Source organism: Opisthocomus hoazin, chromosome 4 (genome assembly GCF_030867145.1).
Source record: "Opisthocomus hoazin isolate bOpiHoa1 chromosome 4, bOpiHoa1.hap1, whole genome shotgun sequence".
In the NCBI taxonomy this organism is placed as follows: domain Eukaryota; kingdom Metazoa; phylum Chordata; class Aves; order Opisthocomiformes; family Opisthocomidae; genus Opisthocomus; species Opisthocomus hoazin.
The window spans coordinates 1,969,425-2,221,895 of NC_134417.1; the positions used below are offsets into that span (position 1 = coordinate 1,969,425).

The following is a 252,471-nucleotide window of genomic DNA, read 5'->3' on the forward strand; positions in this document are numbered from 1 at the left end:
TTTCATAGGAAATCATTAGGTGTTTTCATAGGAAAGCAACAGCTTTCCTCTCCCCCGCGGCCACCCTTCCCCTCCCCGGGGCCATCACGTTGTCCCCGCTGCCCTCTCCCTCCTGGTTCCTCAGGAGAGCGACCAGTTCGGAAGCAGCAAGGAGAAGGACCCGACTTTCCCGTGTGTGTTTTGCCGGCTGCGTGCCCGTTGGGTGGGCAACGCTCGGGCATCGCCTCGCCGCGGGCTATGTCGGGTGCCCCGGTTGGGTGGGAAGCACCCCCAAACCCCGCGGGCCCAGCCGCCAAGCACCCCGCTGCGGAGATTTGTCACCCGAGGTCCCCCTTCTGCCCACATCTACTCTCGGAGGGGCACTTGGACCCCCCCAGGACCCTGCTGGGACCCCCCCTGCCCACATCTACTCTCGAGGGCTGCTTGCACCCCCCCAGGACCCTGCTGCGACCCCCCCCCCCCCCCGCCCACATTTACTCTCGAGGGGCGCTTGGATCCCCCAGGACCCTGCTGGGACCCCCCCTGCCCACATCTACTCTCGAGGGCTGCTTGCACCCCCCCCAGGACCCTGCTGCGACCCCCCCCCCCCCGCCCACATTTACTCTCGAGGGGCGCTTGGATCCCCCAGGACCTTGCTGGGACCCCCCCCGCCCACATCTACTCTCGAGGGCTGCTTGCAAGCCCCCAGGACCCTGCTGCGACCCCCCCCGCCCACATTTACTCTCGAGGGCTGCTTGCATCCCCCCCCCCCCCCCCCCCCCCGACTCTGCTGGGACCTTCCCCCGCCCACATCTATTCTCGAGGGGCGCTGGGATCCCCCAGGACCCTGCTGGGACCCCCCCTGCCCACATCTACTCTCGAGGGGCGCTTGGACCCCCCCCCCAGGACCCTGCTGCGACCCCCCCCGCCCATATCTACTCTCGAGGGGCGCTTGGACCCCCCCCCCCCCCCCCCCCGGACCTCCCCTGCCCACATCTGCTCTCGAGGGGCGCTTGGACCGCCCCCCCCCGGACCCCGCCGGGCCCCCCCGCTCCGTGAGGGTGCTGGGTGCCGGGGGGTCGGTCAGCTCGGTCTCCACGCGGCTGTGTCCCGTTCCCCCCGCTCCGGGGGTCAAGCCCCGCCGGGGGGGGGGGGGAGCGATGCTCGCGGGGCCGGGCCGGGGGCTCCCCGGGGTGGGCGGGGCCGAGCCCTCCGGGGCGCGGGATTGGGCGCGGGGCGGCGTGATGCCACGTCCGGCGGGGGAAGCCCTGCCTCGCGCGGAGCTCCCCCCCCCCGCCCTGCACCCCGCCCGTTTCGGCGCGCAGGTGGAGCGGTGCCGCCGCGCGCCCGGCCCCGCCCCGCCCGGCCAGGCCCCGCCCCCCGGCCCGCCCCGCCCCGGCGGCGGCGCAGGCGGCAGCAGCGCGGCGGGACTGCCCGGGGATGCGGCCGCGCTAGGAACAAAAGCCGTCCGCGCCCGCCCGCCCGCCCGCTGCGGGGCTGCTCGGCCCGGGGCCCTCCGTCCCCCCCGGCCGCCTCCCCCCGCGGGAGCGCGGCGCTGCCCTTGGCGGGGCCAGCGGAGAAGGATGCGTTTCTTCCCGTGGGGGCTGTGGCTGCTCTGCGTCGCCCCCGGCCCGGGTCGCGGTGACAGCGGAGGAGGCGGCGGCAAGGCGAGGAGCTGCGCCGAGGTCCGGCAGCTGTATGGGGCCAAGGGCTTCAGCCTCAGCGGCGTGCCCCAGGCCGAGATCTCCGGTGAGTCCCGCGGCCGAGGCGCAGAGACCCCCGCGCCCTCCCCCCGGCGGGGGTGGCGGTGGGGACCCGGCTCGGGAGGGGGCCGCGCGCGACGGGTACCCCCGGCAGCACCCCTCTGTCTTCCTCTCCTCCCCCCCCCCCCCCCCCCCCAGCACCCCTCTGTCTCCCTCTTCTCCCTCCCCCCCCAGCACCCCTCTGTCTCCCTCTTCTCCCTCCCCCCCCAGCACCCCTCTGTCTCCCTCTTCTCCCTCCCCTCCCCAGCACCCTTCTGTCTTCCTCTCTTCCCACCCCCGGCAGCACCCTTCTGTCTTCCTCTCCTCCCCCCCCCCCGCAGCACCCCTCTGTCTCCCTCTTCTCCCTCCCCCCCCAAAACTCCTCTGTCTCCCTCTTCTCCCTCCCCCCCCAGCATCCCTCTGTCTTCCTCTTCTTCCCCCCCCCCCGCAGCACCCCTCTGTCTCCCTCTTCTTCCCCCCGGCAGCACCCCTCTGTGTCTCCCCTTCTCCCCCCCCGGCAGCACCCCTCTGTGTCTCCCCTTCTCCCCCCCCCCCCCGGCAGCACCCCTCTGTGTCTCCCCTTCTCCCCCCCCCCCCGGCAGCACCCCTCTGTGTCTCCCCTTCTCCCCCCCCCCGGCAGCACCCCTCTGTCTCCCTTTCCCCCCCCCGGCAGCACCTCTCTGTGTCTCCCCTTCTCCCCCCCCCCCCCCCCCCGGCAGCACCCCGGTGCCCGGGCCGGAGGGGTCCCTCTCCGCGGCCGGGGCTGGGGCGCTGGCAGCCGGGGCTCGGCGCCGGCCTCCTCGCTCTTTCTCTCCGCGTTCATTGTCTCGTCCCCTCCGGTTCGAGGGCGTCGGGAATGGGGGGGGGGTCGGGCTGCCGCGGGGCTCGGGGCCGGGGCTGGGAAACGCCACAGGGCGACGAGAAGGGACTGGTTCTTCTCCATCTCCTTTTGGGTGGGCAGCGAGCCTGGAAAGGGCGTTTTGCTCGTTGTTGAAAAAGGAGGAGTGAAACGGCCCCGTGTCAAGGGTGGGGGAACCCTGAGCAACCCCCGTCAGAGCCCGTCCGCTCGCCTTCGTCCTGGTTTTGGACAAATCTTGTCTGATTTCCTGCGTTTTACAGAAAACCGCTGAAATACCAAAGAATATTCAAGGTCTGGTTTATATTGCGTCGGGTATTTTGTGGTTTTTTTTTTTTTCTTTTTTCCTGAAAGCGTGGGGGAAATATGCTGAGGTGTTGGGTTTTTTTTTTTTTTTGCAATTCTCACTGAAGTTGTGGTACGCCAACTTGTGACCCATATCTGAGAGCTCGCTCCTCGCTTGCGGGAGCTTCCTCCCTCAGACAGTGCAGCGTGCGTGCCGGAGCCAGCCCGCGGGGACACCCCGGTGCAACTGCCGCTCGGAGCGCGCGTCGGGGCCGCGGAGTGCCTGGCGTTGAATATTTCATCGCGCAGCTTTCCGGGGAAGCCGCTTCGTTATCCGACCCGGGAGGGGAAAAGGCCAACCCTTGTAAAGGTCTCGTGTGGACAAATTAACATTTCCTTTGTCGAGTTGCAACTGAGAGTAAATTTCCAAAATGAAACGAGCAATCCTCGAAGTTAAACAGTGGTGAATTTCAAAGTCGTTGGAACGTCGCTACTAATAGGGTAGTGATTCAGTTGAGCAAGAAAGCGGCTTTTTATAGATTTGCATCTAATTATTGCACGCTCGAAGACGTTGGCAGTCGTGTTTCGAGTGGAAAGCTCCTGGAGGACGAAGCGTTGACGGACGCTCGTGGCGATGGCCGCGGTCCGGGGCGGTGTGAGCCGCCGTTGCCAGCGTCGCGGGGTAGCCGCCGGCGAAGCGGCTCGTGCCTGCGCGTCGCTGCGGTTCGGAAAGCAGCGGAGGGCACGGAGGGTGCTGGGAACCGGGAGCTGGGTGTCCTGCTGTTGGTCGCTCCGAGCGCGTACGCTGGCTGCCTTGAGCAACAGGAGTGAGAATTACGGCGTCGGACTGGGCACCTCCGGCTGCTGCTGCGATCAGATAATAGTAAAGTAGATAAATGCTGTCAAAACTTGAGGAACGCCGCGTGGAAAGCGCTATGAAGAAGAGCTCGGGGTTCCACGTGTAAACCTGCTGCTGATATTATTAGCCTAACGGCCTTAATGATTTCCATTGGTAATTACCACGCGTGCTTTCTGATGGGTACGCATTCAGGAGTGCCCTTTTCTGTTGCTGTGGTACGTACCCATTTTGGTGAAAACACAAATATACATTAATGCTGACCTGGGAAACGTTCCTCGTAGAGCGTAGCGTTGTCTCTCAGGTGCGCTTCTAGCAGTTGTGCGGGTTCATGGGGGGGTTGGTGCCAGTTCTCCTGTCCCCAGAAGGAAGGCTCTGGAGACCCTCCTGCGTATCCCCACCTGCAGCGAGCACCGGGTCGTGCAGCTTTGTGACCCCGTGTCTTGTGGAAACGCTCGGTCGTCGCTGGAGGCTGGTTTCTGCAGCTGGAGCTCAGCTTGCTGACCGTGGGGGTTGTAACTGGGGGGCAGGGGTCTCGTCCGCTTGCACCTGACTGACACCCATAGATGCCTGCCCATCAGCCAGCGGGGTTAAAAAACACTGGCGTGGACGGTTTGGTGGCAGCTCCAGCTGGGCCTGTGCTGAGGTTTCCTGGTGGGGTGGCCTTCTCCACGCTGTCTGAGAGGCTCAGGAACCCCGCTTTTATCTGATTTCTGAGCCTTCCGGAGGCAAAAGCCCTTCGCTTTCTCCCGCTCTGCGGGGACCTTGCTGTTCCTTGCCCTGAAGCAAAGGGGAGAACCCATTTCATAGCCCCACGGCTCCTGCCTGCTTCGAACGGGCTCCGGGCGCTGCTCGGGGGGTGTTGCTGTCACCCCAGCCCCGCACCGGGAGCAGAGCCGCACGCCGCTCGCACCCCCAGAACTTGCCTTCAAAAGGAGCTGAGCGAGCTCCCGTGGCACGGCTCTGACTCGGGCTGGGATGGCCGCGTTTGTGTTGGTTTTAGAACACTTACCGCACGCTTTCCACCTGCTAATCTGTATTGTTGGTTATGATTTAAGAGGATTATGAGTAATGGGAGGCCTCCACAGCTCAGCAGAAGGTAGTCCCTGCTTATGACTGCGCAGATCCGTTAGCGAAGCGGTCGCACGGTAATTAGCTGGCTGGGAGACACGCGTCTGGTTCAGGGCCAGGCTCTTGGCTTGCCAGGCTCCTCGGGAACCACCTCGAGAGGGGTCCTTGGCTTTTTGCTGGTGCCGTGCAACGCCTTGAACACATCGAAGCGCTGGAAGCACGTCGGGTGCCATTATGAAGTGTGTTTACAGAATCACAGAATCACAGAATAGTAGGGGTTGGAAGGGACCTCTGTGGGTCATCTAGTCCAACCCCCCTGCCGAAGCAGGGTCACCTACAGCAGGCTGCACAGGACCTTGTCCAGGCGGGTCTGGAATATCTCCAGAGAAGGAGACTCCACAGCCTCCCTGGGCAGCCTGTTCCAGGGCTCCGTCACCCTCAGAGGGAAGAAGTTCTTCCTCATGTTCAGATGGAACTTCCTGTTTGGGGAGCACCCAAGGTGTTGTATCTCACTGCTTTGAAGTCAACGGCAGAACTCCCCAACGTGCAAGAAGCGTCTGGTCCCGTCAGCAATCCTGCCAGGCAGGCGTGCACCCAGAGTCTCCGGTGAAGATCTGCCTAGAAGGGGGTTTCTGACGCGGGGGGAAACTCTCTCCCCGCCACTCGGGTTTGGGAAGGCTCCAACGCCCGCTTCCACAGAATCCCAGAATGTTCAGGGTTGGCAGGGTCCTCTGTGGGTCACCCAGCCCAACCCCCTGCCCAAGCAGGGTCACCCAGAGCAGGCTGCACAGCACCGTGGCCAGGCGGGGCTGGAATATCTCCAGAGAAGGAGACTCCACAGCCTCCCTGGGCAGCCTGGGCCAGGGCTCCGTCACCCTCAGAGGGAAGAAGTTCTTCCTCAAAGAAGTTCTTCCAGAAGGTGTACTGACCGGAGCAAAGTTTTGCTGCGTGTTGGAGAGCGTTGCCGCTCACCGGCTGGGTCACCCGCACCCCCTTGCTGGGATGGCTACAAAATCCGGGTGGTTTGGGAGCTTCCAGCTCTCCTGTTTCCTCTCGAGTCCTCTGGAGGCAGAAAGCCACAGCTCCTGCTCCCTCACATTTGTGCCACCCAGACACCATCACCCCGTCGCGTGTCCCCTGCTCTGGGGACGGAGGGGAGAGGGTCCCCGCTCGGCGGGTGCTGCTCGGTGCCGGCAAACGCTGCGCTTTGGGGAGGGCATCCAGCTTCCTCTGCTGAGGTGATGGAGGGTTGCTGGTGGTGGGTGGGTGACCGCTGCCCGGTGCCTCCAGCAGGGATGGGTCTCTCGTGTGCTGGAGGAGACTGGAGAGTTGTGGGTCAGCAGCGATGCGCTTGGACCTTGCTCGCTGTTCGGGCCGGGCTTTTGCTTTGGATTCTTCATTCCCCAGATGAATCCGTGCTAAGCTTGGCTCGCTGCTGGCTTGAGCTTGTTGATGCGGGCGATGGGTGCGAGGCGGTGAAGGAAGAGGAGGGCGCAGAAAACAGCCAGCTGGACTTTGCCAGGCCACGTTGCTGCTCGTCCAGTTGGACACCTCGCCAGTGCGCTTCCCCCATTCCTTAGCGGAAAGGAGTCGGAACGATTTTCCTTGCTCTTTTGGTCCTTTTAGGCCGCATCGTGTGCTTTTTGTAAGGAAAACTTTGTGGAGTGTGCGCGTTGGAGCCGTTTGGAGCAGCGTTAGCCGAGTGGGGAACAGGTCTGGCTGCAGGACCGGACTTGACGAGGCTCCGGGAGTGGGAGGAGGGCGGTAAACCCGGCACCGGAGGGCATTGCAACTGCTGGCGCTCGCAGGGCGAGAGGCGTCAGCGCGGAGCTGGGGCAAACCTGCGTCTGCGGCGTGGAAAATAAAATCTGGGGCTGCTCCGCTCCCGAGGAGGGGTCTTTGCCCCGGAGCTGAAAGGGAGCGCGCCGTGGCTCCGGTGCCTTTTGGGTCTGTCCTACGAGGAGAGGCTGAGGGAGCTGGGCTTGTTCAGCCTGGAGAAGAGAAGGCTGAGAGGGGACCTTCGAAATGCCTACAAATATCTGCAGGGTGGGGGTCAGGAGGACAGGGCCAGACTCTTTTCAGTGGTGCCCAGCGACAGGACAAGGGGCAACGGGCACAAACTGAAGCAGAGGAAGCTCCAGCTGAACCCGAGGAAGAACTTCTTCCCTCTGAGGGTGCCGGAGCCCTGGCCCAGGCTGCCCAGGGAGGCTGTGGAGTCTCCTTCTCTGGAGATATTCCAGCCCCGCCTGGCCGCGGTGCTGTGCAGCCTGCTCTGGGTGACCCTGCTTGGGCAGGGGGTTGGGCTGGGGGACCCACAGAGGTCCCTGCCAACCCCACCATGGTGGGATTCTGTGATTCTGAGGCTGCCGTTCCGTTTGGGCTGGGGTTACTCGGCATTTCTCAAGGCTGGCTGCTGCGTGGTGAGCTCCCGCGCGCTCTGCCCGCCCGCCTGCGCTGCGGAGTTTGCCGAGGGCGAGCTGGAGCGGCTTCGCCGCCCGCCTGGCGCAGAGGGCTGTTCCTGACGGGGCAGAGCGCAGGGAGCTGAGCCTTTTCCCCCCGCGGTACCGACGTTAGCGGTAGCCGTGCCGGAGCTGCGCATCCGCGTCTCTGTTCACCCTAAAACACACACGGCAACTCGCGTGCGTTCCGCTCTGCGATCGTTAACTCGCGGCTGCGGCGTGCGCCTGTACCAAACCGTCCGGAAAATGAGATTTCTGGAGCAAAATGGGCTCCCTCTAGCGGGGTCCCCGCGCTGCCGGGGCGACGGCATCGCGCTTCGGCGGGCTGCGCGGCGTCGTGCTGCCGACACGGCTCGTGAGAGCCTGCCTTGCCGTCACCCCGAGGCGGGCGACTGAGCTCTCGCCGCGTAATTATCCCCGTCGGCTGCGGCTGACGCAGCGATGTCAGCAGCCGCTTTTGCTGGCGCAGCAGGAGCCCGATGCGCTCTTTGCGGAGACGCTTGCGTGGACGCGTGGCTGGAGACGCCCGCGTTTCGGAGCGCGCCGGTCGGTCCGCGGTTCGGTGGGAGACGGGTGGCTCTCGGCCGGGCGCGTGAACCGGTCGCTGTGACGCGCGGTTGCTGTCCGTACAACCGTCTCGCCTTGAGGGGGGCCGCAGAGATAGATTCCGCTGGCTAATTTCAATAATTAAGCATGTTTTGATTTAACCAAAGGCGGGGAGGGAGCTGCTGACTCCGTTGTCAAAAATGCGCGTTTGGGAGCCGGAGGTTTTGTTCTCCTCGCTGGTCACAGCGATGATGATGGAGAACAGAGGGTGCGGGGCAGTGCCCGGCAGCGGAGCTCTGCGCCCTGCTGCGCCCAGCCGCCGCGGCCCCCCGGGCTGGGGGGGGGTTAGGGAAAGTCAATTTTTATTGCAGCAGCAAATTGCGTTGGGCACAGAACGGAACGCGAAGGCAGGGCCGAAGGACGGCCCCGGGCTCGGCGAGCTGTCGGTCGGGGCCGGGATCCCGCCTGCGGTGCCGGCAGCGGCTCGGGCGTTCGGCTGCTTGTGCTGCGGGGTTGTGGAAGTGAGGAGTGGGGTGGTGGGAGAGCAGTCGGCAGGCGTCACTGGCGTGGGGAGAGCTTTTGGATCCGCTTTTAGTATTCAGCTGGGAATTTTGGGGGGAAAACCAGGGCAACGGACATCCCAGTTCTGTGGAAATCCACAGGCTTCCTTGGGGGAAACGGCTTTAATTTCTGTTTGCTGCCCTGGCGTCCTGCTGAACACAGCATATTTCTGGATATTGGGTTTTTCTCTTTGTCCCTTGAGGTGCTTTTGCAGACATCCAGGCAGCCTGACGGCGGGGACAGCGTGGAGACAGCGTGCTGCTCGGGCACACGGCGGCCCTGCCAGCGCTGCCGGGCTCCTGCAGCAGGGCACACGTTCCCTCCGAGCGTGATGGCTCGCTTGCCCGCGGGCAGGGGACCGACGGGCAGCTCCCAGGAGGCTACGTGGCCTCCGGCCAGGCGTCCCGTCGTGCCGTGCCGGGCTGTCTGCGGCCGGAGAGCCAGCCTGCTCCCTGCTCCGGGTCCTCCCATGTCCCCTGCGCTGTTCTGCGCCGCGGCAGCCGCGTGGCCAGCGTGTGGAGGTGGCTTTTCCCGTGGAAGAACGTCTCCTTGGTGGGGTGTTAACTCAGCCAGGAGCTGGACGTGCTGCTCTGGTTGCGCGACGCTGGCTTCCATCCACCCTTTCTGAACTTTCTGCGTAGATTTGAGTCTTCCTGAAAATCCTGAGCGGGTCCCTCTTAGTTTGCAGCTGTGTAAGAGCTGGGACGCCTTTTTCCGTGCTTCCCAAGGTGCTGCTAGGAACAGCTGGGAGGAGGAGGAGGAGGGAGAGGCTCGGTGGGCAGCACGGCGGGGCAGTCGCGTGCCCGCTTGCATGGTGGCCTGCAGCAAGTCCATACGAGGCTCCTCTTCGTTAAGTCTCCTGGAAGAAGTCACGTTCTTGCTTTCCTGCCTGTGGAACGGGGACTGACGGTCTCTGCTGAGAGCTGTGGGGTGACTGCCCCATGGCGATGGGGAGGGAGACCCTGACGCTGGCGGGAGCCCTCGCAGCAGCCGCTTGGAGGTTACTCTGTCACGTTTTGTTGTTTGTTTGCACAAAGCTGCTGTAGCTGCCATTGCGCTGGGACACTTCCCCTCAAAGTTACCAAACAGAATCCCAGAATCCCAGCATGGTGGGGTTGGCAGGGACCTCTGTGGGTCACCCAGCCCAACCCCCTGCCCAAGCAGGGTCACCCACAGCAGGCTGCACAGGACCTTGTCCAGGCGGGGCTGGAATATCTCCAGAGAAGGAGACTCCACAGCCTCCCTGGGCAGCCTGGGCCAGGGCTCCGTCACCCTCAGAGGGAAGAAGTTCTTCCTCGGGTTCAGCTGGAGCTTCCTCTGCTTCAGTTTCAAAATTTGAAACTCGGTGACAGCAGAAAATGCCCTTTTTTCCCCTCTCGCTGGTGGAGGACAGACGGCCCTTGCCCCAATGTCCGTACCCCCTGACGCTTTGGTGCCCCGAGCGTGCTCTGTCCCTGAGGGCGAAGCCTGGCTGCAGGGCAGGTTGGATTCCCAGGGATGGGTGCCAGGTCATTCTGTGACAGATAAAAAAGCTTGAGACGGTCGGCACTGGAAACGCTCGCCTGTACGCGACGGAGCGGCGAGCTGGGTGGTCGCTTCTGCCCAGCGGTGTGTTCCCGTTTTACTTGCAGTTCTTCAGGTATGGAAAACTGTTTTTTTTTTTCCTCCTTGCTTATGATTTGAGTAAGCGGAGCGCGCTCTGACAGTTCTTCACGACGCTCCAGCTCTGAGTTATAGAAAACGCGTTAATCACCATTGTGTTGACTGTACAGAGATTATAAAACTAATTTAATTTTTTGTGCCTTTTCCGATGCAGTGCAGCATGAATCAAAAGCACAGAATTACCCAGCTGTTGTGAACTCCTGTGCTAGCAACATGAGTAAAGCCATTTTTTAAATTGCCATGCATTCTTCTGAGGTATTAAAAAAAGAAGAAAGCAACAACAAAAAAAGTTTTACTGTGGTTTCCGGGAGCAGCACGATAGTACTTCAGCAGACAGTTAATCTTTTATATGACTAAAATGCAAATACTCTATGACAAATAGTTTTGGCTTGCAAAAAATTGGTATTTTATAGGATTCTAAAACGGTAGTGTGTAATTTAGTTGGAGTGTTTCCACTAGTTTTACCCAAATCTCTCGCTTTTTAGCTGGAGCAGACAGGCACGTTTCTGAAACACCGATATTATAGAAATTCTTTCATTGGTAAATTTCATTCATAAATTAAATTATAATGAAAGCGCTGTCAGAAATCAAGATTAATTAAACATTTTTTTTAGCTATGGATAAAAGAGGCTGCTTCAGCCTCTTCTGCCCTGGGTCCGTGATGCTGCAGGGATTTGACTGTGTAACTGCTGCGAGGGCCGAGCGCGGCTCTGGTGGGAGCGGCGAGGCAGAGCTGCGGTGTTAGCACCCATCGCCCGTTCCTGCCGTCTCCCCGCTGAGCCGAGCAGTGGAAGTCGGGTGCTGCGATTGCCACGCGGCTCTGACGGGGGGAGGTCTGGGTCCTGGTCCCCTCTGGGTGCAGATTTTCACCGTGAAGCTGGAGAAGCCACCTCACTTTGCTCTTTTCAGCAGTTTAGCCCACCGTAAACGGCGAGTTGGAACGAGAGAGCTTGCGTAACGCGTGGGACGCTTGGTTTGTTGAACTCGAGGCCCTGGGGGTGAGAGTGCTGTGGAAGAGGGTGGTGGGCTTCTCCCCCCATGCGCTCGCTCGCCGGGCGCAGCTGCCGGAGCTTAAACCAGCTGTGTAGCCAGCGTAGATGTGTGCAAACATCTGTGTGGCTGTCTGACGGAATTCCAAACGAGCCTCGGGAAAAAGCCCCCTCTCGCTCCCCTTTCGCTTGTGAGAGGTCTCACAGAGGCTTCCACGCTGGGGGAGGAGGAGGAGGAGGCTGGTGAGGCTCTCGAAGGCCGAGCCGTAGGTAGAGACTCGTCCGCTGTGGGTTTGCGGGAAGGCTGCTCAGTCACGGGAACCCGAGGGCGGAGGTCCTGTGGACTCAGCCATGGGTCACAGAATTCCAGCATGGCAGGGGTTGGCAGGGACCTCTGGGGTCACCCAGCCCAACCCCCTGCCCAAGCAGGGTCACCCAGAGCAGGGGGCACAGCACTGCGTCCAGGCGGGGCTGGAATATCTCCAGAGAAGGAGACTCCACAGCCTCCCTGGGCAGCCTGGGCCAGGGCTCCGTCACCCTCAGAGGGAAGAAGTTCTTCCTCGGGTTCAGCTGGAGCTTCCTCTGCTTCAGTTTGTGCCCATTGCCCCTTGTCCTGTCGCTGGGCACCACTGAACAGAGTCTGGCCCCGTCCTCCTGACCCCCACCCTGCAGATATTTATGGTCATTTCTAAGGTCCCCTCTCAGCCTTCTCTTCTCCAGGCTGAACAAGCCCACCTTGTTCACGAACAGGAGCCCCGGAAGGTGGGGGCATTTCCATCTCCATCCTCAAAGATATTTGGAGTTTGAGTGGGCAGGGCCCAGGGGCCCCCGCGCTGGCTGGCCCCGCTGTGAGCGAGGGCTCGGACGAGGTGGCTCCAGAAGATGCCTTGGCTTAGATCGTTCGGTGGTTCCGCGCCGCGCGCAGGCACAGCAAGGGCACGCGGAGGTCAGGTGCTTTCATTAACGAAGGTCTGCGGAGGAGGAGGGGTTGAAGGAAACCCTTCTGCTACTGCCGGGTAGCATTTCTGGTTTTTGACTTTATTAGTTTATGGAACATTTGGTGCCCAGTGACAGGACAAGGGGCAATGGGCACAAACTGAGGCACAGGAAGTTCCGTCTGAACATGAGGAAGAACTTCTTCCCTCTGAGGGTGACGGAGCCCTGGCCCAGGCTGCCCAGGGAGGTTGTGGAGTCTCCTTCTCTGGAGATATTCAAGACCCGCCTGGACAAGGTCCTCTACAACCTACTGTGGGTGACCCTGCCTCGGCAGGGGGGTTGGACTAGATGACCCACAGAGGTCCCTTCCAACCCCTACTATTCTGTGATTCTGTAACATGACGTAGTGAAATCAGGGAGGAGAAGGGATGTTCTCCGACACGAGTGGAAACCTGTGCTGGTACTGCCGAGATGAGAGTTCAATTTTCTGCTCTGGCACGGCGCGTGTGGCGTGACCTTGGGCGAGCTGCTTGATCTGTCTGTATCTCCAGCCCCCATCTGTGCCTTGCTGCCTTTAAATGGTAGTAGCTCGTTTTTGTAATTAGGCTTCGAATTATAAAGTCTTGGAGCACTAAGGCTCGCTGTTTCTCTATAGTTCCTTACACAGCTTGGTACAACGGGACCGTAAATCCTCATGGGTCCTGCAATAGGTGAATAATAAACAGTAGCTGCGTAATTTAGGGCCGCATTCTGCCTCTGTTCCCGTGATGTATAAAGACAGGGTTTTTTGTTGATTAAAATGCTGTGCTGTTCAGCCTAACGAAGATACGTGGGCCTTACCGAACAGATTTTTACGAGCCAGTTGTTGGCTCTTTTGGTTTGTTGGCTTTTGATTTGGTTTCGTCGTTGCTCGTTGATTGCAGGTAGCTCAACAGTTTGCTTTCAGATCAGGGAATAATAAATTCCTTTAACCTGTATCTCGGTTTAATTGTTGTTAACTCATTACTTGGTGTTGAATTCAATGGATAACGAACTCTTGTTCCCTGTGTGGTGGAAGAGGGTTGGACTGCAGAGAGAGGAGTGGGTTCTCCGCTTCTGGTGGAGATACAAACCGAAACTGCAGCGTCACCGAACGCTTCGCTCCGGGTTGGACTGAAGGTCACCAGCCGGCGTAGCACTGCTGCCTTTGCGGGCTGGAGTACGGGGTAGCGTTATTTCCGTTCGTTCCGTGCCTGGCGTTGCATTACATTTGTTGCTTTATTTTTAGACAGGGTAAGGAACTAGTGATTACTATGTAGGCAGCTATTTTTGTCTTGATTTTGCAAGACGGCGTCTAATAAAGTCAGACGTGGTACAATCCTAATTATTGCAGGCAGACTTGACATCCATGGCTGTGGTAACGCTCGCTGCGCTGAACGCCGTGGCGTGTACCTTAAGCTTTCTGCCGCCGGCGAAGGCCGGCCGGGCAGGAGGAGCTGGAGGAGGCCGAGGCGGCGGGGAGGGGAGCAGCGCACGTGGAGTCGCTCTGCGGAGGAATCCCAGAATCCCAGCATGGCAGGGGTTGGCAGGGCCCTCTGTGGGTCCCCCAGCCCAACCCCCTGCCCAAGCAGGGTCACCCAGAGCAGGCTGCACAGCACCGCGGCCAGGCGGGGCTGGAATATCTCCAGAGAAGGAGACTCCACAGCCTCCCTGGGCAGCCTGGGCCAGGGCTCCGTCACCCTCAGAGGGAAGAAGTTCTTCCTCGGGTTCAGCTGGAGCTTCCTCTGCTTCAGTTTGTGCCCGTTGCCCCTTGTCCTGTCGCTGGGCACCACTGAACAGAGTCTGGCCCCATCCTCCTGACCCCCACCCTGCAGATATTTAGAGGCATTTCTAAGGTCCCCTCGCAGCCTTCTCTTCTTCAGGCTGAACAAGCCCAGCTCCCTCAGCCTCTCCTCGTAGGGGAGATGCTCCAGTCCCCTCCTCATCCTCGTAGCCCTACGCTGGACTCTCTCCAGTAGCTCCTCATCTTTCTTGAGCTGGGGAGCCCAGAACTGGACACAGTACTCCAGATGAGGCCTCACTAGGGCAGTGTAGAGGGGAAGGAGAACCTCCCTCGACCTGCTGCCCACACTCCTCTTGATGCACCCCAGGATCCCATTGGCCTTCTTGGCAGCCAGGGCACACTGCTGGCTCATGGTCACCCTGTTGTCCCCCAGGACACCCAGGTCCCTCTCCGCAGAGCTGCTCTCCAGCAGGTCCACCCCAAGCCTGTACTGGTGCATGAGGTTGTTCCTCCCCAGGTGCAGGACCCTGCACTTGCCCTTGTTGAACCTCATCAGGTTCCTCTCTGCCCAACTGCTCCGCTGCTGCTGCCTGTGCCAACGCCCGGGCGGGCTGGCGGCACGCGTGCCTCCCCAGTTCCGTGGCCAGACGCACGGGAATTCGAAAGAAAGTAAAAATACTACCGAGACTTTGCCCTTCCCACCGAGGCTGAGAGCCCGGAGCAGACAGCGAAGCCTGCAAAAAAGCCCGTGGTAAAAATGAATTTTACCTGTCGGGGTATCATCAGCTTTTTCAGCTGGAATGAAGCAAAGAGAAGCGAGGTTTTGGTGCGAATGGCTGCTGAGGGCTGGGCGGCACGTCGCGGAGAGGCGGAGCGCGGCCGCGTGCCAAAGATCGGCGTCGAAATGGTGGCTGCGGGCTGGCTGCGGTGCTCTGCCCAGCGTCGGGAGGACGCGTCCGTCGCGCTCCCGCTGCCTGAGCGGCCTCGGCACAAATTAATTGCAGGGCGCTTTCTTGCAAAATAAACAAGGAGAGAGATGCTTGGTGCCCTGGAATGCTGAGCTGCTGCTCTGGAGAGATTTTTTCCTCTCCTGGGGAAGGAATTATTCCTTGCACGGTGTCCCCCACGAAAGCCCTCTTCAGATGAGTGACATTGCCCGCGTTTGTAGGAAGAGAAAATGACGCTTGCCAAATTTGCAGATCGCAGTTGCGTTGCTGTCAGCTTTGGCAGTTACATGGCTTCTGGTAACGCTAATGAAGGCAATCTGCTTTTAATTTAAATCTTCCCTGAAGAAAAAAAAAAATAGCTGGCAGTTGAGGGATGCGGCAGCGTCCTTGTGCGAAACTTCTCTTTCCTCATTTTCTATGGCTCGCTTTAGCCGAGGAGAAACTCTTAATTAAAAAACATTCCTAAAGTAGCCAAATATGCAGGAACGTTCTTGCACAACAGCTACCTGTACCGGTTCGGCACTAAATCACTGCTTTGTTTTCGTGGGATGAGCAATTCTAATTAACCAAATAAGAATACTGCTGACCTTGCGCTTAACTCAGCGTGTTTGCTGCTGCTCGGACGGCCGAGGCACTCGAGGACTCCCGGGTTTGCTTGGGTGGCTCTCTGGGTTTGGCGGTGCCCGGGTGGGCGAGCGGGGAGGGGAGGGTCCCCGGGGGGTGGGACACACTCTGCCTGTGCTGCCGGCTCTCCCAAAAGGCTTGCTGGGGGTCTGGCCTCCCGCCGGCACAGGAGAGGGGGACGGAGGAGGGCAGGAGGACGGCGTTGCTCCGACCGCGTTTGGACGCGGTGTCTTTGAGGGGTTTTATTCCTTAGCTGAGAAGGTGCTGGACCAAATTGTAGATCTGCTCAGCGTGATTTTGTGCTTTGCACAAGGGTGAATGCTCCGTGCTTGGAGAAGAGGGTAAGGAAAGTGTGTCTGCGTGTAAAACACGCACGCGTACAGCGATGCTGACCTGGTCCTGCAGCAGAATCGTCCCAAAACATCTGAAGAGCCCACGGGTGGTGGTCGCTTGCTCCAGCCCTCGGCCCTGCCCAGAACCCTCTGCAGCAGCCAGGAGCTGCGGCGTGGTGGTCTGCCGCCTCCAGCTGCGCAGAGCTTGGGGCACCCCTGGAGCTGTAGGAATCTGCGGGCTGGGCGGGGGGGGTCAGAAGACTTCTGAGCAAGTAGAAAGCCATCAGAGTGGCCGGGCAGCGGCTGTGGGGATCCGAGGTCCCGTTTGACAAAGCACCATCAGCTGCAACCTGTCTGCCAGCATCTGGAGCGATAGAAATTAGTTTGTATTTGGCTTCTTGGTTTGTTTTTTGGTTTTTTGTGTGTTGGTTCTTTTGAAGAGCACCTAGAGAGTTGTCTTTTTAGTCCTAGGAGAACCAAAGTAAGATCTGTAGAGTTGTCTTGAGCTCCTCCCTGCCTAGGGCACACGTGCTTCGGAAGCGTTTACGGTGCCAGGTGAAGAGCTACTGGAGAGAGTCCAGCGGAGGGCTACGAGGATGAGGAGGGGACTGGAGCATCTCCCCTACGAGGAGAGGCTGAAGGAACTGGGCTTGTTCAGCCTGAAGAAGAGAAGGCTGCGAGGGGACCTTAGAAATGCTTACAAATATCTGCAGGGTGGGTGTCAGGAGGATGGGGCCAGACTCTGTTCAGTGGTGCCCAGCGACAGGACAAGGGGCAATGGGCACAAACTGAGGCACAGGAAGTTCTGTCTGAACATGAGGAAGAACTTCTTCCCTCTGAGGGTGCCGGAGCCCTGGAACAGGCTGCCCAGGGAGGTTGTGGAGTCTCCTTCTCTGGAGATATTCCAGCCCTGCCTGGACAAGGTCCTGTGCAGCCTGCTGTGGGTGACCCTGTAGGAGGGTTGGACTGGGTGACCCACAGAGGTCACTTCCAACCCCTACCATTCTGTGATTCTGTGATTCTGTGATGAATGGGTTTCACACTTTATTGGGTTGTAGTGGCTTCTTCAGCGCTGCGTTTCGTGTGCGCGGGGAGGAAGGGGTTCAGCACATTTCACAGCGACTGGAAATGTATTTGTTCCTTTCTCATCACCAACGGAAAATGGCCAAAGCTCTTATGCCTGTGGCTTGTCAGCCCTTCACGCTAAGGCTTGTTTTGAAAGGGGTGGGGAGCTAATGGGGGTGCTGGTTCCACCTGAGGCAGAGCATTGCTACCCTCGGCTGTAATATAAGGAATTTTGATTATTATAATAGCCAGAGCAAGTCTTTGTACCTAAAGTTTGGATGTCCAGCGAGAGTGCTGACCACTCGGGTGCCGATGGAGCTGCAGCTGCTGCAAGGGGCCGCAGCTAAAGCGGTCCTGGAACAGCTGAAAAGCTGGGCACGGCGTCTCAGGGCCGCACACGCAGCGTGGCTTGCTCAGCGGCGCTGGCTCCACGTCCCCATCTGCTTGAAGGCTGGACCGGAGGGGCGAAATTCTGGTCTCGTTGCCTCCTCCGGGAGGATTTATTGTGGAATTTTGAAACCTAACCTCCTGCTCCATCCCTAAATTTGAATCCGTAGCTGCTGACTGAAGACAGAACCGTGTGTCGGTGAAGCGCCGGGACGCAGCCGGCCTCTGGGTATGGAAGATCCGCTGCTGCGGTAGGAGTTTGCTGCAGGAACAGGAGCTGGCGTGGCCGGAGGGGCTGTGCGGGATGCGAGCTGCGGCTGCTGGTGTGCCGCCCCGTTGAGGGGCCTGGGGTGGGCCTCCGCTGGTGGCAGTGCTGGAAGGGTGGGTGGTGGCTGATCCGAAGGTCACCTGAGGGGATCCAAAAGCACTGTGCTGTTCCGTGGAAGTGCCACGGTCGTGTTTTCAGAAGCAGCCGCGGTCTGAAGCCTTGCTGCACTAAGGGGAGTTGCTTCAACAGCAGCGTGAGGGAGGGGATTCTGCCCCGCTCTGCTGAGACCCCCCGGGAGTCCTGCGTCCAGCTCTGGAGCCCCCAGCACAGGACAGAGCTGGAGCTGCTGGAGCGGGGCCAGAGGAGGCCCCAGCAATGGTCCGAGGGCTGGAACCCCTCTGCTGGGAGGAGAGGCTGGGAGAGCTGGGGCTGCTCAGCCTGGGGAAGGGAAGGCTGCAGGGAGACCTCACTGCGGCTTCCAGTGCTTGAAGGGGGCTTGTAAGAAAGATGGGGACAGGCTTTGTAGCAGGGCCTGTTGCGATAGGACAGGAAAAAATGGTTTTAACTAAAAGAGGGCAGATTCAGACTGGATATAAGGAAGATATTTTTAGAATGAGGGTGGTGAAACCCTGGCAGAGGTTGCCCAGAGGGGTGGTCGATGCCCCATCCCTGGAAACATTCACGGCCAGGTTGGATGGGGCTCTGAGCAACCTGACCCAGCTGAAGATGTCCCTGCTCACTGCAGGGGGTTGGACCAGATGGCCTCTAAAGGTCCCTTCCAACCCAAACCAGTCTGTGGTTCTACAAAACGGAAAGCTCGCTCCCCGGCAGAGCCTTGTCGAGACCGCAGGCTGGTTGCACCTTCCCTGGTGACGTTGGGGAGGGGGCAAACAGCCTAACAGATGGAGAAACTGTATTCTTGTGATTAGGGGGTGATGGGCTGCTCCTAAGCAGAGGAGGTCTGTTTCTTTAATTAATTAGCTGTTTAATATGTTTGTGCAGTGGCGTGCCTAACTAATGTGTAGTTACTATGAATACACATACAAATGGTAGTAATGGGTGCAGATGGCTGCAATTACCCACGTTGATTTCTGCAGTAATCACACATGCAACACATCAAGTTGGGCAGAAAAAGTGGTGCATGCTGGGTGGTTTGTCGTCTTCTCCTCGTTGTGTATCACAGAATCCCAGCATGGCAGGGGTTGGCAGGGCCCTCTGTGGGTCCCCCAGCCCAACCCCCTGCCCAAGCAGGGTCACCCAGAGCAGGCTGCACAGGACCTTGTCCAGGCGGGGCTGGAATATCTCCAGAGAAGGAGACTCCCCAGCCTCCCTGGGCAGCCTGGGCCAGGGCTCCGTCACCCTCAGAGGGATGAGCTCGCATGGCCATCCCCTGTGCACCCAGATTCCATGGGCTGGGCTGCACCCACCGAGCTGAGGCGAGTCCTTGGATTTCAACATGTGCACAAAGAACTCCAGCAAGGCGAAGATGACTCTGACTGAGGCTTTGCTTGCAGCTGGGCTGTGGATTTTGCCTGATGACAGGGGCAGAAGCAGGGCTGTGGGGCTTCTGAGGGTCTCGTGAGTGAGCATGCGGCGTCTGCTTGGCCTTCACAGGGTTCTCCTTGCATGGCCGGGACCAGGAGTGGTGTGTCACAGGCTTTGGTGTGGGAAAGGGCTGGCTAGGTCACACCAGGGTCTGCCCAGCCCTGCCCGCCGTGTCTGATAGTGCTAGCAGGGGGTGGTGGGTGGGGACAGAGCGTGGCTGTGACACCTTTCTGAAGCCTCTCGCTGTGTACTCCCCAGCACCCAGTTTTTCTGAGGAGGGGATATCAAGGAGTGCATCCCTGCCCAGTCCTTCGCAGACCTTTTGTCTGTGGGTTGGTCTAATCTCTTTTCGGACCTGCTGGGTAGTGTCTGCCTCCACAAACTCCCGTGGCAGCAAGCTCCAGAAGTTCACCTCCCACTATGTAAAGAAGCACTTTCTTTTGTCTGTTTTAAACTGGCAAAGAGCTTGAGCTCGCTCCGCGTGGCTGCTCTTCACTCGGATCATCTGGCCACGTGAGTCCGTTAAAGGACTTTTATTAATAAGCCCAAATACTAAGGAGGAGTTGTATTCAAAAGACAATTCAAGGTTTCTGGAGATGGTCACGCTTTCTTTTCCCCGGGGGATGCCTGGGGAAAGGGGACGGTGTCAGATGGTTGTAGCGCTGCAGCCTTAGAAGGGATTTGAGCTGCTTGGAGGGGCTTGAGGACCTGGGAGATCAGAGAGTCATTAAGGTGGGAAAAGAGCTCTAAGATCATCAAGTCCAACCGTCACCCCAACACCACCATGCCTGCTAAACCGTGTCCCGAAGTGCCACGTCTACACGGTTTTTGAACCCCTCCAGGGATGGGGACACCACCGCTGCCCTGGGCAGCCTGGTCCAATGTCTGACCACTCTTTCACGAAAGAAATTCTTGCTAATAGTTCATCTAAACCTTCCCTGATGCAACCTGGGCCATTGCCTCTTGTCCTGTTGCTGGTTAGCTGGGAGAAGAGACCAAGCCCCCCTCACTACACCCTCCTGTCAGGGAGCTGTGGAGAGCAATAAGGTCCTCCCTCAGCCTCCTCTCCTCCAGACTGAACAGCCCCAGCTCCCTCAGTCGCTCCCCATCAGACTTGTTCTCCAGACCCCTCCCCAGCCTCGCTGCTCTGCTCTGGACACACTCCAGCCCCTCCATGTCCTTCTTGTAGTGAGGGGCCCAAAACTGGACACGGTATTCCTGGCTGGCAACAGGAGTGCGTGCTGCCAAAGCCTGCTGTTGCTTCCACACCGGGTCATGCTGGCCTGAACTCCATGATGGGCTCCCCTCGAGCCTAGTGAGCGAGGAGCTCCGTATCTGGGAGGCTGAGTTCTAGTCTAGGAAATGGCAGAGACAGTTTAGGGGATGGATGTGTCAGGAGGCATTTGGAGAAGCAGCTCCAGCAACTCCTGCGCTGCAGATCCAGAGGGAAGCAAACGACAAGGGAGAGTGGCCGGCTGGTGGCCTTCACCCTTGAGGCAGCTCCGCTGGTGGGCGGCGTGCCCGCTCCTGCTGCGCGGACGGCTCCGGGCAAAGGCTCTGGCGGGGTGGGAGACCCGGGGAGGGTTCATGCGTCTGCGCTGCCTTGGGGGTGGCTTTAGCGGCTGCATCGGGAGACTGCTGCTGTGTCTCCTGGGGTTCGATCTTGAAGGTTCCTGGTGGCGGTTGAAAGGCTGGGGGTGCAAAGGGAGGTTTAAGGGAGCCTCGTAAGAGAAATTCGTGTCAGGGAGTGAATAACCTGAAGGTGCTGTGGAGCGCAGCGGAGAGGCGATCGCAGGCTGGGGACTTCGACGTAGTCAGTAGGGCAGGAAGGAGCCGCGAGTGCTTCCGAATCCTACGGCCGTCCTTGCTTTCGACAGCAAAAACACCTCTTCTGTGAGCAGTTGTTCTCAGGCTTTTTTGTCTTCCTCGTTGCAGATACGGGCCCTGTTAAATGTTTACTTTGCAACTAACGTTTTCCCTATCTGGTTAATTTATTTTAGGACACTATTTCTCAGATTTTTTGAAGCTTGTTTTGTTAGGCTGCCACGTAAAGAATTCCTTTTTTGACAGCCTTTTTACTCGTTCTTTAAAGCTCCTCTTTGATGTGAGCTCAGAAACACAGATCTAATTCTTTTTCTCGCTTTCCCCTGTCAGTTTAAAACCAGTTACGAATAGCACAAACCATTAAAACCAATCTCGGCTAACCTCTCCAGTGACAGGTATTCAGGGCCCATCTCTTGTTTTCAGGATTCTGCGCAGAGCCGGCTTTAGTTTTGAGGAAACGGGAAAGGACGCTGCTTGGTAAAGGCATATGATTGCAGCAGCTCAGAAACCTGCTTTGTCAAATTCCTCTGGCGGAAGGCAAAGCGGTGGGATGTCCCAGTGAGTTCCATGTACCCAGGAAACGAACTGTCCACGCGGTCGTGCCTATCCGGAATTTCTGTTTTCTGCGCCGCTGTAGCTGATGCTTTGTTGACAGTTGGGTGACCTGCATTCCTTCTTCAGCAGGAAGGGTCTGGCAGGTTAGCGCAGAGGGATGTGGAGTCGGCGGGGACCGCTGGGTGATGAAAACCAGTCCTCCAATATCTCCTGCAGCCTCCTGCGTGACGGTCTGCCGAACCGCCTCGGTGCGTCCCCGGACGCCGCTGCCCGTGGAATGCTGCGGAGGCCAGCAGGGAGGAGATGGCAGGCAAGCTCGAAACCATCGCTGGTGTCCCAGCACGTGTTAGGAAAGGAACTGTCAGGAAGGGCTGCCCAAGCTTTTCGTCTTCCTTTGCGAGACAGCAACGTTGCGGTTCTCCTAACAGCCCATCTCTGCCGCTCCGTGGGGCCGCAGCGCGCGTTGGTACGAGCTGAGGGAGGTTTTATCGCTTGTCTTGTGCAGTAATGGTGCCGCTGCTGGTTTTTTTCAAATAATACCTGCCGTCACAGAATCACAGAATAGTAGGGGTTGGAAGGGACCTCTGTGGGTCACCCAGTCCAACCCTCCTGCCGAAGCAGGGTCACCCAGAGCAGGCTGCACAGCACCGCGGCCAGGTGGGTCTTGAATATCTTCAGAGAAGGAGACTCCACAGCCTCCCTGGGCAGCCTGGGCCAGGGCTCCGTCACCCTCAGAGGGAAGAAGTTCTTCCTCATGTTCAGACGGAACTTCCTGTGCCTCAGTTTGTGCCCATTGCCCCTTGTCCTGTCGCTGGGCACCACTGAAAAGAGCTTGGCCCCATCCTCCTGACCCCCACCCTTCAGATATTTGTAAGCATTTCTAAGGTCCCCTCTCAGCCTTCTCTTCTCCAGGCTGAACAAGCCCAGCTCCCTCAGCCTCTCCTCGTAGGGGAGATGCTCCAGTCCCCTCACCATCCTCATAGCCCTCCGCTGGACTCTCTCCAGTAGCTCCTCATCTTTCTTGAACTGGGGAGCCCAGAACTGGACACAGTACTCCAGATGAGGCCTCACCAGGGCAGTGTAGAGGGGAAGGAGAACCTCCCTCGTCCTGCTGGAGGACGTCCCGGAGGCCGGTCTCCAGCCCCAGACGGCATCCCTGGGCTTCCCCGGGGACCTGGGGCTGCTCGCTGCGATCCCCCCAGCAAACCTGCGGGCACACGTTCGGTCCCTCGGGCCCTCTGCGGCGGGTCCTCGTGGGCGGCGGGGGGAGCGGGGGGGTCAAAGGATCCCTGACACCCGGGAGCCTCAGTGAAATCATCTGCTGTTTGCGGGCTGCTGTCCGGCGGCAGGGCCCGGAGCTGTCTGCGTGGCACTGGGAGCTGGTGGAAGCGTCTCGGAGCGCAGGGCAAGAGGGCCAAGCATAGCACTGGCAAAAGGAAACCAGCTATTAAAACTCCTAGTGGAAAACTTGGATGTCTCCTTGAAAATAGTTTCTCTCACTTCTGCAGCTGTCTCTGACATGGGTAGTGCAAGGGGGCGGTGGGAGACAAAAAAAAAAAAAGAAAGAACTCACCACCACCTTCTGCTAACGAGATGAAATAATTTAAAATTTAAAATAATGAAATAAAATAATTTAAAAATGCCTTGCCTTCACCTTTATCAGCACTGTCATAATTTAAATTAAAAGAGAGTATTTTTTTCCCATATGTAATATTGGATTGGATTTCCAATCCGTACTACTGGTAATGTGATCTTATTTTTTTTTCACTGGTGGTGTACAGTTGTCTAGGGTTGCTCAGAGGGCCCTGGTGTGCTGGGAAAGCCGTGTTTCTCGGGGCGTTCGCTGCTCAGAGGTGCTGCTGTAGCTGTGAGCGGCAGCAGCTGGGCTGAACTTGGCTGGTTCGGGGCTCTGGCAGGCCAAAATGATGTCTTTGAGCTCTGTCAGATTGAGTTTCCCAGTATCCAGGCTTTCAAGAAGTAGGGTTTGTAGCTTTACCCTCAGAAGATCTGCCAAGCTCTTTTGTTCCTGCGTTTTTGGTCTGAATTAACCACTTTCTTATGGACAATTTCCTCGTATTCCTCTTCCACAGCTGCCTGACAGTCCTTCAGACATCTGCAAAAGCTGGAGGGTTTGTTTGCGGTACCGTGAATGTTTGAGTTGCCAGATCCCGTGGGACCCTTTATCCTTTCTGCTGGAAGAGGGGATGCGTTGTGAGGCCACTTGTCCCTCTCTGAGCCCATACCCTCCCCTGATGCCATATCGGCCCCCCCGCAGCTCCCATCGCGGGGCTGGGAGCGATGGGGCTGGGCGGCGTGGACCGAAGGGCCGTTGCTGAAGCTTTGCCCCGTGGCCCGCGTTTCTCTCAGCTGTCGTTCTCAGCTGCTTGTGGACACGGATATTTGTGGAGTCTCCTTCTCTGGAGATATTCAAGACCCGCCTGGACAAGGTCCTGTGCAGCCTGCTGTAGGTGACCCTGCTTGGGCAGGAGGGTTGGACTAGATGACCCACAGAGGTCCCTTCCAACCCCTACTATTCTGTGATTCTGTGTGACATCTGCTGCTGCCTCAGCGCGGGTTTCTCTTTGTGTTGGTTTAATCTGTCCATTTCTGTGCCTGAAGTAGAGCTGAGCCCTTTGAAGGTCTGACCACTGGGCACCACTGAACAGAGTCTGCATTCGGCGTGGGCTGCCTGAGTGTGCCTCGCCAGCGGCAGAGCCCGGCTTCGCAGGGTTTGTGCGGTGGCTTTGCTCGTGGGGTGGGCAGGCGTGAGTCTGTGCCCCGGCTCCTGCGAGGGATCGGGTATGTGGGATCTGCCCAGGCTCAGGGCTTCCGTCCCTGATGGAGATGGTCAGCGGAGAGACCTGGGATGCTTGCGGAAGGGCGAGCGAGCAGCAGGAGGCCATGGAAGGGGAAGGAGCATGAAATCTTGACCGAAAGGAGACGGATCTTCACAAATCACGCTGCCGGGGATGGTGCCCGGGGAAGAAGGGTGGTCTGTGCCTTCGGGTCTGCGGCTTGGGGGAGAGGAGCGGTTGGCACAGGCGTGCGTGCGATTCAGCCTGTCACTGTCACAGGGCCGAGGAACACAGACCGGAGGCTTTGGGTGTTACCAGGACTGAGCTCTGGCCGGAGCAACCTGTCTGCGGGTTGGGTGCGTGTGTGTATCTGGAGCGCGCTTCCTCTGCCCTGTGTGGGCACAAACTGAGGCACAGGAAGCTCCAGCTGAAGATGAGGAAGAACTTCTTCCCTCTGAGGGTGACGGAGCCCTGGCCCAGGCTGCCCAGGGAGGTTGTGGAGTCTCCCTCTCTGGAGATATTCCAGCCCCGCCTGGACAAGGTCCTGTGCAGCCTGCTGTAGGTGACCCTGCTTCAGCAGGAGGGTTGGACTGGGTGACCCACAGAGGTCCCTTCCAACCCCTACTATTCTGTGATATTCTGTTCATCAGCGACAGAGCGAAGGAGTCGAAACAAAAGCTGTCCCAGCTGGGTGCACATGTCTGCCAGGGAGGGCCCCCGTTTGATCCAGCTCAGCTGCTGCTCTCCCGGGTGGGATGGAGCCGTCGCCGGGAGCTGCGCGGGGGCCCGGCAGAGCCACGCTGGGGCTGCTGGCCGTTCCCTCCTGCTCTGGGGCCCGGCCATGGGGCCAGCGGGCTGAAAATGGGGCTGAGCTGGGCTCGGTGCCACCGTCATGGTGCATGTACAGAGCTGGCCATCGAGGGGGAGAGCTGGAGAAAAGGGGTGACCCCTCAGAGCAAACATCTGCGTGGTTGGCGGGCACCAAGTGCAGGCGTTGGAGGAAGAGCGAAGGACCACGGTGAGAGTATTGGGACCGTTTGCCCCAGACCGCTCTCCCGGGCTTGAGAGATCCGTGGGTTCTGGCGTTTGAGGGGTTCACAGCCTTTTTGGACTTTGTCTTCAGAACTGTGAAAGGAAGAGCTCGTAGCGTATGAAGGGAGTTTGGAGCCCCTTCTCTATGCCCCATCAGGATGGGGACACACAGCACAGCAGAAATTCTTTCATCCCGTCACGGAGTACGCAGACGGAGAGCTCTGCCCGTCTGAAATACCAGCTCCCAGTCTGTCCAACGAGGCGCAGGAAACAGCAGCGTGAGGCACGAACTCTGCTTCGGTTTCAAGCCTTCTTCAATTCCCTGCCTTCCAAGAGATGGATTTGTCGCCAGAAAGCTTGGCTGTTGCTGGGGGGTGGGTGCTGGCTGCCCGCGGCCCAGGCAAGGTGATTACACCTGCGGAAGCAATCCTCTGGTGCGACAGAGCCTGCCTTCGTGGGTTTTAAGGGACCTCATCACGTGCCTTCCCACCTCGGTGGAAGGTGTTAAATGGCCCTTCTGTAGCTGAGAGGGGGAAATAGGAAGAGTCTCTTCAGGGCACTTTGGCCACGTGCTGACTGCCTGACTTCTCTGACGATTCACGTTGCTTTCGTTGAGGAAACAGTCTGGCTGGTGCGCTCGCTTTTTGCCCCGTTGCCTGCAGTTCTGGCTTCTTCACTCGCTTTCTGCTCTCCAGTTCCTCGGAATTATTCCTTGGCTAATGACTTCCACTGCTAATTTAGTTTGAAGTGATCCCTGGACGGCCACAACCAGAAACGCGTGGAGGTGGCCGGGTGATTTGTCAGGGCTCTGCCTCTAGCAGATGCTTAGTTTCAGTACTTGTGCAAAGTATTTTAAGTATTCTCATCTGGTTTATTCCTGCATTAGAAAGCAATGCTGAAGGGTTGCTTTTTTCATTTTTAAAGCTAAACTTGTTGATTTCTGTTTGTGGCTGCAGTTTTCTGACCTGGGCTGCGAGGGGACCTAATAAATGCTTACAAATATCTGCAGGGTGGGGGTCAGGAGGACGGGGCCAGACTCTGTTCAGTGGTGCCCAGCGACAGGACAAGGGGCAACGGGCACAAACTGAAGCAGAGGAAGCTCCAGCTGAACCCGAGGAAGAACTTCTTCCCTCTGAGGGTGACGGAGCCCTGGCCCAGGCTGCCCAGGGAGGCTGTGGAGTCTCCTTCTCTGGAGATATTCCAGCCCCGCCTGGCCGCGGTGCTGTGCCCCCTGCTGTGGGTGACCCTGCTTGGGCAGAGGGTTGGGCTGGGTGACCCACAGAGGTCCCTGCCATGCTGGGATTCTGTGATTCCTGTAGGAATGGGCTGGGCTGGGAGAGCAGAGCCGGCTGTGCCCTGCGCCCTCACCTCTTGGCCACAGAGACGTGTCCGTATGGACCTGCGCGAGAAGCGTCCCTCGTGCTCGCTCGCCGGATGGGCACGGCCGCTGGGCTTGGCCCACCAGCACCCCTGGAAGGCCGGGCAAAGGCTTGGCCCTCGCTGATGCCATTTTCATTCTCTGGCCCTCAGCAGTCACCACGTCCATAACTTCCCAAACCCGTCATCCTCACGCAGTTGGATTGGCAACGCATTTCCTCGTCGGAGGTCGTGCGTGGATCTGGGCTGCCCGTCTCTGGCAGTTTAGCAAAACACAGAGAAACTCTACTGGGAGGTAGTGTCAAAATTCAGCATTTAGGGAATGTGTGCCATCCAGAGCTAAGAATTTTATTTGGAGACGTTGAGGCAATGTTTTGCAGACTTAGTAGGACCTCTGTTCCCACAGGTCGTAAAATATCTGCTGTCTTCTGCCTGGAGAAGGTATTTATTTCCTCCTATTCCTCCAGGTCCTAAAAGAGAGAAAGCAGTGTTGCTGATGACCAGCAAGAAGGATGAACTGGTGATAGCTGGTAGAATAAGATCCTGCCTCGCTGACCTGGGCATGCCGTGGGGTGTAACTGCCGCTATGGAAGGAGGGAGCTCGTGGTGGTGTACGTTCAGAGCTACCATCCTGAGCTAAACAGTATTTTTCACTCTGTTGTTGCCATCGCTGCTTTGCTGTGTAGGAAGCTCAGCACATTGGGGCATATGAATGTTTTATATATGCATATCTCCCTCTCCCCTCATCAGCTTTTCCATCTGCCAGGCATATCCTAAGAGGCTTCAGAACAGCCGCTCGGATAAAGCAACAGCAAAGCATTCGCTATCCTGGTTTGTGGTTGGGGAAATCAAGTTGCTGCGGAGTGCATTGATTTGCTCAAGCTTGCTTTGAGAGCTCAGTGTTCACAGTTATGTTTCCTAATTTCTTTGATTTTCATAAATTATGGTTTCACTCTCTACTGTGTTCTCAAGCTTGGAGTTTTTAGAGATAAGAACAAGTGACACAGGGTGGTCAGAGATAAGTAGTTGATTCAAGCAGGCTGAGAATAAAACAAGACTCTGTCTGTTAAATAGCACAAACACGTGATTTCTCTTTCCTCTTTCATGGTGCAGCTTTAGGCTTGTTTTTCCTCTGGCTTTGTCTCAGGACAGCAGCGTGGTTCGTGCTGGCCGTGTCCCCCCACACCAGAACGGAACGGTTTGCCGAGTGAATCCGGCTGGTCCGAGCTGGAGACCCAGGAGCTCTTTCAGTGGTGCCCAGTGACAGGACAAGGGGCAATGGGCACAAACTGAGGCACAGGAAGTTCCGTCTGAACATGAGGAAGAACTTCTTCCCTCTGAGGGTGACGGAGCCCTGGCCCAGGCTGCCCAGGGAGGCTGTGGAGTCTCCTTCTCTGGAGATATTCAAGACCCGCCTGGACAAGGTCCTGTGCAGCCTGCTGTAGGTGACCCTGCTTCGGCAGGGGGGTTGGACTAGATGACCCACAGAGGTCCCTTCCAACCCCTACTGTTCTGTGATTCTGTGATTCTGAGCAGCTGGCTGGGCCCGCCGGGCCGGAGCGCTCAGAGGTGCCGTGAAGAGCCCAGACTGAGCAAACCAAAAAGGAACGTGCTGGAGTGCTGAAGAGCTGACGCCGTGCGTTTACGGTGGGGCTAGTTAGTGTGAGGCGAGAAGCAGGTTTTATGTGATTCGTAGTTTAGCATGGAAATTATCTTTTCAGTCCTTAGCACAGAGCATGAATAGAGGCAACGTCTTGGAGGCGAGCAGATGAATTCCTTCCAAACGTGCCGTGTAGCCGCGGTGTCTCTGGTCGCTCCGTGTTGTTGGTGCGAGGTCGGGAGAGGAGTCGGGCTGGTGGGTCCGAAGGGAAGGCTGCGGGCTCTGTGTCCCGGTGATGCTGCGTTGTGCGTGGCACGGGTGAAAGCTGCGGTGTGAAGCGTGGCTGCCAGCCTCCCGGTGACCTGCTGCCTGAACCGGAGGCAGATGATGTCCCCCTGCTCCTCCTGGAAAGGCGGCTTTGTGCGGGGCTTGCTGCTCTCCGTCTGCTGAAAGGTGTTGGCAACGGTGGTAAAAACTGCTCGTGCAGCCTGTAGAGAAAGGGGGGGACAGAGGTCCTTGTCAGCCTCACATAATCCTCGTCTCACCCTCAGATTACAGCCAAAGAGATAATACACCCCATTTTCCTAGAGCGTGAGAAAAGCAGATCTTATATCACCATAAATGCTCAATTTGTCTTGTATCTTAATGGGATGTCCCCTTCCTCCTGGCGGCGGTTCCAGCTGCTGCGCCAGCTCTTTGGGAAATGCCCTGTTTGAAAAAACACCCAGACATAAACCTGCCTGTTTCCATATGTTCCTATAGATCCACTGTAATGTTGTTTTAAATGGATCTCCACGGCAGCGCCTCGGTGGGAAGACATCTGCTTCGACGTGCGGCCCTCGCTCGTGGGGACGGCCGCGTGGGTGACGCGGGGGGCAGGTCCTGTGGATGAGGAGCCGTGAAGCCCGGCAGGGACAAGCTGCTGGGTGTTGCGGGGCATGGCTCGTGGCGTCGGTGTCAGAGCTGATAGGTTTTGAGGTCATAGAATCATAGAAAGTTTTTGGTCGGAAGAGAACCCTAGAGGACATCTAGTCCAACCCCTCCGCAGCGAGCAGGGAAGGTCAGGAGGATTGTCCCCGTTTCAAACCGTGGATTGTGTCCCCTTGGAGAGCTGCAAGAAGGTTCGAAGGATAGTGGAGTGTGAATTATTATTGAGAGCCTCATAAGGTGGTTTGTTCAAAAAAGCAAAACAAAACAAATAACCCTTACCAATTATTATGGAGAGAAAGCAAGATAAAAATGAAAATCAATAAAGCCAAGTGGCTGCATACACATTCTCTTTCTTACCTAAGTGCTGATCGTGAAGTTTTACCCGTTGTTTCAGCCTTCGGTGGGTTTTACGAAGACAGATGAGCCACGAAGCAAATCAAGCTTGCAGAAAGTTTGATAAACTCTGCCTTTTTTAATCACCCTACGTAGCTCCGGGTGGAAAGTGTACACAGAATAGAGTTTGGAGGTTCAGGGACTAAGTAATCATTTTTCCTGAGTCGTAGAGCAAGCCCAAGAGAGCTATGAGGCATCCTAAAATAAATAAATATTGAGCCCGCGGGAGAGATGAGTATGTAATTACCTGAGGTCTGGCTTTTGTGCCCTCTCGGAAAGTTAATTTAAACTTTGGGCAGCTGAAAGCTCTCTGTGAGAGGCGGCACCGGAGCATCGCTGCTGCCGGTGAATTGGTCTGGGGCGTGTGACACTTTTATTTTACTGGTGACAGTAAAATAAGAGTCCAGTGGAGGGCTACAAGGATGGTGAGGGGACTGGAGCATCTCTCCTATGAGGAGAGGCTGAGGGAGCTGGGCTTGTTCAGCCTGGGGAAGAGAAGGCTGCGAGGGGACCTTAGAAATACCTCTAAATATCTGCCGGGTGGGGGTCAGGAGGACGGGGCCAGACTCTGTTCAGTGGTGCCCAGCGACAGGACAAGGGGCAACGGGCACAAACTGAAGCAGAGGAAGCTCCAGCTGAAGATGAGGAAGAACTTCTTCCCTCTGAGGGTGACGGAGCACTGGAAGAGGCTGCCCAGGGAGGCTGTGGAGTCTCCTTCTCTGGAGATATTCCAGCCCTGCCTGGACAAGGTCCTCTACAGCCTACTGTAGGTGACCGTGCTTCAGCAGGAGGGTTGGACTGGATGACCCACAGAGGTCCCTTCCAACCCCTACCATGCTGGGATTCTGTGTGATTCTGTGATATCTGATGCTTTCTGACCAAAACCCACGCGCAGGAGGAAGCGGCGTGGTTTGGAGGGGAGGCGTACGGGGGGTTCTGCTGATGGCTGTGACCTGGAATGACCGGAAGGAGGAGGAGAACGAGGGGCTGGTTCTGCCAGCCTTCAGCCCGGCGCTCGGTTTGCACGGTGGGGTGGTTGGTTGGTTTGGTAGGTGAGGTGTTTTGTTTGGTGCTGATTTACACCGTTACGCTTGGGAAGAGGTGAAATGTGATAGCCGGGAGAGTCAGACTTCAAGTGAGCTCAGTTAAACGAAGACGAGTCAGTGGCGTGATATGGTATGGAGTGCAGAAATGAAAAATGCTGATTCGAGATGAAACTTGTGGCCAGGCCCTGCCAGACTTGCCTGACCCAGTTGCTCTTCGCACGGTCCCACGTCATCGTGAGCTGATGCTCTCTTATGCTGGATATCGGATTTGCTTCGGGGGGGTCGCCCTCATCCCAAATCCAACAGCGCGTGGGGAGGTCGTGACGCCCACCGCGGGTTTCTTTTCAGTCTCTTTAAAAACAGATGTATTTGGCAGCGTACAAACTGATTCCTCATAATTCCCATCAAAGTGGTCTGATGGCGGCAGTCAGCCCGGGGTTGAAGATCTGGGTAGCGAATTGCGGTACTGGATGTTCTTTTTCTTGCTGTTTTAGATCCCTCCACCTTCCCTGTACCCGTGGGCAGTCCTGGCACACGCAGGAGCCGGGCCGTGGTCTTTGGGTGCTTCTGTGCACCCTGCCAGTCTTTTGGTGGTTTGTCTACCAGAGGCAGCAGCACCTTCAGCCTGGTGTGGAGGAGGTGGCCATTTCTGTAGATTGGACAGATAAATACTTCTGGACATCGAAATACTTCCGATTGCTTTCCTAAACCTTGACAGCAAGATATGAGTAACGGGTGTCCTGCTTCCCTGCGTTACTGCCGTAGCTTTTGAAGCCGTGCCCAGGTCCCCAAACCACACAACGGAGCGGAGCTTGGCTGTGGCAGGAGCCACTGTGGCGTGCGAGCAGCGTCCTTGGGGCAGGGAGCCATGTCTGTCCCGTGCACCTTGGGCAGTTGTGCCGTGGGATTCGGCTTCATAGGGGAGCTCCTAGGTCTTAGGCCAGTCAGAATAATAAACCACCTCCTCCTTGGTAGTGCTCCACACGCTCCCAGTCCTACATGGGGTCGGCACACAGCTCCAGCAGCCGAGTGCTGCGCAGATGGAGCGAGCTGGGGTGGCTGTGGGGGGAGGAAAAAAGGATTTCTCCCCAGGCCACTGAGTACTGTGTGGCTGGGGCTGAGAAAAGCTGCTGGATTTCTTGTGGTATTGAACTAGAAAGTGGCGGTGGGTGAGCAGGAGATCGCCTTTGAAGCGTCCCGTATGGAGCTCCACCAGGCTGATGCCTTGCTGTTCCTCGTGCCGATCCCGTTTATCCTTTGGACAGCAGAGCCACACCGCCTTTAGAATCCCTGCCTTCAGAAATGTTGCACAAGATTTGCCCTTTGTGTTTTTTTTTTCTTTAAGCTGCTCATGTTTGGAGATTTTCCAGAGGTGTTCTTGTAATTTGGGACGTGAACGTTCTATACCAACAGAAGAGAAAAGGTCAGCGAGCCTGTGTTTCTCTTGCAGCTACTGAAACCAGTGGCAGCGGTCCAGCGCCTCAGCAGTGACACTCAGAGCAGGTCGTTGTTTTTACCTTTTGGCATTTTCAGAGCTGCCTTGGTTGCTGGAGGAGGTAGCCAAGTCGTAAGCGAGGAGCTCAGATCCAAACTGTGCTGCTTTGGACAATTTTTGGGTGATTACCCACAAGGCTTGTCTCTTTTAGTGCCTTTCACAGAATCACAGAATCACAGAATCACAGAATAGTAGGGGTTGGAAGGGACCTCTGGGGGTCATCTAGTCCAACCCCCCTGCTGAAGCAGGGTCACCTACAGCAAACTGCACAGGACCTTGTCCAGGAGGGTCTTGAATATCTCCAGAGAAGGAGACTCCACAACCTCCCTGGGCAGCCTGGGCCAGGGCTCCGTCACCCTCAGAGGGAAGAAGTTCTTCCTCATGTTCAGCTGGAGCTTCCTCTGCTCCAGTTTGTGCCCATTGCCCCTTGTCCTGTCGCTGGGCACCACTGAAAAGAGCTTGGCCCCATCCTCCTGACACCCACCCTGCAGATATTTGTAGGCATTTATAAGGTCCCCTCGCAGCCTTCTCTTCTTCATTGCTGATGGAACTGCATTAGCACGAACAACAGTGGTTTTTATCTTAGGCTTGAACACGTCCTAAATCACAGAAAAATATCAAGAAAATACTTTGCAAAACCCCTCTATCTCAACAGGGCTACCCAATAAAAACTGTGTGAAATTGCTTATTTTGCGGTTTTGTAGTGCAGGAAATCATCCGACGTTGCTCTGGATTGAAGACAAAGCTAGAGGAGGTGTTTGTGCTGCGAAGACAGTTCTGTTGCACCTATTTGCTGCGGCCGTGAGGGGCTGCGCTTGAAGGCTTACCTGTAAAACTGAGAGGGGTAGCTCCACGAACGCGAGGGGTTCCGCATTTCATCCCCCTGGTTTCAACCATGGAACTTGGAGTGGGGTTTTGGCACCTGACTTCCAAAGACACCTAAGAAAGTCCTGGTCTTGGGTCGCTACTTGGTGAGTTGGCTGGTTGACTCCCCATACGCACCTTTGGTTCTGAAGAAGCTGAATGAGCAGGTTTTGAAGGCACTAACTCCTGCAGCCTCCTGATGCTCTTGGACCTTTTTGCGTGCCTTCCTTGATTTTTTCCAAGTGGGAAACTTGGAAGAGTTCTTAAATGGAGCGTTAGGCTTTGCTAGTGGCTGTTTCACTGAGGAACACCGCCTGCTTAGCTTCGGGGTGGCCGTACCGCGTTGCGTAAAGCCTTCCTTCCAACACGCGCTGCTTCCACGAGGCACTGAACTTCGAAGCGCTGTGCACGCACAGGTACAAAATATGGGGGGTTGTAAGTGTAGACATAATCACTGTACATAACCACGTAGAAATTCGGGCAGCTCAGAGTGTGTTCCTCCACTGTCTGTTCCGTTTATGACTGTTCAGTATTGTTTCTGCCTCAGTTAAGATGAAATCTCCCTAGGGAGCAGACAGTATCTTCTGCAGTGTTTCTGTTGTGGAAAGCACGCCGTTGTGGTCTATAAATAATAACTGTTTATATAGTGTTTGCCTTTAACCTTGCCATTCCCCTTGCAAATAAATAACGGTATTGCGGTCTTTGCAGTATTCTTTATATTAAGCACAGGGAGAAGGAGCAGTATTTAAAAAGAAAGGTAAATTGCGGCTCAAGGGTGGAAGATATTTAGTGTGGATGACCGCTGCAGTCGCTTCTCTTTCTGGCTTATGAAGAAGGCAGACTAGATTTAAAAGCAGTGATTGATGGTGAATAGAAAACTATTGCAGAAATCACAGAATCACAGAATAGTAGGGGTTGGAAGGGACCTCTGTGGGTCACCCAGTCCAACCCCACTGCCCAAGCAGGGTCACCCAGAGCAGGCTGCACAGGACCTTGTCCAGGCGGGTCTGGAATATCTCCAGAGAAGGAGACTCCACAGCCTCCCTGGGCAGCCTGGGCCAGGGCTCCGTCACCCTCAGAGTGAAGAAGTTCTTCCTCGGGTTCAGCTGGAGCTTCCTCTGCTTCAGTTTGTGCCCGTTGCCCCTTGTCCTGTCACTGGGCACCACTGGAAAGAGCTTGGCCCCATCCTCCTGACACCCACCCTGCAGATATTTATAAGCATTTCTAAGGTCCCCTCTCAGCCTTCTCTTCTCCAGGCTGAACAAGCCCAGCTCCCTCAGCCTCTCCTCGTAGGAGAGATGCTCCAGTCCCCTCCTCATCCTCGTAGCCCTCCACTGGACTCTTTCTTGAACTGGGGAGCCCAGCACTGGACACAGCACTGCAGATGGGGCCTCACCAGGGCAGAGCAGAGGGGGAGGAGAACCTCCCTCGTCCTGCTGGCCACACTCCTCTTGATGCACCCCAGGATCCCATTGGCTTTCTTGGCAGCCAGGGCACACTGCTGGCTCATGGTCACCCTGTCATCCACCAGGACACCCAGGTCCCTCTCGGCAGAGAGATATTTCTGCTTGTGGTAATGCAGCAGGGTGGCAGTCCTCGTGCTTCACTTGAAATCAGGTTTTAGACTGTTTTTCTTCTCAATGGTATCTTTAATCCAAAAAAACCCAGCACTGAAGCAAAGAAGGCCTTTCTCCACACAGAAAAGGTTTTGTTTTTCAGGCTGTCGCGTAGCAGGCAGGAGCAGAAGGGCATCGCTGCCCAGGAGGGGAGAAGGTAGAAATTGCTTGGCTCAGTGAGTGGTACCTAGGAGCTTTTCAGAGAATTGCACCAATGTCCTGCTGACACCCGAAGCAGTGCGCTTCGTGCTGACACGTAGCCTGAGGGGGGGGTTGATAGTGCCAGGTGTTGGCTTGTGTGATTATTAGTTGTTTGTTATTACAGCAGCACTCGGTGGCCTTGTTCAAAGAGAGCGTTGCTGCCGCAGAAGCAGCGGTCCAGGCCTTCTCTGGTGGGCAAAGGGTGACAGGGGACGCAGAAGTGCTGAGATGTGACTTGCCCCGAGCCATAAAGCAAGTCATTGGCAGGGCTGGGAGTAGAAACTGGTTCTCATGAAACTCCACAGAAATAACACGTGGGTGACACCAGTTAATCCCAGTGTAGCGCACTCGTGTGTAGGTTTATAAGGTGTCCGGTTTGAATCTCCGTTAAAGATTTGATATCTTTAATCTTGATGTCTGTGAGTTTGTGGGGAAAGGTGGAAATGGAGCAGCAAGTGATGGTCTCTTGAATTTGTCCTAATCCCGCAGGTTACGGTAAGTCGGTGGTGGAAGCGTCTGGCACGTCACGGTGCTGTGCGTGGCCGATCGGCGCTGTCCTTCAAACGCTGTTGACTTCAGCCTGGTTAATCTGTGTTCCTGTACGCTGAACACAAAGCAGTGCTGGCAGAGGGATTAGGGGAGAATTAAGTATTTGTTCTCTAATCCTGAATGTTTATAAATCAGTATTAATTGCTTTAGGTGCTTCTGGAGAGTTTACATCCCAGTTTTTGTAATAATTTCATGATCCATCTGGCTAATAAAAATACTTCACTGCAAGAGAAGAAATAAAATCTGTTGCCGTGAAGCGTAAGCGTGCAGATCTCTTGCTTAGTGGGGGCTTATTGCTGTTATTATGGATTCTGATAAGTTCAAAAATAATTGTGGGGCTAGCCACATCCCACGTCGCTGCCGTAAACATGCTGCTTAGATTCAGCCCGGTCTGTGGGAGAAGAGAAGAAAGCTGAACCCAGGCCAGTGGAGCCTTCTTGTTTCTAGGAGTAAATTTATGCCTTTGGTGCTCTTAAGGGTGTGAGGGGGTTTTGGGGGTGGGCTGGGGTTTTTTGGGGGGGAGGAGGGGAGCATAGATGATAAGGCGGAGGGATGCCGATGGGCAGTGAGCATCCTGCGTTGTCCCTGGCTGGCAGGGCCCTTGCAGGCACCGTGCTGAGGAATGGGAGGGGGGGATGAAGGCAGGCACGGGCTTCAAAGGAGCATCTTTCTGCTGACAAGGACAATGGACTCAAAGCAAAGAAAAGGGGGCTTGGCTGGAGCAGGAAATCTTGCACTAAGCATTAGCAGCGCTATTGATTGCCCCAGATTCAGCATTTAATCCTTCCTTTAATCACAAAGAAATTCCACTGTGTGTGTGAGTTTTTTAAACTTCTTGTCCAAATGGTTGGGACTTCAGATGGGGTACCTTGTGCGGGGCCCTGGGGAACTGCAGTTCCGGCCAGAAAAAACATATTTGGGCAAGGGCATCTATCGGGGCTTGCTATGTTTGTGTCCTTATCTCGGAGGGAAGGAGTCCCTTTTAATACTTTGTCTCCTCAAAGTCCTGAATCAACTTGGGATTCCGCTAGAAAGAGTGTTTGTTTTTCTTTCCTTTGATCTGTGTTTAGCTGGCAGTGTACGTAGGCTGAGACGGGTTACGCTCCTGCCTGCCTAGCGCTCCATCTTATCATAGAATCATAGCATGGTTTGGGTTGGAAGGGACCTGAAAGCTCACCTGGTTCCAACCCCCCGTTGCCCCTTGTCCTGTCACTGGGCACCACTGAACAGAGTCTGGCCCCGTCCTCCTGACCCCCACCCTGCAGATATTTAGAGGCATTTCTAAGGTCCCCTCTCAGCCTTCTCTTCTCCAGGCTGAACAAGCCCAGCTCCCTCAGCCTCTCCTTGTAGGAGAGATGCTCCAGTCCCCGGATCATCTTCGTGGCCTCCTCTGGACCCGCTCCAACACATCCATGTCCTTGTGATGTTGGGGGCCCCAGCGCTGGACGCAGCATCTCCTTCTCTGGAGATATTCCAGCCCCGCCTGGACAAGGTCCTGTGCAGCCTGCTCTGGGTGACCCTGCTTCGGCAGGAGGGTTGGACTAGATGACCCACAGAGGTCCCTTCCAACCCCTACTATTCTGTGATTCTGTGTGACTCCAGGTGGGGTCTCATGAGAGTGGAGTAAGGGGGCAGAATCCCTGCCCTCGCCCTGCTGGCCACGCTGCTGGGGTTGCAGCCCGGGATACGGGTGGCTTTCTGGGCTGCAAGCACACATTGCCGGCTCCTGTTAGCCCCAGAGCTCAGCTTTTGGGCCTGCTGAGATACAACAGGACTAGAAAACACCGTGACTGCGAATGTGAATGAGCATGGCGTGCCGCTGTGCTCCCATGACCTCCACGTTCGATGCTGCCCCGGCCTTCCCTGGCATCGAGCTGCATCCCGTGCAAGCCCTGGGGCAGAGGCAGCGTGGAGCCTGGGGAGCCGGGGTACCGGGGCGAGCATCCTCCTGCCGGCACAGCAGCGGTGGGTTTTCGGGGTGCGGCGTGTCAGCCTGCTGGTAGCTGGCTTTTAGCATCCTGCTGCTAATGCCTTGCTTGGCTAAAACTCATTGCTCTCTGACGCTGGGTGAAATGGAAGGGACTCGCCTGCTGTGCGTGTGTCTCGCAGGAGAGCTTTATAACGGCTAAATAATAATCTCCACAGGAGGGAAAAAACAAGTCTCATGAGCTGGTTTTAACCACTCCGTTCCGTGATGGTAAAATGTATCTGCCTATGTGCAGAAAAAGGCAGGGGGGAAAGGGAATGCGATGACTACATGTATTAAGAAGTGTTCTAGGTTGTTTTTTATCGCCGTGGTTTGGATAACAGCACGATACAATAGCAGGACAGCCACTGCTGAGTTAGAGTTGCCCCATTGTAGTAAAACCCCCCAAATTTTACGATGCCTGAGCCATCATGTTTATGTTTACGCCACATCTGTTTGGTGACATAATTTGTCACCTGCGTTTAACATCTTCCTCTAGTCTCCGACGCCGCAGCAGCCGGCATGGGAATTGCTGGTCAAACGTTGGTGTTGCTGTTGAAATCATGCTGGGAAATTGCATGTCAGTGGGAGCAGAGAGGTTGATGGGTCGGGTGGACTTGCCCAGATCACTTATTTGACTGGTGACCCAGCTGAGATTTGGACTGCTGTCCCTCAGCTGTAAAGCGAGATCCTAGCCGATGGACCGCGTTCCCCGAGAATCCCAGGTCTGCTTGGGACTGCAACACTGCTGTTGGTTTCCATCTTTTCTGGCTGAGTTTTAAAGAAGATTATTGTCTCTGTCTTGGATCGGGCTATGGAATAGCCTTTAAATGTCTTGGCATCACTGCAGGTGTCCTAGCTTTTTCCTGTTTTCCACCATTCTGACAGTCGTACCTGTGCTTGCCGTTCACGGTGGCTGGCCTGAGGACACCTACGCAGGGTACATCCAAGTCAGGGGGTGAGTTTGTGTGTGTGGGGGGGATGGTGTTTTGTGGTTGCTGCAGGAGCTTTTTCTGGTTTGTTGGGGTTTTTTATATCCAGCAAATAATTTCTGTGTGTACTAATGCTCCCCTTAGCTGTTGCTTACTCGAACCCCGACCCCCTGAGAAGGTGATGCTTTCAGTATCCAACCCCAAGTCAAGGTCAACAGGAACTCTTGGTGGAGTTTGATGCTGTCTAATCCTGAATGTTCCTGCCTGCACAGATCTCCTAAGAAAGGCCAGGTGGACCCTAAATATTCCTTTGTAGATCAAGGCTTTCCACTCATTAATGATTTGTCTTTTTCTGCCTGAGCTTCCCCCAGTATCGCTTTGTTAGTGGGAAGCTCGCTGGAGGAGAGGGTGGTCTCTGAGGACACGTTATCCCTGACATGAAAATAAAGACACAAGATAGAAAAAGAAACCAACTTTAGCAATTAACAGCAGAAACAATGCGGAAGGTGATGAATGGTGGAAGCTACAAAAAGCTCACCTTCAGCGACTGATTCTGCTAGCGTGTGGTACTGAGAGAGCAGCAGCGCGATGCATGAAAACAAAAACATTGACTGAGCTGGAGACTTCCCTTCGGAAGCAGAAAGCGAAGGGCGCCAAATCCTGTTACATTTTAATGAGATTTTAGATACAGAATCACAGAATAGTAGGGGTTGGAAGGGACCTCTGTGGGTCATCTAGTCCAACCCCCTGCCCAAGCAGGGTCACCCAGAGCAGGCTGCACAGGACCTTGTCCAGGTGGGTCTGGAATATCTCCAGAGAAGGAGACTCCACAGCCTCCCTGGGCAGTCTGGGCCAGGGCTCCGTCACCCTCAGAGGGAAGAAGTTCTTCCTCGTGTTCAGTTGGAGCTTCCTCTGCTCCAGTTTGTGCCCATTGCCCCTTGTCCTGTCGCTGGGCACCACTGAACAGAGTCTGGCCCCATCCTCCTGACCCCCACCCTGCAGATATTTGTAAGCAACTCCTTGCGTGTCGCTGCCTGAAAAACAGCGCTGGAGACTGCGAGCGCAGAGCGCCGGTGAGTTAACGCCGGCAACGCGGCGTGGGGCGTGCAGAGCTGCAGCCGGGAGGGCTGCGGTCGGGGCCGGTGCGAGGCCGTTCCTGCGGCCGAGCCGTCCACGCTGCCGGGCGGCCGCTCTCGCCACGTCCCGGCTCCGGGAGCTTCCACGGGACGTGTTTGCGGGATGCCCTGGAGGCGTTGGACCCCGGGTGCGTGCCAGCGCAAGAGCGAAGCGTTGGGGGTTTTCTCGCTGCTGTAATCGTAGCTTGGCCGGTAGGTAAGATGTCAGGTTTTGTTCTCATCTGTGGGAGGTGGAGAGGTGTGACCATACCTTCTTTTCCGTTTTGGGCGCGTTTTCTTAACAGCGTATTGTTTTCGCACCGGGCCCGCCTCTGCTTCTGGCGGCCGCGCGGACCGAAGTGTTCCCCGGCCTGCAGGTGTAGACGGTAGCGTCATACGAACGACCTCGTCATCCAAGCGGAGGAGATTGGTGAAAACACCTCTGTTTTTAAGAAGTTTTGCAAACGAACTTTTGTGAGGGCTGAGAGGAAGGAGATACTTAAAAATATCTGCAGGGTAGGGGTCAGGAGGACAGGGCCAGACTCTGTTCAGTGGTGCCCAGCGACAGGACAAGGGGCAATGGGCACAAACTGAAGCAGAGGAAGCTCCAGCTGAACACGAGGAAGAACTTCTTCCCTCTGAGGGTGACGGAGCCCTGGCCCAGGCTGCCCAGGGAGGCTGTGGAGTCTCCTTCTCTGGAGATATTCCAGCCCCGCCTGGCCGCGGTGCTGTGCAGCCTGCTCTGGGTGACCCTGCTTGGGCAGGGGGCTGGGCTGGGTGACCCACAGAGGTCCCTGCCAACCCCCACCATTTTGTGATTCTGTGAGAAGGGGGGGGATAAGAAAGCTAAACTATTTCCAAAGGTCACTTTAAAGGCTTTAAAGTACCAATACTTATTAATTCCTTTGGCGTGTATTAGAATAATATTAATCCTGATGAACTGAAATGGTATCAGTGCAGATGTCGTAAGCACTTCTACAGGCGTTCAGCTGTAATTTAGCATCAATTAACTAGACCATTATTTAAAAGTACTGGTTTAATACATTAAATTTCCCAGCGTGTCCTCAGGCGGTTGCTAGAGCTGCTGTTTGCTTCTCGTATCGCTCTCCGTTTTTCTTTCTAGCTGTCATTCCTGCTCTCCTTTCCTGAGACTCTTGAAGGCTGGCTGGCAGTGTGGTCTCACGTTCTGCTTAACTTTACGTAGCTGCTGCGAGGGACGGTCCTGCTGCTTCCCACGTCCCCTCCCTGTATGCTTTTTCCTCCCTTGTAGGACTTTGACTATTGGAAGGTCACCTTCCGTGACCTTCAGCGTGTCCTCTGGGCCGCGCGGCCGCCGCTCTGTGCAGCGCCGTGCTGCAGGTTGCGTAGCCGGTGCCCAGGAATGCGGCCTTGGGGCCTGTCCACGCTCGGAGCCGTGCCGAGATGCTCACCCAAGACAGAATCACAGAATGGTTGGGGCCTGGAAGGGCCCTCTGTGGGTCACCCAGCCCAACCCCCTGCCCAAGCAGGGTCACCCAGAGCAGGCTGCACAGCACCGCGGCCAGGCGGGGCTGGAATATCTCCAGAGAAGGAGACTCCACAGCCTCCCTGGGCAGCCTGGGCCAGGGCTCCGTCGCCCTCAGAGGGAAGAAGTTCTTCCTCGGGTTCAGCTGGAGCTTCCTCTGCTTCAGTTTGTGCCCATTGCCTCTTGTCCTGTCGCTGGGCACCACTGGAAAGAGTCTGGCCCCGTCCTCCTGACCCCCACCCTGCAGATATTTAGAGGCATTTCTAAGGTCCCCTCTCAGCCTTCTCTTCTCCAGGCTGAACAAGCCCAGCTCCCTCAGCCTCTCCTCGCAGGAGAGATGCTCCAGTCCCCTCCTCATCCTCGTAGCCCTGCGCTGGACTCTCTCCAGTAGCTCCTCATCTTCCCAGTAGCTCGGAAGCAGTGCCAGCGCCCTGCCGCAGGGGCTGCGTGGCCTTGCCTGTGGCCGTGCCGTGGGTCACGAGCTGGCAGGGGAGCGCCTGTGCCTCCAACTCCACAACAGACACGGGGATTGCTCGGTTTATCTCCCGGTGCTTGGGGAATGGCCTAAAAAAAGCCTTCAAAGATTGACTGCGATGATGTTTGTGTACAGTGCCCAGTGCAGCGAAGCCCTCAGACGGGTTGTTCAGGGTGTCTGTCCGTTTCTGTAGTAGAAATCAATAATGAGTCCCTGATACTGGAGAGTGGAACCACCCTTTTCCCCCATGTAATGTCTGAGGGCTGATCACTGCTGTGCAGGACTCCACTCCTTCACGTGAAGGAGTTTTGGCTGCGTTGGCAGGCGTTTTCCCCTCAAGCCAAAGCAGCTGCTGCCTTGCTCTTTCCCCGCAGCACGGCCCTGGCCCCTTGGCTGAGGCTCAGGGGGGTCGGGGCCGGGGTGCGCCGCGGAGGGCAGGGAGCCCTGCGGTCCCCGGCGCCTGGGGACGTCTTCCTGGGGCTCGCGGTGCTTCCGAAGGAGCCTGGAGGACGAGGGCCAGCAGCCCCGGTAGCTCCCACCTCGTGAGCCGGGCTTCAGCTCACGTGCAACGCGTTCAGGCAGGCAGAATTCCCATTTGTAAAAAGTGCTGTTAGCAAATGCTCGCTGTAACCTCTGCCTCCAGTTCGCTGTTCTCGTTCGCTCCCTCTGGAAGACAAATTTGCGTCCCCTGCGCGAATGACCTGAAGGGTTGACATTAAAGCCTGCAGAAGGCAGGGAAATGGCCCCATGGAAGCAGCAGCCTTTGGGTCTGGCTCTTGCCGATGGGGACAGGCCTCTGTCTGTCTCATGTGTCTGTAGCAGTGCTTCTGCTTGCGCCGTTCTGCCGTATGTTGGACTGAAGAGCTTGATGGTATCTTCTCTCCCAGCTTCACTGACCTTTGCGATCTTCTGTGCTCTACCTGAGTATGCAGCCAAAGACCATAAGCAGAGAGAGCTTGGCAGGTGAGGTATCCTGTTAAAACCAGCTACATTCATACAATATAGCTCCTAACCCTTTGCTTGTATATAAAGTGGGAGCTCCTCCTACCCTTCAGTCAACACCCTCAATCTTACTGCAGTTACTGCTGTAAGCAACTTTTCTGCAGACCAACAGAGGCTTGAGTGTTGGCAAGGCTTGCTGAATCAGCAAATTCAAAATTGGAGAAGCATGGCAATCTCTACCAAAACCTCCTGATTTCAGCAGAACCATCAAAATCGCTGGTTTCAGATGTAGAATCACAGGATGGTTTGGGCTGGAAGGGACCTTAAAGCTCATCTGGTTCCAACCCCCCTGCCATCAGCAGGGACATCTTCCACCAGCCCAGCGTGCTCAGAGCTCCATCCAACCTGGCCTTGAACCCTGCCAGGGAGGGGGCAGCCACAGCTTCTCTGGGCAACCTGGGCCAGGGTCTCACCACCCTCATGGGGAAAAATTTCTTCCTAATATCTCATCTAAATCTGCCCTTTTTTAGTTCAGAGCTGTTCCCCCTTGTCCTATCCCTGCACCCCCTTGTGCAAAGCCCCTCTCCATCCTTCCTGTCGGCCCCTCCAGCCACTGACAGCTGCTCTAAGGTCACCCTGGAGCCTTCTCTTCTCCAGGCTGAGCAGCCCCCGCTCTCGTCCGATGCTGCAGTGTATTTTGTTTGTTGTACCAGATGCTTTTGTGAGACTGGTGTGGATGAAAGCAAAGGGCTGAAGAACGTGCTTGTAGAGGATGGAAATACCCATTTGCTAAGGGGAGAGCATCGTCTTACTCCTCTCAGTAATAAACCTCACCGGAGAGCAACGACTCAAATCTGTGAATCTCTGATTTTCAGTTGCGGTGAAGGTGATGGGGTTTTTCAGCAGGATTTTTCCCCGCGCTCCCTATTTTCCTCGTTCATCCCAGCTCCATGGACAGTAATAGCTGGTGTCCCTCCTCCTGCTCCTGTTCCAGAAGCGCTTTGCTCTTAAACTAGATCAGAGTAAGTAGTGTTCTTAATCTGTGCTTAGCTTAATTTATTGCTTCAGTTTTAGCCTTTAAGGAAGACCTGTGACCGTGAAGTTCGTCGTTCCCATCAGTCTGATAACGATAACCTCTCCCTGCGGTGTATTCCTGCGTTTAGTTGTATTTCCCTTAGTGCCAACGGTATGAGTTTTACAGGCTGTATTTTTTCCCTTGTAAGCAGTGAGAATCTTTGAAGCATTTTGCACGTCAGCTTTTGCGAAGGGGAGACCGTTGGTGTTTCTTGGTGTTTCGGTTCCCTTTCCCACCCCCCGTCCTGTTGCCTTGAGAAGAAGGTGGGTTCTGCTGGGCGCTGTTCGCCGGGCTGGGGCTCTGCTCTGCCTTCTGGCCCACGCGTTTGGCGGTGTGTTCTGCACAGCCAGGTGGACCGAGGTGCTTGAACAGTGGTGGCCTTTTGTGTTGCTTGGCTAATCAGTCATGTAGTAATGAAACCCCTATGAGCAACGCAAGGGCTTTTCTTTATGCACTTCTCCTTGGCTTTCATACCATGTTCTGTAATGTATTTGCTGAAGTACTTTAGATTTTTTTTTTGTAGAGTAGCAATATATCCCCTGTCAGTAATGTCATCCCTCCAGCTCCCTGCCCTGAGGTTCCTCCTGTTGGGCTTTCATAGCCAAACTGGGATGGCGTCGCAGCATGTGGAGGTTTCGTTGCAGTGAGAGCAGAGCTGTCACCTGCCACCTTCTGTCTTTGGGAACACCAAAGAGCTGCAGACCCCAGCAGGTGAGGTCCCAGGGAGTGGGGTTTGGTTCAAGGTTCCCATAAAGCCAAACTGGCAAGTCTGGTGGTTTTTCCTTTGCAAATTGTATCGGGAGTCTTCTCGGACACGTGAAGTGAGCAGCGAGTGCTGTTTGGGTGCCTCCTCTTGACCCAGCTGGTTCTGCGCTACTTGCTGGTGCCCGTAGGTGCGAAAGCGGTCGCTGTCGGTGTAACCCATGCTTACTGAGAAGGGAATCACAGAATCACAGAACAGTAGGGGTTGGAAGGGACCTCTGTGGGTCACCCAGTCCAACCCCCTGCCCAAGCAGGGTCACCTACAGCAGGCTGCACAGGACCTTGTCCAGGTGGGGCTGGAATATCTCCAGAGAAGGAGACTCCACAGCCTCCCTGGGCAGCCTGGGTCAGGGCTCCGTCACCCTCAGAGGGAAGAAGTTCTTCCTCATGTTCAGGCGGAACTTCCTGTGCCTCAGTTTGTGCCCATTGCCCCTTGTCCTGTCACTGGGCACCACTGAACAGAGTCTGGCCCCGTCCTCCTGACCGCCACCCTGCAGATATTTATGGTCATTTCTAAGGTCCCCTCGCAGCCTTCTCTTCTCCAGGCTGAACAAGCCCAGCTCCCTCAGCCTCTCCTCGTAGGAGATTCGTCTAGTGACACACTGGGAGCCGACACGAGAGCGGAGATCCCGAGTGACAGCCACTAGCCTGACTGTAACCATTGGTTATGGCTTCCAGAAATCCTGAAGTAGCTCGAGCGATCAGAGCCTGGCTTTTGGGAGGGCAGCGTGTGCGAGCAAATCAGCGCATTCCATAAAGACGTCAGTGCCTGCGGCACGGGGCGCGGAACGGAGGGATTTCCTAGGCTTGTTGTTAGAAAGCAGAACTGATCTTTTGTTCAGTTTCTGATACGCGTCATCAGTCGAGATATTATTTATTGTGGTGTCGGGCACAGGCTGCGCTGTAATGCTCCCTGGAGACGTTCAGCTGTCTCTCTTGTTCTCTTTGGGTGTTGACAGTGCTGTCACTGTGGTTCCTCAGTACCTTCCAACCACGTGTTAAGCAGTGTGACTAGTATATGTCTCATTTAACTTCTTCTCCGGGCCTTGGGGATGAAACAGGGTTGCCTGCTGTAGGTGACCCTGCTTCGGCAGGAGGGTTGGACTGGGTGACCCACAGAGGTCCCTTCCAACCCCGACCATTCTGTGATATATTTTGCTGGTTAAGCTTTTTTCTTTTTTACTTTCACATCTATAATGACCCACAGATGTGGCAGTTTAAGCTGGTAAAATTTGACTAGTTGCCTCAAGGGTGTCCATCTTTGCTGTGCGTTTGGAGGGCTGCTGTTCCTAAGGGTCAATCCCGAGGCATGCCAAAAGCCCGCGGCTCCTCTCGCCTGCAAGAGCAGGCAGTGGGTGATGGACATCTCTCCAGTTTAGCTCCCAAACTTTGTACCACCCCACAGCCAATTCGCTGAGATGCTTTCGTTATGGGACGTTCATAATGTGTAAAACTGCCTGCTATTCTGAGGGCTTGTTATAGTTCGTTGAGATGAAACCAGCTGTGGATTCTCACCTGGGAAGGACTTGTGAGGCTGCTTATCCTACGGGTCAAATTTTGTAGAATTGTACTTTCCTCGTTTCGTAAACGGTGCTGTAGCACGGACTGCACCGACGGCTGGAAGGTCCTGGGGAAGAGAAGCAGCATTGTGGTCCTGTGCCTGTCTCCCAGTGCAGCTGTATGCTGACGTTGTTGTCTTTGCAAGAGTCCAACACCTTTTAAAGTTCATTTTTTAGGGCTTTTACAAACAGAAATACGTGTATGCTCTGCCCAGCCCAGTGCACAGTGTGTTCCTTGAACCTTTTGTAGTAGAGACTGCAGAGCTTGAAGTTCTGTTTTAACAGGCCTTGCTACAAAGATTGCCCCCATCTTTCCTTTAGGTACTGGGTTTTTTTATTTCCTAGGATCAGCCTTTCTGAAATATCAGTCTGTGTAAAGATCCTTCTTGGTGGTCTCCGCTGGACTCGTTCTCCTTCCAGAAAACCCACTGAGGCATGAACAGAGCTGAGCAGGAGGACAGGGCTCGACCTGACGGGTCACAGAGGTGCCTGTGCCTCCGGTACCGGTGATGCATCGCGGCGTGTCGGTCGCTGCTGCCGTACCGCCCGAGAGGTGACAGGGCAGCGTGGCGGGGACGCCGTCCCGCCGAGCAGCCCCGTGTGCCCGCGGCCGCTCGCCCTAGAAGAGGGCGGTTTGGTGTCCTTTGGGAGAATTGGCTAAAAACGCTGGTCTGTGGCATACCCTACTGATTGTCTGTATTTACTGAATAGAGAACTTCTCATTAAATTCCTTTGGTTTTGATCACTGCAATCAAGCGAGGATAATTTCAAAAAGGGAGAGCAGTGTTACGCACTGCTGAACGTATAATGAGAGACTACTAGATGGGAATGATAGGTGGTAGGAGAGGGATAGTTTTGAAAAAATTTGGGTTCGGGAGCTCAGGAGATTTAATGAATGCTGTCTTTCAGGGCCCTCTGACACAGCTTTAAATAAAAATCTTCATCATGAAATAAACAAGAATTAGGTATAAAAGCCCGTAGAGAAATAGAGTTGGACTTTGAGGTTATGTGCCTAGACGTGCTGATGACACCAAACTGGGAGGTGTGGTAGATACACCAGAAGGCTGTGCTGCCATTCAGCGTGACCTGGATAGGCGGGAAAGCTGGGCAGAGAGGAACCTGATGAGGTTCAACAAGGGCAAGTGCAGGGTCCTGCACCTGGGGAGGAACAACCCCATGCAGCAGTACAGGCTTGGGGTGGACCTGCTGGAGAGCAGCTCTGTGGAGAGGGACCTGGGTGTCCTGCTGGACGACAGGGTGACCATGAGCCAGCAGCGTGCCCTGGCTGCCAAGAAGGCCAATGGGATCCTGGGGTGCATCAAGAGGAGTGTGGCCAGCAGGACGAGGGAGGTTCTCCTTCCCCTCTACACTGCCCTAGTGAGGCCTCATCTAGAGTACTGTGTCCAGTTCTGGGCTCCCCAGTTCAAGAAAGATGAGGAGCTACTGGAGAGAGTCCAGCGGAGGGCTACGAGGATGAGGAGGGGACTGGAGCATCTCTCCTACGAGGAGAGGCTGAGGGAGCTGGGCTTGTTCAGCCTGGAGAAGAGAAGGCTGAGAGGGGACCTTATAAATGCCTACAAATATCTGCAGGGTGGGGGTCAGGAGGATGGGGCCAAGCTCTTTTCAGTGGTGCCCAGCGACAGGACAAGGGGCAATGGGCACAAACTGAGGCACAGGAAGTTCCGTCTGAACATGAGGAAGAACTTCTTCCCTCTGAGGGTGACGGAGCCCTGGCCCAGGCTGCCCAGGGAGGCTGTGGAATCTCCTTCTCTGGAGATGTTGAAGACCCGCCTGGACAAGGTCCTGTGCAGCCTGCTGTAGGTGACCCTGCTTCGGCAGGAGGGTTGGACTAGATGACCCACAGAGGTCCCTTCCAACCCCTACTATTCTGTGATTCTGTGATTCTGGCACAGCAGCGCTTCGGGAGCCCCACGAGTGCTCCACCAGCTCTGCCATGGTTCCTGAGCTGTTTTGTGGGTGCAGAATTGCAGATGGCTGCGTGTTACAACCCCGGGGAAGCGTTTTCTGGAGTAGCCTTTGGCTGTGGTGTCGCATGGGAAGCCCTGAAAGCCCTGTTTGCGAGGTGAGGTTGAGCGTGCGGCAGGCGGGCGTCCTTCCCGAGGGGGCTGCTGGCGCTGGGACCTCGCCGGCCCGGGCAGGCTCGCATCTTCGGAGACAAACTGTCTGCCCTGCACCATCAAAAGGAGAAGGCAGAGTTCGTACCTGCAGGGTTTGGGTGTTGGGTTGGGTTTTTTTTTATCCTCGCTTTGTAACAAATGATGCCCCGAAGTGGTGAGGTTCTGCGTCTGCTGGGCTAAAATTACCCTGTGATCTTAATGACTCAAAGTTTTAAAAATGAAATTCCAGCAGCAATTGATGTGGCAGATGTAGCTTCTTCAAATAAGGGAGAGATGATGAAAAGCAAAGAAGGATGAATAGATTATTGTTTTTATTAAAGGTATTATGGAGGAAGACATTTTTCTCACGAGCAGGCTTTCTTTTCTTATTCCCATTCACTCAATAAATCATTGGCATGGTGTTGGTTAATACCGTTTGGGGATCTTGCTCAGGAATGTTTTAGATTGGAAGAAAGAAATTCATATAACAAAAAAAACCCTGTCTCTGCAATCACCATAAGGATTACTGTACTTTAGAAATGTGAAATATTTACTGTTGGATTCACAGAATAGGTGAGACAGAGACTGAATGGTGGGGAGAAGAGCCCGGGGGCACAAGGCGCTCCTCCCAGTGCCAGCCGGCATTAATCACAGAATCACAGAATAGTAGGGGTTGGCAGGGCCCTTTGTGGGTCATCTAGTCCAACCCCCCTGCCCAAGCAGGGTCACCTACAGCAGGCTGCACAGGATCTTGTCCAGGCGGGTCTTGAATATCTCCAGAGAAGGAGACTCCGCAACCTCCCTGGGCAGCCTGGGCCAGGGCTCCGTCACCCTCAGAGGGAAGAAGTTCTTCCTCATGTTCAGACGGAACTTCCTGTGCCTCAGTTTGTGCCCGTTGCCCCTTGTCCTGTCACTGGGCACCACTGAAAAGAGCTTGGCCCCATCCTCCTGACCCCCACCCTGCAGATATTTGTAAGCATTTATAAGGTCCCCTCGCAGCCTTCTCTTCTTCAGGCTGAACAAGCCCAGCTCCCTCAGCCTCTCCTCGTAGGGGAGATGTTCCAGTCCCCTCCTCATCCTCGCAGCCCTCCGCTGGACTCTCTCCAGTAGCTCCTCATCTTTCTTGAACTGGGGAGCCCAGAACTGGACACAATTAATGGACAGCTTTCGCTCCTGCTCGGTTTGCTTTGCTTTGCACTTGAACGTCTTTGCTGCGCTAACTTCAGACTGTGATTAGATTGAGTGGAAAACTGAATTATCTGCACAGAACTACTCGCATCACGAATGAGGTGCGTGAGCGGTATTTGTCCACCCTGAGCATGTGTCACCTTCAACAAGCAGCAAAATAAAGCCAGCACTATACAGAGGACAGACATGCCTCAGGAAGTCAGCCGTAAAGACGCAGCGGTGTTGGTCTCGAGGAAGGCGGAGTGTCGTGGCTTCCTCAGCATGACAGCTTTGAGAAGAGGTTTTCACTGGCCACACGATTCAAAGAATAGTGTTTACCTACGTGAAGTTGCAGCACTTGGTATCACAGAATCCCAGCATGGCGGGGTTGGCAGGGCCCTCTGTGGGTCACCCAGCCCAACCCCCTGCCCAAGCAGGGTCACCCAGAGCAGGCTGCACAGCACCGCGTCCAGGCGGGGCTGGAATATCTCCAGAGAAGGAGACTCCACAGCCTCCCTGGGCAGCCTGGGCCAGGGCTCCGTCACCCTCAGAGGGAAGAAGTTCTTCCTCGGGTTCAGCTGGAGCTTCCTCTGCTTCAGTTTGTGCCCGTTGCCCCTTGTCCTGTCACTGGGCACCACTGAACAGAGTCTGGCCCCGTCCTCCTGACACCCACCCTGCAGGTATTTAGAGGCATTTCTAAGGTCCCCTCGCAGCCTTCTCTTCTCCAGGCTGAACAAGCCCAGCTCCCTCAGCCTCTCCTCGTAGGGGAGATGCTCCAGTCCCCTCATCATCCTTGTAGCCCTCCGCTGGACTCTCTCCAGTAGCTCTTCATCTTTCTTGAACTGGGGAGCCCAGAACTGGACACAGTACTCCAGATGAGGCCTCACCAGGGCAGTGTAGAGGGGAAGGAGAACCTCCCTCGTCCTGCTGGCCACACTCTTCTTGATGCACCCCAGGATCCCATTGGCTTTCTTGGCAGCCAGGGCACACTGCTGGCTCATGGTCACCCTGTCGTCCACCAGGACACCCAGGTCCCTCTCCGCAGAGCTGCTCTCCAGCAGGTCCACCCCAAGCTTGTACTGGTGCATGAGGTTGTTCCTCCCCAGGTGCAGGACCACGGAACGCCGGCTCGGGCCAGCAGACAGGCTGCTGCAGCTCAGTTCATCTCCTTGGTCGCTCAGTGGTGGGGTGTTTCACAGTCAGAAATGTGTTGGCTTGACTTTCCTCCTGTGAATTCCTCCGTGGTTGGCGGTTCCACGTTGGGTAGGCAGCCTTGTTTTCCAAACGTGTGCATCGCAAGTGGCCATGCTCTGTGTCAGTACCGTGCCGCAGTGTCTCTGGAAGAGTCCCTGCCATGAGGAGTTGGGGGGCTGGGGACGATCCACTGGTGCAGTGGGACTTGGAGAAGAGAGCCTGGCTCCGGGGTGACCTTAGAGCAGCTGCCAGTGCCTGGAGGGGCCGACAGGAAGGATGGAGAGGGGCTTTGCACAAGGGGGTGTAGTGATAGGACAAGGGGGAACAGCTCTGAACTAAAAAAGGGCAGATTTAGATGAGATATTAGGAAGAAATTCTTCCCCATGAGGGTGGTGAGACCCTGGCCCAGGTTGCCCAGAGAAGCTGTGGCTGCCCCGTCCCTGGCAGGGTTCAAGGCCAGGTTGGATGGAGCTCTGAGCACCCTGGTCTGGTGGAAGATGTCCCTGCTGATGGCAGGGGGGTTGGAACCAGGTGAGCTTTGAGGTCCCTTCCAACCCAAACCATCCTATGATCCTATGGCTTGGTATGGAAAGTGCCTGTGATGCCACACAGGCAGAGTGGAGGAAAAAGCAGCCACTTCCATTTCATTTTTTCATCATCAGTGAAATAATTGCAGACCCATGATAGAGAAGCCTCAACCCTTTGTTTGTCTTTCTCCTTTATTATTATTATTTTTTTTAAGCAATTCTTCAGAGCCATGCAGGCACCCACACACATGCACAGAGTTGGGTTTCAGGTCCTAACAGGAAATGTGTCATCTGCTTGAAGATGAAAGTGCCAAGCGCTTCTCTCGGGGTTGGGAACCTGACACGGATGAGATTATGAGTTAGAGATTGCTTTGTGGTATCGGTGAGGAAGAAAAAAAACCCGTGAAAATAGCAGGGTACAGACTTGTTGAGTTGTGGGTCCTGAGAGCAAAGCTAACTTTGGTCTGCAGAACGTTTTCTGTGCTCTCCTTGTTGTGACTCTGCCCCGAGCGCCGCGTTCCCTTGCTGTGGAAACGGGCCGTCAGTGCGCGTCTGAAAAGCGTTGCCCTTGCCAGTCTGCGCTGAACCCTGTGATGTATATTAATAATTCCACCGAATCACGGACTTGGTGGGGTTGAGTCATCTCTGGAGGTCATCTCGTCCAACCCCACCACTCAAGCGGGATCACTTAGAGCAGGCTGCCCAGGACCACGTACAGTTGGCTTCTGAGTATCTCCAAGGATGGAGACTCCATAAACCTCTCTGCGCAACCTACGCCGGTCCTCGGTCACCCTCACAGCAAAAAAATATAAAGGTGTTTCCTGATGTTGAGACAACACCTCCTGTGTTTGGGTTTGTGCCCATTGCCTCTTGTCCCTGGGTGCCACGGAAAAGAGCCTGGCTCCATCTTCTCTGCACCCTCCCATCGGATATTTGTAGGCGTTGGTGAGATCCCCCCAAGCCTCCTCTCGTCCAGCAGTGGTCGCTGACTGCATTCTGCTTCCTGGCGTGTCAGGGGACTCGAATGTGCTTGGTCTCCTTGCTGTTACCTGGATGAACTGGGCCAAGACCTAACGTGGTGCTTAATTCTGTCCTGTGGGAGAAGGGCTGGAAAAAAGGGAAGAAAAGGTCCTTCTTGATTTTTTAGGATGGATTCAGGTCTGGTCAAGGAAGCCTGGGGCTGTGAGATCCGAGAGGAGCCTGGAGTATGGCGATGCTGTGCTAGCCTTGTAGTCAGCCCTAGGGATCCGGGTTTGTGCTCTTCTTGCAGCTCTGCGGAGAGGGACCTGGGTGTCCTGGTGGATGACAGGTTAACCATGAGCCAGCAGTGTGCCCTGGCTGCCAAGAAAGCCAATGGGATCCTGGGGTGCATCAAGAAGAGTGTGGCCAGCAGGACAAGGGAGGTTCTCCTTCCCCTCTACACTGCCCTGGTGAGGCCTCATCTGGAGTACTGTGTCCAGTTCTGGGCTCCCCAGTTCAAGAAGGATGAAGAGCTACTGGAGAGAGTCCAGCGGAGGGCTACAAGGATGGTGAGGGGACTGGAGCATCTCCCCTACGAGGAGAGGTTGAGGGAACTGGGCTTGTTCAGCCTGAAGAAGAGAAGGCTGTGAGGGGACCTTAGAAATGCCTACAAATATCTGCAGGGTGGGTGTCAGGAGGATGGGGCCAAGCTCTTTTCAGTGGTGCCCAGTGACAGGACAAGGGGCAATGGGCACAAACTGAGGCACAGGAAGTTCCGTCTGAACATGAGGAAGAACTTCTTCCCTCTGAGGGTGACGGAGCACTGGAACAGGCTGCCCAGGGAGGTTGTGGAGTCTCCTTCTCTGGAGATATTCCAGACCCGCCTGGACAAGATCCTGTGCAGCCTGCTGTGGGTGACCCTGCTTGGGCAGGGGGTTGGACTAGATGACCCACAGAGGTCCCTTCCAACCCCTACTATTCTGTGATTCTGTGATTCCTCGTAACTAAAGTGTTCAGGTTCTGCTGCTGCTCCCGGCAGCGCCAGCCCGTCTGCTCCGCGGCAGTTCAGGCCCGCTGTTAACGGAGGGTGCGTGCCCACCCTCCGCACCCTGGCTTCTCCCAGCCTCTGGCGTTTCACCTCGCGACGCGCGGCACCGTGACGGGGTGCTGTTTCTCTGACGTGCCGTCGGGCTGTTCCGCGTACGAAGGGCGAGAAGCTGTGCTCTCCCCGCTCAGCCGGCCCTGAAGGTGCCTTGTGAAAGAAGTTCTGTTACCCACCCAAGTGTAAGCACAGGAGAGGTGCTTGTTCTTGGTCCTTCTGGTCAGCAGGCTCCTGAGGAGGTCTCCTGCTGTATGGGTTGTATACGGAGGAGAGACCGAGCTCTACAACAGAATCATGGAATCCCAGCATGGCAGGGGTTGGCAGGGACCTCCGTGGGTCACCCAGCCCAACCCCCTGCCCAAGCAGGGTCACCCAGAGCAGGCTGCACAGGACCACGTCCAGGTGGGTCTGGAATATCTCCAGAGAAGGAGACTCCACAGCCTCCAGCGTGCCCTTACATGAGGGCTTTCTGGGGGTGAGAGGGGGTGAACAGTCTCGGGGTGAGGTACAAGGGGAGCTGTTACCGCACCCTTGCAGTAACGCGGAGCCGCTCACGTGAAGAGTCTCTGCGTCTGAGGTTACGGTAGAAAACAATTTCCAAATAGCCAAGAAGTCGCAATACTGCTTTTTTTTTTTCCTCTTGGCTTTCTAAACCCGAAGACGTGCGCGAGCCGCAAGCTCTCGTCCTCTGAATGGCTGGCAGGGCTGCTGTGGGCCCTGCGGACAAGCTAACCACAGATTTTAGGAACTGGAAGAGTTTTAATTAAAACATCCCATCAAACAAAGGAAAGGCTACGAGAACAGAGCTACCTGTTTCTGAAAGAGCAGACGTGTGGTGAGAGGCTGCAAGACCTTGGCCCCGCTGGAAGACGCCGGGTACCGGGGGAGGTCGGGCTGCGTCCCCTCCTCCCCGCGCCCTGTGGCATCGCGTCTGGGAAAAGCCAACGTTCTCGCCTGCCAAAGAGGGGCTTTAAATTGCTGACTGACGGGCGCGTTGTTGCCGCGGCTCCCGTCCCCTGTTCTGCTCTGCTGTCTGTTCTCATAAGGGCAGGGCGAGCCCGGTCAGCCCCAATAATAGAAATGTCAGAGGCTGCCGAGGATTTGCCAAGATAAATGCTTATTGGAGTTCCAACGTGGCAGGAAGCATCCATTCCGGCAGTAATTTTCTTTGTGGAGGAGCTTGCTTGATTTCTTCTTATTCAGGTATGGTTTTGTACCATCTAGGCTCCTTTATATAAAGAGCTTGAAATGTGGAATTTAAAAAAAAAAATATATTTCAATATCAGTGTTGCAACATGCCAATATTAGTTCGCTGAAGCTGAGCTCCAAGGAAGTGCCGGAGCTGCTGCCGTGACTGGGTTTTTTTTATATTTGGGGTTTTTTTTTCAACTTGTGAGAGTATTTGTTTCCAGAAGCAACAGCATAAATAATTAGTGGGATTTTCAGAAAATATTTCAGGAAAACAAGAAGCATGTCACACTTCGGGCCTTTCTACCTTGATTATATATGTGAGAAAAATGTATTAAAATAGTTCCTACTGCTGTAAGCTTGCAGCGTTGGTTCTTCCCTCAGATGCCCATTGCAAGAGCACCTGGTGGCAAGGGAGCTGCTTTCTGGGATGTTTTTTTAATTCTTTCTTGTGATGTTTTTTTTTTTTTTTGCTTTAAGGGACAGAATCTGTTTAGAAATATCAATCCGAATGTCGCAGCTCCCTTGTGGCAAAGCGAAGCCGGCCCGGCAGTCGTTATTTTGTCAGCTTGCGTGTTCGGCAGGCGGGTGCACCAAGTTTTGGTGGCGATTTGTGGTGTTGGAGCAACCAGAGAAGCAGACAAGGAGGCAGAGTAGCTGCCAGGGCGGAAAAAAAGCCGATAAAGATGAAAGAAAAGTGATCTCCCCAGGCTGGTGTGTAGGAGTAAGCTCGGCTCAGGGCCAAGGTCGGTATCCAAGGATCACGCTTCAGGACTAAGCCCACGGGCGAGATTTTCAGGATAGCTCTGTCGGCTTTCGCGGGGTTGTTTTCAGGGTCCTGCGAGCCCCGACGCAGCCAGGCTCGGGAGTTCCGTGTGCAGGTGAACGTGCCCGACGAGGCCGACGGCGCTCGCTCCTCATCCTCTCTTCAAAGGACAGCCTTGGGGTTTTTTCCCTTGGTCAGGCTGCTTGGTTGGGTAACTTTAGTGAACAGGAGCAGCCTCATCCCCTGGTAGAAGATTTCCAGGGAAATCCTGGAAATTTTTTTTCTTCTTTCTGTGTTTTTTTTTTTTTTTAAAGTATTGGGACACAGCTGTGGAAATGATCATGTTAAACGGGTGGGGCACAGACCCGTGGCATATTCTGGGTAATGCAGTGCGTGCAGCCAGCTGTGGAGCTTTTGTGGAAACTTCTCAATCACTGTGAGCACTTGAAGAAAGCCGGGATCGGTTTTGAATCTCTCTGATGCACGCTGCATCTCCTGCTGCTGCTCTGCTCTTATCGTGTGGTTTCGCTCAGGGTCCGTGCTGTCCCTGATGTGTGGGTGGTCCGTGGCAGCGCCATCCTCATATTCCCTTGCTTGTCTTCACAAGGAATCCCAGGGAGCTGAGCCGTCACCCGTTCCTAGTGGCCACGAGCATTCCGGCGTCATCCTTCTCCTCCCATCTCGTTCCCCCTTCCCGGGGTCATTCTTTCCCCACAGCGACATTTCAGCTGCCGAGGGATGTTCATCACAGGCAGGGTGGTGTTGGGTTGATGGTTGGACTGGATGCTCTTAGAGGTCTCTTCCAACCTTAATGGTTCTATGATTCTGTTCTGTGATCCTTGCCCAGGCTTGTGCTGGGCCGATGCGTCCTGCCAGCTGATGGCGGGCTCTGAAGTTGCGTACCTGTTCGCAGAGGTCGGTGCCTGCCTTGACTTTGTCCATGGAAGGAATCACAGAATGTTCGGGGTTGGCAGGGCCCTCTGTGGGTCACCCAGCCCAACCCCCTGCTGAAGCAGGGTCACCCAGAGCAGGCTGCACAGGACCTTGTCCAGGTGGGGCTGGAATATCTCCAGAGAAGGAGACTCCACAGCCTCCCTGGGCAGCCTGGGCCAGGGCTCCGTCACCCTCAGAGGGAAGAAGTTCTTCCTCGGGTTCAGCTGGAGCTTCCTCTGCTTCAGTTTGTGCCCATTGCCCCTTGTCCTGTCGCTGGGCACCACTGGAAAGAGTCTGGCCCCGTCCTCCTGACCCCCACCCTGCAGATATTTATAAGCAGAGCGAACCCTCTCCATCTTCCCTGATGGAGCCCAGCATGCCCGCTGAGGGCATCTTCCCGGTGTTTGGCCGCAGTCCTGCCTTGCCCTTTGCGGCCTACCTGGAGCGCTCGCTCGGCTGCGAAGGTGACGTTGCCGTACCAAAGGGCTGATTTTTCACAGCCTGGCGGGGTAGACGTACGAATCATCTGGTTGAGGATTCTTCTGCACATCTCTCCGCACAAGCACACCTTAATCAAATACTCACTTGAACAGAAGAAGTGCCTGCGGTAAGAGGGCTGGCATTTCAGAGATGCCCTTTGCTTCATTCCAGTTGTCTGCTTAATTAGACATCTGAGAGTGCCATTAATTGATTGATGAACAATTAGAACAGCTCCAGCTTCTCTCCCGACGAAGCCGCATTCAGCAACCAACCCTGGTTGTCTGCCCTCTGGGAGTTTGCTCTGCAGTCAGTGAGCTCTTGCCTGGCCTGGTTTGGTCTGCAGCTCTAGAAACACGGAACACAAACACATCAGGAGCGTTGCTAAATAAACACCCGGTAACGCTCTGGGCTTGTCACGCGCTCGCGGCCGCGCGACGCCCTGGGAAAAGAGAGCTGGGCTGGGGAAAAGCTGCAGGAGCCAGGGATTTTCTTCCCTCGGATCTTGCATTTGCAGTCCCGCGGGATGTTTTACAGTCGGACTGAGGGTCACGGGGCGTTCTGACAGTCAGGCCAACTAGAAATTGCCCTTTATCAAAACGGGGGAAAAAAAATAAAAATCCAAGTGAGCATGTATTAATTAACTCTGGTTCAGGCTATCCGTGACCCTCAGCCTCGCCCCGGCTTCTGTTGCTGGGTGTATTTTAATAACCCTTTTCCTTTAATAAGTAGAATCCCTGAGGGATTTGGCAATTTGGAGACGTTTAACAGGTGAGGAGGTGGCGTTAAAGGGGATGTCTCAGAAGCGTGCGTAGAGCCCGGTCTGGGTGCTGCCTCGGGAGCGCAGGGGCCAGCGGCGGTCGCAGTGGGTGCGGGCAGGTCGTGGCTGGCTGCCCCGGGAGGAGCATGCACAGGGGGATCTCGGCACCCCAGGCAAAACAAGAAAAAAAACCTCAATTATAATTAAGATTAGATAACAGAAAGAGCAGCTGCTCCGAAGCGTGCTCTTCAGAACAGCCTTGGGGGCATTTATTCCTTCCTTCTCCCACGCAGCTTTGTAACAGAGCCCTCTGCTACGAGACAAACCCAGCTGGAAGGCTCTTGGTGTTCTTCTGGAGGAAGCAGCGGGCTCCTTGCCAAGCTCCGAGGAGCCTCGCTGCTTCTTTGGGTCGTTCCTGCCTGAACGAGGACGCGCAGCTGCCATCTCCCAGCCTGCGGCGAAGCACTGCGCGTGGCCGGGGGCTGGAGGGTAGCACTGGTGGGGTTCTCCTTCCAGCAATGGAAGATGCAGTCTCCAGCCAGAGCACTCAGGTTCAGAAATATGGATGGCGTTCATGTTTGATCTTCTCATTCATTCAGATGAACAGTGCTAGAAGCAGATTTGGAGGAACCTGAGCCCTTCCTCAGATAGACAGATTTCCCCCCAAAATTTGTGTACTTTTTCAGACTGGGTGCTTGGTGGTATTAAGATCATAGAATCATAGGATGGTTTGGGTTGGAAGGGACCTTAAAGCTCACCTGGTTCCAACCCCCCTGCCATGAGCAGGGACATCTTCCACCAGCCCAGGGTGCTCAGAGCTCCATCCAACCTGGCCTTGAGCCCTGCCAGGGAGGGGGCAGCCACAGCTTCTCTGGGCAGCCTGGGCCAGGGCCTCACCACCCTCATAGGGAAGAATTTCTTCCCAATATCTCATCTAAATCTGCCCTCTTTTAGCTTAGAGCCGTTTCCCCTTGTCCTATCACTGCACCCCCTTGTGCAAAGCCCCTCTCCATCCTTCCTGTTGTCCCCTCCAGGCACTGGCAGCTGCTCTAAGGTCACTCCGGAGCCTTCTCTTCTCCAGGCTGAGCAGCCCCAACTCCCTCAGCCTGTCCTCGGAGGAGAGGTGCTCCCGCCCTCGGATCATCTCCGTGGCCCCCTCTGGCCCCGCTCCAACACACCCATGTCCTTCCTATGTTGAGGGCTCCAGAGATTCGGGGGGAGCGACTGTACTGGTGGTTGTTAGTAGCTCACGTCCAGTATGAGATTTTCTTTTCTTGCAGAAAGACTGCATGTTGAGCTGGTACCCCCTTTCTCTGTCAACGGATGATCTTCAGTGCCCTTTGGCAAGATCACCAATATCACAGTGGATATAATTTTGATCTAATTGTACGATGCCACTTTGTACCATCACGGGAAGCTCAGCTGTGGGCTTCCCGTGGGCTCAGGTTGCAGCGCTCGGTGCAGCAGCGATAGCGCTAACGCAGTCGGCGAGGGCAGCTTTGGAACAGAGCTTTATTTATTTGCATTTATAAAAAGTGGCTTATGCAAAAGTAAGGAACAGTTTTACAAAGCAGTTCTCGTAGACTAAATACCAGATTCCCTAAACATCTGTTCCGAAAACCCTGTTAAATTCTCTTTCCATTCCACGGGGAAAGCCTGAGAAAAAAAACAAGCAGACCTTTCAGTATAAGCGCAAGGAAATTAATTGCAGCCTAAGGAGGAAGGGAGTTGAGGTTCCCAGGAACGCGTCCTCTCGTGAGGTGGTGAGCTGTTAGCTGGAAAATTCCAGCTGCCACGGGTCTACGTGGACAGAAAATTAGTCTGTTAAGCACGTGCATCCTCCAGAAGGAAATCATTTACTTAACCTGTACGTAGGTGAGCAGTGTCTGGTGTAAGACAGCCGCCCGCCCTCGCACAGGCTCCAGGCGAAGCCGAGGTGCCCGCCTGTGCGTGCGTGCGGAGATTGGTGCCGGGGCTCCAAAAAGGCGTTCGTGAAGCCAGGGCTTCGTCCCGGGCACCGCTCCGGTCTGTGGAGCCACGTGCCCTCAGCTTCCTGAATCGCCAGTCCTCGTTCAGCCTTGGAGTGCTTGTACTTGTTCTTTCACTCCTTAATTTTCTGAGAAAATAGCAGTAAAACCAGCTCTTACTGGAGCTGGAGTGGACTTGCGGCGTGTGCGGAGCGTACCCAGTGCGGGTCGGGTGGCGCAACGTAGCCGACTGCCGGAGAGCAACGGCGCGTCAAAATGTTAGAAAACCTCTCCTTTTTCAGCCCCTGTGTCCTAGAGTATTTTTGGAACTTAATAAACAGCATTAGCCTAGTAAACCGGGCCAGATAGTTCCTTTCTCCAGCTTCCCGCTTTTAACCATAATCTGTTTTCACGTTAATAAAAGAGCACATTATGTAAGTAATTTCACTGATATTACCCCCAGGCTTCTCGCCGCTGGGAGTTTTGTGGTGCAGAGCTCTTCTCCGAATCCCAAAGCTGCGTGTAGCCGTACGATAGGCAGTTCAGCTCACCGTGTGCACTTTATATAATTGAGAAAATTTGCTTGATTTCATCCAATATTAAGGCACAGCTTTAAATGAGAAACGAAACTAATTAATGCAATGGACAGTTCCTCCTGACTGTAACAAGCTCCCTGTTGGTGTTGTTGGTATCAAGCTGGGTTTCCTTTGTTAGGGACCGATAAGGGTGGCTGAGCACCCAGCCATTCGTCAGCGTAGGAGAGGACAGACGTAACTACAAGGTGGAGCTGACTGACCAAAGAAGGGCACAAACCCACACCTGCTTAGAGACCTTTGGTGGGTGTCAAGTCGCGCCCCTGCTGCGGTAGAGGGGATGGGTAGATGGAAGCACCCCGCGTACGGCAGCAAGGACCGGTACCAGTAACCCCAGCACCGACTCTAGCTTTGGTGCCGTGCCGGGCAGCGTGGGCGCGTTGGTGAATCGGCTGGAGCCTGCCTAGAGCTGGCACCGAGGTCTTTATTACGGCAGCAGGAGCGGCTTGAGGCTGCTGAGGTTATGGGTTTGGCCTCATCGATGAGCTGTTGCTTCCCAGCGTGGGATCCATCTTCATGTCCAGTGCTTATCTCCATGAGCGTTTGTATCACTGATAACCTTCTGGAATGGGTTTTTTACACCCGATGATCTGTATGCTGCAGGATCTGCTCCTAGGCTGGAGTCCAGCCAAAACGGGCATGAGCCTGGGCTGAGGGTTCAGCTGGGTGGGGTGGGCAGTGCACGGCCACTTCTCCTGGGACAGCACAGAAGTGTGGTTGGTTATGGTCTGAGAAGTTTTTCGCCATAAATTAATTTCCTTCATTAACTCTGGCTGCCGAGGGGGCACTGTGGGCCCTTCTCTGTGGAAGAGGTTTTAATTTTGCACTCGTGGTCGTGACGGGCAAACGTGCCTCTCGGTTGGGAGCTCGCGTAACGAGACAGCGGAAATCGTGTCTTTGGCTGAAACATGTCCAACGCAGGTTCACTGTTAAGAAAACCCTCAAGTAATTCAGTGCTTGTTATTAAGGCGGTAAGAAGCTTAAACAAGGTTTCAAATCTATATTTGACCTTTAATTTACCCCAGCAAGGCAGAGCTGAATTAGCATCATGTAGCATCATGTAGGCTTCTGAGGCTGTGGAGCCTCCTTCTCTGGAGATATTCAAGACCCGCCTGGACGTGGTCCTGTGCACCCTGCTGTAGGTGACCCTGCTTCGGCAGGAGGGTTGGACTGGGTGACCCACAGAGGTCCCTTCCAACCCCTACTATTCTGTGATTCTGTGATCCGAGCCGAGATTTTGATTTCCAGAACGATGCGCGAGCCTGGAGATCGTTCTCCAATTTCGCGAGCCGTGTTGTAGAAATGAGAAATGCTTTTTTTTTTTTCCCACTCCGCCTGTTTGCGGAGCAAATGTTAATGACACGTTTCCCCCTCTTTTATGGGCTTTTGCTTGTGAGTGCTAGATCTGATCCCTCGCTCCGTGGCTGTACTCACTTGGCATATAAATTAGGATTTATAACAGAGTTTAACTCTTCCAAATGATTGTGGGGTCAGAGGTGGCGGCTGCTTTATGGTACGGTCTCAAGCACGGAACGTCGTGATGTTTTAGCCCCGGTCGGCGAGTTTATGGTGAGAGCTTCCTCTGGTTACGCAGTTTTGAGGAGGAAAAGAATTCTGGGCATCCTGGCGGCTCTAAACAAGAAAAAGAGCTTTGCTGAGCAGTACCTACAGGGCTGGCTGAAATCTTCGGGACCCCCGTGAGGCCTCTGGAATAGGTGCCCTTTGGGGGGGTGCTGGTGGCAGCGAGGGACGTGCGTGTGCTGGGGAGAGCGTTGTCCGGGCAGGGTGCCCACGTCTTCTGCTCTGCAGGGGCCCCGGAGCAGTCTTAGCCACGGGAACTGCCGTAGGGTGAAGAATAACCTTTTTTTTCCTGACTCATCAAGGTAGCCGAGGAGTATTCCAGGTGTAAAGCCTGCGTCAGGAAGCGGAGTGTAGCTCGGTCTCACCCCTCCGGTGCACGGAGCTCTGGAGAGAGGGGTTCCCTGCGCTGGGCTTCCTCGAGCGCCCGGAAAACGGGGTGTTTCTGCAGGTCTTGGGTGCGTGGGGCAGGGTGTTGCTGACAGCTCTCAGGTGGTGGGGTCCTTACGTCTCTGGACACGTCGTGCAAGCCAGGAGAGCGAGGGAACGCTCCCATGGGTTTTTTTCTTGATTTTTTCCTCCAACTTTCTGATTTCTGTTGTGAAGTGTGCGTGGGGGGGGAGCTTTGGTAGGCTTCTGAAGCCCGTTGGTGTCACAGCCACGCGCGAGGAAAACATCTGCGCTTTCTTAGACGCGCGTCGTTGCTCTGCGTTAACCCGCGTGCCGTTCTTTAGGTAGGGAGCCTCCAAAAAGGCTGCTCGACGTAGCGGGAGGTCCTTGCCGGAAGGAGAGGATGACACATGAATTTAATACATACTGGAAAAAAATCGCTCTGCTGCAAAGGTAATGAGTGAGGTCGTCTTGCCGTGCTGAGCTGGGGCTTCCAGAGCAGCTATGGGTGGGAGTTCTGTGCCTCGTGGGGCTGGTTCCCTTCCGTGCCTCCAGAAAGCCAAGCCGTCGGCTCCACGCAGCACGCTGACCAGGAGATATCCCGGGTGTCTTCAGGCCCATCCTTCTGGCGTGGCCAGCTTTCCCTTTGCTTGGACTGCCTTGTTCCTCCATCATCCCCGTCTACTCCTCATCTGCTGCTCCTCACCCGTCGCTTTATTCCGCTTCGTTAGCGGCCCTCTGAAGCTGGAGGGATTGGAACAAGTCTTGTCTCCATGGTGGGCTTCCAACCGTGCCTCGGGTGGAAACCCCGGAGCAGGAGGGCTCAAAGTGAGCTTCCAGGACTGTAGTGAACACTTGTCATTGCTAGGAGGAGGACTGGGGCATCTAAAGCACCTTTTTTGGTGCTGAAATAACAGTAGGACAGCGCATGGTTTATGTTCCTAAATGAAGTTTCTGGAGATAGCGTGCCTGAAAAGACATACAGCTGATATGTGGGTTTTTTAATTTTTATTTTATTTTATTTTTGACCGGGGATGAGGAAATTGGTACAGGGGAGCTAGAGGTGGCCTCTGCGGAGGGTTGATCATTGGAACTGAAGTGCGGTGATAAGAGCCCTGCTCCTGTCTTCATAACTCTCCCGTTTAATTTGCCGTCCTCGCGGTTTCTCTGAGCTTTTGTTTAAGAACTCGGGAGGATGTGAATGTTTATGTAGCCGAGCGTAGAGAGGTTTTAAAAATGACTTGCACAGAGAAAATCCCTTAAACATCACGAGCGGCAAACCCCACAAGGATGATCAGTTTTTTACGATTACTGCAGCTTATTTGGGTCAATGAAGAATGTCTGCTTTTATTCCGAGAAACTGTGGCTGGGGCATATAAAAAACATTGCACGGACTGTTCGGGGATTTTAAAGTTCCACATGATATGTGAGGAACACCCAGGAGGCTCTCGGAACTTTTTTTTTATGATTCTAAAGTTGTTTTATATTGTGCTTGGTCTTTATGTGGAACACCAGAGCTGTCAATGCTTCAGGCCCTAATTAAGTGGAAGGCAGTTACTGGGCTCGGCAGAGGGAAATAGCACTTTACAGGTGGTCACATTCGATGATCTAGTGGCCCCCTTCTGGTCCTAAAAATGTGGGATTTTTTTCCCATTATCCTCGAATGTAAAATATGCACTGAGCTCTTTGTTAGCCTTTAAATCAAGCTACGGAAGGTGCTGAGAGCAAGCGCAGAGTTTTGTACCAGACTGAGAGGTACAAAGAGAATGAGAACGGGAAACAAAGCGTGTCTAAAATAAGCCAGTGTCCAGCACGAGGGAGCTAAATCAGTTTAAAGGGTTGTCAGGCCTGGAGATGTATCAGGAACAGTGTGGCAGGGACCGTGCCCCTGTACTCAGCAAAGGTGAGGCCACAGCTCAAATGCTGCATTCAGTTCTGGGCCCCTCACTCCATGAAGGACATGGAGGGGCTGGAGCCTGTCCAGAGCAGGGCAGCGAGGCTGGGGAGGGGTCTGGAGAACAAGTCTGATGGGGAGCAACTGAGGGAGCTGGGGCTGTTCAGTCTGGAGAAAAGGAGGCTGAGGGGAGACCTTCTCGCTCTCTACAACTGCCTGACAGGAGGTCATAGTGAGGTGGGTGCTGGTCTCTTCTCCCAGGTAACCAGCGGTAGGATGAGAGGCAATGGCCTCAAGTTGCATCAGGGGAGGTTTAGGTTGGAAATCAGAAAAATTTTCTTTACTGAAAGAGTGGTCAGGTGTTGGACCAGGCTGCCCAGGGCAGTGGTGGAGTCCCCATCCCTGGAGGGGTTCAAAAACCGTGTAGACGCGGCACTTCGGGATATGGTTTAGTAGGAATGGTGGTGTTGGGTTGATGGTTGGACTCGATGATCTTGGAGGTCTTTTGCAACCTCAATGATTCTGTGATTCTGTAACAAGAAGCATAGCAAACTGCTCTGCATGTCACAGGGCCTTCTGCTTGCCGTATTGCCCTGGTGTTCCACGGGACACGCACACGTGGGTCGGTCTGTGCGGGGTCCCGTGAGAGCCTCGGAAACCCAGGAGCATGGAGGGCTTTGTCAAAAGCACTCGGGGCAGGAGGACTCCCGTTAGCTTTAATGATCTACAGGGGAGTGCAGGACTTTTTAGAGACAGTGGGAGCCAGTCAGGGGTTGGGGCTGCTGCTGCACGTTGAGGTTAGGACTCTTATGGTTCGTTCTGCTCGTTGGGTCCGCTTACACTCTGTAAGTAGGGGGCTTCGGTTTAGGGGGCTGGCAGCATAACGGCTTTAACGGGACGTAGGGTCACGTTAGCTCTGAAGATGGAGAGGGGCTTTGCACAAGGGGCTGTAGTGATAGGACAAGGGCGAACAGCTCTAAACTAACAGAGGGCAGATTTAGATGAGATATTGGGAAGAAATTCTTCCCCATGAGGGTGGTGAGGCCCTGGCCCAGGTTGCCCAGAGGAGCTGTGGCTGCCCCCTCCCTGGCAGGGTTCAAGGCCAGGTTGGATGGAGCTCTGAGCATCCTGAGCTGGTGGAAGATGTCCCTGCTGATGGCAGGGGGGTTGGAACCAGATGATCTTTCAGGTCCCTTCCAGCCCAAACCATCCTGTGATGCTGTGGTTCTAAGGTGAATTGCATTTTTGAGGAAGCACTCGGTGAAGGGTATTCGTAGCGGTGTGCGTGTGCAGGCTGTGGCTCTGTGAAGCTGGATGGCAAACACGTGTGACAGAAGGAGAAGTCGCTGGGGTAATTTAAACCAAACACGATTTAACAACAGCACCATCAAAAAGATCCGAAACTGCCTTCACCAGGTTGCTGTTAGCTCCCAGCTATAGCAAGGACTGACCAGATACATCTCTGCTGGAGGGCTGGACTAGATGACCCACAGAGGTCCCTTCCAACCCCTACCATTCTGTGACATCTCCCACAGCCACTGTTCCCCGTCCCTCAGCTTTCCTGGCTTTTTTTTCCCCAGGAGTCTCCTGAAAAGCTTTTTTTTATTGTTGTATGCGGCGTGTAGGCTGGGTAAGAAACCGTAATCCTCATTCCTCATGACATCATGGTTTTCTTGCGAGCTGTGAGGTCTGTCCAGACGTCTACGTCATGAGCCGGGCAGGCTGTGGTGTGGGAGCTGCGATGGCACCGTGGAGTCGGCCGCTGGCCCGGGCGGGCTTGAGTCCATGGTGGCACAGGGTGCTTCCTTCTGGGCTTGACTCCTGTCGCAAACGGCACGCCCGGTGCGTCTGCTCGTGTCACAGAATCACAGAATAGTAGGGGTTGGAAGGGACCTCTGTGGGTCACCCAGTCCAACCCCCCTGCCGAAGCAGGGTCACCTACAGCAGGCTGCACAGGACCTTGTCCAGGCGGGGCTGGAATATCTCCAGAGGTCAGAGGCTTTGCTGCTCTGAAGCAGCCCCTGCAGCGATGCTGCCGGCGACGCGGGGGGTGAGCAGAATGAGGCCCCGCCGGCGCTTTGCTCTGCGGACAGCGGGGACAGGTGGCAGATGTTTGCAGCTGGATTGCTGTTGAGCTGCGATGGGTCCCTGGTGGGGTAGATGGCAGAAGGTTGGCCTCTTGCAGCTGCTGTGGTGGGTCATAATTTTGCCTTCTCCTCCCCCTGCTCCATCCAGTAATAACCTCCCCACTCGAGAGAGGCTCCAAACACTGAAAGGCAGGTTGAATCTGTGGTTTGAAACCCTCTGCAGGAGTCGGGTCTGTCCCCGCGTCGGGGTGGGTTGGCAGAGCCTTCCCTGTAGGTACCGGGGCGTCACCTTGAGGGCTCCGCGCCGCCCTGACGAGAGACAGCACGCGGAAAACGCAGGCGGCTTTTCGAAACCGGGAGGGGAGGCGGGGGGAGAAAACGCTGCACAATTGTTTGATGTGCTGATCAAAAGATAAACCAGAATCAAATTAAACCCCAAGGGTTTGTACAGCCTTGCTTATGTTTTATGCAAACCCTCCCGTACCAAAGGAAATAAAACACCGTTGCCTTTCAAGGCAGATGGGGTGCAAATGATGAGCAATTTTTCCCTTTTTTTTTTTCCCCCCACTACTTATGTTGTTGTTTTATGATTTCTCCTTGCCTGTACCACATCATTTCTGATCATTAGGAATATGGATATGGTCCGTGCTATTGCAGCTCTGCAGAGAGGGACCTGGGTGTCCTGCTGGACGACAGGTTAACCATGAGCCAGCAGTGTGCCCTGGCTGCCAAGAAAGCCAATGGGATCCTGGGGTGCATCAAGAAGAGTGTGGCCAGCAGGACGAGGGAGCTTCTCCTCCCCCTCTACACTGCCCTGGTGAGGCCCCATCTGCAGTGCTGTGTCCAGTTCTGGGCTCCCCAGTTCAAGAAAGATGAGGAGCTACTGGAGAGAGTCCAGCGCAGGGCTACGAGGATGAGGAGGGGACTGGAGCATCTCCCCTACGAGGAGAGGCTGAGGGAGCTGGGCTTGTTCAGCCTGGAGAAGAGAAGGCTGCGAGGGCACCTAATAAATGCTTATAAATATCTGCAGAGTGGGGGTCAGGAGGATGGGGCCAAGCTCTTTCCAGTGGTGCCCAGCGACAGGACAAGGGGCAATGGGCACAAACTGGAGCAGAGGAAGCTCCAGCTGAACCCGAGGAAGAACTTCTTCCCTCTGAGGGTGACGGAGCCCTGGCCCAGGCTGCCCAGGGAGGCTGTGGAGTCTCCTTCTCTGGAGATATTCCAGCCCCGCCTGGACGCGGTGCTGTGCAGCCTGCTCTGGGTGACCCTGCTTGGGTAGGGGGGTTGGACTGGGTGACCCACAGAGGTCCCTGCCAACCCCTACCATGCTGTGATTCTGGGATTCTCTCTCCGCGCTGATTTGCAAGACGCGGAGGTCGGGCTCGTGCTATCGCTCATGCTGGGGCCTGTGAGCTTTCCTCTGTCTCGCTGACGCCTGGTACGTGCTCAGAAATACGGCAAGCCGCTTGACGAGGAGAACAGCCTCACGCAAGATTTGTGCTCTCCTGTGCTGGAATACGTTCAACGCTAACGTAACCTGCCCGCTCCCTCCCGAAACCGAACAGCGCGAGCAGGGTTAGGTCGAGATCCACGCGGTGGATTCCCCATCTCGTTGCCACTCCTGGGTTCCACTGAGGTTTCCCCCAGCGTGAGAGGTGGTTGTACGAGGTGACTCTTTCCGTGAAGCCTCAGTGCTGGCATGAGCCATGGAAAACCTTTCCTTTTCCCATCCCTGGGCTCCGCAGGCTGCTGGGCACGTGTGCTTGGTCGGCACGAGCCTGGGTTTGCACATCGGCTGTGTAGACGCCGCAGTGGAGGTGACAAATTTTCCTCATCCCTTGGGCTGGCTGGAGAAATGGAGCCATTTATCTCTTGGCTTCTCATCAGAAGGGCAGAGGTGCACGCCGGGAGGGCAAGGAGGCCTTCATTTCGTTCTCCGAAATGAAGGGCGAATTCAAGAAGTGCACTCTAGAGGCAGAGACAAAATCTCAAAATGTAGCCAGGTGTTTTCTCAAATTAAACACCTCTCAAACGTTCTAGGTCACCTATAAACACACACAGCAAAGCGTGTGAGAAACAGTTTGTCTCAAGTATGAACAAGCCCCAAAATATCTTAGAACAAAACTTGACAGTGTGGCTGGCAAACGTGAGGCCTCTTGGAAAGCAGAATATCGCTCCTCCAGCTCCAAGGACAGCACAGCCCTCCCCTGTTCTCTGAGCTGTAGGAGAAGTCCTGGGAACAGGAGACAGTCCTGAACTGTGAGCCTTGTCTTACCAGCAAGGGATTTTGGTTTGGTTTTCTTCTGACCCTGCAGTCCTTGAGCAAGCGGAGCTCGCCGAGAAGTTGGCAGGTGCTGTGTCTGCTGGCAGGACTGCATGTGCGAGCAAAGAAGCTTGTCTGGCGTCAGCTGGATGAAAATCACCAGTGAAGTCCCCACAGAGCCTAGAATGGCTTGAAGTGGTGACAACTACTGTCCTGTTGAGGCTCAGATTAATGGCCTGAGAGTGGGAGACTTCGTCACCTGTTCCCAGTCCCGTGTTGGGCCCAGCAGTGCATTTTCATAGAATCATAGGATGGTTTGGGTTGGAAGGGACCTGGAAGCTCATCTGGTTCCAACCCCCCTGCCATGAGCAGGGACAGCTTCCACCAACCCAGGGTGCTCAGAGCTCCATCCAACCTGGCCTTGAACCCTGCCAGGGACGGGGCAGCCACAGCTTCTCTGGGCAGCCTGGGCCAGGGCCTCCCCACCCTCATGGGGAAGAATTTCTTCCTCCTATCTCATCTAAATCTGCCCTCTGTTAGCTTAGAGCCGTTCCCCCTTGTCCTATCACTGCACCCCCTTGTGCAAAGCCCCTCTCCATCCTTCCTGTCGGCCCCTCCAGGCACTGGCAGCTGCTCTAAGGTGACCCCGGAGCCTTCTCTTCTCCAGGCTGAGCAGCCCCAACTCCCTCAGCCTGTCCTCGTAGGAGAGGTGCTCCAGCCCTTGGATCACCTTTGTGGCCTCCTCTGGCCCCGCTCCAACACATCCCTGTCTTTCCTGTGTTGGGGGCCCCAGCGTTGGACGCAGGACTCCAGGTGGGGTCTCAGGAGAGCAGAGTAAAGGGGCAGAATCCCCTCCCTCGCCCTGCTGGCCACGCTGCTCTGGATGCAGCCCAGGTGTCAGTGGGCAGGTTGGTGCTGGCTGCCCTTTGCTTGTGTCTGGTGTCCTCTTTAGTGAAGTGTTTGGCTGTGGAAGTGAAATGAAGCAGCACCTTGGCTCGTGTCAGGAGAGCCATGTTGAGTTTACGGGATGGTTTCTGTCTCAGGAGGTAGACTTGAGCCATTCTGCTCGTCTCCTGTTTCCGAACAGCAGGACCCAGTGTTTTCCTTGGACAAAGGACAAGATCAGTCCGTCGCTGCTTTCAAATTTCTGGTTCTTTATCTTATCGTGAAGTAGCGTGAGATGGTTTTATGAAGGTGGCTATCACCATAACTGCTGTGATCTTTTTACTTGCTTGGCGGCGTGCCTGGCCTGTTGTCTTTTGGTGGCTGGCTAATGAGATACTGAAAGAGCTGCTCGTGGTTGAATCCACGGAATGGTGATAAAGTGGGGACGTAGGCAGGGTTCTGAGGCGCGGTCTCGTGTTCCCTGATACCACCTTGATCTCTTCTTTGCTGAAGCCAGAATCCCCGATGCCTGAGCATAGCTCTGTGGGTGCCCTGGGTGCTGTATTCCTCGGGATGAGCCCGCTCCGCCCGCGGGGTGCGGCCGATACGCTCCGACACCTCGATATCCCGGGCTCTGCGTCTGGTAAAGCTCCTCTGGCTGGGTGGCTGGGGTGGACGTGAGCGGTTAAAGACAGACGATGGTTTGTGACGGAGCACGGGGGACGCCGGGTGCAGGAGACAGCCCTCCCCTGGGCTCCGGTGCCGTGGGGGACGTGCAGAACTGCGTTCCGTGGCACGGCCACTCGCTTCCGAGCATCTGGGTTTGTTGAGTGTATTTGAAAGAAAACATTAGATGAATAAAAACTGAGGAGAGATGCAAGGGACTGAAACTGCCCAAGACTGTTTAAACTGTTTTTTATCTTTAAATTGCATTTTTTTATCTTCTAAATTCTCACGGCCGTGGCAATCTGTGTACAGGCAGTGATAATATGGAAATGCTGACATTCACAGAACCTTTCTCGATCGCAAAACTTCTGTGTAAGGAGAGAGTTTTGAGATTCTGGAGCTGGATATACTGCGTTTCCATGGCCTGTGCAGGTGGCCCTTCCTTCTACAGGCCTGTCCGTCGTATTAGAAGGACTCATGAGGAGCAGCCTGGTGGCTGAAGGGCAAACAGGAGATGCCAAAGCTGTAGGTCCAGTTTCTGGCTCTGCTGCAGACTTGCTGCATCAGCTTGAGCGAGTGGGTAGCCCTTCTGCGCGGAGCTGCCTTCGCCTGCCCTGCTCCTGTAAGTCCCAGTCAGGCTGTAAATGCTTTGGTGTGTGGAAGGACCTTCTGCAGAGCTGAGAAGGCATGGCTGTACATGCCTACAAGCATGCAGCCAGAACCCCCGTTAGGTTGATGGCTGCTGGCAGCAGTGAAATAATTGCTAATGAGGAGTGGGCGCTTCCCCATCTGCCGGGATCTGCCCATGGACACAGAATCACAGAATAGTAGGGATTGGAAGGGACCTCTGTGGGTCATCTAGTCCAACCCTCCTGCTGAAGCAGGGTCACCCACAGCAGGCTGCACAGGACCTTGTCCAGGCGGGTCTTGAATATCTCCAGAGAAGGAGACTCCACAGCCTCCCTGGGCAGCCTGGGCCAGTGCTCCGTCACCCTCAGAGGGAAGAAGTTCTTCCTCATGTTCAGCTGGAGCTTCCTGTGCCTCAGTTTGTGCCCATTGCCCCTTGTCCTGTCACTGGGCACCATTGAAAAGAGCTTGGCCCCATCCTCCTGACACCCACCCTGCAGATATTTATATATACACCCTTGGAGGAAGCCTGGCCAGGATCAGGCGGTAGCCCAGCTCCTTCCAAACCATCTCCCGTCTGTCCCTTGTCTCTCCAGTGCCCGCCCAGATGCAAGGAGATCAAAAGCTCTGCCTTGGCAGTAGCGTGGAGGAGGCTTGCTCAGGATTAGCCCTGGTGTGGAAGGCTGTGACGGCAGAAAACGATGCTGTGCAGTCTCTTTGTGTCTGAGCCGCCCTTACGCATACTCCTCTGCAATAAGGGTAATTAGTGGGTGCTAGCTATTAGCAAATGAGGGCCAGCTGAACTGCTCTGGCTTACACCAGCCAATTCACTGTGTCAGAACTACGTCCATTAATACCAGGCTGGTGCTTTTGTTACTGGGGTCGAAGGACGGGTTTGGGCCTCGCATCCAACCCAGCTCACCTGGCTGTCCTTGACTATCACTGTTATTAAAAACAAACCCCAAACCCAACTCTTACCAACCCAGGTGTTCCTTGAAGCAAGCACAGGAATGAATTTTTACAGCAGCGGTAAACAGAGACTGCGGATGGGGCCAGACTCCCCACAGCCAGTGACTCTGCGCTGACCTGGCTGCTCAGCCGAGACGCGCGCGTGGTGTCCGCCGGGTCAACCTCCTGCTTCTCCGGAGCAGGCAAGGTACCGACGCGGACAAGAACTGCGCTCGTGTAGCCTGCAAGAAGCTGTCAGCTCGCAGAAGTGGGGCAGACAGGCGTAGGGTGGGAAAGGCATGGTGGAAACCAAGGCTTGGGTGTCTACTCGCTAGTAATGAGTAGGAAGGAGGAGGGTGGGAAAGGCATGGTGGAAACCAAGGCTTGGGTGTCTGCTCGCTAGAAATGAGTAGGAAGGAGAAGGGTGGGAAAGGCATGGTGGAAACCAAGGCTTGGGTGTCTGCTCACTAGTAATGAGTAGGAAGGAGGAGGGTGGGAAAGGCATGGTGGAAACCAAGGCTTGGGTGTCTACTCGCTAGTTATGAGTAGGAAGGAGGAGGGTGGGAAAGGCATGGTGGAAACCAAGGCTTGGGTGTCTACTCGCTAGTAATGAGCAGGAAGGAGGAGGGTGGGAAAGGCATGGTGGAAACCAAGGCTTGGGTGTCTGCTCCCTAGTAATGAGTAGGAAGGAGGAGGGTGGGAAAGACATGGTGGAAACCAAGACTTGGGTGTCTACTCGCTAGTAATGAGTAGGAAGGAGGAGGGTGGGAAAGGCATGGTGGAAACCAAGGCTTGGGTGTCTGCTCGCTAGTTATGAGTAGGAAGGAGGAGGGTGGGAAAGGCATGGTGGAAACCAAGGCTTGGGTGTCTGCTCGCTAGTTATGAGTAGGAAGGCGTAGGGTGGGAAAGGCATGGTGGAAACCAAGGCTTGGGTGTCTGCTTGCTAGTAACGAGTAGGAAGGAGGAGGGTGAGAAAGGCATGGTGGAAACCAAGGCTTGGGTGTCTACTCGCTAGTTATGAGTAGGAAGGAGGAGGGTGGGAAAGGCATGGTGGAAACCAAGGCTTGGGTGTCTACTCGCTAGTAATGAGTAGGAAGGAGGAGGGTGGGAAAGGCATGGTGGAAACCAAGGCTTGGGTGTCTGCTCGCTAGTAATGAGTAGGAAGGAGGAGGGTGGGAAAGGCATGGTGGAAACCAAGGCTTGGGTGTCTACTCGCTAGTAATGAGTAGGAAGGAGGAGGGTGGGAAAGACATGGTGGAAACCAAGGCTTGGGTGTCTGCTCACTAGTAATGAGTAGGAAGGAGGAGGGTGGGAAAGGCATGGTGGAAACCAAGGCTTGGGTGTCTGCTCGCTAGTTATGAGTAGGAAGGAGGAGGGTGGGAAAGGCATGGTGGAAACCAAGGCTTGGGTGTCTGCTTGCTAGTAATGAGTAGGAAGGAGGAGGGTGGGAAAGGCATGGTGGAAACCAAGGCTTGGGTGTCTGCTTGCTAGTAATGAGTAGGAAGGAGGAGGGTGGGAAAGGCATGGTGGAAACCAAGGCTTGGGTGTCTACTCACTAGTTATGAGTAGGAAGGAGGCGCAGGATGGATGGGAGTCCCCGGCAGAGCTTGGGCTTTGCTTGGGAGTAGGCTGAGGGGTTCTGCCCTGTTGTAAGCGGTGTGCGAGCTGTTGATCTGCTGCTGCTCGCTGGAAGGTGCAGAAGAAAGGGTGCTTGACAGGGAGTCAAGTCTTGATTGAAGAGCTCTGTGCGCTTCATGCAGAAGTGGCCGAAGGCGGGCAGACACCACAGCCTCCCCTTTGGACTGCAAACCTTGACATTTCCCAACACAGTGTCTGAACGTTTCAATCTGTGTTAACCTATAGTTTTGAAAAGTAAAAAAATCCACTTCTCAGATGTTCTTTTCCAATTGGTGAAGCACGCAGTGGTTCCAGTGAAATATGGAACGGTCGTGAGCGATCGTGATTATCTGTCGGCTGTTGTTCCCTGCTGGAGGGGGAAGTACAGAGAGCACGAGATCTGCAGTTTAGCAGGGACGTGCGTCCTGCCCGAGCTGCGCTGAGCTGCTAAGGCGTCGGTAGCTCGTGGTCCCTCAGAATGGCATGGAATGGTATTGAAAGAGGAATGATAAATGCACAAGGAAAAGCGGCCTCACGAGGATTCAACTTCGCCATCCGTGTTTGTGGGCTGTGGCAGAGTGACCGATTTCAAGCCGGGCTGTCAGGCTTGCTAGCTGCAGGATGTGGTGCTCACACCGTGGAGGTGAGGTTGGAGACGTTTGGTCTCCTACCCCAAGCCCGTGCTGCCAGCCTGCCTGCTGCGTCTTCTCCATCGTCGGGTTGCGATGGTGTTTGACAGGGATTTTTCCCTCTGGAAAACTCAGAAGAGCTAGGCTTTCTTGCACACTCGTGGAGATTGTTTGGTGACAGCGGTACTGGGAGCTGGGTGGAGCTGAAACAGCGAGCGAGTAACGGCCCTGCGCGAGTGCCGAGGCGCTGCCGTTCTGCAGGCAGCTCCCTGCGGTTTGTTTTGAACACAGACAGTTTGTAAGCTGCGGCTCATTGAGACGGGCGATCCTGAAGAACAGGTCTGCTCTGAAAAATGACTGTGCGAGGTGGATGTGTAAGTAGAACCATGGAATCATAGGTTGGAGAAGACCTCTCAGATCATCAAGTCCAACCATCAGCCCATCTCCCCCATGCCTGCTAAACCATGTCCTGAAGTGCCATAATCTACATGTTTTTTGAACCCTTCCAGGGATGGGGACTCCACCATCTCCCTGGGCAGCCTGTCCCAACGCCTGGCTGCTCTTCCAGTAAAGTTTTTCCCAAGATCCAATCTAAACCTCCCCTGACGCAACTTGAGGCCATCACCTCTCATCCTACCGCTAGTTACCTGGGAGAAGAGACCAAGTCCGCCCTCACTCCACCCTCCTGCCAGGGAGCTGTGGAGAGCGAGAAGTGGGCTGCATTAAGAGCCTGGCTTACTGAAGTTATGGCCAAAATAAGCAAATGTTGCTGTTGCCGCGCGGTGTGCGTTGAGCCCGCTGCGCTTGTGAGAGCGAGCCGGTGCTGTTGCTTTTTGTTGCATCTTCAACAAATGGTTCACCCGGTTCCAGTCAGGAAAAGGTACAACTGCCCTCAGCCTGCCAAATCTTTCGTTTAATAATTAGTGTATCTTGGAGGCACGGGAGAAGAAGCCCCCCCCAGACTGTCTCCCTGGATTCTCCGGATCCAGGCTGGATTTGCAAGGTGACTGGTTAGGGAAAGAATGTACCCATCAGCTGCATGAATGCATACGTATTTGTATACAGATATATATATATATATATATGTATACACACATATATGTTCAGCCTGGAGAAGAGAAGGCTGCGAGGGGACCTTAGAAATGCCTTTAAATATCTGCAGGGTGGGGGTCAGGAGGATGGGGCCAAGCTCTGTTCAGTGGTGCCCAGTGACAGGACAAGGGGCAATGGGCACAAACTGAAGCAGAGGAAGCTCCAGCTGAACCCGAGGAAGAACTTCTTCCCTCTGAGGGTGACGGAGCCCTGGCCCAGGCTGCCCAGGGAGGCTGTGGAGTCTCCTTCTCTGGAGATATTCCAACCCCGCCTGGACAAGGTCCTGTGCAGCCTGCTCTGGGTGACCCTGCTTGGGCAGGGGGTTGGACTGGGTGACCCACAGAGGTCCCTGCCAACCCCACCATGCTGGGATTCTGTGATATGTCTCCTTGCCTGCGCCCACTGCAGTGATAAGGCTCCAGCAGCTGGAATCAAAGGGAGGGAGGCTCGGCCCCAGATTTCTTTTCAGCTGCTGTGCCCGTGAAACGGGAGTCGCTGGCACGCGGTCAGCGTCCGGCTGCGGGCGGCCGCGCGTTGCAGGCAGCAGAGCTGATAGGGAAGGCAGCAGCAGAGGTGTATTCGGCACGGGTGAGCTCCGTTCAACGCTTGGAAGCTGGAGAATGGAAGTGACAGCTTTCACGGTGCCGGGGGAGCGTCTGGGGACGGGGAATTCAGCAGGCAGGCTGTCTCGCTCCTCGCCGCTTGGGTGGTTTGGATGGGACACGAAGACACGCGGGCTTAGCTCCTCGGCGTGCCCGTTCGGCTGAACGGGGACGGGGAGATTGCTCTGGTCGTGGTTGGCAGGGGGGACGGGGAGAGGCTGAAGGCAGCGGGGAGGATGACGATGTGATGGTTCTTGAACTTCTGTAGTTGCCGTTGCAGTGAATGGAGAAGGTTCCTGGTGGGTAGTCTGAGGCATGGCTGCGTGTGCTGCTGGAGGGGAACTGCCAGGGAGGTCATCTGAGCAGGGTTCAACCTCACCAATAACCCAGTGACAAGAGGCACTGGGAGAAAGACGGTGTGCGGGAGGCAGAGTCCTTGGAAACAAGTGGTGTGTTTGATCTGCCCTGTCTGTCCTGGGCTGAAGGCGCAGGGCTGGGTCTAACCTTGCAAGCAAAGCAGTTCTAGCCCTGTCCAGAGGTGGGATGGGAGGTGGAAAAGAAATTCCAAGTATTGTTGGCACATGCCAAGGAGGCTTCGGGGGAGAACTAGACCACAGAAACGATGTGAGTCAGAAGATTGCATTTTGGGTGGTGCGGCTTCTGCGGAGGGCTGGCACGAAAGGAGTCACAGGCTGTGATCTGAGGTGCCTTAGGTATGGGCAGGGCTTTTCAGACGCTGCTTCGCTCTTGCTCTTGGGGTGCTGAGGCTGCAAGTGTATTAGAAGTCCACTTAGTTACTTAAATGCTCTCTCTACGTGTAAAATTAATTCCTTGCTTTGTGTAGAGCCAAAGCAAAGAGCTGATAAAGACGTTTGGCTGTGCAGTGCAGCGTGTCGCACACGAGCACACGGGTCCCGTGCATATCTGCTCGCGGAGCCGTTCCTCGAGACAAACCTCGGCAGCAGACAGCAAACGGTCCCTTCTGCATCCTACTGCACGTTTTCCTGAAGGGTAATTTAGAAGGAACCTTGAATACCTTTTAGTGCTGATGGTAGATGATATCTTGAAAACAACCTGGGCTCCGAAAACAGCCTGCTGCTGTGATGTCAAGAATGCTGGTTTCCTGGCTGCTGAAACCAAGCCAGTTCCAGCTGGGAGCCGTGGTGCGGCGTGTGCGCTGGCTTTGCAGCGTGCTGTGGTACCTGCTGTGGGTTGTGATTGTCTACTGTGTACTGAAATAGTAAACAATGGCATAAAATACTCAACATATCTGGACTTCACATCTTTCCCCCCCATGCCGTTCGCACTCAACTAAGACCTTACGAAAACTCCTAGAGCAGTACGTCAGGGAAATGCTCCTTAAATCAGAAAACCCATTTCAGCTGTATGAGGGAAGTCAGGTAACATCGTAGAACCATAGGTTGGAAAAGAGCTCTAAGATCACCAAGTCCAACCATCACCCCAACACCCCCACGCCTGCTAAACCGTGTCCTGCAGTGCCACGTCCACACGTGTTCTGAACCCCTCCAGGGATGGGGACTCCCCCGCTGCCCTGGGCAGCCTGGCTGGGGAGCGGGCGGGCGGCTGGGGGGGGAAGCACGCTTCTGGCTGGCTGCACTTGGCTCTGCGTGGTGTGTGATGGCTTCCTTTGATCCCGCAGCTCAGCACTCACCCCCCGGAGCAACTGTAGCTGCTCGGCTCATGGCCGTGTGATTCGGGCACAGCGGCATCCTTGGAAACCTGCTGCTGGCCTTAAAGACCCCGCTTAGCTCCCCGGCGTTTTCAAAACGGCTTCGTGTGGTGATTTTGCTGCCGTCTCCGAGCAGCGTCTGCCACTCCGAATCGGTACAAAACCGAAGCCCTGGCTCAGCCGGGAGCTGGGGCCCCCTGCACGGCAGAGGTGTGCGGCTGCCAGCGCCGTCCGCGAGGAAGAACTTCTTCCCTCTGAGGGTGACGGAGCCCTGGACCAGGCTGCCCAGGGAGGTCGTGGCTTACAACCAAGTGGTTCACAACAAGAACTTCTGCTTATCTTCACTACAGAATCACAGACTGTTCGGGGTTGGCAGGGCCCTCTGTGGGTCACCCAGCCCAACCCCCTGCCCAAGCAGGGTCACCCAGAGCAGGCTGCACAGGACTGTGTCCAGGCGGGGCTGGAATATCTCCAGAGAAGGAGACTCCACAGCCTCCCTGGGCAGCCTGGGCCAGGGCTCCATCACCCTCAGAGGGAAGAAGTTCTTCCTCGGGTTCAGCTGGAGCTTCCTCTGCTTCAGTTTGTGCCTGTTGCCCCTTGTCCTGTCGCTGGGCACCACTGAACAGAGTCTGGCCCCGTCCTCCTGACCCCCACCCTGCAGATATTTATAAGCATTTATTAGGTCCCCTCTCAGCCTTCTCTTCTCCAGGCTGAACAAGCCCAGCTCCCTCAGCCTCTCCTCGTAGGAGAGATGTTCCAGTCCCCTCATCATCCTTGTAGCCCTCCGCTAGACTTATTGAACGGTCACATTTCAGGCTGGGGGGAAAAAACGGACCCTAAAATCCATTTAGGGGTCCCCGTCTGCAGGCGGGCAGAAGCACGATATCAGAACACCTTCCGGACTTGTGAAGGACGCTCATCTTCACCAGTATCTTTAATTACAGAGTCTAAAGGGTCGTCGCTGGGAACTAGTTGACCGTTAAGCACAGAGTAAATGAAGTCCACCTCGGAGGCACTGTTGGTTCTGGCCCGTAGCATCTAGAAAGCATCTCACTTGCGTCATGCTTTGCTTCTGACGTCGGGACAAACTGCAGCCAAGTGCTTGCGATTAAAGTAACGGAGCAAAAGGGGTGGTCTGTGTTTGGCCAAACCTCTCTGTGCTGGTCAGAAAAGGGGTGATGGATATGAAAGCTCTTCCTAAAGTGGCTAACCTGCTGTCAAACACGTTACGAGGGGCCCAGTCCCTCTGCCTTTGAAGCCAGCAGGAGTTTTGCCGTTGGCTTCCCTGGGAGCAGCATCGGGCCTCAGGTGGGCACCAACCTGAAGTTGCAGCGAGTGCTTTGCACCACGTTGGAAAGGAGCCGCTTTTCCAACGGCAGCTCCTCTGCGAGGAGATCTGACCCTTTCTGGTTCGTGCCCCTTGGCAGATGCTGCCTCGGAAGCCGGGAGCTCGGCGTCTCGGCTGGCGTACGGCGACCGCGGAGCAAAGTGCAGGTTTTGTTATTCATGCGCCCAAAAAAATATGTTATGAAGGCAGATGTAGAGTTCCATAAGTGGAGGGAGGAGCCGGTCATCAGTGGAAGGTCGCGCTGGGGTAGAAGCAGGGGTACTTCCACCAGGTCCCTGGCAAGCCAGGTGCTTGCCACGTGCTGGGAGGGGAGCGGGAGCTTCACGGGGATCAAAGGGTTTGGCTCACGGGAGCTGTGGAGTTCGGAGCGTGGCATTGTGTGCTGACTCAGCACCGCTGCGGGGAAGCACAGGACCGGTGTGGAGGGAAGGGGTCGAAGAAGAGGAGGAAGGAGGTGGAGTCAGCGGACAGTCAGCGTCAGGGAGAAGAGCCTGGGAAGGAAAGGGAGGAGATGACAGTCGAGCTGCCGGCCAGCCCCGCGGTCTGCTCCCACCTGCAGCCATGCAGCGTGGTCCACAGCTGGGCGCTGGGTGCGTGCAGGGACGTGCAGAATTGCTGATCGTGGGAGACCGGCACGTACCTTTTTTAAATGTACCAGTGAAGTTTCATGGTTGAATTTCAGATGCAGGGACTGAAGGAGGGGTGGGAGGGAGGTTCTCCTTCCCCTCTACACTGCCCTGGTGAGGCCTCATCTCGAGTACTGTGTCCAGTTCTGGGCTCCCCAGTTCAGGAAAGATGAGGAGCTACTGGAGAGAGTCCAGCGGAGGGCTACGAGGATGAGGAGGGGACTGGAACATCTCCCCTGCGAGGAGAGGCTGAGGGAGCTGGGCTTGTTCAGCCTGGAGAAGAGAAGGCTGCGAGGGGACCTTATAAATGCCTACAAATATCTGAAGGGTGGGGGTCAGGAGGACGGGGCCAGACTCTGTTCAGTGGTGCCCAGTGACAGGACAAGGGGCAATGGGCACAAACTGAGGCACAGGAAGTTCCGTCTGAACATGAGGAAGAACTTCTTCCCTCTGAGGGTGACGGAGCCCTGGCCCAGGCTGCCCAGGGAGGCTGTGGAGTCTCCTTCTCTGGAGATATTCCAGACCCGCCTGGACAAGGTCCTGTGCAGCCTGCTGTGGGTGACCCTGCTTCGGCAGGAGGGTTGGACTGGGTGACCCACAGAGGTCCCTTCCAACCCCTACTATTCTGTGATTCTGTGATTCTGAGGCAGGGTTTGTTAAAGGGTTACGTCCCGAGGGGCCGTAGGGCGATCTGAGTGCTGAGGAAGCACGTCCTGCCCAGGAAGAAGAGAAGGGGAGTATTCCGTAGCGGGGTAGAAGTGTCGGGTGCCATCTTCCCGCTCGAGCGAGGCCGAGTGATGGACATCCCAAATCCCAGGGGGAGGTCTCAGCGGGAGCGGGACGAACACGCTCTGCTGGTGGTTGGAATTTCAACTGGATCAAAAACAGGCAGTGTGTGAAGGGTATTAATTAAGGGGTTTTCAGCTGTCACAAGGACTGAGGATGTAATTAAAGGTGCAGATCTTGTTGCACCGTCTCATTTCTAACGCTGGATGAGTTACCCTTCACTGTCGCTCTCGCATCCTGACCAAGGTGCTGTCCTGATTCCCAGATGAGGGGCGAGAAGCTCACCTGCAGTCTCCACCGCTGCCTGACACCCGGCCAGGGAGACAGACAGGTCATGGCGTCCTGGGAAATGAACGGTGACAAAAAGCCCTCTGAGACCGTGTGGTCTCAGCAAGTAAGAGTTGCTCAGTGGAGTATATTTAGAGCAGTTTGCCCAACCTGTTCCTAAGCATCCCCAGTGACAACACCTGTTCCCCTGAGATTTCCAGTTGGATTTTCTCCAGTGCTGGTTCACTGAGGCTCGCGGTGACTGGCATTGAAGCTGCGTGAGCACAGATGGTGGGAGAGGAGCAGTCCCTCAGCAGCACCCTGGGGAAGCCTGAAGGCTGGAGCACGACTTGCTTATGAACACCTAAACCGAGAGAACTGCACGGCGTTTGCTTCGGCGGGTGCTCAGAGGAGCAAGTCCTCTCCGGTTTCCCATCCGAATCGGTCAGTAAGGACCATGTAGTTAGCTGGTGGGAGGCAAGCGACCCGCACAGAGGTGTGACTGCTCCGCAGACCACGGTCTGCTGCGCTGGGAGCCCCTGCTCCCCGCTCTGTGGGTGCTTGGCTTCGTAGCAGTAGCTCAGAAACAAGCCCGGAGGTGGGCAGGGTCAGGAGAGAGAAAGGCATTGCTGAAAAACATGGTGATGATGGTGGTAGTCATAGTATCATTCACTTACTGGTCAGACTGGTATTCAATTTTTCCTATGACCTTGCAAAAAAAAAAGAAGGTGCTTTTGAATTCCGTTCGTGACTTACGATAGTACTGGCCGGACTGGTGAGTGTGTGGAGGTGGTACACTGCAGCTCCAAGAGTGCCAGGAACATCTCCCACGGGCTTAGCCGAATCTGGAAGGGGAGTTGACTTGCAGACTGGAGAAAACTGCTTTCTTAATCCTGGAGATCACAGAATCACAGAATGTTCGGGGTTGGCAGGGACCTCTGTGGGTCACCCAGCCCAACCCCCTGCCCAAGCAGGGTCACCCAGAGCAGGGGGCACAGCACCGTGTCCAGGCAGGGCTGGAATATCTCCAGAGAAGGAGACTCCACAGCCCCTCTGGGCAGCCTGTTCCAGGGCTCCATCACCCTTAGAGGGAAGAAGTTCTTCCTCATGTTCAGCTGGAACTTCTTCTGCTTCAGTTTGTGCCCGTTGGCCCTTGTCCTGTCGCTGGGCACCACTGAACAGAGTCTGGCCCCATCCTCCTGACCCCCACGCTGCAGATATTTGGAAGTATATATTAGGTCCCCTCTCAGCCTTCTCTTCTTCAGGCTGAACAAGCCCAGCTCCCTCAGCCTCTCCTCGTAGGACAGGTGCTCCAGTCCCAGAACTGGACAGAGTACTCCAGATGGGGCCTCAGATGGTCCCTTCTTTCTTGCCAGAGCAAGACAGAACAATTTGGTGACAGTATTATTGTGCCATGATACGCAAAGAATGTGATTATTGGAGAGCAAAAGCATCTCGGTGAGCGCAGAGAACAGAGGGATCAAAAGGAGAGCTTGCCACTAGGACTGGGGTCCTGGGCTTCGACCTAGCTGAGCACCTGGGACCTGAGGAACGAGATGCTCTTTGAAGCAGTGGAGATTTTCCCAGGTGGGACCAATGTACCTGGTCGGATACACAGTATCAGAACTTGATGTGGGTTTTATAAGTTGCATCTGTTACTGGCGTCTTTGAGGTGGCTGCAGAAGGCCAAACTCTAACGTTTGGGGGAAAAGAGATGAACACAAAAATTGGGCAGTTTGCATTTAAACTGAATCTGCCGCTTCTTAGCAATACTCAAGTGGAGAAGACGCAATAACCACAAACGTCAAGAAGAGACCTTTTTCAAGTTATAGATTCCTGAAATTGCAGAGCTTTTCCTTCGCCCATCTGTATGCATTTAGCAGAGTGCTTAAGGAATGACAGCTGCTCGAAGATGTTCCGTGATCATAACCATACTCTGTGGAGACCAGTTACAGCGTCGTTATCAGCTCTCACTCTGTGAACATCTCATGTGGGGTTCGTAACGGTTGCGGTGGGAAGCCAAGGCCTTGCTAGCATTCCTGTGAATGGTTGAGGGTGCGCGAGTAGTCTTAGTGAGTTCGTTTGCCTCTTAATTTCTAACTACCACCTTTTCTTTTGTGGTTTTTAAACTGAAACTCTCTCTTCTCCAGGCTGAACAAGCCCAGCTCCCTCAGCCTCTCCTCCTAGGAGAGATGCTCCAGTCCCAGATTTTGGGCACAAACTGAGGCACAGGAAGTTCCGTCTGAACATGAGGAAGAACTTCTTCCCTCTGAGGGTGACGGAGCCCTGGCCCAGGCTGCCCAGGGAGGTTGTGGAGTCTCCTTCTCTGGAGATATTCAAGACCCGCCTGGACAAGGTCCTGTGCAGCCTGCTGTAGGTGACCCTGCTTCGGCAGGGGGGTTGGACTAGATGACCCTCAGAGGTCCCTTCCAACTCCTACTATTCTGTGATTCTGTGATTCTGTGTTTTCACAAGTCCTAGAGGTCAAGGTGGTGGTGTATCTGCTTTCCTCCCCATCAGAGGAGATGGCGTTGCTCTTCTCCTTCTCTGAGGAGTGCCTTGGGATTGTGGGGAGCTTGGTGGCAGCTGCCCTCATGAATGCCACGTGGTACCTCGTGAGCACTCTCCTCTTTGGCACCGCTGCCAGGCTATCCGAGGGGAAGCTCGTTAGTGCTGGGTGGGGAACTCCAGGGAAGTCATGACCGTTGCAAGGTGTGAGAAGCTCAGGAGTGGCCCAGTTTCCCATAGGCCAACATCAAGGTCCAAGAACAGAAGGTTTGAAGCGTGGTGGTGTTACGTGGTGGCATCTGCTTCACTAGAAAATACAATTGCTTGGATAAATAGTCTGCTCTTTTCAACTTTGATCCAGTTCCTGACTGGATCAAGACTGAGGCTTGAAAGTTGTCAGGCTCACTGTTTTACGCTGGTTTTTTTGCAAGCTGGGTAACTGTGCCACCCCTCCGAGCTGGGACTGCTCTTGGAGCAGTTACCTGCTGAGGTGTGCTCTTTGTGGTATGCAGGGACAGCCAGGCGTCGTGCCCAGAGGCTGCTGCACCTTGCTGGCCCGTGCTCCCCGTGGGCGAAAGCAAATCCCGTTCGTATCCTGGGATGCTGAATCTGGAGGATGCTTCATCCGGAGCTGAGCGGAGAAGAGCAAATGTGTTCTGTTGTTCTTCCGAATGCAGACAGCAGTCTGTCTCTCCTGAGTCGCTGGAGATGTTGTGAAAGGCTCTGTTTAATGCTATCTGCAGTGCAACGTCCCATCGAGGCATTCCTTGGGTCGCTTTCCCTTCCTCGTGGTTCCTCTTCGGCGGTCCCAGCCTGTGGGCGCTGCTGGAAGGGTCGGGTGGGTGGGGAGGACGCGGTCAGGGCTTGGGGCCAAGCTCTGATAACCCCTGGCAAATGTTCTGTCAAAGGCAGAAAGATGTAAAGAAATGGAAGAGCTCTGTGCCGTGACGTGTAACCCCATCTTCAGCGCTAGGTGAGCACGCGGGGTTTGCTCTGAATGCGAGAGCCCCCGAACGCAGAGCAGTGGACGCCGCGGACGGTAACACGAACGCGTCCAAAGCAGGGTTGGGTTGTAGTAGTTGTCGTAATCGCAGCTTCAATGTCTTCAACGCTGCTGTATTTGAAAGACCCCGCTAAATTGATGGTTTTGGCCCCGTTAACCACGCAGAGACCAAGCATCAAAGAGCGCGCAGAAGTGGGTTTTTGTTTCTTTTATGAGAAGTGCAGCTACAGCCTCGGAAGGAAGAGGGGAATTGAAAGTGAGGAGGGAAAAAAAAAAATCGTTAAATGGTTTTAAAAAAATCCTTACTCTAAAATTTCTACTGCCAGATTTGATCACAGACTAATTCCTTGCAGCTGAGCTGCAAACCTCTGTGAAAATAGGGGTTTGCGGTGGAAACACTGACTAAGTGTAGCTGTGCAGTCCCAGCAATAACGACGCTCTAATTATTCCGTGAGATTTACCAAGGGCCGGTTTCTGTGCAGCTTTGGGGAGCAAGGTCTTTTCTTCTGGAGTGTGGTTTGCTTCCTTTGGTCCGCGCTGCGTTGGCACATGCCTTTGGAAAAGCTTGGCTCTGAAGGGAGCTGGGCAGACAGCGATGATTAAGTATGAAAGGATTGGGTGAGCTGTTTGTCAGAGATATAAATAGGATACCACACAAACCCGGCGCTAATCTCGCCGAAAGACAGATACTGGCAACGTTTCTGTGTCATCTGTTCCCGACGCTCCGAGACGGAGCTCGCCTTCGAGCAACAAAAATCTCCCAAGGGAAAACCAACAAACTCAAAAGCCTGAACCACTCTGTCTGCTGGTAAGAACGAAGATGACTCCTGAGTTTGCAAAAAAACTTGTCTTTAAGTAGTTATTAAACAAACGAAGTTCTTGGACCTGAATCTGATCCTGACAGGTCGCAAAACCAAAATGTCTATGCCTAAAAATTGAAGAAATTAGGTTTAATGACACTCTTTAGCCTTCAATTCCATAAATGTGTGTACACTTTTCAAAATTAAAAATAAAAAGATGCATGTAACGAGTTGTCTGAACCCCGCAAATTGAAGATCACCCTTTTTCAGACCTTGGTAAAAACTGAAGAGACTTCACCTATGCAGGTGAAGCTACACTTCCATGAAGTTTTCAAACAGAAGTTGCCGAAAATAAATTCCTCTGGTAAAATTTTGGGCGGATGCGCAATGAGCCAGGCTGAGACCTCGCGGGGTGTTGGAGTTTGAAACGTTCGTCCCAGTCTAAACCTGGTCCTCTGGGTCACCCCTCGGTGTGGGGTGATGGGGGATGGCTTCGCGCTTGTGGAAGCAGAAATCTGTTCACAAAAGGGCTGCGGCAGGACTGGACCGGTGCCCTCATCTCCTCATACCCCTGGTTTAATTTTAAGGGAAGAAGAGGAGCTCCTTACGGATATCAGTCGTATCTGTGGGTTTACGGGCAGCTTTCTGTCGTCTGCTTTTGGAAGATCCCCAGTTCCAGAAAGGTGAGGAGCTACTGGAGAGAGTCCAGCGGAGGGCTACGAGGATGAGGAGGGGACTGGAGCATCTCTCCTACGAGGAAAGGCTGAGGGAACAGGGCTTGTTCAGCCTGGAGAGGAGAAGGCTGAGAGAGGACCTTAGAAATGCCTCTAAATATCTGCAGGGTGGGTGTCAGGAGGATGGGGCCAGACTCTGTTCAGTGGTGCCCAGCGACAGGACAAGGGGCAACGGGCACAAACTGAAGCCGAGGAAGCTCCAGCTGAACCTGAGGAAGAACTTCTTCCCTCTGAGGGTGCCAGAGCCCTGGCCCAGGCTGCCCAGGGAGGCTGTGGAGTCTCCTTCTCTGGAGATATTCCAGCCCCGCCTGGCCACGGTGCTGTGCCCCCTGCTCTGGGTGACCCTGCTTGGGCAGGGGGTTGGGCTGGGTGACCCACAGAGGGCCCTGCCAACCCCACCATGCTGGGATTCTGGGATCAGATGGAGGCATGAAAAGAAGAGCGGTGGCACAGGTTTCACCTACGTGCTTCTGCAACCGGGAGCGAAAGGCAGCAGATTGAATGCCTTCTGCTGCAGATGGCTCGCGCGCGGTGGCCAGAGGCTTCGGCAGACTCCAGCCTTGATGCTGGGACTCATCCATCCAAGCTCTGCATCAGTCTGGTCGAACTGGAAGGCTGCAATTTGATGTTCCCACAAGATGACCCCCACACTTGCCATTTCCTTTCATGGTGGCTCAGATTATAGGAGAGAGCTCCACAGTTGTTCAGCCGGCCAAAACGTTTGTGAGACAAAGAAAGCAAAGCAATAGCTGGAGAACCACCAAGCATTTGTGGGGCTGACAGAAGCTTCAGGTCGCAAAGTGAAAAAGCTCACAGCAACCAGGACTTGCCCCTTCAGTCCTCCCCCTTCCCACGTCCCTGCCAACACGGACAGCACAGAGTTTTAGAGGAGGTGTGGTCACTCCCAGTTTATGGCACAGGCTAACAGCTCCGCATAGGTGAAGTCTCTTCAGTTTTTACCAAGGTCTGAAAAAGGGTGATCTTCAATTTGTGGGGTTCAGACAACTCGTTACATGCATCTTTTTATTTTTAATTTTGAAAAGTGTACACGCATTTATGGAATTGAAGGCTGAAGAGTGTCATTAAACCTAATTTCTTCAATTTTTAGGCATAGACATTTTGGTTTTGCGACCTGTCAGGATCAGATTCAGGTCCAAGAACTTCGTTTGTTTAATAACTACTTAAAAGACAAGTTTTTTTGCAAACTCAGGAGTCATCTTCGTTCTTACCGGCAGCTGGGTGCGTACGTCCTGCTCGTCACAGCGTCCCGCGAAGGTGGCAGGGGGAGAAGGAACGGGGGCTGCCGTGCAGGAGCCCGGTGCTGAGCGTGGGTCTGAAACCCAGGGAGGTGATTTTTGTTGTCTTCACACCAGCATCTGTTGCTTGGGCAGCTTCGTTGGGTTGGAAGGAAACGTTCTCCAGATGCCGCCTTCTCCGTGAGAGGTGAACCCGGGTTTGTTCTTTGCGGTGGAACGATGGGGGCTGGCCATGAGCACTCCCTGTTCTTCAGCAGGGGTCTTACAGCCTTGCTGAAGCTTGTGAGTCTCTTTGTCCCCAAGGAACCCGAAGGGCGGTGTCACCGCTCTCTTCGCAGGGCTGCAAAAAGGGGGGCCGGGGGAGCCTGTTGGTTTTGACCAAACCCTTCCTCCTGTTCCTGTCCTGGTGGGTTGTATGACTTACTGCCCCAAAAGTTTGGTTTTGTTCAAGATGAGAGTAAACTAAAAGCCACCACCGCTTCAACCTCTTAGTGGGAACTGCATCTTTAATCTCCAGTTTGCTACCGAGATTGCTTTTCCAGTCTGATCCTTCTGGCAGCAAGCTGCCGGCACGTGGGGAAGGGCTGACAGCTTCTCCGTCAGATATGTTTCCGAGAAGAAATTGGAAAAAGGTTCTGCTTAATGAATCGCTTTTCCTCTTATGTAATAACATATTTATGTTGTTATGAAGCCTCCACTGAAGCTGCATCGGAGTGATAGGTTTCCAGTTTGATCTTATTTTAGATTGCAGCGGCCGGAGGATAAAAAGACTCTTTGTTTCGAGAAGAAGGGGGAGAAAAAAAAAGAACCAAAACATCTGGTGAGGAGCTGATGTGCTCGGGACAACTCTGAAAGAGGTTGATAGTGGTGGGTTACAACACACAACTCCAGTCTGTCCCCGCGAGCGTGATGTGAAGGGACAAGATAATTCTTCCTTTGTCGAAGATTCGTTTTCAGAGGTTTCTGTTTTTCGGGGAAGGGGAGGAGGAGGAGGGTAACAGTGAGCTCCTTGTCTGTCTCCCTGATCCTGCTCTGCATAGAAGGCATCTTTCAAGACTGATTGATTTGGAGAGCGCTAATTGTAGCCCGTGTCCCAGCTCCCCTTGGAAGCCTTTCGGGATGGATGGTCTCCTTTCCTGGAGCAGAGAGCTGCTCGGGACCTCCCCGAGGGTGGGTCCAGCGCCCGGGAGAGGATCTGGGGAGCCTTGGGTTGTGGCGTGTTGGGGCAGCTCTGCCGAACAGAGGTCTTTCATTGCCTGTGGGACGTGTGGATTTGGCCCTCGTTCTCTCATTCCTCTCTCAAACTGCTGAAAAAGAGATTTTCGGCTGCAAATTCCAAAGCGTTGCCTACTTTGTCTTGGAGCGCAGGCTTGGAGCGTTGCACCCCGTGCTGGTTCCCACCGCGTGCGCGCAGCTCGGCGTCGGGGGGAGAGCCAGGCCCTGGTAGCTGAGGACAAATCCAGGTCCTGAGCGAGGAGCGGGGGGAGCAGAGGGATGGGAGGAACGACGTTCGGAACGACGCTCCCAGAGCCCAAAGGAGCGGCGCGGGGGTGAAGTGCTCCGGTGCGGATCCGCTCAGTGAGAACCCAGCCTGGTGTCGGCGTCGGTGACATTTTCCCTGCTCCCTTCCCCTGGGCAGTTTGCCACCGCAGCGTGGTGGCAAACTGCCCAGAGGAAGGGAGCAGGGACGACACGAGGACTGTCAAACTGGCAGTTCTGCAGGCAGTCTCAGCTACTCTCTACTTGGTATTTTTCCAGCGCACGGAGGTGGCTCGTTCTCCTCTGTTAATGAACTTTTTTTTGCCCATGTTTACCTGCCTTATAAATTCCTCTGACGCCGGGGTCTGGGGTTAAACAAACCGACAGCACACGTCCCGTGTGTGAGCGTGAGGGTTGGAGTAGATGACCCACAGAGGTCCCTTCCAACCCCTACTATTCTGTGATTCCGTGATGCCGAGCTGACAGCCTCGCACCCTCAAGCGTTGTTGCGACGCACGGACAGAGCGAACGCGGAGGAAATCCCCGTTGGGCCTCCCCGCGCCCTTCGGCCCCGCTCGTCTCGGTGGGGAGCGGGGCAGCCCCAAAGCCCGGCCACCCGGCAGCGATTTCTGCCCCGAGGGTGCTGGCCGCGGGGTTCCTCGGGCTGTACCTGTCTCTCCTGGACGCATCGGGCTTTGGCAGCTCGCAGTTACGGAGCGGTGCTGAGCTGGTGGGGAGCCCGCTCCGCGCCGGAGCCAGATTAAGTTGTCACAGAATCACAGAATCACAGAATAGTAGGGGTTGGAAGGGACCTCTGTGGGTCATCTAGTCCAACCCCCCTGCCCAAGCAGGGTCACCTACAGCAGGCTGCACAGGACCTTGTCCAGGCGGGTCTTGAATATCTCCAGAGAAGGAGACTCCACAGCCTCCCTGGGCAGCCTGTTCCAGTGCTCCGTCACCCTCAGAGGGAAGAAGTTCTTCCTCGGGTTCAGCTGGAGCTTCCTCTGCTTCAGTTTGTGCCTGTTGCCCCTTGTCCTGTCACTGGGCACCACTGAAAAGAGCTTGGCCCCATCCTCCTGACCCCCACCCTGCAGATATTTGTAGGCATTTATAAGGTCCCCTCGCAGCCTTCTCTTCTTCAGGCTGAACAAGCCCAGTTCCCTCAACCTCTCCTCGTAGTGGAGATGCTCCAGTCCCCTCATCATCCTCGTAGCCCTGCGCTGGACTCTCTCCAGTAGCTCTTCATCTTTCTTGAACTGGGGAGCCCAGAACTGGACACAGCGCTGCAGATGGGGCCTCACGAGGGCAGTGTAGAGGGGAAGGAGAACCTCCCTTGTCCTGCTGGCCACACTCTTCTTGTCTCGTTTGGTTGGCAGTGTTTTGATAGCTTATTAAATCCTGGTAGGAGCAGAAAGTGAAGGAGTGGAAGGAGAAAATCTTATGGAGGATCTGACCTTGATTTTTGGCTGCTGTTGGTCTAATCCTGCTCTGAACGATGAGCTGTGGGAACAAGCACTCAGCGTTTTGCTGTTGTCTCGTCTGATGCGTTGCTTCAGCAGGGTAAGCACAGTCTCTAGCTATTTTTTTCCCAGTTTGCTGTTTTTATCGCTGATGTGGAACGTAGCGCTTGTTTTCCTTCTCTGGAACAAAAACGTGAGTTCAGCGGTTCATCTCGGGTAGCACCAGCCGTTCGATCAGCCATCGGACGGCGAGGCGTTGGAAAAGCTGCCGACACGGGACAAATTCAGCCCTGTGCCGTGCAGCTGGAGAAGACTCCGTGCCCTCGGCGTCGGTCCCTCGAGATACCCAGCGACTCGCTCGGCAGCGGCAGGGAGAAAGGGGAGAGAAGCGGCTGCGCTCGAGCCAAATCCCCGTGGCCTTCCGGAGGCAGCGGCGACGTGCGCGGGGAGCCCGGCGTGGCTGGAGCAGCCCTCGGTGTGTCTGGTGACGCTGCGGTGGCCCTGGGCTGGCGGAGCTTCTCCTGGGTCTGGTTACGTGGCTGAGGTTTGGGAGGGGTTGCTGCAGGGTGCTGGTGGAGCAGGCGGCGGCTCTCCGGCTCTCCTCTCCCCAGTTGGTCCCAGTCTGGCTCATCCCAGCGGGGCCGGGCTCCCAGCCGCACCCCGCCGCCTCCACTCCTTATCCCGAGGGTGCTTCTGGGTGCCAAAGTGCAGGAAAACCACAGCTTCCCGTGAGCACAGCCCTGCTTCGCGACCCCCAGCCCGTGTTCTGCCGCTGGCTTCCGGGCCTGGGTGTCCTGGTGGACCACAGGGTGACCATGAGCCAGCAGTGTGCCCTGGCTGCCAAGAAGGCCAATGGGATCCTGGGGTGCATCAAGAAGAGTGTGGGCAGCAGGGCGAGGGAGGTTCTCCTTCCCCTCTACACTGCCCTAGTGAGGCCTCATCTGGAGTACTGTGTCCAGTGCTGGGCTCCCCAGTTCAAGAAGGATGAAGAGCTACTGGAGAGAGTCCAGCGGAGGGCTACGAGGATGGTGAGGGGACTGGAGCATCTCCCCTACGAGGAGAGGCTGAGGGAGCTGGGCTTGTTCAGCCTGGAGAAGAGAAGGCTGCGAGGGGACCTTATAAATGCCTACAAATATCTGCAGGGTGGGGGTCAGGAGGACGGGGCCAGACTCTGTTCAGTGGTGCCCAGCGACAGGACAAGGGGCAATGGGCACAAACTGAAGCAGAGGAAGCTCCAGCTGAACCCGAGGAAGAACTTCTTCCCTCTGAGGGTGATGGAGCACTGGCCCAGGCTGCCCAGGGAGGCTGTGGAGTCTCCTTCTCTGGAGATATTCCAGCCCCACCTGGCCGCGGTGCTGTGCAGCCTGCTCTGGGTGACCCTGCTTGGGCAGGGGGTTGGGCTGGGTGACCCACAGAGGGCCCTGCCAACCCCTACTATTCTGTCATTCTGTGATTCTGTACCCCTGCCCCGCCGTCCGCATCCTCCTCCCATGGCATCGCTGGGCCCAGGGGGAACACGGCTCGGGGCGTTCTGGTCAGCGGCTGACGCTTTGCCTTACGATACGTAAAATTCCGGCCTGCCATGGCTCCCCTGACGTTCTGCGCGAACCGAAGGCAAACAAACCCATCTTCTTCGTACATAATCAGAAAATAGAGCATATTTTGCTGACAGCTGACGGCAAATCAGAGAGATGGGCTGCACAGCGCGTGGCTACCGCCTGCCTTTGCAAGACGGGAACGTTCCCCGTTCGCAGTCTCCTTACCGGAGCCGCGTGCTGGGTCGGAGGCGAGCAGCTCGACCCCCGCACACGCCGCGCCGGCTCCGTGGGGCGCGGGGGTCTGGAAGCGGCTTGCCGGCTGGCGTTTCTCAGTGCCTCGAGAAGAGAGCATGAAGAGCTCTTCCTAGGGAGGTCAGCCAGGGCCATCTCCTACCCCGGATATTTTTGGGTGCCCCCGTTTCACCCGAGTGTTCTCCGTAGCCAGGCTGGTTTGCGAGGCAGCGTGGTGGTACCAGCGTTAGAGGCTGAGCTGTCGGTTACGTCTCAGCAAGCGCTGAATCCCCTTCTCTTTAAAGATGGGCGCTTCAGGAGAGGTGGGAACGGGAACACCCGAAGCAGGAAAAGCTGGGAGGCCTAAGGAAGGGGATTTACGTTCGTGGCACCACCTCTTTGCAAGGTGTTTTGAACATCTGTAGTGCCTCCAGGCTCGTTGTGCATCATCTGCAGACACTCTGATGTGGTTAAAAGAAAAAAAAAAAGAAGGGGGGGAGGGAAAAGCAGCTGAGGTCTGAATTACACTGTTTTGTCCTCAATTCCTGCTTCTGATGCTCGTGAGCCGGGATGGGATTTAGGAGTGACGAGGGAGAGGCCCAGGGATGGCGGTGCCTGGCAGGGGCAGGAGGAGCGGGCTGGTGTCCCCATGCTCCGTGGCTGGGCTGCATCTGGCATCCCTGCCGTGCCTGGGAAGGGGGTCTCAGGAGGAGCGGGCTGGTGTCCCCATGCTCCATGGCTGTCCCGGCCGGTGGCTGCGTCTGGCATCCCTGCCATGCCTGGGACGGGGGTCTCAGGAGGATTGGGCTGGTGTCCCCATGCTCCGTGGCTGTCCTGGCCGGGGGCTGCATCTGGCATCGCTGCCGTGCCTGGGACGGGGGTCTCAGGAGGAGCGGGCTGGTGTCCCCATGCTCCGTGGCTGTCCCGGCTGGGGGCTGCGTCTGGCATCCCTGCCGTGCCTGGGACGGGGGTCTCAGGGGGAGTGGGCTGGTGTCCCCATGCTCCATCACTGTCCCGGCTGGGGGCTGCATCTGGCATCCCTGCCGTGCCTGGGAAGGGGTCTCAGCAGCGTGGGACTTGGGCGAGCCGGATTGCCGGAGAGACGTCCACCCGGAGAGCCCTGAGGAGGGGGTTTGGCTGTGGGTGCCTGCGTTAGGGGAGCTGGGCTGAGGTCAGTTTGTGCTTGGAGCAGGAGGTGAGGTTCTGGAGCGGTTTGGAGAGCGAGTGGGAAGAGGGTTACAAACATGAGGGAAGAATCATGACGGATTTATCACAGCCTGAAATAAATTAACCTCCGGTAGGAAGGATTTTGTCATAATTTGCATTTAGATACTCTGACACGTGCAAATAACCCCAGACCTTCTGCAAACGTTGTAATGGATTCAATCTCCAGCGCCCTGCGAGAGGGATGGAAATAGCCCTATTTACATGGCGAAAGGAGCCAGGGACTCCTCTCTCCGTGCTGCGTTTGCACCCCTGGCACTGCCCTTCCCTGGTTTTGGTGGCTGCGGAGCCCGGCGGCGGGGTGGCAGCGAGTGGCCGAGGTCACGGTGCGTGGCATCACGCCGTGGCCGCAGCGTGGTCCACGGCAGAGGGGACCCTGCCTGGGCCAGGCCAGGGGAAGAAGCAGGGAGCTGAGCCCTGCCTCAGCTCGTGTCGGCGGTGGCTGCGGGCAGGGCTGTTCCCCCGGCGGGTGCCCTGCCGCAGAGCAGCCCGGCTCTGTCCCCGGGGGGAAAGCGGCCGAGTGATTTAATATTCAGCACTCTGAAACGCAGTCATGGATTTGATAGCCAGAAGGATCTGCAAACCCCGCTGGCTGAAAGGGTGTTTGAAGGGCGGTCCGAGCCCGTAGCCAGGCAGCGTGATATTTCCTTGTCGTCAGCCTCCTGCCTGTTCCTTTCCCCTCCAGGGCACTTAATCATAAGTGAGATGTTTGTTCGATGCTGATTTCACAGAATCACAGAATAGTAGGGGTTGGAAGGGACCTCTGTGGGTCATCTAGTCCAACCCTCCTGCCGAAGCAGGGTCACCCAGAGCAGGCTGCACAGGACCTTGTCCAGGCGGGGCTGGAATATCTCCAGAGAAGGAGACTCCACAGCCTCCCTGGGCAGCCTGTTCCAGGGCTCCGTCACCCTCAGAGGGAAGAAGTTCTTCCTCGGGTTCAGACGGAACTTCTTCTGCTTCAGTTTGTGCCCATTGCCCCTTGTCCTGTCACTGGGCACCACTGGAAAGAGTCTGGCCCCATCCTCCTGACCCCCACCCTTCAGATATTTGTAAGCATTTATAAGGTCCCCTCGCAGCCTTCTCTTCTCCAGGCAAAGAAGCGTTTTTAATTTGCAGTTACAGGGGACAAAGCTGTGTCTTGTCAAAAAATTATCACTCCATTTTTCTGCCTGTCGGTCGCGCGTCGGCGATCCTCACGGTGGCTTTCTCATACACAGGCAGCTCTGCGGACGCGAGCTCGGGGAACGGACGGCAAGAGTCGAGGTGAGGGAGGAAGGAAGGGCCGAGGCGAGCGCTGTGACTTCAGTGACACAAGCCCGTCACACGGGCAGGAGCGGTTTTCCGTGGGCAGGCTCGGCCCAGCGCCTTGCAGAGGTTGCTCCGGAGCCGTCTGCGAGCGGGGACCCAAGGGCCAGCAAAATGCAAACTCATCCCGAGCGGCTCCCGCCCAGAAGACGCCAACCGCAGGGCATCGCTGTCGGCCCCGCTCGTGGTCCGGCTGCCGGTGGCACGGCGTGCGCGAGGGCAGGACACGCGCCCGGTTCCCAAGACCCTTTCTGGCATCCATTCGCGAAGGGCTCTGCGCTGGAAAGAGCTGAGGGCTTCGGTGGGAAGCTCTGGAGGACCGTGCCCCTTCGGGATTTGAAGCTGTTGGGACACAGAAGATAAAAAGCGATTTTAAATTTGTGTTTCAGCTCGGCTGCAGCTTGAAGACGGGAGTCCTGTAAAGCTGGCAGCAAATTCACTGGCGGTCCCAGACTAATTGCGTTCAGCCCGGGACCTGCTGCGTAATTGGGTTGTCTCAGCGCGTGCTCGCAGCAAAGGTTTTGTTTATTCTGTAAAAAAAAGCAGCCCTGATGTTTGATTTCATTCAAATGAATGCTGATTGCTGGGTGAGGAGAACCGTGGGGTGTGTTTGCAGGTGGATGTGTCTTTGTAAGGACTCGTAAGAACTTCAGCAAGTATATGTGACACGTTGCTGAGTCGGCCGGTGCCAACGCCTGCGTCTCCACATCAGAGAGATGGCAGCGGGCAGGAGGAGCTCCCCTGCTGAAGGATTTTTCAGTTTAACTGGAGAGTCCTCTTGCCTTTCTTGACAGAATCATAGACTGGTTTGGGTTGGAAGGGACCTTTAGAGGCCATCTGGTCCAACCCCTGCAGTGAGCAGGGACATCTTCAGCTGGGTCAGGCTGCTCGGAGCCCCGTCCAACCTGACCGTGAATGTTTCCAGGGATGGGGCATCGACCACCCCTTTGGGCAACCTCTGCGAGGGCCTCACCACCCTCATGGTGAAGAATTTCTTCTTTATATCCAGTCTAAATCTCCCCTCTTTTAGTTTAAAGCCATTACCTCCTGTCCTATCGCAACAGGCCCTGCTAAAAAGCCTGTCCCCATCTTTCTTAGAAGCCCCCTTCAAGCACTGGAAGCCGCAGTGAGGTCTCCCCACAGCCTTCTCCTCCCCAGGCTGCCCAGCCCCAGCTCTCCCAGCCTTTCCTCCCAGCAGAGGGGTTCCAGCCCTCGGACCATTTCTGGGGCCTCCTCTGGCCCCACTCCCACAGCTCCAGCTCTGTCCTGTGCTGGGGGCTCCAGAGCTGGACGCAGGGCTGTCGTAGCAACCCTTTTTTGGGGTGGTGTTGTCTCTTTCTGGGAGATAAATTTTTCGTTGGAAAAAAATCCAGTAAAGGGGCAGATTTCAAAGTGTGTGGAGAGGAAGTAGTCGCCCAAATTCCAGTGGCGTTCAGCACGTCTCTGTCTTTGGAGAACTTGTCCCTAGCCTCACCTCTCCAGTTACTGAAACGCCTGCTCAGGGTAGCTTTGTGTGAGGGGTTGGTTTGGGAGGCAGGGGAGTGTGTTGGAGTTGTTTTCTTTTTTTTTTCTTGACAAAGTAGTTTCAAACAATTGTTCTAATACACATGTTAAGTCTGATGAGGACACCTAAGATGTCATTTAATCAGAGACTTCCACGTCCTTCTGGGATTCCAGGCAGAGCCGGCTTCTAGGGCAGGCTATGAGCAGGAGGTGCTTGCATTTCCCTTCTCCTTGCCCCACGTATGAATTTTATCTCCATGACTTTTCCTTCCCTCCCAGTCAGCAGCGAGAAAACGTGTACCTGCGTTCACACCAGCCACCCCGCTAACGCAGGGTGACCCCGCTGAGGGGGCAAACGCCTAAACCCTGACACAGATCCAGGTTGCGAGGGACCTGGAATATTTTTATGCCGAGGTCGTCTGGGGTGAGATCCGTCCTTTTCCAGACCTGGCCATTCAACTACGGTTTCCTTTCCTTTTAGGGGAGCACCTGCGAATCTGCCCGCAAGGCTACACCTGCTGCACCAGCGAGATGGAGGAGAACTTCGCAAACAAAAGCCGCAGTGAATTTGAAGCCATGATGAAAGAGGCTGGTCGCGCCGTGCAGGCGACCCTGACGGCGCAGCACAGAAGCTTTGACAGTAAGTAAAGCCCGCTCGGTTCCCCCCTGCTTGGGACCAGGTACTGCTTAACATCCCAAGCACTCTTCGAGCCGGGGATTCGGTTTTCATGCGCCTTCCTCTGCGTCTCACTCAGCAGTTTCCATGAAACGTTGACCTCCGATAGGAGTTGCACCTCTGGCAGTGGTTTTGCCAGCCCAAGCTGTTTTGAGAACTCTGTTTCGGTGGAGCTGGCGGGCACTCGTACCAGCAGATCGCGTACCTTGGCACCGACCCGTCTTCTACAAGCATGGCGTGATCGCGTCCCACCGCAGCGTTGGAGGTAGCGGTGTAGGTCTCGGCGCTGTACCTTGAGCTGAAAGTTGAAGAAGGCGGTAAAGGTGGCTGGGTAGCCCTCGGTAGGTGGGGAGGGTTGAAGGAGGCCTGGATTTTTCTTGTCCTTTCCATGTAGGTTGCAAATGGAAAGGAGGTTGGTTCGCATGAGGCTCTTTTAACTATCAGCTTCGTACAAAGATCAGAACACGTCGTACAGCAGTGATGGGCTTGGAGACCGTGTCGCAGAAGGTGTTGCGGACAAAAACTCTCTCTGAAGCACAGCATGCTCCTCACGTGCTAAGCTAAGGCTGAGGGTGGCTCTTTTGCTTTTGTTGTTCCCCAAAGAATCCATTTCGCAGTGCCCAGTAAGCCTCAAGGTCTGAAGGCCACTGGAAATAAGTGGTTTATTGGCAAAATTGAGGTGACCTATGATTCAGAAACTATCCATTATCAGATTTTGAAGAAGGTCAGGCATTTAGAATCACAGACCTCCTAACTTTATCAACAGTCATCGTATGGAGTTCTTGTGAAAAGAATCGGAGTCGGGGAAAGAAGCTACAATAGCCAGAAAGATGGTACTGGACATTTCAAGCCGTAAATAATAGATCGAAAGAAATAAGCCTGACCTTCAGGGAACCGATAAAGAAGATTAAGTGCTTTTACAGTGAATAGAAAGAAAAGGCAGTGCCTCTCTGCAAAATGCATTGTGACTCTGCGGGCAGGGTTGACCACAGCAAGGGCATTCCGTTAAGAGCTCGGAGTTAATTGATTTTCACCTGCCTTAAGAAGCCATCAGGAGGATTTTCAGAAGAGCCTGCCGGTGCCGGTTGCTCAGGCGGGTGCCTGGATGGGACCCGACGTCGGTGCCGCTGAGCACGCTCGCCGGCCCTGCCCGCCACGGCACTGCCTGCCGTAGCTGCGCTTGGTGCTGCCGCAGGCGCTCGGACGAACGGCGTGCGGCACCGGGCAGGTCGACACCGGCAGAGCTCGGTGGAAGCGTTGAGGATCGTGTTGAGGAGCACAAATTGGCTTGTGAGGAACTGATTTGGGGTGGGCAGGATGTTTGGGTGGATTCACAATAATATAATAAGAAGAGTAAGCCAAGCCAAGGGTACGGAAGGGGAGGATGCTTGCGTTGAGATGCCAGTCAGAACTCTAAGGGCTTTCCTTTTACATTCCCTAGCATTTTACAAAAATCGACTTTTACTTCTGTGGCGCGTACCCGAGTTGCTTTGAAGCATCAAAGTAAGTGTTCAATAAGCAAAGCACTGCTTTGACAGACCATAATGCGCAGATAGTTGCGTGAGGAATGGCCTCGCTTCAGCCCGCAAGGCCAAGAAGATGTCTCTGCTCCCATTATACCTTTTTAGTTTGCTTAACTACCGTTGCAGTCAATATAGTTTATAATTTATGCAAGACATGGGTTGTTTTTTTTTAATCAAGAACAGTATTCATCATATTGTGTCTGAGTTTCAAGCATAACTACTCATAAGCAGTATTTTTATTTTTCTTAAAAAATAATTGGTTTAAAACCGAGGGAGTTCTGGTGATGGGGCAATGGAATCACTTCAGCTGCTGAAATAATGCCATAGAAACCACTCTGTCTCCCAGTTAGTGTTATTAATCTCACAATTAATAAAACTTCGTGCAGGTAGCGCTGTTTGGAGCTGTTTGAGAAAAGAGTTTTTGCATGTCGGGTGTCAACACCCTGTCACTTCAGGTTAAATACAATCACACATATAAATATTCATTATATTTCTAAGAACTACTTAGCATATTCATTACTTTCTTGATAACTAATTAGCATATGTAAATATCTTTCACGCATGTCTGTTAGCATCTTTGGGCAGTCTTTGGGGGTCCCAAGATGAAGGCCCATCCTCTTCATCACGGTGTTTGCTGATTGACAAACGCAGTTCTAGGATCACGTACGTCCTGTCCTTCAGGTTGTTTCGCTCTGGTCTTGTTGCTCTCTTGGTGCCTCCTGATTCTGAGTGGGTGTCAGGAGGACGGGGCCAAACTCTTCTCAGTGGTGCCCAGCGACAGGACAAGGGGCAACGGGCACAAACTGAAGCAGAGGAAGCTCCAGCTGAACCCGAGGAAGAACTTCTTCCCTCTGAGGGTGACGGAGCCCTGGCCCAGGCTGCCCAGGGAGGCTGTGGAGTCTCCTTCTCTGGAGATATTCCAGCCCCGCCTGGCCGCGGTGCTGTGCCCCCTGCTCTGGGTGACCCTGCTTGGGCAGGGGGCTGGACTGGGTGACCCACAGAGGGCCCTGCCAACCCCTGCCATGCTGGGATTCTGGGATTCTGTGATCCCTGTAGCTTGGCACATTTGCCCTCCCAAGGCCGAGCTGTCTGGAGTGGAATTATTTGGGAGTCTCTTTTGTCCTACAATTATTGCAATTATTTCCTGGGAACCAAGACCACTTTTGTTTCACTTCATTATTTTGTCTAATGACAAAAGGAAGAGGGAGAACGTCCTCTAACATGGAAATAAAAAAGCAGGGTCCCCAGGCAGATCCAGGAATGAGAAGCAAAAAGGGGGTTTCCCTCGGAGGGCTTCTTAGGAGGAAGGCAGCAAGCACCCACACTCGGCTCCTTTCTCATTTCCCTGTGAAGGAAACCCCAGCACGAGGCAGGATTGATGCGAGCCCGGTCGTCGCTGCCCCACAGCAAGAAGATACCTTCACATGTGGTGCTGAGCATCTCATTTGGCATTGATGGTTTCCTGGAATGGGGCGCGGCGGCGGCTGAGGTGCATTCCTGGGCTCGAAGAGGTTAATCCTGACAGGTAGCTGCCTCGGGGAAGCCAACGCTTAGGCTCACCTCTAACAGCTCCAGCACCTGGAGGTTTCTCTCCCCTCACAGCCACTTCTCTTCACGCTTCATCTGCAAGGCTCCGTTCTGCGCTGCTCGCAGCAAACTGTTGGTCCTGCGTCATGTGCTGGTCCCTGAGAGGGACCTGGGTGTCCTGGTGGACGACAGGTTAACCATGAGCCAGCAGCGTGCCCTGGCTGCCAAGAAGGCCAATGGGATCCTGGGGTGCATCTAGAGGAGTGTGGCCAGCAGGACGAGGGAGGTTCTCCTTCCCCTCTACACTGCCCTGGTGAGGCCCCATCTGGAGCACTGTGTCCAGTTCTGGGCTCCCCAGTTCAAGAAAGATGAAGAGCTACTGGAGAGAGTCCAGCGGAGGGCTACGAGGATGAGGAGGGGACTGGAGCATCTCCCCTACGAGGAGAGGCTGAGGGAGCTGGGCTTGTTCAGCCTGGAGAAGAGAAGGCTGCGAGGGGACCTTATAAATGCTTACAAATATCTGCAGGGTGGGGGTCAGGAGGATGGGGCCAAGCTCTTTTCAGTGGTGCCCAGTGACAGGACAAGGGGCAACGGGCACAAACTGAGGCACAGGAAGTTCCGTCTGAACATGAGGAAGAACTTCTTCCCTCTGAGGGTGACGGAGCCCTGGAACAGGCTGCCCAGGGAGGCTGTGGAGTCTCCTTCTCTGGAGATATTCCAGACCCGCCTGGACAAGGTCCTGTGCAGCCTGCTGTGGGTGACCCTGCTTCAGCAGGAGGGTTGGACTAGATGACCCACAGAGGTCCCTTCCAACCCCTACTATTCTGTGATTCTGTGATTAGTTATTGGCATCGAAGGAGAACATCCGTAGAGCCAAGAAACTTCTTGTTACTGTAATGCACGGCGGGGCGTCCTGCCTGTCTGAGGCTCAACCTGTGGTCCAAGGACTTTCTTTAAAAACCAACAAAAAACCAAGCAAACAAACTAAAAACCAGGTTTGAGTGACTGGGCTGTGGAGGAAGGAGACGAGTGGAAGGTCGTGAGATAGGTTTGTGCTAGAGGTGGGAGCAAGAGCTCAAGTCCTTTGGCTTTGGCTACGGTGCAGGGGTGCCAGAAGTCCCTCTAGTCCGTAAAATGCAGCGATCCCCTGCGTGTAAGAGGACAAAATCCATCATGTCGTCCCGTGTCTTGCAGGCATTTGTCAACCAAGAGCTTTTGATGCATTCGTTGTCGGTGCCCCCCACCTAAGAGGGAGCGGGCACGGGCTCTGAATGCCGTGCTGTGAACACAAGGCTGAGAATTGAGCTGTCTGCAGGGAGGGTGAAAGATCATCCCTCTCTGGGGTGGGAGGAGGCCAAATGCCTTTCCCGATGAGCATTTCACCTTTGTATGTGCTATGGCTGCTTAAGGATGCTTCGCTTCTCCCCCTCCCTTTCCCAGTCTCGTTTAATTTCATCCCTTCAGACCAGCACAGCTTCTTGAATTTAAAAGCACGGTTAATACGGTGTAATATGTGCAGAGGTTTTTCCAGTACCTCACTTCCCTCCCAGGCTGTGTCAGGGTATTTTGATTCCATTTCTTGTATTTTCTGAAATTAGCCAGGTTAGAAGGAAAGAAAACCTTCATTTTACGCAGCAGTTCATAGCTACTTCTGAAGCAACTGGGTAGTGTTAAGTCGCTCTCGTTAAGCCTGCAGATTTGGCCAAGACACCCGCGGGCTGGGTTTGTTTCGCTGTGAAGAGAAACAGAAATTAGAGAGCGCAGCTTTCACAGGACCCTCTTCTGCAGAGCGTGAGTCCAGCATCAGGTGCTTGGAGTCGGTGGAGCCAGGGGTAGGACACAGAATCACAGAATCACAGAACAGTAGGGGTTGGAAGGGACCTCTGTGGGTCATCTAGTCCAACCCTCCTGCTGAAGCAGGGTCACCTACAGCAGGCTGCACAGTTTTGCTTCGGCTGGGTTGCCTTGTTCAGGAGAGGACACGCCAAACTGGTGGCTTTGTCGAGGGCCTGTGAAGATTTCTCCTCAGTAGTAGCTCCAGCGCCATCCCAGCAGGACCAGGCCTTTGCGGAAAGCTGCTCCACGTTGTTCAGCGATGGTTCGCGCTGAGCGAGGGGTGACAGCAGCGCACGCCTCGCCTGAAGGCCAGCACGAGAGCAACCCATGTAGGAGCCCAGATGGGACAACAAAGAGACTGCATTCATTAGTATCTCCCCTACGAGGAGAGGCTGAGGGAACTGGGCTTGTTCAGCCTGAAGAAGAGAAGGCTGAGAGGGGACCTTATAAATGCCTACAAATTTCTGAAGGGTGGGGGTCAGGAGGATGGGGTCAGACTCTGTTCAGTGGTGCCCAGTGACAGGACAAGGGGCAATGGGCACAAACTGAGGCACAGGAAGTTCCGTCTGAACATGAGGAAGAACTTCTTCCCTCTGAGGGTGACGGAGCACTGGCCCAGGCTGCCCAGGGAGGCTGTGGAGTCTCCTTCTCTGGAGATATTCAAGACCTGCCTGGACAAGGTCCTGTGCAGCCTGCTGTAGGTGAACCTGCTTCGGCGGGGGGGTTGGACTAGATGACCCACAGAGGTCCCTTCCAACCCTTACTATTCTGTGATTCTGTGATTCTGTGATTAGTAGAGAAGAGCAAGAAGGATTCCGTTTTTCCCTCTGAAGGACCTTTTTATGGATTACCGAGCTTTATTTCTGCATGCAGGGCTGGAGCTGTTGTGTCCGTTTGTCGTAGCGGCGTCTCCAAGAGGGCTGCGTCCACGTTGACCGCTACACCTGCGGCTCAAGACAACCACCTTAATCGCCTTCCCTGGCTCGACCTGCGAGAGCTGCCAGAAGACAGTCTGCAACAAAATTCAACAAAATAGGAAAACATTGTCATAGAGAGAGCGGTGAAAATTGCTTGGGTTTTCGTTCTTGCACAAAGAATGGGGGCTGTGATTTTTTTCAAAGCAGCGCAGTCGAGAGCGTGAGTTCGCTGAAACTCAGCGGCGTGGAAGTGTTGATTAAGGGAAGGCGTCAAATGCCTGGAAAAATACGTGTGTGTATGTGCGTGTGTAGACGTGTGCGTGTTTTTCAGTTGAGATGGGACTTCAGGAATTGCTGTATTCTTCATAGGCATCACTGGGGGTGAATATTGTAGTATATTTACGTGTCAAGAGGTAACAAGATGGTTAATTTGACTTGGGAATGCCACAAATATCTAGTTAAACGCAAATGCTAAATTGTGGTCTCCAACTGTTCTCACACCGAAACGAAGCTCCAAAGGAAGGAGAAAATCGGATACAAAAAGAGGAGCAGCTTCGCCGTGGATACGGGGGGCTTCGGTCCTTTGGTTTTCGTTTCCAGTGCTGTGCTGCAGGTGATGCAGTGCTGAGCGCCCCAGGGGTGGCTGTCCCTGCTCTGCAGTTTCCCAGGCTGCGTGGCAGGGATAAAATAAAAATAAATAAACAAACCCAACACCTTCAGCCTCCCTCCGTGTGAGCCTGAGACAGCTGCCAGCTGGGGATCAGACTGTCGGTTAATCGAGGCTCGGGGAAATAATGTTCGTTACAATTTAAGATTGGTGTCGAGTCTGGACGCAGCTTTTAACACACTGGAGATAACTGAGCAGCTTCCAGCAGTGCAGCGATTCGCTTGGAAAACGCAACCTCTATTTTAATGCTGCTAAAAATGAATAAATTGGTCCTCAAGGACTAATGAGTGCCAATAAAAGTACTGCGTGGCAGCGTGTAGTAAACTTGTCGTGGGGGAAACGGCTGGGATTTACTTTCCCGAGAGCAGGGTTTCGGCTCTCTCCTGGCGCGCCCGTCTGTGCCTGCGGCTCTGCTCCTGCCCTCCTGGTCGTAGGAGAAGCAGAGACCTAGGTGGAAACATCCAAGAATAATATATAGCCATGGTTTGTTTGCTTTGTGCTTCATTTGTGACAGGTGAGGGCAGAAACAGAGCATCCTGTTTGTCTTGGTTCGCTGGAAATCGAGGACTATATATATAATATCTGAAGGGTTTGTGTCAGGAGGATGGGGCCAAGCTCTTTTCAGCGGTGCCCAGCGACAGGACAAGGGGCAATGGGCACAAACTGAGGCACAGGAAGTTCCGTCTGAACATGAGGAAGAACTTCTTCCCTCTGAGGGTGACGGAGCCCTGGAACAGGCTGCCCAGGGAGGCTGTGGAGTCTCCTTCTCTGGAGATATTCAAGACCCGCCTGGACAAGGTCCTGTGCAGCCTGCTCTGGGTGACCCTGCTTGGGCAGGGGGGTTGGGCTGGGTGACCCACAGAGGTCCCTTCCAACCCCTACTATTCTGTGACTCTGTGGTTCTGTGATTCTGTGACTTGTCTGTATCTTTGCTCTCCAAAATTGTCTCCCAGTTAATTACGGTAGAGAGGCAGCGTTCCTCCTCCTCCGGCGCTCGCTGCTTTGCCTGGCGTCAGGAGCCCGCGGGCACCGCCCGCTCCTCCTCCTTCACGCCTTGGGGTGCGTGGGGAGGCTTTGCTGCTGGCTACCCCCGTCCCGAAAACAGCCAGGATTTTAAACGGGCATTTGCTGCAGCCCAGAAAGATCCCAGAATCCCAGAATCCCAGCATGGCAGGGGTTGTCAGGGCCCTCTGTGGGTCACCCAGCCCAACCCCCTGCCCAAGCAGGGTCACCCAGAGCAGGCTGCACAGGACCTTGTCCAGGCGGGGCTGGAATATCTCCAGAGAAGGAGACTCCACAGCCTCCCTGGGCAGCCTGGGCCAGGGCTCCGTCACCCTCAGAGGGAAGAAGTTCTTCCTCGGGTTCAGCTGGAGCTTCCTGTGCCTCAGTTTGTGCCCGTTGCCCCTTGTCCTGTCGCTGGGCACCACTGAACAGAGTCTGGCCCCATCCTCCTGACCCCCACCCTGCAGATATTTAGAGGCATTTCGAAGGTCCCCTCTCAGCCTTCTCTTCTCCAGCCTGAACAAGCCCAGCTCCCTCAGCCTCTCCTCGTAGGAGAGATGCTCCAGTCCCCTCCTCATCCTCACAGCCCTCCACTGGACTCTCTCCAGCAGCTCCTCATCTTTCTTGAACTGGGGAGCCCAGCACTGGACACAGCACTGCAGATGCGGCCCCACCAGGGCTCGTTCAACCCTGAATTTTGCCCGTAGACTTGTTCTTGTTTCTGCAGGCTTCGGCGTCCTCTCTGATCTTTGTGTCTGTCGCCGCGGTTGTTGGCGCGATGTTGCGTTTGCCTGCCGGGGAGCGCCCGACCCGTCACCGTCCGGTCCCCGGACCGGTGCTCCGTTCGGCTGCTGTTTGACCGTGTCTGCTGTAGGAAACAGATAAGAAACGCGAAATATTTTCACGTTTGCCTAGTCCCTCGTGACAAAGCAAGAAGGCGAAAGACTGGAACGGAGATTTCTTGTTCTTGTCTCCCAGCCGCCCGCCTCTCGCCGCACAGATGATGGATGGTGTCTGCTCAATCACCACCCTCCGGTGTGGAGCGTGTGGGCTGGATGAGTGGTCGGTGAAGTGGATAGAGAGCTGGCTGAATGGTAGAACTCAGAGGGTTGTCATCAGCGGCGCTGAGTCTAGTTGGAGGCTGGTGACAAGTGGTGTCCCTCAGGGGTCAGTACTGGGCCCAGTCTTGTTTAACTTCTTCATCAACGACCTGGATGAAGAGTTAGAATGTACCCTCAGCAAGTTTGCTGACGACACCAAACTGGGAGGTGTGGTAGACACACCAGAAGGCTGTGCTGCCATTCAGCGTGACCTGGATAGGCTGGAAAGCTGGGCAGAGAGGAACCTGATGAGGTTCAACAAGGGCAAGTGCAGGGTCCTGCACCTGGGGAGGAACAACCTCATGCACCAGTACAGGCTTGGGGTGGACCTGCTGGAGAGCAGCTCTGCGGAGAGGGACCTGGGCGTCCTGGTGGACGACAGGGTGACCACGAGCCAGCAGTGTGCCCTGGCTGCCAAGAAAGCCAATGGGATCCTGGGGTGCATCAAGAAGAGTGTGGCCAGTAGGACGAGGGAGGTTCTCCTTCCCCTCTACACTGCCCTGGTGAGGCCTCATCTAGAGTACCGTGTCCAGTTCTGGGCTCCCCAGTTCAAGAAGGATGAAGAGCTACTGGAGAGAGTCCAGCGCAGGGCTACGAGGATGGTGAGGGGACTGGAGCATCTCCACTACGAGGAGAGGTTGAGGGAACTGGGCTTGTTCAGCCTGAAGAAGAGAAGGCTGCGAGGGGACCTTAGAAATGCCTACAAATATCTGCAGGGTGGGTGTCAGGAGGATGGGGCCAAGCTCTTTTCAGTGGTGCCCAGCGACAGGACAAGGGGCAATGGGCACAAACTGAAGCAGAGGAAGCTCCAGCTGAACCCAAGGAGGAACTTCTTCCCTCTGAGGGTGACGGAGCCCTGGAACAGGCTGCCCAGGGAGGCTGTGGAGTCTCCTTCTCTGGAGATATTCAAGACCCGCCTGGACAAGGTCCTGTGCAGCCTGCTGTAGGTGACCCTGCTTGGGCAGGGGGGTTGGACTAGATGACCCACAGAGGTCCCTTCCAACACCTACTATTCTGTGATTCTGTGATTCTGTGAGCGGTCCGGGAGCTTGGCGCTCTGCTCCTCAGAAACCTGCATCGAGTACGAGTAGGTAAGTGAAACCTTTGAAGGCCACTTTATTTGGTTACCCCTTTTTTGTTGTTATCTAAAAGAGAGAAAATGATATATTTGGGCAGGAGAAGCGTGAGGGAGGGGTGATCTTTTTATTATATGTTTCTTCGGTGTTTGGCACAGTGTGGCTGAGAGCTTCCAGCGCTCGAATAGCAGTTAGAATAAAGGTGCATTGCCAGGGAAATTGTGTTTTTCTTCTTCAGACGTCGCAGGTGAACCGATACAGACTCAGACTGTTACCTAAGGAAACAGAAAAATGGCTTTTCTTGGTTGTTGCCTTTAAACACAATCAGCGTTTCTGCTGGAGAAGGAACAAGTGCGCTTTTTTGCGTTTTTAAAGCTAATACACAGAAAGTCTTCAGTTGATGAGCAGAGGTCCTGTGTAGGATGGCTGTTTCATTACCAAGAGTTGAAGGGAGCTATAAATATATTTTATGTCCCTGTAGAAGTTCAGAGTACCATGAAATATAATTAAAAGATTCTGGGCACTGCACGCGTAGGAGCACCGTAGGAAATAAACGTTTGACCTTTCTTACCTCTGGTCACCAGTAAGCAATTGCTCTCTGCGCTGCCTGCCCACATTACTTACTGGTTTGGCTCAAATGCAAGAGGAAAATGCCCACTGAGAATGTGAATGAACGGTCACGACTCGATCATTCTTTGGTCTGGATTTTTCGCTGCTCTAGAAGGGGCAGTGGACAATGCCAAGCTATTAAGAGGCAAACAATTAGCTTTAATTACGCGGGCCAGCTTTGGCTAGGAAGGAGGGAGAGATTTGGAGTTGATTCTTGTTCCCTCTGACTTCTGACAACAAAACAAGCAATGGGAATCGAGACGTCTTCACAGAATCACAGAATCACAGAATAGTAGGGGTTGGAAGGGACCTCTGTGGGTCATCTAGTCCAACCCTCCTGCCGAAGCAGGGTCACCTACAGCAGGCTGCACAGGATCTTGTCCAGGCGGGTCTTGAATATCTCCAGAGAAGGAGACTCTACAACCTCCCTGGGCAGCCTGGGCCAGGGCTCCGTCACCCTCAGAGGGAAGAAGTTCTTCCTCATGTTCAGACGGAACTTCCTGTGCTTCAGTTTGTGCCCATTGCCCCTTGTCCTGTCACTGGGCACCACTGAAAAGAGCTTGGCCCCATCCTCCTGACCCCCACCCTGCAGATATTTAGAGGCATTTCTAAGGTCCCCTCGCAGCCTTCTCTTCTTCAGGCTGAACAAGCCCAGCTCCCTCAGCCTCTCCTCGTAGGAGAGATGCTCCAGTCCCCTCCTCATCCTCGTAGCCCTCCGCTGGACTCTCTCCAGTAGCTCTTCATCTTTCTTGAACTGGGGAGCCCAGAACTGGAATCGGTGCTGTCGTAAGACTTGCAGGTCTCTGTTGTGCAGCATAGTTTAAAAGGATGGGTGTTGGAGATAGCGGGCGATATCTGCGCAGACCACAGACGGCAGCGTGGCTGCAGCGCTTCCCCGCCAGCGCCGAGCGCTTCCGTCGCGATAATTGGGCTGTTTGTTGGGTTCTGCACCAGAAGCTCCCCCAGGAACCCAGAGAGCAGGCAGCCACCGACAGACGATTGAAATCTGCTCGGGTCTCTCCTGCAGTAAATTTTGCTAATTATTCCGCTAGAGTTTTGTGCCCTTTGTATGTAAACCCAGACATTTATCTGCAGAGTCGCATATTGAGCGTATTTCACAGCGGGGTTGAACTGGAAATAGAGCGCATTTTCTCCATCTTGCAGATATTCACAGCGAGCTGAAACAGTTTAGAGCCTGAAATCGGATGCTGGAAGTTCCTTCTCTTCTGATAACAGAAATTCACTCTGTGAAGCTAAGCTGACAAAATACTTCCATTTCAGATTGCTGCAAAACAGGCAAGGAAGCAGTCGCCCTTTGAACTCCTATTAGGAATAAAATTATTTTTCAGCACTGTCAAATTAGCAAAGCTAATATGCAAGGAACAATTCGTAATTTCTTATTTACAAGAACTGCTGAACGAGACCTGTGCTTATGCTCTGAGGGACCACCATCGTGACCATGCCAGCATGTGAGCGTCTTAGTGAGCAGTGCAAGTCCCAAAACCCAACAGAATCCTTTAGAGAGGGAGTTTGCGTCTTCATCCCTAAAGGAGTTCTCCTCTTCGTCCCTCCTACCCCCAACACGGGCGCAAACGTGGTGGTTGTGTTCGTAAGCCTGTCTTTAACATCCTAGGGTACCTTAAGTTAATATAAAAATCTACCTAACAGGCTCAAGATACTTTTTGCATATGGGCTAAGTAATAAAATACTAATTTGAGTCTGGAAATAGATTTTTTTTTTTTCTTCCCCCCCTCCGCTTCCACTTTAAGGAATTTAAGTGGTCAATTTCCAGACAAAATTCTGTGGCTTTAAAGTAACGAGCATCAAAGACTGCCTGTTTTTAAGATGTTGAAAATGTTCAGGTAGTTAGCTTTGGATGATTTAATACTCGGCTTAATTTAAATCCTGGAAAGATTGAACTAACACATATCTTCAGAGGTAATTGCTTGGAGGAAGTGGAAAATACCATCTCTTCTTTATTCAAAGGCCTGTGTCTGTGGCAATTAGGATGGAGGAGTATTTTGGGGTTACTCTGGATTCCTTCGTGTGACCATGGAGGGAAAAAATCACGTCTTCCTGTGGTTGCAGTAAGAAAAAATATCCCGCCCGCGCCGTCCTGATGAATATTTGGCTGCTGTAGGTCATCGTGCCATGGCCCCAGGAGGCCGGGGTGCTTGCGGTAACCCACCCAAGGCAAGAGATTCAGGGTGGCTGCTGGTTCTGGCCACCCGAAGGTGCCTGTGGAAGCCCAGTTTTGGGACAGGGAGGTTTTGTTCCTTTATGAAAACTGTGTGCTGTTAGCTTCTGTCAGACCAGTTTGCCGTTTGCTTTTGGGAAGCTTGATGTTCAAAATAGATATCCGTGTTCATAAGCAGAGTGTGTTTAGACAAATTCCCAAGCGTGGAGGACAGGACCTACGCTGCTCCTGTTGTGCCGTGTGGGTAGGTGGCTTGTGTGGTTTGTACATCTGTTACTACGAATTGGGCAGGGAACTGCTGGAGCCCCTCAGGAAAGATCATAGAACCATTAAGGTCAGATCATCAAGTCCAACCGTCACCCCAACACCCCCACGCCTGCTAAACCATGTCCTGAAGTGTCACCTCCAGGGATGGTGACCCCACCACTGCCATGGGCAGCCTGGTCCAACACCTGACCAAAGATGGGGGGTTCCTTTAGAAGGCGGCCATGCTGGTGAGGGTGGGTGCATACAGACGCAGCTCAGCTGCCCAGCCCGAGCCCGTTCTGCTTTGCAGAAGCAACTGCTCACCAGTGCTCCTCCGGAACAAAGCCCGGTGCAAAGGGCAATAGAAGTCTATTTGCTGCTCTGCAGGGAAAGAAGTCAGGACTGTTGAGCTAAAGAAGAGATTTGGTAGTGATTTGTGGACTTCTATGCAGAACCTTTTGAAAGAGGACTGAGCTGGATTAGAGCAGAGCGTGCCAAAGTGGTTGTAGCCAGCGTACGCCAACAGCTGAAAGCTTTTAACAAAGATATGGGTAGAGAGGAGAGGAAAAGGATGTGATTTTTACCTTATCTAATATCTTTGCCCTTTAGCGACATAGACTAAATCAAAAAGGAAAAGCTGGCCCAGAAAAGAGCCCCCCAGCCTAGGTAGTGACACTCTTAAGAGTGGTTCCTTGCTTCGTTTGAGATGTCCTTTGTGATTTTAGGGACACAGTGGAGGCTGTGAGCCAGAAAAGCCAGGGGCCAGCTAATCCCATTTATCTCAGTGGCAGGCCCCTAAATATCTCTGATGTTCTGAGCCTGGGACGGTAATAGGGCTTTCCCAGCTCCCACAGGTATTATGAAGACAGATAGACGGAGAAGGTGCACACAGCCTTGAGTAACAACAGCCGTAGAAGTACCTTAAATGCACTTTATTATGCATGGAAGGAGTAGGGTAGAGGAAGGATAACATTATGCCTTAAAAACAGAGATTGGCTCTGCTGAAGAGGAGCAGTAGAGAAATAAGCAACAGCCGGGAGAAATCCATATTAAGAAGCATTTTGTAGACGTGTCTTTGCCTCATTTTTCTTTTCTCCCATTTCTCTTTATTCCGCGATGAAAATGAATGACTATTTCTTTTCAGAAAGCCCTGAACCCAGAAATTACACTGAAAACTTGCCTGCACGTAATGAGGGAGAAGCTAAAGTACATCATCATAACTCCAGGAGGTAATTTCCAGAGCTGGATGGTCCCACATTTGTAAATGTCCATCCTTCAAAGCCGTTCACTTATCGCACTTGCCGTGATTGTCCGGCTTGCTGGAACTTCAGAGCCTGGAAATACCGGTTCTTCTCTGCCTAATTTCGGAGCGGCGTTAACAGAGCTGCCATCGTTCGGTGCCCTGCAGACCCACCAGAGTCAGCGGGCGTTCGAAGGCAGGCGCAGTGATTGCAATTAAAAGGCAGTTCCCAGGCTTTGAAGTGCTTGCAGCGGTGGTGTTTGTAAGTGGATCTCACTCAACGTGAGCACGCTGGGAAGACGAAACTGCGAATCACTAGGAAGGAAAGCTTTCTGTATTCTCAACATTTTAAGGGTATTTGGGGTTAAAAGGCTGGCGAACGTACGCATTGGGAAGGGAGCTGTATGCAGCGAGCCTCTTGATGGAGCACTTTTCTGTCTTGCTTCCATGTACCCTGAGAAATAATCAAGTGAAGGCGACCTTGAATTTAGCGTTAATTCTGGAAACAAAACCAAGGGGACTTTAGTATTTTCACAGACATTCACTTTCGGTAGCTGTTCAGCCTGATGTAAATTATATACAGTTCTGTCGTGCTGTAGCCTTATAGAGTGGAGTTGTATGCAAAGATTTGCAGAGCATCCGCAGCACGGGCTCTATAGACTTCTTAACAGATGCAGAAATCAAGCCACAGTGAAGGTGTCAAAAAATAGCCCTTGAAATATTTCCTCTTCCAGCTTGGAAAGTAATAACATTTCTACTGCTGCTAAGCCCAAGCCCGGCAAATATTTTTCTGTCATTAAAATAAGCATTTCCCAGTGCTATTTCCTTCCTGTCACACTGAGTATTGGGCAGTCATTCTCCCCGCCACCGCTTTGCTTTGCGAGCGGGTGGAGGGCTCTCTGAAGGCGCGCTCGGAGCTCTCGCGTCCTGGAGGTGTCCAGGGTGGCTGTAGAGAGCTTGGTGGCGGGACCTCGTCTGGGATCACGCCTCGTTGCTTTTGCAGATAGCCCCTTGGAGCCAGTGGGAGTAGTTGTGTGCTTCAGGCAAACAGATTTGACCTTAAAAGAAGGTGATAGCAAAGATGCGGGTTCAGGTTGATGGCTCGGTGGACCAAAGAACGGAGAAGCGCCTACGAAAATTAGTTGCTCATGGATTAGAAATTTCCCGCCCCGCAAGCCTCATTGTAATCCCATTTATTTTTTGCCCATGTTTCAGGATAGGTACTGTGGAGTCTACATTAGCGTGAATGATGAATGCTAATCTGAGACGACGGAGCAATTTAAAACCTGACAGCAAGCTGCTGAGGTAATCGCTAAAATATGAAATGTCTCGCTCGTGAGGAGAGGTGAAGATGACGAGCGTAGCTGAGCCCTCTCTCACACTGGTGTTGTGCCAAGGCAGTTCTGCTGATTTTTGTAGAGCCCATAGTCTCTTTGTGCTGGCTTCAGGTCGGATTAGAGTGAAGGCCCAAACACCACCTTCTTCACAGTGGCTTAGCAAGGTGAATGTAGAAACCGAGCGCTGTGTGCACGTCAGCAAAAATCAAGCTGAAAACCTTAACAGGGGCTTCACCCTTTCTTTCCCTAGCGACAGGTAAAAAAAATATAGGGCGGTCCAAGAAAAATGAGGTCTCTTCAGCAAAGCAGTCTGCGTCCTCTCTGCAGAGAAAGGGAATGACAGCCGTCCTGCTCTTTGAGAGCACGAGTGACACGGTGGCACAGCTGGCATAATTCGGATTTTTGGGAAGATGCGCAACTTTCCTCGTTACGGGCTCCGCTAAATGATCTTGGCCGGCGATACATGGCCAGATGGCGTTCGAGCTGCTTGCCCTGTAAGATTACAAAGTGCCACTGTTCACAATCTCGGCAGCTGAGAGATCATAAATTACGGGCGCAGCCGGTCGTCGCTTTTTCAAGCTCATTTTCTTGATGCGTGGGGAGTCTTTAGGTTTCTCCAACTTCAGTGTGTCAGTTTTTATTGGTTGCCTGTTTGAGCTCTCAAAGCCCACCTCTGCTTTGTGGTGAGGTCAGTGTGATGTTGCATCCTCATCTTTGTTTCCCGTGCTTATTGCCTGTCATCTGTGGACCTTCTCCACACCTTCGCCGCCTTTATTGGCTGCAGCGTGTCCTTCTGACCTGTGTATTGACTGACATGGGGACCTTTAGGCTTTCGCTACCTGCGACGTTCTCGTCTGGCGCGTCGACCGCTGAAGAGGCAGCAGTGCCCTCCTTGCTGCTTGCCATGTGCGTAAGCGATGAAGGCACGCCATTTCTTCTGGTCTTTGGCCATCTTGGGTGCTAGGGTGTCCTGGCAGAGCAACAGCGACCTGTTCTGGAGCCAGGAGGGGTGCGAGTGGGGCTGGGCAGGCAGCGGAGAGAGGAGGAGATGCTCGTTAGGCCTGGGCAGTTTCTGGGCGAGAGCGGGCAGCGGCGGGGAATGAACCTTGCTGGACGGTGTTTCTCAGATCATCTCTGAGTACCAGCAGTGATTTTATTAGGCATTTCTGTCAAATCAGCCCAGTCTGTCTCACGTTGTGAGACCACGGAAGGCAAGGACGAAAAAACTTAGTCGTAGACTCCTGGCTGCGTCTGTTTTTTGAAAGTCAGCCCCAGAAGTGTTAGGTGATCCCAGAGAATCAGGTAAAGAAGCTCCTGGGGTGAGTGCAAGAGGATTTGTGGGTGTAGCCTGTACTTTGGAGGGACGCCCGCCGTCCCTCTACGCTTCCAGTGGCGTATCAATTGGCACTGAGTCTGTGGTGGGCGATGCACCTAGCTTGTCTTACAGGGTTAATAGCCACAGTGTTTTGCAAATTTGATGTTTGAAAATATCTGCCTCCGCTGGAATCCTTTGAAATGGAAATAAAAAAGTACTGCGGTTGCTGGCCCACCAACCCTTGCTAAGTACGCAGCTTACCAAGTCTTGAGAAGACGGTTTTAGAGGACCAGAGGTAGGTTTCTCATTGAGCATTCCAAAGAATGTTTTGCAGTTACGTATTGAAAGACATCCTCTATCTATATACACATTTATTTATTGCCTGTAATTTTCTCTGCACCATAACTCTGCTTGCACAGTGCAGCTGGGCATAAATCTCATTTTTAGGAGCCCTGCTCATGCTGTGTTTCTTGGCTTTCTATAATAACAAGAAATGGGGTGCTTTGAGAGAATCCAAACAAAGGAGTGTGCAATGTGCTAACATCCAGAAGAGTTACAAAGGGATCATTAATGCTGGTGGACCTAATGACTGAAGCCTGATGGTCGTTGTGATGTGAAGGTGACCTGAATTGGAAATCAGCAGCAGCTGTGCTGGCCAAAATGCCTATTTGAACTCCAGAGCAAGCCTGGAGAAGTCTCAGCTTGGCCAGCATTCAAGAGAAGGTCAAGTCCTGTACAGCCCATGGCTGTCTGGCCAGGGCTGCTCCTCAACACGTCTGATACCAAAGGAAGAGTCGAGTGGATGGGGGAACGGTGTACCCGGAGAGGGAGGAGGTGAGTGAGGACAGAAGACAGAGCTGGGCTAGACCAGTGCCGGGGTGGGCAGAGATGTTGTAGATGGGGCTGGAAGGCTCGGCTCAGAGACGGGTCCAGGAGACAGGCAAGAGTGGCCCCTGAGTGAGTAGGTGCTGCAGGTTATGTCACCCTGGAGTTGTTATTATTGCTAGGGGCCTGTCTGTGCAGCGGGGGAATGCCGGACCGGAGGGGGTCTGGCCCGTGCCTTCACCCATGCTAGCCCTGTGTGTGACCTGAGGCAGATCCGAAGCACAGAGAAGAAAAGCAACCTTGAAATTTGCAAACAGTGATTACTTCTAGCCGTGTTTGCACTGGTTGTGGAGGGGGAAAAAGGCATCAAAGCTGGGATTAGAGGCTTAGCAAGCACGAGCGCATCCTTGGGCAGCTGCTCCTCACTTCCAGCTCCGTTGCACTCGAATGTCACCGTGCTGGTATTGTGCTGTTGGCCCCAGTAACCTGCCGAGGCCCCGGTGGCTGTGCCCAGCGCGAAAGCATCTTGGTGGTTCTTGGCTCCCTGGTGCTCTCCCATCACAGCCCGCTGGAGACAGACTTGGTGACTTCCCGATCAGCTCCTGTGTCACGTTTTATTTTCCTCAGCGTGTTCGGCTGGTTTTTGCCTGTTGCTGAACGTGGAGGATTTGGAATTTTGTGCACTTCAAATGGCCGGAAGGTTCCGTGGTGAGACAGCACTCGGTGGCCGTAGCTCGCTGGCCTGCTGTGTCTGTGCTGTGGTACTGATGACGTTGCCTTTAGAGCCGACCTCTCCGGTACGAGCCTGGGAAACTTGTTGCCTCCTTCTCCCGGACTCTCAGTGCCTTTTTCTATTCAAGTAAGGAATCACAGACCTCTGCTGCCCAGGTCTGTCCTTCAGGGCATGCTGTGGAGCAGATCTTGGAGCAGCTCGTGCTAACGCAATGCTGCGGGCTGTGCCGCCCGGCCCGGGCCGCGTGGCTGCTGGGTCGGGAGGTGCACCAGCCCCTCTGCAGGGAAGCGTTTCTGTTCTGGGCAGCATAGGAACATGGGTGTGAATTGTTTCCCAAGCTGAGGTTTGTTCAGGTGTAGAGCCTCCCAGGCTTCGTGTGCCTCCTGCCCTCATTTTAAAGTAATTAACAATTGTCGCACTCGTAGAATCCCAGCATGGCAGGGGTTGGCAGGGACCTCTGTGGGTCACCCAGTCCAACCCCCTGCTGAAGCAGGGTCACCCAGAGCAGGCTGCACAGGACCTTGTCCAGGAGGGTCTTGAATATCTCCAGAGAAGGAGACTCCACAACCTCCCTGAGCAACCTGAGGCCAATGGGATCCTGGAGTGCCTCAAGAGGAGTATGGCCAGCAGGGAGAGGGAGGTTCTCCTTCCCCTCTACACTGCCCTGATGAGGCCCCATCTGCAGTACTGTGTGCAGTGCTGGGCTCCCCAGTTCAAGAAAGATGAGGAGCTACTGGAGAGAGTCCAGCGCAGGGCTACGAGGATGGTGAGGGGACTGGAGCATCTGTCCTACGAGGAGAGGCTGAGGGAGCTGGGCTTGTTCAGCCTGGAGAAGAGAAGGCTGAGAGGGGACCTTAGAAATGCCTCTAAATATCTGCAGGGTGGGGGTCAGGAGGCCGGGGCCAGACTCTGTTCAGTGGTGCCCAGCGACAGGACAAGGGGCAATGGGCACAAACTGAAGCAGAGGAAGCTCCAGCTGAAGATGAGGAAGAACTTCTTCACTCTGTTCTTTGCAAGTAGCCCTTTATCGGTAAAGCATTAACAAAAAGTTATTAGAAGCAGCTTGCTTTAACAGGCACTTGCCAATTAATGTTCTGCGTGCGTGTATTTTTACACTGGAGGAGTATTAGCACTCGGTGTTTCATGAGCTGTGGAACAGCTCTGAAGTTGGCCTTGAACATTTTAAAACATTACTTAAATAGGATCGGGAGTCTTGAAAAGAAGATTTGTTGCAAGCTTTGTATTGTTGCCTCTCTTACCTTTGCGTGTCTGTTTGTCAAGTAGCATTTTATAATCTGCAGTAAGCCCTGCAGGGTGATTAGTTGTTATGGTTTGACTTAATATGATCTAAAAATGGCTAGCAATAAATCCAATCATTTCCATGTAAAGGAAATGTAGTCTTGGACTGGTGGAACTATTATACCTCGCTTGGGGGAAAAGCCAATAAATCCAATATATGTGTTCAGCTCCAAAATATCCACCTTAATTTGGTGCAAGGGGGGAAGTTAAAAAGCACAAGCCTATATTTTGAAGTACGGCACACAAGTGGTGGGAACCACGTCCCGGCTTGTGCTTCTGAGAGGGGGGAAGGGAGAGAGGAGTGGGATTTGGTGTCATTAATACCGTGCCAGGGATGGGGCGAGTTGGAAGGAAAACAGAGCCGTCTCCCGAAGGCTGTTGATCTCTGCTCCGGGCTCCTGGCCAGTCGAACTGCCCGCCGAAATGACTGTAATTTCCTGAATTATACAGAGCCAAGCTTCCATTTTTGAAGAGGACAAATTAGGCCGTAGGAGAATCACTTGTCTTCACGGCTCGTGACAGAGTGCTCCCAACTTAGAGGTTGGCCTCACCTTTCCTTGATTTTATAGAGCTCTTATTGGCAAGTACTAGTCTTGTTATGGTTTAATCAATATTAATCTCAGTTGGAAGGATACTTCTGGTTGCTAATTGAGATCAGGTTCAATTCCATCTCGTCATATTTGATGTATAATTATTACATGCTTTACATCATGTCAAAAGAGTCTTGGCTAATGGCATCGCTGTAACATTCCCATATGCCGGCGCAACGTACAGCACAGAAAAAGCTTTTGGAACTCGTTCCTGTCTGCGCGGGGTAGAATTCTCTGAAGTTCTCCAAGCTGTGGAAGGGTTCACGGCAGCTGTCCTGTTTCTATTCAGCACATGTTGGTACTCTCTCATGTACAGAATCACAGAATGGTTTGGGTTGGAAGGGACCTGAAAGCTCATCTGGTTCCAACCCCCCTGCCATGGACAGGGACATCTTCCACCAGCCCAGGGTGCTCAGAGCTCCATCCAACCTGGCCTTGAACCCTGCCAGGGAGGGGGCAGCCACAGCTTCTCTGGGCAACCTGGGCCAGGGCCTCACCACCCTCATAGGGAAGAATTTCTTCCTCCTATCTCATCTAAATCTGCCCTCTTAGTTTAGAGCCATTCCCCCTTGTCCTATCACTACACCCCCTTGTGAAAAGACTACTAACCCTTGTAGAAAGATAGTTTAGTCCTTCTAAACACTTCAACATGACGCATATTTCTGGTGTGTGATAAGTACATTACACCCTTTTCCATGTGTTTCCCTTGAAATGGGAAATGGTTTACGGTGGGAGAAAAGATAATGGACTGATACCACCTCCAAAATACGTGTCGTGGGGAAGATGTATGCGTAAGAAATAACATCTGCCAGAAACCATTGCCTCTCTGCTTTGGAAAAGAGAAGCCCCAGTGGGTGTTGCGCTGACCAGCTGCGTGCACGCATGGAGATCATCCACGTTAGCGTTACCCGATCTTCACTGACCATCTGCACACAACAGGCAATTCTGTTTTGCACAGGTGCTATTAAAGAATTTTCTCAGTGAGGAGATGTATGCAGGGCCGGGGGCACGCACCGGGCAGGCGTGAAAAGCCCGGGCTGGGAAGGCTGTCCCCAGGCAAGCTGCTCTCCACCTGGCTTCGCGTCTTTGTGCCGTGGTTCGCTTGAAAACCTAAGACTGAGCCTGTTAAGCTCCTGGCGCCGGTCTCTTGGTGTCGTTGGGACCACTTCAGCCGCAGGAGATCAGGACTGGATCTGGGAATGGGGCGTGGGGTGGGGGGAGCAGCTGGGCTGAGCGTCTGCCTTGGGTTTGATGCCTTTGACTGAAGCGTGCGACGTTCCCATGGGAAATGGATGCGGGTCTGGGACAGAATCACAGAATAGTAGGAGTTGGAAGGGACCTCTGTGGGTCACCCAGTCCAACCCCCTGCCCAAGCAGGGTCACCCAGAGCAGGCTGCACAGGACCTTGTCCAGGTGGGTCTTGAATATCTCCAGAGAAGGAGACTCCACCACTTCCCTGGGCAGCCTGGGCCAGGGCTCCGTCACCCTCAGAGGGAAGAAGTTCTTCCTTGTGTTCAGACGGAACTTCCTGTGCCTCAGTTTGTGCCCATTGCCCCTTGTCCTGTCACTGGGCACCACTGAAAAGAGCTTGGCCCCATCAACAGGGGACTGTCAGAGCCAGGGAAAATCGTAGCTGTTCCCTCAGTTCTCGCTCAGTGCCCCACACTGAGAGCAAACTGCCTTTCCCAGGTTAAAAAAAATGGGGGCCAGCATCACGGCGCTGAGCAATTCCGATGGGAACTGGAAGGTTTTGACAAGGGTGAGGTTGATCTTTGCCCCCCTTCGGCATGGCCACCGAACTGTGATTGTGGCAAGTGCCGGGCCTCTGGCTGGCAGCTTGGCTTTAGCCAAAATGGCGGAGATTAACCCAAAAAAGGGAGCAACGTGCATCATCTGTGCAGAGCTGGATGCGGCGTCGGGCCGGCGGGAGCTTCTGGACGTGGTGGGTGAAGCCGGGTGCGAGGGCCAGGGCCGGGGACAGCTTTTGGGTGGGAGAGCATCGCCCGGGGGCCGCGGGCCGGGGTGTCGGGGCTGGGTTTAACGCTCAAAGAGCAGCCTGGGGCTCCCGGGGGGCCTTGCTGCGGGACAGTCTGGCCACGGTCTTGGGGATGCACGCGTGTATTTTTAGAGCTGTGTATTGCAACATGTGCAAATTTATTAGAGCTTGTTAATTAAAAGTGCTGTGGTGAGTGCTTGTTACTATATCTGACCAGAAAGCTTCCACGGACAGTTGAAAGAAAAACCACCAAAACCCCCGGTAGAATAAATGCAGGTTAGGGACTAAAATGGGGTGTCCAAAAATAGTTGCGCTGCAAATAAATGTAGGTATTTATGTAGTGGAATTGCTGCTTTTTTCCGCCTTCCATTTTGCGGGTTTCTTTAAAGATTTTCTGGTTTCTTTTTTGTCATGTATAGCTTTTTTTTTCCTTCGTGTCTCCAGCATCCGTTTTTCTTCCTGAGCTATCGATCCAGGTGTATCGACTCCTGCTCGTGTGTAGCACCGAGGCATCAGCAGCGTCGTCCGCCTCTGGGAGCGGCGAGAGCCTGGCAGACCGCGGGCCGCAGCAGGATGGAAGCACTTTTCTGGGGTAAAATCCAGGTGTAGGAAGGGATAGAGAGCGTCGGGTAGGATTCAGCTGCCCACTACGCAGCAGTGCAGGTGGGAATATCACAGCTGATTTCTGAATAGAGCCACGTGAAAGACAAAAGAGGGTGGAAAATTTAAGCTTGGAAGAAGAAGGAAGAGAAGGCAAACGGAGAAGAATATCAGGACGAAGAAATGGCATTTTGGGACAAGCTTGGGAGACTGAAGAGTGTGTGAAGAGGCCACAGGACCCGCTCTCCAGCATCCTCCCGGCCCGCAATGTCTCTGTGTCGTTAGCTCTCTTCTGCAGCAGGGCGTGTGGGTTTTTTAAGATGAGGTTCAGACCCGGTCACCCGGGCACGACCGCTGACCAGACGCAGAGGCAAGGGAGAGCTTGCTTTCTGTGCTTCCATCAGCAAAACCCTGCTGCACCCGCTGGCACCTTTGGGCTGGGTGCACCCCTCCCGTGCTGGGGCTTTCGGTTGTAGCTTGTAGAGCAGCTGGGGTCGTTTTTAGCTGCGCAATTAGTAACCGTGGCTTCATCCTCTTTACCATCTCGTCACTGGCGACTGTCACGACTCCTCTCCTGGCAGAAGCGCTGTCTGTAGCCAGCTCCCTGCAGCCGGCTGGTCCGGCAGGCCGCGCAGGAGTTACCATCTCCCGTGAATTCCTTGCCAGTCAGACCCCGAGCCAGGCAGGGCGCGGGCATCAGGCTGCCAGGGCCACCACTGCCCGGTTCCCTGCTGAAGAGCTGCTGCAGCCTTCACCGTTTCCTCCTCCTGACGTTTGCCCGGTGCTTTGTGGGTTACCGAAAGTAACTGTGAAAGCTGCCACAGCTTCAGCTCTCGCAGATACTGCGTGGCTGAAGCTTTTGGGTTTTTTAAATGTGCCATTTCAGTTGTTGCTGTTTTACTTCATTTTCAGGAAAGAGAAATATTTGGCCATCACCTTGTGATAGCACTGCGTTCATCTGGTTTTTTCTAAACAGTGAGCAAATATAATTACTCTTCCCTTTGTGTTATCCTCAGCAATGCTGCTATTTCTGCGTAGAAATAGCTCCATGTAATCCCAGACTCCCAGCGTGGCAGGGGTTGGCAGGGACCTCTGTGGGTCACCCAGCCCAACCCCCTGCCCAAGCAGGGTCACCCAGAGCAGGCTGCACAGCACCGCGGCCAGGCGGGGCTGGAATATCTCCAGAGAAGGAGACTCCACAGCCTCCCTGGGCAGCCTGGGCCAGGGCTCCGTCACCCTCAGAGGGAAGAAGTTCTTCCTCGGGTTCAGCTGGAGCTTCCTCTGCTTCAGTTTGTGCCCGTTGCCCCTTGTCCTGTCGCTGGGCACCACTGAACAGAGTCTGGCCCCGTCCTCCTGACCCCCACCCTGCAGATATTTAGAGGCATTTCTAAGGTCCCCTCGCAGCCTTCTCTTCTCCAGGCTGAACAAGCCCAGCTCCCTCAGCCTCTCCTCGTAGGACAGATGCTCCAGTCCCCTCCTCATCCTCGTAGCCCTGCGCTGGACTCTCTCCAGTAGCTCCTCATCTTTCTTGAACTGGGGAGCCCAGAACTGGACCCAGCACTGCAGATGGGGCCCCACCAGTGCAGAGCAGAGGGGAAGGAGAACCTCCCTCGTCCTGCTGGCCACACTCTTCTTGATGCACCCCAGGATCCCATTGGCCTTCTTGGCAGCCAGGGCACACTGCTGGCTCATGGTCACCCTGTTGTCCACCAGGGCACCCAGGTCCCTCTCCACAGAGCTGCTCTCCAGCAGGTCCACCCCAAGCCTGTACTGGTGCATGAGGTTGTTCCTCCCCAGGTGCAGCCTTCTTCTGGAGGTGTGTGGTATAAATATATCCTAAAATTTAGAACTAGTTATCAAAAAGAATTGAGAGAGAAGAAAGCTCAGCTGTCGGCAGTGCTCGCTTCAGCTGTGTCAGCTTTGTTTCAAAACTGAACTCTGTGGGCTGGGGAGCACTTGCTGTCACTGAACATCAGTGTTTTGTAGCAGCCTGGCGTTGTCAGATGGGTTTTTAGTCTTGATTCGCTGTTCTGATCGTGTTCCTAGTTCATGCCATTCATCACGTTGTCTTTTGAAGAAGGAATTCCAATGTTGCATGTATTCTTGGAGCTGAAAAAAATTATTAATAGCTGGAAATGAGATGCTGTTTTTGGTTTCTAGTCCTCCGATGAGACATTGGGACAAGTAGGTCTGAGGAACCTTTCCTGGCCCGGCAGGTACGGCGCAGGGCTGCGTTGTCCAAAGGCTTTGCCGTCAGCTTGCCTGCATCCGAAGCAAGCAGATGGAAGCCTGTTAAGCACTGCTTTTTGGTGGTCATTTGATGACAGGCATGAATTTATGGAATATTACAATGAACACAGGGAAAAAACTGCGTCAGAGTTTTCTGTAAACAGATTTGTCTTTTCAGCTGCAAATTGAACATTACGAATTTAATTGCAAATTAAACATTTGGGCCAAACCCCGGAGTGTTGCTCTTCGGGAGCGGTGCCAGGAGCTGTGGGTTGGTTCCCTTCCTGCTGGCTGGGCTGCGAGGCTCCGGGGCTCCGTCGCTGGAGCGTCCCCAGGGCTGCGCTCTGCCCAGGAACCCGCAGGCGGGGTGGTGGACGCGAGGGACCTGAGCTGCGGGTCCCTCTCCCTGTCCGAACCGAAACATCTCGGGTGCAGTCCTTCCGCGGATAACGGCCCTTTTGGCCAAATGCTTTTCTCAAAAGCGTTTTTCCACCAATAGAAGTTTCTGTAGAAAATGGTTGCGGTCCTTTCCCATCTCAAAACAATTTGCTGATTGAAGTAATCCATACCTGTTATTTATTGGTGGGTGGTGGTCGCGCCAGCCCCCGGCAGCGCACCCGCAGAGTGTCTTTAGTAGCAGTAGTTAGTTGTGTTCTCGTAGTTTTAACCGAAGCAATTTTTCTTCGTTACAATAATGATTAACAATAGGACAAATTTCAGTTCTGACAGCAAATCGTTATGGAATATTAAGACAAAATCACGCTAAAATGTGTTGTAAATAAGAACCCAGAAGTTATGCGAATTGCACGGGTAATATATTATTGGGTTTTTCCCTTAGTCCCATGGCAAAAAGAGAGAACTTTTATTAAATGTCTTTTTCCTTTTGAAAACTTAAAGTTCACATTGCTTGCATTTTCACTGATAAATTCAAGATGTCCATATTAGTTTAACTTGAAATTAATTTGGTTTATTGCTGAAACTGAAATTCCCCTGTGAATGTCTCAGTGCAGCAGATATATGTTGGTTATATTCTGCCGTGATTAAGTTTTTATTGATTCTTTTTTTTTTTAAAGCCGGTCAGTTTATGTATGTTGCTCCTCTTTGCCCACCTGTATTCTGCTGTACTGCCCTTGACGTGTCAGAAAGGATGAGAAGTGTATTTAATTGACTTGGTTTCTCAAGAAGTTATTAATTGTTGTTTAATACTCGTGAGGGTATGCTAATTTGGGATCTAAAGTAGATGGTGTTTTGTACAGCGGGATCCACCCAACGCTGCTGATCTACAGAAGACAGGGATTGTAGCCGCTCCTTCCCTGTCCCATTTCTGAAATGCACCAAAGGATGGGTGTTTCCCTCCTTTCCTTCTCCTTTCCTTCTCCTTTCCTTCTCCTTTCCTTCTCCTTTCCTTCTCCTTTCCTTCTCCTTTCCTTCTCCTTTCCTTCTCCTTTCCTTCTCCTTTCCTTCTCCTTTCCTTCTCCTTTCCTTCTCCTTTCCTTCTCCTTTCCTTCTCCTTTCCTTCTCCTTTCCTTCTCCTTTCCTTCTCCTTTCCTTCTCCTTTCCTTCTCCTTTCCTTCTCCTTTCCTTCTCCTTTCCTTCTCCTTTCCTTCTCCTTTCCTTCTCCTTTCCTTCTCCTTTCCTTCTCCTTTCCTTCTCCTTTCCTTCTCCTTTCCTTCTCCTTTCCTTCTCCTTTCCTTCTCCTTTCCTTCTCCTTTCCTTCTCCTTTCCTTCTCCTTTCCTTCTCCTTTCCTTCTCCTTTCCTTCTCCCACTGCTGCTGGAGGCTCTGTGGTGCTGCCACACCATGAGAAGAGACAGGTCACTGCATGACCGTGGGTGGCTCTCAGTGTGTATGCTTTGATAGGCTTTGGCCGTGCTAGGAATGCTGGCCAGCGCTCGTCTCAGTAGAAACAATTACCGTTTGGGTAGCTAACGATTAAAGCAAGCGGCGGTCAAGCTTTTTGGAGAGAGAGAAATCGCCGTTACTGTGGTAAACACGCCCTGTTGCTGAGGGGCTGAAATCCGGACCCGCCGAAGCTGGATCAAGTGTACAATGTTTTGCAGGAGCGACCCATCACAGTGTTGTGTACTTAAACATGAGAAATACCAGGAGGAGTCAGAAATTTCTCTGTGTTTGATTTAGATAATCCCTGTTTGTCTCCAGTGGCTGAAATGATTTGCTTCCCAAGCATGCGAAATAGCTAAATTATTTTTTTTCCACTGTGTCATGACTCAGTAGCAAGAGTCTTCTGATTGCTTTTTTTTTTTTCATCCCCACTCAGCAAAGCTCCCTGCTTTGCTTCAGCCCTGAGACAAATGAAGAGGCTTTAATTGTAATAGGGTCACACCTTGTGTTTTGGGAAGACCCAACGGCTGCGCGTCTCCCTTTGCTGTGTGCCTCGCCCAGCGCGAGTCCAGACCCCACAAACACGGGGTCTGCCGTTGGGTTGGGTCTTCTGGTGGTGGTGGTGGGTTGGCTTTTTTCCCCTGGAGGATGATGCCAGAAAAATTCAGGGTTACGTGAGCAGGTTGCTGATCCTAATCACCTCCATCCCCTTAAACGAGTTAGAGGGAGGGCTGCTGGGAAGAGGTCTGCCCCGAAGCGCGGTGAACTCCGTTGCGCTAGGAAGAACGACCGCTGGAAATGCAGATGCTGTTTTCCTACAGTTTGAAGGTCATTTTCACGCCGTGTGGAGATTTTCAAAGTGCATCCATGTGTGACACATCGCCTGTTAGCATTCTGCTGCCGTAACTTTACATTGATTGTCCTCCGCAAGGATTTTTAATAACAGCAGCAACATAAATTCACTTAATATGAAAAGAGGCTAATTAAGAACAAATGTGCTGGTGGCGTTAGGAAGCTCTTTGTCACTCCTCACGTACACTTCAGCTGTGCCTTGCCACACGTACGCTCGTCCAAGCTGACTCTAAACCAGCCAGTCCTACCTGGAGGTTGCCTTTCCTGCGAGGCAGTCAGTCCCTGCCGAGGAGGAGGAGGAGGAGGAAGGGGGCAGGGGCAGCCCAGCCCCTGGGTCGGAGCGGGAGGGTTTGCCAGAGGAATCTGGCTCTGTGGGGAGAGCTGGGGGAAGCTCCGGTGCTAACAAGAAGCCCTTTTGCAAGCTTTCCCACACTTTGGCCCTGTAAAACTCCTCAGAAATGTGCCCAGATGTGCCTCAGCCCAGCGTGAGTGTCACTACGTGATACCCCGGAGCGGCTGTGTTTTGGAGTCGTTATACTTAAGCCGTTTTCTCGCTGCGAGTCCTCTGCACAGCTGAGAAAGGGGGGTTTGTATGCAACAGGGCGATGTGGAAGAGAATTTGAAATGTGCCTGCTTGAGCAGTTGTATCCGCGTTAGCGCTTCTGTGAGCGTCGGGCAACGCTGCTTGACAAAAATCATAGAATCATAGGATGGTTTGGGTTGGAAGGGACCTGAAAGCTCATCTGGTTCCAACCCCCTGCCATCAGCAGGGACATCTTCCACCAGCCCAGGGTGCTCAGAGCTCCATCCAACCTGGCCTTGAACCCTGCCAGGGAGGGGGCAGCCACAGCTTCTCTGGGCAACCTGGGCCAGGGCCTCCCCACCCTCATGGGGAAGAATTTCTTCCTCATATCTAAATCTGCCCTCTTTTAGTTTAGAGCCATTCCCCCTTGTCCTATCACTGCACCTCCTTATGAAAAGCCCCTCTCCATCTTTCCTGTAGCCCCTCCAGGCACTGGCAGCTGCTCTAAGGTCACCCCAGAGGAGTGACGTTATTTCTGCGGAGGAGCCCCGGCGCTCGGCAGTGAAATGGTCAAGAGAAGCGTCCAACAGTGCCCTGCGTGGGCAGGACCCCCGTGACGGCAGGGGCACGCTGGCGTGGGGGCTCGTCCCGCTTGGGGCACCGAGCCTCCCTCCTGGGCTCGGGGGACGGGCGCTCCTCGGAGCGCGCGGTACGACAGCGGCGGTGGTTCTTTGCAAACAGTTTGCGATAAAGCTCGGAGGATGAAAAGAGCCCGTGAAGATCATCAGGTCCCTCTAAATGAAAGGATAGTACGTAAGAAGGATTATTAATTAAAGAATTATCTAGTGTTTTCTTGTCTGTAACATGCTCATCCATCCCATATAAAAAAATATTAGCCTTAACTAGATTTTCTGAGGGAATGAACCCCGTTGTTTAGCTTTTCTCCTGAATATGCTTCTGTTCTTGGGAGGTAATGCATTACTGCGACGTGCCTTTTGCTATCAAATTCTGTACGTTTGCTCCGAGTGGAGAGGTTGTGTTTGCTGCTACCCCAAGCTCCGTCCTGGCTGTTGCAGGGTCTCCCCTTGCGACGGGGGTGCTGCGTTTCGCGCTGGAGAAGGCAGCAGGCTCAGCAGCTCAGGGGAGCTGCCGCACCAGGTGGGCTCGCGAGGTTTTCCCACCGCAGCTGTACTGACCAGACATGAAGCTGGGGTTTTAAACAACGCTCTGCTGTTTTCAGGGGATGATATATAGCCGCTGGTGCAATAACAGGGTGATATCATATTGTCCAAGGAAATCTCTTAGCAACCGATTCAATATTTACAGAAAAATCGGCGGGCTGGTGGAAGCCGAAGCTGCCGAGCGCCCGACAGTGCCCCAGCGTGCGGAGCCCTTCCCCGCGGGCTGTTCTGCACGTTGGAACCTCCGAGCTGCTGGGAAGGTTTTCAGAAGTGATGACTTGATGGTACCTGCAGATAACAAAATGATGATGTGGTTCTTTTTTTTTTAACTAGCATTGGTTTTGTGCTCGAAGGGGACCTTGTAAATGCCTATAGATATCTGCAGGGTGGGGGTCAGGAGGACGGGGCCAGACTCTGTTCAGTGGTGCCCAGTGACAGGACAAGGGGCAATGGGCACAAACTGAAGCAGAGGAAGCTCCAGCTGAACCCGAGGAAGAACTTCTTCCCTCTGAGGGTGACGGAGCCCTGGCCCAGGCTGCCCAGGGAGGCTGTGGAGTCTCCTTCTCTGGAGATATTCCAGCCCCGCCTGGACAAGGTCCTGTGCAGCCTGCTCTGGGTGACCCTGCTTGGGCAGGGGGTTGGGCTGGGTGACCCACAGAGGGCCCTGCCAACCCCTGCCATGCTGGGATTCTGTGAAGCTCAGCTGGCAGCTGCTTCTCGCGTCTGAAGGGCCCCGAAGCTCACGTTTCAGGGACACGGAGTGGGCAAGGCTGTTTGCTGGAGCCTGCGGCACGTCGAACGGCTCGGGTCCGAGGGAAGCGGCCAGCGTCTGCCTCGGACGTTTGCCTCAACAAAGAAGCACTGTTCTGTCGTAGCAGCCCAGCAGACCGTGTTAAAGCCTCTCTGATGGCTGAGGCTGCTGCTGGAAGGGGTTTCTCACTATGTAGTCTTCAGCTCGGGGGCGGGGAGGGTGTTCAGTGGTGTTTTTTTTCATTAGTGGAGGTTGGAAGGGGGGACCCGCTTTCCCGTGAATCCCCTGGGACCTCAGCAACTGGCCATGTTTTAGCAGGCCGCGAAGATTTATTGCACAAACCATTCTGAAGAGATTTGCTCTGCGTTTCGGCGTCAGAGGAGCTGTGGGAACAGACAGGTTGGCCTTTAGCATGGAGTGGCTCCCGTAAGTGAACCAGTTTCTGTAGGTAGATGAGAGCTTCTGCATTGGTTGAAGGCGTTCAGCGTGTGCGTCGTCTTGTGCGGTGACTGGCAAGCCTGTCCATTTGTGGTGAGAGCCCAGCTAGGGTCAAACGAACGAACAAACGAGCTGAGCTGGGGAGGAGGAAACCTTGGAGTCAGCAACTGGGGCAGCTAGATGGGCACAAGCATTTTTTAATATACTCCACGTTAAGCTTAGTTCTTTTTGGAGGTTGTGTCCTCAGAAACGCTCAGGAACGGGGCCAGAAATGTGATATGTAAATCCTACCTTTCACCAGAGCTGTCTTCCTTGTCTCCCCTGTCGTCTGCTTCTATATCAGCGCTGTCAGCGCTTCTGCTTTCCTTACCCACCAGTTTGTTTTCTTTCTGGCCTGGCTGGCTTTATCTTTTCCCCTCTCCTAAGCTTTCTAAGCGCTTGTCACTCTTCCCCCCTCCCTTTCAACCCGAGAACATGACACAATTCTGCTTCATCTGATTCCTCGGTGGTGATGCCTGGCAGAGGCAGCTGTCCATAATCCACTTCCACCACGGTGTTCAGACTGTGGCTACAGCAGGCCGGTGGAAGTTTTGGGTTGCCAAGTTCGTGTCCTGTCCAGCCACTTGGGCTTGGAGCAATTCCCTTCTCTGCTGCTTCGGAAAATGTGTGTTCCCCATTATTATGGGCTTACCTGCAGTGTTGCAGTCTGGAATCCGGGAGGAAGAATAATAAATAAAACCATGTCAAATAGTAGTATTTAACAACAAAAGTGAGAGTAGGAAAAAATACATAAAACTTTAAAATTGCCTGTTTTCGAAATGCTTTGGTTTTGTGCTTATCTATCTCAGTTGTAAGAGGCTGTAATCTGGTTCAGATGTGCCTGTTCTGATACTGGGATTTCGCTGGGTTTTTGATAGCATGACCCTATACAGGCTTGAGCGTCAACAAGAAGGAAGGCTGTGATCTTACCGTGAGGCTGGCGTAATAAAGGGCATTAGTTTTCTTTCCAGACAGCATCTTGCTAGATAGTGGAAGTGTTTGGGCACGTGCAGCGTTCAGGCTCGTTAATCAATTGTCCTTGATTGCAGCCTCTTTAAAAACGCGCTGCGGGAGTCACCCAGAGGAATGATTGGCTTTAATGCACGTGGAAGGAAAACCCAACCAATATCTAATTATTTTTGTGGGATTTGTTTATTTGCTTTGGTGTGTTTGCTTTTGATTTCGTAGGATGTTACTGAACCATTGCTCCACACGTTCCAACAGCCTGACGTGTTTTCTACCGAGTCTTTAGCTGGCGTAGGTGGGCGAAAGTGCTGGGCGTCAGCAGAGCTGAGGTGAAGATTGGCTCTCTGATCAGAGCAGCTCCGTGCAGCTCCAAAAACTTCCCTTCCACGCACATGGGGAGCAGGCGTATTTTTAGGCTCGCCCAGCTGTGTACCAGCTGCATGGATTTTGCCCCAGCTTCCCAAAACCAGAGAAGGTTGAATGATGAAGCAAAAAATAAAGCAAGGCGGGAAGGCTTGGTCAACCAGAAGCACCTCGGGCATGTTCCGCTTTGTCTCTCCGGTGGCCTCTGAAGAGGCTTTGGTGTTGCGTGGCTGTTCAGCGAGGGGAATGAGCCTCCACTGCCCTGGGGAGAAAAAGCTGTGCGTGTGCCTTCTGCCTTTGTTGTGCTGCTCCAGGCAGGCAGCCGCGTTACTCGTGCTGCTGGGGAAGCGCGGGGGGGTGGCAATCTGGCGTGGAAGAAGTCCTCTGAGGTCTCCTTTCGCAGGGATACCAGGGAGGGAGAGAGGGTCAGTGCCTCCCTGTGTTCACTCCCATGGACCTGTCCTCGTAGCTGGCCTCTCGGAGGATCTGTGGGAAATTGGGACCATTCATAGAACCATTAGGGTTGGAAAAGACCTCTAAGATCATGAGGTTCAGCCATCAACCCAACACCACCCTGCCTGGTAAACCATGCCCTGAAGTGCCACGTCCACATGTTTTTTGAACACCCATCGTGGCCATTGATGTCAACATGGTCTTAGCAAGCTAGGGCTTGCCAACCATGGCAGCTGCCAGGCAGTTTGAGCCCAAAATGGGCTCGTGCGTGCTTATGTATGCTAGCTGAGGTCCTTGCTCGCTCTCTCTGCTCCTAAATCTTTATGGGCTTATTATGAACAATTGGAATATAAGCATTTGTTTTGGGAAATGTACTTCACCCTTAACTGCAGTTCCAAGTTCCCAAGTTTATCAAGGCATTTGTCCCTGTAACCTTTCCTATTTGTAGCCCTACTTTCATTTATATTTTCAGGACTTAAGTTTGCAAACCACCACCAGTATTAACGTCTGCTTTTGCCAAGCCCCATGTGCTCTGGGAAGCCTCCATCTCCCCTCACTCTCTGGTGGGTCCTTGGCATCTTCCCACCCCCAGGGCTGTTCTTCAGTTCATGCTGTAGCCGATGGTGAACTCCTCGTTTCTCCTACCGACGTCAGGTCCTTTCAGAAACCTCATCACTGAAGTCACGTTGCTCTTTGTGCAAGGAGTGGAGGCTTTTCAGGTTGCCGCTGCGTTAATAATGTCCCTGAAGCTGAGCAGATGGAGCAGGGATGTTTGTACAGATAGAAGCAACGTGTCCAGATAACAGCAACGGGCAAGAGCTCGCGCTGTGTTCTGGTGCGTCTGGCTTTGATGGAAGGAGAGTTATACTGCAGAGGCAGCTTTGGCTTTGGGAGGGAGAAGAGGATTGTTCAGCCTGAAGAAGAGAAGGCTGCGAGGGGACCTTATAAATGCTTACAAATATCTGAAGGGTGGGTGTCAGGGGGATGGGGCCAAACTCTTTTCAGTGGTGCCCAGCGACAGGACAAGGGGCAATGGGCACAAACTGAGGCACAGGAAGTTCCGTCTGAACATGAGGAAGAACTTCTTCCCTCTGAGGGTGACGGAGCCCTGGCCCAGGCTGCCCAGGGAGGTTGTGGAGTCTCCTTCTCTGGAGATATTCAAGCCCCACCTGGACAAGGTCCTGTGCAGCCTGCTGTAGGTGACCCTGCTTCGGCAGGAGGGTTGGACTTGATGACCCACAGAGGTCCCTTCCAACCCTTACTATTCTGTGATTCCTACAGCAGCCAAAGGGTGGTCACCGGGTGGGTTCCCCGCTCACATTGCTCCCTGGTGGAGCTTGCACAGTGGCGGTGGCATCGCCAGATGACCGTATGCGCTTCCTCTGCGCTTGGTTGTTGAGGCGGGGAGCGGCAGACTCGGAGAAGAGAAAGGTCTGTCTAAAAACAGGTACGGTGTATGAAGATGGAAGGTTGAGCAGCAGAAATGAAAAGTGTAGTCCCGAATGCTGCGTACAGGCAGCGGTGAATGCGCTCGTTGGGTAGTGTCTCCGTGGGCGAAATACCGAGGGAGTTTTGCCCCGAGGCAGAGCGCTTTGCTAACCTTGTTTTCACTGACAAGGTGAATGAGTTCCGTGGGTGGTCAGTGGTTGCTGGCTCTGTGGGGTTAAGAGCGTGGATGTGTTGGGGAGAGCCGGGGAACGCCTGCCCGCCGTGCGGCCTGCGTCCCTCATGGGAAGGGCTGCCAAGAGCTTCCGCTTCGCTGTTCCGGTTCAACACATCAAGCCTCTGCTTAAACCTGAATTTTTTTAATCGTGTGAGGTTTGTAAGCATCACGTTTCTACGTTAACTTGAAGCTTAAAACCCGTTTTCTCACTCGAGTAGCCTGTGAAGTCGCAGAGAGAGGGAGAGGGAAGCTGTTGCTCACGCAGCACACCCTGTTAGCTTGGCATGGCAAACGCTTTCCGATCTCTGCCGCGATTAAAGCCCGTGCTTTGCCGGGAACCAGCTGTAGCACTGGGCTGTCCCAGCAAGGCTGCACCCGTCCCGGGGTCTGCCTGGTTCGGCCAAGTGTTGCTTTTCCACTTCCATTCCTCAGAGGGCTCTTCCTGGCACTTCTGTCCATCCCTCGCTAAAGACACGGGGAAGAAAATCCCAGACCAGCCCCGACGAAGGCGACTGTTCGTGGCTGTTTGAGCGAGAAGATAGATTTTTGGTTATGAGCGCTGTTCCCTAGGGTTTTTTTCCTGAAAACAAAAACGATACCTTTGTGCTAAAGATAGCAACACACGTTTCTAGGAGAACCCTAGGACCAGTGCGTGTGTTTTCTGAGAGAGTCCACCGCGTAGCTACAAGCCTGAGAACCTCCCCGAAGGAGCCTCCCCCTCCGCGAGCCGACTCCAGGTTTGAAAGAAGAGGGCAGAGCAGCCTCCTGGGACAAGAAGGGGTCTTGTCGGACTTGTGGCTGAAGACTGGGCTATTTTTGGTGACCAAGTGGTCCTTTCCATCATGGAGGGTGGTTTCAGGTATTGCGGTGCGGGATAAATTGCTGCAGGGAGCAAACAGCCGCGCGGGATGCGGGCGGGTAAAATAGAGAGAGCGGCTGGGACAGAAGGTGGTCTGAGCGGCAACACAAGCGCTGGTGGAGTGAAGGAAAGTTGTTTTAATTGAGAGGGGAAGGGAAGGGAAAGGAATGTGAAAACCACACAGACATTCCTTTCCCCGACGGGGCTGCCGGTCACCAGCCGGTCCTTCAAGGGGAAAAACTGCGCCTTTGGAAAGGGATTTGAATAATTAAATTACTGGTTAGTGCGACTCTCTGGGATTTGGGTTGGTAACGTTTCCTAGCACAAAAATTGTCTTGTGAAGAGGTTTTTATTTTTTGCTCCGCTGGAATTTTTTCCTCTGGCGCGTCACGTCCAGCTGCTCCTCCGGATGGAGGCGAGGGAGCAGCCGCCAGCCCGCGCTGGGACCGGGAGAGGGATGGCAGCCATTAGCCGGGAGCTGCTGCTCGGCTGCAGACATGCAAGACGCCGGGGCCTCCCGGAGCTGCCCGCTGCGGCTCCCACCGTTGCCACCACGAGCTGAGGATGGCAGGGCCGGGCACTCAGCAGCGGGACACGTGGCTTGGGGCCCCTTGGAAAGCACGCCTGCCTGCCCAGCCACTGCTGGGAGGGTGTTTTGGGAGGCTTAGTATTTTTGCTGGCTCTCCTGGGTTATTCTGTATTCCAGCTGCTCTTAGGGGAAGAAGAAAAAAAAGAAAAAAAAAAAAAAATAAGGAGACTATGAAGTTCTAGAGAGCTTTCCTAGATGCTGCTGGTCTTTTCCATAGCGTGATTTCCAATGTGGAGAAGCCAGCAGGATTCAGTCTCTCTGGGGAGTGGGGAGGGTGTTTATCTAAAGCGTTTTCCGTTGTTTTGACTTCCCATCGGAGACCCCGCGTGGCACGCGGGGTCCTGCAGGTGTCCACGAGCCTCCCTTGCTCGTCTGAAGCAATTTGGTCATGGTCTGTTTGCCAAGATAGTGCAGTTCCCCTTCAGCTTGATCCTGTTTCATCCTTACGGTTCCCAAAGGGCTGCCCAGAGGGGCTGTGGAGTCTCCTTCTCTGGAGATATCCCAGCCCCGCCTGGACACGGTGCTGTGCCCCCTGCTCTGGGTGACCCTGCTTGGGCAGGGGGCTGGGCTGGGCGACCCACAGAGGTCCCTTCCAACCCCTAACATTCTGTGAAGGGCTGATTTCAAGGTGAAACTTCCTCAGAGTTTGATATCAGTTTTTACCCCTCCAGTCTTTGCTTTTAAAGACTTCCATGTCAAAGTATGGCCATACCCTTTCTACCATAGAATTTTGACACAGTTTTGTCATGCTTTATGCATCCAAGCTGGCGAACGCTCCGTGTTTCGTGTCGCTCTTTGCACCTTCTGGGAGCAGCACCTCTATCCCCGAGACGCTGTCAGATGCCGCTCGGAATTCTGCCTCGGGGTGCGTGAGGGTTATACTGAAATCCAAGACACGGCGAAGGGGGTGAGGGCAAGACAAAGCTCGCGGGGATCGTCCAGACTGCGAAGTCAACTGGCTTTCCATCTGCGTTCCCGCTAAGGAGGCTGGAGCACAGGGAGCAGCAAGGCTAGCTGGGGGTTGTTGGGGGAAGAGTTCAGGCGTTGGGACTCAGTCTTGCAGCCTTCCACACCTTAAATAGTTTTTGCTCATTCGTATCTCCCAGTTGCCTTCCGTAGAGTGAAGATGACTTCAGCTGGAGACAAGCCTTAATTGCAGGGCGGGACCTGAAGCCTTTAGGATGATGTTGGGCTTGCTCTCGTTTCCAGCTCTCTTGCCCTGGTGTTATTTTCTGCTTGATTTGGATTCCGTGTTCTGCACCACATCAAATTTTGCTTATCCAGACTTTCACAGAATCACAGAATGGTCGGGGTTGGCAGGGACCTCTGTGGGTCACCCAGCCCAACCCCCTGCCCAAGCAGGGTCACCCAGAGCAGGGGGCACAGCACCGCGGCCAGGCGGGGCTGGAATATCTCCAGAGAAGGAGACTCCACAGCCTCCCTGGGCAGCCTGGGCCAGGGCTCCGTCACCCTCAGAGGGAAGAAGTTCTTCCTCATCTTCAGCTGGAGCTTCCTCTGCTCCAGTTTGTGCCCATTGCCCCTTGTCCTGTCGCTGGGCACCACTGAACAGAGTCTGGCCCCGGCCTCCTGACCCCCACCCTTCAGATATTTGTAGGCATTTATAAGGTCCCCTCGCAGCCTTCTCTTCTCCAGGCTGAACAAGCCCAGCTCCCTCAGCCTCTCCTCGTAGGGGAGATGCTCCAGTCCCCTCCTCATCCTCGTAGACCTCCACTGGACTCTCTCCAGTAGCTCCTCATCTTTCTTGAACTGGGGAGCCCAGAACTGGACCCAGTGCTGCAAATGGGGCCTGACCAGGGCAGAGCAGAGGGGAAGGAAACTTTGCAGGTACCTTTCTCCTTTCGTTTAGCTGGACTTTAGATCAAACACGACCTTGGTTTCTGCTTGTAATGCTTTCGCACGGCTTCGGGCTCGGTCTAGCCTGTGTTTCCCCCGCTGCAGGCAGGAGGTTCAGGACGTGTTGATCCCATCCTTGCTCTGTCCCAGGGTGTCACGTTTCCAGGGCACTTCCTCTCCTCCATCGACACAGATTGTTTGCAGGTCGGTGTGATCCTTCTTCCAGCATTGCACCGTACCAGTGAAGTTACGGAAACGGTTCCTGGTGTAATACGTGAGATTCTCAGCGGATGGGGATCCACCACGCTCTGGTGAGGTCCACGGAGCTGCTGCCAGCTGGCACACCTGGAGAAGGGCTGAGAGTAGTGAGCTTGTGTGGGTATGGACAAAGATGGCACGAGAAGCTCAATGCTTCAGCCAAGGGCGCTTGACACACAGGACAGCTTTGCTCAGCCCGTCTCGTGATATTTATGCGTTCTACATGTGTGAGACGTTCCAAACTTTCATCTCCAAAACAGCAGGAACAGAATGAGTAGCGCTGCCAGCCAAAGGAAAATTAAAGTAAATCCCCAAAGTAGTGATTTATAGGCTGTAAATCACTTAGAGTAATGAGCGTAATCCCGTCGAACAAGTTCTTCATTATAGTAACTTAACAGTCATTTGTTGATTTTTTTTTAGATCGGATCATAAATGGAGTCTGTGCAGTTTTAGAAAAGCATTTATTCACAAATGATGTTAAAAACTATCTGACAGAAGAAGCCTTGTCTGATACACGAAGGGCAAAGCCCTCCGTTCTTTTGAAATTTGTAAGTACCGAGAGCTGGTGAGTCTGCCCTTGCTGCCTGCCCGGGATGAGAACTGGCCTGGCTCCGCGAGCTCCGGCTCCGCGGCACGTGCGCTGGGATCGGGGTGACGGGATTGTGCGAGCTCACGTGCGACAGGTCGGGGCGCGCAGACCCCCCTGCAGCCTTCAGCGAAGGGGAGGGGGTTGTGTGCGTGTGTGGTGGGCAAGTGGGTAATTAGAATGCGGAGAGCTACAATTAGGAGTTAGATATTTATTTTGCTGACTTTGCTGTGATGTGCTAATCTCTTTCTTAGTACAGAAGAATATTTATTTTCTTCTGTACTTAGAGTCTAGCTTTGAAGTCGTGCAATAACATCTGCTGGTGACCACAGAAGATGTTACGGCTCTGGTACATCAGTTGCAGCGCAGACCTCATTTCAGACTCCTGGAGGCCCTGGTTTTCTGTCCGTTCCCTGTTTCAGATCAACTTTTTCCCCTCTGAAGACCCTAGCCCTTGAGGCACTGGATAAAAATCTCATATTTTTGGTGCTACGCTGATTAGTTACTTTAATGAGCATTTAATTACCTGCCTGCCTAAAACACTGCTTACAATGTCAAGAGAAAACTTGCAAGTAAGAAGAAGGAAAAATGATTTAAACAAATAAGAATTTGGCAGAGGGGTTGGACTAGATGACCCACAGAGGTCCCTTCCAACCCCTACCATGCTGGGATTCTGTGATTATGGAGCTGAACACAAGCAAGTGTTGAGGGTTAGAGATGGGGCAGCGCTCGTTGGCTGTTGCGTCGGCTGGTCTTGCCACGCTTCGTCTGGGTGCAGAAACACGGAAACCTCCGAAGAGCAAGTAGGAGGAACAGATAGAGACAGCACGGGGAAAGTGATGGGGATGAGTTTTGGATAAACGGGCAACAAGCGGCGATTTTTCTGCCCGCTTCTCTGAACCCAAACCTTTGACTAGGTTTCTGTGCAAGCCAGGAAGCCGGCGGTTGGATTTTGGTGTCTAAGGGTGTGGGAACGAGAGGCCACGGCTCAGGCTTCTGCGTGCCTCTGAGATATGTTCCCCATCACCAACTTGCGTAATCGGTCTGAAGAGCGTTAGTGATTCGTTTGCCTTTCCTTAGCCTTGATTTTTCCTGCAGCAGTTCCTCTTGCATGGCTCCTCCTTTCTCACTCTTCGGTATTTGCCTGCTTATGAAGTTTTTAAAGGTGACATGTTGCGTATTGACGATGGGATATATTCACACCCATCGCGTGACGGTGGACAGCATTCGGGATCCGCTGGATGCGGTCCAAAATCCCGCCGCAGTCGGCAGGAACGCTGCGTTTCGAGGGCTTTCAGCTCGACCCTTAGCTGCGCTCGTGGCCTGCCTTGTCGCAAGAAAAACGCCGAGTAGTGAACCGTGGCGGGTGTCATTCAGCACATTGTACCTTCTTCTGTGTCGGTTGTGTTTCTGTCCTGTCTCGACGTGCACAAAGGATGGTCGCTGTGGTTTGGGGAATGTTTCCTTCTGCTGCCTGTACGGAAGGCAGTGCGCGCAGTACCGGTACCGTTAGAGCACGTTCAGCACGTGCACGGCAGCGTTTGGCTTCGCGTGTGGGTGTTGCTCATACCTAAGGACAGGCTGAACGTTTTGCTTTGGCATTTTTTTTTTTCCCTGTGTGGCAATTACGAATCAGATTTTGCTGAAAAAAATAACCTTATCTTGAGGGCGCACGTCGTGCTGAGGGAAGTATCCATAATCCGCTGTTAACGTAAATGGTTCTGCCGCGAATACAGAGTTTATTTTTCCACGTTGATATATAACAAAGTGATTCGTCTTGACAGACTGAGTTGTATGGCAGCTCAGCATCCGAGTGGTTCCCACTGTGGCATCACGTGGGTTTAATTATAGAAAACTGGTTTGAATGGCGGGGAATGGAAAATGCTGGCTTAAGTAAAGGCTCAAATCCCAGAACGTCTCCGAAAAATTAAAAGATCTGAGTTGACATGGGAAGACTCGCATGCACGGAAGCGTTCCTGAGGCTTAGACCTCACTGATCATCCGTTATGCCCCCAGGAAGCTTTTTTTTAAATGCTTACATATAATTAATTTTCTCAGCTGGGTACAGGGGATGAGTTCTGAACCGAAATCTGATGCACAAGCTGAATTATATTAGGTGCTGCGAGAAGTAAGTGATTTTAATGCAAGCGCCCAAGAAGCACGGTTGGTTCCCTGCTCTGCTGCCCGGCGCGCCCTTGGCTTTTGGCGTGGTCGGTGTTCGTCTGGCAGGGGAGTGGATTCCCCATTTCCTGCTGACGGAAGAGAAAATACTAGATGTTGCTGCAGGCAGCTTGCCACCACGCATGATTTCTTACGAAACATGTTTTTGCGGCTGGATTTTGGAGTCACACCGCTTTTAAGGAACGCGGAGGGTGTGGCAGGGTGGCAGGACGGGTGCTTTGCGCGAGGCTCACCGGCAGGCTTCACGCCAGCTGCTTTTCGCCTCTTGCTTATCTGTCACTTGCCTATGGCTTGTGAATTGCTTGCTTTAGGGGCATTTGAGCAATCCCCCACAACGGGTGTCTAATACTAGATCTAAAGTATACCAGGGGTTGGGTTTGGTTTGGTTTTGGTTTTACTCCAATTCATTTTTCTCAGTAGCTTCAGGCTTAGCAAGCCCCTTCATTACGCATCATCACCTGGAGGCTCTTCTGAAGGTTACCCCGATGCTCTAGTCATGGCTTTGTATGAAACGTATACATTATGTATGTAAGCACCCCCAAATCCTGGCTCTTAAAGCCCAAACATTGATTACTTACCCCTTTGTAGTTACGTGCCCTTCTATAGGCAAGTAACCGAAGGGCGGGTGTCAGGAGGATGGGGCCAAGCTCTTTTCAGTGGTGCCCAGCGACAGGACAAGGGGCAACGGGCACAAACTGAGGCACAGCAAGTTCCGTCTGAACATGAGGAAGAACTTCTTCCCTCTGAGGGTGATGGAGCCCTGGCCCAGGCTGCCCAGGGAGGCTGTGGAGTCTCCTTCTCTGGAGATATTCCAGCCCCGCCTGGCCGCGGTGCTGTGCAGCCTGCTCTGGGTGACCCTGCTTGGGCAGGGGGGTTGGACTAGATGACCCACAGAGGTCCCTTCCAACCCCTGCTATTCTGTGATTCTGTAACCGAAGCAGCATGATGTATATGAAGTTTAAAAAAGAAAAAACAGCACCAACAGCATATACCATGTTGGGAAACACGACTCGGAATTAAACACTGATACGGCCAAATCCGCCTGTGTTTGCCCCAAACTCGTGGAGCGAGCAAGGCGGCCACCACCGGGACTGTAATTCCGCCGCTGCCGCCCTGCCGTGACACTCGCCTTGGCCAACCCACGCTTGCGGCTTTGTGTGGACGGGGTGGCTGGGTGGGTCCTCAGCTGTTCTCTTTTTTCCCCCTTCACCATGCAGCTCTTATTCCCGGCCCACCAGTTCTTGCTTTGCGTAGATAGCGAAGGTAGACGGGACGACCTCAGGGAAGCTGTGTCAGGTCGTGGATAAATGATTGCAGACCCATAAAGCCATAGCTGAAATTAGCATTGCGCTGTTTTCAAAGGCCGCTTTCAGATCACAGAATCCCAGCATGGCAGGGGTTGGCAGGGCCCTCTGTGGGTCACCCAGCCCAACCCCCTGCCCAAGCAGGGTCACCCAGAGCAGGCTGCACAGCACCGCGGCCAGGCGGGGCTGGAATATCTCCAGAGAAGGAGACTCCACAGCCTCCCTGGGCAGCCTGGGCCAGGGCTCCGTCACCCTCAGAGGGAAGAAGTTCTTCCTCGGGTTCAGCTGGAGCTTCCTCTGCTTCAGTTTGTGCCCGTTGCCCCTTGTCCTGTCACTGGGCACCACTGAACAGAGTCTGGCCCCATCCTCCTGACCCCCACCCTGCAGATATTTAGAGGCATTTCTAAGGTCCCCTCACAGCCTTCTCTTCTCCAGGCTGAACAAGCCCAGCTCCCTCAGCCTCTCCTCGTAGGACAGATGCTCCAGTCCCCTCATCATCCTCGTAGCCCTGCGCTGGACTCTCTCCAGTAGCTCCTCATCTTTCTGGAACTGGGGAGCCCAGCACTGGACACAGCACTGCAGATGGGTCCTCACCAGAGCAGAGTAGAGGGGGAGGAGAACCTCCCTCGTCCTGCTGGCCACACTCCTCTTGATGCACCCCAGGATCCCACTGGCCTTCTTGGCAGCCAGGGCACACTGCTGTCTTCTCAGCAGGCAAGCAGAGCTCACAAACATCCGCAGGCAGCAGCAGCGTTGGGCACAGCCGGTTAAAATCCGAGTTAATGTCGCAAGTCTCATGCCTGGTCACTGGGGAGAAGGTTAAGAGCATTGGCTTCTCTCCATGCCCGCTGCCAAAACGGCGTTGGAAATGCAGCAGTGTCAGAGGAGACCGCGGAGCCTGGCAGGGCGAGGACGGTGTGCCGTCGGCGGCTGCAAATAGGAAAGGCTGATGGCCTAAGGGGGGTTTGGTTTTGTAGAAAAGGGCGCAGGTTGGAAGCGGTGGCCCCCGTGGCATCAGCAAGACTGGGACGTGCTCGTCGGCCTTTCTCGGCACAACAGCCCCGGGCCGTTTCCCCAGGTGGAAGATGTTTCAGCTTTTCACAGTGCTACAAGGTGGTAGATACTCAATAATGAACAAATGTGGGTGAATTTGTTGGAAGGACTTTGTTTGGCTTGGCCAATCTCCATTGCTTCTGAACAGAGAAAGCCAATGGAAAGCCAATGGGATCCTGGGGTGCATCAAGAAGAGTGTGGCCAGCAGGACGAGGGAGGTTCTCCTTCCCCTCTACACTGCCCTGGTGAGGCCCCATCTGGAGTACTGTGTCCAGTTCTGGGCTCCCCAGTTCAAGAAAGATGAGGAGCTACTGGAGAGAGTACAGCGCAGGGCTACAAGGATGGTGAGGGGACTGGAACATCTCCCCTACGAGGAGAGGTTGAGGGAACTGGGCTTGTTCAGCCTGAAGAAGAGAAGGCTGTGAGGGGACCTTAGAAATGCCTCTAAATATCTGCAGGGTGGGGGTCAGGAGGATGGGGCCAAGGTCTTTTCAGTGGTGCCCAGTGACAGGACAAGGGGCAATGGGCACAAACTGAGGCACAGGAAGTTCCGTCTGAACATGAGGAAGAACTTCTTCCCTCTGAGGGTGACGGAGCCCTGGCCCAGGCTGCCCAGGGAGGCTGTGGAGTCTCCTTCTCTGGAGATATTCCAGCCCTGCCTGGACAAGGTCCTGTGCAGCCTGCTGTAGGTGACCCTGCTTCGGCAGGGGGGTTGGACTAGATGACCCACAGAGGTCCCTTCCAACCCCTACTATTCTGTGATTCTGTGATTCTGTGAACAGCTGAATCTCATTTTTTTTAAAAAAAACGTCCAGCAGTAATTTGGGTTGGTTTCAGCTGAAAGTCAGCTTTCTGTGGGCAAGCTCTGCGTGCTGCCCAGGGACGAGCCTGAGTTTCTGAATCGCATGTGGCAGCCTCCTGCTGACCATCACCAAAGCCAGGGAGGGCCTGGAAAAGGTCCTTTCTCTTGCTGGGCTCCAAAGGAACTTGACAAGAAGCCACACTTCTCAGACAAAACGTGGAGGATTACATCAGCTGGAAGGCACGCCACGCTGAAACCTCCACCACCAGCTGGCTTGCTTAAGCGTGGCAACATATCCCGTTGCACCTAGATTATCGAGCTGTCGTCAGCTGTGGCAGCGTGAATATTTCTGCAATGACCACGGGCACCAGGGCGCTCGGGTCTTGGAGAGGGAGCGGCATTGTTTGGGAGGGCAAAGAGCTGTTGGAGAGGTGTAGGATGAAGAAATGCACTTCTGTCCTTCCTGGGCACCGTTTGCCGAGGGGTGGTGGGGTTTTTTTCTGTTCCTTGGCACCCTTTGCCAAGAAACTGCAAGCCACGTGGTTTAAAAAAAAAAAAAAAAAAAAGAAATATCCTTCCAGAGAAAATAAATATAACTGAGTAAAGATTCATTCTGTTGCTGAGAGACTCTGTAACAACAGGACTGAAAATGTATCCTGGGCTGCACCCAGAGCAGCGTGGCCAGCAGGGCGAGGGAGGGGATTCTGCCCCTTTACTCCGCTCTCCTGAGACCCCACCTGGAGTCCTGCGTCCAACGCTGGGGCCCCCAACATAGGAAGGACAGGGATGTGTTGGAGCGGGTCCAGAGGAGGCCACAAAGGTGATCCAAGGGCTGGAGCTCCTCTCCTCCGAGGACAGGCTGAGGGAGTTGGGGCTGCTCAGCCTGGAGAAGAGAAGGCTCTGGGGTGACCTTAGAGCAGCTGCCAGTGCCTGGAGGGGCTGACAGGAAGGATGGAGAGGGGCTTTGCACAAGGGGGTGTAGTGATAGGACAAGGGGGAACAGCTCTAAACTAAAAGAGGGCAGATTTAGATATGAGGAAGAAATTCTTCCCCATGAGGGTGGGGAGGCCCTGGCCCAGGTTGCCCAGAGAAGCTGTGGCTGCCCCCTCCCTGGCAGGGTTCAAGGGCAGGTTGGATGGAGCTCTGAGCACCCTGGTCTGGTGGAAGATGTCCCTGCTCATGGCAGGGGGGTTGAAACTAGATCATCCTTCAGGTCCCTTCCAACCCAAACCATCCTATGATTCTGTAAAGAGATAGGTACAGCACCTAGCAAAGCTCCAGTTCAAAGGTGCTGTCTAAACATGGGACGAAGCGACAGTCCTCAGCCCTAAAGGCTCCAGTGCCAAATGCAGATCTGAAGGAGCGATCACAACATCACTGGTATTTTTGTAGGGTTTGTATGGTTTAAAACGAGGTCATTCCGTGGAGGAGAGGAATTACGTGGGTGCCTGTGCGAAACGTGCCTTCCCTCAGCACGTTGTGGATACCCACGTGCTTCAGATGGGATTGCTTCAGGGTACGACCGTGACCCTCGCCTCTGTCGCTGGTGTCTGAGATGTTCCACTGTATCCTAAAGAGGGAGAAGCTCTGTGCTCTCCACTAACCTCCCGGACAAGCTTTTCTCCCCCAGAGCTGCTCCTGCCCAACGGGCTTCAGGGAGCTTGGTCCAGAGGTTCAGCTCTCTGAGGCTTCTGCCTGCGTCACACTCGCCGCTTGCTAGCGGGCCAGCTGGGTGTAAGATCAGGTCAGTGTAAACTGAGGTGGGTATTCTAGCACCCAGGAAGATTAACTGTTAGTACGTATTTCTGAGAGGAGCAGTGGTTTCTTATATAACCTTCCAGAAGATATGTGTTACCAAAATGCAAGTTATGGAACTTCTTGTGATGCAAACAGTGAAACTGAGCTGTCTCTGACATGGAAAAGTCTTGGTCAGCCGAGATGACCCACAGGCGCTTCTGGACTCAGGGTGTCTTCAGCTGTGGGAGCCTCACGCAAGTGGGGACATCGTGCCCCTGTACTCGGCACTGGTGAGGCCACACCTTGACTACTGTGTCCAGTTTTGGCCCCTTACTACAAGAAGGACATTGAGGGGCTGGAGCGTGTCCAGAGCAGGGCAGCGAGGCTGGGGAGGGGTCTGGAGAACAAGTCTGATGGGGAACGGCTGAGGGAGCTGGGGCTGTTCAGTCTGGAGAAGAGGAAGCTGAGGGGGGACCTTATTGCTCTCTACAGCTCCCTCAAAGGAGGTTGTGGTGAGGCGGGGGTTGGCCTCTTCTCCCAGGTAACCAGCGGTAGGATGAGAGGCAATGGCCTCAAGTTGCATCAGGGGAGGTTTAGCTTGATATTAGGAAAAAATTTCTCTACTGAAAGAGTGGTCAGGTGTTGGACCAGGCTGCCCAGGGAGGTGGTGGAGGCCCCATCCCTGGAGGGGATCAGAAAACGTGTAGATCTGGCAGTTGAGGACATGGTTTAGCAGGCATGGTAGTGGTGGATTGATGCTTGGACTAGATGACCTTAGAGGTCTTTTCCAACCTTAATGATTCTGTGATTCTCAGAGATGCTTTTCTTGCTAGGATCCACATTAGTCCAGGAGCCAGGCTGCGTTGCAGAGCCTGGTGTCGCAGGACAAGAGTGGTGCAATGCTCTGACAGATCTTGCTGTTACGGCCATGGGGGTAAGTGTAGCAGCTCTGATGGTTTCGGTTCCTGCACAGCCTTGAGCATTCAAACCTACGTTATCGATACAACGGGGAGGACTGGCCGCAAGCCTGATGCAAGAAGACATCCTTGTCCTTTGTGCAATATGCCACAGGCTCTCCAGCTTCGACAATGTCAGCTTCTACATGGAGGAGGTACATGGAGGCAAACCTGTTGAGCAGGAAAATAGGTTCTTCTCCTTCCCAACAGCTACTGAGCCCTGTGGGGTTTGTTTTATATGAGCTGGTGTTTGTTGAAGCTTTTCTCCTCTGAGCAGCATTGCAATGTTTCTCTGATGCATTGATTTCATCTGTGGAAATGCAATTTATTACTGCCATCAGCTTTCAAGGAAAAAAAAAAGGATTGTTCTGTGTGAGGCCCCATAGATTAGGTCAGTTAGGGAATGCAGAAGATGTCTCCTGAGGTTTATTGAGAAAATTGAGTGGAGCTATTAAACTGATGGGCAATCTGCTCTACCAAAGCTATGTGAATTCTTTATCAGCAGCTTGTGGTTAGCTCCTGCACCAGACAGCAGCACGAAGCAGAACGAGTGCGTTGAGTGGACCCCATCAAAACCCCAAGAAGGCAATTCTCGTTTCCTTGGCTCAGCGACCGGTGATGTTGTACTGCAACGTGAAGCACCGGTGTGCAGCATGCGTTAGCAGATGCTGCGCTCTGGTTGTCACTGGGTTTCTCTAGGAGAGGGAAGCCGGGCAGGATGGAGCTGGGAGAGCAGAGCTGAATAGCTCCCGAGTCAGATGGAGTCCGGCCATTTTCCCTCTGGGGCTGGCAGATGCGGCTTCCATGGAAGTGGAGCTCCCTGGTTTTGTTTGCAAGTGTGCGTCCTCACCTTTTCATCAGGTGGGGGAGAGAGTCTCGGGGTGTGACTCAGCTGAATCTCTTCGTGCTTCTGGAATGTTAGGTGGGACCAAAGTTCCCAATAGGTGATGGGTGGTTAATAATAAACCTGAGAGGTTTTTGTCTTAGTGGACTGTGCTGAAATTTTCTGGAGTATTTGCGCAGCAGCAGCTTGTGGAATGCTGCTAACCATGCTTTGCTGGTTCTGTGGCAGAGGAGGAAACCCCTCCGAGCAGCAAAAGAGTTGCTTTATCGAGCTGTGACACTGGTTTGTGGGTCCTCTACAGGAACGCTGGCTGGAGGTTGAGTAGAGGAAAAGGAGTGTCAAGCGTGGAGGCGACTTGTCAGTTTTGGCGTAGAAGTCACAGAATCCCAGCATGGCAGGGTTGGAAGGGACCTCTGTGGGTCATCTAGTCCAACCCCCGTACTGAAGCAGGGTCACCCAGAGCAGGCTGCACAGGACCTTGTCCAGGCGGGGCTGGAATATCTCCAGAGAATGAGACTCCACAACCTCCCTGGGCAGCCTGGGCCAGGGCTCCGTCACCCTCAGAGGGAAGAAGTTCTTCCTCGGGTTCAGCTGGAGCTTCCTCCGCTTCAGTTTGTGCCCATTGCCCCTTGTCCTGTCGCTGGGCACCACTGTAAAGTCAGAGATGTTTAACTCGATCAGTTCATGCAAAGTCTGGGATGGAGAAACTGTTTGGGTTTGTGAAAGCATAGACCTCACTGAATTTCACCTCCGGACAAACTCCTGCTCCTGTACTGAACTGCCTGCTGGCTTTTGGCATCGTGCCGTCGGGACCTCTGCGTGTGTTGATTCGATTCATAATTTGGAGTTGACTCTAGCTAGTGCTGAGTTAAAGCACAGTAACACAAAGAATAACAGCAATCAAGTGAACGTCAAGCCTCTTGAAGGACCATCTAGCAGGCCCTCGGGTGCAGAGTCATGTTTCTCAGGGTAGAGGTGCAGGTATGTGAATTGTCTCTTTATGTCTATAAGCGAGTTTTCACGTGGTTTGGGCGAACCCTTGGCTCAGAGGTGGAGCATCTTGTCAGTAAGGCTGGAGATTGCGCGGCAGCTGCGTGGTTTCTGACATGTTCACACTGGACAGACTTGAAATTTCCAGCTCATTTCTTCGGGGTTAAGTTTCTTGAAGCGTTCTCGTGTTCCCCACAGAGTTCCCCCAGGGCAGAAAGAACTTTGCAGTACGTGGGAATTGAAGTGATATGTCTTTATCCAGTGTTTTGTTAGTTCCATAGTTGGTATGCACTGGAAACCGTAATAATCGTGTTAAAATAAGGATTTAATCTTTCTGCAGTGTTGGGGCTAGTTCAGAAGGCCAGGCTGGTACAGGCTGCTCCTTGAGGTTCGAGCACATTAATTTAGCCAGGCTCGTTTTCCGGGGAGCCTCCATGACCCTGCCGTGCCGAGCTCGTCGCAGGCGGCTGCCCGGGGTGGCTTTGGTACGGCAGAGCCCGGGCACCATGGCGGCACGTGGCCGGTGGGCGAGCCTTGCCGGAGGGGCCACGAGCAGGTGGACGGCCTCCAAGAGAGCCGTGGGTCACCATGTGTCTCACGGCACTGGCAGGGTGGTTTGTGTGGGGGCAGCTCCCAAGGACATCAACCCAGCCCACAGCTGCCTGTCCTGGCCTCTCCTATTCCCAGAAGGGCTGGGAGGGGGATAAACTGCATTTCCCTGCTCTTCCTGGGTTATGGGCAGCTCGTGTGGGCACTGCCACTTGTAGAATCACGGAATCCCAGCATGGCAGGGGTTGGCAGGGCCCTCTGTGGGTCACCCAGCCCCCTGCCCAAGCAGGGTCACCCAGAGCAGGCTGCACAGCACCACGTCCAGGCGGGGCTGGAATATCTCCAGAGAAGGAGACTCCACAGCCTCCCTGGGCAGCCTGGGCCAGGGCTCCGTCACCCTCCGAGGGAAGAAGTTCTTCCTCGGGTTCAGCTGGAGCTTCCTCTGCTCCAGTTTGTGCCTGTTGCCCCTTGTCCTGTCGCTGGGCACCACTGAACAGAGTCTGGCCCCGTCCTCCTGACCCCCACCCTGCAGATATTTAGAGGCATTTCTAAGGTCCCCTCGCAGCCTTCTCTTCTCCAGGCTGAACAAGCTCAGCTCCCTCAGCCCCTCCTCGTAGGAGAGATGTTCTGCTCAGTGTTTCCCCAGCTGCATGTGCTGTTACATATTTTAGCAAAAGAATAGGCTGGCTTCTCCTCCTGCTCCCTGGGAGATCCCACTGCTGTAGGCTTTCCGGGAGGGAATCTCCTGTGGCCTCCATCATCTCCTCCATAAAGCTGTCCCAGCGGCTGGGGCTGGTGTGGCCAGATCCGTCATCCACCGCTCAGGGTGCTAAAAGGCTGGGGTTGCCTGTTCCTCCCCCCCTTGGCCAGAGCTTCTAGTTTGGGACTGCGTTAGGTCACTTGTACGTACGTAGCTGAGAAATAAAAACCGAAGCACTGACCTCTGTTGACGTTCAGCAGCTCCTTCAAACGACTCTGCCCTTTCTTCTCTTCCCGGGTTCTGAATTTGCACTTGAAAGAGCGGGCTGTGGCTCGGGAGGCGACGGAGTTGCTGACGGGATAAAACCTGTCGCAGTTTGAAGATAATCAACAGAGTTTGTCCATGAAGCAATTTCTAAGATATGAGCAAGATCAAAGCGCTATCAGATGTGGACACCAGCAGACTAGGCTTTGATAATGTAATCTACCAAATTACCAATTTGAAGGCATTTGATTTGTTATTTATGCAAATCAGGGGCCAGACGCTGCTGTACTTTCTTCGTTTTTAATCCCTTAAAAACAGAAGAGATTATGAACGTGCCACTCGGGCAGAGGGATGCTGGCTTAACCCTTTCTTGAAGTATTTTTAATTGTAACATGCTGGTTCTTTCTAGGGTGGTATAATTGTGTGCTTAGTGTGGTTCTTCCAGCTAGGTGAGCACAAGGAGCTGGCTGGTGCGGTGGGAAAGACCCATCCTGGCTTTGGCAGCTTCTTCCTTTTGGTTTATTTTTTTCTGTGTCATATTTCTCCGCTCTCAGCCCGAGTGGGTGCCTCCTGCAGTTCCACAGTCTTTTCATTTCGGCCTCTCTCGGTTGCCCTCCGTGCCTCTCCTTGTTCTCCTGTCTGCCTGTCCAGCCTCATGCCAACCTCCTGCTCCTACTTTTCCCACCTCCGAGAAAATCTGTGTCCGCCACCCCGTTTTCTGGGTGTCCTGGTGGACGACAGGTTGACCATGAGCCAGCAGTGTGCCCTGGCTGCCAAGAAAGCCAGTGGAATCCTGGGGTGCATCAAGAAGAGTGTGGCCAGCAGGACGAGGGAGGTTCTCCTTCCCCTCTACACTGCCCTAGTGAGGCCCCATCTGCAGTACTGTGTCCAGTGCTGGGCTCCCCAGTTCAAGAAGGATGAAGAGCTACTGGAGAGAGTCCAACGGAGGGCTACGAGGATGGTGAGGGGACTGGAGCATCTCTCCTGTGAGGAGAGGCTGAGGGAACTGGGCTTGTTCAGCCTGAAGAAGAGAAGGCTGAGAGGGGACCTTAGAAATGCCTCTAAATATCTGCAGGGTGGGTGTCAGGAGGACGGGGCCAGACTCTGTTCAGTGGTGCCCAGCGACAGGACAAGGGGCAACGGGCACAAACTGGAGCAGAGGAAGCTCCAGCTGAAGATGAGGAAGAACTTCTTCCCTCTGAGGGTGACGGAGCCCTGGCCCAGGCTGCCCAGGGAGGCTGTGGAGTCTCCTTCTCTGGAGATATTCCAGACCCGCCTGGACAAGGTCCTGTGCAGCCTGCTCTGGGTGACCCTGCTTGGGCAGGGGGTTGGACTAGATGACCCACAGAGGTCCCTTCCAACCCCTACTATTCTGTGATTCTGTGATTCTGCTGTCCACGGGGGACGAGCGTGGTCGGTGCCTGTGCCGGAGCGGGTGGCAGGAGGAAGAGGAGCCGTGCGGGTCGGTGGGTGGGACGGCCACAGCCTTGGGGAGAGGGGCCGGGAGAGGTGAGCAGCGCTGCAGGAATCGGCCAGGGCTCCGGTAGCCATCTTGGCTCAGCTTTGGAGGGCGTCCTCCGGCATGGTGGGAGGCACTGGGTGGACTGGTGCCTCTCCGGTGTCCACTGGAGGAAAGATAATGAATCTGGCGCTGGTAAAAGCCGTTCGCCTTATGCCCCTGGGTGGAGGAGGCTGGGTGATGCGGTGGGCAGGTCCGTGTGTATGCATCGCTGGTGGGATTGCAGAGCTGGTGTTTGACCTGGCCGCTTCCCATGCCTTGGGCTGGTTGAAAAACCTCCCCCGGGGAAGGGAGGTGTCTGCAAGTGGCAGGGAGTTTCCTTTCGTATGAAATAACACAGCGCAAGCTCTCCTAAGTCTGTTTTATGGTCTGTGTTTGCTCAGCCCAAGTTAATTCAGCGCATTTCCGAGCCAAGAGAGGCTAGCTGAGCCCCACCAGAAGTCAACAGCAGATTTGGTAGGAGATACATTCTTCTCGCTCAGCCATGAAAACACATTAAAGGTCAGGACAAACAGCCTCCGGGGGGGGAAGTCTTATCCTTGAAGGGAGACTTGGAAGAATTTCCAACCTCGGGGCAGAAAGCCTGGGAGGAACGACAAGATGACACATCTCCTGCTGCTGCTCTGCTCCCGTCCTGCTCTCCCGAAAGCTGGTGTCGAAACTCTTTTCTGCTGACAAGTGCTTACTATAGCAGTGAGTTTGGAAGCGAGCATTTTTTGTCCCTCATTACAGAATCACAGAATGTTCAGGGTTGGCAGGGCCCTCTGTGGGTCACCCAGCCCAACCCCCTGCCCGAGCAGGGTCACCCAGAGCAGGCTGCACAGGACCTTGTCCAGGCGGGGCTGGAATATCTCCAGAGAAGGAGACTCCACAGCCTCCCTGGGCAGCCTGGGCCAGGGCTCCGTCACCCTCAGAGGGAAGAAGTTCTTCCTCGGGTTCAGCTGGAGCTTCCTCTGCTTCAGTTTGTGCCCGTTGCCCCTTGTCCTGTCGCTGGGCACCACTGAAAAGAGCTTGGCCCCATCCTCCTGACCCCCACCCTTCAGATATTTATAAGCATTTATTAGGTCCCCTCTCAGCCTTCTCTTCTTCAGGCTGAACAAGCCCAGCTCCGTCAGCCTCTCCTCGTAGGAGAGATGCTCCAGTCCCCTCACCATCCTCGTAGCCCTCCACTGGACTCTCTCCAGTAGCTCTTCATCTTTCTTGAATTGGGGAGCCAGAACTGGACAGAGTACTCCAGATGGGGCCTCACCAGGGCAGTGTAGAGGGGAAGGAGAACCTCCCTCGCCCTGCTGGCCACACTCTTCTTGATGCACCCCAGGATTCCATTGGCTTTCTTGGCAGCCAGGGCACACTGCTGGCTCATGGTTAACCTGTCGTCCACCAGGACACCCAGGTCCCTCTCCACAGAGCTGCTCTCCAGCAGGGCCGCCCCAGCCTGTACTGGTGCCTGGGGTTGTTCCTCCCCAGGTGCAGGACCCTGCATTTGCCTTTGTTGAACCTCATCAGGTTCCTCTCTGCCCAGCTTTCCAGCCTATCCAGGTCACGCTGAATGGCAGCACAGCCTTCCGGTGTGTCTACCACACCTCCCAGTTTGGTGTCATCAGCAAACTTGCTGAGGGTACACTCTAACTCTTCATCCAGGTCGTTGATGAAGAAGTTAAACAAGACTGGGCCCAGTACTGACCCGTGGGGAACACCAGAGCAGAGAACGCTGAAGGAACTCGTTGAAGGGTTCCACAGCGTGGAGACGAAGTGGCTCCCCGCCGCGGCTGAGCGTCGCTGGGATCCGGCAGCCTGCGGCTACACGCTGAGCTGCCGAGTTTTAGACCCGATGGCTTGGTGGAGTGATGGAGCTCTGCTGCAATCTCATCCCTTGGTGTGGCGTGGGAACCTACTGCCCCTTCCTCCGCCGCGGCGAGGGAAACGGACGCCCGGATGATCAGCTCCATCAGCGTTCGGTTGTCTGTGTACTCACGGCAGTAAGTTAACCAGAGATCAAAACCAGCATACGTTCGTTTTTATACTGGGATCCCCTCTCACGCAGCCGTCGCGCTGCAGAAAGTTCCCCTGCGCTCGCGGCTGGGTGGAGCGGCCGTGGGACTGCCCGCAGCCCGCGGCTTGTGGCTGGGCACGGCGGGGAGTGCCCCGTCCGGCGGCGGCGTTGCGGGTAGAATGTGAATGAGTGCAATTAGCTGGCACGGGGGGGTTGATCACGTGATTTGTAGCCCCATTAATAATAACGGTTTATTTGTTATTGCAGTATATCAACAGTGCTGCGATCCATCAGCTTCATGCCGGATGTGAAATTATAGATTATGGCTGTGGAGAAAATTGGAAAATGAGGATGGAACGATTTGGAAAATCTCCAGATCGTACACGTCTAACAGAATTTCTTGGGGGCAGTTTGGAGCCACGGGGGACCTCTTATCTTTTGTGCTTGCCGCTGAAAAGCTTTTCCCTGCGATGCTCGGGTTCGACGCAGAAAGCCACGCCGCGCGTCAGCTCTCCGGACAGGCGGTTCTACAACTATCTGCAGGGTGGGTGTCAGGTGATGGGGCCAAGCTCTTTTCAGTGGTGCCCAGTGACAGGACAAGGGGCAACGGGCACAAACTGAGGCACAGGAAGTTCCGTCTGAACATGAGGAAGAACTTCTTCCCTCTGAGGGTGACGGAGCCCTGGCCCAGGCTGCCCAGGGAGGCTGTGGAGTCTCCTTCTCTGGAGATATTCCAGCCCCGCCTGGACAAGGTCCTGTGCAGCTTGCTGTAGGTGACCCTGCTTGGGCAGGGGGGTTGGACTAGATGACCCACAGAGGTCCCTTCCAACCCCTACCGTTCTGTGATTCTGTGATTCTGTTAGCGCTGCCGGGGGGCTCTGCGTGATCAACCCCGATGAGCGTAGCTGCAGCCGTCCCAGGTCTCCCTGCCCCGTGGCGGGGAGTTTCCCCCTGCCAGGTGACTGCTGGGTGAGAGATGAGTTTGGTGCCGGGGTCTGGAGACTGGTCCGGGGCTGGAGAATAAGGGGGAACAGCAGATGAGGGGGGAGCGCAGGGCTGGTACCCCGCAGCCTGGGGCTGCCGGCACTGTCTGCCGCCATCCCCGATGGACATGCCCTGCTCCTTGGGCACAGTCTCCAGCCGGCAGCTGAAATCCAAAGGTTGTATTTCCAATATTCCCTACAAATAGAGTGATGCCACTAAAATGTCACAAAAACCGCACCAGGCCAAGACAAAAGAAAAGCCAAACGCCCAGAAAGGCCCCGATCCCGTAAAGTTCAGCTCTCCCAACTGGTCTGACTGGTGTGACCTCTCCCGTTGACTCCTGGAAGGCCACCACCCTGCTGCGAATGGAGCGCGGGCACAGATGTTCTTCCCGAGAATGACTATTTGCGGAACAAATTATTTATAATAGGAAATGGCATCTGTGTTAATTTAGGAGAAGCTATATCTGCACCGAGCGAGGATAATGGGCGCTTTATAGCCGGAGCTGGAGCGGGCTGGAGGTGAGCTCCTGGCGGCGGCTGCACGGCCCCGGAGAGGTGCGGTGAGGTCCGGCCCTCGCGCTCCTTGCCCTGAGGACGGTCACTCTGTCCGTCCGTCGCTGTCTCCGTTACTCCTGTAATTTTAGCGGGAGGATTTCTTGCAGCATCAAGCCCCAAGCTTGCCTTTTGCGTCTTACGGGGGTATTTTAAATGTAAAAGTGGAAATCCAATGCGATCACCCTGAAACGCTCGTAGGGATTAATGGCACCCAGTTCAGCCTCATAAGACGGTGGAACAGCAAAAAGCAAAGAGTACTCTGGCAGTAGAAAAAGAGAACTTTCTTATTTTAAATTCTAAAAAGATTGAAGGTCTTTGAATCCAATGGTTTTCGTTAAAGCCCTCTGCGCGCCTGCCTGACCTCGGCTGGGGATTGCGTTGACTCCTGAAGTTGCAGAGGTCCGTGAGCTTCAATATTAAATTCTGCGGCACTTCTGACTGCCAGGAGCTGCCCTGCAGCTTGTGAGCCGCGGGGCTGGAAAGCTGTGGTCGTGGCCATAAATCGTTGGGTTTTTTCCCCTCCCTTGCAAAAAATTCAGCTGTAAACGCGGTGTACGTCAGGGACTGTGCTTCGGCGTTCACTTTGCTTGGCGGATCGTGGTCCTCGTCGACCCCGCGTGGACCATCGGACAGAGCAAGGGCTGTGAGATTTCAACCCTCTGGGCAGGGTTTTTTTACTATTGTGCTGCTGATGTCTGATAACGAATAGCTTACCGAAAGAAAAACCGTGAAGAAAAATAGGAATTCTGTTTTGAAACGTCATGGTCGTGTGCGCGTTGTTTAAATCAAGAGCTTTTTCTTATTAATAGAAATACGATGAAGTAATTGGAAAACTCAGTATCGTGATGAATTGATTTTTTTCATCTCAAAAGAAATGGAAATCTTAGAGGCTGATTGGATTGAATTGAAGAAGCCAGTATTACAGAAATTTTTATTTGCGTTTGTGTGTGGAAATTCACTGTCATCTAATTCTTGCTACTTTTTGTGCAATTTTATGTTTGAAACCAGTGCTTTCCAGTCGTCTTCTCCTGGGACCGTCCAGTGTTAAAACCCTAAAACACACGTAATTTTTCAGTAAAAGCAATTACTGGCTTTGCTTTGTTTATGGTCAGGATCAGCAGTACTTGATAGCCGACCTAAATTGCCAGAGATTTGATTTTTATGTAGTGTGAAATTATTGGAGAATCAAACCCTCTGCCACGGCGGATGGCTCAGGATTGCAGTCAATACTCTGGGCGAAGGATTCCGCTACGTGCTCTTCATCTGTTCCTCTCGCCCGCCAAACGTGTCCTCGGGGTCGGTGGGGTCTGGAGGAAAAAGGCAGAGAAGGGTGCAGGTAGCAAGGATCCCTCGCCCCTGCGGTGACTGCTGCGGCGGGGGATGTGGGGATGGCGATGGCTGATCCCAGAATCCCAGCATGGCAGGGGTTGGAGGGGACCTCTGAGGGTCACCCAGCCCAACCCCCTGCCCAAGCAGGGTCACCCACAGCAGGCTGCACAGCACCGCGGCCAGGTGGGTCTGGAATATCTCCAGAGAAGGAGACTCCACAACCTCCCTGGGCAGCCTGGGCCAGGGCTCCATCACCCTCAGAGGGAAGAAGTTCTTCCTCATGTTCAGCTGGAGCTTCCCATGCTTCAGTTTGATGTTGCTGGAGCTGCTGAACCCCGCTGCCTTCATCGGCATCTGGCGATGGCGCGTATTGTCGCGGTTAGTGGCATTCGCTCCTGCCGGCGTTGAAGGGTTTGGTTTTCTGTGGTTCTGGCTGTGGAGCTCGGGTCTCGCCCAGCCGGTGGCCCTGGCCGCTGTTGTCACCACTGCAGGTGTAGCACCATGGGTGGGGGCTGCGCTGGGTAAAGAGGACGCAGAAGCCAGCCTGGCCCGAAGAGCCGTCTCAGTTTCTGGTTTTCCAGCTAAGAGGCCATGAGCCGGCACAGCCCGTGGTGGCACGGCACCTCCGGTAAAACCGTGCGAGCCGGAGAGCTCTTGCAGGCGGGAGCAGCGGGCTCTGGGCTTTGATGGGTGCTTGGTGGCAACGTCTGAGCGGCAGAAAGCAGGTTGGTGCTGGGCTGAGACCTTTGAAGTGAGACAACCTGTGGCAGTCTGCCCGCTTATTTATGCAATAAGTGGTTTTTATATTCGGTGGTGTATGGTTACTTAAAGGTCTCTGAATTGCTGAAGAAAACGAATTTAATTGAAGTCAAATATGAAAGTACGGAGCAGAACCAAATACTACTTTAGAAAGCAATTCAGTGTATTCAGCTGATCTTATTCTAGCAGGGGTTTTATTTTTAACTTTATGGATTTTTATAGCGTCACGTCAACATAAAGGGCTTTTCTGCACAGCGAGAGCAGAACAGAGGAAGTCCCAGCAAATGAGATCCAGTGTCCTTCAAGGAGGCAGTGGTAAACACGCTCTCAAAGACGGAAAAGTTCAAATAGAAACGAACTGTGCTCGCTGTGGGGAGAGAGAAGACTACAGTAGGTTGATTATATTTGAGAAGACAGCTGGTTGGAGATCAAAATCGGTATCGCTAGCCCCAGGGTCTGCCACAGTGATATCTCAGAAACCCGTTCAAACCTCACGTGGCACAGACAAACAGACAAAAATAAATCTGGCGGTGATCAGTCAGTGTTTGAGAGTCCTGCTCTGTGGCAGCTGTTTAGTGGCGGACGGCGAAAGCCCTTCAGATCCGTTGAAAGCCCCACAGGGGAAAAAGAGGGTGGGGTGAGGCGGGAGGAAAGCGTTTGGGGGGAGCAATTTCCGTAAAAGCTAATGGTGCCGATGGCTGTGGCTGTTCCAGCGAAACTCCCGGGCGGGCAGGGTGGGATTCCCTCCTCCCTGGCACTGGCTGTGGCTTGGTGTCCCCAGGTGATGCAGGTGAAATTAGTAAGCATCTCTCCTGCGAGGAAAGGCTGAGGGAGCTGGGCTTGTTCAGCCTGGAGAAGAGAAGGCTGAGAGAGGACCTTAGAAATGCCTCTAAATATCTGCAGGGTGGGGGTCAGGAGGACGGGGCCAGACTCTGTTCAGTGGTGCCCAGCGACAGGACAAGGGGCAATGGGCACAAACTGAAGCAGAGGAAGCTCCAGCTGAACATGAGGAAGAACTTCTTCCCTCTGAGGGTGACGGAGCCCTGGCCCAGGCTGCCCAGGGAGGCTGTGGAGTCCCCTTCTCTGGAGATATTCAAGACCCGCCTGGCCGCGGTGCTGTGCCCCCTGCTGTGGGTGACCCTGCTTGGGCAGGGGGTTGGACTGGGTGACCCACAGAGGTCCCTGCCAACCTCTACCATTCTGGGATTCTGTAAGCAGGCACCAGTCCAGTGATTCAAGCTTCCCTTGTTTATCAGCTAATTGTCATCCCGCTAATGAACACCAAACAGCTTTGCTCATAAGAACAATACTTCAGCATCACGTGTCAGCTGGAGCAGAGCTTTGAAACAGCCTGTTTTGAGAGGATTAGAAAAAGGACTGCTGTTAGATCAAACCAAGTGATAGAAATGCCCAGGGCAAGAAAACTTTAATTAGACTTCAAGTTTTCAGTAAGGCAACTGAAGTCTTCTGATGGCACGGGTGCTCTCCGGGCGGTCTCACCTCGCTGTCTGTCGTGCAGCCCCCGCCTCTGGAGGCAGAGGAGCCGGGAGGAAGGGCATGGCTGCACCTGCTTAGAACCAAACCTGTGCTGCTCTCTCCCACCCCCACGCTGAAGCACAGACCTTTGCTGTGGCTGAGCGAGGTGGAAAATCCAGCAGATATTCCTTCCCCTCCCGTGGTCGGCAGGGAAGCCTGGCGCTGGCCAGGCTCGTCCTGGGCTCCCGTGCTTCAGCAGAGGAGCGTTCGCACCCGACGGCTGGGATGTGGGCTGCTGGCGTCGGTGGTCGTGGACAAATTATTTCATTCCAAGGCAGTTCTGTAAGGAAAGAGCTTTTGCTTTCTCATTTGTTGGGGGTGAATTGGTACGGTCGTTCCCAGGGCCGTTGATTCAGTAGATCTCCAATAAATAAGCTGCAGATGTTTGGCTTCTCTTTCTTGTCCTGACTCATTTTAGCTTCTGGACATGCAGCTCCGTTCTGCCAATATTTTATGACCTGTGATTATTTGTTATGATTTTTTAACCTACAGTGCGAGTGGTTCTGTGAGCACTAGAACTAATGAAGCCCGGCTTTCTGGGGCTTTGCGTTCCGTGTACAGTGGACTTTCCTGTCAGAGGAGGTGTAGGATCCCACCGAAGCTTTTCCTGCGCTCGCTGTGTTTGCCTTGACCGTCTCCGGCGTGCGTCCCCTGGCAGTCGGTAAGCCGAGGGCTCGCTAAGCCGTTCCTGTGCAGACAGCGTGCTGAGGGTCCCTCTGCTCTGCTGGCCTCCTCTTCCTCCTTTCCACAAGGCTGGCAGGAGCTGTGTTGCCACCCACCTTGTTCCCTCTCTTTGTTCCTGTTGGTCTGAATCCGCCAGCACCTTCCAGCTGCATCCTAGAGGATGGACCTCTGTCCTCTAGGAAACCCTGCTTGGATTTTTTTCTTTTTTCCTTCTTTTTTCCTCGTTCAGTCCGCTTGCACAGATTTCCATGTGCACGTACGGGCTTCTGTGACACTTTATCTCGCTTGAGGGACGCTGCAGACACGTTGCACGCTGTCAGCGATGTGAGACTGCCCGCGAGAAACCTTACCAGGGAGCACCGATGACCGTGTCACCCACTGACCAGCTGCAGAGACCTGAAGTGACTTCTCCCCTGGTGTCAGCGCTGCAAAGCAGCAGTGGGTTGTGTCGCTGCAGGACACCGATTAAACGAGTCGAAGCAGGAGCGAGCTTGCCAATGGCAGGGGTTTCCTTCCCCAGCCATTTATAATGAAGGGCAGGGGGGTGGTCCCAGGAGCCTGGGGTGTTAATTTAATTAATTGAATGGCAGACTGAAGGCTGGGAGTGAGTTCTGTCTCAGGTCGAGCCTCCGGGTGTTTAATCTGAGCCGGCGAGTCAGTGAAGAGAGGCGTCTGGGTGTTAGCGGCAGAGCTGCCGTTAGGTGCTGCAGGAGGACGTGGGCAGATGGAGGGCGTGCAGAGCGGTTCCTCCCTGTGTGGTGTGAGAGAACAGGAACGGCAAACGATCGAGACAGCAACGGCAAACGCTTCGAAGGCTGAAGGGTTGGTTATCCGTCATGTCAGCTGGGAGGGATCTCTTCTCTTTGGCTTTAAAGACAGTGGAGCGGCATAAACAGAAAGTTGCCAAGCGTGCAGCTGAAATGAGAATTAAAAGTGTAAGAAACCAAAATTGTTGGTACGTGCAGCAGTTAAACTGGTGGAAATGAGGATTTCGGAGAAGGTACCATCAAGCGTGCCCGGTCAGGGAGTTGTTCCTCCTCCAGGGCCCCTCCGGCTGGCAGTGTCCACATCCGCGGCGTTCCGGGGCTGGGAGCAGCTCTTCACCTCCCTCAAACACCGGGAAAGGTCTTCAGGTTTGCCATGAGATGTCTAAACCACACAGAAAAGTACTGGATGTCCTTCTGAAAAACTCGCAGGACTTCACCCCAGATTGGTTTCTCCGGACACTAATTGCCGTACTCAGATGACGTTCTCTGCGGAACGCACACCGCTTGACCACCACTGTTTTTTTTCCTGAGCACACCAGAAATTCCTACGACGGTTTTATAGCTGGCGAGTTCAACGCAGGCTTCAGCTGAAGCAGCTGGGTGGGCCACTGCTCCGCACCCAGATGGAGCATCCTACGGGAAGCATCCTACGGGGAGGAACAACCCCATGCACCAGTACAGGCTGGGGCGGACCTGCTGGAGAGCAGCTCTGCGGAGAGGGACCTGGGTGTCCTGGTGGACGACAGGTTAACCATGAGCCAGCAGCGTGCCCTGGCTGCCAAGAAAGCCAATGGGATCCTGGGGTGCATCAAGAGGAGTGTGGGCAGCAGGACGAGGGAGGTTCTCCTTCCCCTCTACACTGCCCTGGTGAGGCCCCATCTGGAGTACTGCATCCAGTTCTGGGCTCCCCAGTTCAAGAAAGATGAGGAGCTACTGGAGAGAGTCCAGTGGAGGGCTACGAGGATGGTGAGGGGACTGGAACATCTCCCCTACGAGGAGAGGCTGAGGGAGCTGGGCTTGTTCAGCCTGAAGAAGAGAAGGCTGCGAGGGGACCTATAAATGCTTATAAATATCTGAAGGGTGGGGGTCAGGAGGATGGGGCCAAGCTCTTTTCAGTGGTGCCCAGTGACAGGACAAGGGGCAATGGGCACAAACTGAGGCCCAGGAAGTTCCGTCTGAACATGAGGAAGAACTTCTTCCCTCTGAGGGTGCACGTACACGCAGAGGAGATTTTCGGGTCTCAACAGCGTGTTTGTAAAGAAATGGTGGCATCTGTGTCACCTGGAGAAGCTGTCTCTTAGTGGGTTAGGTGGTGGCATGGTCTGCTTCACCCCGTCCGAGCTCGCCTTCCGAAAGCACGTCTGCACGTCGGCATCTAGTGGTCTGTCGCACGGCTTGTCATTAGCAGGAGATGCAGAAGTTGCTATCCTAATTAAGTTAATCACTGAGCTGCTGGGCTGTGGAAGATCCCTGGGGATACATTTAGGCACAAGGTCGCAGGAGGGGATTTGCATCCCGAAGAAGTGTCTGGTTTAGGGGGACAGTGCCAGAATGAAGACGTAATAATTAAGGTAACGGCAATTAATAGGGTGCACCTTTGCTTAGGGAGGAAACACCGATGTTATCCTGTGTGCCTTCCACCCCAGGAATGTTTTGTGGTTTCTCTGCTACCCTGGATGTCTCTTTTGTTTCATGTCCACCAAATGGACTTTCCTTTTTCTGGTCTGAGCATCTCTCGAGTCTATTTTATTCTTCAGCGTCCAGTCCAGGACATTTTGTAACGGGGGTGGGGTTTTTCAGAGCTTGGCTGTTTGAGATAGGGTTTCCTTTTGTCAGTTCTAAATCTTCTGCCAGATCCAAGATTTCTGTGATTATCCCCAAGCGTTTGTGATAAGAGAAGAAGGTGAATGACAGCTGCTTCTCAACATCTCTTTGCATCCTCAGAAATGCATGCTAAATCCATTCATGTATCTAGCTGTCTAATGAGAATTTTGGTATAAATTCATGGGAGAACACGTAGAAGTGGTCAGAATTTATTGCTTATGTCCAATTCACTGATGCACTGTACTTGGGAGGAAATCTGAAATGTACTTGGGAAAAGAAAAGGGAAAGAAAAGGAAAGTTTGAAGCTGGGTGAAGTGGAACAGGCACGTGCTGTTAACAAGTGTCCATTCCTTCCATCCTTCAACCTCGAACCGGAGCCAGCGACGCTTCAAAAGCAGCAGAAGCCCCAACTCGGGCAAGAGGAGAGTGCCAGCATCGCAGGGTAACCAAAGCCTTTCTTCAGTTGTTTTAAATGAATTTTTAAAGAGAGGGAGCACACGTAGTTTCCTCTCTTTTTTCCTAGGCATAGCTGCCGTCAGAGTGCGGTTGGCATTCCGGTTCTCAGCTAATATTTTCTTTAAGTCTCATCTTTGATCTCCGTTCTGTGAGCGTGATGACAGCCCATGGTGGACGCAGATGTTTTCAGTCACTGATACATCCAGCTGGTGGTCCTGAGAGGCACAAGCACCCAAGCAGGTTGTTTGCCAGGGTTTGTAGTGCTTGCAAATTCTAAGGTGAATGATGTTTGATTCATATAAATTATAAATACCTACATACATCTTAAAATGGAATTAGTGAGGATGGGAGGGGGGACTACGAGGATGGTGAGGGGACTGGAGCATCTCCCCTACGAGGAGAGGTTGAGGGAACTGGGCTTGTTCAGCCTGAAGAAGAGAAGGCTGCAAGGGGACCTTATAAATGCCTCTAAATATCTGAAGGGTGGGTGTCAGGAGGATGGGGCCAAGCTCTTTTCAGTGGTGCCCAGTGACAGGACAAGGGGCAATGGGCACAAACTGAGGCACAGGAAGTTCCGTCTGAACATGAGGAAGAACTTCTTCCCTCTGAGGGTGACGGAGCCCTGGCCCAGGCTGCCCAGGGAGGTTGTGGAGTCTCCTTCTCTGGAGATATTCAAGACCAGCCTGGACAAGGTCCTGTGCAGCCTGCTCTGGGTGACCCTGCTTGGGCAGGGGGGTTGGACTAGATGACCCACAGAGGTCCCTTCCAACCCCTACTATTCTGTGATTCTGTGAGACACTGCTCAACTTCTCGCAGACCCTTTCCCAAGCCTTCAAAATGGAGTTTCCTCCAGGTGAGGTTCTGGTGAGGTCTGAATGACGACAAATACTGCGGAGGTGACGGGTGGGCGGTCAGTCAGCCCTGGCTGAGGGCAACACGCTGGACTGGGAGGACTGGGCCACCCCAGGCAACAATCTGTTTCTGCTTCACTTGACTGTGGCCCCTGAAGGACTGTACCATGCTCATGGTGGTTCAGGTTCGCAGTGCTCGCACAGAGCGGAGAAGCCGCGTGGGCGAGCGCGGATGCTGGCGTGCCCTGTCTGTCCCGCTCCTACGGAGTTGAGTTGGGGGGGGCTGGAGGGACGCTGGCCGCCGATTTACAGATCGCCGCTGCCTGACGCACCGCTGTCAGGCGTAGCCTGTGTGGCTGCCCGCAGGGATTTAGCCAAGAGGAGCCTAGACCCCAGCCTGGTTAACAGCCCCATTAAAGACCAGCACAGATGATAAGAAACGCATTCATGAGATTAGATGATGACACAGCGCTGGAGAAGATTGTCACTGTTGAAGAGGATAGGGGATAACCATGGCGACCAGAATAACAGAAACAGGGTGAAATGCAATATTCCAGAGTGAGGTGTGCAGCTGGGGACTAATTGGTTGGAAATAGCAAAGGGGAGAGTTGGGGACGTACCAGTTGGTGGCAGAAGGTCTGTGAGATGCTAATGAGATGCATTCCTAAAAAAGTGCAGTCCGTGCAGTATTCACTGTGTTATTTCCAGTGAAGAAAAGGAGATGTTCTTTGTAGTTCCGACCACCCACAGTTAAGAAAAGTTAATGCCAACCTGGAGAGGTGAAGAGAAGAGTTGGTGGAAGGATCAGAGGGCTGGAGAATCTGTCAGGTGTGAAGAGGGGAAAGCGCCTTCGCTTGTGTAGCGAGGCAGCATGGATGCGGAGAAAACGTGGGACTTTGAGTAGAAACGTCTCAGAGAGTGCACACCAGGAAACATAAACTGGTGAAACTATGGGACCACACTGGCAAAGACCAAGTGGATAAAGAGCCAACTTTGACCAGAAATTAAGCAAAGGAGTCCACCTACCTGAGGAGGCATTCTGGACCGACCTTCCAGTAGGACTGAGGGCAAAATCTCCCAACTTCTCTCACGCTGGACACTGAGCAGGTTTAGGAGAGCCTGAGGTGGGTGATGGCACGGCAGAGCTGGCCCTGGTCTCGCTGGCCCACAGCATCTCTTCGGTCCTGTGTTCCCACACTGTCCTCAGGACGCCGCGTGCAGGGGAGCAATGGGTGACGTGGCTCTCTGGAGAGAATCCTAAAAGTTTGGAAGCCGTATTACCCAAAAGCGTCGTAATTCTTGCATCCTGGCACATCTGTTCACACCATTCATCCTTTGGCTGCTAGGTAGGAGCTCATTTTACCTTCATTTGGTCGGGCTTTTTTGCGATCTGGGTCTTGGTTTGTGATGGTGCCTCTTGGGTGGCGGGCGACGCGGAGCGCGGGAGGGACGCTGTAGAGGAGAGCGGTCCCGAATGCAGCAGGGAGGGACTGCCTGCTCCAGGGTGGATCGAGACCAGAGAAACGGCTACGCAAGAGCGGCTGTCTCACGGGGACGTGAAGCCACGAGGAGAGGGGTGACCCCCAGGAAAACGCCGTCGGGATTGCTGCACGCAGGGCTGTTGGCACGTGGAGCCGAAGCCGCTTGGTCTCGCCCTGCTGATTCCCGTTGGCGGCACCCAGCTGAGGTCCAAACCAGGGCAGGTCACCGCCTTTGCATTGATGTCAGCTCTTCAGCACAGGGTAGTACTTATATTAACAATGCATAATAACAGTTTTATAAATAAAATATCACTCTCTGAAGTGAATAAAATAGACGTGGATCCACTAGATTTTTATTTGAACGGCTGAAGTCTGTTGCTGAATGATTCTCTTCTGATAGCAGACTGCAAGGACAGCGTTACAACCAACTGGAGAAGCAAACTGGTGTTGGGATGTGCAGCGGTGTATTAAATGGGAACTCAGCCCAGGAAAGCACAGTGCCTCGGACCGACAGGGCTGGCCCCGGCAAGGAGCTTTGCTCGAGCAGATGTCCTCCTGCTGTTTCTTCCCCTGCTTTTACTGGCATGCAGCACGCCACGGAGTCAGCTTATTTTTCTCTCCTGTTCTCAGTGCCATCTTCTCGAAGCACGGTAGCAGCGTTGATGGTGAGCACGTTTCACTCAGCCTCCGTCCAGCGCTGCAGAGATGCTCCACGGCTCTGGCCCTGCATGACCCCACCCCAGGAGAGCTACGGAGATGCTCCAAGGCTCTGGCCCTGCGTGACCCCACCCCAGGAGAGCTGCAGAGATGCTCCACAGCTCTGGCCCTACATGACCCCCACCCCAGGAGAGCTGCAGAGATGCTCCATGGCTCTGGCCCTGCGTGACCCCCACCCCAGGAGAGCTACGGAGATGCTCCACGGCTCTGGCCCTGCGTGACTCCCACCCCAGGAGAGCTGCGGAGATGCTCCACGGCTCTGGCCCTGCGTGACCCCCACCCCAGGACAGCTGCAGAGATGCTCCACAGCTCTGGCCCTGCGTGACCCCCACCCCAGGACAGCTGCAGAGATGCTCCACAGCTCTGGCCCTGCGTGACCCCCACCCCAGGAGAGCTGCGGAGACGCTCCACGGCTCTGGCCCTGCGTGACCCCCACCCCAGGAGAGCTGCAGAGATGCTCCACAGCTCTGGCCCTACATGACCCCCACCCCAGGAGAGCTGCAGAGATGCTCCACGGCTCTGGCCCTGCGTGACCCCCACCCCAGGCTCGTGCGCTTGCTCAAACCTGAGAAGCTGCTCTACGATGTTTGATCCTTCTTCCTCCTTGCGTGTTTTGTCCCCACAAACCCAGCTCGCCATGGAGAGCTCTTCATCCAGCAGGAGAGTCTTCATCTTGCCCCGCTGCTGAAAAACTTCCGTAGCGTTCGCACAGGACACTCCTGTAGCTGCACAGCCCTGCTGCACTGCGTGGTTGCAGCGTAAGCAGCTGGGAGTTCCTGCAGGGAATACTCGGGGCTTTTCAGAAGCATAGGCAAAAGAAGTCTGCTCTTAAGAAAGGGAGAAGTAGGGGGGAGCTTGGGCAGGGCAGAGCCCTGGGTGCTGCCTCTGCTGCTCCAAGGGAAAGTGAAGGGTTGGAGGTATCGCCCGCCATGGGCCTCCTCCCTCCTGGAGCCCTGCACCCCGATGCCTCTCCCCTATCACTGACTTCTAGATGTAGGTAGAGGGGTTGTCCAGAGTCTTCACCAAATCCAATCATCCAATGCTAAACCCACCTTGAGGAACAGATTTCGTCTTCAAATCGGATTTGGGAATGGGTGGCATCACCTGAGCAATGCGGTTTCCTCCCTCGTCTCCTCTGGTCTGGCACTACTCTTTTTCCAGTTGTGCTCCAGACTTTCTGTACCACGGTTTTCTTTGGTAATATTCAGATCGACAGTAATTCTGTCACCTTTCTCCAATCCTCGTATGTCTTCTAGCATGCCTCTAAAATTGGGTAGGTTTGGAAGAAAGTCAGGTCCGCTGCATGCGCGGAGAGCATTTGGATGCTCTTCCTTCCGTGACCTCTTCATTCCCCGCTGCATCCATTCCCACCCCATCGCTGTGTTAGCTGAGGAAACCCCAGTGTGTTCCAGGTGGTATCAAAGAGCTTGGGTCAAGCACTTGGTGCTGGGGAGGGGGCGTGAGGAAGGGGGGAACGCAAAGCTTTCCATCTTCAGGGAGAAACTGCTGCTCCCTGCCCTGTTGTTCGCAGCTTCCCGACGCGAATCCGGAGTTGTGAAAATGTGGAAACTGTGAAAATATGAGCTGCGAACACCGGGAAGCTGCGAAGCGGGGCACGGGCGGGGATTTACCGGCTCTTCTGAATGCGAAGGCTGTGGATTCTGGTCGAAAACTGATTTCTCTGCGAAGTGAGGTGCTGTCGCTACAACAGCAAGAGAAACAGCGCCCAAGGCCGCGGAGTTGTCGCGGTTGTGAAAAGCTTTCGGTTCTTTGCTCAGAACTTTCTGGCGCGTTTGTGTACGAGGCAGAACTTTTTCAGAACTGGCCTCTGCCGAAAGGCGAATTTCATTTGAGCAAAGCCAGTGGTCTTGTTTCTGAGCCTGGAAGTGAGAGACAATAATAATAATAATAATAATAGTAATAAAAAACAGGCTCCCATTTCTTTTTTTATTTTTCTTTTGAATACTTTTGCAGCAAGAGCGTGAAGGGTGGTGTTTCATGTAGGGACAGCCCTGATGGAGCACCTCTGCCTGTCGTTGGCCCAGGGGAAACTGAATCACAGAATCATTAAGGTTGGAGAAGACCTCTGAGATCATCAAGTCCAACCATCCACCCAACCCCACCACGCCTGCTAAACCGTGTCCTGAAGTGCCACATCCACGCGTTTTTTGAACCCCTCCAGGGATGGGGACTCCACCACCTCCCTGGGCAGCCTGGTCCAATGCCTGACCACTCTTTTGGTAAAGAAACTCTTCCCAGTATCCAATCTAAACCTCCCCTGGTGCAACTTGAGGCCACTGCCTCTCGTCCTGTCCCGTTGAGTTTGCTTTGTCTGAGTTACTGTCATTAGAAGATGACCTGCTGGGCTTTGTGGTGTGGCGAAGCCCTTCGCCGTCAGCAGTGAGCGAGGACTCACTCGTCCAATGGCTCCTTGAGAGAAGTGTTTGAAAGAGGGGAAGCCCGGTTGTGGATTTAGCAGGTGGCTCGTAGGAAGGTGTTTCTGGCTAGTACACCTCCGTCATCAGATTTCTGAGGCTGGGAGATGCTGAGCGCATCCGTGCTACTTCAGCATGGCTCCAGAAAATACGTAACTGCTTCCTTGCGACCCAGAGCAGAAACAAAGGCATCGTTTCGGATGGAAGCTGGCCCTGTGCAGAGCTGCTTCAGGTGTTTGTGTACCTGCTCCCAGGAGTGGGAGTGCAGCAGAGGCTCCGGGAGCAAGCGAGGGCTTTAGAGATCCACCATTGGCTCCTCATGAGCCCGTTCCCTCCGTCCCTGCCGTTCCCAAGGCCAACAAAGCCACGTGTGGTGGTGCACAGATGCAGACCTAGCTTGAGCCTGTTGCTGCCGGCCTGGAGAACATGGTGTTGGCAGAGCTCAGGGGCTTTGGGGACGTGTCCGTGAGGTGACCTGGATGGAGCTGCCTGCATGTGCTTGTGTCCTGCTGGAGCACAATCACTGATTGCCCTTCGGGAGCCAGGGCAGACCCACCAGTGAGGCACCGAGTGAGAGTTAACAAACCTAAAGGGACCCACGGGGGGGTTATTTTTAACCTCTTGCATAAATAGCGGGACAGCTGTATTATCAGAGGTTTCCCACCCACCATGGCCACAGATAATTGGCTGCTTACCCTGGAATAAATAAATGCTTCTACCTGAAATCAAGGGCAGATGCCTGAACTGTGGTGCGGCAATTTGCTTAATCTGGAGGCCTTGCACGTCCTTCGTCTACGACACGTGTCTAAATACATTAAAAGCGTGGATGTTAGTAGGCAGGAGGTGTTAAGGAGAAGATGTGGTGTTAATTGGAGATACCTGTGCTAAGTACACGAGCAGTGCAGGTGGAGATCGTGCTGAGGACCAGGGCTGTTGGTACGAGCTTCTGTGTGTCCCTCTTGACAAACCCCCCTCCTTAGTCCTTCTGATGCTGCAAAATGGGCATTTAAATTCCCTGCCAGGTCAGCCATTCATCAGAAACACATGTAGGCTTAATTGCTAATTAATTTTCCTAGAAAAAGTAGATACATCTTTTTTTCTCAGTGTGTGAAATCCAGAAGAACTTTCTGAGAACCAGCCGCCGACGAGTTGGCTGTAATTGGGTGTTCTCTCACTGGGTGAAAAGTAACAGCTCATCAGCCCTTAATTAGCTTGGACTTTTTCGAGAGCGGTTTCCCATTTTTTGACAGGAAGATCTACAACCCGTCTCTCCCGTAGCAACACAAAGAAAGTCGTTTTACCTTGACTCGACAAATCAGGCTGCGTTTGTTGGTGTTTTTCAACAAAGGCAAATGCAGGGTCCTGCACCTGGGGAGGAACAACCCCATGCAGCAGTACAGGCTTGGGGTGGACCTGCTGGAGAGCAGCTCTGCGGAGAGGGACCTGGGTGTCCTGGTGGACGACAGGTTAACCATGAGCCAGCAGTGTGCCCTGGCTGCCAAGAAAGCCAATGGGATCCTGGGGTGCATCAAGAAGAGTGTGGCCAGCAGGACGAGGGAGGTTCTCCTTCCCCTCTACACTACCCTGGTGAGGCCCCATCTGCAGTGCTGTGTCCAGTTCTGGGCTCCCCAGTTCAAGAAAGATGAGGAGCTACTGGAGAGAGTCCAGCGGAGGGCTACGAGGATGGTGAGGGGACTGGAGCATCTCTCCTATGAGGAGAGGCTGAGGGAACTGGGCTTGTTCAGCCTGAAGAAGAGAAGGCTGAGAGGGGACCTAATAAATGCCTCTAAATATCTGCAGGGTGGGTGTCAGGAGGATGGGGCCAAGCTCTTTTCAGTGGTGCCCAGCGACAGGACAAGGGGCAATGGGCACAAACTGAAGCAGAGGAAGCTCCAGCTGAACCCGAGGAAGAACTTCTTCCCTCTGAGGGTGACGGAGCCCTGGCCCAGGCTGCCCAGGGAGGCTGTGGAGTCTCCTTCTCTGGAGATATTCCAGCCCCGCCTGGACAAGGTCCCGTGCAGCCTGCTGTGGGTGACCCTGCTTGGGCAGGGGGGTTGGACTGGGTGACCCAAAGAGGGCCCTGCCAACCCCTACTATTCTGTGATTCTGTGATTCTGTGATTCTTCCTCCTGGTGGGGAGCGCCAAGGTGCGTGTCGAACCGGGGCTGCTGAGCAATTTGTTCGGTCGGCGTCACTCGTCACAGAGAGGAGAGCACTGATTATCCAAGAAAGAGAGTTTGAGCTCAGCTTAATTAGGTTGTGAATGGGTAACCAGCAGTGGTTGGAGTGATATATCAAGATAGGGAGCAGCTTTTAGGTGTCTCGTCAGCATCAGAGAAGCTTTGTGTTTTGTGTTTGTGGTGGGTGAATGCCATTTCTGTTCGTTGTAGAGGCAGGAGGGCTGCGGCAACAGAAGAGTGAAGCCACCACAGATTAGTGAGACCTGAACAAGTGTCCTGCCAGCACAAATGGTCTGCCTGGCACTCAGCTGCTTGGCTTGGGAGCTGCTCCAGGAGATGCCGCAGGGGAAGGGTGACCATGCCAGGGTGGTGAGCAGCTCCAGGAGGTGCCGCAGGGGAAGGGTGACCATGCCAGGCTCGTGAGCAGCTCCAGGAGGTGCCGCAGGGGAAGGGTGACCATGCCAGGCTGGTGAGCTGCTCCAGGAGATGCTGCGGGGGAAGGTGACCATGCCAGGCTGGTGAGTAGCTCCAGGAGATGCCGCAGGGGAAGGGTGACCATGCCAGGGTGGTGAGCAGCTCCAGGAGGTGCCGCAGGGGAAGGGTGACCATGCCAGGCTGGTGAGCAGCTCCAGGAGGTGCCGCAGGGGAAGGGTGACCACGCCAGGCTGGTGAGTAGCTCCAGGAGGTGCCGCAGGGGAAGGTTGACCATGCCAGGCTGGTGAGCAGCTCCAGGAGGTGCCGCAGGGGAAGGGTGACCATGCCAGGCTGGTGAGTAGCTCCAGGAGGTGCCGCAGGGGAAGGTGACCATGCCAGGCTGGTGAGCAGCTCCAGGAGGTGCCGCAGGGGAAGGTTGACCATGCCAGGCTGGTGAGCAGCTCCAGGAGGTGCCGCAGGGGAAGGGTGACCATGCCAGGCTGGTGAGCTGCTCCAGGAGATGCCACAGAGGAAGATGACCATGCCAGGCTGGTGAGCTGCTCCGGGAGATGCTGCAGGGGAAGATGACCATGCCAGGCTGGTGAGTAGCTCCAGGAGATGCCACAGAGGAAGGTGACCATGCCAGGCTGGTGAGCAGCTCCAGGAGGTGCCGCAGGGGAAGGGTGACCATGCCAGGCTGGTGAGCTGCTCCAGGAGATGCCACAGAGAAAGGTGACCATGCCACAAGAGATGGTGGTGTTGCAGCAGGATCAGCCCGGCGTTGTTCAGAGCAGGGCTGGGAGCTTGGTGCTGCGGCAGCCCTGATGTGGGCTCACACTGCTGCGATCTCCTCAGCCCAGGCTCACGTGCGACACCGGGGCGGGGGAGAAATGCTGGACGAGAAGCTCCCAGATAGGACATCATCCTCTTGCAGCCTCTCACCTGGTGTTGGAGCAGCTGGAATTCCTTGGAGGTGGGTGTGCAGAGCTGCTGTGCCGGGGACGGAGCCGTGGCTGTAAGAGGGGCTGCTCAAGCGGTCTGCGTAGAGGCCGGTGAATCAGGGTTGCCAGGAGGTATGTGCCAGCAACGCCCAACAAGGTTTAATTGCACGTTGCACAATGACTCGGTGTAGATGAGGCCGTTTGGTAAAAGGGAAGCTCTCACCGGTGTTGGCACCCTGCAGTTCGTAGCGATGGTTTTGTCACGAGAAGAAAATGCCGTCTGCTGTCTTTGGGACTGGCGATGGCTGAACTGTGCGAGTGGGGGGAGGTGCAGACCCGAAGCAGTCCCGTGGGCTGGGGTGAGAGGCCCCAGGCTTTGCAGAAAGCCTGTCCTGCCTTCACAGAATCACAGAATAGTAGGGGTTGGAAGGGACCTCTGTGGGTCATCTAGTCCAACCCTCCTGCTGAAGCAGGGTCACCTACAGCAGGCTGCACAGGACCTTGTCCAGGCGGGTCTTGAATATCTCCAGAGAAGGAGACTCCACAGCCTCCCTGGGCAGCCTGTTCCAGGGCTCCGTCACCCTCAGAGGGAAGAAGTTCTTCCTCATGTTCAGACGGAACTTCCTGTGCCTCAGTTTGTGCCCATTGCCCCTTGTCCTGTCACTGGGCACCACTGTCTTGGGAGAGAGCTTCTCTCTGGCAGCCGGGGCCGGGGAGCTGGGACCTGGGAGAAGGCAGGGCTCGGATCGCCTCTTGTCTTGAGATTCCGCCGGAGAGGCTTCGATAAGCTGTGCTAGGACAGCCCACGCTGCTGGCATCGCTTCTTATTGAACTGAGGTCTTCTCGCAAAGCCCTTGTCGGTGGGGTCAGCTTTGGCTTTTCCTCGTGTCGGGAGCCCCCCGTTGCAAGGTGATTTTGCAGGCAGCTCGGGTGCCCCGGCAGCGCGCTGACGCTGCTGTGTGCAGGAGCAAATCCGGTTTTAGTGGGGACGATGGAGAAACACCAGCAGGTCAGTCACTTGAGAGACGGAGGGATCCCAGTGCCAAGGTGTGGAGATACAAACTGCCAACCAGGTCAGGCTGGAGAAGAATAAATTTCTTCCAAAAGTACATTTGAAAACCGCAGGTTTTATTCAACATTTCAGAGAACATATTTTTAGTTTCTGCGGAAGCGATTGAACCAAACTTCTGCTGAGACCTAGTTTGCTCACAGTCTTTTATAAGCACTTAAATCAAACTTTAAACTCTTAAGCAGTACAGGATTGTGGCTGGAGGAAGCCAGGCTATTAATGCTCGGTATCGGTTTATTAAAATGCTACAAGAAGTTTCAGTGTTGGCAGCCTGCGGTGCGGATGCAGAGGGTGTTTTCTCTTGCTTGACCCACTTGCTGAGTTCTGGCTTCATTCAGATCTTCATTTGAGAGGGACCTGGCAGTGCTGGTGGACCATAGGTTGACCACGAGCCAGCAGCGTGCCCTGGGTGCCAAGAAGGCCAATGGGATCCTGGGGCGCATCAAGAGGAGTGTGGGCAGCAGGTCGAGGGAGGTTCTCCTTCCCCTCTGCTCTGCCCTGGGGAGGCCCCATCTGCAGGGCTGTGTCCAGTGCTGGGCTCCCCAGTTCAGGAAAGATGAGGAGCTACTGGAGAGAGTCCAGCGGAGGGCTACGAGGATGATGAGGGGACTGGAGCATCTCCCCTACGAGGAGAGGCTGAGGGAGCTGGGCTTGTTCAGCCTGGAGAAGAGAAGGCTGCGAGGGGACCTTAGAAATGCCTCTAAATATCTGCAGGGTGGGGGTCAGGAGGATGGGGCCAGACTCTGTTCAGTGGTGCCCAGTGACAGGACAAGGGGCAACGGGCACAAACTGAAGCAGAGGAAGCTCCAGCTGAACCCGAGGAAGAACTTCTTCCCTCTGAGGGTGACGGAGCCCTGGCCCAGGCTGCCCAGGGAGGCTGTGGAGTCTCCTTCTCTGGAGATATTCCAGCCCCGCCTGGCCGCGGTGCTGTGCAGCCTGCTGTGGGTGACCCTGCTTGGGCAGGGGGCTGGGCTGGGTGACCCACAGAGGGCCCTGCCAACCCCTGCCGTGCTGGGATTCTGGGATTCATTCAGTGAGAGATTGCTGGTGTAGGAAGGCTTGTACGGCCATTCCGGGCTGTGAATATAAACAAGACCCGTGGCAATGGGCTTTACTAGTTCTAAAATTTCAGCAGTCTTTAATTGTGGTCAGTGCCATTCCCTCAGAAAATACTGTGTTTAATAAAGCTTTGTACGTGCAATATGCATTTTTCAGCTTTTCTTTCTTTTCTTATATGCCTAGCACAGTGGAGTTAATTTATATACCTAAGTACATGCTGTTTGATTTTAATTGAATAACGGTTTCCCTCCAACTATAGCTTATCATACATCACCAAAAAAAATAATAATAATTTAGATTTAAAGAATAGTGTAATCGGGTTTGCTTCAAAACGGCCCTAAAAAGTGCAAATGTAATTGAAATGAGAATTATTATTAAAATAGTTTTTCCTCTTACCGACTTCGATAACGATTAAACTTGCTGGTGTAAATCAGTAAACAGAATCAGGGCGGTCCTGCCGTGAGCTCCCCGCCGTGCGGTCGCGGAGCGCCTGCGGGTCGCTGGCAGCCGAGAGGCTGGAAGTGCCGGCGGGCGTTGGTGAGGGAGCAGCCGCCTCCGTCGTCTCCGCGCTGGTGTCCCTCCTGCGACCGCTGACCCTAGGGTGTAAAACCGTTGCGTTGTCTGTACCTAAACAAAAGCAGGGTGCAAATCCAAGAGAGCAAACGGGGTGAGAACCTTCAACGTGATGATGTTGGCCTTCGGCTCAACCCTGACTTTCAGTACGTAACAAGATGTGCCTGGTGGCGAGGGCTGGTGGGGACATCTCCGCGAAGCCTTGGCTTGGCAGCCCGGCTCCATCGCACCAGGGCTGTGGAAATAACGGAAAATCAGCGGCGAGGCAGGAAAGAAAGGCAGCTCACGCTGCGCCGACTTCTGCGAAGGCAGCTTCAAGTTGTGCGGTGGATCGTGGCGGGTTTGGGTTGGTGGGGGTGACAGCTAGTCAGGGTAAGGCCACGTCCTCTTCGAGTAAATGAGCTGCCCCAGAGAAGAGCTTGTGCCTGTTCGTGTCGGACCGCAGTGCGTTGTGCTTCAGGCGTGTGTGTTGTCCCGGAGTCCTGCTGGCTTCCCCAGATTGCCAGTGCCTCAGCCAGGAACGGCAGCCTTCCGAGGAACGGGAAATTTAGGGGGTGGGGGGAAGCTCTGTTTTAAAACCAAAGAAGTTGCCGTCTTCTCCGGAAAAGCCCTCGCTTTTGTGTGATGGGAAGACCAGGCAGTGCTGGAGGAATTCCAACCTTTGATGTGATGAAATGGAAGACTTCAGGTTACCTTCTAGATTAAATCTTTATCTTATTTCATTCTGGTGTGGCTGCTGGTAATGGTTGGACTCGATGATCTTGATGGTCTCCTCCAACCCAAGCGGTTCTATGACTGACAGACCAGTCTGACTCTAACAGCAGTCGTTACAGCATAGACCTCCATTGCCTGAGCAGCATCCAGGTGTCCTTGTGTGTTTACAACGTTCTCTAGGGATGTTTAACAAGTGTCAGCTTCTGTGCCAGGAGCGGCTGGTTCTTGATTCGGGGGCTGAGCGTCTCGTAAGGCGTTGGCTGACAGTTGCTGGCAAGTTATGGTGTACGTAAGCGATGCCAGTTGATGCGTTCTGTAAGGAAAACCTGTGAGTAGCACCGTGGCACCTTACGCGCTCAGAGAAGAGCCTCAGTTTTGGTTCTAGGTGAAGCTGCCAGAAGAGGTGGAGAGGCCCCGACTGCGGTTCTCCGACACTGGAGGGTTCCTCCTTCAATCTTCTCAGCTAAGGCTCAAGACTGAGAGCGTGGGTAAAGCCAGTTGGAGGAAAAGCTCTGTTAGGTCCCTTCTCCCTTCTCAGGGCATTCAGTTGTGCTCCCAAACAGCACAGCCCGTTGGATTCCTGCTTGTCTGACTGCCACATCACCGTCTCCTTTCTCTTCTCTCTCCAGGTTATTTCCAGGATTTGTTGAACAAGTCAGAAAAGGCCCTTTATGATGCTTTTCCAAGCATGTACGGAGAACTGTACACTCAAAACACGAAGGTCTTCAAGGACTTGTACAGCGAGCTACGCCGCTATTACCGCGGCTCCAACATCAACCTGGAAGAGGCCCTCAATGAGTTCTGGACACGCTTGCTGGAGCGGCTCTTCAAGCTGATGAATCCCCAGTACCATATCACAGACGAGTACCTGGACTGCATGGTGAAACACGCGGAGCAGCATAAACCCTTCGGGGAAGTTCCCAGGGACCTGAAGGTGAAGGCGACCCGAGCCTTCATCGCGGCGCGCTCCTACGCGCAGGGCTTTCTCGTGGGCAGCGACGTGGTCAAAAAGGTGTCTCAGGTATGTTGGGGTTCTTCCTTCTCCTCCATTATCGGATTGGCAGGAGGCAGTTGACTACTGCTGTTGGGAGAGTGGGGTTTATTTTCCTTTATGTTTTCATTACAAAACGAGCAATTTTCAATTTCATGAAACCAATCGCTTGAGTGTCACCCATCAGTGGAAGAGAGCAGAAAGCCTGGACTCCTGCAGGCACTGATAGGGCAGAAGAAGCGAGGTAGAACTTGTTGTGCGTCGGTCTCTACCTCATTTTAACCCGTGCAGCGGAGGGCCGGGGAGATGTCGGTCACCCGGGCTATGGAACCGTTCTGCTGCTTGCCTGGATGCCCCGAGCTTCCCCAGCGGGGGAACGGGACGCCTCCGAATCCCGCCGCCTTGCCTTCCCCCCTGACGGCGGCACGGCGCAGGGTGCGCAGAGCTGCCTTGCCGTGAGCGTGCTGGCAATGCACGCAGAGAGCCGCGTGTCAGCGGTCGGCGGTGGGAGCGCTGGCTCGGTCTGTGTAGCCATGGAGATTTGTACAGCTTCTGCGCACAGGGAGGGCGAGTTTGCAAAGTGCGTTGGGATCTGCAGGGGTGAAAGGTGCTCTATAAATGTAAATTAAGGTGGCTGAACCCAGGCTTTCAGGAGGAAGGAAATTGGCTGCGTTCTTTACTGCAGAAGCAGCCTTTCAGAGCCAGAAGGTGGTGATTGTCCTGAAAGGAGATACTCAGGCTTTCCACACAGGTAGAAAGGAGAAAATCCATGCTAAAAAAAAGTGATTTGCGTACTGCATGCGGAGATGGCGGTTGGCAGGTACGCGAAGCAGGGCGGGATTGAGCTGCAGATGTGAAAATACGGGATCGCAAGGCATTTCCTGGGAAGGTAACGCGTGGCAAGGCGTAGCAGAGGACAGTACTGTTTGGAGCAGCAAATCCAGGCTTTGATCCCAGGAAGATCACTGTGGTAGCAGTGACAAATGCTTTAGTTTATCAATGTGGGACTATAAAACTGTTCAGCTGCCCACAAGCCTTTGTACATCTCATTAACGCCGCGCTCTCCTGACGCTTAAAACAGATGGAAGAGGAGAATGAGGTAATTTCAGGGGGGACCAAAGTAAAATATTTTTCATAAATCCTCTGAATGGCAGAGATTTCCAGCTCGATGTGCGGGATTCTGCCTGTAGCGGGGTTTGGTGGGTAAAGCCGGCTGGCAGGACAACTGCAGTCGTGGTGTCCACGGAAGTGAAGGACCTGAGATACCAACACGTGGCGTATTTGTCCCCTACCTTCATGTAGGCTTCTGACCATTGGGTTTTGATTCCAGCCCCCCCTTTCCGAGTTCTCCTGCTTCTCTTGGCATCGCTTGTCAAACGGGATGCGGGGCACGCGCCCAGCCGGAGATCCTCCTCTTCCTCTGCCTCCCTCCAAGCCGTTCCTCCAGGACGGAGGGTCTTCCAGGAGGGTCCCAGCCATTCCCCTCTCGTACCAGAGCCCTGCCCGGGGTTGCTGTGAACCTGGTGTGTTGCTGGTGCAACGCAATCCGCGTGAACCGAGTCAGGAAGCCTCAGCAAAGGGAGCTGATTTTGGAGGGAAAGCCAGAACTGGCCCGTTTCCCCTGCCTTCAGGAATGGCTTTAGTACTTCAGGCAAGAGGGGGTGAGAATGCTGAGGTGGGAAATCCGTTTGATGGATGCCCTCCGCTGCCTCTGAGTGAAAAGGCGTGATTTACCCACTTTGCTGTACCAGATGTGGGTTTACACTAGTGCCAAACAGATGTGAAGTGCTGAGCTCCATTCGCAACTGGTGCTTTGGGTTTAGTCATTTTTCAGGTTGCTTTGTACATTGTATTACAGAATCATGGACTCATTGAGGTTGGAAAAGACCTCTCAGACCATGAAGTCCAGCCGCCAACCCAACACCCCCATGCCTGCTAAACCACATCCCGAAGTGCCACGTCTACACGGTTTTTGGACACCTCCACTTACAACGTTAGGAGAAAGCGTAGAAGACTTTTATTAAGATCAGAGATGGGGATTCGACTTTCCTGTCAGCTGATAGCAGCGGTCTTTAAAAATAACTCTTTGAGCTGAATTTGCTGAGGGAGCTGTGGTGAGTGTTTTGGTCAGGAAGTCTGAGAAAGCCTGTTTAAGTGGACACTAGAAATAAATCACCTAGCTTTGGGCCTCTGAAAAATCAGATTACTTCGGTTTTATTTGTTTGCAAATCCCAGAAAAACTGCTGATTTCTATTAAAACCCTCCTGGTTCTGGCTTCTCAGACCGTTCCAGTTCAGTGTTTGCCACCCGTACCCTCTCGCTGTTCCAGGTCCTTGTGCAGTGTCGGCATCGCGGAGCATCCTAGAGAAAGACTCGCGCCGCTTGCCCCATTTTCTGGCTGTCTTAAAATGGGGAAGAGCCTGCCCTGGTGGAGCTTCAGGCAGGGAATTCATGAGATTTCTTTAATCCCCGCTGCCTCTCCACTGTGCCCAAGGGGTGTTTCTTCCCCAGGCTCCAGCCCCAGGGTCTCGTAGGAAGCCGTGGCTCCGGGCAGCCCGTGGCTGGTGGGCACGTGGGGTTGGGAGCATGAGCTCGGCGTCCCGCTGGCGATAAATAGCTCGAGGGCAGCCGGGGAGAAAATGGCAAACCCATTTTTCATCTTTATTGCCGTGCTAGCTCTTAAGGCAAAGTCACCCTGGCAGCCTGCAGGCTCTGACACCAAGATCTAGAGCTTTTTAGTGCCGCGGTCCCTGCCGCCAAGCCAGCCCCGCGCCGACAGCGGCTGTGGGCAGGGTCCCGGGGGTCCCGGGGCACGCGTCCGGCTGGTCGCAGCCCAGGCGGGGTGGCAGGGCCGGGGCTGGGCGCGTGGGTCAGTGCCCAGCCCTGGCACGGGGTTGGGGTTACTGGTGTGTGCCACGCGTGGGTGGGGGTCTTGGGGCAGCATCTGGGTGTTGCCGTTCAGGTTGTGTGTTTCTGTAACTGCCCTGGTGAGGCCTCATCTGGAGTACTGTGTCCAGTGCTGGGCTCCCCAGTTCAAGAAAGATGAAGAGCTACTGGAGAGAGTCCAGCAGAGGGCTACGAGGATGAGGAGGGGACTGGAACATCTCCCCTACGAGGAGAGGCTGAGGGAGCTGGGCTTGTTCAGCCTGGAGAAGAGAAGGCTGCGAGGGGACCTTAGAAATGCCTCTAAATATCTGCAGGGTGGGGGTCAGGAGGATGGGGCCAAGCTCTTTTCAGTGGTGCCCAGCGACAGGACAAGGGGCAACGGGCACAAACTGAAGCAGAGGAAGCTCCAGCTGAACATGAGGAAGAACTTCTTCCCTCTGAGGGTGACGGAGCCCTGGCCCAGGCTGCCCAGGGAGGCTGTGGAGTCTCCTTCTCTGGAGATATTCCAGCCCCGCCTGGACAAGATCCTGTGCAGCCTGCTGTAGGTGACCCTGCTTCGGCAGGAGGGTTGGACTAGATGACCCACAGAGGTCCCTTCCAACCCCTACTATTCTGTGATTCTGTGATTCTTTCAGCGCAAACTGCAGGTTTTCCCTGAAGCTGCGCGATGCCAGGTGCGTTTCTCATCATCGGCGTGAAGCAGCGGCCAGCGAATCCCTAGGGAAGGAGCTCCCTGCCTGCTGCGTGCCGGGGCGAGAGAGAAGAAACATCCCAGTTTGGGGCAGGACCCTTTTCTTTCGTTGTGGCGTTGGCAGCTGCCCCAAAGTAGCGTTTGCTGCGCGGCGGAGCTGCGCGTGAGCAGGGGAAGGAGACCCGCTGCCCGCCAGCCTCTGCCGGGAGATGCCCGCGCGGCGCGAGCCGCCGCCGTGTGCAGCCCGGAGAGCGAGGTCATGTGCCTGGAAGCGCGTGGTGTCGGTGAAGGGAAGCACTGGGAGCGAGGAGGGGAAGCGAAACGGAGGGGAAGAATGGCAAGGGCTGAGAGATATCCCCTCATAAAACAAAAGGAAAAAAATCTTTACTAACTATAAGCTTTTTCACGGAATCCTGCAATTCATTTTAGCGATGGAGTTTGTCTATCAGTACAGTTTTATTTAAGCAATGCTGTCTCTCACAGTACACTTCAGCCTCATTTTTTAAACTTTTATGTTAGTATAAGGTAAATGGCAGCTTTCCTATTTACCCTATGAGTAATTTTTCAACACATGGTGGGTCAAGCTGCATTTGAATGGAAACTGAATTCCAATTAAGGAGGCCCAAAAATAGAATTTTTACAAGTGTTTTTAACAGTTAAATGAATGTGCTGGATACATAGAGAAAATAACATTTATCTAAACATGCTTTACATTTCCAACAAGTCAATGATGTAACAAAGACAGTATGGTCATTCCTGGTCCTCGTGTCCTTGAAGACTGCAGCCATTTCTCATACCCAGCTCTTTTCTATAGCTTGGAAGGACTTAGTGGACTTCTGTCTTCCAGATTCCAGTTGCTTTTTGGGTGAACTAAGCATAAAACTGATCTGACTGAGTAAATGAGCTGAAGAACGTAATCTCCTTTCACACACTTTCAAAACCACTGTGCTAAAGCAGCTCGAGTGCCATGAACTCCTGCCCCATGTGCTCGGTGGCACGTCCCCATCCTTTCGATGGCCGATCTTTACGCGGAATGTCAGCAGCAAGTACATGCAACCGTAAACAACAGTCTGTTTCACTGAAAGGGTTTTGCTTTGCTAATGAAATTAAGCATTTATCTAAATTGGCCTTCTCTTGATCCTGAAAGGACAGTAGTAGTGTAGTGTAGGTAAACAGATGTTATAAGAATGTTGTTCCACAGCATGGGCAATAGCCCCCTATCACCCCGTTGATTTCCTTTGCGCTGGCTGTTCTCCCACCTCTCGCTTCGGAGCTTTCGGTTTTTGCACGGTAGAGGCGTGTGTTCTTGTGTTCCGACGACGACTCAACAGCAGGACGCGGTTGTGCGGAGACTGGCTTTGCCCCAGGGAGCCATCAGGTGCCACGGCAAATTCACTCTGTCTGGGAGAAGCTCTCGTCTGGGATCTGCTCCCACCAAGGGAGGTAGCGTTTTCCTGCAGGGAGAGCATGTCTAGGCTTGCATGGGGTTTAATCAGCCTCGCACCTTCAGACAGGCGCAGAGGCTTTCCAGAGAAGGCCGAGAGGATCCTGGGGTGCATCAAGAGGAGTGTGGCCAGCAGGTCGAGGGAGGTTCTCCTTCCCCTCTACTCTGCCCTAGTGAGGCCCCATCTGCAGTGCTGTGTCCAGTGCTGGGCTCCCCAGTTCAAGAAAGATGAGGAGCTACTGGAGAGAGCCCAGCGGAGGGCTACAAGGATGAGGAGGGGACTGGAGCATCTCTCCTACGAGGAGAGGCTGAGGGAGCTGGGCTTGTTCAGCCTGGAGAAGAGAAGGCTGAGAGGGGACCTTAGAAATATCTGCAGGGTGGGGGTCAGGAGGATGGGGCCAAGCTCTTTTCAGTGGTGCCCAGTGACAGGACAAGGGGCAATGGGCACAAACGAAGCAGAGGAAGTTCCAGCTGAACCCGAGGAAGAACTTCTTCCCTCTGAGGGTGACGGAGCCCTGGCCCAGGCTGCCCAGGGAGGCTGTGGAGTCTCCTTCTCTGGAGATATTCCAGCCCCGCCTGGACACGGTGCTGTGCAGCCTGCTCTGGGTGACCCTGCTTGGGCAGGGGGTTGGACTGGGTGACCCACAGAGAGCCCTGCCAACCCCTGCCATGCTGGGATTCTGTGATTCACACATGAAGCTAAGGAGAGGGTTTTGCAATGAAGTTGGTATGTGTTTGGGCAGGTTCAAATCAAGCTGGGTGGGGAGCATGCGGCGTTGAACACATCCTTATGTATTTCAGATATTACTTTCCAGTATTCCTGTCTGTTATTATGTTTAAATCGCAACCCTTCAGGGATAAAAACCCGTAGGTGTTCTGAATGCAATAGAAATAATGTGGGCAAGCAGTTATGTGTCTCCCATGTTCACCTGCTGGTTAAAAGTCAATTGAATCTGGTTTTCGTAGGATTGGAAGTTGTACCAGCTGGAAATAGCTGCGTCAGATGGACAGAGCAGGGCGTGTTGAGCAGGCAGGCGGTGGCTCGCCATGTCTTCCTCCCGAGGGAGAGGAGCGAGACAGCAGTCTCCCTCCACGTGAGTCTTCCTCGGTTTAATACCTGGAGGCAGTTAGGCGCTAGGCAGGAATGCGAAGGCGCAGATCCTCCCGGTTAGAACCATAGCATCATTAAGATTGGAAAAGACCTCTAAGATCATCAAGTCCAGCCGTTAGCTGCGGGCCCTGCCCTCGGCTCTGGTGTCCCTGGCAGGCTGTGCCACCTTCCACAGCCATCGGCATCGCTGGCCACCGAGGGATCCGCCGCCGACTCCGCTCGGTGCTTCGCTTCTTCGCGTTGGCTGCGTTACCCCAGACACCTTTTTTTTTTTTAATTTCTTTTTCCGAGCTTGCAAAATGGCCGTTTGGCTGCTGGGCTGGCGGGGGTGGACCCGGGCAGCCCGTGTGGCCTGGGGCTTGGCACCAGCTCCGGTTTGCCGGAGCGCGAAGGGCAGGGGTTTGGCAGCCTCCGTCCTCCCTGTGGCTGTGGGATGATGATGGGCTTGGTGAGGCCGAAGGCTCGCTGTGCTCCAAGGGCTGGTGGCTGTGCCTTCGCGGAGCGAAGATGCAAAATAATGACTGAAGTGATTATACAATTCATTAGGCTTTGAAAGAATCCTACTTCTGTCAGCCCCGCAGCTGGTTCTTTCAGAGCTTTATTCTGAAAGATGGGAAAGCTTGGTTCATTTAACACACGTCAAGGTGCTAATTACATCGGGGCTGGCAGCAACATGCACAAGGCAGCTGCTGACCGTGTGGCGGGGAGAGCGGGGTCTGCTCCCCGCGCAGGGCTGGGAGCTCCGGCACCTCGGCTCCTTTCGCCGGGGACACGCGGCGCCCGCGGCCCCGCGCTCGGAGCAGCCGTCGCCCTGGTCTCCAGCTTGCGCACGCGGAAGGGCAAAGAGCAGCAGAGCCCTGCTCTTTTTTGGCCGTAGTATTGGAGGGCCCTTCCGTGGGGAAACTGTAAAGATGAAATGTTTCCCGATGTGGAATTGCCGGGTTGCAGTTTCCCCACGGAAGGGCCCTCCAATACTCCACAGCCTCCCTGGGCAGCCTGGGCCAGGGCTCCGGCACCCTCAGAGGGAAGAAGTTCTTCCTCGGGTTCAGCTGGAGCTTCCTCTGCTTCAGTTTGTGCCCGTTGCCCCTTGTCCTGTCGCTGGGCACCACTGAGCAGAGTCTGGCCCCATCCTCCTGACCCCCACCCTGCAGATATTTATAACACCCGCCTGCCTTCCCCAGCGCGCGCGGCTGATCTGTGAGTCGAAGAGCTGACGTGTTCGCTCTTAAACGCTCTCCCAGAATGAGTTTTTCACAGCTGGCAGGAAAAACTTCCCTGAACTTTTATCACCTGCCTTTAAAATAAACCTGAGAAGGTAAGGGAGGGTGCTACATGCCCAGGCTGCGGCTGCCTGCGTAGCTGCGCTCAGCCCGCGGCCGCGTGAAGGTCTCTGGCTGTGGGTGCCTTCTGCCTCAAGCCACCCGGCCACCCCGGAAAGCTGCCTGCTGTCCTTCCCTCTGAGGGTGACGGAGCCCTGGCCCAGGCTGCCCAGGGAGGCTGTGGAGTCTCCTTCTCTGGAGATATTCCAGCCCCGCCTGGCCGCGGTGCTGTGCAGCCTGCTCTGGGTGACCCTGCTTGGGCAGGGGGTTGGGCTGGGGGACCCACAGAGGTCCCTGCCAACCCCTGCCAAGCTGGGATTCTGGGATTCTGTGATCCGCTGGCTTCAAAGCATCCCTCGGTTTGGACACCTGAGTTGCCTGGTGTTGCTGGGTTTGACTGGTGCTTCTGGAGGCTGGAGTGGCCGTTCAGACAGTGGGTCCTTCTCCCTGGGGGAACGCACCTGAGAGTTCTGGAGGTGCGTTCTGACGTCTGTCTGACGGGTCCGGAGGTGTGTTGTGTTCAGCCCCACCATCTCCGCGTCACGCGGACACGGTGCTGCAGGTCCCGGCGCCCACCTTGGGTCTGCGCTGCTCCTCGGAGGTCTGAGCCGGGAGGGGACCGGGAGAGCGGCCGCGGGGCAGGGAGCTGCTGCAGCTCGGTGAACACCAACACCGCGCCGCAGAGAGCTCTGACCTCACGCTCCCTTGGGCAGAATTCTTACAGGGGACTGAGCCCACAGAACACCGACATGTTAGGGACCACCTCAGCCTTGTCCCTCCGTCACCGACCTGCCCGTGTCCCCGCGACGAGCCAGGGAGGCTGGCAGCACTTCAGCAGCCTGCAGTTTTCACCCATCTTTCTCCATTCCCAGATCTCTCCCCCCCTGCCTAACTCCGGCTGCCCTGGGAAGCAAGGCACAGATGGCTCTCAGCAGCCTGGGGGTGAATGTGCAAGGGGAGAGGGGGGGTAGGAGAAACACCAGCAAGAGCTCAGCTGATTTTATTGGTGTTAAATGCCTTTCAGCTGCACTTAAAGGCCTCTGAAGGCCAAGGAGTCCCATCACATTGCAGCTAGGCTGCAGGTTCTCATTTGCTTTTAAGGCAGGCTTCAAAAGGATGAACGGATTGGGGGTTGGTTTCTTTGTGTGGGTTTTTTTTTTTTTCTTTTCCTTGTTTGAAGCCAGCACTTCAAAAGCAGCATCAGCAGCTCGGCTGCAGGTTCTGGGCGCCGAAGGAGGTGGCCACGTCCTGCGGGGCGCAGGAGGAGCCCTGGACCTGTGGATGTGGCACTTCAGGACATGGTTGAGCAGGCAGGGTGGTGTTGGGTTGGCGGTTGGACCTGATGATCTTAGAGGTCTTTTCCAACCTTAATGATTCTGTGATTCTCACCCCTCGCAACCGGCCGGAGCTGGGCATGCTGCGCCCAACCGCACGCCGTTCTGCTGCGGTACTGCTGCCATTAACATGATTTTCCAGGTGCCTGTGGCTTCCCAAAGCTGAACCTTTCTCCAGCACTCAGGAAGCTGGGAGGGAAAGGGAGGATCATTGCTCCATCAAAAAGACGCTGTAGCTCCTGGACATGACTTACAGAGCTTGTCCCAGCTCTAGTGCCTCTTTGGTTGCTGTTCCCCAGGGCCTTCCTCTCTGCATCCCGCACCTTGGTCTTCCCAGCCAGCTTTTCAGGAAAGAATTGGCTTGGATAAAGAAATGCTTTTTGGAGTGAGGAGGCTGTAGCAGCTTTTAGCTAGAGGAGACAGAGTGCTTGTGAAAACTCGGCAACGTACAAGACTTGTAGCATCACTTCCATGGTTCTTTCTGCGCCCTAATATTACTCAGGGTGTTTCGGAGCCTCTCGAATATTTGCCAAGAAACCACACCTCTTCTTTTGCACCTCTCTGTTCTTCTGTGTGACCTGTCCAACGAGCTCCCGGCTCAGAAAGGTAAAAAGTTGTAGATTCAGAGAGGTCCAGGGTCAGGCAAGCAGGAATCGCATCCCTCTTTCGCATCCCTTGTGACTTGCACCAAACCTGACGCTGAAAAGAGGTCCACGAGTCAGTGGGTGTTGTTTGGAAAACCACCGTATAGCCTGGGTGGGTGCTTTAGCGGGAGGAAGAACAGAAATGGGTGGTGCCGAGCGAGCAGTGTCCCGTGGCTCTCTAGAACAGGCTTTTGTTGTCCATCAGCACGTGTAGCTGTGGTCGATGGGCAGCGTCGGTTGGACATGCGAGTCACGAGTTTGATTTGCTCTTTAAAGGCACGGGGGAAGGGTGAGCAGGCTTCTTCCTGTGTTCTGGAAAAACCAAGCCCGTTTTGACCGGAGCGCTGCCCTGAACTGTGCTGAAGTTACGTTCTAGGTGCTGTGAAGGGGAACTTGGCTCTCCTCGAATGTGTCTTGGAGTAGGTGACTGCTTGTTATCCCTGTGTTTCTGTGGTTCTCTGCTTGGAAAGCACATTAATAAAATACATGGCAGGAGCTTTCTGCTTCTTAGAAGCCTTTCACACTAGGTGTTTTCTAAATTGGCTGGGGGGTGGCAAGGAACCCAGCTAGTGACTAATCCCCCAGCCCATCCTCTCAGCAAATTGCTTGCGAAAGTCATTAATTTTACTGTAATTGATTTAAACATTGCTCAGGAGGAGGAAAAATGAGGGAAAGAAGTGCCACTCTGAGTGCTGAGAGTTAGGTGTTCTCAGTTTTCCGCTGTGTTATGTCCATGTGTGCCTGTTCTCTGCTGGCCGCCGTGCAGACGCCGGTGCTGAGCAGTCACAGAATCACAGAATCCCAGCATGGCAGGGGTTGGCAGGGACCTCTGTGGGTCACCCAGCCCAACCCCCTGCCCAAGCAGGGTCACCCAGAGCAGGCTGCACAGCACCGCGTCCAGGTGGGGCTGGAATATCTCCAGAGAAGGAGACTCCACAGCCTCCCTGGGCAGCCTGGGCCAGGGCTCCGTCACCCTCAGAGGGAAGAAGTTCTTCCTCGGGTTCAGCTGGAGCTTCCTCTGCTTCAGTTTGTGCCCATTGCCCCTTGTCCTGTCGCTGGGCACCACTGGAAAGAGTCTGGACCCGTCCTCCTGACCCCCACCCTGCAGATATTTAGAGGCATTTCTAAGGTCCCCTCTCAGCCTTCTCTTCTCCAGGCTGAACAAGCCCAGCTCCCTCAGCCTCTCCTCGCAGGGGAGATGCTCCAGTCCCCTCATCACCCAGTCGCGCGGGAAGCCCCAGCTCCGCAGTCGCCTCTGAGGGTGACGGAGCCCTGGCCCAGGCTGCCCAGGGAGGCTGTGGAGTCTCCTTCTCTGGAGATATTCAAGACCCGCCTGGACAAGGTCCTGTGCAGCCTGCTGTAGGTGACCCTGCTTCAGCAGGAGGGTTGGACTGGGTGACCCACAGAGGTCCCTTCCAACCCCTACTATTCTGTGATTCTGTGCACCGTGCAAACCCACGAGCTCCAGCTCCACCCGAGACACAACACGAGAGAGGCCCCAAAGAGCTTTTGCGCTGGCGAGGCGCTTGCCGCCAGCCATTCGCATCTGGTCGGGTGGCTCCGCGAGCGAAGCGTCGGCGCATCGGGCGTTGGAAGGCAGCCATGGAAGAGCCCAGAGCCCGGCTCTTGCTGCGAGCCGCAGTCACGGGATAATACCTGATGACAGCCTCCTTGAAATGTCAGCGCTGGTGGTGGAGCGGGGCGTTTTTACGAGGCAGCCACCTGTTCCCCTCACATTACCTCATTGCTACTCAAATCTGCTGCTGTAGCCCCAGCTGTAAAGTAGTTTTAATTAAAATGACTCGTTGCCTAAGACCGATTTGTCCTCTGTTTTGGGGATGTCTTAGAAGATCGTGCTTTTTCCTCATCACTTTGTCCCTGGGCTTGCCCTTCGAGGGGCTGTACCCACGGATGTCACTGGGATCAGAACAGAGAGTGTGGATTTTGGGTTGGGCTAGATGACCTCTAAAGGTCCCTTCCAACCCAAAGCGTTGTATGATTTTAACTGAGCAGTGACTTAGGAACAGTGCATTTTTAAGCTGGTCTTGGCTTGGTTTTACGTATTTATTTTTACCTCTGACAACTGAATGAGGACTGCCCTGGCTCCAAGCCAGATCTCTCGGTAAGAATTTTTTTTCAGATCTTTGGGAAACGGCTTCTTCAATGTATTGTGCGTGTTCTCTTGACATCTTAATGCAGTTTTTAGGTCGCTGAGCTAAGAAAAGACCATAGGTGCCTCTAAAGTTAAAGGAGAACCATGTCTCCTCAGAGGAGAACGAGGCACAGGCTGGGCCAGGTTGATGGTTGGTTGATGGTACTTGGAGAAATCAATTATTGTCGTGTGCTGCCTTCACGCTGTGCCGGATCGTGTAGAGATGAAGAAATTCTCTTGGCTTTCACTCCATCTGCAGGAGTTTGCGTGCTCCTGCGTTCAGGCTGCCTGTGATGGTGAGTAGAGGACGTTGCTCATTGATCTACCAGTTGCTGCAGATCTGCGCTGGGAAGCCAGTGGGGCTGTCCATCAGGAGATGGCACCCATCGGCTGTCGGGCAGCGGGGTAGCTCGCAACGGTTTGGGTTCTTCTAAAGGCTGAAGGGTGAAAGCAGGAGCAGAAGGGAGTGAAGATGTCTCGGTGTGGAGGGGGAGGTCAGCTTGGGCTTGGCTGGAGAAGCTGCTCCGCTCTCCTGGTGCGGGTGTTCTTCTGGTGTTTTGTCTGCCTGAAAAAAAACCCTGGGAGTTTAATTCAGAAAACTGATCCACGAGGACCAAGAGACCTTTGAAGGGCTCCGTTCCCTGTGTGAGTCCTCTGAAGGGATGGTGTAGGGTCAGGGTGGGGAAGGCTCTGGCAGCCGCAAGCCCTCGCCCTCCTCTGCCCTGTGCGGAGCAGAAGTTCACAGGCTGGATGGAACGACGAGGAGCTGAGCTGTGGCCAAGCAGAACATGCAGAAAATACTCTCCCGAATTCCTGTTCCTGCCCTCTCATCCCTCTGTTCTCAGCTGGCCTCTGCAGCCTGCCTGTGAAAAAGGGCCAGCAGAGGAGCTTGGAGTCATTCTTTGGGGGAAGGGAGTGGTGCCTGACCTCTTCCACCTGCAAAAATTAATACAGAATCCCAGAATCCCAGAATATTCGGGGTTGGAAGGGACCTCTGTGGGTCACCCAGCCCAACCCCCTGCCCAAGCAGGGTCACCCAGAGCAGACCGCAAAGGACCTTGTCCAGGTGGGTCTTGAATATCTCCAGAGAAGGAGACTCCACAACCTCCCTGGGCAGCCTGGGCCAGGGCTCTGTCACCCTCAGAGGGAAGAAGTTCTTCCTCATCCTTCTCCTTTCTGCCCGGAGACTGAGTTGAGCACTTGGCACCTGCCGGCTTCGGCAGAGGAGAGGCTGTGGGGCAGGGGAGCAGGGCGAGGGTCCCCGTGCCCGGGACAGCGTGGCACTCCGCTGTCCCCCGAGAGCCAAAGCCACCGTGCGAGAGCAGCAGGCGGGCACCTCACGCACCACAGCTCCTCTCTGACGTCCAGAAATGATCCTTGCTGAGGTGCAAGCACCGCTCTTCCCCCCCAGAACCTTACAGGAGCTGAGCCTGAACCTCAGGGGCTGTTGTCACCAGGTGCCCAGCGTGGACGCTGGCAGATGTAGCTGGGGCCAGGTGGTTTTGGCTGGCTGGCAGCCGGGGGGACGTCGGAGGGAGGTGGGCTGCGGGACGGCAGGCAGCTGCCTGCATCACGGGGAGCCCTGGCAGCCGCCCGCCGTGCCGGGGGCCAGATGGAGTAGGTGGGCACCGAGGAGGAGGTGGGCACTGCTGCAGCTCGGCGTGGTGGCCGGGCACCGGTGACACACACGAAAATAAACACGGAGACCGGGACAAATCCTGCTTAAATTCTCTAAACCACCCGGCTGCTCGCTGGTTCTCACCAGTCCTGCGGCGAGTCCCGGTGCTTCGAGGCAGGATGCGGTGACGGGGCGTGCCGGGAGAACACGGGGACAAAGCGCCGGCGGCAGGATTTGTCCCAGCGAGGAGGTGGAAAGCTCGCCGAGGAAGCGGGGCGAAGCCTTGGCGTGCGTGGCGTTTCCCCGCGAGGCTCGGCCCCTCCGGCCACGCTGCAGCTCGGCACTGATTTATCCCCCAGCATCTCCAGGCTTCTGCTGGTGGCCAAGGTGGGGAAGCCGTCTCCATTCGGGGTCTCTCCCTGAGACCTGGAAATTTTTGCCCTGGTCCTGGAGAAGGTTCTTAGGAGGTTATTTTGATGCGTTCCTGCCTGATGAAGCCCCAGCACCATCCAGCACCTCTTTTCCGAGGCTGACTGGACGCGGGGTGCTACCAGGCAGGCGGTTTCGGGGGGGAGGAAGCTGAGGGGTTTTCTCCCTCAGCTTCTGGGAGTGGGCTCAGCGCGTTTGCACCCTGCCAAGGGCACCTCCGAGCTGGATCTTTGTGGAGTTCCCCGGAAGAAACTTCAAGGACTGCGTTCTGAGTGTTTTTCACAAATAATAAAGGGGTCGGGGCAGTTCTTGGCATTGCAGCGTGAGGCTCGGGGGTTTTTCCGCGTTGAGGTTTGCCCCTTCCATCACTTCTCCCCCTTTGGGCTCCCTGTGAGGGCCGGGTAGCTGGGACCGAGGGAGACTTGCACGCGGGCACTCCTGTTTATTTTTGTAAATGGTTTTGAAAGGATGACAAGGGAATTGCAAATGGGCCTGAGCGAAGGCAGCAAAAAAACCACAAAGGACAAAACACTTTAGCACTGAGACGGCGGAGCGCTGAGCTCTGCCAGCGTCTCTGCGGGGGCTGCCGGTGTTACTCGTCCCTCAGCTGGCACTGACGGCCCCTGGCCCGTGACGGCTGTCCCACAGCCAGCGGGCTGGGGCCCTGGAGATGCCGCGGGGGCTCTGCACCTGCGCTGCCTCGGGGACCATCAAATGGAAGGTGGCGAAGCCGGCATGGCGTGCGCTGGCCCTCCTCACCGGCCGCCTGCGGCTCCTGAAGCGCTTCCAGGGAGCAGTCAGCCCCCAGTGTGAAGTGCTCTCAGCTGCCTGTCTTTCTGGGATTGTTCAAGTCTTCCCCCAACACCGTCCTCCCTTCCAAAGATGCCAGCTGAGACCCTTCGGCGCCCAGGCCCCTGCCGTGCGTCCCCGCGGGGAGCCGGAGATGCCGTTCGTGGTGGGACACCTGCGTCTGCGGGGTGGTGATGACAGATCCCTCCTGCGGAAGGGGCATGGTGGTGGCACTGGTCGTGGGGGTCCCAGGGTCCCGGTTGCAGCCAGCGGGCAGCCCAGGCTCTCCTTGTGGCCACCAGACCTGGCTGGGAGGGGGACGGAGCTCCTGCATGGAGCCTGGGGTTCAAACACAGCAGCTGCCTCGGGGGTCCCGTCCTTCTGTCAGGGGGGACACCCTGGGGAGGGGAGGCCATGAGAGGGGACGGTGCTGCCTTGCTGATGGCACCGCTCTCCTTCGCCCCGGGGAGGGGGGAGTTGGGCCACGTGCCCCCCGACCAGCCTGCGCGCCTGACTCCGGTCTGTCTCCCCCAGGTACCTCTCAGCCACGAGTGCACTCGCGCCATCATGAAGCTGCTGTACTGCCCGCACTGCCGGGGCATGGCCAGCGTGAAGCCGTGCAACAACTACTGCCTGAACGTCGTGAAGGGCTGCCTGGCCAACCAAGCCGACCTGAGCACCGAGTGGAAGTACCTCATGGGTAAGGTGGCCTTCCTCGGCACCACGCCGCTGGAACTCTCTGGGGCAGCGTGTGCCAAGTAAAGAATCACAGAATCACAGCATGGTGGGGTTGGAAGGGACCTCTGTGGGTCACCCAGCCCAACCCCCTGCCCAAGCAGGGTCACCCAGAGCAGGCTGTAGAGGACCTTGTCCAGGCGGGGCTGGAATATCTCCAGAGAAGGAGACTCCACAGCCTCCCTGGGCAGCCTGGGCCAGGGCTCCGTCACCCTTCGAGGCAGGGCACACGTGCTGAAGACACACAATGTTAGGAGGCTTAGGGCCAAGTATTGGTTAATAGTTCTACACCAATTTTCCATTTTTCCTTTCTGTAGCACCCCAGGAAGTGTTGGTCGGTTTGTGGTTGCACGTACCGTCTGCAGGAGGTGACCTCTGTCCCTCTGCCGCTGAGGGTGGCTTCACCGACGTGCTGGGAAGGGACAGCTGTCCCGTGCCAGAGGAGCACGAGCATGCCCCTGGGCAGCAGTGAACATGAAGCGACGTCTCCCAGCAAGCCCACCGAGGGGCCAGCAGCTCATCCCGCCCGGCAGGAGGGTGAGCTTTAGCTGGGGTGGCACGGAGTCTGACGAGAGGTGTCTCTGTCTTCTTCTACTAGATTCCCTGGTGGTAGTGGCCGATCGGATCGACGGACCGTACAACGTAGACACCGTGATAGGGACCATTCACATGAGGATCGCTGAAGCCATTTCAAACTTGCAAGAAAACAAAGACTCGATCACAGCCAAGGTAGGTGAGGGTACACCGTGTGCAGCTGCCAGGACCAAATGCTCACTGTGCTCGCTGTTCGGCTGAACTGAAGGAGGTGAGGGATGGCAGAGACCAAATGCCCGCTCTTAATGACAGGAAGCCACCCACCTCACACAGCCAAAAACCTTCTCGAGCATTTCCAAATATTCCCCCCCCTGCCACATCCCACCAGCCTCCTTTAGTACGGACGCACAGGGTGGGACTGCGTAGGCAGCGACTGCGGGAGGCATGGTGCCCTTCGCTGTCGGGTCCTCCGTGTCGGAAGAGTCCTCAAGGGTTTTGGCTGAGCTGAGGCGTTGATGGAAAGCGCACGGTCCCTAGTGACGGAAGGTGGAAACCTTGGGCGATCACGTCGTGTCTGCGGGACAGAGCTGCAATCTGGCAGTCTGTCTGGAGAGCATAAGACAGGCTCTCCTGGTGCTCACCTGTCTTCCAAGAAGCGCATCATGAAGCTCTTGTCTACTGGCCTTCTACTTTCAGTATATTTATCCACATAGCCACAGTCACCTCTGTAGCTGCAGGTAAGAGAAGCTTTGGGAACAAAACCAGCCCTCCAGGGCTTCTGCTTTTTGCCCAGACATTCCCCAAGTCCTGCAGCTGTCCCACAGATGGGGCAGATGAAAGGAGCGGGGCGGGTCCCAACTGGGTCTTGGAGAAAGGAAGGGCCAGGAGTATGGCTTAGCCGAGCACACGTCAAAGCGCTGACAGCAGCGTGCGTCCAAGTACTCGTTTAGGTTTCTTTTCTGACATGAAAGGCCATGTTCTTTCTTCCTTTGTTAGGTGAGACTGAGGTTAAGGCCATGTTCTTTCTTCCTTTGTTAGGTGAGACTGAGGTTGTCCACTTAAAAGCAAGCCCATGACGTGGGAAAGCGTGGAATCGTGTGCAAAGAAGGGTGTAGTAAATCTGGTAAAATGAAAAGGAGTAAATAGTCTACTAGGTGTTCGACAGGAGCAACCAAACACGTTTGGTAAGCTTCTCAGTATGGTCTGGTGACCAGGTGAACGTGGCAGTCTTTGGTCTCCGTCAGTAATGGGTGTTGGTCACCTAAAGCCCCTGGGCTGGCAAGAGGATTGCTTTGATACCACGCTGCGCTGAAGCTGCTACAAGAGCCACTGTCCTGGAGACCTCACAGAATCCCAGCATGGCAGGGGTTGGCAGGGACCTCTGTGGGTCACCCAGTCCAACCCCCTGCCGAAGCAGGGTCACCCAGAGCAGGCAAGACCTCACAGGGCTTTTACCTCCTGACAGCGTGGTCTCCTGCTAACGACAGTAGAAGGCCGATAAAGGTACAGTGGTGAAACCAAATTGGTTTTACTTTGGCAGAACCAAGTTGACAACGCTCTACGTGTGGTTTTCAAGGTGGGGCTTTTTGCACGGAGCGAAGGAGACAGACGAAGAAACTGGCTTGGTGCTGAACTGCCACGGTGGTTGGACCCATCTGGTCAGCAGGACAGTGCAGCCCAGGAGGGGGCTTTCTAGGCTGAATGTCCCTCAGACACACCGATGAGACCCGCTGGCACCGAAGGGACCCTTGGCTAGGTTAGGGCTTTGCTGGTGGCTGTCAGAATCCGCTGATTCAGCAGAAGTCAGCAGTGATCCTCCCCGAGGTCTTGATTTCTCTGCTTTGAGGAGACACAGTGCAAAGTCGGATTCATCGATAGCTTCTGGCAGCACCCTGGTAGCCACAGCAAGCTGGAGGCCATCTTCTCAGATCAGATGGCTTGCTTTGTGAAGGCTGGGGTTTCCTGAACCAGCCTGACGGCGCGAAGGCCCCCCTCACCTTCAACACGTTATTAAATCTGGCTGTCTGGGCTGGTCGCGCAGAGACTGGGAGAAACAGGCGCTTCCAGGGCACCCCTCGTCTCCTCCTGGAGGCAAACTCCAAGGATTTCTACCTTCAAAGTGCTTCTGCTCTCCTTTGGCTACAAACCGTACCTGGGCAGGTACTTAGGATGGCGGGAGGTGCGTGAAGTGAGGGGGTAAGTGGGTTCGGCTTCCTCATTTGCCCCTGAAACTGTCCCCTGCTCGGAGGTGACATTCGTCTGCTGAAGCGTGGCTGCCGATGGCAGGAGTCGTTGGGCTGGTCCCACCTCGGTCTGCTGTCCAAATCAACAAAGCTCACACGCTCTGCACTCTTGAAGCGTGCAGCACGGGTGTCAGGAGTGTGAGCAACCCCCATCTTGCTCTTCCCAGAATTTTATTTTTCAGTCAGAACAGGAACAGGTAAAATGGCTAGAAGGGATTTAATATTGACATTGGGGATTGGTCCCAACGTGTGTGCTGATCTTGTGTTGGTGCTGAACATCTTGCGTGGTAGCAGTGACCAAAACCAGTTACAGTGTGCGGAAAACATGTCCTGGCACAAGAGTAATCTGGCCAGAAACTAAGCCAGAATCTTGGAGATCTTGGAAAGATAAGCATACTTAAGATGAAGAATAAAAAATTAACATAACTGTGGAGTGCTAATTAATTAAAGAAATAGCATCAAAACATGGGATAGAGAGTTTGGTTCGTTTTTCAGGTTTTCCAAGGCTGTGGAAATCCCAAAATCAGCACAAAGGGCTCCAGCAGCGAGGACAAGAAGAGGCGGGGGAAGGTCGCATTGGAAGCGAAATCCTCGGCGCAAGCACTGGAGATGCTGGTGAGTTTGCCCCGGAGCTCCCTCCCCGCCGGTGGGTCGGGGCAGACCACCCCGTGGGCTGCTGAATCGCCTTTGCTGCGGCTCTGAAGAATCACGGTGTGGTTTGGGTTGGAAGGGACCTTACAGGTCACCTCGTTCCACCCACCCTGCCATGGGCAAGGACCTCTTCCACCAGCCCAGGGTGCTCCAAGCCCCGTCCAACCTGGCCTTGGACACTGCCAGGGAGGGGGCAGCCACAGCTTCTCTGGGCAACCTGGGCCAGGGCCTCACCACCCTCATGGGGACGAATTTCTTCCCAATATCTCATCTAAATCTGCCCTTTTTTAGTTTACAGCCGTTCCCCCTTGTCCTATCGCTCCACACCCTTGTAAAAAGTCCCTCTCCAGCTTTCTTGTAGGCCCCTTCAGGTACTGGAAGGCTGCTATGAGAAGATCCAGAAGAAGCTCAGATCAGCAAGTGCTGGCATGACCTAAGCAGATCTGATCCTGCCTCAGCACAGGGTCTAGGTTGCCGGTAACCAATTTCTCAGGGGTTTGGTGCCAAACTTGTCTGAAAAGGCTCCTTGCCATTGGTGTCATTCAGCCTCAGGCAGTCCAGGCTGGATGCTGCTCCCAGAGGTCCTCCACCATGGAGATTTTGGATTCTGTGGGCTTTGAGCTATGGGATCTGCCATGGCCCCATGTTTCAGAGGCTCCTCGCTCACTGACACCTGCCCATCCCACCCTGGCACAGCCCTGCCTGTTGTCAGCAGTGCCCTCACGGCCCAGAAGATGGTCGTCTCCTGGTTAGTCCTATGGCACCAGAACAGTCCTTAGCGTGGAACCTGCAGCCTTGGGTGCTTGGGTTGAGGGCTGGTCCTTGGAAGGTTGGTGACACATCCCCATCTGCATAAAACCAGGCTTTGTGGTGGTAAAATGAGACCAAAAGAAGGCAGACTCCTTGTCCTTTCCCCAGCCCCGGCCCCGCAGAGCTCTCCTGGCCCCGAGCACCCTCTTTCTTTGCAGGTTCTAGATGCCAAAGGGAACCTGACAGCTCTCAAGACCTACTGGGTCACCCTGCCCGGCAGCCTCTGCAGCAAAAAAGTAGTGGCCAGCTCAGCGGCGGATGACAAGTGTTGGAACGGGATGACCAAGGGCAGGTATGGAGGGGGTCAGGGTGCCAGGATGGCACCGTTCTGGGGTGATGGAGGGGAGTTTGATAAAAGGCTCTTACACGTCATCCCAGCCAGCCCTGGTTGCTTGGACCCAGCCCATTTTAGACCTCTGAAATGCCTCTGAATTCATGTAAAGGTTAAGGACAGAACTTAGTCCCCACAGAGTTTAACTGGGACGGGGATGAAGGTGCTCCTCAGCCTCCTGCATGGACAGAGCTTTTCCGTAGGGGAGTGTCACTGTGGCTCCCCGGGTACCAGCCCGAGAGCAGCCCCTCAGCCCCGTGCACAGCCTTTGCTGCAGGAGACCCCTCCCCACGCCGGGACAGCGATGCTGCAAGGCCACCAGCTGAGGTGGTCTCCAGGCGAGTCCCAGGCTCTGGTGGGGTCTGCCCATGGCAGCATGGCTCAGCCCTCCGAGCTGGCTGCCTTAGAATCATAGAATCATGGGATGGTTTGGGCTGGAAGGGACCTGAAAGCTCATCTGGTTCCAACGCCCCTGCCATCAGCAGGGACATCTTCCACCAGCCCAGGGTGCTCAGAGCTCCATCCAACCTGGCCTTGAACCCTGCCAGGGACGGGGCAGCCACAGCTTCTCTGGGCAACCTGGGCCAGGGCCTCACCACCCTCATGGGGAAGAATTTCTTCCCAATATCTCATCTAAATCTGCCCTCTTTTAGTTTAGAGCCGTTCCTCCTTGTCCTATCACTACACCCCCTTGTGCAAAGCCCCTCTCCATCCTTCCTGTTGGCCCCTTCAGGCACTGGCAGCTGCTCTAAGGTCACCCTGGAGCCTTCTCTTCTCCAGGCTGAGCAGCCCCAGCTCCCTCAGCCTGTCCTCGTAGGAGAGGTGCTCCAGCCCTCAGATCATCTCTTGGCCTCCTCTGGCCCCACTCCAACACCTCCACGTCCTTCCTGTGTTGATGGCTCCAGATCTGGACGCAGGACTCTCACAAGAGTGGAGTAAAGGGATCTTTGCCTTGCAGCAAACGCTGGCATACGGAGGTGGCTCGACAGGTGGACGCCCCTGACTGCAGCTTCTCCAGGGCTCGAAGAGGCTGGATTATCACTGGTGGCTGTCATGGGGAGAGGTGAGCTGAGCTGTGGGGAGATGTCTAAACCTGTCGCCTTCCTTCACAGCTACCTGCCCGAAGTGATGGGGGACGGCTTGGCTAATCAGATTAACAACCCGGAGGTGGAGGTGGACATCACCAAGCCGGACATGACCATTCGCCAGCAAATCATGCAGCTAAAGATCATGACAAACCGGCTGGGCAACGCTAACATCGGGAACGACGTGGATTTCCAAGACGCAAGTGAGTTTAGCAGAACCGGAGAGGTCCCTGGCAGGCGAGAGGGGCCCAGTGGGATCCGAGCAGACCCATGGCAGGGCTTGGAGGGAGGGCGGAGACAGGCATGGGGTCATCAAGAGGAGTGTGGCCAGCAGGTCGAGGGAGGTTCTCCTGCCCCTCTGCTCTGCCCTGGTGAGGCCCCATCTGCAGTGCTGGGTCCAGCGCTGGGCTCCCCAGTTCAGGAAAGATGAGGAGCTACTGGAGAGAGTCCAGCGGAGGGCTACGAGGATGAGGAGGGGACTGGAGCATCTCTCCTACGAGGAGAGGCTGAGGGAGCTGGGCTTGTTCAGCCTGGAGAAGAGAAAGCTGAGAGGGGAACTTAGAAATGCCTCTAAATATCTGCAGGGTGGGGGTCAGGAGGACGGGGCCAGACTCTGCTCAGTGGTGCCCAGTGACAGGACAAGGGGCAATGGGCACAAACTGGAGCAGAGGAAGCTCCAGCTGAACCCGAGGAAGAACTTCTTCCCTCTGAGGGTGACAGAGCCCTGGCCCAGGCTGCCCAGGGAGGCTGTGGAGTCTCCTTCTCTGGAGATATTCCAGCCCCGCCTGGACGCGGTGCTGTGCCCCCTGCTCTGGGTGACCCTGCTTGGGCAGGGGGTTGGGCTGGGTGACCCACAGAGGTCCCTGCCAACCCCTGCCATGCTGGGATTCTGGGATTCTGTCCTGCCTTTCGGCTCAGGGCTATGGGGGGGGTCTGTCCGAGCGCAGCCGGCTGGCTGGGGGCTGGCTGGGGGCTGTGCTCCTCTCGCCGCCTCGCCAAAACCCCAGGTCCAGCCCTGCTGACGGGGCCGCTGCTCCCGTCTGCTCCAGAGGTTTCCAGACGCTGCAGCTGGAGACCAGGACTGGGCTGGGATCGCCGAGGGGGGACGCAGAGGGGAGGAGGTGGCCGGAGCAGAGCTCCCCGCGGGCTGCAGCGAGGGGAAGGCAGGGACGTCGCCGGCCGTGCGGACGGCGGTCGGGGCTGACCCCGCGGTTGTCTGGGCGCAGGTGACGACATGAGCGGCTCCGGGAGCGGTGACAGCTGTCCTGACGACGTCTGCGGCAAAAGACTTTCTAAGAGCCCCAGCACCAGGCAGCCAGAAACGCACGCTATCCCCAAGCAGTCTGGACACGGCATCAGTGGGGCCAGCAGCAGATCCTCGCCTTCTGCCTTCCTCCTCTTCCTCCTCCTCCTCTCGGTGGCTTCCGTCGCCGCGCAGCACTTGGGGCGGTAACTCAGTAGCACAGCCAGGAAAGAGACTGCGGCCGAGGGCTTCACTTTGCCAAAACCGACCGAGCGAGCGACAAAAGGACGTAATTAATACACCTTGGCAAAAAAAAAAAGAAAAAAAGGGAAAAAAGGAAAAAAAAAAAAAGGAAAAAAAAAAAAAAAGGCGGGAGGAGAAAAAGGTTTCCGTTGTTTGCTGTTTCTGGCAGCGCTCGAGCTGTTTTCTTTTTTCTTGGGTCTCTTCCCCAGCGCTGGGCCCTTCTTTCCGTACCTCATAGTTTCACTTTTGTTATCGCCACAAACGGGCTCTGGCACCAGCCTTGGCGGAGAGGCCTGGGGAGGGGGGGGACAGCCAGCCGGCCCCTCCGAGGGCAGCTCCCCTGGGACCCGCCGCCCGTCGTGACGGAGCCGCCCGTCGTGACGGAGCTGCCCGTCGTGACGGAGCGCCGCGTGCCCGTTCCGCCGCCGGCAGCGCGACGGGGCCGAGGGGCGAGGCGGCGGCCGGGGTGCCGCGTCCCGGCGCTCCGTCGGGCTCTCCCGCTGCGCTGCCCTGGCTGGCAGGGACGGCCCCGTGGCTTCCAGCAGCGGGAGCGGGTCCGGGGGGGCCGAACGGGCACGGTCTGATGGCGGCTGTTGGACCCAGGACCGCGGGACTCCCTTTTTCCTTTGGGAACGTCGCAGATGGGTTCCTTGGCCAGAGCTCGTAGCCGACGGCGATTGGAAACGGCGGTCTCCTACACCGAAGCGACTGGGAATGAGTGGTAGGGGTTGGGGTGTGGGGTATTTTTTTCTTTGCATGCTAGTTGGGAAGCCATTTTTTTACCCGAGTAATAACGGTCCGATTTCTACCTGCAGTGCAGTACCGGCGTAGGTAACAGAGAGATGAAAATCACGCGCAGTGGGATTCTCCGCTCGACAGACAGTCGTGCTGCCTCCTCCTCCTCCTCCTCCTCCGGCCCCAGCCCGGGATGGGAATCCCTTTTTTGGTTTGGTACCAAGGGAGACCGGGGACTCGTTGCTAACCGGAGCGTTGCGAGAGGTCCCGTGGGGCGGAGGGGGGCCGGCAGCCCTGGGCAGCGGCCCTTCCCGGGGGGCTGCCTCACCGTGGCACCTACCGGGGGGATGCCAGGACGGGACAAGTTTGGTTTAGGATATTTTCTTTTCTTCTGGTGTTTGTTCTTGTTGCATTGCAGGTTTTTGAGTGAATTCCCGCTTTCCCTGTCCCTTTCCCACCCTGCCGTGCACCTTCCCTGTCCGCCGCGGGGCCGGGGTGAGACAGCGGTGCGGACCCCCGACGGCAGCTCCGTTTCGGCTCGGGGAACGGCCAAGGAAAGCAGGAAAAACTTAATTTTCTGCCATCCCACCACGCCCCGACCTCTGGGTCTCGTGCCCCAGCCCCAAAGGGCATGGTGGGGTTGATGCTGCACCGGGTTTTGAGGCTGGGGCTGGCGGGTGAAGGGCAGAAGGGTCCTCAGGTCGCTGCGGGAGGGTCCGTGCTTGCAGGGCTGCGCTCGCCGCGGGGCTCCCAGGGGGCTTCTGCGCCGGGCGGGAGCTGTGGGCTGGGCGGGTGGTCCGGGCACAGCGGGGCCAAGCGCCGGGCGCCGTTCCCGCGGGGCTGGGGGTCGGTCGCCGGCGGGTTTGGGGCTCGGGGGAGGGCAGGGGTGCGTCTGTCTCACGCTGTGCTGGGCGGCACAGCGGGTGTGTGAGCGCTTCTCCTCTGTCCGGCCGGAGGGGACGTGTCTTTGGGCTGAGCAAAAGCGGTGGGGCCAGGGTTTGGCGGTTTTCTAAGAAAAAAACCCCATTTTTAACATTAGCAGTTCCTAGAATATGCAATTTAAGGGAAGAGGAGCAAGGCAACGGCGAAGGCGAGGAGGGAGCTGGTCGCCTGCCCTCCCTGGGACGGGGCTCCCACCCGGGGCCGGGCGACGACGCGGAGGGTGCCTCGAGCGAGGCAGAGAGGGTGGGACAGCTCGGAGGGGCTTCTGCAAGGCGCGGCGACCAACGGCGCTGGCTCGGTGTCCCCTCTGCCCCGTAGTCACCTTCCTGTGAGGTTAGAACTGGTTTGATCTGGTGGGCTTTCAGAAACGAGAGCTGGACGTTGGCTGAGGGACAGACGACGCCATCAGAACCCAGGAGTGCGTAAACGCAAGTCGTGGATTTATACAGATTTATTTACTCCTAGAAAGATGGCAAGTTCCGCGTTACTTTTACTGCTCTAAAGAGTTCCCATCTTGTTTTCTTTTTTGTCTTTTTTTTTGACCAGAATTGCCAATACAACTTTAGGCTTCAGCTGCAGAAACCCCTCCAACCGATCCTGCAGAAACTTTGCATCCAGAGCAAAAAAAAAAAAGGGGGTGGGGGAGAGGGGGCGTGACGACGCGGTACCTTCTGCACAGAGCGGTTGGGTCGGGTTGGAGCTCTGAGGCCTGGGTGCCGAGGTCAGCGAGGGAGACGGAAAGGGAAGTCCTCGTCCTTTCCATGTCTGTGCTGTCCGCTCTTAGCCCGGTACCCTCGAAAGCTGCTTCCGAGCCCCGAGGGCGACACGCTTGAAGTGTCGAGCCAAGAATTTACTGCTTGTCCAGTTAATATTTTAACAATTTAATAGCCCCAGTTATTGGTCCCGTCACAATAATAAAACCCGATAGTCCAAACTGATAAGGCAAAGCCTCAAAGCTGAGAAACCCTTCCTGATGCCCTTCCCCTTGGACTGGGGTTGAGCTCCCGCCTCGGCATCGCCCGGTCCCCGAGGGCGACGGCTTCGGTGCTGGGGCTCCGGCAGTGCCGGTGGGCGGCATGGGCAGTGCCGGGGCTCCTTGCCAGGAGGACCAGTTCTGGGCTCCCCAGTTCAAGAAGGATGAAGAGCTACTGGAGAGAGTCCAGCGGAGGGCTACAAGGATGGTGAGGGGACTGGAGCATCTCCACTACGAGGAGAGGTTGAGGGAGCTGGGCTTGTTCAGCCTGGAGAAGAGAAGGCTGCGAGGGGACCTTATAAATGCCTACAAATATCTGAAGGGTGGGGGTCAGGAGGATGGGGCCAAGCTCTTTTCAGTGGTGCCCAGTGACAGGACAAGGGGCAATGGGCACAAACTGAGGCACAGGAAGTTCCGTCTGAACATGAGGAAGAACTTCTTCCCTTTGAGGGTGACGGAGCCCTGGCCCAGGCTGCCCAGGGAGGTTGTGGAGTCTCCTTCTCTGGAGATATTCCAGCCCCGCCTGGACAAGGTCCTGTGCAGCCTGCTGTAGGTGACCCTGCTTCGGCAGGGGGTTGGACTAGATGACCCCCAGAGGTCCCTTCCAACCCCTACTATTCTGTGATTCTGTGATTCTGTGACCGTGGTGGTGGTGCGGACGCCTCCTCCCTCCTCAGCCCCGGGGCCGCTGCCTTCCGTTGCTGCACCTCTTCACGCGGGCCGCCTGTGCTGATGCTTTTTGCTGGATCCTGGTTACTCGGTTTTTCCCGTTCTCTTCATTTTCCCAAAGCGGTTTCCAGGACTTGGTGCAGTTTGGTGGCCCCGGGCCACGCTTGGCCATGCCACCTTCAACCAGGGAGCCGAAACGGCCGAGCCCGCCCGGCTATCGGCTCGGCCATCGCTCCAAACTAAAGCAAACCGAAAGCAAACCGTAGCTACTGACAGCACGGCTCGAGAAGGCAGCCCGGGTCCAGGCGAGCCCTGACCCTGTGCTCGGGCTGCCGCAGAGCCCGGGGCCTTTCAGTGCTTACAACTGACGTTTCCCGGACTGCCGCCGGCTCGAAAGCCCCGCGGGTCGGTTCGGGGAGCGGGGAGGCTCCGGGGAGCGGGGAACGTTGGCTCCGGTGTCACCGAGGCGGTGGCTCGTGGGGCTTTGGTTTGAAAAGGCGTCGCAGGGGTGCGGCGGGGCATGGTGGGCGAGGAAGAAACACGAACAAGGACCCGAGAAGCAGCGGCTTTCCAAGCGTCTCTGTCTTTGCGCCTGCTCTTTCGTGCCGTAGCGCGTATGTTTTAACCGAGGGCGAGGGTCTCGGGCGGCTCTCAGAGCGCAGCTACTCATCATTTACACATGACAAACCGCCTGTTGTTTGCCGGTGGGCTTCGTAGGGGCTGAGGTGTAGCGAAATATCTAAAGTCCACCTTTGCTTTGAAGAAATGCATTTCTATCTGCAGGAGCAAGAATTATTTCACTTATTGGCATAGCCAGACAGTTACCGATTTCTTTCTGTTACCAAGGTACTTGTAACTCTCTTGCACTGTTTATCTAAAGTTGAAATACGTTCTTTGAATCCTTGTATAAATAAAAAGGCTGGAGACTTAAACCTGTATTTACAGGGCAGTTTTATTTCTTCTTCATTTAAGCTGAGTTTGGAGTTTTCTTTCTTTTCCCTTGCTAAGGCACAGACCAAGGCCAGGTCAGGCGTCCCGAGGAATGAAACCGGGCTTTCGGCCACGAGGTTTGTGATCGGCTGATGCCGACGCTGGCGATCGGGCTTGGCCTGCGCTCAGCCCCGTGAAATCGGGAGGAACAACTGCGAGGGCTGTGTGGGAGTGACGTGCGTGGAAGCAAGGTGAGCCTGGCCTCGGCCACCGGAGCGGGCGTGCCAAGCGTCCCCTGTCTCATACAGAGGCACCGAAAATGGTGGCCTGGTGGTGCGCGGAATCAGAAACACCCTCGGTATTCGTCATTACGAAGCGTTGTGCTGATTTATTCCCCACGGCGCGGTACTGGTGCAGCTGCTGGTAGGATGGGCAGCAAGCGAAGCCGAGCGCTGGGCCCTTGCGGTGACGCGGGTGTCCGCTCGCCAGCTCGTGCCCGAGACCGAAGCGGTGCGGCGGAACGGTCTGCGCTTCGGCTCTGCCCTGGCCCGTTCCGGCAGCGGGGGAAGGCAGGAGTCCAGGCCATGAGCGCGTTGGAAGCCGCTCGGTAACTGGAAACTCCTAAACATGTATCTGTCTGTCTGCCTGGAAGCAAATATCGCTTAAATTTAATAAATGGAGTGACACCCTCGCGTGAGTAGGCGTTTCTTCAGCCTCGCATCCTGCAGTGACGGCTGTTTGCACCACAGTCACCCATGTATATACGCACAGACGAGTAGAAATGTCGGTCCTCTCCTAGGCCAGGTTGTTTGCAGACCAGTCGCCCCCTTTGCCTCCTCTGTGGCTAATTAGGAGCTTAAATAACGGCCCCTTCACGGCCGTGTGTGCGGTGAAGCTGTTCGCAGACGTCTGCTGGTTCGTAAAGCCACCGAACACCACACGCAAATTCACCGCCCGGACACGGGGGAAGGGGTGGGGTGGTACAAGCTCGGCTCCTGCTCCCCTGCAGACCCCCCCCAGTCCTGCTTCCCAGAGAAGGGGGGCTTTGGGGGCCCGCAGAGCAGCCCTTTACCTCCAAGAGGGTCACCAGGAAGGTGGGGCCAGGCTCCTTACAGCCTCTGCATGGCAAGGGGACCAGAGACAGCCGGCGTGACCGCGGCTGTACCCCAGCGGCAGCAGCATCCAGCCTAGACAACCCCCAGAGAAACCTGGGCTGAGGCACCAGACCTTCTCTGGCCAGCCGATGAGGCTGTCACCCTGCAGTTCCACCACCTTCTTGCAGACGTCTTCGCTGCCAGGAGATGGCATCTGCGTTCGGCTTATGATCGCGCTCCGTTTAACGATAACTGCTCTGTTCGACCTCCTCCTCTGCGCAGGGCGAGAGCTACTGGAGAGAGTCCAGCGCAGGGCTACGAGGATGAGGAGGGGACTGGAGCATCTCTCCTACGAGGAGAGGCTGAGGGAGCTGGGCTTGTTCAGCCTGAAGAAGAGAAGGCTGAGAGGGGACCTTAGAAATGCCTCTAAATATCTGCAGGGTGGGGGTCAGGAGGACGGGGCCAGACTCTGTTCAGTGGTGCCCAGCGACAGGACAAGGGGCAATGGGCACAAACTGGAGCAGAGGAAGCTCCAGCTGAACCCGAGGAAGAACTTCTTCCCTCTGAGGGTGACGGAGCCCTGGCCCAGGCTGCCCAGGAAGGCTGTGGAGTCTCCTTCTCTGGAGATATTCCAGACCCACCTGGACAAGGTCCTCTGCAACCTACTGTGGGTGACCCTGCTTTGGCAGGAGGGTTGGACTGGGTGACCCACAGAGGTCCCTTCCAACCCCTACCATTCTGTGATTCTGTGATTCTGTGCGGGGCAGGATGGCGGGAGGGGACAACGCAAGATTAGCGCTAGCGTATCTAACCGGCGTAGTCAATCATTTTCTGGGTACTGAGAAGACGCTTTTCTTGTAGGTGAAGGGTAACCGGATGGTCTGGAGATGATCAGATCCATATTGCACCAGTGCTGCCCCAGCAGCCTTCCTCTGAGTTCAGCGGGGACTTTGGCTCCGTGTAAGACGCTGCCGTAGGAACAGGGGCTGTACGAACCCACCCATTCCACAAATCATCTGTGGGCTCTGATGTGGCTTTTAGAGCTCAAGACCCAGCAGGCACTAGGACCTGCCTGAAGCCTTTACACCCAAGATAAATGCAGGGGGGGGATAAATATAGCACAGCCCCGGCGGCTGCAGCCCGATCCCCCTCGGCGTCACTGTGCCGCGCCGCGCTTGGAGCCGGCAACACGGGAGCTCTTCCCCGGCCACCGATGCCGGAGCTCTGCGAGGTCACCTCCTCGCCGGTGACGCAGGAGCTCTTCCCCGGCCACCGATGCCAGAGCTCTGCGAGGTCACCTCCTCGCCAGCGACGCGGGAGCTCCTCCCCGGCCACCGATGCCGGAGCTCTGCGAGGTCACCTCCTCGCCGGCGACACGGGAGCTCCTCCCCGGCCACCGATGCCGGAGCTCTGCAAGGTCACCTCCTCGCTGGTGACGCAGGAGCTCTTCCCCGGCCACCGATGCCAGAGCTCTGCGAGGTCACCTCCTCGCCGGCGACGCGGGAGCTCCTCCCCGGCCACCAATGCCGGAGCTCTGCAAGGTCACCTCCTCGCCGGCGACACGGGAGCTCTTCCCCGGCCACCGATGCCGGAGCTCTGCGAGGTCACCTCCTCGCTGCTCATCGGCAGCGCCAGGGCAGCCTGCAGCGAGGAGCTGCTCGCGCAAGAGGGGGTCACCTTCTGCATCAACGTCACCCGGCAGCAGCCCTTCCCCGGCCTCCGGCGCGTCCGCCGCCTGCGCGTGCCCGTGCTCGACGACCCGGCTGAAGACCTGCACCAGTATTTCGACGCGTGCGGCGATGCCATAGAAGAGGCTGTGAAGAGCGGTGGGAAGTGCTTGGTTTACTGTAAAAACGGCCGGAGCCGCTCGGCGGCCGTTTGCACCGCGTACCTGATGAGGCACAGAAAGCTCTCGCTCAAGGACGCCTTCGAGGTATCGTACCTGCGCCCAGGTTTATCGTTAGGCATCTTGGTGGGTAAGAAATGCGGTGCTTACTATGGGTGAGGGCGATTTAGTGCGGTGCTCTCACCTGTTTATTAGCAGTTATATAGATATGCAGCATTTGAATGAATATTTTAAAATATTCATTCCTCAGTGTTAAAATATTAACACTGAGGAAGTGTGGGCTGGATGAGTGGTCAGTGAAGTGGACAGAGAACTGGCTGAATGGCAGAACTCAGAGGGTTGTCATCAGCGGCGCTGAGTCTAGTTGGAGGCTGGTGACAAGTGGTGTCCCTCAGGGGTCAGTACTGGGCCCAGTCTTGTTTAACTTCTTCATCAACGACCTGGATGAAGAGTTAGAATGTACCCTCAGCAAGTTTGCTGACGACACCAAACTGGGAGGTGTGGTAGATACACCAGAAGGCTGTGCTGCCATTCAGCGTGACCTGGATAGGCTGGAGAGCTGGGCAGAGAGGAACCTGATGAGGTTCAACAAGGGCAAGTGCAGGGTCCTGCACCTGGGGAGGAACAACCTCATGCACCAGTACAGGCTTGGGGTGGACCTGCTGGAGAGCAGCTCTGCGGAGAGGGACCTGGGTGTCCTGGTGGACGACAGGTTAACTATGAGCCAGCAGTGTGCCCTGGCTGCCAAGAAGGCCAATGGGATCCTGGGGTGCATCAAGAAGAGTGTGGCCAGCAGGACAAGGGAGGTTCTCCTTCCCCTCTACACTGCCCTGGTGAGGCCTCATCTGGAGTACTGTGTCCAGTTCTGGGCTCCCCAGTTCAAGAAGGATGAAGAGCTACTGGAGAGAGTCCAGCGGAGGGCTACAAGGATGGTGAGGGGACTGGAGCATCTCCACTACGAGGAGAGGTTGAGGGAACTGGGCTTGTTCAGCCTGAAGAAGAGAAGGCTGCGAGGGGACCTTATAAATGCCTACAAATATCTGCAGGGTGGGTGTCAGGAGGATGGGGCCAAGCTCTTTTCAGTGGTGCCCAGTGACAGGACAAGGGGCAATGGGCACAAACTGAAGCACAGGAAGTTCCGTCTGAACATGAGGAGGAACTTCTTCCCTCTGAGGGTGACGGAGCACTGGAACAGGCTGCCCAGGGAGGTTGTGGAGTCTCCTTCTCTGGAGATATTCAAGACCCGCCTGGACAAGGTCCTGTGCAGCCTGCTGTAGGTGACCCTGCTTCGGCGGGGGGGTTGGACTAGATGACCCACAGAGGTCCCTTCCAACCCCTACTATTCTGTGATTCTGTGTGATTCTGTGAAATCCCACTGTGTGTTTTTTCACCCCCAGCTTGGACAAATAAGCTTTCAGTGTGGTGTCTGGGACGAATATAATTACAAATGCAAATAGGCTTTGAGTACTGGTGGCAAATACGCAAAGTTGGTTGTTTTGTGACCGTTTTCCCTGTCGTTTTCTTACTGAGAAGTGAAGTTAAAGCCTGACAAAGACAGAGTTAATGAGGGAAAGGGCCCTGAGCGTGCACAGAGGTTGTTTTGCAGGCGCTGCTCTCCTCGCCGGTGTGACAGCTCGCCACGGCCAGGCAGCAGCATCTCTTAGGCCTGCAGACTGGCTTGGGACTAGCGAGCCACGAGTGACAGCGTCTCAGCTTTTCTATACAGCCCGTCCCATACGCGTGACTCGTGCGCTGTGGTCTTCTAGGCTTCACCCATCTGGTAGGGTCAAGTCTCCAAAGTCTCCAATGGAGATAAACGTTTTGCTCAGTACTAGACAGAGGTGTGCAGACACGTGACCAAGTTTCACACTCTGAAAGATGAGTGGTGTCACCACGCTTTGGCAGAGACCTTCGTATTTCCAGCAAGTTCAACAGCTCCTTTTCATGTCTTGCACCGAAGCCACTCTGTCACAGGGCCCACGTGCCGGGAGGTCTCAGCAAGCACAGGGGGAGGTCAGCTCACCAAAATATCTGTTTACTATTCCACAGACAAATCAAAACCAAAGTAAATATTCTCAAAAGTCTAAGAGGAAAAAAAAGCCGTTTGCGTGCTACCTGCTCTCACTCCCACACTGTCTCTGCTTTGTCCTAGACCGTGAAGGCGGCCAGGCCGGTGGCAGAACCCAATGCCGGATTCTGGGCTCAGCTGCAGAGATATGAAGAAGAGCTGCAGATGCCAAAGCAGCCTGATCTGCCGAGCAAAGGATGTGAAAATAGCAGTGTGTGAAGATGTTTCAAAGAGAGTGAAGTGGCTTGCTACAGATTTTCAAAATAGTGTCATCGCTTCGTATCTCACGTCCCCATAAAACGCCTTGCTCCCCAGTCTGGGTTGATGGTTCGTTAGGTTCATGCAGGGCGTTGCCGCTGCAGGTGCGTGGGGAAGGGGCGGACAAGCAGGCAGAGACAGAAAACGGTTGGAAGGGCTGTAGACAAGTCAGGGAAAGGCAGGGTGTTGTCAGCATTGATTTTCCCCCAAACGGCACTGAATACGATAACAACGCATTGAACAAATGAATGGGTTACTACCCAGGGATTTTATTCTTGGTTTTTAGTTAAAATTCCCAGTGACATCGCTAGAAAAGCTGATGCCACATCAAGGCAGTTCTGAATTTCCGTCTCACCCACTGGACTGTAACTCATGTTCAGCTTGTTCAGCCTGAAGAAGAGAAGGCTGCGAGGGGACCTTATAAATGCCTCTAAATATCTGCAGGGTGGGGGTCAGGAGGATGGGGCCAAGCTCTGTTCAGTGGTGCCCAGTGACAGGACAAGGGGCAACGGGCACAAACTGAAGCAGAGGAAGCTCCAGCTGAACCCAAGGAAGAACTTCTTCCCTCTGAGGGTGACGGAGCACTGGCCCAGGCTGCCCAGGGAGGTTGTGGAGTCTCCTTCTCTGGAGATATTCCAGCCCTGCCTGGACAAGGTCCTGTGCAGCCTGCTCTGGGTGACCCTTCTTCGGCAGGGGGTTGGACTGGGTGACCCACAGAGGGCCCTTCCAAGCCCTACTATTCTGTGATTCTGTGATTCTATGATACACGAGCTGACACAGCCTTTGGTGGAAACTGATGCTGGAACTGCTTAGTTTCTGCCTGCGTTCTGCCTTTTCCTTACGTTTAACTCGACAAAAACACCATCACAAAATGACCTAAAACTCCAGAGGACAGAATATACAGAGGATGGCAAGGAGTTCAGCTCCCAGTGTGCAAGTGAAGCATCTTTTCGACTTTTGAAATTAGTCTCCAGAATACCAAAGGAATGATTGTAAGCGCAATATTGCATAGTGGAGGGCAGAAGATGACACTGGCAATCCGAAAGGAGTCCGAGCTCCTTTTAGCTCTGCTTACGAAGCCGAACAAGATGGATCAGTGCCCAGTTCAGGCCGGGACGTGTCAGGTTGCACGGCAGCTGTATCTGCATGCCAGCGCCACGGAGAAATCACTTCTGCTAAGACTGCTTGCAGGTTGCCCTGTGAAATTACCCGTGGGGATATCAAGGAAGCTGCACGAAACTTCTAAACCAGACTGCAATTATGGTTATCATAAGACATGAAAAGTAGAGAGAGACGCCAAGGTGTTTTGTCGAGCTGCATTTAAAAGGGACAAGCTGTGAAACCCGTGGACCCGCAGCGTGAAATCCCGCTCCGCGTTGCTCCGAGCAGCGATACGAAGTAAAGCGAGCTCGTCGTCATCTGTCTCAGCGCTTCGGCGAGGCAACCCTGCGCTCCCAGCAGCGGGGTCCTCTAAGGCAGAAATTCTCACGACGGAACAATGACAGAGAATAAAGCCACCGGGGAATTACTTGACGGAGACAATTCAGATGCGGCGCAAGTTCCCAAAGTCAAAGATCGCTCAAAGTTAAAACAGGATTTTTGTAAAAGCAGAAAACATAGAAATAAAAATAAAAAATTGGGGCTGTCATATTCTTGGCTATCACAAGGCATTTTCGCACCAGACGCTTTCTCCGCTCCCGGCTGTGTTTGGCTCATTCTGTGTCATTGATCTCTGGTATCTGCATTACAACCAGCAAAAATTGGTTGCACATTTGGGGATGAGTGGTTGTTAGGGAATTTTTTTGTAGCTTTTATAAATCTTGACTATCATACATAATATGAATTTCGGTATAACGTGAGACTTCAAGCCCACCCTGTTTAGACTGTATCCTTATTAACAGCCAGGATACCGCGCATCAAAAAACTCTGTTTTAGTCAGTCTGTGGAATAAAGTTTATTATTTCCTGTCAAAAGCTAAGGCTGCTAAACAAAAGTAGGGAGCTGAACATTACTGAAAACACAGTACATTTCTAACCGTGAGGTGTATTAACTTGCAGTCAGCGACAGCGTATCAGCTCCGCGATTCTGAGTCACCTGCAATGGAAAGTTGCTCTTGGTTGTCAGGACACACCACGCGCTGTGGTTAAATTTTACCAGGTTTCTCAGCATGCAGAAAGCCCTCATGCTGCAGGATTTCACATCACAGCCTTTTCTGTAGAAACCTATTTACATTTGAAAACCATTGCTATTTACATTGAAAATCGTACCTCCTCCTTGTAGCGTGGCAAATTAACAGAACCCTGGACATAGTTCACTCCTTTATTTGAGTTCATACCCTACTAACGTTACAAGCGGTGTAAAAGATCAGTTTAGACGTACTCCTTGTTGCTTACGACTGTCTCGGAGTTCTTGGTGTAAATGTGCTGCTGGTGAGCTGCCTGGCCTGCTGAATACACGTATTTCTTGCAACTGTAAATGAAGAAAGCAAAGAGATAAAAAAATAATTATATTTATTACACACACATCCACAGTTCCAGACGCTTAGGAGTTGCTCCTTTGGGGCTGTGTCCAGCCCACCAGCAGCACACACTTCACAAAGGCGCAGAAATGAGAGGCCTACTGTTCTCGTCGGTCTTGTAGCAAAGGGGAAGGAGATGGGCTCTTTGACAGGCAGCGCAGCCACCTCGCTCGTAACCAGAAACGCGCTCTGGATTCCTAACTCACCTGTGCTCTTCCTCGAGGCATTTTGGTCAAGTCCCTAAAGCAGAAGAGAACCTGGGCCTCAACCCTTTTGGGCAAGCTGCGGTTTTCAATACAGGAATGAAGATGATGGGAAAGAAAAACAGAAATATCTTCAGCGAGCTCGTCGTGTTGACCTTCTATTTCGTACATCGGTTTTACCTGGTTTTCAAGGTGTTTCAGGATATTTGGCACTTTGTGTCAAAGTATGGTGAGTGAGATCGAAAGTCCAATGCAGCTGATGAAATATTACCATAAAACTTAAATGGCTTCAGATTAGGCAATAGAGTCTCAGAGAAACACTGTCACTTATTATGTGTTTTGACATAACTATCCTAAGATTAAACACAGCAGCAGTGAGCAGGCTGCTTCCTTCCACGTTCTCATCCTCTCAATTTAGCCAGTACAGCCTGCAAGCCATCTGGGGGCTTCTGGGTAGACATGGACCTCTGTGATTTCTGGCAATTTCATCCCTCTCCTTTGGAAAGGGACCTTTTGTACATATGAGTCATTTAAGATTGAAAAAAAAAAAAAATCCAGGCAAGGGTAAATATTGAAGCCAGAAATCTCAACTTTTTGATGTGCAACAAGACGTTTCCATGGAGCACGAAGAAAAACTGCATGTGCCTAATGATCAGTTGGATATGCTTTGGGAAGGAAATGCCATTAGACTTTCTGCAAATTAAATAGCATTTGAGTATTTTACTAGTAGTGAGTATTGCATAGAAACTTGATTATAATGCACTTATATTCTTTGATATACTTTTCTTTTGGCAGTAGATAGTTTGCTGTTTCACTGCACGTATCGTGTAGATCTTAGAACCATCAGCAGCACCCAGAATTACCAAAGGCTGGTTATAAGCGACCGCTGATGGCAAAGGATCAACAAGGACACTGTCTGGGAGGTACAGGTATCTGGTATGGCATCCCTCGCCACCACAACTCTGTGACACGCCACAGCACTGAATTAATAGGTACAGGTTCCTGTTTGCACTTTATGTGGCTACAGATTTATACCAGGGGGTGAGAGAGAGAGAGAGAATAGTATATAGATAGAAAATGGTATATAACTGACAGCTACTATTTCAACTGACAAATCCAAGATTACCTGTAATCCTGTTTTTTCTTCCCTTTGCATGAACAGGTCAGTAAGATCCCTCCAAGCATATAAAGAACAGATCCAGCCCAGCCTAAGTACAGAGCATCTCCTAGTTCATACCTGAAACGTGAAAGATTGTATGGAAACAGCACGTAACAGGGTCACCAAGCCATTATTTTAGACTGAGCCACAAGGTGCACGAATGATGCAGACGGACAAATGCTAGTCTGCCTAGAAATCAGCTACTGAGAGGTACTTCAACAGATAACTAAGGCGAACAGATCTGGCTTTGTTCTGTAAAACTCTTCCATGTCTGTTGAAGTGCTCTGCCAAATTGGTGACAGTACGGAAAGTACTAAGCAACTTAAAGATAAGGAGCAATAAATACTTGCATATATTTAATAAATTGTTGATAATAAATGATAATAACATGCCTTCTGCGCAGCCCACAACACTTATCTTGCCCTTGTATTAGCTGTGCCACTGAAGTCATCTTGTGAAAGCAAATGATTCGGCCCTTACTGTCTGTGTCAGGAGAAAAGGCTAACCACAGAAATCCGTTTTCTGTGGCCACAGCGCTAGCTGACCTACAAGGAGCGATTTGTATAGGGCTAGTTTGCAAACTTACGTATCCTAAAGAATATTCAGCACTCTCTGTGGTTATATGGCTGAAACACTTTTATGAATAGTCCCAGGTTGAAAAAGAATAGTTCCCCATTTTACTGTACAAAACTACACCTTTCAGGAAACCCCCATAGTCCAGTCCCAGAAATTCACTGATAATGAATTTGACCCAAAGAACAGACACAGCTGAGCCTGAGAAAGTCTGGCAGGAGTTTTGATAAAAGAGGCAAAGCAAGTTTTTCTATTGGGACAAAGACTATACCCACAATCCAGCTGTATTTCTGTGGTCTGAGATACCTAAGAAGGGCAAAATGAGTGTCACGGACTGCGTAGAAAGTATATTGAAACCAGATATGTGTGTTTTCTTCCCACCTGTAAACACAAAATCGTTATTTAAAAGTGTCAAAGTTTCTGACTCCAGAATTGATAGCTAACAGCAGGGTTTCAGAGGTTTACACAGGTTCACTGCCCTCCATGTCCTCATCGCACATCGGAGCCGCAAGGTCTCCACCGGTTTAGATGCTTTCCAAACACAGAACAAGCAGACAATCATTATCTCCAAAAAACCAGGAGTGCGAGCTGCTGGAGGAATGCTAAGGAGCAATCAGAGAGCGTTGCCCAGCGCACACAATCACCGCTGCTCACTAGTCACCTACAGACAGGAATGCTGTAGACATCATACCAAAGCAAAGGATCTAGGAGGGAGCTGCAGGGGAACTCCGCTTGCCTTCACAGTTGTATGAGGAGCTCCTCTAAGAATTAATAGTGGTTAAGCTACTACTTTGCTGAAGTCAGGCCAAAAACAACCGGCAATCTGAAAACCCAGACTTCAGAGGGAAGATCAATACTGGCCTGCGATTGGATTTAAACCCGTCTCACAGAGTCCAAGGAGCACAAACTTCCTCAAGAGCCTGTCTGGCTTTACCGATGATCAAAGTTAATTCACCAAGAACTCCTCAGTGAATCAATAGTCTTAAGCAAGAAGTTTAGATATTAAAAAAAAAAAAATTCTTTCAGCTACTGAATGCAAACAATGTGGTAACTGATTAACATGTATTGATGTTGAAGCCCTAAAGCTATACTAGATAACTATAAAACTTGCTAACTATCCCACTAACTGAAATTCCTTATCAACAATTGTTTCGGGCCTCTAACATATTTATTACCCTTCATATAATTCTCTCAAGGGGATATAAAATAACAGAAAGTATCCACCGGTGCAATTGCTTTGTAAGCGCTTGTTTGAAAACACGACAAAAACGGACAAACACCCACCGCAACTGCTTAAAGTCCTTTGATTCGTCACCAAGCACTTCTCCTCCAACTTCCCTGCATGGATTCTCAGGAGGACACACACAAAACACTTCAAATATGATCCTAGCAGCTACAGATTTAGAGTTTACTGAGCTAACAATTCTCTACTTGGTAGAGGTAATGGCAAATTATGAACACGCCTTTTTCCCCAAACCAGCTCTCTCATGGTCCACAGGCAACACTTTATGTTCCCCTCTCCCTTTTTCCCCCAGTCCCCTCCACCGTCGTTCCTCATTGCTAAATCTGTTGGCCTAGATAAGGTGCCGTAAGGAGGCATTTGGTTTTCAAGACTGTTGCTTTTTTTATCAGACAAGAATAAGAGCTTTTATACCTCCAGATTTGTTTGTGTGCAACTGTATACGCTGACAGTCCCACAAACTTATTTTAATTCATAAGGCAAACAAATGTTGAGCTGTTGATACATAGTGAAAAATATTTTTCTACTTCTTGCAGACAAGCAGCACACTCCAATGCTATCTGCGGGTCACTAGTACGCAGTTCACGTGGGTTTCTGTACGTTCTTTCATCTGCTTGCACATCTGAGGCACTGTATTCAAGCCACAGCTAAAATTTTATACATTTTTTTTTGGTCTAAAGGCCGAAGAAAATTAAGACTTTGACCTTTTCTTCTCCATAGCATTGAGATGTGCACTTTATGGAGTCTCATAAAATGTAAACACAGTACAGAAACCCCTTGGATGCGGGGTTGATAATCCCTACATATTCACTAAACTTTCCAGAAGGGAGCTCTCCTCCCTCCCCACCAACATCTCTGAGACCAAAAGATTCCCTGTAGACAAACTTTTCTCCTGTAGGACTGGATAACGGGATCCATCCAGGTTCTGAAACTCTGGGGCAGCCGAGGTTCATACAGCTGTCTGTAACACATGATGGAGTTTGGTACGACAGATCTATGAACTTACTTGGTTCCAGCGTACAATGGGTCAAAAAACTGAGCAGTAACCATCGCAGCATACCAAGAAACAGCCACCATGGAGCAGAGACCTACCAGAAAAAGTTCAAAAAGCACAGAGGTGAATGATTCCTTTAATGGCCCTAACAGCTTTAAACCAAGAACCAGCAGCCATGAAAGCAATACAAAGTAGCGACAGCATTCTCATTTCACCCTCATATTACCTCCTAAAATAAAAAGAAATCCTCCCGTGACAGCAAACTTCATTTTTCCATCTTCATCGCTCAAGCCAACGTTTGTGCACTTCAAACCAAGCAGCGAGAGTACTGTAGCTACGAACCCCAAAAGGATGGAAGCAATCATCAAGGCGCGGCATGCCTGAACGTGAGCTAAGCCAGAAAAAGAGAAAATAAATCAGGATTATACAGAAATGTAAAGAATCTTGTGCTGAAAACCATTAAAGTGATTAGAAGGAGTGATAAAATTAACAAGCACGGTAACGAGTGAATCTTGTCCACCTTTATTTGGTTCAGAGAAGCATCCAAACCCTACAGTGTCTAGCCTTCAAGTCAATCGGATTTCAGAGCTGAACCACACTTACACTTTATAAGCCAAGTAAATCATCTTGGGGCTTCAGTAAATCCTGAAAAACTACAGTAAGCCCTTCACAGCTTGCATCTTAAGTCCTGTGAAAGCGCGTAGCGGTCTATATGGTCATTCACAGGAGCAGAAGCCTCCTACTCACAAGCCCTGGTGGCTTCCTCACGCCCATACAGCTGAGCTCACGAGACACCTCTGAACCCCAGGTGCCAGCCCAGGTGTGCGGGGCTCTTGCACGACAGAGGAATCGGAAAAATGTGCCAGCTTTGCTACTTCCAGCGAGGGATGGGAAAGAAAGTGCTCGAGTTAGCAGTGCACTTTAAACCCTGAGCGGGGGTAACGAACGGGAGAGGAGTGGATCTGAGCATGGCAGCACTCCTCTCCTCCCTATGACATGGTCCTGTGGAGACCTTGCAGCTGGTGTGGGCACGTCGGGGAATTCGGTGTGCTGACGACTCTGCACCGCGTGAGCTCCCAGTCTTCACATTTAAGTATCGATTGCACAAAAAACAGGACCAGATTATTAACCAGCCTAAGAAGGAAGGTCAGACAGGGCCTTTGGGCTCCTTGAAAATGGCACCCTGGATTTGGCAGGGTCCAGGTCAAAATGGCACTTTGGCACCTTTGTTATGAGATAAACATGCCAAGTGACACCAATGCGATGGGTCTTCGCTGCTAACTTTGTTGGACTTGATGATCTTAAAGCTCTTTTCCAACCTTGATCTTAAAGCTCTTTTCCAACCTTGATCTTAAAGGTCTTTTCCAGCCTAAACGATTCTGTGAGTGTAAGCACGCGTCAGAAGGGTCCGAACTGGACTGCGCCTGGACAGTCGCACCGTTGATGCTAGCACCAAGCTCTTGCTCCCTGATGCCTCCATGTCCTCCATGGTAACCTGCTCTCTAGCTCTGTAGTGGAGTGAGCCTGGAACTCTCCAGACAACAAAAATCAGGCACAGAAACAGGAGACGAAGTGATAGATTCACAGTCAGTGGGCTGCACAGCTTTATGTGGCTTAAGAGTATTGGTCCTGCAAGCTTGAGAGTTATCAAAGACAGCAGTCACGAGATAAATACACAGAATTAAAGCATAATATCATTTGAGGAATTAATGTTTGGTTAAGCACTGATTTGAAAATTTTCAGGGAAAAAAATACAGACAACAATAAAAGTGAAATGGCCCCTCAAAGTACCGTTAACAGTTCAAGGGCTTTGCCTGCAGAAGGTACTGCCAGGACAAGCACTCAGCTCTGACACTGCTTTCTAGTTTGGGCTCTAACACCTCGGCAACAGGAATTACCCGTAGCAGGGATCCAGCAACTCACATTTCAGGCCTTTGCAACTCCTGCAGTATTAGATGGGACTCCCTGTTCTTTGTCCGGGACACAAGCATGCCCTCAGGCTAACGGCTTGCTAGCCAGCGGCTCTATTATATTAACAGAAGAGATTTCATATCATCTCCTCTTTATACCACAACACAATAACCTCAAAGCTGAGGAGCTTACTTCACAGTCCAGAAAGCTCAATTTTTTCTTGTCTTTATCTTAAAATTGAGCGCATTGAAAGAGATATAGTCAGTTGATTTTATCAGTCAATAGTAATTGCAAGAAATGAACCCAAAATCCGGTCACTGGAAGAAACACCTATGGATTCTTAAGAAAAACAAAAGTTTAAAAAGCATTTGGCAGCTAATTGCTTTATATCAAATGTTTGACTGAGTTGTGACTAGACAGATAGTGCTAGCTACACATGGGAGCCAGTCATGGTTTCATTCTTATGCAATATTGCTTTTAAAAAGGGCCTCACTTCAAACATTTGCGATTTGGGCTAATGGCTTGCTGAATTCAAAAGCTTTCACTCTGCATAAAAGAACCAAGTCTGATATTTCCCAAGCACAAAGCAAAAACCAGAGGTATACCACATAGCTCAGCTGCCAAGAAGGAAACCATCACAGAAAAGCTTTATGGTCCTTCTGATGAGAGGTAACAAAGATACTTTGGGGTTTTCTTTTTTTTTTCCCCTCCTGCCCATCCCTGGCATCTGCTGCTGCAGCAGCCTCGGCGAAGTTTCTGAACAGCAATTGGAAGCACGCCTAAACGGACCTTGATAGCTTTTTAGTCTGCCTCGGCTCACGTCTGCGAGTGCTACAGACATTTCTTGGAGGTCCCACTGTTAGCTCCGCCCTCGTTGCTACCAGTCCCACTTTCTTCCTCTTTCCTGGCTTGCCCAACTGTCCTCTCGACTACTACAATTCATTGTCTTCTAACTTGTTTCTTTTTCAGTTCTCCTTTCTAAAACCCTTTTTTATTCTGCAAGTTGCTTTTCCCTTCCCCTTCCCTCTGCCTGTGCCCCTCAAATATACTGCCATCTTAATAGCGTAACTGATCTCCTCTTCAACAGATCAAATTTAACCTTCATAAATTCACTTTCAGAGCCTGGCCTATTCATTTGCTTTCTGTCTGGCCCCATTTTTTTCCTTTCTGCTGACTCTACGTCATTATCTGTAATTTTCCAGGAGCCTTGCTGTTGCTTGCCTTCCTTTCTGTTTTGCTTTAGCACATCTACTTACGACGCTCTTTTCTGCCCGTCCCCCACCCCCCCCAGTTTCTTTAACCCCCACTTTTTATCCTCAGCATCTCCCGGATGCTGACTTGATGTGGCCCCGCTGCCCACATCCGCACGCACGGGAGCTCTGTGACACTCTCGGAGCCAACACCCCGTGGGATGGCATCACTGAGGAGATGCTGCCTAGGGCCAGCGGGACAATGTTGTGCACCAGCCCTCGAAGCGCGTTGTACGTGAACTTCATGCACCCTCCCCTAAGCGCTCTGCAGAGGATAATGTCTGATGGACACGAGCCTGCTGTTGCTGAGTCGAAGAGGTTTAAATAGGGCTGGGTTCCTCTTAATACAAGTGTGCATTTTAAAAACAATTGTTAGATAACACTACAAGATGAAAAGAACAGATTATTCCCTAAATACTGGCCACAGACAGTCTCAGAGAATTGCTACACTAGTGTCAGAGCTGCTCAACAGCATCAGTTTATTCCAGACTGAGAGAGAAAGTGAATTTAACACCGCATTCCCACTAATCCTATATTATACATTCTTCAGATTAGGAATATCATTTTATCCTATTTAGTTAAGCCACCTCCGAGTGTAGATTCAACTAAGTAGGAAGGCATTTTTATTCTGGGATAAGTATCTACATACCAAATTATTCAAGATCAATAAAAACCAGCTTACTGCCTATAAACATGTTTACAATTCACAGAGTATCGCCTTAGTCGAGCATTCAAGGACAATCCTCAATTCTGCTGACAACTGATACAGAGTACGGGAGCCAGCAGATCTAAATTTCCTGATATTTAGAACCACATCCAACGAGGCATTAGTTAACAAGTCCTGACAAGCATATTAATCTATAACATATACTCTTTGTATAACTTATACTGATAATGCTAAAATATGTATAACATATACTCATTGCATTTCTGCATTCTCTATGATTTTCAGTCTCAACACGCAAAAAACCACTACTACTTCTTAGCTATAAATGGTATTTCTTACCTATTATATGAAAAAACTCCAGGTACAGTACATTAGCCATCAAGCATTGCAAAAACTACACATTAATTCCAAATAAACGTGGAACTGTCATAAGATGTGTTAAAAAATATCTTCTACCAATTTGTCCTACAAGAAGCTAGTAAAAGAGATTACACCGTATTTAAAATGCCTGTTAAAATAAATGTTTGATCGAGCGACTTGATTTGCCTTATTTTATAGCCTTTATAATGTGCTTGAAGCATTTTGCTGCTTCAGAGATTTTTACTGCTTCAACCCACAAAGTCCTTCTCGGCCAGTTATTTCCCAGCACTACCCGATTACCAAACCAAAAGCCTTGCGACTTCTTTTCCCCAACAAATTTTTAAGCAACGCAAACAAGACTGCGCAAAGTCACGTACCAGGCAGCGCCAGCATAGAGTCAAACTCTCTGCAGTTGGATACTCCAGTGCTGTCTTTTGCACAGCTCTTCCACAGGTTTTCAAACAGCGTAGAAGTCGTGATCACACTACCATGTATACTGGAGACTTTCCAGTAATTATTCGGCAAAGTAGCTCCAATAATTGCCCACCCAGCCAAGCACAAAAGAAAACCAACAATTTCCAAGGCAGCAGTCATGCTCGTGAGTAGTAACACTTCAATATCCCTATAATTAAATTACAATCAAGTGAAGCTTTTCAGAAGCCTCCTTGCTGTTTTATCTCCGGGTTTCACTCCAAAATGATTCTACCTTTGCCCTTTGCTCAACCCCAGAGATAAGGCTTACAGTGCACGACAATAAGAAGTGGGAGCAGTTCATGATAAAGTTATTCACATTTATTTAAAAAATGACAAGATTAATTCTTTTTCTAATGAGAAGTGGCAAAATGAGCCTATTCTTAGTCTCAGCTAGAAAGCCCAGTCAGTATTTCTACAAAATTCCTTGTAAGAGTGACAATACTGGCAAATTTTGTATTTCTGTCTCTCCTCTGAAGACAACTAGGCTTCACACAAGGTTAAAATTGTTTGTAATTTTATTATTTATCCCACACCAAAAAGCTTTACTGCATTATTTTCTTCATGACTCAAGCATAAGAAAGCTTGAGTATGGGAACTTTCTCCTGTTGCTAGAAAATTTAGCACATTTTGGGGGGGTTACGGTCATAAGTAATCCATGGCAACTGTACTGCCAGCTTCTTTCAGGAAGGTGAAGTCTGTGGATGAGTGGTTCCCATTAATATTTTACAGTCTATTGATCTATAGTTAAACACATTTAGTCTCAAAAAATTCCCCCTGACACTGGAATACAATTGTAACAAAGTATGTTTCACGGAAATGAAATAGAAGAGAATGAATGAGGCAGCACGACAGCCCTATCTCAAAAGGATTAAAATGATAAAGGAAAACAGCTGTATGAAGAATAATACAAATCAGCTGATTGCATCGGTTTGCCGGAATGTCTTAGTATTAAGAAAAATCTAGGCAAAGTGGAAGTATTCTAATGTTTGTTTACTTGCGTCTGCTGATGACTAGACAAAATCATAAACATCACCCATTAAATGTTAATACCTTAAACTGCTTGTGTATCCAAACGGGGTCAACCATCTCTTGCAGTGATAACCTTGTCTTATCTCCAGGAAATGGAGTCAGAGTTTCTTCATAAAATAATCCTGCTGTGACGCAGCATGGTAACAGATTCACGGTATTTATCTGAAGACTACCAGAAGGATTAGTGATTAGCTGTTGAAGAGAATCACAACACCCATAACAGACACCTGGGGTTTTGTTTTTTTCAAAATTCACTGGTCGCTCTGAGCTGCTGCTGTAGGTTGAGAGGTTCAGCTGCAAAAGGACTCTACAGTGCCACCGTGCCATTTTTGCTCCCTTAGCAGCCAAGAGGATCCTTGCCAATGATCTAAACAAGACCAGATTTGGTGGCACAGCCAGTGTGATCCTGTGCAGCTCTGTACTTGCAGTCTTTTAAAGAACCTAGATGGTGCGTGGTAAGACCTGATCTTCTCGGGTGACTTTTACAGAATTCCCTTCTTCTCCTCAGTCCCTGCAATTTGAAAAATGATGGCATAGCAAAATGAACACACCATATCAGTATACTGGAGTATCTGCGGCCCTTCAAAGAGTTTCAGATTAATTCATCCACACACAGGTGCTACCCTGGTGACCTCAGCGATCACTTCTGGTGACAGCCCTTTCAAAGCTCAGTTTAGTCGGGACCTTGAATCGATTATGCCCAGATTTTATAGTGCTGCCAAGGATAAAAAAAAAAAATTAATTTTTTAAAAAATATCTCCTCCTAATTAAGAAAGCTATTTCAACAGGCAGTGATAAAGCACATGCATAAATAGAAAAGATTAAACTGCAGACCTAGAATGCATGAGTTTTTCCTATATGGCACCAGGCATTTTAATCATTGCCTTAAGGAAGTCACTTTTCAACGGTGTTGAAGAACATAGGGTTCTTCACTAAACTTCATAAGCTATGGTTTGATAAGTGATGGACATAGCAGCAAATGCTGCCCTGCAGGAGGCTCTGCGTCAGCAGGGTGAAAGAGTTGGTGTTGATCGTGTCACATGAGCGGCACCCACGGCTTGGGAGCTCTCCTTCAGACTTGCTCCAGCCTGGTCAGACGAACTCAATGCCTGCCAGCGGCTGGAGTTCTGGAAGTGCCTTCCTGGAGCACATGTCCCTGCTTTGCTTCATCCACGAGGAATCCATTTTGTGCCCTCCAAGACTGCTCCACAATGCAAACCAAGTGCAGAAAATGGGAATAGTTGGGACATGCATTACAAAAGCATACTCCTGATGTCACTAAAATGTTAACATAGACATGCCAAGGTATGACCATACATGATCATATGTATAAAACTGAGAAACTGCTCCTAACCCTTCTGATATTCTCAAAACAGAGCATATTTGCACGCAATATGTTTGAGAGGGTTTACAGGCAGAAAAACGGTATTTTTGTTAAATCAGATCATCAAACACATTTGGGAAAAAATACCGAAAATATGAACACCTTAAATGTTTGATCAACATGAGCTTTTTGATCACTGCTGTAGATTTGTTTCACGACCCAGGAACATTGACTGAGCACTGTAAGAAGAGAAACAGCTCTGCAAAAGCCAGCACCCTGTAGGCAGCCACACGACATGCCCATCAGCTGGCATGAGGAACCCCATGCTCATTTTAGGGGACATGCAGTTCCTTGAACAGTCGGAGATGACCCACCAAGCCCTGCCAGCTGGAGTCCTTTCTTCCAATTATGGGGGCCACAGGAAGGGAGGGGGGAGAACCCCTGGGAGGCGACTGCTTCAGTTCACCAGGAACCCTTCCGTTCCTGGGGAATATCTTCTTTCCATGTTGGGTGCAATGAAACTGCATTTGAAAAAAAAATGAGGTTGTCCCACATTGGCTCTGCTTGTCTCCATAACAGGGTTGAAACATCTGTTTCTCACTGTTACACAGGGCACAGCAGAGCTGCCACACCATCGTAAGCATCCGTGCCATCTTGCTACCACATACGAGAACTGAAGGGTTGTTGGCCCCATCTCATCACTTTAATTTCCAGAAGTAATATCTAAGTTTCTAGATGAAACGTAGGCATCCTGGTATCTACACAGAGGAAGCCTTTGAGAGGAGCAGAACAGGTACCAGAATGGTACGGAAAGCTGCCATTGTGTCTGACACAGCAAGTACTGTTTTTAAAGTCCTTGGGAGCATATGATTATCCTCCTTTTGAGGCTACAAATCCTGGCCTCGTTACAGGATGCTGGAACTTACTTTCAAACTGGCACCATCATGATGAAAGCAGATGAGGCCACCGAAGCCAGGGCCCTGAGAAAGAACCGCAGATATGCTGTATCTTGAGAATTAACTCTTGAGAGTCAACCTCTCACATTTGAGACATCTGCCTTACTGTTGGGCAGCTCAGACTTCGCTGGCGTCAGTGTCTCTGTTGAGCAAAACAAAAATTTGTAGTCTGCGAGACGTGATATTTGTAAGTTTTGAGCACTGCGCATCGAGAATAAATCAGCTGGAAAGAGTCCAGACAGCCAGCAATGACAGTAATCAGGGATCTATAAAGCAGGGAAGGCTTGAATAAATGATTCCATGATACAACTCCTAAAGTGACTGCACAATACTGGAAGCTGTAAAAGAATAAACTCAAAGCTCTGTTTCAGACCGAAAGCTAAACAAAATACCAGTTTACAAAGGTTACACAGTTACTATTTCTACACTCAGTTTTCTGAGGAAAGAACATAAAAGTCGGTCCCTCCTAGTCCTTTACCATAAAAAAGGTGTTTACAGAAAGATTCAAAATAATCCAGATAAGTTTCAGTCCCTACAAAGACAATTCTCCTCTTCCTATTTTCAGATAAACCACCCTGCTAGCACGGTCTGCCTCAGAAAACACAAAAGCCCCAGTCACACAGATGTGTTTTAATTTAAGCTGACCACCTCCGAGAAATTCCAGAACAAATACACAGATTTAGCACAAAGTATTGAATGAGTTCCGGAACATCTACGAAGCCCTGTCTCACACCAGAGCACAAAGCAGCACCAGCGCTCATTGACCTATGTTCTGCTCGTAGTTAAGAAATAGGCTGAGTGAAAGGATGCCATTTCTTCCAAAACAATAAAAACCAAAATCTTCTCAATTCATTGTACATCATGGAATCACAGAACGGTTTGGGTTGGAAGGGACCTTACAGATCACCTTGTTCCAACCCCCCTGCCATGGGCAGGGTCCCCTTCCACCAGACCAGGGTGCTCACAGCCCCATACCTCCACGTCAGCACAACAGAGATGGCAATAAAGCCCCAGCAGTTACTGAGCTGAATTGCAGGGGGAAGCAGATGGGTTTCTCGGGGCCCTTTAACCTGTCTGCGAGTACTACAGGACAGATCCTGTCCGTACTAGACCCTCTGACAACCGCAGCATACGCCACCCAACCGCGCTAACACGCTGTCCGGAAAGAAGGAGTAAAACTACGGCCCTGGATTTTCTCTGCGCACGCCATGCACACTTACTGTCTGAATTCAACATGTAGGGGAATTTCTTGCACTGTATTGATCCAAAAGCAGCCACTGCACAGTCCATCCAAAGACCTTCAGAAACCCAGTCTGCAGTAACCAGCACTGTGGTGGTGTCCGAAATTTTCCATCTGTTGGACATGGTAGTGAGAAGTAAAATGGTGAATCCGGCTACAGCCAGCAGCAATGCACAGATTTGTAGAGCAGATGATGCCATTCTTCCGACAGAAGTTGTTTTCAAAGAAGCCTCCCCAAATTTCTGATATTAGAAACCTGTGGAAACAGTTTATACACATAACAGCATATGGAGTTATCTTTACACAAGCCTGACCTTTACGAAAATATCAAAAAGATGCCTACCTACAAAATAATTTATCACATAAGGGTATTGTAGAACTGGAATCTAAATCTCATTAAATAGTTGGAATACCTAACTATTCCACCACAGCTGAGTATTTTCTCAGGAACACTTCTATTGCCATACATGTTTAGCACAAAAAATACCAACAGAACAAACCCAGAGGACCTCACTGAGGAATTCTCCAACTGGAATTTTCAATGTTTCATCCGCTCTTTACTCTTTTGCTAACTCAAAATTCTTTTAAAATTAAAACTATCAAATGCTTTAATAAATTATTCATCACCCAATTACAATGCCTATCAATACAAATTTAATACGAAAATAAATCATGATACTCACGTTTACGGTATGTTTCTAACGCGTTTCACCCACCTTCCTGCTAGACACCAGTGTCAGCACTTTGCGAGGACCAGCCTGATCAAACAAGTGAAAGTTTCATACTCTTTAGGACCTTTCCCCCCATTCTAAAAATCAAGGACCCGGGTCCAAAGCTCTGCCCGACTGCTGCACACAGGCTCAGGCACGGCTTTTCACTACAGGGAAGTTTCAGTGAAATGGACGACTCGGATATGAAAATCATAATAAAACCATGTAAGTTAGTACCAAAGATGCTCAGACTAACCTGGCAACCACTGGCACATAACGCGCTTTCTCAGTGCCACTCAGCTGCCCACGCACCACCAGGCTCCAAAGCAACACAGAAAAATAGTCACAATTTTCACAATGATTGTTTTACTGGAAACTTCTGTTGCACTGGTCACCAGGACACCTGTTTTCACGAAAGGAGGCCTGTGTCCATATAAGAGAGGCAATCAATTGAAGACTTAATTTGTTTTAGGATGCAGCCCACACTGTGAAGGAATATGCACGTTTTCTGCATAAAGGAAAAGGAAAAGAAAAAGAAAAAGGAAAAGGAAAAGGAAAAAGAAAAAGGAAAAGAAAAAGAAAAAGAAAAAGAAAAAGAAAAAGAAAAAGAAAAAGAAAAAGAAAAAGAAAAAGAAAAAGAAAAAGAAAAAGAAAAAGAAAAAGAAAAAGAAAAAGAAAAAGAAAAAGAAAAAGAAAAAGAAAAAAAAGAAAAAGAAAAAGAAAAAGAAAAAGGAAAAGGAAAAGGAAAAGAAAAAGAAAAAGACAAAGACAAAGAAAAAGAAAAAGAAAAAGAAAAAGAAAAAGAAAAAGAAAAAGAGAAAAAGAAAAGAAAATAACTCAAGCCTCCTCCCATAATCATTCATTTTAAATGACTGCAACACTCGGATTTTGTACAAGGAAAGAAGGATTAAGTTTATTCTACTCTTCAAAATCATGGAATCATAGGTTGGAAAAGACCTCTAAGATCATCAAGTCCAAGCATCCACCCAACACCACCATGCCTGCTAAACCATGTCCTGAAGTGCCACGTCTACATGTTTTTTTGAACCCCTCCAGAGATAGTGACTCCACCACCTCCCTGAGCAGCCTGGTCCAACACCTGACCACTCTTTCAGTAAAGAAAATTTTCCTAATATCCAATTAAACCTTCCCTGATGCAACTTGAGGCCATTGCCTCTCATCCTACCGCTGGTTACCTGGGAGAAGAGACCAGCACCCACCTCACTACACCCTCCTGTCAGGGAGCTGTAGAGAGCGAGAAGGTCCCCCCTCAGCCTCCTCTTCTCCAGACTGAACAGCCCCAGCTCCCTCAGTCGCTCCCCATCAGACTTGTTCTCCAGACCCCTCCCCAGCCTCGCTGCCCTGCTCTGGACACGCTCCAGCCCCTCCATGTCCTTCTTGGAGTGAGGGGCCCAAAACTGAGCACAGCACTCAAGGTGCAGCCTCACCAGTGCCGAGTCCAGGGGCACGATCCCCTCCCTACTCCTGCTGGCCACACCATTCCTGATCCAAGCCAGGATGCTGTTGGCCTCCTTGGCCACCTGGGCACACCGCTGGCTCATGGTCAGCCGGCTGTCGACCAGCACCCCAAGGTCCTTTTCCGCTGGGCAGCTCTCCAGCCACTCGTCCCCAAGCCCGTAGCGTTGCATGGGGTAGTTGTGACCAAAGTGCAGGACCCAGCATAAAAAAAAGTGTATATTTCACTAGAAAAGTTTAATCTCACACTGAGGAGGGAGCATTTTTCTCTCAAGTGATTGTGTAACTTCTTCAAAATGCACGTAACTGTCAACAGAGAATATCTGAAATAAATTATAAATTTCAGTTAAGCAACAAATTCAAGCAGACTTCACACCACACGGGCAGGCCACGAATCCAAATGAATGTTTCTGCCTATTCCATAGCTATGACCCCTGCAATCACAGTTCATTCCTGGCAGGAAGGAAAAGAAGATGAAACCGTATGCTCTGCACCATCACTATGGGTAGGACGTACGTCCAAGCTGTGAACACAAACTTCTCATTAAAATACAACAATTTGAAAGGGCAAGTGCAGGGTCCTGCACCTGGGGAGGAACAACCTCATGCATCAGTACAGGATTGGGGTGGACCTGCTGGAGAGCAGCTCTGCGGAGAGGGACCTGGGTGTCCTGGTGGACAACAGGTTAACCATGAGCCAGCAGTGTGCCCTGGCTGCCAAGAAAGCCAATGGGATCCTGGGGTGCATCAAGAAGAGTGTGGCCAGCAGGACGAGGGAGGTTCTCCTTCCCCTCTACACTGCCCTGGTGAGGCCTCATCTAGAGTACTGTGTCCAGTGCTGGGCTCCCCAGTTCAAGAAGGATGAGGAGCTACTGGAGAGAGTCCAGCGCAGGGCTACGAGGATGAGGAGGGGACTGGAGCATCTCCCCTACGAGGAGAGGTTGAGGGAACTGGGCTTGTTCAGCCTGGAGAAGAGAAGGCTGCGAGGGGACCTTATAAATGCCTACAAATATCTGAAGGGTGGGTGTCAGGAGGATGGGGCCAAGCTCTTTTCAGTGGTGCCCAGTGACAGGACAAGGGGCAATGGGCACAAACTGAGGCACAGGAAGTTCTGTCTGAACATGAGGAAGAACTTCTTCCCTCTGAGGGTGACGGAGCACTGGAACAGGCTGCCCAGGGAGGTTGTGGAGTCTCCTTCTCTGGAGATATTCCAGGCCCGCCTGGACAAGGTCCTGTGCAGCCTGCTCTGGGTGACCCTGCTTGGGCAGGGGGGTTGGACTAGATGACCTACAGAGGTCCCTTCCAACCCCTACTATTCTGTGATTCTGTGATTCTGTGAAAGATTGTAGTTTTCAAAGTGAGGAAGCTTGGAAACTCAATTTCACAACTATAGAACAACAACTTTCCCCCACCCTGACCCAAATTCAGCCATGTTATAGCAGGACTACAAAGACCACTGCAAGAGTCCTTCTTCCACCCTTAAAATGACCGTCCTGCACCAACGCACCTGCTAGAGATGATCCAACGTCCCCGAGCTCCTCGCTGCAGGTGAGCATTCCTCAACAGAAAGGCGCACGCGTGGGCTGAATCTGGGTGGTGACGCTCCAGTTCAATACACAGGGAGATGTAAAGCAGCAAGAGGAATAAACCTTGGTAGCACGCTGCATGATGGACCGACTGAAAGGTGTTTTGTTTTCCAGATCTTCTTAAGACAAGCACGCAAAGAAAACCTTCGGTACTTAAGAAGCAAAGCACGCAGTGCTGGTGGTTGAATCCTCAGGGGCCAAGGAGCAGGTCTGGTGTCTCAGTGAGGATCAGAAGCCCGGTCATGGATCACGTATCAATAGGCCACACAAGGCAGGAGCAGCGAGCGCTGGAGCCTCTCCCGAAACATCTCCAGCGGGTAAAACAACGGACAGCAGGGGGGGAGGGAAAGGCAGGGGAGGCTGTTTGCTTGTTTAGGAAAACCCATTTTCTTTGTATTTCTCTGACAGCATTTAAGCCCTGCAATCCGTAATCAGTGCAGACACCCATCCAGTGGATCACGTTAACAAACAAAGCGGTCTGTGATTTCAGACATGCCTTGGGGCAGGACAGACCTCCACGGCTCCTGGCCGAAGGAGGTCCAGCAGCCTGGGATGGCTCTGCAAACCGCTTTGCTGCTCTTGTTCCTCCTGCTCTCATTCCTCCTCTCTGTGTCTTCCTCTGCCCCAAGAAGCCACTCTCATTCATCCCTCCCCGACCCTGCTGCTACCATGCACAACCCACGGGGCAGTCCAGATGATTCCCTGTTCCCTGGGGGCCACCAGACTGCAGTCCCCATGCGATGGCGGCGCTGATGTCTTCACCGTTCTTGTAGTTCTAGCAATGAAAGTAATGCCACCGAAACGCATTGCTTTAGCAGGGTAAGAGTTCACTAGGAGAAACCATCTGCAAAAGAGACGCTTTCAAAAGCAAACAGCTTGTTCCTTCAACCGACACCACATCCACCTTCCTCCTTCCACCTGCACCACGTACACCCTGCCTTCAGCACTCGATCGCACTTGCTGCCATGCACTGGTTATAGATTTGAGATGACGGCACAACTAATAGCAAATACACTTTGCAACTGTCCAAAGGAGAATGACCACAAACCAAACCCAAATAAACCAACTCCCAAAAAAAGCCCAGAGCATCACCCCTCACAGATTGCACGCGCAGGCTGTATAAAACTAAGAGCTGTAATGTGACAAAAACAGTCCCCAGGGGAGCAAAAAGATCCCCTTAATATTAGAAACGGTGCAGCCAAAATGTGTGTGGTTTGAACACAGGACAGGAAGGGTTAACAAGGAAAAATATTTAAGTCACTTAAACAAACAAATCACTCCTGATAAGGTCTCTGGAAGCAGAAATGAGTGATAAAAGTGTCTACACTGGAAAGTTAAAAAAACTTTTACTTCTTTTTCATTTTGTTACATCGAAGAACAAGACAGAGCATTGATTATAGCGGTGGTTTCATTCACACACGTATAGATACACACACACACACACAGACAAACACACACACACATACACACAAACACACACACATTTCAACACCAGCAATATAGGCTTTAAACCTGCTAATTGTTTCTTAGTTCAAGCAAATTCTGAGGCTGACCCATGGCCACCAGTGCAATCAGAAGGAGATAAAAATGCAAATTTAAATACAGTACTAAACCACTTAGAGCAGTCTCCCTCCACAAGCTAACAGAGGTTTCCTCAGGTCAGAGTCTGGCCGTGAGTTTAGAAGGCAAACTCGTTCACCACTTGTTAAAAACAAACAAAAAAAAGGAACAATGTTAATTAAATTCCTCTCCACTTGCAAAGGATTTGGCTTTGTAATGGAGCTCCTTGGAGTTGGTGTAAGGTGTTAATAGTCTAATCAGGCTTGTAGCCACTTGCAATTGCAATATACAGATCGTTCTCATCTTGCTGTTACCTTTCCCTTCACACAACGAAGTGCAGAGCAATTTGGGTTCGAAGGGACCGCACTGACGCCAGCGTCCTGCTAACGCACAGCTTCAGCGGTGGGTCAGGTCACCCAGTCACAACGGAGCGGCCTCGGGGCTGGAGACGGCCAAACCGCTCTCCCGTGGAGTCTGTTCCTCACAGCCACGGGGAACCCTTCACGCTGCTGCCTCTCGTCCTCCCGGAGATAAACCACTCTTTATACAGCTGCTTGATTCTGGCAGCTCCGCACTGCGAGGCCCGGGCATGACCGGCGTGTAGGTCGCTTGGCTGTCCCATTAGTGTCTCCACAGCAACGCAGATAACCAGAAAGGTGCATGCAACTTCAGGAAACTCACCAATAATGAGTTATTTTCAAACCAAACACACCCATTCCCTTTTTCCATTCGATTTGAGGAGGGTGTTGGTGTCGGCAGCAGCGGCTGGGTGCTGACGGCTCTCTGCCGGCATGCCGTCTCACCAGCTCTGCAGCAACTGGAGGAGCTACGAGGATGAGGAGGGGACTGGAGCATCTCTGCTATGAGGAGAGGCTGAGGGAGCTGGGCTTGTTCAGCCTGGAGAAGAGAAGGCTGAGAGGGGACCTTAGAAATGCCGCTAAATATCTGCAGGGTGGGGGTCAGGAGGATGGGGCCAGACTCTTTCCACTGGTGCCCAGCGACAGGACAAGGGGCAACGGGCACAAACTGGAGCAGAGGAAGCTCCAGCTGAAGCCGAAGAAGAACTTCTTCCCTCTGAGGGTGACGGAGCCCTGGCACACGTGCGGCAAGGCCAGGCTTGAGGAAGCGGCCCCAGCACCCTCCTTTCTCGGCTGCTGCAGGTTGAGCCCCGGGCGAGGGGGAGCCAGGCTCTATTCCAGAAGGCTTCTAGAGGAAAGAATGAGTTAATAACCATGGGAAGCCCTAATTGCACGCCGAGCGGGCCCGGGAGGTAAGGGAGCTGCCACACTCATCATGGCGGCTGAGGGTGCCCGCGAACCCGGCCGGGGTGGGGTGTCAGAGCCGGGACCCCGCCGGGTCAGACCCTCCTGAGATGGCGGCCGGGGCGGGACGCGGGGGGGACCCCTGAGGCCGCGCCCCGTGGGGAGCGGGGAGCCCGCGGCTCGGCGGGCTGGGCGGGCAGACCGAGCGGTTCCCCTGCCCTCACAAGATGGCGGCCGGCCGCCCCGGAAGCGCTCGGCGCGCGGGGAGCCGCCCAAGATGGCGTGGCGGTGCTGGGCCCCGCGGCCGCACAGGTACCGGCGGGGCGGGGGGAGGCGGCTGGCGGGGCTCGGGCGGTGCTGAGGGTCCTGACGGTCCGCGTCTCTCCCCCTCCCCGCTCCCGCAGACTGACGGTGCTGCTGGAGCAGCGGCAGGGCTTCCGCCGGGCGCGGCCGCGGCCCGAGGAGCCTCCCCCCCCCCGGCCCGCCGGTGAGGAGCGGCCCGGCCCGCCGCCCCCCCCGCCGCAGCCTCTGCCCGCCGCCTCCGCCCCGCGCCGGCCGCCCCTCGCCTCGCCGCCTCCTCAAGCCGCTCCTCTTCGCCGTGGGGGTAAGCGGGTCCTGCGGGCCGGGGGCTGCCTCGGGGGACGGGGGAGGGGGGCTCGTTGTGACCGGCCCGCTGCCGCCCAGTTCACAGGCTCTGCCTTCGGGTCGGCCGCCATCTGGCAGTACGAGTCGGTGAAGTCGCGGGTGAGGAGCTACCTGGAGGGAGCCCGGGCGGACTGGCTGGATAAAATACGGCCCCAGAAGAGGGGGGACCTCCGAAAGCAGGTACGCGGGGGGCGGGGGGTCCCCAGGGCCGCGGCCTCCGGCTGCTGCGCTGCTCCCGAGGCAGAGCCTCTTCGTCCCGGTTTTGCGCCTGGAGAATCCCAGAATCCCATCATGGCATGGTTGTCAGGGCCCTCTGTGGGTCACCCAGCCCAACCCCCTGCCCAAGCAGGGTCACCCAGAGCAGGGGGCACAGCACCGCGGCCAGGCGGGGCTGGAATATCTCCAGAGAAGGAGACTCCACAGCCTCCCTGGGCAGCCTGGGCCAGGGCTCCGTCACCCTCAGAGGGAAGAAGTTCTTCCTCGTGTTCAGCTGGAGCTTCCTCTGCTCCAGTTTGTGCCCATTGCCCCTTGTCCTGAATAGGTTCTCAGCAAATCACAGTAGGTACACATCCTGGCGAGAAAAAGTGGTAGAGTTCCTTCTGGGAAACTGTAGCAATATCAGTGCCAAACGCTGGAGAAGAATACTGTCCTCACCCTGAAATGCAGGTCTAGTCTGTGTAGCTGAACTAGGTACCTTTTGTTTTTTGGCTATTAAAAAATTCTATTCTCGCTGTGCTTAAGTGTTCTTAGAAGTGACCACAAGCTCCCAAAGAGGACAGAGCTAGCTTAAATTCCCAACCTTACGCATACCACTTCTTAATGCTCTGGCTTCTGAAGTGCATTCGCATTTTCAACTTGCACGTCACGAATACGAGGGTTTAGAGGGCTTCGTTCTTTGTGACAGCTGACATTTCCATTCAAATGCTTTGGGCAGTAAGAGCAACGCAAGTACTGCGAGACCTATTATAAATTTAGTGGCATCCCAAAAGGATCGCTCATGTAGTTTTCAGTTAAATGTATTTACAACTAAACACACATGTACGTTTTACGTTTGTTTCAAGGTTACTGCCGTGGCTTGTGATAGACGAGGCTCGATTACGTTTCCAGGTCCGCTTGTCCAAGGGGAGTAGGGCTGAGCGTGGCGCTGGAGAAGCGCGGGGTCCTGGGTAGGACGCAGAGGGGCTGGTTCTGTGATGAGATTTTTGTCTGCTGTGGTACTTCTCTCGAAATGGGTGTGTTGCGGGTCAGCGCTGGCGGGCAGCTCAGCACCACGCCACTGCTTGCTTACTCCCAGACCCCCAGAGGAAGGGAATAATAAAAGCAGGAAAACTTGGGGATGAAGATAAAACAGTGACCAAGAAATTGTTTAAGAAGTAGGAGAGGAGAGAAGAAAACAAAACCAGTGATGCAAAGGCAGTTGCTTATGATCTCCTGTAGGTAGATGAATGCCAAGCCTGTTCATGAGCAAAAGGTGCTGCCTAAACCTCCTAAAATCCCCTCTTTTCCCTGTTATTGCTGAGCATGGCATTACGTGGTAGGGAGTTATCTCTTTGGTTAGCGTGGGTCATCTGCCCGGTGGGGTCCCCTCCCAGCCTGTTGCACAGCCCCGACCTATTCACTGCAGGGGCAGAGCGAGGAGTGGAAAAGGTCTTGATGCTGTGCAAACACCGTTCAGCAAAAGCTAGAACATCAGTGTGTTAGCAGGACTGTTTTGGTCAGAAGCCTAAAGCACAGCACCAGGTATGAGCTGCTACAAAGAAAGCTAACGCCAGCAGGCCCAGTACAGCGTGCTTTCTTGCTCCGTGTATACAAACTGCAGGTGAGATTGTGATTGCCACTTAATGTTTTAAATAGTTTTGGTTTTATACTTTTGTTTTCCTTCAAAATCTGAAGAGGAAGATCTGGTGATTAGCTGTCCGAGAAATAAAACAAAATTGCCCTGTTGTTAATGGGCTTAAACTCCCAATCCCCATCTTGAACTGGTAAGTTCTGTTTTTAAAAATTCAGGATCCCCCAGTAGCTTCTGAGGGCATCTACTTCTTGTATTTTAGAAAAATGTTGTTTTCTTAGTGTGCTTATACTGGAGAACTTTGTAGGAAATACCGGTATCTGTATCCTGTGCCAGAGAACTAAACAACAAAAAAAAGCAGCGAAGTTGTTACTTTGATCAATCAAATAGTGAACAATGTGTTTCATGCAGCATTATTTCCCTCCACCTCCAATCTAGGGGTAATTTTTATGACGTTGTCCCCATCAGTATGGTTGGAAGGTCAATAAGCGATGAAGAAAATATATGTCCGAAATGATTCTGAAAGCTGAGGAAGGGAAATGGGGGTGGAATTTGCCTGTGGGCTGACTGCGCTCAAAATAAACTTTTGCAGGGGTTTTAAACTTGGAGGAGGGCTGGGTGAGCTGGACGCAAGGGGGAATGGATTCCACATCTTGTGAGCCACCTCTGCAAAAGTGACCCTGGCACAAAAGTGGGATCTCCCAAAGGTGGGTGGTGTGACGTTAGCGCTAGGGCAAGGCTGGGTCGAGGCAGGGTTCGTGCTGACGTTGGCTAATCTGCTGAAGTAGGCATTATGGGCTAGATCCTTGTTTAGCACAAGTGGGGGTAAGCCTGTGGAGCTGTGTAAAAGGATATAACCCCGATCGTTTTGAAGAAACTCTTCATCTGTATGGGGATGTTTTATAAAAGGAGGGTAGATCGCTGTTCTTGAGTAAGGAAAATACCAACCTGAAAAGCTAAACCAGTCAGAAATTTAAAAATTTGAAACAGATTTACTTAACGGATTTCAAACAAACGCTTTCCATTCTTAAAAAGGTAGAACCTTGTGCAACTGTTTTTGAAATTGCAAATACTCCGCAGTGGCACTGATGGGCAACAATTCCGTTCCAGGTTAACAGCTGGTGGAACAGCCTGACTGAGGGCCAGCGGACTGTGACAGGTTTGTGTTAGCTTACAAGTATTAGACATTCACGGGAAGAGAAATATGGCAAACAGGTACAGTATGTTAAAACAGATGGCTTTCACACCACGTTTAGCTTGTTAGGCACAAAGCATGTGTAAACTTCCATGCACATACCCTACTTCTGCTACACTTCCTGCTCACAAACTAATTTTTGTATGCATTAAAAAAATTCCTATGTGTCTGTGTGAGAAAGTGTGGAGGATTAGGTGCAATCTTTCCACGGCAACAGTTTTTCTCAGGAACTGTGAAAACCAGCAAATGCTTTTAGGAGGAATATGAGTATGTATTCCACTGATATGTGCAAATAAAACACTCTGATCATTTGTTGCTATTTTACATACATGGTATTGCAAACAAGAAGCAACTATCTTGTGAGCTTTCCTTTGGTTGTGATGTCAATTGGTTAGCCTAACATCACTTGAGCTGCCCCAGATAAAGGTGATATGTGGAGAGAAATCTATGAGAACTTGATTAAAATCTAAATAAAGTGGCTAAGCCATATCTGCTCTTATATATTCTACATGCTAACAAGTCCCATCAAAAAATTTGGTACAATGCTTGGAGTTGCTCTGCAACATGCAGGCCAAGTCACCACACAGATACAAACACTGTATTGGAGCAGGCAGGGTGAGGTTTCATGTTCTTTAGTCCCCAGACTACCCCTGAGCATGGAGCTGATCTGACAAGCGATATAAATTCTGGCTGGTAGACCCCGAGCCGTTTGGATACTTTACCCCTGATTGCCGTGACGGGATTGGGCTTTCTGTCCTGGAATTGCCAAGGGTTCTGTAGCGTCTTGGTGTAGCGTGTGGGGAAAATACTTCCTCTAGTAAAAGAGCGTGGTGGAACAGGATGGAGTGCTAAAAGGAGAGATCTATTGAAATTTTGGTTCTGGGATTTCATCCGTCGTAGTTTTTCCACAGTTCTTAATTTTATTACAGACTTCAAGTAGAGAATAATTACGTGACATTTACTGTTCTGTAAATGATGCACACTTATTTTCTGCTTCAATGTTTCTGGCTATTATATTTTAAATACCTAAATGCTTGGATAGAAATAGAGAAGGCACTTTAAACAAGAAACAATAACTTTGCATCATTATGTTTCTAATTATCCACATTCTTATTTAAACTGAAATAAGATTGCAATAAACATCTGTGAAATAAGAAGCTGTGCGTTTGCTGTCTGTCGTGGTGTAGCCTCAGCTGGCAGCTAAGCACCACGCAGCCGCTCGCTCACCCCCCACTCCCCCCCAGTGGGATGGGGAGAAGGGAGAAAAAGAAAGTAGAACTCATGAGATAAAGACAGTTTAATAGGACAGCAAAGGAAGAGATAATAGTAGAATACAGAAAGCAAGTGAAGCACAATGCAGTTGCTCGCCACCCACCAAATGATGCCCAGCCGTCCCTGAGCAGCGGTCTCGCCCCCAGCCACCCCGCCCACCCAGTTCATGTTTTGAAGACGATGTCCTGTGGTGTGGAATGTCCCTTTGGGGGGTTTGGGTCCGCTCTCCTGGCTGTGCTCCCTGCCAGCTGCTCCTGCACCTCCTCGCCCTGCAGAGCGTGGGAGGCTGGAAGAGTCCCTGACTTCGTATAAACATTACCCAGCAACAGCTAAAACATCTGTAAGTTATCAGCATCGCTCTGCCACCAACTCCAAAACACAGCAGTATACCAGCTGCTAGGAAGAAAGGTAACCCTATCCCGGCCGAAACGAGGAGGCTGTCGCCCAAAGGTAACTGTGCCATAGCAATGCCAACTCAACTTCTTACCCTCCATCTTTAAACAGTATCTTTACAACAAACCTCCCCAGAAAACGGAAATGCACCGCGTGTTTGCGTGTGGTTAAATGTAACTGCAGCAACTGGGTGGCATTTGGGAATAAGCAGCTAGAGAGGTGAGAAATGGGATGTCTGAAGCTGGCTCGTTTCACTGGTTCTGCACCGGAATAGAGATTTGAAACCAGAACTTGGCTGTCTTACCTACAGATTTTCTGGATTGTTGCTTTCATTCATTACATCGTACGTTAAAACAGCTGCAATTAAATGTCATATTTCTGGAAGGCTTCCACTATATAAATACAGCTTTTGGTATTTTTCTTTGCTTTTTCTAAACTCACTATAAAGTAAGACGCAGATGCTGCTTTTAATGAAATAGTGAAGACAAGGTATGATTCTTGTAAGCTTACTTTTGAATACTTGTTTACAGTAAGTGTTACGGCATGTTACATTCATAATTTGCTTTTATACTGTTTTTTCCTTTTATTAGGTATTATAGCTGCAAATGTCTTTGTATTCTGTTTGTGGAGGCTGCCTGGTATGCGACGGGTTATGTTTACATATTTCACCTCAGATCCATCCTCCAGTAAGTGGCCGGTAATTTGGGGGACTTCTCTACGTTGGGATGTAATAGAGCCTCTGATCATACTGCGGAAGCTGCGGATGGCACATAGCTGACTTGCAGTTCCATCACACAATCCTGCTCATGCCCAAATACATCATTTTGTCTAGACAGAAAACGCTTCTAGGGGAAAAAAGTTAGAAGTGATGAATTAAGAAAAAAAAAACCACCTCATCAGTGCTTTTCTAAATATTGTAATGTCAAAACTGGTGCCTGCTGTCTGGCCTTTTACTGCACTCAGTGGGATGCGGCTCCTGCCTTTGTACAGGTGAAGGGGCTCTTCTCTAAGCGGTGTCACGGCTTTCCTGGACGGAGTGCTGATTGCACCAGTCTTTGGGAAGGAGGAAAACAGATCGTACTGTGTAATGCCATTCAAAAACCAGTCTCAAATGTGGTTTGATTTTTTTCTTCCTTTAATGTTCTGCGGGATGCAGATAGAATGGTCGTCAGTCACACGCGTGTGCGCTTTATCAACGGACGAGCGTTAGTCTGTACGTTAGGTACGGAGTCCTTGTTTCAAGGCTGTGCTTTGGGTCACATTAAAAAAAAACCCAAAACAAAACACAAAACCCCTTGTCTTTCACAGCGTGTGAAATGTTTTGAAGAGGTTAACTTAGGAAAGCAAGTAGTATCTAATGGCAGAACAATTAGCTTTCATTTCTACAGCAGAGAAAAGAATTAAAAGGATGAGACGAACGTGTTAGGAGAGTACTTTCTGCTGTCCTCTGAATTTCTGCTGAAAGGGTGGGAACTGGAGCAGTTCCCCTCCCCACACGTACTCCAAAGCTGCAGATAGCTGTTAGGCAGAGCTGAGCATCAGTCACCCCAGACGCTCCTGTCGTAAATAATGTTGGCCTTTAAACCTGCTAGTGGGCTGGTTTTTTCCATTTTCAAGGCTGCTGTTTCAGTGAGGAGAGCTAGTAGCTTTCTGAAAGGAAAACTAGTTTTTCTTTGCGAGTCCGTCACTGTAGCAAAATAGTTTTATATAGATGCTCATATAATATATTAAAAATCTTTCACCATATACCTATATAATAAAATTTTTCCTTTCCAAAGCATAGGAGATGTGTTGTAAGATAAATGCGTTGTACGAAAGCTGCCCCAGTAGCTAATTAAGGCTTTCTAAAGTCGCTGTTTGTACGGCTTGCATATCTCTGGTGTAGGTGTTCTACCTTTCAAAAGATATTGCATGGAATTTGAAATTTGTTACATTTCTGGGTTTATTACACAGCTTGTATTTGAGAATTCTAAGCATAACTAGCCTATGGTACGTCTTGATAGATTTCTAGTCTGTGTAACAGGTGAGTTGAAGCAAATTAAAATGCTGATGTTTTTTTTCTTCATTGTTTTTCTGTTTTCTAGGAGCCCTGTGTTCTCCCATGTTGCTTTCTACGTTTAGTCACTTCTCTCTGTTCCACATGGCAGCAAATATGTATGTTTTATGGAGTTTTTCCAGCAGTATTGTCTCTCTTCTGGGATGCGAGCAGTTCCTTGCAGTGTATCTTTCTGCTGGTAATGTTAAATACATAGATATTTCCAACACTTAAAAATTATATATTCATGCAATTAAAGCGTGTGCATGGTTAGTCGATGTATGATGGCAGACGGCCATCGTTCAGTCCCACACATTGCTCTACGCTACTTGCTGTCATATAGAATTTTGATGGGTTTAGGATATTTGGCTTCAAAATACCATGACAACACAAGTATCTGGTTTTAAGTCGTGCTTAGCTATTTTGGCTAAATAAAATAGCTCAGTACAGACTCATGGGAGTTTCGTGGCAAAAGATGATGGCTAATTCAAGTTAAAATGAACACCACCGCCTCTAAAAAATAACCCCGAACCACACCACCTACAGTAGCTTCTTTGGGAAGGTGCACAGATAACACGGTTGCGCTTCTGGGGCTTGTCTGCGTTGCTGGCCTTGTTTCCAATAGTCATTTTTCTCTTCTAGGGGTTATCTCCACTTTCGTCAGTTATGTTGCTAAGATGGCCACCGGAAGGTTTGAACCATCCCTCGGAGCTGTAAGTATCTCAGAGTGTGAGAGACTTGTCGTGATCTCTGAAGCTATTTTCAAAGCCTGCTCTATTCTCTAACCTGCTTAAAAGCCAAGACTATGTTTGGGGTAGTGGAAACTAGGAAAGTTTACCAAAACCAAGTAACCAGGCAGCGATTCCTGTGTAAGAACTTGCCTGTTCTTCAGACATGTTAACTCCTGTAGTGGCAACCCAGAACTGATGCCACTTAATGCTAATGGCCTGTAAATGAGCACTTAACAGCAGGACCTCTTGTCACTGCGCAGACAGTTCACTTCTGGAACTTACTTCGTAAATGGTATTGCATAATTGTGCATCACTGGCTTCTCTAAGTGGAAGCAGACTACTTTAGAAAGAGATAATGCAATCAGACAAACGAAATCAGTAGGTGGTACTAGTGGAAGTTGTAGGGAATGCTGTGCGGATCGAGCAGCACTCCTGCCAGAAGTCTCACAGTACGAAAGGTAGGCAGGCTGAGCAGGGGTTGTGGTTGTCTGGCCTTTACAAGTGGTTTTAGCAGTGGAACGTTTAAAACAACTTGCCAAGTTTTAAAGGCTGCTTAGCTTACTTTACTAAACAATTGTTGGTAAAAGCCAAAAGTCAGAGTCTTGTTTTTCAATTGGAATGAAAAAGATCTGTTGAGCTGTCCTGAAGTTAGAATTCTGGGGAGTGCTGTCTGTGTATTGTCCCTCTATCTTGTGAATAAACTAGATCTGGAGCAAGTGCCTTTCCGTTAGTGTTACTGATCTGAACTTACTGATCTTGCCACGCGTTGCGTTAGTTTACTGTATTCACAGCCTTTCCACTGAGATACATCACGGATACAAAAGCCAATGGTCAATTGAGTACAGGCCAGAGAATTGCTGCTTTCATTGACAAAAGATTTCTTGTCCCTGTCCGTCTGTTATTTTCCTTGTTTTGGTACAAGCTTCAGAATGACTCCCTTCGTATTCATCAAACACAGACATCTCAGATAATTTAGATTTCTAGGGTTTCCTGGGAAAAAAGCACATCAGCATAAATTGTTGTCTTAAAAATCAGACGGGGGGTTATTTCTTAATTGTATAAGGGGTATTTTTATTCCCAGTATTTATAATTTCAGATACTGAAATTAAATAATGGTGTCCTGTTTTATTCTGAACTTTGCTGTGGTGCTTTGTACTTTGCGGTTTACCACAGGGCTGCGTTTGAAAATGAAAGCCAAAAGGCAAACAGGCTCACATGCAGAAAAATAAATTTTCCCATAGGTAACATCTCAGCTTACTTTCCTGTATTTTAATGTATTTGCAGTCAGGAGCTATAATGACCGTCCTTGCAGCCGTATGCACCAAGATGCCAGAAGCAAAATTAGCCATCATATTTCTTCCAATGTTCACATTTACAGCAGGAAGCGTAAGTGCCTTCGTACTTCAAAGAAATCCTACTCTTCAGACATTTTCCCCCTACCTCTCCAGTGTCTGAGCATGTGTCCTCTTCCTTTGTGTTTCTGAGCTGTTAAAATTTCTTCTGAAAGAGAACGCGGGTCATGGAGGTCCCGGAGACCGATTCTAAGTTGTCGCAGCCTAGCACGGTCATTGCACAAGCGTGTAGTGAATTTAGAGCTATCCTAAATTCCATCCTCCATGGGTCTGTTTCAGATCTGGTACCAAGAGGTGAAAGAAGCTGGGAGAGACTCCGGTTCGCCCAGCTGAGGAAACGGGCATGCGGGTGCTGTTCTTTCTGAGGGGTGATGGTTTTTATAGCAGCGCTTGCTACAGGCTAGTCTCATAGCGATACAGTCTTTTTGAAGTAAAAGTTGCCAAGATGGGAAAAACAGAGTTTCACTTCCCAAGGGAAATAACATTCCAGCCCTGGAGGAATACCTGCCTCCTCATTTGGATACCACCTCTTGATACTTTTAAGAAGTAAAAGTATCAGAGGAATACATACATCAGTACAAAAGTATCAATGGGATTAGAAATAAACTACTGAGGATTTTCTGCAGAGGTAGCACTAGGACTCCTTCTTTTTGTTTCATTAGGTGCTTTTAAGCACATCCACTACCCCATTTAAGAGCTTCTCGTGTATCTTGACTTGCTTTAGTAAGCTAATCATCTTTGGGCCACTAAATAAAACAGTTAAGCTTTGTCATTTCAAGATGGTGAGATTTAATACTTTCTGTAAGTGAAGCTTACAGATTTGAACAAGTGTTCTAAGACGCAGCATTTATGTTTTTCTTGCACTTGTGCTTCAGTGGACCTGGGTTTTTTTGCATGCTAGCCTTTAAGTGCATCTTTCCTAAAAAAGATGGCCAGGGTGGAAATATTGGCAGAGCCACAGAGAGCATTGCCCTGAGGAAGTAAGTACTCATTGCAACAGTAAAACAAGAGCAGCATTGGCTATTGCAGTGTGAATGTTGGAGGAATTTTAGCCCTCGGTAAGAACCTCTGCTATGTAATTGTAGCTCTAAACTCTGTGTACACGTTTAGCCTTCCTTACATATCTGTAATTTGCCTTTAAAACAAACAATCCAATGCAGCAATATAGCTGCTGTTCTAACACATATGCCTAGGGAAAGAAATCCTACTGAAAGTAACATTTCATCCTAACATTAGATCTGTTGGTCTTTAGAGAATGAGGCATTGAGTAAAATCGTACATGATTACAGGGTTTGTGTCTGCCCGGGATGGTACACCCTTCCTCGTGCTGTGTCTGGCCACCGAGCTGTTCATGTTCCTCCTGATGTGTCCTTTAGGAGCGTGTGATGATCAGTTTATATCAGATACGATGACAGGGATGCTGCCCCGCATGTTCCATCCGCCAGAGGATTCTGTTTAGGAGGACACATGCACAGAAGTCTAAGCTATGCTAGAAGCAGTGAGTGGGAATGTTGCAGTTCCATATTCCGTGGTTTTTTGTAGCGTGTTCTCTTTCAAGTAACTTCTTTTTTTTTTTGTGTGTGTGACCCGAGTTGTAGCTCAGACATTAGAGCTTTCTAGTAACTTTAGAAATGCAGATTGGAAGAGACTGAGTATTTGCAAAGGACACGCTCCTACCCTGCGTTGTTCTGCAGCTGCTCACGTCTGTATTTGGACAGAGCGGCACAGCTAAGGACTGAGTCTGTTGGTTTAAAACTTCTTGTTTGGTTGTTGTTACAGTGATTGCTTTGATATAAAATTGGTGGGATGTTTTTTGATCCCAAATGTTTGCTCCGTGCCAGAATATGAAACTTTGTTATCAGTGGCCGTTAATATGCTGTGACTGATCCTGTGCATTCCATGTTCTGTTCCTTTCCAGGCTTTAAAAGCCATAATTGCGTTTGACACTGCAGGGCTTGCCCTAGGCTGGAGACTTTTTGACCACGCTGCACATCTTGGGGGAGCTCTCTTTGGAATGTAAGTCTGTCTTTACTAACTCCTGCTTGTTTCGTATTTAAATTCATCCTGTATTTTTTCCTCTGTACTTCCTCTTACCTCTGAAGTGGGGGGGTTTTTTGGAAAGTCGTCTTAAGTATCATTGAACACAACTGACTGTTACCCTTATAGTGCTATAAAATTGTGTGGAAAATACTGTTAACAGATGCTTAGAACTGAAAGAAATTGAGCCGAACTGCCTTAGAGGAGATGTCAGATTGTCGTGTCCCTGTAACCAGGGCTGGCTGTCTCTGTCCTGCTCTCCCCAGTGCATTGAAGAGAGTCACAAAGCATAAAAGATTCCCACAAAACACAGCATGGACAAATTAAAATAACTTCAGAATTAAACAGCCAAGAAAATTCCTTTGTCTGAGTGTTTTTCCTCTCATTACCAATTTAGAGAGAGCCACAGAGTTAGTATAAACTCAGGCCAAATTCCCTTGAGCAGCCTTTACTGCCATTTCTCAGTCTTGCTGCGTTGTCTTTGAGTGGAGCCTTCCTAACTGGGAAGAACTACTAGAAACCAGTTTGTGGGAAGCAGCTCCTCATTGTTCCGTGTTTGAACTGCATTACCCAGTGAGTTTTTCCCCTGCTACCCGATTGCGGTGTTGTCTTCGTTGGCACACTTACTGCTAAGAGCGATTTTTAACATTTTCTGTGGGCATTTTAAAAGCCTACCTGACATTTAACCAGACAAAGAGCAGGTGGAGGACGCTTGCATTTTGGCCTACGAGTGGGTTTGCCTTTGTTGGCTGTTTCTTGGCTTTGGTGTCGGTAAGTTCTGTGCTGCACAGTCTCCTTTCCTCCCTTTCTCTGGCATCACAAATGCGTTTGGTGCAGTCTTGGTGATTCGTAACTACTTTCTGCCGTGGTGTACCTGTAGCAGCTGGTTCGTTACAACACAGATTCACACATTACGAAAGTAGGATAGTAGTTGCAGTAAAAATTGTTGTGAGTTGGACAAGTGTCTTTCCTTCCTCACCCCGCGATCATTTTGGTCGCTTCATCCTAAAACAGGGCCCCTGCTTAGGACAAAGTATATTGTATACGTTGCCTCAGACCATTGCCCGCTTCAGAAAGCAGCCATGATGTAACGGAACGGCCTGGCACTGGCTGCTGGCTCCTGTAAAAGCACTTTTGTTATTCAGGACTCTGGCGTGGCCTCAGGCCTGTGGGAGAACCTGCAGCCGATTTTCATGCAGTTGCTGCCTCTCCTGCTTCTCCACCAAAACCTCCCTCCTTAATCACTTCTGTCGATATTCATATATCAGCATATGTAGTTCTCTATGAATATAAATTAAGCTAGAACACTTCAGTAATTAAATCTTCATTTAGATGGTTATAGGAGAAAACTCACTTTGAAGGGAATGTGGCTGTGCATTATGGGGCAGCTGTGTTTACACACAAGAAGAATACTTTACTCGGCGTTGTCCGTAAGGATTAGCACAAGCAGCAGTACTGTTTTAACAGCCTCTTAAACGGAAGTAGTTTGTTGCGTCTTTTTTAAGTAGAAATCACGAGAGCATGAAATTAAAGGCATGAAACCCATTCATTCTGAGGACTGAGACGAGCAAGAGCCGCAGCGAAGTCTACAGCTGGGAGTGAGGAGACCAAGTGGCTGACCTGCCCCTGCCCCTTTCCAAGGCCGTCGTTCTTTCTGCCCCCGTTTGTCTTGTCTCCCGTGCGAAGCATCCGAGTTACTTGATCTGAGTGGTCAGCCTGTTCCTCAGATACAGAGATAAGCTGCAGTTAGCTTTAACTGGAGTTTTCTTTCTCAGGTGGTACGTGACTTACGGCCATGAGCTCATCTGGAAGAACAGAGAGCCACTGGTGAAAGCCTGGCATGAGATGAGGACAAAGAACACAGGAAGAGGAGGAGGAGGTGGAAGATCCGACTGATTCCAGTCCCAGCGATTCCTGGTGCCCAGGTGGCACGTTACTTGAAGACACGGGATTGAATTGGTTTTGAAGGGTTTTTGCTACTCCACATTAAGCCTCTAAGGAGCTGAAGTTTCTAATGTTACAAAAATGCATATCAATAGAACATGAACTCCGACAAAGGCAGAACAATAAAGGTTTTTATCCTGTTGCTCTCCGAGGTAACAGTATGCATTACATTTTTTAAAGGAGAAATAAAAGCTTTCCAACAAAGTGACCAAGAGCTCTGTCCAAAAAAACCTCAAAACAGGGTATACAACTGCTTCATGCTTAGGAAGATTAAAGATTTTTCAGGTGAGGAAGTGACTGGATCACGCATCCCCCTGACAACTGCCAGACAACACGAGGCGCTTGCCGAGAAGGCACGCTGCAGGCAGATGGGACTCAACGCGAGGGGAGCGTGGTGACGTTCACTGGGTTTCGTTGCTGGAAAGGTTGGGTGAGATAAGCCAACGGCCTCTTTTGATTGTAAACTTGAAATACGTGAAGCAATACGGGATTGTTTGCCAAAGCTTACCCACTGGTTAAGGGTCCGGCTGTATTTGTCAGCTGTGGCTTATCAACCTCTGCTTTTCATTTCTGTCTGCTGCCAAAACGCTGCCACGTCTTGTCAGCGTTTACTACAATCAATCATAACTTTTTTCATAATTACATGCAGTGGAAGAATGGCTTGAACGGAGGTTTTGGATATTTTACCACGAGTTGTACTGCTTTCTGTATTCTCTCACTGCCTTAGCCGGTTTTGGTTGGGTTTGGGTGTTGTTTTAAAGTTGTGCCTTTATTGCTAGTTTCCTTTAAGGTTTTTCTAAGAATTTTAAAAGAGGAAAATTTGGTTCAGAATGTGCCAGTTCTAGAAAAATGAGCGGCTTGGCAAAAATAGATGAGGTGCCTGAGATCAACAACACTAACCAGAAGTACCTACTACAGTGAGCCCGAGGGTGGGACCGTGACCAGTGTTGGCATTATACAACCAAAAACAAAACCTGGAGTTGGGGTGCGCTGCTACTCTGCGCCCCTCCTGCCAGGATCACTGCCAGGCCCCTTGCGAGGGGCTGAGGGGTCTGCCCAGGTTCGAGCTGGGGGGTTGGAACCCAGAGCTCTTCCCCGTAGGCTGAAGCAGTCGTTCCAGATGGCCTGGCTTGCCAAAGAGCTCGGTCCATCGGTAGGAAGTGACTTGGGCCTTTTTACTTTACAGCAGTGCATTCCAGAACATACATTTCCTGTGGGGATAAGCAATACGTAGTGCAAAATGGCACCAGCTGTAAGAATGATAGAGTACAAAATTATAAACTCCCTTACTGCCACAGGCCCGTGCTCGACTCTGCAAATTTTCCTTGCCAAAACGTAAAACCATTTTCTTTCTGCCTTGGAAAGTGAGACACTGGAAGATTTGTTCCCTGAAATGCCTGGTGACTTAAACGCTTAAAAAATGAAAGAGTTGGAGCACCTAATACCCCTCTGCTCCGCTCCGGAAGCTTCCTGGCTTGGTGTTCCTGATCCGTCGCTTCTCCGTTCCTGCTCCCTCCGACAGCCGGGAGCGGCACGCCGGTTGCCAGGGCTCCGGCCCCAGCGCAGCCCTGCCTGCCGCCGAAGACGCCCGCTGAACCGGCTCATGAGGGACGATGTCACATCAAAGATGCTCAAAAGCCATAGCTCACGGTACTCTGCGAGTTGGTTTTGCATCCGTTTAATACTTATCCGTTGTCTTTGTCCACTTCCTTTTATTTTTTCCCCTCCCTCCATGCATTACCTCTTGTCCACTCAACTCCTCTAGTCTGCCACACGTCTGTAGTCGCTGAGGGTTTTTCAGAGGTCCTGGCTGAAAGCAGCAGGCAGCAATATTGCAGGAAATACGGTGTGGAAACCCTGACGTGCTATATCTTACAGGTCTAGCAGAATAAGCCAAGGTTACGGTGAAGTTCTTCACCGCGGTAGCCAGTGCCTACCTCACAGCGTGAAGGTCACGCTCCCGCGTCGCGTGGGCTGCTCGACTTTCGCAGGCTGTCCCTTCGGAGGCAATGCCGGCACTTCTGGGTTCTCGGAGTTGCAGGGCGGGCGTCAAAGCTCCTGAAAAAAACCAGCCTGGTGACTTCCAAACCTCTCTGGCAGTCCCGTCTCCTCAGTCAGCAGCTGCAGTTTGAGGGTCTCATGCTTAAGCTTCACCTGAACTTGAGGCCCAGCAGTGTTCACCCTTCCGAAGGCTGCTCAGTACCTGGATCTCCCTCATTTGGGGACACCCTGGAGGTATTTAACGTATCTAAGGTTGTACAGAAACATCCACGTGGCCAAGCGGCGGGTTTGATGGCACTTTGTACCCGAGCCTTCCTACAGCACCGTCTGCCAAAGGTGAGGCTTCTTCTCTGGGCCAAAAGGACTTTCAGGCTGCCGCAGGGAAGTCACCGCTCGAGTGAGCCAGCCAAGAAACGGCCTGGATTGTGACAGCTCATGAGGGTGGGTAGGATACCTTTCTGGCAAGCAAAGGCCCTTCTTGCAAAACCTGGCACCAGCCTGTGCCAGTAGCTCAGTATTTAGTCACACCGTTGAGTGGCAAAGAAATTGGAAGAATGAAAGAAAATCAACAACCCCACTCCCCCCCCCCCCCCAACACAGAAAAACCAACCGCAGACAGCACCTACCACCTAAACCAGAGCTAACCCCATGGAGAGACTTCCCCCTCCCCCACCCCTTTTCAATAGCTCGTTATTGTGAATAAGAACACAGTGCGGTAATTATGTGGACGCTTGGCAGAGACAGCGGCTAGTGTTGGCGCAGGAAAACAGCGGTGAGTGTAAAGCCGTGGTTAGCCATGTAGAGACACAGACTCCCAGCACGGCAGGGGTTGGCAGGGCCCTCTGTGGGTCACCCAGCCCAACCCCCTGCCCAAGCAGGGTCACCCAGAGCAGGCTGCACAGCACCGTGTCCAGGCGGGGCTGGAATATCTCCAGAGAAGGAGACTCCACAGCCTCCCTGGGCAGCCTGGGCCAGGGCTCCGTCACCCTCAGAGGGAAGAAGTTCTTCCTCGGGTTCAGCTGGAACTTCCTGTGCCTCAGTTTGTGCCCGTTGCCCCTTGTCCTGTCACTGGGCACCACTGAAAAGAGCTTGGCCCCGTCCTCCTGACCCCACCCTGCAGATATTTAGAGGCATTTCTAAGGTCCCCTCGCAGCCTTCTCTTCTCCAGGCTGAACAAGCCCAGCTCCCTCAGCCTCTCCTCGTAGCAGAGATGCTCCAGCCCCCTCACCATCCTCGTAGCCCTCCGCTGGACAACGCTTCACCCTTTAAGAAACTCTGCTGTGGCCTTGCCACATTTAAGGAACGCTTTGCTTCAGCGTCGTGATCCGCTCTATTGAAATTTCATTTCAGCACTAGAGCAAACGGAGCTTCCAGCCCCCGTTCCTGGCAGCGACAGCTGTTTTGCTGTCCCATTTGATGGCTTTCCTTGTCTTACTCTTGCAGCATTCCCCACCCCCCAGCTTTTAATCATGCTAAATCCCTTCTAAACGCAGACAATTTTGTCATCTCCTCCAGCTTCTCCTGGTTGCCCTGCCCGCGGTCGCCGTTTGTACTGAGCCAGCGGCAACAGATGAGAAAGCAGATGTTGCGTTTTCTCCCGTGGCTGTGAACGCCGTTTCTCTTTACCAGGGTAAAGTGCTGTACGTTTCACCCAAACACCCAAATTTATTTTCCAAAATTACTGCACGGAGTAGTTCTAGGAAAAGACGAGCAGCAGAAAATGAAGAAATATAGAAATGTCTCCCTGCCTATTCCTTAAAGCAAAATTATGCTTGTGGGTTTTTGAGGCCACAGACGCAACGCAGCGTCCGACACCCCGTGTGTCACCGCGTCAAGGCTTGTGGGGGGGACCAGAACTTCATCGCCTGAAACCGCTGAGCCTCCTCGCCCGACCCAAGGCGCGTGGCAGGGGCTGGAAGCTGGTAGCACCAGCAAGCGCCAGCTCAGGCAGTTGGGACAACAGGGTCTCCTGCAGAGGAACCTCTTTCTCTCCCCCGATCGCCGTGCTTCCCGGAGAGGCCAGGCGCTGCCTCAGCCCGTCCCCGCGTTTCCAGCCCTCCTGCCCACCAGAAGAAGGCCCAAATCTGAAGTCCGAGGTGCTCAGACGCGGCAGATACAGACCGCTCAGCTGAAACAAAGCACTGAATCTTGGCTTTTCAGGCTCCACTCCACAACTGATTTCTTACTTGCTCCTACCAGGTGACCACCAGTGAAGAGATTTTCACCTTCTAACAGCACCTGCCCAGCGAGCCTTCAAGCACATGATTTTCTAACGGGTGGTGTCTCAGTTTACCTTGGCTTTTACAGCCTTACACTTCGCAGCTTGGTGACCCGGGGGAGACGTGGCTTCCTCCGCTGAACGGGGAGCTGCCGAGCAGCGTTGCGGCCCGCGGCCGCTTGCCGCCTCAGACGTCGGGTTTCAAAAGCCAGGCTCGTCCCCGGCGCGATTCTGTCAGCCTCGTGGCTTGCACTGGGCTTCGAGCGCGACTACGGTGAGCAGCGCTGTGCCTTCCAGTCCCTGGCGAACGGTAAATGCTGTGGGTCGTATTTTAAATAGATATATATTAAATATATGATAGATGTGTGGGGTTTCGTCTGTAGGTGGCATTTTAAAAGCCAAGCAGCGAAATGGTTGATGGGGACGGAGGAAGGGTGTCTGCTAGGAGAGGTGGGCTTTCTGCACGCAGCTATTGGAAAGCGACGCCGCAAAGCTGCTGGGGGGGAGAGGGGGGGTCCCTGCGCGTGAATCACAGAACCGTTAAGGCTGGGAAAGACCTCTCGGATCACCAAGTCCAACCATCACCCCAGCACCCCCACGCCTGCTAAACCGTGTCCTGAAGTGCCACATCCACATGGTTTTTGAACCCCTCCAGGGATGGGGACTCCACCACTGCCCTGGGCAGCCTGTTCTCACAGAATCCCAGCATGGCAGGGGTTGGCAGGGACCTCTGTGGGTCACCCAGCCCAACCCCCTGCCCAAGCAGGGTCACCCAGAGCAGGGGGCACAGCACCGCGGCCAGGCGGGGCTGGAATATCTCCAGAGAAGGAGACTCCACAGCCTCCCTGATGATTCACAACTTCTTCAGTGAAGGAATTTTCCCTGAAATCCGACTTAAACCTCCCCTGATTGAAACTGGGGGGGGAAGGGGGTTGGGGGGGGAGGAGGGGCTGTCGTTACCGGGGGGGAGGGGCTGCCGCCCTGCGGGCTGCGGAGCGCGGGAGCCCCGCGGCCATGGCGTGGCCCTGCATCAGCCGGCTGTGCTGCCTGGCCCGCCTGCGGAGCCAGCTGGACGGGTCGGACCTCTCGGTGCCGCTCGCCATCCGCAGCCCCTCGGACAGCGACGGGGAGCGGCGGCGGCGGGAGGGGGACGGGGCGGCCCGGCGCGGCGGGGCCCCCCTGCCCCGGGCCCCCTCGGCCGGCACCGGCGGGAGCGCGGCGGGGGACGGGCCCGGGCGGCACCGGCCGCCATCGCAGGGGGACGGCGGCCACACCACCTCCTACAGGTACCGGGGCGGGGGGGGGAGGCTTCGCTGCGGCCCCGCAACCCCGGGCGGGTGCGGGATGAGACCGACCCGGGGCTTACGGGGGGTCCGGAGCTGCCCCCAGCCCCTCGCCACGCACCATGGCGGGGGGGGGGGGGGGGATGCCGGCCCCTCCGTCACCGCTGCCGGTACCGGCTTCACGCCGTTACCGCGCGCTCCCTCACGACGACGGCTGGCAGACTGTAACACACTTAACGAGGTATATTAATAATTATTTTCAGTCGAATAGACCCCCAAGCATTGAGACGCCTACTGTCACGTCCCGAGGAGACGTTTCTCGCCCTGACTGCAGTTCGTGAGATGATTTATCACGGTGCCTTTAAGACCGGTGCTCGTATTTCTCAAGGTGCTTTTGGGTGCATCAAGAGGAGTGTGGCCAGCAGGACGAGGGAGGTTCTCCTGCCCCTCTGCTCTGCCCTGGTGAGGCCCCATCTGCAGTACTGTGTCCAGTTCTGGGCCCCCCAGTTCAAGAAAGATGAGGAGCTACTGGAGAGAGTCCAGCGGAGGGCTGGGAGGATGAGGAGGGGGCTGGAGCATCTCTCCTATGAGGAGAGGCTGAGGGAGCTGGGCTTGTTCAGCCTGGAGAAGAGAAGGCTGCGAGGGGACCTTCGAAATGCCTCTAAATATCTGCAGTGTGGGGGTCAGGAGGACGGGGCCAGACTCTGTTCAGTGGTGCCCAGTGACAGGACAAGGGGCAACGGGCACAAACTGAAGCAGAGGAAGCTCCAGCTGAACACAAGGAAGAACTTCTTCCCTCTGAGGGTGATGGAGCCCTGGCCCAGGCTGCCCAGGGAGGCTGTGGAGTCTCCTTCTCTGGAGATATTCCAGCCCCGCCTGGCCGCGGTGCTGTGCCCCCTGCTCTGGGTGACCCTGCTTGGGCAGGGGGTTGGGCTGGGTGACCCCCAGAGGTCCCTTCCAACCCCTGCCATGCTGGGATTCTGTGATGACAAACTCGCCAGGGGCCCTGTTCCCAGGCTCCCAGCCCTACATGTGAGACCGTATTCCTCAGCCCCCTCCTCCCCACGCAGGCAGCCGCCCTGGTCCTGGTGCAGTTAACATGCACCGGGATTGCTAACTGCGGCATTCCAATTTCTGCGCTATTTCATCCTTTGGTCGGTCACAGAGCGATGGTTATCTTTGAATAAAAGCACTTTCTAAACTTCCAAGCAGCACAGGAGTTACTTCAGCAGAGAAGCACAGAAGGAGCAAGGCCCATCTTTCAGCAGCGCTTCCAGCCCCGCGCTGTCGCTGCAGCTGCCCCGCCGCTTCAGCCCGACCCCAGAGGAAGGGCACGTCAGCAGAGAGCCACCTCGCTTCCCCCCGACGCGTCCGCCCTGACGCTCGGCTCTCAGCTACTGCCCTGAGAGAGCAAGATATCTGCAGCTCACAGCACGCACGCTAGAGGAAGCGAGACACCAACAACCAAACCAGAACCAGTTTTAGGAAAAAAGTAAGACCTGAAGTAGTCGAGGAACTCCTCGCGGTGTAGGATGAGGCGAGACACACGTCGGGGCAGCCACACGAGGACAGAGCTCCCACGCAACACCTTTAAGCTGTTCGAGGACTACACGGCACAACCGATGCAGGCAGGGCTACACAAGCCAAGCCACCTTGGTCTTAGCCCAGTAATTCCCAGTTTCTTTGAGTTACTACCCAGTACTGCAAACGTAAGAAATCCCCGTGCTGCTGAGTGCGCCAGGAGTCGCAACAAGCAGGAGGAAAAAGGTCCACAATAGCTTTGCAAGCCGCAAGGGTCTCTTTCGTTTTAGGTTTGTTGCTTTTTCTGTTTTTAAAAGAAAGACCAAGCCAGAGTGGAGCAGCTGGAGCTCCTCACACCCATTTTCCCCTACACTGGGGGCACAAGGTCTGTACTGGGCAGCGCCAGTCCCTCCGAAGCCCCGGGAGCGTTCCGCGTTCCCACCCTTCGCAGGCTGAGCATCCGCAAGCGCGGGGAGATCTCCGCTCGCGCCGCTGCCGCTCGTCCCCCTTTCCTCCTACCTCACTGCTCTCCAACGGCAGCGCTGCAGTCCGTGAGCCCGGAGCTCGTCTGCAGGCAGCGGCCGAGCAGCACGGCGAAGCGTCCGCGGTGTTCCTCGTTCTTCCTAACGAACGCTGGAAGGACCCTGGTCGCGCTTTAAGCTGCTGCTTGGTGGGCACCCACGGCTCCTCGCAGGCTCTGCCCGGCTGCAGGCGAGGAGGCTGTGCTGGGGAAGCAGGAAAGGCTGATCAGCTGTGGCAGGGGCAGAGATAAGGGGGCTTCTGTAATGGGGGGCAGCTGGAGGGGGCTGGGTGGGAGCTATGTAATGCCTTTAGGGGGTTTAGAAAAGGGAGAGGGCATCCTGCAGAGAGACACGCAGGTGGGGACCACTGCAGGTAGGAGGTCAGAGGAGGAAAGCTGTGCAAAACACACCTGGTTTTGGTTCGATGCTCTCATCTATCGAATTTGAAGAGCTACTGGAGAGAGTCCAGCGGAGGGCTACGAGCATGATGAGGGGACTGGAGCATCTGTCCTATGAGGAAAGGCTGAGGGAGCTGGGCTTGTTCAGCCTGGAGAAGAGAAGGCTGAGAGGGGACCTTAGAAATGCCACTAAATATCTGCAGGGTGGGGGTCAGGAGGACGGGGCCAGACTCTTTCCAGTGGTGCCCAGCGACAGGACAAGGGGCAACGGGCACAAACTGAAGCCGAGGAAGTTCCAGCTGAACATGAGGAAGAACTTCTTCACTGGACAGGGGTCAGGACTCAGTCTTACCCCTCGATCCTACATATAAGCAGCTAGTAAAATGCATTTATTATTTAAATATGCCAGAGTATGAACATAAAATTGTCACATCCTGGTTAGTCGCCCCTCCTTTTGCTAGAGAAGCTGTTGGAATTGGTTGTCGGAGGTACGTACACAAGCAGAGCAGGCTTTGGTCTTCTCCCCAGAGCAAAGCCACCAGCTCAGCCGGCTGATGCCGCCGCATCCAGAAAGCCCCACCGGAGAGGGCATTACTGAAGCCTGTTTGCGACAAGAGGTGCAGAGGGAAGGCTGCAGAAGGGAGCTGGCAGCCGAGCCAAGCCAGACCCTGCCACGCTGTTCTTCAGCGCTCTCAGGACGCGTGCTGCCCCTTCCTCAGTGCGGTCTCAGCACCCATTTCTCAGACGTCGCTGCTCCAGCAGTCAGTCAGCCAAGCACCGCTTTCTCAGACACCATCACGCAAAGTCAAAGCAGCGAGTGCTTCCCCTCGGAAGGGAAATCGTCGGCGGAAGCATCTTCCAGCTGAGACGGCGTCTCCCCTTGTCTGCATTTCAAACTAAGTTGCCGCAGAGCACCTGTGCCCGCTGTCGAGAGAGCGAAAGCCGTGGAAGGGAACACCAGCCGCCTCGCTGCACACGCGTGAGGGCTAGGCACTCGCAGCCCCAGACCATGACGCCAACGAGCTGTCGAGCAAAAAGTCACCCTGACTTGTTCTCACCCAGGAGGAAAGCGTCAAGCACCTCCAGGAGAACGCATGTTTTGCCAGGAATAAAAGAAGAGTGAAACCAGGGCAGCCAGTTAGCCCAGTCTGTGCCCCGTGGCATCTTCCAGCCTGGGCTTTCTGAGAGGGCAGGCCTCTAGGCTCAGTTCTTCTTTTATTCTCAGTATGCCTTAGACAGGTTCAATCTTACGAGCTGATTGTATCCAGCCTTACCTTCTGGCTTTGCAGCCACTCTCAGCAGAAGTACCCTGTGAATATGTTGTGGTTTATGGGTTCTTCTGTCTTGACAATCTCGTTTCAGGCAAGAGTATCGCCCGTGGACTGGAGCAAAACCATCCAAGCCTATAAGGACAAAGCAAGGCTTCATTATCCCAGAAGACCATTTTGTTCAAGAGACAAGTTACAAGGCAGATTTTAAGGTAATTAACATATTTTAAAATCCCACAGCCAACGTGAGTAAAGCCCAAAGTAGGCATCAGGAACTCCTCATTTGTTATCGGCGTGGTGCGTGTAGAACAAACCCCTGTCCTCATTGACCACCCTTTCATCACTGCCCATTAGGTAACGTGGCCATCCCTTGCTTTCAGACAGACACACTAGAGAATATCATGCCGTAACTTAACATAATTCAACCCGAAACCAAGGTTTTAAACTGGGGGACAGTCAGGAAGTTCAAGACTTGCAACTCCCTCGGCTGGATGCCTTACGTACGAGGGGTGTGTCATGCCCTCTCGGCGCGAGGTGCTTTCAACGCCCTCCGCGCACACGCGGGGCGGTCGGAGTGCACCAGCATCACGGCTGTAGCAGGAGGTTCAACCTCTGCTGCGAACATCAGCCACGGACAGAGGTGTTTGCATGGGAATGTTTGCACAGGCTCACCGAACGGGCTGGCTACGAGGATGGTGAGGGGACGGGAACATCTCTCTTACGAGGAGAGGCTGAGGGAGGTGGGCTTGTTCAGCCTGGAGAAGAGAAGGCTGAGAGGGGACCTTAGAAATGCCTCTAAATATCTGCAGGGTGGGGGTCAGGAGGACGGGGCCAGACTCTGTTCAGTGGTGCCCAGCGACAGGACAAGGGGCAATGGGCACAAACTGAAGCAGAGGAAGCTCCAGCTGAAGATGAGGAAGAACTTCTACCCTCTGAGGGTGACGGAGCCCTGGCCCAGGCTGCCCAGGGAGGTTCTGGAGTCTCCTCTGGAGATATTCAAGACCCGCCTGGACAAGGTCCTCTACAGCCTGCTGTAGGTGATCCTGCTTTGGCAGGAGGGTTGGACTGGGTGACCCACAGAGGTCCCTTCCAACCCCTACCATTCTGTGATTCTGTGATTCTGTGATCGCGACGCTCCCGACCCCTCAAACCCTCCAGACAGTCGCACCCCGCATCGCACTAACGTTTCTCTCCCCCTCACCCCACTAGGTCCCGGAGGTGAAGACCAGGTTCTCCACCAACCCTTCTGCTGTTTTCCACGCGCCGTCGCGGATCCTCAACGTGTGAACCGGGAGCCTCCTCACTCCCAGCCAGCTTAAACGCGGCGTTTCTGTTCGGAATGTATCACTATGCAATTTTCATGAGGAGCGTTAAGATCAAAGAACCGGTGTTCTCAAAGACAGCTCCAGTGATGAACGAGCTGCACACACACTTTTCTGGGAACACGACAACCCGCAAAGCGCTCGGTTCAGAACTGGCAAAACCCCCCCGCGAGGAGCGACCTGGTTTTTCGCAGGAGCAGGTTCGTTGCCGTGCCAGGAGACCGGCTTTGGGCAGCGAGGGCAGCATTGCGGGCAGCATCCCTACGCGTAACGACGCGGGGTGGGAGGGAAACCAGCCACAAGCGGGCTGGGTGATTGAAACCAAAAAGAGTTTTATTTAGCAGCACCCTCTAAGTAGGCCAGCAGAAGACAGGCAGTGCCTGGCTGACTTCGGAGTTTCTTGAGGGGCTTGGGAAATCGGACCTCAGATGGCAACACCAGAAATCCCAGCATCAAAATCTGAACTTCCAGGGTTGTTTTAGAAGCTGGAGGAAGCCAGCATCGTTGAACTCTAAAATCAAACCGGCACACAGAGTGTCTAGGGGTTTTAAGGCTGGAAAGCTGGATATTTCCCAAACTGGTGGGCTGACACGAGCAAGAGGGGACTGAACTTCGGGAGACGGCCCTGACAGCGGCCCACCAGCCTGGCTCGGAGAGGACTGCGGGGGCAGAGTCAGCCAAGCACCCATCAGGCACCGGAGGATCTCAGATACTTCTGTAATTTATAGAGCTGTTAGGGCGAGTGTAAATATTGTCTATGGATTTTACCTAGAGCAATCTGTGGTCCTTTAATGACAAGGACGTGCTTCTACTTTTAACAAATATTAATTCTGCATACACAAGGTGGAAGATATTGCCTTGAAATTCCTAAATTATTGCTTGTGTGTTGGTAATGCTAATGCTAGGAGCAACCAGAAGCAAATGTTACTTGGAAACTCTTCTTCTAATGTAGAATGTAAGACATCCTTCATTTTTAAAGATAGGTCATTTTAAGCATCATTGCTCAAGCTGATTTGTTTAGATTGGCGTGCATTGAACTCTTGCTGAGGTACACACGTTTTAAGAAACCATTTTTTAGCCTTTGTTCATCAAGACTGTAGGGGGTTTGCAGTTTCTATCTCAACGACTTCTGCAATATAATTAGTCTGCTGCGTATTTCATGGTTTTGCTCATTATTTGGGGGGAGGAAACAAAAGAAAAACTTAGTTTTGTGTTTGAAACACACCTTTGTGTTGGCTAGAACGAAAGGAAGCTGCCCTCAGATCCCCTGAACGGTGATCAGATCTTCATTTATCTGTAATGCAACACACTTTAACACAGAAGGTCGAGCTCCGCCTGGAGAACAGGGACCGCCCGCAGTGAGCTGCGTTGGGCCGGGACAGGGGGACCTACAGTGACACCAGTGCTTGCCAAAATCATTTTTCAGGAAATTAATTTCAAACATTCACACTGTACTCAACGTTTCGCATGTTAGATGTTTCTAAGAGTGCTATCTGCTCGTTTAATCTCTTTATCATGTTTTTAGCAGTTTTGTTCAAACAATTTAAGTTCATTTCAATCCTGGACCTTATTAACAGCAAGGAAAAAAAAGAAAAAAGGACAAATTGCCTAGTCAGTCTGTTTTAATTCACTGTGTTTCTTAAAAAATAAATCAACCCTGTTCTAAACAAACTGGTACTATAATAAGCTTGTATTTTATCAAATGGACTGGATTTAATTTAATAAATTAAAACGTATTTTGGCTATTGGTTCTCTCCCAATTTTTTTTTTTTTTGTTGCAAAACATCACCCTTGGGTATTCAGCCTTGCAGGACAATTTGTCGCCGCGTTTCGCTCTCGCACAGCTGCACGTGCAGACAGCACAGCACACAGGACACCAAGCAAGGCGGCGGGGAGGTGTGGTAGACACACCGGAAGGCTGTGCTGCCATTCAGCGTGACCTGGATAGGCTGGAAAGTTGGGCAGAGAGGAACCTGATGAGGTTCAACAAAGGCAAATGCAGGGTCCTGCACCTGGGGAGGAACAACCCCAGGCACCAGTACAGGCTTGGGGTGGACCTGCTGGAGAGCAGCTCTGCGGAGAGGGACCTGGGTGTCCTGGTGGACGACAGGGTGACCATGAGCCAGCAGCGTGCCCTGGGTGCCAAGAAGGCCAATGGGATCCTGGGGTGCATCAAGAAGAGTGTGGCCAGCAGGACGAGGGAGGTTCTCCTTCCCCTCTACACTGCCCTGGTGAGGCCTCATCTGGAGTACTGTGTCCAGTTCTGGGCTCCCCAGTTCAAGAAAGATGAAGAGCTACTGGAGAGAGTCCAGCGGAGGGCTACGAGGATGATGAGGGGGCTGGAACATCTCTGCTACGAGGACCCCTACTATTCTGTGATTCTGTGCTAGCTTTGAATTTTCACAGAATCACAGAATCCCATCATGGCAGGGGTTGGCAGGGCCCTCTGTGGGTCACCCAGCCCAACCCCCTGCCCAAGCAGGGTCACCCAGAGCAGGGGGCACAGCACCGCGTCCAGGCGGGGCTGGAATATCTCCAGAGAAGGAGACTCCACAGCCTCCCTGGGCAGCCTGGGCCAGGGCTCCGTCACCCTCAGAGGGAAGAAGTTCTTCCTCATCTTCAGCTGGAGCTTCCTCTGCTTCAGTTTGTGCCCGTTGCCCCTTGTCCTGTCGCTGGGCACCACTGAACAGAGTCTGGCCCCATCCTCCTGACCCCCACCCTGCAGATATTTAGAGGCATTTCTAAGGTCCCCTCTCAGCCTTCTCTTCTCCAGGCTGAACAAGCCCAGCTCCCTCAGCCTCTCCTCATAGGAGAGATGCTCCAGTCCCCTCCTCATCCTTGTAGCCCTCCGCTGGACTCTCTCCATTTTAACAAAATTTCAACAGAAACCACCGCTCTGCAGTTGATCCCGAGAACATTTTAGTGAGTAAAGGTGCCAAAGGTACAACCAGGTAGCGCGATGCCAGCTCTGCTAGCCGTGCCCCAGAACATTTCCAGGAGAAAGCCAAAGGCTCAGGAGCCGTTGCCTGGCTCCAGCTACGGGAGGGAAGCGCGGAAGGAGAACCAGGCAGGTACTCACCACTGCAAGGGACAGGGCGATACGGCTGGCTGCTGCTGTCCGCAACGCACCCGATCTTGTGCAGAAAGCGCCTGCCTCAGCCAAATCGAAAGGCGTTGCACCACGTTTCTCCAAAGTGGGCAAATCTACACAGGGTTCGCAGGCTCCAGGGAGTCCAGGGACTGCTTCCAGCGCTGCTCTCACACCAGTATTTGTCTTCCCAATTCCCGTGGGCTCACATCCAAACCCGGCAAGGCTTTCCAACTGTGAATCACACTGCAAACAAGGGTTATTCGACACATAAAGAAACGCCCTGTAAAAGGCAGGGTTTACACCTGAAGCATTGTGCTTTACTACCTACGGGGTGACACGGAACGGCCTTGTTCCGCTCCATCTCGCTGACACCTGGCCTGTCGGGATGCGGAGAGTGAGCGTTGCGGCAGCTGTGCCGGGGAGCCGCGAGCCCCTGCCCTCCCGCATCCTCAGCTGCGGAGATACTCCATGGCTCAGGACAGCGCGCCTCATCTGAACTCAGAAAGGTCCCAAGCAGCACATTAGTGACTTTTCTGCTTTCATAGACTGCGCATTTCTCTGCAATGCACTCGTTTCTTGGCGGGTGAACAATCAGATGCAAAGCTGTCATCTCCACCTCATCTGTAAGGATGTTCTCCTTCTTGACCCCTGCAGTCACACATGACCCTAAGGACCAGCCTGGCCCACCACAAACGGGTCTTGGGGCCAAGTAGCCCGGAGAGGCCGCGGCTGTTTTCAGGGCAGAGATGGCACAGAAGGGATGGCCGATGCCCCGTTCCTGGTGGCACAAGCTTTGGCGTCACTGGCACTGCTCCCAGGCACCCCGCTCGCTCCCGGCGTGCCAACGGCTTCGTTACGAACACGGATGTCCCGGTGCCGTCTGGGCACGCTGCGCCCGGCCACCACGTGCTGGTGAGGTGCT

The 252,471-nt window shown here is 53.4% G+C and overlaps 5 protein-coding genes across 8 annotated transcripts; 4 read left to right on the forward strand and 1 right to left on the reverse strand.

Annotated features, from left to right (window-relative positions):
• Positions 1 to 1,461: 1,461 nt before the first annotated feature.
• On the forward strand, positions 1,462 to 196,778 carry GPC1 (glypican 1). Of its 2 annotated transcripts, XR_012763609.1 has the most exons (10): positions 1,462 to 1,728; positions 94,748 to 94,906; positions 169,874 to 170,265; positions 185,187 to 185,352; positions 185,986 to 186,116; positions 188,660 to 188,779; positions 189,784 to 189,917; positions 191,069 to 191,244; positions 192,268 to 193,248; positions 193,343 to 196,778. XR_012763609.1 is itself a non-coding variant. In XM_075417553.1 (9 exons), the coding sequence occupies exons 1-9, from the start codon at positions 1,563 to 1,565 to the stop codon at positions 192,492 to 192,494; spliced, it is 1,671 nt and encodes a 556-aa protein (XP_075273668.1). In that variant the 5' UTR covers positions 1,462 to 1,562; the 3' UTR covers positions 192,495 to 196,778. The 2 variants fall into 2 exon arrangements, 1 of the variants encoding a protein (XP_075273668.1); XM_075417553.1 differs by having other exon boundaries at positions 192,268 to 196,778.
• Positions 196,779 to 199,056: 2,278 nt separating this feature from the next.
• DUSP28 (dual specificity phosphatase 28) lies at positions 199,057 to 203,690 on the forward strand. Its single transcript, XM_075417554.1, has 2 exons — positions 199,057 to 199,803; positions 201,869 to 203,690. The coding sequence occupies exons 1-2, from the start codon at positions 199,084 to 199,086 to the stop codon at positions 202,001 to 202,003; spliced, it is 855 nt and encodes a 284-aa protein (XP_075273669.1). The 5' UTR covers positions 199,057 to 199,083; the 3' UTR covers positions 202,004 to 203,690.
• A 281-nt stretch (positions 203,691 to 203,971) lies between these two features.
• On the reverse strand, positions 203,972 to 218,729 carry LOC104328941 (claudin-15). 3 transcript variants are annotated; one of them, XM_009934011.2, is made up of 6 exons: positions 218,624 to 218,729; positions 217,921 to 218,196; positions 208,956 to 209,120; positions 208,742 to 208,823; positions 205,890 to 206,000; positions 203,972 to 204,511 (listed from the first exon to the last, which is right to left on the reverse strand). In XM_009934011.2, the coding sequence occupies exons 2-6, from the start codon at positions 218,138 to 218,140 to the stop codon at positions 204,412 to 204,414; spliced, it is 678 nt and encodes a 225-aa protein (XP_009932313.1). In that variant the 5' UTR covers positions 218,141 to 218,196; positions 218,624 to 218,729; the 3' UTR covers positions 203,972 to 204,411. The 3 variants fall into 3 exon arrangements, with proteins under 3 accessions (XP_009932313.1, XP_075273671.1, XP_075273672.1); XM_075417556.1 differs by having other exon boundaries at positions 218,657 to 218,712; XM_075417557.1 differs by lacking the exons at positions 217,921 to 218,196; positions 218,624 to 218,729 and adding an exon at positions 213,295 to 213,615.
• A 6,031-nt stretch (positions 218,730 to 224,760) lies between these two features.
• PARL (presenilin associated rhomboid like) lies at positions 224,761 to 238,243 on the forward strand. Its single transcript, XM_075417558.1, is given in 11 exon segments — positions 224,761 to 224,845; positions 224,938 to 225,043; positions 225,045 to 225,137; positions 225,218 to 225,358; positions 228,078 to 228,126; positions 230,418 to 230,513; positions 231,912 to 232,061; positions 232,505 to 232,575; positions 233,878 to 233,979; positions 235,864 to 235,961; positions 237,758 to 238,243. Coding segments are annotated over 11 exon segments (1,062 nt in total). The 5' UTR covers positions 224,761 to 224,810; the 3' UTR covers positions 237,879 to 238,243.
• Positions 238,244 to 243,120: 4,877 nt separating this feature from the next.
• MAP6D1 (MAP6 domain containing 1) lies at positions 243,121 to 250,164 on the forward strand. The gene is made up of 4 exons (XM_075417466.1): positions 243,121 to 243,294; positions 243,337 to 243,431; positions 247,231 to 247,348; positions 248,346 to 250,164. Exons 1-4 carry the CDS (start codon positions 243,160 to 243,162, stop codon positions 248,421 to 248,423), a joined length of 426 nt encoding a protein of 141 aa, XP_075273581.1. The 5' UTR covers positions 243,121 to 243,159; the 3' UTR covers positions 248,424 to 250,164.
• Positions 250,165 to 252,471: the final 2,307 nt, after the last annotated feature.

Bases quoted from the DNA above. Each gene is read 5' to 3' on its own strand.
- GPC1 (XM_075417553.1), top strand. From the start codon at position 1,563: ATGCGTTTCTTCCCGTGGGGGCTGTGGCTGCTCTGCGTCGCCCCCGGC. The intron at 94,907-169,873 runs GTAAGTAAAGCC...TTCTCTCTCCAG, and splicing joins GCAGCACAGAAGCTTTGACA to GTTATTTCCAGGATTTGTTG. The intron at 188,780-189,783 runs GTGAGTTTGCCC...CTTTCTTTGCAG, and splicing joins CGCAAGCACTGGAGATGCTG to GTTCTAGATGCCAAAGGGAA.
- DUSP28 (XM_075417554.1), top strand. From the start codon at position 199,084: ATGCCGGAGCTCTGCGAGGTCACCTCCTCGCCGGTGACGCAGGAGCTC. The intron at 199,804-201,868 runs GTATCGTACCTG...GCTTTGTCCTAG, and splicing joins CGCTCAAGGACGCCTTCGAG to ACCGTGAAGGCGGCCAGGCC.
- LOC104328941 (XM_009934011.2), bottom strand. From the start codon at position 218,140: ATGGCATCATCTGCTCTACAAATCTGTGCATTGCTGCTGGCTGTAGCC. The intron at 206,001-208,741 runs GTAAGTTCATAG...TTCACGTTTCAG, and splicing joins CCATTGTACGCTGGAACCAA to GTATGAACTAGGAGATGCTC. The intron at 204,512-205,889 runs GTAATCTTGGAT...CTTCATTTACAG, and splicing joins AAGAAAAAACAGGATTACAG to TTGCAAGAAATACGTGTATT.
- MAP6D1 (XM_075417466.1), top strand. From the start codon at position 243,160: ATGGCGTGGCCCTGCATCAGCCGGCTGTGCTGCCTGGCCCGCCTGCGG. The intron at 243,295-243,336 runs GACGGGGCGGCC...CTGCCCCGGGCC, and splicing joins AGCGGCGGCGGCGGGAGGGG to CCCTCGGCCGGCACCGGCGG. The intron at 247,349-248,345 runs GTAATTAACATA...TCACCCCACTAG, and splicing joins GTTACAAGGCAGATTTTAAG to GTCCCGGAGGTGAAGACCAG.